This window comes from Centropristis striata, chromosome 11 (assembly GCF_030273125.1).
Source record: "Centropristis striata isolate RG_2023a ecotype Rhode Island chromosome 11, C.striata_1.0, whole genome shotgun sequence".
NCBI lineage: Eukaryota > Metazoa > Chordata > Actinopteri > Perciformes > Serranidae > Centropristis > Centropristis striata.
This window is the reverse complement of record NC_081527.1, coordinates 9,492,073-9,742,072: the sequence shown is the minus strand read 5'-3', so window position 1 is coordinate 9,742,072 and position 250,000 is coordinate 9,492,073. Positions and strand designations below refer to the sequence as shown.

At 37.7% G+C, this 250,000-nt stretch overlaps 7 protein-coding genes across 11 annotated transcripts in view; 3 read left to right on the top strand and 4 right to left on the bottom strand.

The window, feature by feature from the left end:
• Nucleotides 1-1,797: 1,797 nt before the first annotated feature.
• LOC131980227 (unconventional myosin-VIIb-like) lies at nucleotides 1,798-40,463 on the bottom strand. Its single transcript, XM_059344440.1, has 49 exons — nucleotides 40,428-40,463; nucleotides 38,700-38,801; nucleotides 37,038-37,190; nucleotides 35,911-35,979; nucleotides 35,697-35,812; nucleotides 35,477-35,607; nucleotides 33,856-33,998; nucleotides 33,527-33,640; nucleotides 33,286-33,439; nucleotides 31,448-31,524; nucleotides 31,240-31,359; nucleotides 30,226-30,368; nucleotides 29,921-30,131; nucleotides 28,564-28,699; nucleotides 28,311-28,477; nucleotides 27,282-27,419; nucleotides 25,686-25,844; nucleotides 25,398-25,490; nucleotides 23,471-23,565; nucleotides 23,213-23,297; nucleotides 22,984-23,085; nucleotides 22,021-22,137; nucleotides 21,698-21,919; nucleotides 20,173-20,436; nucleotides 19,271-19,426; nucleotides 18,712-18,780; nucleotides 18,504-18,619; nucleotides 18,186-18,312; nucleotides 16,921-17,040; nucleotides 16,538-16,711; nucleotides 15,404-15,631; nucleotides 13,687-13,854; nucleotides 13,477-13,594; nucleotides 12,542-12,668; nucleotides 11,156-11,322; nucleotides 10,109-10,290; nucleotides 9,166-9,275; nucleotides 8,878-9,020; nucleotides 8,082-8,235; nucleotides 7,815-7,970; nucleotides 6,941-7,046; nucleotides 6,558-6,671; nucleotides 5,529-5,616; nucleotides 5,345-5,451; nucleotides 5,072-5,257; nucleotides 3,613-3,729; nucleotides 3,444-3,527; nucleotides 2,418-2,537; nucleotides 1,798-2,340 (listed from the first exon to the last, which is right to left on the bottom strand). The coding sequence occupies exons 1-49, from the start codon at nucleotides 40,461-40,463 to the stop codon at nucleotides 2,248-2,250; spliced, it is 6,477 nt and encodes a 2,158-aa protein (XP_059200423.1). The 3' UTR covers nucleotides 1,798-2,247.
• A 6,148-nt stretch (nucleotides 40,464-46,611) lies between these two features.
• Nucleotides 46,612-63,253, bottom strand: dis3l2 (DIS3 like 3'-5' exoribonuclease 2). 2 transcript variants are annotated; one of them, XM_059344819.1, is made up of 21 exons: nucleotides 63,076-63,253; nucleotides 61,171-61,938; nucleotides 60,940-61,070; nucleotides 60,785-60,838; nucleotides 60,563-60,664; nucleotides 59,888-60,053; nucleotides 59,650-59,714; nucleotides 58,624-58,853; nucleotides 58,366-58,539; nucleotides 57,541-57,620; nucleotides 57,312-57,424; nucleotides 56,604-56,711; nucleotides 55,148-55,381; nucleotides 54,140-54,219; nucleotides 53,800-53,983; nucleotides 53,418-53,504; nucleotides 51,627-51,774; nucleotides 51,201-51,331; nucleotides 50,233-50,337; nucleotides 49,289-49,393; nucleotides 46,612-48,426 (listed from the first exon to the last, which is right to left on the bottom strand). In XM_059344819.1, the coding sequence occupies exons 2-21, from the start codon at nucleotides 61,913-61,915 to the stop codon at nucleotides 48,325-48,327; spliced, it is 3,144 nt and encodes a 1,047-aa protein (XP_059200802.1). In that variant the 5' UTR covers nucleotides 61,916-61,938; nucleotides 63,076-63,253; the 3' UTR covers nucleotides 46,612-48,324. The 2 variants fall into 2 exon arrangements, with proteins under 2 accessions (XP_059200802.1, XP_059200803.1); XM_059344820.1 differs by having other exon boundaries at nucleotides 61,171-61,934.
• An 18,548-nt stretch (nucleotides 63,254-81,801) lies between these two features.
• LOC131980796 (probable G-protein coupled receptor 158) lies at nucleotides 81,802-180,076 on the top strand. 2 transcript variants are annotated; one of them, XM_059345099.1, is made up of 14 exons: nucleotides 81,802-83,034; nucleotides 93,137-93,242; nucleotides 124,166-124,268; nucleotides 132,505-132,716; nucleotides 134,858-134,926; nucleotides 147,278-147,387; nucleotides 150,659-150,897; nucleotides 161,598-161,736; nucleotides 169,162-169,267; nucleotides 173,985-174,039; nucleotides 174,073-174,131; nucleotides 174,256-174,499; nucleotides 175,504-176,051; nucleotides 178,374-180,076. In XM_059345099.1, the coding sequence occupies exons 1-14, from the start codon at nucleotides 82,184-82,186 to the stop codon at nucleotides 179,331-179,333; spliced, it is 3,801 nt and encodes a 1,266-aa protein (XP_059201082.1). In that variant the 5' UTR covers nucleotides 81,802-82,183; the 3' UTR covers nucleotides 179,334-180,076. The 2 variants fall into 2 exon arrangements, with proteins under 2 accessions (XP_059201082.1, XP_059201081.1); XM_059345098.1 differs by having other exon boundaries at nucleotides 173,985-174,131.
• A 7,777-nt stretch (nucleotides 180,077-187,853) lies between these two features.
• On the top strand, nucleotides 187,854-199,075 carry anxa13l (annexin A13, like). The gene is made up of 11 exons (XM_059345364.1): nucleotides 187,854-188,009; nucleotides 188,799-188,874; nucleotides 190,326-190,420; nucleotides 190,492-190,662; nucleotides 193,560-193,593; nucleotides 193,939-194,018; nucleotides 195,453-195,521; nucleotides 197,235-197,336; nucleotides 197,451-197,526; nucleotides 197,608-197,720; nucleotides 198,683-199,075. Exons 1-11 carry the CDS (start codon nucleotides 187,995-187,997, stop codon nucleotides 198,800-198,802), a joined length of 951 nt encoding a protein of 316 aa, XP_059201347.1. The 5' UTR covers nucleotides 187,854-187,994; the 3' UTR covers nucleotides 198,803-199,075.
• A 5,654-nt stretch (nucleotides 199,076-204,729) lies between these two features.
• Nucleotides 204,730-212,167, bottom strand: si:ch211-252f13.5 (uncharacterized). The gene is made up of 6 exons (XM_059343828.1): nucleotides 211,318-212,167; nucleotides 210,995-211,200; nucleotides 210,474-210,644; nucleotides 209,441-209,593; nucleotides 207,890-207,956; nucleotides 204,730-207,791 (listed from the first exon to the last, which is right to left on the bottom strand). Exons 1-6 carry the CDS (start codon nucleotides 211,973-211,975, stop codon nucleotides 206,215-206,217), a joined length of 2,832 nt encoding a protein of 943 aa, XP_059199811.1. The 5' UTR covers nucleotides 211,976-212,167; the 3' UTR covers nucleotides 204,730-206,214.
• A 4,421-nt stretch (nucleotides 212,168-216,588) lies between these two features.
• Nucleotides 216,589-238,310, top strand: LOC131979798 (amyloid beta A4 precursor protein-binding family B member 1-interacting protein-like). The gene is made up of 13 exons (XM_059343829.1): nucleotides 216,589-216,661; nucleotides 223,387-223,446; nucleotides 225,991-226,078; nucleotides 228,740-228,951; nucleotides 229,027-229,098; nucleotides 229,566-229,725; nucleotides 229,854-229,975; nucleotides 230,071-230,145; nucleotides 231,991-232,134; nucleotides 234,543-234,653; nucleotides 237,010-237,108; nucleotides 237,232-237,316; nucleotides 238,123-238,310. The coding sequence occupies exons 1-13, from the start codon at nucleotides 216,635-216,637 to the stop codon at nucleotides 238,209-238,211; spliced, it is 1,344 nt and encodes a 447-aa protein (XP_059199812.1). The 5' UTR covers nucleotides 216,589-216,634; the 3' UTR covers nucleotides 238,212-238,310.
• A 1,867-nt stretch (nucleotides 238,311-240,177) lies between these two features.
• Nucleotides 240,178-250,000, bottom strand: part of LOC131979739 (abl interactor 1-like) — a 34,817-nt gene continuing 24,994 nt past the window's right edge. For 2 of the 3 annotated variants that reach the window (XM_059343733.1, XM_059343734.1), the window contains 3 exons: nucleotides 248,005-248,094; nucleotides 244,029-244,214; nucleotides 240,178-242,678 (listed from right to left, as the gene is read on the bottom strand). In XM_059343733.1, the coding sequence (XP_059199716.1) occupies nucleotides 242,503-242,678; nucleotides 244,029-244,214; nucleotides 248,005-248,094 (452 nt within the window). In that variant the 3' untranslated portion in view covers nucleotides 240,178-242,502. The remainder of the gene's footprint in view (nucleotides 242,679-244,028; nucleotides 244,215-248,004; nucleotides 248,095-250,000) is intronic. The other variant, XM_059343735.1, reaches the window with a different exon arrangement.

The following is a 250,000-nucleotide window of genomic DNA, read 5'->3' as shown; positions in this document are numbered from 1 at the left end:
CTCAATATTTATGCATGCCATATAACATTTTGGGTGAACCTGTTTTCCTATTAGAAAATTGTGATGGGTCTGAATGAATTAGTTAATTAAAATAAAAGTAAAGTTTTTTTTAATGTAGACGTCTTAACATTGCTCTTATCTTTTCTTTAGTCTTTTCTTAACTTTCTTGTTAAGTTTTTTCTAAGATAGAACTTGAGAACAAATGAGATTTTTGAAAACAAAGTTCTTAGATTTCTTCCATTTTTTCTTCACACCTTTAAGAGAAGCCCTCACAAGTCTTAAAACAGTTACAGTGAAAAGAAAAGTCGGTAAGGCTTTAAAATAAGGTCCTTAATAACCATTAATTAACAAGTAATAAGGCATTGTTCTCGCTTTAGATCCAGTAGTTTCAAAAAGCATAGTTAACTTATAGTTAACTTATAATAGATGAGCATAAAGTATATTTTAATATTAATAAGCAAACAAAATAAGATTAATAAAGGCATGGCAAAGACATAATGGGTGGGTCATGGGTGTTTGTAATGCACAATAATGTTAATAAGCATGCCTTATTACTTGTTAATTAATGGTTATTACAAGGACCTTAATATAAAGCGTTACGGAAAAGTCTTGAAACTTATTAAACAGATTTGTATGACATTTATTTGATTTCTGTAATATTTAGTTTAGCCCTAGACAATGTGTTAACAAATTTTGTTCACTGAAGTTGATCAGAGTAGTTTTTTTGTGAATATATCACATAAATATTATTCTGGCAATTGACATATAACTGAAATGTCCTTTCAGTCTGTGTGACATGTCGGCCTATTCCTTATTACACTACAATGTACACTTGTAGGCAGTTGTTGTAATTTGATACTACTTAATTAATGATCTAGTGACCTTAAGTTAAAAATCTAAGATTGTCCTAAGTGAGAAAACTAAGAAGTTCCTCCATTCTTAGGAACACTTTTGTGAATGCGGCCCCAGATCTCTACCACATTTAGTTGTCCCAGTAAGCTATGCAGGCCTGCCCACAACCAGCAGAGCCCTGAAGCTGGAAGTGGCACAGTGAAGTGAAACGCAGCCATAATTAATGTTATCAATTATACCTGTGTTTCCTGCTCTGTCAGTTAAAACGTCTGCTGTGAAAATGACTTATCCTCCACCTGACTGGTTTCTTTGTTTGCTGTTCCATTTTCCTGAACCAAATTGCAGGAGAGCAAAAACACTCCACCGTTAAAACAGGCATTAACATTCAGTTTGGCATTTTGCTGGGACTGTGAAAAACAATCTCCATTCAGTGGCAGTCAAAGTACACACCATCCACAGCCCAGCAGCACAGATTAAAGAAACCACCTGGTTTAAAGATGTCTCATGTCTCTATGTCACTAATTACAGTCATGGAAAAAAATATTAAACCACCCTTGTTTTCTTCAATTTACTGTTCATTTTAATGCCTGGTACAACTAAAGGTACATTTGTTTGAACAAATATAATGATAACAACAAAAATAGCTCATAGGAGTTTAATTTAAGAGCTGATATCTAGACATTGTCCATGGTTTTCTTGATTATAACCAAAATCAATATCAAGAAAACCATGGAAAATGTCTAGATATCAGCTCTTAAATTATACTATTATGAGCTTTTTTTGTTGTTGTTATCATTATATTTGTCCAAACAAATGTACCTTTAGTTGTACCAGGCATTAAAATGAACCATAAATTGGAGAAAAAGGGTGGTCTAATATTTTTTTCAAATACAAAATATGCAACACAGAGCTCAGTTGTTTTTTTAATGTATGAACATATGTTCTGAAATTTTATTTTGAAGAGACAACAGGCATTATAGATAATACAAACATTAGTTATAAATGTATCTCATAGTATTGTAGGCTAACATCCTCAGTCAGTTCACCAATAATAAAATAAATCACAACCGCATAAACATAATAATTTGGCATGTTTCAGGTCCAATAAAGACAGAGTATGGCAGGTATAATGGGCTGTGAAAATGCATTTCATGTCTCTAAATAAAGTCATCAAAGGGGGCCACAATGTACTGCCAGAAGAAAAATGGAAAATATTCCAAGAGTTCTCACAATGGAAAGTGTTATGAAGGCACACAGAAAAAGACAATACAACGCTCTTAATTGTCAGTAGAAGGAATCTGTATTAGACACAAATACATTAATGTAAAGATATGGATCAAGAGTGCAAATGAATCACAGCAGCTCAACAGTCTCTCCTTGTGCCCCTTTAAAGCCTCAGGAGAAAATGGACTTCCTCGGTTGAAAGGACACGGCCTGCCTCTGGTACATGGTGATGTACGAACCGAGGAGGTCCTCCATGGTGCTGGCCTGGAAAAAAAGAAGAAGGAAATTGATGTCTTTGCCAGAAAATGTTTGATTTAAAAAAATCTGAGGCAGACGCTCACCTGTGCGGTTTCACAGACGAAGGTGACGCCTCTAACCAGCGTGCCGATGGTCATCTCGAAGAGTCGGCCGCTGCTCTGGAACTCTGTGATTCGGCTGAACGGGTGCATCATCAGCAGCTCCTGAAAGGTTTACAGCATGATTAAGATACATTAAGATGGGACAAACAGCAATAAGTGAAAAAAAATATCACAAACTGAGATGTGACTGACTAGATTTAAATAACAGTGAAATAAAATAGTCTATGAGACAGGACTAATAAGATAAGATATGACTTTATTTATCCCGCAGTGGAGAAGTAAAATGACTATAAAAAATTAGACGTATACGTACATCCATTCTATACACATGATATACATACATTTCTGCTATTTGGCATTTATTATTAATATAGATTTTTTGTGTTTGTTTGTTTTCCTGAAAGTACAGGTGCATCTCAATAAATTAGAATATCATAGAAAAGTTTATTTATGCCAGTAATTCAATTAAAAAAGTGGAAATAACACATTATATAGATCCATTACACACAGAATGAAACATTTCCTGTCTTCATTTATTTAATTTCTTCTAATTATAATGATTATGGCTTACATTTAATGAAGATGTAAAATTCAATGTCTCAAAAAAATTGAATATTACAAAAGACCAATTTTAAAAAGTATGTTTAATATGGAAATGTTGGCCTCTGAAAATCATCTATATGACTCAATACATGGTTGGGGCTGTTTGACTTGAACTACTGGAAATTGACTTTTCCATCATATTCTAATGTTTTGAGATGCACCTGTACTTTGCATTTTTGCTGATATTGCACGTGGAGAAAATATATTTTAGCATGTTAAAAAGGTTAAATAAGTTTTTGCATGTAGTGGTTTGAACATCAATGAATAAATATAGTTAAATATATAATTGTTATATGACATATGTAATATAGAAAAAAATACAGAAGTGTGGTCGTATGTAAACAGAGATAGTGCAAATAAACCAGTAAAGAGGATGCATATTGTTATAGATTCAAAAAAACGTACCTTTGTATTTGGGTCTATAAAGCTGACACCTTTCTTGCTGATGGCAATCAAAAGTGTATTTGGGTAGCTAGGTTCACACGTTTGCTGCGAAGTCAAATGAAATCATAATGTGACAAAACAGTTTTGCTCAAATTGCCAACTTTGGTGTCAATTCGTCCCCATGACTCACTTTTACTTCAAAGAAGGCACAGCCAAAGGTTGGCCAGCCACAGATGATGCTCAGGAAGGCGATTTTGGCCTCCTCCAGCGTGATGCCGCTCTGCTTGTTGTAGGCGGAGATGATTTGCTGCAAGTAGAACAAAAAGCAGAGAGAGATTTACTCATTTCTTAATTATGGATTTAACTGAACTCTGTGGGATGTCCAGCGAGTTGGACATTTTTAATAGCCATCTCCTGGGGCCGGATTCACAAAAGTGTTCTTAAGTTAAAACTTAAGAAAATTCTTAAGAAAAAAATAAGATGTTTCTAAAAAATGTTCTCTAATGCTATTCACCATTTATTTCCTAAGAGTTGTCATATGTCTTAGGAACTTCTTAGTTTTCTCACTTAGGAAGTTCTTAGATTTTTAACTTAAGATCATTCGCCAGAAAAACAGTTGTGGGCCTAGGGAGCCTATATTGTCTAATTAAGACGTAATCAGGGAGTGTAAGAGGATCCATTCTGTCTCTCAGAGGCCTATTGTTGGATTTTGGTTGGTATAATAATAGTAAGGACATGGTTTCAGTAACTTGGCCTACTTAAATAATATGTTCATAGTGATTAATTAAGTAAACTTCCTCCATGATTCACTAAGAGAACATTGTAGTGTAATCTATGAACAGGCCGACGTGTCACACAGACTGAAAGGACATTTTAATTATATGTCAACTGCCAAAATAATAAATTTGTTAACAAATTAGTCCAGGGCTAAACTAAATATTAAATAAATCAAATAAATGTCATACAAATTTGTTCAAGTAAATACATATCAAGACTTATTTTTTCACTGTAGCTGTTTTAAGACTGGTGAGGGCTTCTCTTAAAGTTGTGAAGAAATTTGAGATCATGACCAATTATTTGACCTTTGTCCCCAAAAATGTAGTTACTGCACTCTGGTTTTGCATTGCTGTAAAATGCCACTAAGACCAGTAACTACAATTTTGTTGTCTTCTTTCAGATTTTATATTTTGTTTTCAGTGAATAAGCATTTTCAAATTAATTTTGTTATCAGTGTATTTAAAAGAGTTTAACAACTCTATTCGAAGATTTGCATATTTTAGACTTAATATTACAAAGTACAGTTATATTTTAGTCTTAATATAATTTTATCTCACTCAGTTTTGAGTTGGATTTTGTAGTTCCTGCAATTTCTATATAATTATTTCTTTGCAATAAGGAAAAAATTGAAATCTAAAACTTTGTCACAAGATAAAACAGACCTCAAGGAGTTCATTCTAAGTTATTTTTAAGTTTTAAATTAAGTTATTAAGTTATATTTGTGTCTAGTAATTCAATTTCGACCAAAAATGTAGTTACTGCAGTTAGGCTTTGTAGAGCAGTATAGATAAGCATCCCCTTTAACAAAAAAACCCTTACTATCCCTTTAATGACATAAATTTCTGCACTCTGTTCGCACATTTCGTCCCTACCTTCTTCCATTCTTCAGAGGACATGATTTTTAACTGGTCAGCAGGAACCAGCTCCCTCAGCATTCTGGGAATCATGACAAACTGCGTCCTGTCTGAATCTACTTTGGTTCTGAAGAGCAGCCCGCCCAGGGCGATCATGTCCTCTTTGGTGCAATTGTGATATCCACGCAGATACCGAGGCATCTCCTGCAAAAAAGAGGTAATGTACCATGACAATTGTGCGTGCTGAAAAGGGTAAAGGTCAGCAGGATTAAATGTGTTTAGGTTACATACCTGTGGGAAATGGAAAGTAAAGTCTGCAACCAGGTCTTTCCCCGGGGTCACGTTGAACCAGAGCTTCCTCTTGAAGATCACCAGGTAGGGCATGGTGGTCTGGAGGCCTGGGAGACAAAACCCCAATTATAATTACTGAGAATAACTGACAATAAAACCTGAAGGCGTCTGTACGAAACATTACCTTCTTTCACTCTTTTTCCTCTCTTCGGAAGCTCTGAAGTCTGCCTGAGACTGTCAAAGAAATATATGTCCTCCTGCAAGCTTATGATCTAATAATTTAAAACAGAGTTTGTTAAACAGGGTCGAAGCACGGCCTTGATTTGAAATTCACAAATGTAGAAGATATTAAAGTACTGTTTCAGTGGGGTTTTTTTTACAACAAAATTAGTCATTTTATCAGTGCAAACCAAACCACAACATGCCCATTTAAGCTAGATACAAAACAATACACCTAATTACATTTTAGTAAGAAAGTAAGTAAGTTAGTAAATTTTATTTATAAAGTGCTTTTCACAGGGGAAAAAAAGGCACAAAGTGCTTTACAGGGCACAGTCTAGGAGTCCAGATAACTTAAAAACTTCACTGGGTTTAAATGAGAAACAGAGTTGGATGTCGTCCGCATATAAATGATAAGAAATGTTACAACTGTTCAGTGGCAGTTCTCCACAGGGGCCTCCAGGGGCCACTGCCCCTGTGAAGAAGCCCTTGGCCCCTGCTGTGGCCCCTGTGTCAAATTAATAATGAAATGATCAATTTATAACGATGAACGACAGAACAATTCTTACCTATTTTTTGTTCAAACAATATCTCGTTGTACACAAAAGGAACCCAGAATGTGTACATTGTATAATAGTTTAATTGTGCAATAAAAGCTAAATATAAAGATCATTCTCACTGTACTGCACTTTCAAAATTTTAAAAATAATAATTGTGCACAAAAATGAGAAATGTCATTGTCGTACAAAAATAACTGTTAATGTTGGTTAGTCTCATTGCTTCAATCAGTGTAAATCTTCCAAATATGAGACTTTTAGCAAAATAAAGGTTTTGAATGCCTAAATATCATTTTGACGATTTTTAATGTGCCCCTCTGATTAAACACTGGCCCCTCCTTGGCCCCCACAGTAAAATTAGTCTAGAACCGCCACTGCAAATGTTTATGATCTGTACATTTATAAACACCTGCAGGAATATGATCACCCAACCCTACCTTGCTTGGTACTTTGAGGTACAGGCCATATCCTTCAGAAGAGGTCAGGGTGAGTTCATTGGCGATACTGACGCACATGTCTTTGATTGTGGTCGTGGACTGCACCTCATATATCTGCAAACAGTCAGAACAATCAGTATAAAAACATTCAAAGACATCCAAATGGACTGTGTAGTGATAGGTAAATTAATTTGGGAGTCAAATTAGAATGTGGGGGAAAATGATTACTCCTTTGATTCCTTTTCGTATGAAGGATGGACACCAAAAATAATAGAGTAGACAGATTGAGGTAGCCTTCCATTACTACACAGAAAGATATAATGCCAGTTATTTTCATTGTCATGACAAAGTGGACACATTATAGCTGTTTAGAGGTTTCTTACCTCATTGTGTTCATTTGGGAAGTGGACTCTATGGAAGATCTGGGTGCTGTTTTGTTGGATGGCGTCCACTTCGACCTGATGGGGAGGGAACTTTCTGGGCTCCTTACTGAGGGGAGAACAGCACTTAGATCAGTGTATTGTATAACACACACACACACACACACACACACACACACACACACACACACACAGAGACAATACCATAGGTGAGTCCTCTTCTATTTTACAGTAAAAGCAGTGTTTTGTGATTAACTTCTATATACTCTATAACCCATAAGCCTCCATTTTTCCTCTTACTAGATTTCTATGGAAGATAATTATTTGTATGTAACAGTAGTAGATGCAAAATTCTTCATTATTAAGTGTAGTTTGTTCATCATAAGAAGTGCAGCCTCTGGGTTTAAAAAGTAAAGATAATACGGAAGTGGTTTGAACTTTCATTCTATCTGATGGAAAGCAGGGGAGCATCTACACTCATTGAATAAAAAAAGCCTGATTGTATAGAAGTCTATGAGAAATTTGGAAGATTTACTGTCAATTTAACAGCATAATTTTTTACCTTGATAGGGCTGCAACTAACATTTATTTTCATCATTTTCTCGGTTAATCTTTAAAAATAAAAAGTCCAATTCCAATGTGATGTCTTTAAATGCTTTGTTTTGAGAGACTGAATATAAGATTTTTTTTTGCCATTTTTGCATGAAAAATGACTTTAATAATTCATGGATTAATGCATTTAAATAATAATTTCAGCTCTATACCTAAATATGGACCACCAGATTTTCAAGATTAAAATATTTTTGCATTCTCAACCTCACTACCAGTAATAGACCCTTTGTACAGGATTCTGCTGCCACTATTTCTGTTTCCTAACCTGCGCATCTCTTGCAGCCTCTGCAGGCAGCCGGCAGCCAGCTGGTCTTTGGGCCGCGACTCCAGGAAGCGCCGAGTGTGTCCCATCAAATCCGGACTGGGCGGGAACAAGCCTGAACACAGCCACATGAGCTGCCACCCACGCTCCTTACTCAACCTGAGAGTAAGGACAACAAGAAAGGTGAAAAAAACAATAATCCCCAAATAGAATTGGACAAATTGGCTCTTATTTTTGTTGTTTATAGAGCAGTCCAGACTGAGGGAGCACCTGCTGTTGTTGCTGGTCATCTGTCTCATAATCTGGCAGTAGATCTCGTCCTGCAGAGCTACATGCTGGGTGGCTGGACCGAAGATCTGGTCAGTCAGCTCCACAGGACTGCGAGCGTGTTTGATGGGGTAGTCGCCCATGTACTTTAGGATAGGTAGCCAAGGTTAAGGATTCAGACAGACAGAAATCAAACTGGACTATCACGTACAGTCGCTTTAAGTCAGGGATGGGCAACTTAAATGCTGGGGGGGGCCGAAATTTTTCATGGACTCTACCACAGGGCCACATATAGGACCGTGCACTTAACCAGATATGATAAAACTGTAATTTTAAATATGTTTACAGTGCAGTAACTTAACATATTTCATGCTCAAATGCATGTATAAATAGGAATACAAAAGGTCTGAAGCAGATAAAAAATAACCACTTACTGCGATTTCTTTTTTTTTTTCAGTGCAAGAACAGCAGACCAACATTAATTGCAAGACGTAATTTTGTGCATTTTTACACTGAACTTTTAAGATTTCATGCTCAAATGCATGTAGATGTACTGAGGGCCACTTCAAGTGAGGGTGCAGGCCTTATGCGGACCCCGGGCCTCCAGTTGTCCATCCCTGCTTTAAGTGTTCTAATCAGAGGGGCTCTTGGAAAACCCCCTGAATCAGGTTCAGAGTTTTAACTTTTAACCATCTCAACAACCTCTAATGTTACATCTGTTAGTTGAACAGGGATGTGAGTGAAACGGCGTACAAACTTGCCCTCCTCTGCATCAGGGAAGCATTAGTTACAAGGATATCAATGAAGGCGTTGCAGGCCAGGTTGCTGAGTTCAGTGTTGCGGACGAGGCTCTTCATCAGCGGCTGTTTGAGGGGCTCTTTGGAGCTGGCCCACAGTTTCTCCTTGCTCAGCACTTTGGATGCACCGAGTCGACCTGTGGGCCTGAGAGGAAACAGTGTGAGCAGCACATCAGGGAAAAAGCCCAGCTTGCTTCTTGAGTGTGTTTTACTGCTTGCAAAAATGTTAAATTACCTGCCAGTCAAAAAAAGTTTTAGCTGTTATGATGTCTGACTCATATGATCAATACCTGAAATTTTCAAGTGCAAACTCTTTTAGAGAGACAGGAGCCACTGTTTCATCTCTCTGTGAGGTGGTCTGTGATGTCGTAGATTTCCTATGGCCTGGAGTCAGAAGTTCCTGATGGGTCAGAATCAGTTCATTAGTTTCACCACAAGGGGTCTCATATGAACCATCATGAATCCACTGCAGGATCAATATATCGTTAAAATAAAACATAAATAAAATGTAAAAACATATTCCGGTTTGTTTAACAATTTCGTGTTTGCTTCCTAGTTCCATATGTGTTCCTTCATAGTTTTTAAGTCTTTAATATTAATCTTCAATGTAGAAAATATAATAAAAAACCACTGAATGAAGATGTATGAAGATATATATATATATATATATATCTTCATACATCTTCATTCAGTGGTATATATATATACATACATACATATATTCACAGCTACATAGCTCATAGCTTAATAAATATATATATTTTCAAATTATGAAATAAATGAGTGCAATATGCAATAAGAATGTAAAACATAAAATAAAATATAAGAATGACTAAACACTCAGTTAAATAAATATATATATTTTTGAAAGTCCCTGAAATATGGAATATAATATAATATGGAATTGTGCAATAAAGGTCCAATGAAATAAAAATAAAAATGTGGCATTAAATTTCACCTGAAATATGCAAATGAAATAAAAAAAAATTCTATTTATTTAGTTTTTAAAATATGTTGATTCATTTATATATTTAGATTAAAATCTATTTATAGAATATATATTAATTGGCAATATTTTAATTCTTACCTACTTACTTATTTATTGAATACTGACTTAAAGTATAATCCATAATGGACTACCTAACCTATTTCTGTATACTAATTCTTTATAATTCACTCTCTTCTAATATACTTTTCGTATGGAGTGTACTTCTGTGTTTAGGGTAACTGTACCAGCATATCTTCAGCAGGTTTCTCTAGAGTGGGCAGAAACTGCACTTTATCCTTATAGACGGTCCCGCTGTCACTGGTGCGCTGGTTGGTGGCTCTGACCCAGTTCTTGTCAGGAGAACTTTCTTCATCTTTCTCTACCAGCAGCAGATCCCCCCGTTTAACAACCAGCCATGTGGGGTCATCTGTAGAAGGAGTGTGCAAGACAGAATGCATGTATGGATGAACCAGAATTCACTTGTGCAAGTGTGTTTGAGCCATAGACTGTATATAAATAATGGACATAATGGACGTAGTGACAGTAACGTCACCGATTGGTTTGTGGCCTGTTGGAAGCATCGAGTTGAGCGTTACACTCGTCGCCATCTTGTGTCGCCATCTTGTTTCTGATACGCGGAGCAGACCATATTTGGACTGTGGGGGAGCGAGAGGGATCTGATCACTGACTACAGCCTCTCTACACCTCAACCTGACTGAGAGAAGCCGCTGCTAATTCATGTTAGCATTAACTGGAGCATTAACTGGGATGTTAGTTTTGGCTAGCAAAAAACAAAACAAAATGTATGTTACTTACCTCAGAAAAATGAACAAGAACATAGTGAACATTTTTACTGAACAAAACTTTGAAAATACAGTTAAAGGGTCAAAGTTATGAGACCAACGTCCTTTTTTATATCTATATAACGTTACATATAACTTTACTGACACGTTGCCGTGGATACGCATTGCTCTGCTTCTTTCCTGATGACGGCTCGCCCTGTTCCATATTAAATTTCCTTCTCAATGGAGCCCTTATTAGAACTAAAACTAACATGACATTGTCTTGAAGAAGATTTTTTTTACTAGCGATTGAGACTGTAGAGTTGTCCTAAAAAAAGTTTTTCTCATTTTGCACTGAAATGAATGGACAGATTTTTTTTGCAGCCAAGCTTAGCGCCCCCTGCTGGAATTTTCAGTAGAATGCAGCTTAAGGCACTTCCTGGTTTGCCTCCATGCTCAGACCCGGAGGTTGCTGCCTGGTTTGAGCCTGTACGCACTGTAGACTCTTACCTGGTTTACTGGTATCCTGCTGAGCCAGTGCATACACTGAGCGCTGTCTCAGCCCCTCCAGGTTTGTTTTTATAAGCTCAGCCATGTCTGCAGCTTCCTCAGATTTCAGCAGATACTCTCCTCTGAGGGTGGCCAAACTCACGGACTGAGTGCTGAAGTTCTTCTCACTAAAACAGTGGTGGAAGAAGTATTCAGATCCATTTACTTCAGTAAAAGTACTAATACAAAAGTCCTGCATTCAAAACTTTTTAAAGTACGTACAAAAGTATCAGCATCAAAATGTACGTAAAGTATCAAAAGTAAAAGTACTCTGTAACACTGTTTGAGAATGATATAATCTTACCCAGGCCTGCTGCTTTGTCTGTCTCTTGTACCAAACTCTGCACATACTGTTTTGTTTTGCATTCATAGTGCACCTTCTATGTTTTTTGTTTTGTTTGTTTGTTTGTTTTGTTTTGTTTGTTTGTTTTACTGGTACTTTATTTTTGTTAATCTTTTTATTTATTTTATAAATATATATATATATATTTTTTTATCATTACTTTCATTGCTGGTGTTGTTACCATTCTCACTTTCTTATTATCATCCCATTACTATTATTATTATTATTATTATTATTATTATTGTTATTATTACTATTACTACTACTATGATATGTATTTATTTATTTGTTATAACTTTTTTTTTTTCTTTTTTAAATCTTACAGTATTCTATTTTATTTATTTGGATATTTTTGTTATTATACTCATTACTGTTCTACCTGTTTCTTCCCACTCTTGTCCATGGGGAGGGAGGGGGGGTGGGGTGGGGGGGTTAACACCCATTGTCATTTGTACTGACGCTGAAATGTTGGAATTTGTTTTGAAATTTCAATAAACAAATTGTTAAAAAAAAAAAAGTAAAAGTACTCATTATGCAGAATGAACCCACTCAGATTGTTTAACATATTCTAAATATATTATTAAATTATTTGTATTGATTCATTTATGTAAGCAGTGTTTTCATTTTGTAAAGATAGGTCTCATTTTAACTATTTAATACACCGTTGAGTTTATAATGTATAATAACTTTTAATTGATCATGTTTTTTTATGTAAAATCTCAACCTGAAATGTAACTAAAGCTTTGAGCTATATAATATTTGCCTCAAAATATAGTGGAGAAAAAATATAAAGTTACATTAAATAGAATTATGTAAGTACCTCAAAATTTTACTTAAGTACAGTACTTAAGTATATGTACTTAGTTACTTCCCACTACTGCACTAGACACATTATAAACATCAGAGTTGTATTTGCTTGATATAAGCTCAATTTAAATGTTTTAAAAAATTATTGTAAATCTACAAAAGAATGAATATTCTAGTAAAACAAACTTTATCCTCACCTGATTAAGCGAGCTTCCTTTACCTCCAGGTAAGAAATTTCAAGGAGTCTTTTGTCTCTTCCATCCATGAACAAGATGCTATTCCAGTTTACAGCCACAACAAACATGCTTTTGGGCAAAGGAGGTCCTGGGAACAGATATGGAGATGCAAATATTGGAAAGCAGATTCGTTATATTAGATATGCTATCATCTGTAGCAGTGGTGGAAGAAGTATTCAGATCCCTTACTTAAGTGAAATAACTAATACCACACTGTGAAATTACTCCACTACAAGTAAAAGTCCTGCGTTCAAAACTTACTGAAGTAAAAGTACAAAAGCATCAGCATCAAAATGTACTTAAAGTATCAAAAGTAAAAGTACTTGTTATGCAGAATGAACCCACTCAGATATATTCCAAATATATTATTGTATTATTATTTTTTATCGATTTATGTAAGCAGCATTTCACTGCTGTCAAAGTAAGGCTAATTTCACCTACTTAATATACTTTTATGTGGTTTAATTTATAAAAATGCGTAATCACTTTAAATTAATCACGTTTTTCATGTTAAATCTCGATCTGGAAAGTAACTACAGCTGGCATCTAAATGTAGTGGAGCAAAAAGTACAATATTCATATTATATATCAAAATATAAAGTTACATAAAATGGAAATACTCAAGTAAAGTACTTCAACATTGTACTTAAGTACAGTACTTGAGTAAATGTACTTTAACACCAGTAACATAACACCACTGACCTGCAGTAAACTCTATTTATTTTGTAATAAACAATAAATCCAAAGAAATTTAGGTTATACAGGCAAAAAGCCATATGGAATTATACTAAGACCTCCCTGGGTGTTGGGAAAAACCTACTTACTACAAATGAAATATTTATATTTTAATTATATTTAATATAATTTATTTATATATAAGCTGTGTGTTGACTGACCTGACATCATTGTAACTTCAAAAAACTTGGAGAAGTGCAGGGGCCAATGGTGCTGGGCGTCGTTGACCAGTTCTCCTTTTACCGTCTCTATTTTCACCTTCCCGTTCACATAAGGACCCTGTAGATCAGGATGTAAGAATTATCCTGAGGTGACTCGCCTTTATTGTGGCCATATAGACATAAAGCTGAGAATCTGTGAGTGCATTATACCTGTAGGTGTGCTGCGCTGATGAGTTGGATCCACTTTGTCATGGATTTGTTCTCAATAAGTGTGGTGGCAATGCAGTCCTCAACCACACTCTTGACATTGTCCTTGTTGTATGTAGCTCCATGCTGGATGTAGTAGTGCTTTGCTGCCAGCTGGACGTATTCATCCTCCTGAGAAAATACAAGCAATACATTTTTATTGGATACAGTTTGCATAAAACGGTTTACAGTTTTTTGTTTGCTTATTTTGGTTTGGACATAGATATAATTTAATCGACTGCTGCAGCAGTAAAAGAGTCAACTAAAACAGCAATCCAATATAAGGAAGTTGTAATGGGTCTCTTAGTACCACTGGTATCTATTGCTGTTGTCTAATAAGCTGTCTATAAATATTTTGAACAGGGTAAATGTAACAAATAGTAAAAATTTACCATTTTCTTCGCCTGCTTTTTACTTGAAACCTCCCGTACATTTAAGTGGCTTAATTTACGAGACAGTGCGTTTGTTTTCTCTGGTGGCTATCAGTAGGGTGGCTGAGTGTTATGAGCTGTGCCTATATTTTATGAATGTAATAACATTATAACACAGAAGCTCTGACCTCTGGACTAAAATGATAAACTCTTTATTGCCTCCCACATTGTCAATAGCAGCACATTACATAAAGCCCTGGGCAGTTACAAAACAGGCTTACTGAATAAACTGTTGGGTAACTAGACAAACACTAAGTTAGAATGTCTTTAAATACAATTAAACACAGCACAAGATGGTTTTATGTGTTTTTTTGCTCATAGACTTCTTTTCAATCAGACTTCTTTTTGCAGCCAGTGGAGTCGCCCCCTGCTGGCCAATAGAAAGAACACGTGTTTATGGCACTTCTGTATTGGTTTCACTTTTCAGACTGAGAAATCGCTGCTTGGATGCTAACTTCAGTATCGTTATTTATTGCAGTGCAGGGGTAGGCAACCTGCTGCTCCGGAGCCACATGTAGCTCCCTGTGGCTTTGACAAACAATAATACTAAATGAAACGGTTATTTCTTTATATTTTCAATTTCATTTGTCATTAGTGTAGGCCCAAAGCAATTTGAATCCTTCAATTGTAAAAATATGCAGCTTATATAGAGTATTTTTCGTTTTCATTTTAACATTTTACACCTTAAACTCAAAATTTTGCCAACTTCAAGTCTACTTTTGAGTTTCCCTCGCTAGGCTAGCTTTTGATTCCAAATCTCCTGAAATATTATTTTGGTGTCCAGCCTCTCATTAGCACTTGGGTCCTTGCTGCATTCTGACAAAATCAAATGAATGAATAAATGAATAAATGCTCGTTATGACCTATTAGTAATGTTGGTGATAAGTTATGGCTCAGTATGCTGTTTTAGCATTCATTGTAGAACTCAAAATAAGGTTTGCGGCTCCATTCCAACATTTTTTTTCGTTTTTTGGCCAATAATGGCTCTTTTGTTAGTAAAGGCTGCTGACCTCTGTTCTAGTGAGACATCACACCAAAGGACAGATCTAATTAGCCTATTAGCCACTGCTAATGGAGGACTGAGTAATAGTTTCTTTTTCCAATATTAAATTAACTTCTATGATAGATATAATCCACTCTTGGCCAGACAAATGTTGATTTCTATCAGGTCTGTCTTTTAGTTTCAAATCAGGAATGAAGTTGTGATGAGAAAAAGGAGGAAACAAAGTATTTTCACTCATGAGCCTCACCTTTTCACTGGTGTACTCTCCTGACTTGATCCCCTTGATGACCTGTCTGTAGATGAGATCGGTGCTGATGGGGTCCACTGAGGAGTCGTGCCAGGGTGTGAACAGTTCCTTGCGGATGGAGAGCTGCCAGGGTGTCTCCTTCTCCAGCATGCCCTGCCTCCTCATCTCCTGCTCACACTGAGACACTGCATCCAACACGTGGTTCCCACAGCTGCCCAGAGACCACATCTGGAGACAAAAAGACCAACAGTGACTGTGGTTCCTGTACAATCTTTGTAGTGGAATGTAAATAATAATAACAATAACAATAATAATAATAATAATAATAATACATTTTATTTGTAAAGCACTTTTCATTGTTAACCCTTAATAGAGCACTCATTGAATTACTTGCAAATTCCAAATTTCAACCCTAGAGAATATTGGAGGATATTACATACTGCCAGAATGTGTAAAAAAAAAACATACGAAAATAATATTTTGAGAAAAAAGTTTACGAGATTAAAGTGGCAAATCTACGAGAAAAAAATATGCAGATTTATGAGATTCAAAGTGGTGAATCTGGGAGAAAAAAGTTGTTTTTTTCCAACTTTTTTCTTGTAAATCTGTGATTTTTTTTGCGCATATCTGCCACTTTAAATCTCTTAAATCTGAGGCTTTTTTTCTTGTAGATTTGCCACTTTCATCTAGTAAATTTGCAACTTTTTTCTCGAAATATTACCTGAAGTTATATAGTTCTTTGCCCGATAAAGGGTTAAAAGCAATCCCAAGGTGCTACAGAGTACAACAAGATTAAAAACAGGTTAAAAATCCAAAGCACAAAGAAAAGTTTTTAGGCCTTTTTTAAAAGAGTCTGTTGTTTGTGGAGCCCTCAGGTGGTCTAGGAGGGAATTCCACAGGGGGGGAGCGGCTGAGCAGAAGGCCCGATCGCCTATAGTACGGAGCTTAGTCCTGATTGGCTGTGAGGTGTGTTTGTTTCCGGAGCGGAGATTACATGAGGAGGTTTGTGGTGTGAGGAGTTTTTTGAGGTAGGGTGGGGTATTTCCATGGATGCACTGATGGGTGAGTATAGAAAATAGAGGTGGGGAAGGTCTGAATGGACATGATGACCAGAGATGAGGAAGTAAAACTCACCTTTTCAAAGACACTCATGTACAGCGAGAATCCATACGTGTCTTTAAGTTGAATCTTGTCTGCCACATCTTGACAGACTTCAGCAGAGGTGGAGGCCGAGTCCAGATGGATATTGATGGTTTGGCCGTCCAGTAGAGTCACAAAGCTTTTGATGGGCTCCCTGGACTTGGCAGCCTGTTAGAACGGAGAAGGAGGACGATAAGAATGGATAATAAGTTGGAAATTCACAGCTGATTGATGCGAGGCGTGCTGAATCTTATCTAAATCTTAAGGTTTCACAACAGAAACACCTGCTCAAGAAAATCTTCAGTTTTACAACAACACACGTGGTCAAAAACAATCTGTGAAGAGAAGAAGACAAACTTGTGTTGCAGTGTTTTTACCTGTTGCTCTATCCAACAGGGCAGCTCGTTTCTCTCTCCGTTGGCTATTGTACGACGCAGGCGCTCAGCACAGTACTCTCTGAAGTCATTCGGCCCTCTGCTGATAAACCTCTCCAAATACTGTGGAGCAGAGTAGAACAGGACAGGGTGAATGACAAAGACAGGTCCTAAACTTTGAGTTTTGAGTCCCAGTCAAGTCTCAAGTCTTTCTTGATCTTGTCAAGTCGAGTCCAAAATCATCAAATTTGTGACTTGAGTCTGACCTGAGTCCATGTCCTGTGACTTGGAAGTCAACAAACATTCACATTTCTCATCAGATAAAATGAATAAACATTAAAAGGCCCTTAACTTATCTTTTTTTCAAATTCGCACGGGTGTACACAGGGGCATTTTCTACAATTTGAGGACAATCGGGGATTAGTTCTGATCCTTCACCACTTTCTTTTTTGATAAACAAGCTCTATTTTGATGCCCCCAATCCTTCACAACTATCAGATCAAGACAAAAACTGAACAGAATTAGTGTGGACAGCATTGTGGGTTTCTTGGAATCAACACTGTTTCTGAACAACACAACAACTGACTGTATATTCCTGGTAGTAAAGATTTAATCTTTGAAATGAGACTTAGAAACAATGATAACACATTAGATTGATAGATTTAGAATTGAGTGAATTGTTTCAGGAAGCAATATGAACCGAGAAACTGGCGGCATTGTTCCTCCAAATACTGAACAGTTATTCAGTGTTACTCTTTAGTAAACCTTTTTAGAAAAATATATTTTCTCACCTCAGGCTTAAAATGCAAATCATTATTATTAAAGTTTGGCTTCTGTAACGACACTGTCCCGTTGTATCACTCAAACTAATGTGCAATATTACCTTATCTTTCAATACAGAGTGCTATATTTCCACAATTTTTCACACTTTTTAAACACCACAATATAACTGTCCTTTTTTAGTTAGACTTTTTAACAAATCTATCTTTCATTGTAATTCTATTTCATGTTACCTTTACTTATTACACACACATGTATTACTCTTTTGTTATTGTGTGTGTTTTTTTTTACTATGTATCAATGTTTCTATGTATATACTATATGTTATCTAATTTCTGAGCAATCTCTGGCACAAGAAAAGTGATATCTAATCTAATCTTATCTCATCTATTCTTGTCTTAAGTGCTAACAGCACCTAATTCTTTAAAATGGGACCATAAAATAACCTGGACATTGCCGCATTATGTCATGACTTGCTGCAGACTGACCTTTAAGAAGAGGTCTGTTGGGGGGAAGATCCCGAGACAGAGAGAAAGAAGAGTCCAGCCTTGCATACGGCTCCTCTTGTTCTTGTTATTCACCAGCTGCTTACAGATCTGGCAGTAAATCTCATCCCTGCACGGGCACAGAAACAGAGAGAAACAGTGATAAAACACACAGATGCAGTATAACAAGAGCCAAACAATGGCTGCAGCAAGATTCAAGAGAACTGAGGTTAATAAAGAAATGAAACACACCGGAGTAATATTATTCAGATGTTTGTTTCCCCCCTCACATGTCAACAATAATCCCATCTTGATCTTTACCGTATGCCCTTTCTTGACAGGCCGAACCCGATGATTGTGTGCAGCTTTTCCAGAGATGAAAGAGGCCGCTTCAGCGTCGGACCCTCTCCAACCCTGACGTCCTCGTCCTCCGTATTCTCTGGCTGGAAACAAAAAGAACAATTAGCATAATAAATCAACACACAAACAATGATTGAGTGATGAGTAACGAAGCAAAATGAGTTCTGACCTCCTCAGTAATAACCGAAGCTTTTCTGCTTCCACCTCCAAGCTTTTTTTTGTTCTTCCTCAGGATTTTCTATTCAGAAAACAGCCAAAAATTAGAGGTAAGACTAATGACGTCTCATGACAATCAAGCTGATCTTCTGTTTTACACAGTATAGCAGAAGATAAGAGAGATAAGATAAGATATGACTTTATCCATCCCACAGTGGGGAAATTTAGTTGTCACAGCAGATAGATACAAAAAACAGAATAAGAATATCAAAAATAAGACATATACATACATTCTATACACATTATATACATACATTTCTGCAATTTGGCATTTATTATTAATATATATTTTTTGTGTTTGTTTGTTTTTCTGAAAGTACTTTGCATTTCACAGATATTGCACATTGGAGAAAATATATTTTATCATGTTAAATAGGTTAAATAAGTTGTTGCATGTCGTGGTATGAACATCAATTAATAAATTAAATACATATATTTAAATATATAAGTGGTATATGACATATATACTATAGAAGAGATATATTTAAGAGAAGCTGTTTGTAACATGTTACCTGATCTAATCCCACAAAGTGGCTGAGCCTTCTGCCCTGCCGATTAGGCCGATGACGGGAGATGGTGCTGGATGTTTGAGACATGGAGTCCATAGATTTTGGTTCTGGCAGGTCCTCCATGTAACGCAGTATAATCCACCATGCAGTTACACACGCCTGTTGTGGAAATGAGAGGGGTAAGTGAGCTTTGGTAAAGGATGGTATATTGCAATTTTTATCCTGTGTAAATTAACTTCATGAAGTTTTCTATTCTGTTTTTTAGGTAAACATGTTATTTTTCTTTTGTCTGAGTTTGCTTTTTGCATTGTATAGGCGCGTGTCCATTCGGTACTTTACCGACAGGTACTTTCTGAGCCGCTTCTGAGCCGCTACTGAGCGGCGATTTCGTGCATGCGTGATTAATTTGCAGACTGGTGCAAACTGGATGCTGAGGGGTTAACAACTCCTGCTCTGACTGCAGCTGGGAGAGACTGCTGCAGGAGGACTGAACCGCTTGTGAGTGCTTTGGGACGGCGCCTGCTACTTGTTAAGAAGAGTAGGAACGAGTCTCCAATAACAACAGAAAAAGTCGCTCGATTTGTCGCTCGTCGCTTTTCTGCAAACTAGAAGGGTCTGAATAGTCACTAAATATAGAGACAAAGTCACTAAGTTGGCAACACCACTTGCCGCGTCGGTCTGCTGTCACATTCGGACTCCGTTGGTTAGCTGCTACAAAAGTACCTGTATGGGAACAGAGGCCGAGGGGAACTAACTTCCAAAAAGTACTCAGTGGAAACACGCCTAATGTTGTTGTATGTGAGCTACGTCTAAGACAATTTTCTGTAATGACAGACAATAAAGTTTTCTGATTCTGATGGAAATCTTTGCAGAAAGCTGCCTCTCTTTCCCGTCTGTGACCTCACCAGTGCATCGCCCTCGTCGTCGTGGGCCAGAAGAGGCTTATCGATTCTCTGGTTGATGTGCGTGTGGCCCATGCTGCCCTGAAAGTGAAGGATGCTGAACTTGAAGAATGAAAACTCATCGTTGGCATCATCCTCTTCAAACTCGTCGTCTTCCTCTTCCATCGATGGGGTCGGGGTGGTTGTGACCGAGGGAGCAGCTGTGGTTTCCATCTCTGAGGACTCGGCTGAGGTTACGTCCATCGACTCCGGCATTCTCCTCCTCACCTTCAACAGTCAAAATAGAATCAGTATCAGTCAATATATCCATTTTTCAGAATAATTGTACTGTATATGACCTGTATCTATCTAGATATTTAGATATTTTCCATGGTTTTCTTGATAATAACCAAAATCATTGTCAAGAAAACCAAGGAAAATGTCTAGATATCAGCTCTTAAATTAAACTCTTATGGGCTGTTTTTGTTGTTATCATTATATTTGTCCAAACAAATGTACCTTTAGTTGTACCAGGCATTAAAATGAACAAGAAATTGAAGACAACAAGGTTGGTCTAATATTTTTTTCCATGACTCCATGTCCGACCGCTTAGGAAATGAGTTGGAAATTACAGAAACACATGGGGAAAATGTCTATTTGATCAAATGATCATCTAGTGATATTCTCAATAGCTTTAAATTATTCCTTGACCCAGAAAATGTATATTTTGACACCAAGATTGACCTTCTAAGTGGCTTGGAAGATATATAGGTTCTCATAGACTTTATATGGAGGACATCTCCAATCCGCAATCTTGATGAAGTGGCTCCCATCAAAACTTGAACTTTTGGTGATGGAGAGCATGTGGAAAAAATTTGGTGCGCGGTTGTCCCCTTTACTTTGCTAAGCCTCCTGACTAATGAATTAATTATATGTGATAAAAGGCAGAACATGAATTATTATCACACTACCAGTGGTGGAAGAAGTATTCAGATCTCTTACTTAAGTAAAAGTTCTAATATCACACTGTGAAATTATTCCACTACAAGTAAAAGTCCTGCATTCAAAACTTACTGAAGTTAAAGTACAAAAGTATCAGCATCAAAATGTACTTAAAGTATCAAAAGTAAAAGTACTTGTTATGCAGAATGGACCCACTCAAATTGTTAATTAATTCAAATGTACTGTTAGATTATTTGTATTGATGCATTTTTGTAAGCAGCTTTTTACAGTTGTGCAGGTAGGGCTAATTTTAACTATTTCATATGCTGTTATGGGCTTTAATTAATAAAAATGCATTTTGTATTGATCACATGTTTTTCATGTTAAATCTCAACTTGAAAAGTAACTAAAGCTGGCAGATGAATATAGTGGAGTAAAAGAACAATATTTGCCTCAAATGTAGTCGAGCAGAAGTATAAAGTTACATAAAACGGAAATACTCAAGTAAAGAACAAGTACCTCAAAAATCTACTTTAGTACAGTACTTGAGTAATTGTAAAGTACTTGATTACGTTCCACCACTGCAACTACAGAAACATCGGCTGACCTGAAACTCCTCCGGTGCTTTCTGTTCCACCTCTTTCACCACAGGAAGCGTGAAGTGGATTTCATCCGTGTCGTCCTCTGAATCGTGGTCACTGATTGGCTCAGGCTCCTCGTCAGACGGCTCCGACGGGGCGGCGATCACCAACGGGGCGGCGATCACCGTCAGTCGCTGCTGAAGCTCTAAAGCAATCTGGTTCTCTTTCTTCAAGCGTAAAAGGGCGGCCTGTAAAAGGGTGGAGAGAGAGAGAGAGAGAGGGGTGAAAGGGTGTCCATATTGAACACATTCATTCTGTTATTTCTAGTTTCAAGGCTCTTGGCTCTTACATCATCCCTCATCTTCTGAGTCGTTCTTCTGTCCAGGACTCCTCTCCTGTGAGCCTGCATCACTACGACCGCCTTCCTCTTCTGCTTCAAGTCCTTCCTCGCCCGGTAACCTCGAACCTGCAGTTAATCAGAAATGATTGATAATGATATGGAATAAGATAAATATACTCATTAACACGCATTTGTTCATTAATATTACGGTTGCAACTTCACCTAATGTGGTGTAGTTCTCTGTAATAATATTAAGAATTGGAATTGCAATTCAAAATACATTTAACAAAATTAAATTAATTCATTAAATTCATTTGTTTTTCATATTTCGAAAGAAAAAAGAAAAAGAAAAAAAGAAAACATTGTAGTGTATAGTAAGTAGTGTAAGTATATAAAGCAGAAAATTGTTTGATTAAATATATGATTTTTATTTATTTAATAAAGGTACTCTGTACTCTGTTTACATATAAAAGTGAATTGAATGAAATAAATAGATTAAATAAAAATTGATTTTCATATCTCCAAAACCAAAAAACATATAAATTTGTACTGTATACACACACACACACACACGCATGTATATATATATATATATATATATATATATATATATATATATATATATATATATATATGGTGCAACACCTGAATCTTATCTTATATATATATAAATACCTAAAAAAATTCCCTTTTAAATTATACACTTTTAAATATACAAATATAAAAAATGAATAAATATATAAGTATTGAAAGCAGAAGATTGTTAGATTAAATAAATTATTATTATTAACTGAATAAAGGGACTTTGTATTCTTCTTTTAACATATAAAAGTGGATCAAATTAAAAATTCTAAAATCTCTTTCAAATAAACAAATAAAAACTATATATATAGCAGATAATCGTTACATTAAATATATGATTATTAAGTAGTGAATAGAGTACTCTGTGAGCTACATATCTGCAGCACATGCCTGGCTCTGTATGGTGAGTGCTGCTGCTCGCTGCTGTTGGTATTGCAGCTGCAGCTTCCGGCTGCGGATCTTTGATGTGAGCCGTTCAAAGCCCTTCTGGAGCTGGTTGGAGGAAGAGTGGAAACAAAGGGCAAGGTCATGGACTTTAGATAAGCAATAGTAAACATCAAGGAGGGAGCATGATGTCAGCCAAAAGCTGAGTTCTAGTAAAGGTTATTGAGCATCAGACCTTCCTGCGCTGTATCTCCTCTCTGTGAGCTCTCCAGTGCTTCTGCAGCACCACAGCTGCCATCCTCTTCCTCAGGAAAGACTTTCTGCAAAAATAGAGAAAAGTAAATGTTGAAAAAGAAACAAACTTCTCAATCACCCCATGTCACACACAATCTTCTTTATCTTATTCTATGACGCCCTATAAGATCTGGCAGCACGTCCGAGTTTATAATCTATGTGATTTCCCCTTTTGCTCCTCTTAGATTAGAAGCTGCACCTGTCTTTGTGTCCCAGCATGACCCTCTGGATCACCACAGCTACCCGGCTCAGTTCTTCTTCCCTCAGTCGCTCCAGGGCTGCGTCATGAGCATCCTGAAACAAAGTGAAAAGACAACTTTCTACTCTCTGGTGATTTTTATCTAAAGTCCTCCAAATCTTAGTAAACAAACAAACTAAATCAAGACAAAGTGTTAGTATCTATTTCTTTAAAATTCTGCTCAGCATGTATTCGTAAACTCAGCAAACATGATACTTATGGCATTTCAGGAATAGATTTTGTGCCTCTCCTGTACATTTGAGATACTGATCACGAGACATATGTGATTACATATGTGTTGACAAGTTAACCATGTATGGATTCTGTTTAACAACCCACACCAAGAAAAACTGGCGCTGTGCTATGACGAGTACATAAAGGTGCCCACTCTCTGTAACTTCTTCATTCTGTTCTGTTCTAATGCGAGAATTTAATCCTGGTGCCTTGTGCATTAAACTTGTGCATAGAACTTCATTCTCCGGCTCCTCATCTTTCTTCAAAGTACCTCGGCACGATTTTAGAACAAACTGTAAGTTTTCATGAGAATTCGGTGAGTATTTTTAAGAGAGCCAACCAGCGACTGTTTTTAATCAGGAAGCTGAGAAACTTGAGTGTAAGCCAACAAATTCTTGAGATGGTTTACAAGGGATTGGTTGAAAGCATTCTACCGTTTGATATAACTGCTTGGTTTGGTAATCTGAGTGTGAAGGACAAGAACAAGCTTTCCACAATTGTTAAGACTGCAGGTATGGTGGTTGGCAAGCCACAAAGAGACCTTGATTACATCTTTAACAGTGCTGTGCTCTTCACATCCACTCAACGACTCGGGGCCCAGATGGCGAGCCAGAACACATATAAGAGGTCTTTTATTCCCCGTGCCATACAAGGTTATAATAGTTTGGGATTTTCATTAGTTTTAGTTTCATTGTGATTTTTTTGTTTTAAATTCAGTTAGTTTTAATTCGTTTTTAGAGTGAGTTTGCTAGTTTTAATTAGTTTTAATTTTTGGAAAATGCTTATTTTAGTTTATTTTTTATTAGTTTTAGTTTATTATTTATTAGTTTTAGTTTATTATTTATTAGTTTTAGTGTTAGTTTTAGTTTTTTTGTAATGGGGTATTTGTTGGGTGCCAGATTAAAAAAAGACACAACAAATGTTGCCTTTATTTCCTTTGTCTTATCCATCTCAGCCCCAATAAGTTTATTAAGTCATAGAATCAGATAGATGAAATAGATTTCATATCAACCAAAAAGGTTTACGTATAAAAAAAGTTGACAAAGACGAAAACAAAGGATATTTTCACTATAATTTTAGTTTTTTAACCACACAATACAGTTTTAGTTAGTTATCATTCTTTTAAAAACTCTATTCAAGTTCGTTATTTCGTTAGTTTTCGTTAACTATAATAACCTTGGTGCCATACAGCCACTGAACGGCAAATGATGAAGACCTTAGTATTTTAAATGTGTTTCCTGCAAATTTGCACAATTTTTTGTTGCTGTATGTTTTTATTGGTGTATAATGTGTTGCTAGTGTATTTATTTATTACTTATGTGTATTTATGTGAAATATTCAGAGATTGTATGTTTTTATGTGTGTGATTGTATGTTTTTATGTGTGTCATGTTTGTATCTTATATTTTGGAAAGACAAATTTCCACCATGGTGGACAATAAAGCCCTATCTAATCTAATCTAATATACCACAAACGCATCCCTACACAAAGAAATGTCAACCGTAGATTCTAGATTATAATACTGATACAACTTTACCAGTTATTACTCTTACTGTTAATTTGCAACATCACTGAGAGTGCCATATATATATATATGGTGGAAGAATTGAGTAAAGCTGTGTTCAACACGGTTTAAATGATGAGTTCCCCTCACCCTGAGGAAGATCTTTGTTTTGCCTATTTTCCACTCGTCCGCTCCTTTAATCACTGTCTTGCAGATGGCTTCACAACAGGCAGCAGCTGTCTCCTGGAGAGACAATAAAGATGTTGAAGAGATGCTAATGACATTCAAAACTCCTCCAGGGAGAAAAAGACGACAAAGAAGTAAATCATCCTTTTGGCCATCATAACGATGTGCAGTATTATGTTTTACATTTTTAGATTCAAATATGACGCTTATTGAATGAAATGCACATTGTCACATAAGATCGTCATGACTAACAGTTTTGGGGTCACAGACGGTAGTCTTGAGGAGAACCCTGTAGCGCTTCAGGAAGTCCTGGAAGGTGTGGCGGATCGGGTATCCCAGCTTCCGGATGCGGATGGTGTCCATCATGCCAGAGTACCTCAGCTGACGCATACACAGCTCTCTGTTAAACATCTAGAGAACAGCACATAGATAGTAAAAATTATTATTATTGTCACATAAATAATGTATATACAGTATATGGATATAGTGCCCACGCAATGAAAATTCTAAGATTATCCTTATGAACAAAACACGTCAGCATCAGAAACGTGTGTTTGGCACAGAGCTTATTTTCTACCATGATACCCAAATCCAATGCAAAAATCCCATGGGTGAATTTTCAATAGACCCCATGGTGATGCTAACGACCTGGTAGGCCTACATTCATTCATTCATTATCCTTGACTGCTTATTCACACTCGGGTCATGGGGGGCCGTTTACATTAGGTACTTTTCCCTCTAGTGAGCAACTATGGGTGTGACTTTGGAGAGAGGATCCGCCTAACTTCACCGCTACTGAGCCGATACTGAGCGGCGATTTCGCCCATGCGTGATTCATTTGCAGACTGGTGCAAACTGGATGCTGAGGGGTTAACATCTCCTGTTCTGACTGCAGCTGGAGGACTGGGCCACTTGTGAGTGCTTTGGGACTCTTGTGAGTGCTCTTGAGTGGTCTGAACAGTCGCTAAATATGGCGACAAAGTCGTTAAGTTGGCAACACTGCTTGTCGCGTCGGTCTGTCCGGCGACCCTCTTGCTGTGAGGCAAGAGTGCTAACCACTACTCCACCGTATAGGGTTGCCCTACAAAAATATGTAATTTCGTTTGCTCCCTATAACAAATGAGTTCAGGGATTACATTTCAGTTCCGCCTATTTTGCTCTCCACATGGACTGGTGCAACCAAACCCTGCTCAAATGTGATTGGTCAATATTACCCAGACTGTAAATGGAAACCAGAACTGTTCCGATTCCAAAATTGTTAACCTGCTGTCTTGTCCCGTGCAGATTCTGCATATATAGAGATTGGCTTGGTAATAAACCAACCAACTGCACAAATCAAAATGATCAGATTCTGACCAAAAGTTGAGGGATCAAAAACATTAAAACATTCTTCCTGAACGAGACATTAACGTACATCCAAAACTTAAAAACTTAAAAAAGGTTGAGGAAAGTGTCTCAGCTAATACATTTTTTCCAGGAAATTTGCTCAATTGCTTTATGGCACAAAACAGGAAGAGGTGGTTGTTTATCCAGTGCAAGAGCAGATGGTTGAGGGGCTGAAAGGCAGATGGGGAAATTAATTTCATCCTCTTTAGTTAAGCCAAAGTGGAAAGAAACATACGCAGACAGGGAGGTAGATTCACAGCATCATCTTCATTATTTCAGGAAGCAGGATTTAGTGGAGATATCTTAGTTTTGGTAAAAACTTGCACAAACACAACTACCACTTTTCTCACCCCTCATCTCATCTGTTTACTGAATATAATTGCTTATCTTTAAAATTGATTAGCAATCACTGTGTGTGACTGTTGCCATATAAGCTGCAGTAGTAACGCCTGTGTCATTCACCTCAGACTGCTTCTCGTTGTTGGGTTTGAAGCAGCGGATGAAGAACGGCTGACAGGCGGACAGAGCCTTCATGAGGGAGTCCAGAGACTGACGGAACTGACCGCTCAGAGTCGCCACTTTACGGTTGTCAGTCTGAGCCTGCACCAATCACAAAGACAGAGAGAAAAATCATTATGCCAAGTCAGCAATGCAGTGAAAACTGTCTTACAAATATATGACCACTGTGACAGAGGATGGAAAATTAAAATCAAATTAGAAATGAAAAAAAAAAACTGAATAAAAAAATAGTTATGCTATAAAATACAAAAAGAAATTAAAAGTAAATATAGGCATTCATTAATTTCTTTTTTTGTTTGAATTTGCTTCTTTATTTATTTACTGTTGTATTAGATTTCAATTTATATACTTTGCTTTTGAATTTTCCTTTGATTATTTATGTGTTTGTATTAAAACTAAAACCTTTTTGCATTCGGCTTTATTTATTGATTTTAAATTGATTTATTTCCATATATGTATTTAATTATTAATCTATTAACAAAACTTATTTATTTCTGTATTATTTTCTCAATTTCTTTTTAAATCACCAGGCTCAATACAGAAGTTGATACTGAATAAATACATAATGCACAAATAAGTAAACTTATTTATAAATAAATACATTAAAAAAAACATTTAAAAATGATTGTATAAATAAATACATTTCTAATTTATTGAATTAATTAATTAAGGCCTACATATATTTGTATTATTTTCTTCAGGATTTTTTTTATTACCAGGCTCACTACAGAACTTGCTACTGAATAAATACATAAATGCATAAATGAATACTTAATTATAAATAAATATATTTAAAAAAATTATTTGATATATTTACTACCATATATAAAAGTTAATTTTTTTATTTTTATTTTGACAGCTTTCATCCTCCATACACTGCATCCAAATGTAGACTACAAATAAATGCCATCAAAACAAGTAAATTATATAAGTAGCAATATGAAAGTAACTGAAGAGGTTTCACTTTCATACCCGTATCGAGTTCTTGGGTGTCATGATGACCTTCTTGTTGTTACCAACTTTTACTCCATTAGTTGAAAGCTCACTCTCAAAAATCTGACGAAACAGCTTATTGGTGGTCATTTCAACCATCTTGATAATGTCAAAACTGACGGCATCTCTGTTCTTTTCCAGGAAACCTGAAAAATAAAACAGCATTTACTGAGCATCTCACAGCAGGCATCCAGGCTTTAGTTGGAGTTTTTGTGTGATTTTGCTTCTGTACCTTTGGAGTCGTAGTGAACCACGCCTGCAAAGTGGCGAATCCCAAAGTCCGAGTCATGCTCACTCCTGGAGGCGATGTAGGTCTTGTTTCCATTATGCTGCTGGTTCATCTTGTTCAGCATCGTGAAGTCTGAGCCCTGTGACACAGCAAACAATACTTTGAGTCAAAAACAGACTGTATATAAATAATGGATGTAGTGACCGTCACGTCACCCGTTGGTTGCTGGACTGCCTGTTTGAGGCATCGAGTTCAGCGTTACACTCGTCGCCATCTTTCTTTACGCATGTCGCCATCTTGTTTTCAGAAACGGGGAACAGACCATATTTGGACTGCGGAGGAGTGAGAAGTGGATCTGACCGACGACACAACATTACACGCCTCTACGCCCTACACCGGCAACCTGACTGAGAGAAGTCGCTGCTAATTCATGTCAACATTAACTGGAGCATTAATTGGGATGTTAGTTTTGGCTAGCAAAAAACAAAATGTATGTTACTTATCTGAAAAAATGAACAGCGACTCCTTGGAGTGTCTGTTAGTCCAACCAAACGCTGAACAAGACATTTTTAAATAACAAATGTTAAAATAAACTGTAATTAAGTTGAAATACAGTGTGAAAGGGTCAAAGTTCTGAGACCAAACCAGTGAACATCCATTATTTTTTTTTACTTTATTGACACAATGCCGTGGATACGCAACATTGCTTTTCATCTCTCCTGATGACGGCTCGCCTTGTTAGTGACCTGTCAATCAAAGGTAGCCACGGCCCCAAATCATACGATTCTTTATCTTCTATTTTCTTCTAAATGGGACCATTAATTACACAATTAACATCATATTGTGTTGAAGAATATTTTTTACTAGCGACTGAGACTATAGTGTTGTCCTAAAAAAAATTTCTGAGGTAACAAATCAAGTGAGAAGTTTTCTCATTTTGTATTGAAGTGAATGGACCCAAACCCTGCTGGAATTTTTGGTAGAATGCAGCTTAAGGCACTTCCTGGTTTGCCTCACTGCTCAGACCCGGAGGTAGCCGCCTGGTTAAAAACAACCAAATATATTTTACTTTTCCATAGTCCGTGCATTAAAAACTAATATCTGTTGAAGTGTACGCTATATTTAGAATATTTTTACTGCTTAACATAGAGGGATCTGAACCCATTATGCTCTCTTCAAAGGCAACAGACTCCTTTGACAAAAACAATAATTTTACCTGGCAGAATACAGAGTTGCTGGTCTACCACTGCCTTGACTGTTTAGTTAGTTTGTGTTATTGTGTGAGTTTGGTTTTTTAAAGGGTGAACAAACATTCCTCTATCCCTTTTGGTGTGTGAATCAATTAAAAAGCAACCACTACCTTTGGAAAATGGCTTTCTTCGTCGATCAGAGCCAGCAGGTTACAGGGTTTCACAGCCAGAACGTCCAGGATGTTCTGGTTGTCACTAAATTTGATGTTACTCCACACGATGTTCTCCTTCGAGTACTCCTTCTGCTCCAGCTTGAAGATGTGGGCCACGAAGAACTGCTGCAGCTTCTCATTGGCAAAATTAATGCACAGCTGTTCGAAGCTGTGAAACAACAGGAAGGACATTTCCGTTTTAAGGAATCTTAAATGGTGTGTTTTTGCTCAACCTCAAGTGTGTTCGGGAGAAACGTCCTGACCTGTTTGTCTTGAAGTTCTCGAAGCCAAAGATATCGAGCAGACCGATGGACAGGACCGAGGATTTGGAGCTTTTGGTCAACTTCTTATAGATGACACCATTGATTTTCCCAACAATCCATATGAACAGCTTGTTGTAAATTGCCTGAGAGATCAGCCAAAAATGATAGATTCTTAGCGAGTAATGCACAAGTTAAGCTAAACTTATAAGATAAGATAAGATATGACGTTATTTATCCCACAGTGGGGAGATTGAGTTATCACAGCAGCTCAAGATACAAACACATAGATACAGAGGACAGAATAAGAATATGAGAAATAAAACATATACAGTACATACATTCTATACACATTCTATACATACATTTCTGCTATTCGGCATTCATCAATAATATTTATTTTTTGTGTTTGTTTGTTTTCCTGAGAGTACTTTGCATTTTACAGATACTGTACATTGGAGAAAATATATTTTAGCATGTTAAATAGGTTAAATAAGTTGTTGCATGTAGTGGTATGAACATCAACGAATAAATACATATTTAAATATATGCGGGGATATACACAGTGGTATATGACATATATAATGTAGGAAAAAAATACAGAAGGGCTAATAATATATTTAGATAGATAGATAGATAGATAGATAGATAGATAGATAGATAGATAGATAGATAGATAGATTACTTTATTCATCCCCGAAGGGAAATTCGGTAAAATATAGATTTATATGAGGAATATTAAGCACTTAAGTGTATTTTTACGACTGGGTGGTTGTTTTGTTTAAATCCCAGGATAAACACTTTCTCAACAACTGCTGTATCATTCAAACTGTATTAATAAAAAAGTAAAGCAATTACTCTCTCTCTGCAGTCAAAGGTTGAAATCACCTGTTATCTTTGCATACTGCCTTATAAATTACAGTACAAAACATTTATAAGATAATGTTCCTTTCATCCGGGTTCAGGATCCAGTAAGGAAGTTTATCTGAATTACGGTCAACAGGTCAGTTTCGTTACCTTGACGAAGGCGTCTCTGCAGTCAGACGCCTGTTCGTGGTTGAGGGGTTTGGTCACCATCTCTCTGTTTGTCATGAAGGAACGATGGGTCAAGCTCGCCGCCAGAGAAGACTTCTGGACCTGAAGGAAACAGACGAGAACTTTATAATTTAATGCTGAGGAATGATGAACGGTCCGACAGGTTGAGCGTAGATATGTTAGTGCTCACCTGCAGTATTGACGCTGCGATGCTGAAGTGTTCTGACTTGCTGACGTCACTGGTTTCCAAGTTATTTTGAGTGGTGGCTGGTGGGGAAACAAACAAGATAAAATGTTAACTACACCTAGAATAGCAGCCAGTTGTGTAATGTTGAGTTTTCACAAGATCCTTGTCATTAATGACCAGCAAGTTCTCCAACATAAACGACAGAAGAGGTCGTGTGTCAGTACCACAAATTACGAAAGGTACGTATTGAGGATCGTGGTACAACGTCATGTTCTAATAATAGCACACACACGTACAAAAAAAGGCAGTTTCAGTGGATTTATGTTGTAAAACCACTGACCTCGGTTTTGGGCTGAAAAACCCTTCCTTGTGAGGCGTTATAAAAGACAGTTTAATCATTAAATAAATGTACGTAAATGCCAGAAGTGAAGTAGTTACAAGGGTCACGTGACTGCTGCAAGTTACATAAAAAAGTAAGTTACGTTTAAAAACGTGATTCACATAACTTATGTAAACAACGTAGGTATCTTAAGTTGAAAAATGGTTTGAGGATGCAAACCCCGTTCTCCGGGGTGAAATTCCGCCACCTGTTTGACCCATCCACCACACCTATGCACCTAACTGAGTGCGGGAATCCGCCCTTTTTAACCTTGCTTGGCTATCAACCACTACTACGTCAGCAAGATAATAATAATAATGACTTTATTTATATAGCACCTTTCAAAAACGAGTTACAAGGTGCTGTACAACAGAAATAAAACATATCAAATATAATTAACTGACAATAACAAAATGAAACCACAAGAAGAAATGACATAGGACTTAAAAAATTTAAAATTTAAAATCACCATTCACAACAAGGTAATCATACAACGATAATAAAAGGAAATTAAGAGAAGGCCGGCGGCGGACGCATTACAGCAGACAGTGAAATATGGAGACATCGCTAGTTTTTCGCTGTCTGTACACACGACCTATATTGACGTTTTTGCCTGGAGACCAGGCTGTTAATGACACTGGAGGCCATTAAGAGAAATACAGTTAGCATCCAATGTCTCTGTTTCTAAATGACAATTTGTTCACCCATTGGCTAAAAAGTTATTAATATAACTAAAATTATTATTATATTTATTTATACTGTAATATAATTATATATTATAGTTGTAGCATCCCTGACTGAGTCGACACTTTAACTGATGGTTCACAAGATTTATTCACCGTAGCTCCATGAAAATAAAATTAAGACATCCCTTGACGACCTTGTGAATTCACAGTAAGAGCTACGAGATGGGAAAACAATAGCAAACATTAGCATTAGCGCTTTAGCAAATCAACACTTTTACAATAGTTTTCAGACAACAAAAAAATAAACTAACATATATGACAGAAGAAAATAAACTTTAACAAACCTTGTGCCCCTGTCAGCCAGCCACTCAAGAAGCCTTTTTGATACTTTATATCAACTTTATATGAATTACAAGGACTCGTTTACCGTTATTTACCGTTGGTTTTTCATTTTACGTTACACTTTTAATTTCCTGTCACTACCTTTCAAAATAAAAGCACCCGTTTCACACTTGATGGCAGCTTACCAAAATAAAAGCATCACAACATTGTAAAACACCTAGAAAATATACAAACATGAAAAACTGTAGCTACATAATATAAATGCACCACAAAGAACCTTGCTAAAGGTAATTAACAATGGTTAAAGAAAAAACAGAAAATCTAAGGAATCAAGCATCAGCATATCTTGACAGGAAGTTGGTGAAATAATGCTGCAAAGTTAGCTTTTCACCAAATATGCCTAAACTACAATCATCTAAAGTGCACACACTCACCCTGAAAGCAGACGTTTCCCAGGTGTAATATGGCTGCCAGCAGCTTGAGGATTTCCTGACATTGGCTTTGTGAGAAGGTCAGGATTTTCATGGCAGATCGAATACGCTGGAAGTCTTTAGCATCATCTCTGTATTCACACTTGGTACAGTGGCCCTGCAGGACATGACAGGGAAGGTTTAGATTATGTACAGTAGGTAGACATTATGTCATATGTTTTGGTTAAGGTAGCTCTTCTAATACCTTAGAAAGGAATCTGTACTCCTCAGCATCTCCGAGGCTCAAAGTTTTCTTCTCCTCGGTCGTGACTCCTGCCAGCATGCAGTAAAACACGTGGTAGTTTCTCTCCTCCAGGGCCTGAGGTTGTGGAGCAAAAATGTGTTATAATAGTTAAAAAGAAAGATAAACTAAAGGTGCTGAAAGGGGTCAAGTGGCTGTGCCATATGAGCTCGCTCTTGCAGCACATGATAACAGCATGTTTATCTAACCAGCTCAGCTTTTATAGTTCTGCACTATAAATCTATCTCCTGGACAGATAAGAAGAATGAGCTGTTTGGATAGAGCTAACTCACCTGATGGCAGACACGAGACTTCTCCAGGAGATACTGCTCCACGCGAGCACCTTCAATCACCCCGTCCTTGTTGAAGAAAATCTCCAAATATTTCCCAAAGCGACTGGAGTTGTCATTGCGGATTGTTTTTGCATTTCCAAACGCTGTACGGGACAGAAGAAAGACATCTGAACACTGATCGTTTTATCTTACAGGTGTCTCAACAGGGAGTTCATGCTTCTCTATTGATTACAACTATATGTCTTGGCATGGATTGATTAGTGAAGGGGCCTATCAGGCACAGGAGCCCAAAATGTCAAAGGGTCTCCCCTAGTTTTCACCTCCAAAACATCCCTCAGAGACACATACCAACCAGGAAGAGATTCAAAATGACCACAAAGAAACACAAAAAGACTTCAAAAAGATGCATAACAGCTGCAGAGAGACACAAAGAGACCAAAACAACAACAAAGAGACAAATTAATTTGCACAAAGAGGCGAAAAATGAGTATGAAAACAACTACAAAAACTACAACAACTACAAAATGAACACAAAAATGCAAAACAACAACATAAAGACACAAATTAATGACAAAAAATTACAACCAAAAGACGAAAACAGCTACAAAGAGACCCGAAATGACCATAAAGAGATGCATAATGACTGCAGACACAAAACAACGACAAGGAGACACAAAACTACCAAAAACAAGCATAACATGACTACAAGGAGACACAAAAAGACTAAAAAGAAACAAAAACAACTCCAAAGAGACCAAGAATTTTCAGGAAGAGACAAAAAATGACAAAAAATGAAAAACAACTACAAAGAGACACAAATTGACTTCAAAGAGACACAAAAAAACAACAAAAAGACAAATTGACTTCAAAGAGACACAAAACAACAACAAAAAGACACAAATTGACTTCAAAGACATGCAAATCAACAAAAAGAGGCCCAAAATTAACAAAGAAATGCAAAACAACAACCAAAAAGCACAAAACAACAACGAGGTGACACAAAATGATCACAAAGAGACTCACTATTGACTATGAAAAGGGGAAAAACTACCACAAAGAGATCCAAAATGACCACACATAATGCACCCATGTGTTTTGGAATTAGTGGAGAACAGTTGTACCTTTGTAGTGTATTTCTACCACCTCTCTGAGTGAGAAAAGTGGATTAAAGACCAAGTCGAAGTTTCTTTTAGTTTTCTTTATTATCAAACATCAGAATACACTGCCTAGGTACAGCGGAGGAGAACTTTGTCCAATCTCAAAGGCTGTTGAAAAAAGGTGTCCCTCCAATAACAGCCCTTGTTCTCTTTTTCTTTCTGTGTGTAAGATCATTTAATTTGAAAGTTTCAAGCCCGGGAACGAGCACGCTGCTAAGTCTACTTTTTAACCTTAAAAGGATACAACTTATACTTGTTTATATTCAAATTCCAACGCCTCTACTGTCTGACAACTCCCAGATCTTTACAGTTCATTATTCTGGTTTGTCACAGTCTATGGTTTGAACCAGTTGTTACAGTTCTGTTCTGAAAAAAAAGGTCAAACTGTGGCTTCTCTAGTAAAACAGAACTCTAAAAGTAACATAAAATATACCACTTGTAGCATAAAATATAGGCTACTGTACCTTCCAGTATTGGGTTGGACTCCAGGATCTGCTCTTCAATCATCTGCTGCTCAGAGAGACCCCCGCTCACTGCTGCCAGGTACTGCAGGATCAGCTTCGTGCTCTCCGTCTTCCCCGCTCCTGATTCCCCACTGAGGAAAAGACAGAAGACATGAATTGGTGGTCAAAGAGTGACCTATCCAGGACTTCTACAGCTAACAGGTGAGTGACTGGCTCTCACCTGATGATGCAGCACTGGTTCTTGACATGACGCTTCATGTTAAAGAAGCAGGATTCAGCGATGGCGAAGATGTGCGGAGGTAGTTCCCCCAGCTTCCGACCGTGGTACAACTTCACCTGAAGGACAACGGGACACACATAAAAACACTGTAAACAGTGATGAAGAGAGATTGAAGAGATTCAGAAGGTGAAATGATACAGAATCTTAGCCTCACCTGGTCTTCTGAATACAAAGGGAAATCCTTGTACGGGTTCACTGCCACCAGCACAGAGCCTGTGAATGTCTGCAATCAGAAAAAATGGCTGTGTAAGACAATTTAGAAATGTTTCATTTTTTGTTTTCATTTAGCCAAGTTACGGGATACCAGCCTTTGAGATTTTTGCCCCCAGTGCAATAGGCAAAGCATTGAAAATTGTCAAATTTGACAAATTCGCTTACATCATGTTTTCCTAGAAAATGTCCCAGGCTCTCAGGATGTTTTGTTTCTCAGGAACAGCAATAATGTTCGTTGGTCAGTTTGACCCGGGGCATGTTTAATTATCCAAAAGTTTCAGAAACTAAAAAATCCCAATAAACATTGTTTATATTCCATCATTAACTCAATTACTAACCGTTTAAATCAATATTTAGTGCAGTGGTGTTCTTTACCTCTCACAGATCAGGTTCAATGAGGATAACTCACTCATTTTTCATAAAAATAAAATAATGCTAAATAATGTTAAAACTTTTTTTATGTACATTGGAAAGACCTACATACAAAATACAATGGCTTTACATGACATTGATTTAAAAAAAACAAAAAAACACTTTTTTTTTTCTTTTTATGAAAAAATACTTTCAACAATTTATTTTTAGATTTTTAAACTTTGAAATGGGTCAATTCGACCAGCAACATAACAGGGGGGTTAAATGTTTATTACACTGTCTGGGTTTAATTTATAATAATAAAAAATGCTAATCAACTTTAATTTGTATGAATGCCAGACAGGGAGGTGCTGCAGACACCATCTGAATGGTGCACTTTTTATATACAACTTACCATGTAAATAATAATATAAATAAATGTGATGTGTGCAGCGGTCCTGAAAACTTGAGAGCCATTCTTTAAAATAATAAGCTAACACCAGCTTGACTAATATTCCTTTGAGTGCAACATTTCAACGTTTTATCTGGTTCAGAATCAAACCTCATCAAACCTTGATAGAAAGACAAGGGTGTATTTTGGCAATCTGTGTGAACCATCCCTTGAAAAATAAATGTAATAAATAGCATGAGATCATTTCACTTATTCAGCGAATGTATTTCAATCCTTTCAAAGGTAGACTACAGTTTGTGCCTTACGTAGATGAGGCCTTGTTTGTGTCGGAGCAGCAGGTTCCTGAGGAGGCCGGCCTCGGTCATGTCTCCCAGTTTGATCATGTCGTCCACACCCTCCACTGATGTGGGGTGCATGATCCTGAGAGAGGCTTCCTGCTCCGGGGACAGACTCTGCTCCTGGAGAGAAACAGATGGACACTTTTAACTCTATGGAGTTTTGGGCTATTTGTCCATTTTTTAATCCTTTTCATCCTCCCTGTATAGACCACTTAACATTTTTTTAATTGCCATGTTTTTTTTTCAGCACAGCCTCACCTATATGACCTCATAATCATTGATTTTTTATTCTGACTTACTGGATCAACATTTTGAACCAAAAAGAAACAAAGAAAGACCAACATAAATGTGATCTTGTGATTGTGTTTGCTCCTGTCATCCAACTCTGGTTTTTATTCTAGTGGGACTCTATTTTATTTGTGTCTTGTGTGTTTAGCGTAACAATTTTGGTAATTTTGTGTATTTTTTTTTTGTCATTTTGAGTGTTTGTAAGTAATTTTGTGTCATTTTGTGTCTTTTTTAGTCCTTTAGTCCAACATAAAATGTGATTTTGAATCTTTTTTTTTTAAACTTTCAAAACACTATCATGCTCAATAAAGAATTTTAGGTGTTGCAAATTTGAACAAAGGTTGCAAATATAACATATAAGAGGGTTACATCCAGTTCTATCATTTTATACTAAACCTTTATATTTGAGCTTGTCTCCAGTTTTACTTGGTATATCATCATCAAACTGAAACTGGCCTCATGGAGTTTACAGCCAGAACTTTAGAGGTAAATTTACAGTAGGGCTCCACGCTGCTTTGTTTTCTAGTCTGGTTGTGATGAAGAAGTCATGATTTGGAGCTTTTGGAGACTCCAGAGGGTCAAAATAAAATGAAAAATCTGACTGATAGCCAAGTTTGTGTCGAGAAAAAGGAACCATGTAAGGACAGACTGAAAGATGCTAAACAGAGACAGAAACGAATGCATAAGAAGCAAGGTTATAATAGTTTTGGATTTTTCATTAAATTTAGTTTTAATTTCGTTGTCAATTTTTGTTTTCAAATTCAGTTAGTTTTAGTTAGTTTTTAGAGTGAGTTTGCTAGTTTTAATTAGTTTTAATTTTTTGGAAAATGCTTAGTTTTAGTTTAGTTTTTATTAGTTTTAGTGTTAGTTTTAGTTTTTTGTAATGAGGTATTTGTTTCGATTCAAGATTCAATAAGGTCACAATAAATCTCAGCCCCAATAAATTTATTAAGTCATAAAACCAGATAAATGAAATAGGTTTGATATCAACCAAAAATATGAAAAAAAGTTGACAAAGACTAAAACTAAGGACATTTTCACTATAATTTTAGTTAGTTTTAGTTCGTTTTCTAACCACACAATACATTTTTTTTTTTTTAAAACTCTCATTTTTATTTTTACTTCAGTTAACGAAAATGTTTTTTCAATTCTAGTTTTCGTTATTTCGTTAGTTTTCGTTAACTATAATAACCTTGATAAGAAGTTGACAAATCTCAACCAAAATCTCCTGGACTTCAGAGGTTTAAACAGCTCTAAAGACTGTCTCTCTCCTGTGTAGAAGAGGTGGTGGCCCATTGCTTCATGATCTGCCCATGTATGAAACCAACAAAATGTTTTTACCTTTCCCTCATCGTCCACCAGTAACCTCTGACCAGACGGTGTGACTTTGACCCTCGCTCCGATGGGCACCCCGATGTCTGAGTCCACCCAGACCCACTCCCCCTGGAAACACAGAGCACAATAAATATATGTAAATAATAATGTAATCATAATAATAATAATAATAATAATAATAATAGAATAGCCTATATTGTCATTGTGCATAACACAATGAAATTAAAGTGTAGCTCCCATAGTGCATTAAACAAATTAAGAACAACAACGCACAAACACTTAAGGACAATAAGGTATAGAGGTATAAAAGGTATAAAATATCACAACAAGAATAAATAATTGAATGGCATAACAATATGAAATATAGAATAAATAGCTATGAATTTAAAGGAGGCGAAGAAGGAGGAGTGGTAGCATGTAGAGGTAGTTATTAGATAATAACAATAATATAATGTATAATTTATTTTACTGTTTTTCAATATATATTTTTATACTATGAACAGGCTGACTGTACAACTGAATTGCCCTTCTGGGACTAATAAAGTATTCTTAATTTGAACCTGAATCAGTGAATCCACCTACATAGTTTTGTGTTTTAATGTCTGATCAGAAATCACAAAGGGTTCATGACGGGACTACCTTTATGACTTTACAGTATTTCCTTGAATGAATGACTGCCGGGAATTGTGACACTGCCATTTGGTGCTTTCCAGTAAGCAGCATTGTTTTCAATAAAATCCATAAATCAACATTACCTTTCTCAGCATCACCAGTTTGCAGCGTTCCTACTCCCTACACAAAGAAATCAACAGGTTGGGTTAAAAGTTTAAATGAAAAGGAAAAATTTGACTCCTTGAATTCATGTTGAGCTACATTTAGAGTCATGGAAAAAGTTATTAGACCACCCTTGTTTTCATATACATTACATTTGTTTGGAAAAAATATAATGATAACAACAAAAATAGCTCATACGAGTTTAATTTAAGACATTTTCAATAGATTTCTTGATGGTGATTTTGGTTTTTACCAAGAAAACCATGTAAAATGGCTAGATATCAGCTCTTAAATTAAACTCTTGTTGTAATCATCATATTTGTCCAAACAAATGTACCTTTAGTTGTACCAGGCATTAAAATGACCAAGAAATTAAATAAAACAATGGTCTAATATTTTTTTCATGACTGTATATCATGAGCATTATAAAAAAGCATTCGGCAAATCCTACTTTGTAAAGAGGTGTACATAGGTAACAGAATAACATTTAATAAGCATTTAATGTAACATACACAAGACAATGAAGAGGTTCACCTAGAAGTTCATTAAATCCCACTCTAGAGCTGCTGTTTCGTCCTGACGCCCTCTTGGATCCGTCTCACTATGAAGAAGGAGGAAACGCAGCTCTTCTTCGACTGACAGATTGATTTTTATGGCACTTTGACTTTGAACTGGCTGTGTCACAAAAGGAAGAGGAAGAGAAACTGATCTTTTACGCACTCTGAGCTCTATATCTGTCTTGACATCATCTTCAATCACCTCTTCGTTCCCTTTTCTTTCTGATGGCAAAATCTGTAAAACAATCATCTGAAGTCGTCTGATCTAAACAGTAAAAGGCAGTCGCCAGAGCAACGGCACTTTTATATGTTGATATTAAACAACTCTTTGTATAAATGGCCTTGGCATGCATTGACCATGCCACAGTGAGTGTTGTAATGAATTTATGTGCAGCCTTTGTACCCTGCCTGTGTGATTAAGAGGGGACCTGCTGGGCATCTCACGGACTGTCACTGCACTAAAGATATAAATCTTTAGTGCAGTGACAGTATTCAGTCTTATGTGGAATTGAAGGAGGAACCAGCTTTAATTATCAATGTGATGATGGTTATCAACAGTCATAATCTCTAGTGTCTCCGTGGTCACTGTCAATAATGAATTCTAATAATAAATGATAGTGATATATAATTTTTATCCCCGGAGGCCATAGCCGGCTCAATTTTAGGAGTATACTAAATATAGTGACATCATATGAAACTAGAAGATCATGTTAGGATACCACGTCGGGAAGTTGTTGAAAAAACGCTGCAAAGTTAGGCTATTTTGGTGATTTTCAAAGCGGTCATGTGACCTCTGACGTCATGCTATGTGAATGAAAACAGGCTTTCTGTGATGCCACAAGTCTCCTCTTTACATAAATGCCTACTTTATGTTGTTTAACATGCAGTTTAAGGCAAAAATACACTGTTCCATTTCCGCCTACTGTATTTGAATATTTGTGCACACTGAGGTCCCTAAACAGGCTTTGAATGACATAAACTGGGAATCAGTGGAAAGCTGAGACTCTTGTGGATTCAATCAGCCCTTTTCAACTAATTGCCCAATTGCACAGCCTTAAGAGCTGCATATCACGAATGCTGGGTCATGGATTACTGCAGTGGCATCTTCACAGGTCTTAACAAAAAATCAATCAGGCAGCTGCAACTGATCCAGAACGCTGCCGCCACAGAGTCCTCACAAACACCAGGAAACTGGACCATATTACACCGGTCCTTAAATCACTACACTGGCTTCCTGTGAGTCAGAGGATAGATTTTAAAATCTTACTGCTGGTCTACAAAGCACTGAATGGTCTCGGACCAAATTACATGCTTGATCTGCTCCCTCTCTATGAAGCATCCAGACCCCTTAGGTCATCTGGAACTGGCTTGTTGCGTGTCCCAAAAAACAAGAACTAAGCGGGGTGAGGCAGCTTTCAGTTATTCTGCTCCTCACCCGTGGAACAAACTACCTGCAGATCTGAGGTCTGCCCAAACGCTCAGCTCCTTTAAATCAGGACTGAAAACACTATTGTTTACTGAAGCGTACTCTTAACTTTAACACTTATCTGCTCTACTCTACTGCCCTTACTTTTTAACTACGCAATGTTTGACTTGTGCTTTTTATTATTTTATCTCTTTTTTTTTATCCTGCTGTATCTTATTTTATCCTATTTATATTTTTATTTCTATTTCCCTGTTTTAATTGACTGTTTTTACTGTTTTCAATTGTGTCTTGCTGTTTTAATGTGTATGTAAAGCACTTTGAATTACCTTGTGTTGAATTGTGCTATACAAATAAACTTGCCTTGCCTGGGTCTTGTTGGTTTTCTGAGAGTCTACTGCACCTACTGGTACCTTGTTTTCCATGTAGCAATAAAAAATATACTAAAAACCTGAATTAATCTGGTTAGTCGCATTGGACTGCTATTATTTTGAACACTACTGTATATTGTTATAAAGATGGCTTCTGAATTTACATGAAAAATGTCTGATTTGTTGTTGGGAATGTACACTGTAACCTACACTCTCACCACTCCTTTTTACTCCTTCACTTTTTTACTTTTTTATTCCTTTTACCTTTTGTTTTCTGTGTATCTGAGAATGTTTTTTGATTGTTCCTGCTGTCTCTTATTGTTTTTCTTTTAACGTAATAATTGTTTTTAGCATTATGGCATCATTCTCGTTGTGATTAACTTCTCTCTGTCGAAGCACTTTGTAAACTGCTGTTTTTAAAAGATACTATATAAATAAAGTTATTTTTTTTTTTTCAAATTGTATTTATTTATTTTTATTTTTTTATATCTACATTTATTTAATTATTCATTCATTTTGGTCCTGTCAGTATTATTAATATTTTTAATATTTTTTTCATTCCTGCCATATGTTCTTGATGTTTTAAGTATTGGATGTTGGATGTATTAAAACAAAAAAAAACAATGAATATACAGTACAGGCCAAAAGTTTGGACACACCCATCTCATTCAATGCGTTTTTCTTTATTTTCATGACTATTTGCATTGTAGATTCTCACTGAAGGCATCAAAACGATGAATAAACACATATGGAATTATGTACTTAACAAAAAAAGTGTGAAATAACTGAAAACATGTCTTGTATTTTAGATTCCTCAAAGTAGCCACCCTTTGCTTACTAGAATATAAGACATGTTTTCAGTTATTTCACACTTTTTTGTTAAGTACATAATTCCACATGTGTTCATTAATAGTTTTGATGAATTTACAATGTCAATAGTCATGAAAATAAAGGAAAAACATTGAATGAGAAGGTGTGTCCAAACTTTTGGCCTGTACTGTATGTTTAAAAAAAGAAGTATGTTTTAAGAAGAGACTTACAATGTCTAATAACGCTGTATAAACTGTACATTTCTCCAGCAGTAATAATCTCCTGCGTCAGGTTACAGGTTGGACTTCAAACCTTAAGGGAAACCTCCCTCTCATAATCAAATGTGAGTTATCTGCACTTCTATTAAACTAATGTCATAAGGCATGTGTGGGTTTAAAGTCAAAACAGTGCACTGGGCTGAGACGGGAGTAACAGCTGGTTGTTCACTGGCGTCAGTGTGTTTCGACTCTGATAAGGAAGTCTCCACAAGGTATCAGAGAGGAGAATATGAAACTCATTAAAGGTGCAGCTGCAGGTGCTACTGTCCAACACTTCCTGTCGTGACTAGCCTTAATGTGGCGATTGTAAAATGCTCTTAATACATGAATGTTTATGATACAAATCGTATCCTCCTATCTTTACTCATCAGCCTGACTACATTCCTGAAGACGTCATGGAACCAAGATGATAACAGCTGGCTGATTTTTTCTAAAGTGATAATAAACAGCATTTGCAAAAAACCCCAAAGCCAACTTAACCTTAATATATTATACCAGTGGTGGAATGTAACTTAGTATATTTACGTACATTTAAGCACATTTAAGCAATGTACTTAAGTACAATTTTGAGGTAGAGTATTTCCATTTTATGTAACTTTATACTATAACTTCACTACATTTTGAGGCAAATATTGTACTTTTTACTCCACTACATTAAGCTGACAGCTTTAGTTACTTTACAGGTTGAGATTTTAACATAAAAACATCAGTAATATAATTTAAAAAGATTATACTTTTATTTTTTTTAATTAAACCTCATAACAGTATATTAAGTAGTTAAAATGAGCCCTACCTTTCCAAAATTAAAACACTGCCATAAATGAATCAATACAAATAATCTAATAGTATATTTTGAACACATAAAACAATCTGAGTTTGTCTATTGTGCATACCGAATACTTTTACTTTTGATACTTTAAGTGCATTTTGATGCTGATACTTTTGTACTTTTACTTCAGTAAGTTTTGAATGTAGGACTTTTACTTGTAGTGGAGTAATGTCACAGTGTTGTAATGTTGTAGTACTTTTACTGAAGTAAACTCCATGCAAACTCCACACAGAAGCGGCGACCCTTTTTTTCATCCAGTTTGAACTCTGCCATCTTTGTCAATTGAAAATATTTACTGCAAGTCATGAAAATTTGGCATTAAACTGTTTAAGTATAAGACTATAAAAATACATAAATAGAAAACAAACAAAAACTGTTTTTCTCTCCCCATGGACTACTAAAGTCTCATTTAGGACTTCTTCTCTCTATTTAAACATGAAATAAATGATTTTTTGACCACTTGGGGGCAGCAGAAACAAGCTGCGAATGCAACACAGACATATTATCACCTTTTATGTTGATATGAGGGGCTACACAGTGGTGTAGTGGCCTTGCCTCACAGCAAGAGGGTCGCCGGTTCGACTCCGGCCTGCGGCTCTTCTGTGTGGAGTTTACACGTTGTCAGCGTGGGTTCTCACCGGGTTCTCCGGCTTCCTCCCACAGTCCAAAAACATGCAGCTTAGGTTTAATTGGTGACTCTATATTGTCCTTACACTGCAAATTATTTGGTTCTTACCAAGATAAAAAACTTAGATTTAGAAGTGTTAGATAATTGATCTTGTTTTAAGAGTTACTTTCTTATAAGTGTTCAACATGCTCATTTCTAGATTTAAGAATCTTGTCAAGTGAAATTATCTCTCCATGCAGCAAGATCATTTCCCTCACATTTAGTGTTTTTATAGACCCCTTTTTTGCAGTGTAGGAGTGATTGAGAGCGTGATTGTCTGTCTCTATTTGTCTGCCCTGTGATAGTCTGGTGATCTGTCCAGGGTGAACCCACCTCTCGCCCAATGTCAGCTGGGATCGGCTCCAGACCAGAGTGTGGATAAGCGGTTAAGGATAATGGATGAATTTATACCTGTAGTTAAAGGCACAGCCACAAACTGTCTTCTTGACTATCTTCCACATGCTGGCGCAGTATGTTCATGACAGATTAATTACAAACACTCCCTCCTGATAATGAAAAACAATGATTATCTTTTTTTATTGGCAATATTATCTAAACAGACAAGGGCGTCGCCACATTGTAGCTCAATGTGACTCATCAATGTGTCACTAATTTATGTTTCCATCTCACCTTCAGTGACTAAAAAATACCATAATGTAGCTACAGTACAGGCCAAAAGTTTGGACACACCTTCTCATTCAATGTTTTTCCTTTATTTTCATGACTATTGACATTGTAAATTCATCAAAACTATTAATAAACACATGTGGAATAATGTACTTAACAAAAAAGTGTGAAATAACTGAAAACATGTCTTATATTCTAGTAAGCAAAGGGTGGCTACTTTGAGGAATCTAAAATACAAGACATGTTTTCAGTTATTTCACACTTTTTTTGTTAAGTACATAATTCAATATGTGTTTATTAATAGTTTTGATGCCTTCAGTGAGAATCTACAATGTAAATAGTCATGAAAATAAAGAAAAACGCATTGAATGAGATGGGTGTGTCCAAACTTTTGGCCTGTACTGTATATTGAAGTTAGAATCAAGAAAACAAAAACAGTTTGAGTCATTCATGTATGTATTTATTTCCTTAGAGACAAGACAACTATTGCTCCGTATGGTGGTTTAGCAGAGTACAAATGCACTTTAAATACTGACCCAAATCAAAGTTACATGTCACTATATAACTTTGCAAATGACAAAGAAATTATACTTGAATTTTCTTTTGACTTAACTGCATCCTCAGGTTTTGAAATGAGAAAAAATGTTATTATTTTCAACCCCCAAATCACAGAGAACATCCTATCCTAAGTCAGTTGTTTTGCACTAGCACGTCACTTGCTGGTTTAAAATACATGTAAAGCTCACATCAGTGTCAAACCGTCAGTCAATGTGAAACAAAATAACTTAAAAACATTTGCTAATGGTCGTTCAAAAATCTGAGACAAGCCTAAAAACAATCTGTTAAACAAAATGGATATGAAATCCAAAAATAAAACAAAATTGTGCAGACATAGCAGCTGATTTCTGTGACGCTACATTGGCACTGAAAACTAAAGAGAGGCACAATGACTCAGGCCTCGTCCACACTGGAGTACAGTGGGATTTTTAAAAGGGGTTTCCTCCTCTTTGTTCAAACAGTTTTTTTTCCCCGTTCAAATGAGAACGCAAAAATACTGAAGTGCTGTCAAGATCAAGAGTAAGGCAGCGTTATCCTAAGCCTGAAGAAAAAAAAAAGTTATTTTCCTTTCTGCACATCAACACATCTTCAGAAGGAAGTTTACAAAAAGTCCTTTTTAAGTGACATAACACAGTCATGGAAAAAGTTATTAGAACACCCTTGTTTTCTTAGTTCCTTGTTAATTTTAATGCCTGGTACAACTAAAGATACATTTGTTTGGACAAATACAATGATAACAAATATAACAAATAGCTCATAAGAGTTTAATTTAAGAGCTGATATCTAGACATTTTTCATGGTTTTCTTGATAATAACCAAAATCATTATCAAGAAAACCATGGAAAATGTCTAGATATCAGCTCTTAAATTAAACTCTTATCGGCTATTTTTATTGTTATCATTATCTTTGTCCAAACAAATGTACTTTTAGTTGTAGCAGACATTAAAATGAACAAGAAATTGAAGAAAACAATGGTCTAACAAATTTTTCCATGACTGTAGTACTTTGTGTGTGGAGGAAAGGCCGAAAAACACACACACAAAAAGCTACATTTAAAAATATACCCTTGTTCATATAGACTAGGCTTCGGTTAAAGCAAAAAAGGGTGGGCCACAACCATTTAAAAATGTATAGCTTCACAAAAAAATTTGTTTTACCATGTGATTAAATTAAGGCTGAGATTCACAGTTGATATAAATGAGGTTCATAAAAAATTTGTGTGGCGCAAATCAAGTCTGAGATAAAAAACAACAACAACCCACAAACAATAGTTTGAAGTTCTCCAGAGCAAAAGAACAGACATAAAATTAATCAAGATCTTAAGGCCACCAACCACCTCCAGCAGCAATTCACATTCAAGTCATTAAAAACAACGAGTTGAGAAATGATTCAGCTTTGGCCTGTCTTGCACACTTAAAATGTATATATCAATACAGAGAGCGTGCCTCAGTTCAGAACAATATGTGAGCTCTTATGTGAGTCCCTATTTGTAAGAGTTTAAATCAAATGAAAAGTCCTATGTGCTCATGGCTGAGACATGACGGACCTGAGGAGGCCCTTCATTCTCTTGCCTGTATAAAACACTATAAATACATACAACAATGTAAAAAGTCAGAGATGACATGTGGTAGCTGTTATTGCAGATGTTAATACACCTGCCCTGTAGTCAAAGGTTTTACTTTACTTTTACTGCTACATTTTTACTATTTGATGCATGAAGCTTCACTCTGACCACAACAAGTTATATTACAGCCACTGTAGCCAGACATAAGAGTAAATGTCAGTAGTGTGATATATATCTATTGCTTTGCTAACACAAATAAATGTATGTCCTCAATCTTAAAATCGGGGGAAAACGAGTCAGTGACATTAAACTGAAAATCAGCTTTCATATATTAGACTGTATACAACAGTTAAATCACACCAAAACGGTCCTCATAAAGGTCAATTAATCAACAGCAAAATAAAACTGCTGCCTTGGTTCTTTCACTGTCAGACCCAGGTCACGATTCAATTGAAATTTATCCACTGAATTTTATGAAAGCCCGCAGAGGCATGTGAGAAAAAAGAAAATTCTGCTCTTTCATTATCCAAGTCTGGTCTAAATTATTCCTCTCCTGTGTTCCTGTGTTTATGAATTGAGAAAAGGCGACAGAAAAAAATGTTTTGAAAGCATCATTTTTCTAAATGTCTTTTTCTATGAAACACTTCTCACTTGCCTCCCGGGGCTTGTGTACAATTGCATTAATTACTGTGCCCATTAGTGAGATGCTAGAAGCCTAAATTTAAACATCAGTGTTTCCATGTTTTAAACCACTTACTACAATCATTGTTTTATATAAATTTTGTAAGAATACCAATTATCTTTCATACCCTATACCTGGGTCCATATCGCAGATCTATAAATATGAATCTGTAGTACCAGAATTAATGTAAACAAAGGCAACTTCCTTTGATAGCGAACCCAAAATATCAAACACAATAACACACTTTGGAAAATGGAAAGTCATCATGTACGTGTTCTGTTTTTTTGTATTAAATGGGCTAACAGTGGAAACACTGGAAAGGGCCTTGGTGGAAAATTCTATTTAAATCTGACTCTGACCTGATCAGTGACTCCCTGCACACCACAGTAATACTGTTTCTAAACTACTACTAACTACTTCTACCAATCAACAAAAGAAAATGTGCAATTCCTTTTTTTTCGTACACAAGTTCGTGCACTCTGCAGCTCGTTTATGACTCGTTCAGCTCGGGCCTCTTGAGCACTGCGCTGTATTTCATGGGTGCACCTTCTGCTTTGAGCTGCACCTCCACTAACGTGAAGATGGAAATGATCTGCAAGTGGAAACAAGAAATTGTTGTTATTAAAGTCGACTTTCTCAAAGACACTTGCTGTGTTATCGCTATGACATTCCTGCAAACTGAGGCACTGACTGATTGAGATGCCAGGCGAGGCGACTCACCAGCCTTACACACATGAACTTCTTCATACACACACACACACAGAGTTTAACAGTGTGACGATATTGTATGTATGTTTACGTATATGTTTGGACGGGTTGATGGTCATTTCGTTGTCCTAGTACTTGTTACTCTGTTCAATGACAATAAAGTTGAATCTCATCATTCAAAGGTACTGCTTAAAGCAGTACCTTATTTTTTGTTTATGATTATATATGTCATATACCACTTATATTATACTGTGTATATCTCTGCATATATTTAAATACCTTCATTCATTGATGTTCATACCATAACATGCAACAGCCTATTTAGCATGCTAAAATAGATTTTCTCTAATGTGCAATATCTGTAAAATGCAAAGTACTTTCAGGAAAACAAACAAACACAAAAAATAATATCAATAATAAATGCCAAATAGCAGAAATGTATGTATATATAATGTATGTTATGTCTTGTTTTTTATTTTTATCTATGTGTCTGTATCTTGAGCTGCTGTGAAAACAAAATTTCCCCACTGTGGGATAAATTAAGTCATATCTCATTTTATCTTAGTTAGAATTTTGAATCTAATTTTCATGTATTTGTTGTTTTAAGTTCCTTCAAAAATAGGATAATTCAGTGAAGACCTATAACACCATGAAACCTGATTTCTGTTTCTAATGAATAATATTTCTCTTTTCTTACTGACCCGCTATACTGTGACAGAAGTGTTTTTGGTGTCTGTAGTTCTCACCTGCTCTACTGGAGCTTTCTCTTGGTCCTCTGGTGTCCAGATTAGAGTCAGCTCGGATTTCTTCCCCACCTTGCGATGGTGGAATGTGTCCAGGCCCGCAACAGACTGAAGGTGGAAACAAATGGTTTCAAACTGTTTTCAGTTGAAATTCACACTCTGACCTGCCACTGGGACTTGTTGGGACGTGTTTTGTTTTGAGCTGTCCAGTTACGTGACTTCTCCTCTAGATGGGGCTACATCCCTCTGGGTAGCTCTGTGAATTTTGGCCATTTTCTATGTTTAAACATTAGTATTTCCTATTCTTTTTGGATCTTATTATCATACTGTTGGTGGAGTTGCATCAGTGAGAGACCCAAATCAACAGATTGACAATAACCTTATAAAATGTCCCCGAATTGACAAATATGTAGGATATTACTACAAACATTTCTGTAATCTTATGTCACAACATCTGTTGTCCTTTCTGATATAATCATTTATCTATTTATTTTTTCTCAGGGAAAATGTATATTGTAATTGTTTGTAATTGTATTCTATTTTGTAGATGGGGTAATTGTATATTGGATTTTTATAGTATTGTGATTTTGTTTGTAGTTGTAAAAGCCCAACTAGGGACAGAAGTTGAAAATTAGCTGAAGCTATATCTCTATATGCAGCACATCGGATGCATGTCCTGTATCTATGTTAACTGCATTGTCGCTATCAAATAAAAATAAATAAATAAATTTTAAAAAATCCTCCGGTTGAATCGATTATTTAAGGAAATAAATAATACGAATTAGTTTTAAAAACATAAAGGGGAACATAGACTCAATCATTTTACTAAACATGTACGTATAAAGAACCTCAAAACTAACTTGCAGCTAGAAAAATGTAAAATGTAAATGTAAAAATGATTGTCTACTAATAAAGAGTGAAACTGAACAGTGTGTATTGGAGCTAACCTTGCAGTAGATGCGTTTCTGCACTCCGTATCGGAGAACCAGCACATCGAAGGACTGATCCAGCACCCCCATCACCATGGCCTCAGAGTCCAGAGGGCCACACTCCTGTAGAGCACACACACCAACAACACGGTTTAACTTAGAAGGTCAAATAACAGGAGAATTACAGTGCAATCAGGGTGAAGAGAGGAGATAAATGACTAATGTCAGAGAGAATAAAGTATAGTATAGTTCAGGGGTGTCAAACTCAAATACAGTTTTAAAATTTGGACAAAGTCGCGGGCCAACACTGATATTTATTGAAAAAATTGACCTAAACAAGTTCAAATGAAATGGAACAAGCAAAGCTTGATATAACTTAATATTGCAAACATGCAAAATCGAATATCAAATAAAACAAACAAACACATCAATGGCATTCATTTCTTAAATAAAATTTAAATTAAAATTGTATGTCCCTTTATTTTATATGCGGCCTTCTTTAAATTTAAATTTAACAGTAATCTTTTTCCACAGGCTAAAAATAAATGTAAGAATAAAATAACAATAATAAACCAAATGACTAATAATAATATCCTTCAATGAATGTGCAACCATTCAAGCCCGTGCCTTGGACTAGCAAGAAAAAGTGCATAAAGACAACTTTAATTGTTGCTCAGTTTGTTAGACACTGATCTACAGTGTTCAAGCCAAAACACGAGCAGAGCATTCTGGGATTTGTAGTATTATTTGCGCTGTATAATACTGGCGGGCCAGCTCTGGTTGTCATTTGGTATTTCCTCGCGGGCCAAATATAATTATACTGCGGGCCAAATTTGGCCCACGGGCCAGAGTTTGACACCTGTGGTATAGTTGATAAAAGATCCAAAGAAAAAGCTAACTAACTAAAAAACAGCTTAAACAGAATGAAATGTATGTTTTTCAATAAGTCCCACTTGGTGACAACACATTGAGATTTTGCTACCCACCTTCACAAACACTCCAAAGAAGAGCTCCGAGCTGAGCTCCTGGACTCTCTTGGACAGAGTCTTCTTGTCATTACAGTGTGATGACTGTTTGTGGACTTCTTTTAGCCCCAGCCCCAAATTAGGCCCACAATCTGCATGTAAACATTAAGTGGACAGACACGCACATAATGAGTATGAGAGGGAAAAAAACATTACACATTTGAAGAGCAGAGAGAAGCAGGAAGGGCAGAAACAAAGGCGACAGCACAAACAATGCATCGTCTCAATGTGAAATCTGAGGCTGCTTTGTTCTTTTCTGCATTTCTCTTCCACATCATCAACCAGACATGTGCTGCAACACAACCGCAGCGCTGTTTGAAACAAACAGGACTTTCTGTTATTTGTTTAAATGTGACCAAAAGAGACATTTTTAGAGAAGGTACGCACTCAGTGAAGAAGCCAGCAGCCGGTGGACGACGATGTCAGCGTATCGTCTGATGGGTGATGTGAAGTGAGTGTAGAGAGGAACGTTGAGGGCGTAGTGCTTAAAGAGCTTCTCCTCCTTAATTTGACCTGTACAGAAGTACAACGCCATCTGGGAAATATCACAAACACACATTAAATACAGAAATATTACTGGAAAGGCTCATATCAGATTGAGGCCCCGTTCACACGAGGACGGTCTGAACAGAAGACGCAAAAGTGGCGTCTTCACTTTTTATTCCTCGTTTAGACGAGCATTTTCGGGAGGAAATCTGCGTGCATACGGTGATGCAAAAGTGTGTGAAATTCGATTGTATGCATGCCAGGCGGCATCACTTAAAGCCATTAGAGCATCTTTGGGCATGCAGAAGTTTTCACGCCACACATTTTCATCAGCTACTCCTTCCACAAAGTTCTCCACCATCCACTAGATCTCCCAGGTCTCGTTCACAGCCGTCTGGCTCGCCTCCGACCAATTGCTGCATCCAAAATGTGATAGAGGTAATTACAGATCCTTCTCTGTTCAGTAATACTATCTGTACATATCCTGTACATTTGGTGGAAAGACTCCTGTAAGTTTATTAGAGCTGCCAGAGCAGCTTGAAGGTCCGACGCATGGAAATAATCCCACGTTTGTTTATTTTCCTGTACTGGAGCATGTATGTGACGTAAACACATACGTGACGTGAGCAGATCTGAGCAGAGTTTTGCGTCTTGTCAGTGTAGACGGACACGCTACGGCGGAGCGTATTTAACTTTTCCACTTTGGAGGGTGGTTTCAGATTTTTGCATCTTTAAGCCCCCAAAACGCCGTCACCGTCTAAACGAAAGGCACTTCCGATAAAATATTTTGTCGTTTTTACCCGCGAGCGTCCTGGTGTAAACGGGGCCTAAAACTGGTTAGTTTTCATTTCACAACCTTTATTTAATGTACTGTTAAGATAGCCTATTTTCCTTGAATGGTGCCATCTATTGGACAACAGTGGTTTACAAAAGAAAATGTTATCTACAAAAGGTTAACACATAGACAAAAGTTAAAAAATATAGCTGCATGTGGCAGTTCTGATGTTCAAGCCAACACAGACTGTTTTGAAATTGAGAGCTTTTTGATGTGGACATGGTTTAATATGTTCTACATGTGACAAAAGAAATTAACAGAACAGAATAAAGGTTGTGAGTCAATAAGAAAAATAAGTGCTACAGTCAAATAAATAAAACTCAGGATTATAATACCCTGTGGTGTCCTCAGTAATATGGTTTTCTCCAAGATTTTTTTTAATACTGAGCAGGTAGGACAAACAGGCAGAAATAGCAATAAAACTGAAAAATCACTATGGCCAAATGTTCACCAGGCCCATGCATGTGTTTGGGACTGGTGGCACCCCTTATTGAGAATTTCAGTGCTGATTCTTTTGTACATTTCCTTCAGTAAGTTTTGAATGCTGAACTTTTACTTGTAGTGGAGTAATTTCACAGTGGTATTAGTACTTTTACTTAAGTAAGGCACCTGAATACTTTTTTTTTTGTAAATTGGACTTGTGGCGTAGGAATTCTTTAACAAAATTCTTAAAGGGGCCTTTAGTAATAGTGCCACCATCAGGTTAACTGGGGTCATATCTCTGAGGTAACATTTGCACACAACCACCAACCATTTCATGTGTCTATGATGTACAATCTCATGGTAATATATCAGCACAGAAAAAAAACAGGGTTTCAGCTCCTTTGAGGCTTGAGCCCCAAGAAAACAGAACTGACCTGCATGGGTCTGGAGCACATGTGGGTGAGGACTTCTTTTCTGGCAGTGGTATACTCATCATCACCAAGAGCAGTGTTGAGACTCTTCTGCAATGAGGAAAAGAAGAAAAACAAATAAATCATTAATACAGTTATTCTTTTATATCATTCTCAGTAAATCAAATGACTTTGAAGCTTTGTCAGTAAGTGAGCTCAGAAGGAAATACGCACATACATTACAATAAACGATAAAATGTAATCAGTTATGCTGTAATACTGAATTTTATCGCTTGGAGAACACCTGGACCTTGTACCTTGCACTGCGCTGATTCACAATAAAACATTTTCTAGCTGTTCTGAGCTATTAGAAACTGGGCTACATCTGCTGCATTGTTGTACTGACATGCAATGTTCCTGCAGAGGAGAAATCTATGTCGATTCCCAACTGGTCACAAAGCTCCTGCAGCTCATCCACCATCTTGGCCTTGGGTGGAGGGTGGCGTCTGAGCAGGGCCAGCTCGGGGAATTTTTTGTAGATGTGGTGGGCTGTGGCGATGTTAGCCAGTAACATGAACTCCTCTACCAACCTGGAGAGCACAGTTATTAACGGGAGAGGGTAGGAAGAAGAAAAGAAGACTGATATTTAAGCATTCTAGAATGATATAAATGTCACGTCAAACAAATGTTCATTGTGGAAGAGAAACAGAGGGGATCCAAGGCAAGCACAATGGTTTGTTACTCACTTGTTACTGTCTCTATACTGGTAAACATAGCAGCCTTGAGGCATCATGGTCTCTTTGTCCAGAGTGAAAGACAGTTTCAACTGAAAACAAAAGCAAAAAGCATGTGCATAAAATGTTAGAAAGCTGACAAATTGAATAACTAGAGTGATTTTTCATTAGTATTTCTGGGTCATGTCATGAGAAAAATCTTGTTAAAGCAAATATTTGATGAGCTCTTATTTTGAAATAAAAGATCACAAACACCAGCTGCTTGCAAACCCTCTAAAACCACCAAACCTCCAAAACCACCTTCAAAAACCTGAGGGTTTTCTGAAAAACTGCACAGAAAGTTGTTTTCTAAATTATTTATTTCTCAGCCTCTGTAGCAGATAGATGCTTTAACTGTAGATAATTTCCTTTGTCCTAAAATGCATTTAGATTTTTAAAATAATCTATAAACATCATACATTTTTTAAATAAGTATCAATTTTCTCAGCCTCTGTAGCACATAGAAATATGAAATGAAAACCATCTGAGAGCTTAAACCCTTGGCTTGAACTCATTGCCTTTAACTCATTGCCTTTGTCCTAAAGTGCATTAGCATTTTATAAAACATCAAGAAACAACAACAAAAAGATAATGGAAAATGTGTGGCACATAAAGAAAAAGTGAGTCAACATCCTATCTCGTCTCAAAGGTAGAAACGTGCGTACGTCTCTCCTGGTCTTAAAGATATATACAGTACATGTAAACGTTACGTCTGTTAAAGTGAACCTTTGCACATTTTCAACCTGCTCTGTGTCACTGCAGTGTTGACATTACATTGATGTGTTGTTTTGCGTGATCAGGTAGACTTTTGCCAGCTGGTGAGCGAGGGGAGCTCCGGTTGCTGCCGTGTTGTTCATCTGCATGTACTGCCCACGCTGCAGTGACGCAGAGCTAGTTGATAATTGGCAGACTTTCCCTTCAGCTATTTATGGAAACCTTACCATAGAGACTAGAGTCACACAAAGGGCCAGGGGGACTAACCTGGTCCAGTCGGAGGGCTCCTCCTGAGAAACGTTGAGCTCGGAGGTTCTTGGCAATAGAGTGCAGGTTGAGCACAGCCTGGTGGATCTCATCTATGGGGTGCACGGGGTCTGAAGGTGGCAGCTCCTCAGCAGAGAACATTTTCTCAGGGGCCTCGATCATGCTCTGTGCGTGGTCGTAACTCAGCTTGATGCAGGAGCGGATGACAGATCGGCCAAACCACTCACTCAGGATCTGGGGGGGTGGGGGGGATTGAGGCAGGTGAGAAAGCAGGAAAACACTTGCAGCAAATAATCACAATTTCAGCTCAATCAATCAGCTATCAGACCCTTTACTCTGCTTCACCTGTGAACTTAACCCATTAAGGCCTAAAGCGCCTGGAAAAAAATGCCTGGAAAACCTATGGGCGATTTTCAAATGACCCCCTAAAACCTGAAGTTTTTCTGGAAATTCAACACCTACTAAATAATAGATTTTACAGCCTCTCTAGCAGATAAAAATGAAATTCAAAAAGTATTTGAGAGCTTATACCCGTGGCTTTCATACGAAGTTGAGTTTATTTGTCCAAACCTTCAATAAAGTTTTTTAAAAAATCAACAAACTCAGCAAATGTTACATTTGACTGAATAAAAAATCCTATGCATAATACTAATACATGCCCATTAGCAAGATGCAAACATGATATGGCCACTGGAAGAACAAGACATAGTTCTCATTAGCCTACTCTAATAAAAAAAATAGAAATGCGGTAATGCTTTCCCGGCGTCAATGGGTTAAAGCAACTACAAGGTACCTTCATTTAGTGGCAGTTTTGGTGCCCTGTGTGGACAAAGGTGGTATTGTTTCTAAGAGCACCACTGCCTCGTGTTGTAAAGATTTTGTTTTGCTTAGCATATGCATGCGTTTTGTAAGCAAGTGAAATTAGGACAATGTATTTTTAATACTGGTTTTCTTTATTAAACACAGCTGTTTACAGGATTCATAGCTATGAGGTAAAACTAAGCATTTTAACCCTTTCAATGATTTTTAACATATTTATACATTTTAAACATCTGTTACACGACTTTTAATCAAACCATATTTATGTATTTTTTTAATTTGAAGAAATGTATCATATATTGTGTGGCTATGAGTATTATAATGTCTATATGACTCTTAGCCAGGGGTACAACTTTAATATGATGATAGGGTTGGATTTGGTTTCTGCCTGGGAAAATGTAAACAGGCTCTGCTGGGACGTATGCCAAAAATGATTTTGTCTAATTTCACGGGGAATCAGATCCGAAGACAAAAAACTATGTATTAATAGCCAATCATGCCATTGGTGGTCTTATTGGCCTAGGTAGGTCATTCAGATGTATCAGTATACAAATTTACACAGTTTTCTAATCAGCTAAAAACTACTTGTAGATGAGTTTATTGTGACTGCAGCTCAGTGAGTTTTAAGTTGCCATACCTTCCCCTCTGGTGTGATTTTCCAAATGACAGAGAAAGTGAGTCGGTCGGTGAGAGGATTCAGACTGCACAGCTCCTCACACAGCAGCCTGGGCAACATGGGGATCACCTGGACAGGGACAAGACAAAAACACATTGAGTGCTTAACAAAACTTACAAGAAATCAACACTTATGTCAGCAGTCCATCAATCATTTATCACGGCATCGTATAATATAATATAATATAATAATCAGGGTTCGTACACTTTAGCAGTGGTCAAATTCAAGCATTTTTCAAGGACATTCATGGTCAATTTTCAAGCTTTTCCAGTATCTTACACCTGTTGTAAATTGCATGTTTTAGATGAGTATTTACATACTAAAAGGGGGAGATTTCACTTAACCATACCAACAGTGATGGTATTACACTTTTAGGAGGAACGGTCTTCGTTTCAGATAGGCTGCTCATTATTTTTTACATTGAACATGTGATTATCTATAGTCTATAGATGGATATAGTCAGAATTTCAAGCATTTACAAGCACTTTATCCAAAATCCAAACACTTTTTAAACCTTGAAAATACAACATTTAAATTCAAGCATTTTCAAGGATTTCAAGCACCAGTACGAACCCTGAATAATTAAAAAAAAAACAAAAAAAAAACGTGGTCAAGTCAACTTGTAGATTCAAGTTTAATTCTTAAAAAAGATGATACAGAAGCACTCACCTTTTGAACCATATACACACTAGTTGCTCTTTGGCTGGCGATGGCATCCAGAGCATTGTTCTCCGTCACAAAATAGGTCACGTCAGCAATGTGAACTCCCACCTCAAAGTTTCCTGTGTTAAGAAGAAACAAAGTCTTTGACACAACTCATCCCACAAGAAAAAAAAGTATCTATATCTTTAGTCAGAATTCATCGTCATCGATGAGCTCCACAGTGAAGGTACTTTACCATCGGGGAGCAGTTTGCAGGACAGAGCATCATCCAGATCTCTGGCGGTAGCAGGGTCGATGGTGAAGATACACTCCTTCCTACATAAAAGAAAAGAAGTATTTGTGAATCATATAAATATATATCAAAAATTAAGATTCAACCGTCTGAATCTCACAACCCATTGAATTTTCAACGGCATGTTTTAAAAAAGATAAATAGCCAAAAAAGATAAAACTGACATTTTTGAACAGTTGTTGAATTAATCAGAAAAATGATATTTCAAATAAAATGTACTGAATAAATTAAATAAAACTTGTCACAGCAGCAAAAACAGAAGCAAAAGGTGTGAATATACATCGCAGGGGGGAAAAAGTAGTAGTTTGAATGAAAAATGAAAAATATAAATATAGATCAAGATTATATAAAAGGCATGGTGATTAGTGTTATGATAAGTGCTAACAAAGGTACAGTGAATATATATATATATATTTATATATATATATATATATATATATATATATATATATTATATATATATATTGCAGTGAATAACAAGGCCAAAGTGAGTAAAATGTGACAGGAGTAAAGTAACACTTGGTGCACTGGGGTTCAGAGGGTTAATAAAGTAGTTTGCACCCATTAGATGACAAAGGTTGAAATTCCCAGGCGCCCAATTGTCATCATAATAAATATGGTGGCCATGTGTTAGCTGTCTGAATCTACAGATCACACATCTGTCATCTGAATCTGACTTATGTAGCATGTTTCTGCTTAGAAAACATATTCATTAAAACAGAAAATGATGTAGAGCTCTATAGGAATGAATGGGCCTCACAGTCCTACCTCAAGTCTCTCCTCTTACTCATCTCCTCAGGTGGGATGGTCCAGGGCAGGTTCTTAGGTAGGCAGTCCAACACCTCATCTGAGAACTCAGAGAAATCCACTTCGTACTCTATCAGGATGCCCTCCGTCTCTGGCTCGATTTCTCCAGCCTGACCCAGCGTCTTAGCAAGTTGACTAGAGGAAACATTAGGACGAGTCAGCTCAGTTTTTGTGCTGTTGAAATGGTTCCCTGCACCGTGATTTGAATAGAACGCTTACCCTTCAGCAAAGTTGCTGTCAGATGCCCAGTTGGTGATCCGACAGATGAACAAGGTGTTGGTGTAGTCGCCTGGACGGGAGGTGAAGTCTTCGGGGCAGTTGCCGAGGAGAACGTTGATCCGTGGCACCCGGTGGTCCACAGGGGAGAACATGGCAAAAGGCTTATCTGGGAGGAATTTCAGGAAGCCTGTCACAGCTCTAGAGTGCTTCTTTTCAACGATGTACACCACCTGGCAGACAAATGGTAAGTGTTTTTAACATCCTGAGCACAAGGGGGAAATTGCTGCTAAAGAACAAGTAAAAAGCCTGGATAGAGCCTGTTAATGCAAACACTGTTTTATTTTAGCTTATTTGCATTGTTAAAGCCTAAAAGTGAAAAGAAATGTAAATAGGGTTCGTACACCTTAGCAGTGGTCAAATTCAAGCATTTTTCAAGGACTTTCAAGGTCCATTTTCAAGCTTTTCCAGGACCTTACACCTGTTGTAAATTGCATGTTTTAGATGAGTACTTGCATACTAAAAGGGGGAGATTTCACTTAACCATACCAACAGCGATGGTATTACACTTTTAGGAGGAATGGTCTTCATTTCAGATAGGCTACTCATTATTTTTTACATTGAACATGTGATTATCTATAGTCTATAGATGGATATAGTCAGATTGCAAGAGAAATACAGTAAGAATGTCAAGCATTTACAAGCACTTTATCCAAAATTCAAGCACTTTTTAAACCTTGAAAATACAACATTTAAATTTAAGCATTTTCAAGGATTTCAAGCACCTGTACGAACCCTGTGTATAGCTTTTATTGTGAAGTAGCCAAATAAATTTTCAGTTGCTGGTGAGTTTACATGAAACTTCCAGCACATCCAATCAAGACACATAAAACCTTTACATCATGCCCCCCATGCTGTTGCTTCATGTTGAGCAGGGACAAAAGTATCACAGTGGTCACTTTTAGAAGATTCTTGGGAAAAAAAAAGGGGTGAGTAAGAAATATACCACAACTGATATGGGATGCTCACTTTAGCAGTCTTTTGGAGTATTTCCCCATTGGGCCGTGGGGTTGAGGGGTCTTCCAGAGGTTCCCCTATTTCCATCAGATGACAGGAAAAATTAAAATGTATTAGCTGAACTTTAGCTTGCATTTTTTGTTTTTGCTGCTGCGCACTGGTCCTTTTTTCAAACCAGTAAATAAGCATTCAGTCTACTGTTCTACTGACCAAAGAAGTATTATGATTGGCAACAGCTGTTGGACAGTACCTGTGTCAGTGAGGGTGGTACTCTGCACTTTGCGGATGATGTCATCCTGGTCGCTACCCCGGTCTTCCACAATGACATCAGGCCTCTTCTGTGCTCTTTGCACCATGTTTTCTTTCTGGGTTTCTGACTCACTGGCGCCATCACAGTCAGTATCCGACCTCACAACCTATGCATACACATACAGGTGCAACTCAATACATTAGGATATGATTGAAAAGTCCATTTCCAGTAGTTCAAGTCAAATAGCCCCAACCATGTATTGAGTCATATAGATGACATACTTTTCAGAGGCCAACATTTCCATCTTAAGCATACTTTTTTAAATTGTTTTTTTGTAATGTTAATTTTTTTTGAGACACTGAATTTTAGGTTTTCAATAAATGTAAGCCATAATCATTATAATTAGGAGAAATTAAAAAAAAAATAAAGACATGAAATGTTTCATTCTGTGTGTAATGGATCTATATAATGTGTTATTTCCCCTTTCTGAATTGAATTACTGACGTAAATAAACTTTCTATGATATTCTAATTTATTGAGAGGCATCTGTACATTCTTTTATTTACTTGGTGTGTTTTGCTGTGCTGTGGAGCTAAAATTGAGCCTGGTATGATAGTTAATTTTAGTAAAAGCTAAAAACTAAAACTATACTGTACATAGAGAAGTGTATTCTACCTTCCACTGCTCCCGAGGGAGGATTTGCACCACCACTATGTCTGCATTCAGTGCTCTGTTGCGAGCTACAATCCCATCCAGAAAGATATCACGCGTGTCATCCTGTAAAGATAAAGAGAATGAAATCACAGGCTGACTCATATTTTTTTATACAGTATACTACAGACACTAGTTCAAGATGCTTTTATAAAATCTGTCAAATTCATTCAGGGCTGAACTTACAGGAGATGGGACAAAAGCTTCATGGTATTTCTTTGGGTTGATTCTTAACTGCCCCTGCAGAGAAAGTATGTAGAATTTGGAAATTAATCAACCAGTAAAATCACTCAATGTAGATTTGAATACAGCCTCAGTAACTGTAACTGTGGTGTCCGTACCTGAATGAGTTCTCCTCTTTTCAGGCCATGGGAAACCTCCTCAAGTGTCATGTAGGATTCAAACACTTGTTTCTTTGATCCTCTGCCTCCTTTGTTCCTATTCTTGTCAGCAGGAGAATTGGAACTTGAAGCTGAAAATATTCAACCCATACAGAAAAGTACATGATTATACCAAGTAAAATGTGTGATCGCCTGCTGAGAACTCATTTCAAAACCTAACCTACAGTTTACCTCTGGGCTGCAGCAGTTTTCTGTCTTTACCATGAGGGGATTTTGGCCTTGACATCTGAGTGTCAACCCCAGATTTAAATGCCTCTTCTGTGTTGTTCAGCTCCTCTGGCTGCTTTGGGGGATTTTTTTTCTTTGACTTTTTCATCTTCTCTTGCTCCTGTCCACTTGTACCGGCGTTCTTTGGAGACTGGGGGCGTCCAATGAAAGACTCTGTCTCTTTTGATTCCTTGTTTTTCTTCTGCTGTTTCTGGTGTTTCTTTGAGTCCTTCGGTTTCAAAGAGAGTTCCTCGCCAGACTCGACGTCTCCATCTTGGCTGGTGGCGGTGTCCCTTCTCTGTCCCCATCGCTGTCTGTCAGGCACACCCTGCTTCCTTTCACAGTCCTGCTGAGCACTGCGCATGCTTAGTTTCTCCATGTACAAAGACAGAGAACTCTCCTCTTCTTTACTTTTCATTGAAGAGGGGGAGAAGTCACTGGAATCAGAGAAATCATTGGGCACTTGGTCCCTTTTTCGTTGTGGTATGTTCAGCCTGTCACTCTGGGCTTTAAGCTGTGTGCTTGGCCCATTTCCTTCCCTCTGAAACGCTGTGTCTTTTGCATATTGCTCTAGATACAGACTGAATTTGCTGCTGCAGTGCTGGCTGAGGAGCCTGGCATAGGCATCTTTCTGAGGAGGAGTGCTTGACTGATTATGGCCGCGCTTTGGCTCCCGATTCCGGTTCTTTGATTGCCGAGGAGAATCCATATGGCAATCCTTGAAGATACTGTCTTAAAAAAAATAAAAGCATTCAATTTCAGTGCTAGCAAGCATCAGTCAGTACATATAACATTCAGACAACCCTCTCATGACCTTTGTGGCCAAAAAGGCCACGCACACTAAAACTGCTATTAAATCATCATACATCAATATTTTAAATACCAGAGGGAGTATCTGGCACTACATAAAAATACTAATGCAATCAAACCAATTTTGTTGCTAATCGTTTACATATCCAAGACTCTAATCACCACCAAAACCCTAGCTCCCTGCTATTCATTTTATGTTTTTTTTTTTTTTTCGTGTTTTTTGGAAGAAATTTTGGTAAAATTCAAATATATAAACTGGCATATAAAGGGTTAAATTCTGAAAATGTTTTAATGTTTGGTAGTTTTGAACAAGTCTGAAGTTGTTTAAGAGATTTATTAAATGAATCTGAAAAGAATATTGATGTATGGTGATTTTATAGCAGTTGTTGTGTGGTCACGAGAGGGAAGTAAATGAACCAATGGAGTATAAAAGACATGTTAATCACAATGGATTACAATTTTTTCTACTTTTCTACTTCTACTTTAACAAGAAAAGTTCCTGTTAAAATTCATGCCACAGTCAAAATGATCAACAAATGAAAAAAAAGAGAAAAATGTACAAAAATTCCCGAGGAGGGCACAAGGGTTAATACTCAAAGTAGCTAAAAAAGGTCTCGTTATCTAACATCCATTTGAAGAAAATGAAAGTGATCAGAAGCTTGTTGCTGCGCAGTCCACCCATCTTACATCATATAGTTAGTTTAGTCATAACACATGTAAACATGAGTGGAAGTGTAGTTAATATTGACTAAAATAACATTGATATGATGAAACGAGACGACAGACTCTGTAGGATCACCTGTCCTCTGTTTTAACGTCTCATCAAGCTCAGAAAGCGTTTTAAAACAGATCCCAACTGACGTCAGCTAACAGTTATTAGCACCATAGACATATATGTCTATGATTAGCACTGCCTGGTTAGCATCAGCTATGCTAACCGCAACGGCAGGTTTAACGCTAATTAACTACTTGTGTGTCATCCAGACCGCGAGTATGACCACGACAAACGACTCGAAAAAGGGTGGGTATATTGTCAAACCTTAAAATCTTAAACATTACCTGTTTCACTGCGTGTAAGCTATGTAACTTAGCTGTTGTTCAAAGCAAACTGCTAGCTGATACGTTCACTTCCTCCGTCGTCATGAATGGTTACAGTCATGCTGCCTTTGTGTGCTGTCGGAAATGTTGGAATAAGCTGAACGCACAGAAACGTTAACCCTTCGGCGTTTGGGGCCATTTTTTTATGGTTTTGGACTCCTTTTCATTCTGCCTGTATAAATCATATAAACATTTTGACTTACTGGATCAACATTCTGAACACAAAAAACAAAAGCACACATAAAAACACACAAAAAATACAAAAAACAAAAACACACACAAAATTACAAAAAAAATATAAAAATCACACATAAAAACTGTAAAATCATGTTATTACACTTGGTCGAGGTGTTTTTTTGTTTGTTTTTTTTAACCTTTGCTGGACATGGAAACTTCTGGAAAAGCCAAAACAGTAAAAGTGTCTTCTTGGATGCCCCCATTGTAGATAAAAATGCTAATGTGCCTTTAGTGTGCCCTTCTTGTAGGTAAAATGTGATTACGAGCCCTCTAGGGTGCCCTTTAGCAAAGAAAATGTGATTACATGCCCTCTAGGTTGTCTTTAAATGGAGAAAACATGATAAAGTGCCTTAAAATGAGATGACACAATTCAGTCAGTACCATATAGGCTGATACATGTTGGAATAAACTTGCCTGTCAGCCAGCCTGTGTCCGTCACTGCCTTATCATGTTTCTTATTCTGTATTATATTTTTTTTAGAAACATAAAATGCCCCTAGAGGGCAGCAAATACTTGATATTTCATTTATTTGACTACATAGTTCCATTTGGCTGTCTGTCAGGTGTGCAAACAACTCTCATCCTCTCTGATGAGGATGATAGGAAGAAAGAAAACCTAACATTCAGTCAGACAGAGATGTTTGTGTGATGTCTGGGTTTGAGTGTGTGAAGTCATGTGTTATCCTACAGGATGAATATAGTTCTTGGCTAACACCTATATTTGCTGGACATTCTCTTCTCTCTCCTGACAAGCTGATTTCACACCTGTCTGTTCGTGCTTGCTCACTTGCATAGTACAAGATAACTCAAGAAGCCTCCTTCAAGCACATGCACACACACACACACACACACACACACACAGACACACACACACACACACACACACACACACAAATTCCTCAGTATATTTCCCGGGGGATAGAATGTGTGTGATTTTGCTAGTGTGTGTGTGCAGTCAGATGGGGCTTTCAGACATCTGAGGGTATAATGTAGGCAGGATTGTCATGTCTTGCCTTCATAGAGGCCCAGATTTCATGTACAGACACTGGTGCATACAGACACAGTGGCTGTGATGAATATTTACAGTAGAGCTTTGCACGATTGAGGAAAATATAATATTTTGTCTCACCTGCTGCCCATAACTTCATCATATGTCACTGACGTTCATAACAGCAAGAGTTTTTGCAAATTCACTCAACTCCCCCTCTGCCAGTTGGCCTCACTGTCAACATCACAATGAACCGATTTGATAGTTTTTCAACAAAACCACTCAGACTGTCTGTGCTAACATCTGGTCTCTAATTACCGCCCACCTGAGCAGAAGTGTTCCTCGTGATAAGGCTGTAATTGGATTAATTACACGAGTTAATCAAATCTCAGGTGAAGATGTAGACATGTAGACATTGGCTGTATTTGTTCCTATCTGGTTTAAACCACTGGGTGTTATCAGTATAACAGTTGTTGGAGACAGCATTGAACTGAACTAAACTAATATGACCAACGGGAGTCATTTACTTGTACCAAGGCCAGGTGAGGTACTGAGGGACCCAGTATAACTTACAGGGAGAAGAAGGGACATAATCACCAATATCAACACTAGGCATTTTTCTTTGATGAATTGGAGGATATAGTTGCTACACAGTGGTGTAAAGTCACTATGTACATTTACTCAAGTACTGTACTCAGTACAATTTTGAAGGACTTAACGTAATTTACTGGAGTATTTCCATTTTAGGTAACTTTATACTTGTACTCCACTACATTTAGAGGCAATTATTGCACTTTTTGCTCCACTAAATTTAGCTGACAGCTTTAGTTACTTTTTAGGTCGAGATTTAACTTTTTAAGGCTATTGCACTTATTTTTTTTTTTAAATTAAACCTCATAAGAGTAGGCCTATAATAAGTAGTTAAAATGAGCCCTATCTTGAGAAAATTAAAAATGTGCTTACATAAATGCATTTAGCCGACAGCTGTACTTACTTTACAGGTTGAGATTTAACATAAAATACACGATCGATTTAAAAGTGATTAGACATTTTATTATATTAAACCACATAACAGTATATTGAGTTGTTACAATGAGTACCGGCTTGAGAAAATAAACCACAGCTTACATAATTGTATCAATTAATTTATTTACTTTCAGGTCGAGATTTAACATAAAAAACGTGATAAATTAAAAATGATTACGCATTTTTATAAATTAAACCTCATAACAGTATATATGGTTAAAAGGAGCCCTACCTTTACAAAATTAAAACGCTGTTTACATACAGCACTACAAATAATCTAATAATATATGAAGAATATATATCTGAGTGAGGACATTCTGCATAACAAGTTCTTTTACTTTTGATAATTTAAGTACATTTTGATGCTGATACTTTTTTACTTTTACGTCAGTAAGTTTTGAATGCAGGAATTTTACTTGTAGTGGAGTAATTCCACAGTGTGGTATTAGTACTTTTACTGAAGTAAGAGCTCTGAATACTTTTTCCATCCCTGGCTTGATGTAAACCGTAAAATAATGTAACATAAAACAAACAAACCCGGGATAGTAAGTGATGCGATGTTGTGCAAACTAATATGCTGTAATGTGTAAAGGGACAAGGGGTGAGTAACAGAGGCTGCTCACAGGTTTCACAGCACACCATAAATCAAATTACATCTAACTTTATGTTTCATAACTCGTCAGATCAAACATTACTGACCTTTATAACCACCCGTGATGAGTCTTGAAAAAACCCAAAGGGACAACATTAAACATGCACTATCAAGAGGACATCTAACTTTCCCTCATCATACTCTGGAAAGTCTTTAACACAGAAGACTACAGAAGGCCGGAGGCGTCTCTAAATGGACGAAATATGGATTTGTGAATATTATTCAGCTTTGGAATTCACAGACTGAAGAGTACTTCTTCCTCAGTGGAAGGGTAAGTGTCGCTTCAGTTAACGCATCTCAAAAAATTAGAATATTGTGAAGAAGCTCAATATTTTTTGTCAGTTATTTCAGAAAGTGAAACTTGTATATTATATAGATTCATTACACAGGGAGTAAAATATTTCAAGCCTGTATTTCTTGTCATTTTAATTATTCTGGCATAGAATATTACATAAGATCAATAAAGAAAAAGCATTTTTAAACACAAATGTCATGCTTCTGAAAAGTATCTTCTTTTCTAAACACTCAATACTTGGTTGGGCTTCTTTTGCATGAATTACTGCATTAATACTTGGTGGCATGGAGGAGATCAGCCTAGGACACCATGTTGCTTTTATAGCAGCCTTTAGGTCATCTGGTGTCTTTCACCTTCGTCTTGACAACAGCCCATAGACTCCTATGGGGTTCAGGTTAGCCGAGTAGGTTTGCCAGTCCAGCCCAGTAACACCACGGTCATTGAAGCAGCTTTTGGTACCTTTGCCAGTGTGGACAGGTGCCAAGTCCTGCTGGAAAATGAAACCAGCATCTCCAAAGAGCTTTTTTGATATCTACCTGTATATTGTTATCGGTGCTGGATTGTAGCTTGAGCTAGTTACCTCCATCATTACTGTCTGAATTAATTTTGAAGGGAACTGCCTCATATACCTTTATAATCAACTTTATGATAAACAGCAGTTATCATCAAAGTGAGTATCATCAAATGTTTTATTACAGGTGAAATATTCCCAAAGATTTAATGACCCTCAGTTGAAGCCATGGGTGGCGGTCAGGAATAATGGGATAGTGTTAGGACTGTAATAAAAGTCAAATAAAATAAAATAAAATATTCATGTTGGTAAGTGTGATATTCTGTACCTGATATGAAGCTGTCACAAGATAACTGAAATCCATTGCTTGTGAGGTCCTATCACTCACTGCACGTTCTATTATCCATACTAGTATACTATTTAGAATGCCAGAAAAATATTTAGTATGTCCCTGTCTGTCAACTATATCCAGTCGCTATTTGAAATATGCACACCAGCATGCTTTTCTAGCTATTCTTACACACAATCCTCTGCCCCACATATTTTGTCAGCCATAGGGTAGTATAATGTCCCAATTGTATGCATAGTGAATGCAACAGTTGTACTTTGTAAGGGCAGCTGTAGTAGGCCTACAAAGTGAAAAGAAAACAATGCTATATGGAACTCATCTTTAGCTGTAACTTGTGTTTTTTTTTTCAGTAATCAGTGGTGGAAAAGTATTCAGATCCCTTACTTTAGTAAAAGTGCTAATACAACACTGAAATTACTCCACTACAAGTAAAAGTCCTGCATTCAAAACTTACTGAAGTAAAAATACAAAAGTATCAGCATCAAAATGTACTTAAAGTATCAAAAGTAAAAGTACCTGTTATGCAGAATGTCCTTACTAGATCATTTGTCATGAGGTATTAATGTAAGAAGTGTTTTAATTTTGTAAAGACAGGTCTCCTTTTAATTATATATACTGTTATGAGGTTTAATTTAGAAAATGCTTAATCATTTTAAATGTATCATGTTTTTTTTCATGTTAAATCTCGATCCAAAAAGTAAGTAAAGCTGGCAGCTAAATGTAGGGGAGTGAAAAGTACAATATTTGCCTCAAAATGGAGTGGAGTAGAAGTATAAAGTTACATGAAATGTAAATTATGAAATAAAGGAAAGTACAAGTACCTCAAAATGTACTTAGTTACATTCCACCACTGGCAGTAATTTCCTGCCAATATGGCGGTGTTTTGATTTTTGATTGCATGTTGTCAACCAGGTTTTATCACATTTACTTAAAAAAAAGTACTTGTGTGTGTGTATTTGTGTCTGTATATTTGTGTGTGTGTGTGTGAGTGTGTGTGTATGTGTGTTTGTGTGTGTATAGGTGTGTGTGTGTGTGTGTGTGTATGTATGTATGTATTTGTGTCTGTAAATTTGTGTGTGTGTGTGTGTATTTGCGTCTGTATATTTGTTTGTGAGTGTGTGTGTGTGTGTGTGTGTTTGTGAGTGTATGTGTGTGTGTGTGTGTGTGCTCAGCCCCCAACAGAGAGAGCGAGAGATGCCGCAGTGTGAAATAAATTACACCAAAACATTAAAAAATACAGATAAGAGAACGCTGGAGGTTTTAATAATTTAGCCCTGGGGCACATTTAATGCCTGGTTTCAGTACCCATCCCTTCACAGCATATGTCCTTTCACATTTTAGAAAAAAGGAAATTCCCCTGACTTCAAAGCTTCAGAGTCACAAGTACTTTGGAAGCTTCATGGAAATGTAACAGAGTCAAAAGTGCAATATTTGCTTTTCAAATGTAGTTGAGTAGAAGTCGTAAGGTTACAATAAATGAACACCGAAGTGCAGATGCTGGAAAAATGTACTTAGGTACGGAACTCAAGTAGATGTACTTTTTTACTAGAGGTGTGAATCAGCAGAGGCCCCACAATATGATTTTATCCCGATACTTGAGTCATGATACAATATTATTGCAATTTTAAGCATTTAACTGTTTTACTGCATTTTGTGTCCACAAAAAAAATCTATCAAGAATTGTTTTGTCAAATAAGAAAAAAATCTCAGTCTGTTCATCTCACTTCAGTCTTTTTATTTCTCCACAATGAGAGTCAAACCCACAGACTGACCAACAAAGTATTCAGTCAAACTGAACTGAACTGATATCAAACATGTATGGACGACAACAACTGCAGCATTTTATCAAACTTTCCTCAACTTTAAGCTTCACTGCTCTGATTTTTTTTTGAATGAAACATAAAAAAAGCCTCACTTTGCAGCGTTATTTCAACAACTTCCCAACACGATATCCTGACGTGCATCCTGCTTATAGAATTCTTAGCTCTTCTAGTTTCATATGATACCAGTATGTCCAGTTTATTTATAAAAGTGAGCCCGCTACGGCAAAATAATACTGATTGCCTGCCGGTTAAATATCGATACATGTGGCCATGAATCGATATAATATCACCAAGCAAAATATTGTGATTCTATGCTATCGATTTTTTTCCCCCACCTCTATTCTTAACTGTCCACCCCTATAAACAGTACTTCACTTAACAGATACAATTAAAATTTGAGATACTGCATGGGCTATTATAGCATACTATGAGCCTTTACTACATTGGATTGTTGAGGTGTGTATAAGTGGGTACAGGGAGTCAAAATGTATTGAAAGTCCCATCAGTCAACCTGTAGTTTATAACTAGTCAAGAGCATCCATAACACATGTGACTTTATCCCTCTATGGCAGTGATTCCCAACCGCTGTTCCGCGGCACACAAGTGTGCCGTAAGTAAGAGATCATCAGGTGTGCCGTGGAAGATTATCCAATTTCACCTGATTGGTACTCTAAGTTAGTAGTTCTCAACCTTTTTGCACAGTTTGGATTTCCCAAAAAAGACACAAATTGACGACAAAATGATCAAAAAAGACACAGAATGACCAAAAAAGACACAAAATGACCAGAAAAATACACAAAATGACCAAAAAAATTACACAAAATGACCAAAAAAGAAACAAAATAACCGAAAAAAGACACAAAATTACTAAACAAAGACACAAAATGGCCAAAACAGGAAACAAAATGACCAAAAAAGACACAAATTGACCACAAAATGATTTAAAAAATACACAAAATGACAAAAAAAAAAGACACAAAATAACCAAAAAGACTAAAACACATTAACACTTTAACACAGTGGAGACAGAGCTGACTTCCAAAATGATTTGGCGACCCCCAGAAATCATCTTGCGACCCAAATTGGGGTCCCGACCCCAAGGTTGAGAATAGCTGCTCTAAGTGAGCGGCGTGAAGTGAGAGGCAGAACAATTCAATGCTCTTCCAAAAGAGAGCAGTGTATTAGCGAATCTCGCGAATTCACACGTAATCAAGTGATATAACTGGAAGAGAATCAACATCTCCTCATTAATGACTGGAGACAAATCCAGCGACTCCGTCTTAACCTATACAGTCTATGGTCTTAACGAGCGCTAACGAGGTCGGCCGGCATGTTAGCTGCAGTTAGCTACAGTTAGCTTTGTAGCAGTACAGTGTGTATGTGCTGCTGCTGCAGGAGGTGTTCACTTAGCGATCTCTGTTCGTTTACAACAAGCTCCGGAGTGAAAGTGTTAGTGGGGTGAAAAGGAGTGAAAACCTCTAACCTGTTGACTTCAGGTCTGTCCCCGCCCATCATGACGTCTTCAAGTTCTGAAATGCGATCCGCCGTTAACCTGAGGTACTTTATTTTGAAAATATACCGGATGTTTTATTTTGTGTCTGTGCACAACTTCCTGTCCCGAACGATCTGCTCTGTGCTAAATTGATGCGCCGTGCTCCGTCGTCCGACAAAAATGTTGTGTAGCGAGGGCTGTCGGATGGCCATGCGACGTCGGACTCACTAGGCAGCGGATCTGGAGTCGGTGGAAATGTAGTTCTAAACATATTTACGGTGTTTTTTACTGTCTTTTTGACATGTTTGTTTGGTGGTATGCCGTGTGATTTTTCTAATGTAAAATATGTGCCGTGGAACAAAAGAGGTTGGGAAACACTGCTCTATGGTACGGTGTTGCCGTCAGGCACTATTTTATAAAAGAGAGAAGAGTATAGGGAACCAATAGCAATGCTTTCATTTGTCACATGACCTTCAGGAGGCCATATTGAAACCCTATTTTGCAGACTTTTCCAAAGGAAACCGCTTTGCCATTTTGCACCACAAAAAATAACTAAAATCGTAATTTCCTGGCCCTTTTCCATCTGGGGGAAAAAATATTCCTATAAATAGGTTAGTAAACCTTCACTTTTGATAGTTTCATACACTTGGACTGTTCAAGACAATCATTTAAATTGGTCGTTGGTTCAATGGTACAATTTTTCCTACAGGCAACATTCAGACAAGAAACCGGTTAAAAAAGTTCCTTTTATAATGTACCGTTAAGCACAGTCATTTTTAATGGTACTGTATATGGCAATACGGCACAGTAAACAATGCTGTTAATTTGATAACAGTTAATCACTGTCATATAGTCTTCTACTGTAAAATTTAAATTTCATGACTGATTTAAATATCATAATCACAAATAAAATTACCCATATTTTAACATTTTTTCGGTAAGACCAATGTTTATCCTTCCTTTTATTGAGTTTTCCTCCCAACTGTTAAAAAACCTGAACATAGTGACACAGATGGACTAAGTGGTTCGTTGGAGTCAATTTCAGGTTTGTCTGTTTGTTGTTTGGCTTGTGATAAAACTGGCCAACTATCCAGCGTTTACACAGGCTCTTGCCAAGTGTGTGCTGGGACGGGTTTCAGTTTCTAAATTTGTCGATACACGTGTCTATAGACAAAGGGCCAGATTTATGCCAACCTTTGATAACACTGTAACAATACACACTCAGACCAATCATTTGGAACAGTGTGTCTATATATGCAGATGAATAGATTTTTTTCTCCAGCATTAGTTGATTGAACTATCCCTTTTTTGGCAGACTGTACCATGGGAAATTGTCATAGTTACAGTTTTCAGCAGCCTTTTTCATCTTCATCAGGCAAAGCAGGAAATCTGGCAGCCAGAGCATTATTATTATTTTGAACCTTATTCTATTTCCCTACTTCTTAACCCTCTATGGTACGCATTATGATGCCAGTTAGGAAAAAAAAAATGTTTGGAGTGGTTTTTTTTGTCTTAAAATAGACGTTTTTTTTTGTGTGGACGTTTTTGGGGTTTGTTGCCTGTAGACAACATTGTACCATAACGGTGCACAAGTGAAAAAGAAAGTTTTTAAAATTAATTTTAACATAATTAATTTAATAAACATGCGTAAAAGATTCAGTAGTTTCAACAGGGTACAATACATAACATTTTAAATTTAAAAACATTATAAAAGGAACTTTTTTAACTGGTTTCTTGTCTGAATGTTGCCTGTAGGCAACATGGTACCATTGAACCAACGACCCATTGAAATTAATGTCTTGAACAGTCTAAGTGTATGAAACTATCAAAAATGAAGGTTTACTCACCTATAGGAGTCAGAATATATACATAATTATCCATTTTCTGATTTTTAATCATTTAAAAGCCCTTAAAAAAAACATAATACCACTGTTGTTGTTTTTTATAATTATTTTATGATACTAAATGTTAGGACTTTTCCCCCACAGTTTGATATATGTCAGTGTTAAGCAACAATATTGATTTTGTTGCAGTGCTCTGTACCACAGCAGCTATAACCCTAATTATAACCAGGAAAATAGCACATATTTTCGCCATAGGACAAACTTTAGGAAATGTCTCAAGCTGGCTGAAATAATAATAATGATAAAAATGATAACAATAATAATAATAACAACTAGAACAACAAAAATAATAACAATAAAATAACAACAATAAAAATAACAACAACAATAATAATAATAACACAAATAATAATACAAACACAAATACAATAATAATAAGTTACAAGGTGCTTGACAATAAAACAAAATGCAATTAAGAATACATAAATAAAACAATCTATAAAGGAAAAGGTCAATAAAAGGTAATACGATAGATAGTTTGCCTGCCTGAGATCTCCAGGCAATGTTTGAAATCCAGGAAATGTTTGAAACCTCAATTTTGAACCTCTGATTGAAAGCCTGATGTAATAGAATTCATGTTTTCATACTACAATTGCCATCGGACAAATTGTCTGTTTTGAAACGGGTTTCAGTGGAAACATTTTTATCCGAAGGGGCCTGAGTAGGTCCATGTTTTGGCTTCATAGGACAAACAAACAAGAAAAAAACACATTTACCAAAATATATATATATGCATTAACACAGCCCCCTTCATTCGTCTTCATCACTCTGGTTACCTTCATGGTACCCGATTGGCAAAACAGACACAACAAGCCACATCCATTACCACTCCAGACTGTGGTTAAACCAGGTCAGTAACCACAGGTTGCTATGGTCTTACTTTACTTCCAGAAGCTGTACAGCGACCAAAGTTTAAAAATATTTCCTCTTCCACTCTGAAGTTGTTGACAGATTCTGCATCAGCACAGATGGGAGGCTGTGGTTTGATATTGACGCTCTTAACATCAGAAGATGCTGTTGTGAAGGTAAACTACATCTGTGCAAGGGCCACATAAACACCATAATTCATGCCTATAAATATTCAAATCGTATAGGAGTGTGAAGACGGATGACTCTGTAATTTTCAGAGGCTTTAAATTTTCTCCAAATTCTACAAACTCAAGATTCAGGGCATAAAACACACAGCCACACACTTGTAAGGAATGGTTATTGATGTCCTTCAGATTTCCATTTCAACACATCATTAAAGGGATAGATTGGTTTTACTGAATCAGGGTCGTATGAGTTACTAATTCATTGTCAGTGTATTACCTACAGTAGATGATGTTCGGCACATCAGTGTTTGGAGAAGCAGACAGGAATACTCGCACAAGAAGCTAAGCTAAATACTACTATGGATGGAATATTTTAACCACGTAAAAAAGTCTGTATCAGTTGAAGTGTACACTATATTTAGAATATTTTCACTGCTTTACCTTGCTGTCAGTAAGGGGGACTGTAGCCATTATCTCAAAAGCGACCGGACTTCCTGTATAAAATATTGTCATTTTAAATAGCAGAACACAGGAGTTGCACTCAGTCACAGGAGTTTTACCAAAATAAAGTAATTTTGATTTGATTTGATTTGCTTATCTATCTTTGCCTCCATTTGTTAGTTAGTTAGTTAGTTAGTTAGTGTTATTGTATGTCTTTGGTGAATCCAAACTAACCATTTAAAACACCAAAGTCACACAATAACACAAGCAAACTAACTGGTCAGGGCAGCGGTAGACTAGTAGCATTCGTGTTCTATGTGGTAAAATTACTGTTTTTATCAATGGAGTCTGGTGACTTTGAGTAGCACACAGAATGGTTTAGGTAACTTTGCGTTTTCGCAAAGCCCCCATTGTTTTACAACCAGGAGATCCAAGTTTTCGATGTGGGATACAGTTAGCACACGGCTAATTCACCGGCGTTGGCGTCCTTTAGCCGACTCTGGTAAACCCGAGGCTAACAAAATGATATACAGTCTGGATGATAAGTTACACTTTCACACCACTTAATTAATTGGAAACAACACGTTCATTTATATTAGTAGTTAATGTGAAATTTTGATAGAATCTTAACCGAACAGTGTCTGATTTGGGATACAGTTACGCTACTAATATAAATTATGTTATGTTTCCAATTATTTAAGTGGTGTGAAACTAGTCTAACCTATCTTTCAGACTGTATATCGTTTTAAGCGTGTACGTTAGCCTCGGGTTTACCAGAGTCGGCTAAAGGACGCTAACGCCGGTGAATTAGCAGTGCGCTAACTGTATCCCACATCGGACACTTGGATCTCCTCTCAGTAAAACAATGGGGGCTGCTGCTCAATCAAAAAAAAAAAAAGCTCTTATTCTTTTCTCTTCTTCTCTTCTTTAACATATAGCACTCCTTTAGCAATGACAGTTAGCTCTTAAAGTTATGTACTTACTTGATTCCTATGGTCTATGTCTAGTACCATCAGGTTGAATGCACTTATTGTAAGTCGCTTTGGACAAAAGCGTCTGCTAAATGACATGTAATGTAATGTAATGCTGAGTTTTTCGGGGGAAATTGGATGTTTCTGGGTAAGCCAAATAAACAACACCATCCGTTATCACCATCGTTATCAACTGGACCGTACTTCTGTCCTTCACAATAAAATACAGTACAGAATTTTTTTTTCTCATCAGAGTTACTTTCATATTGTAATAAGACACATAAATCTCCATGTATATAAATTAAATTTCACACGTAGATTGTTAAATAAGTATAAATCAATTATATCTACACTGGTGGTGGCGATCTTATTCAAAATGACCGTGAAACACCGGAAAGTGCGTCATTGCAGATGTGTCCGATCAGGGATGAAATCGCTGAACAGTGTCCGATGTGGGATCCAGTTACTTTAATACACTGACTATGAATAATTACCTCCTACACCCTACTAACAATCTGTACTATCCCTTTTAAAGCACAACGCTGTGAACTTTTCTTCTGAGCCTTGGCCACCTTCCCACTGACAGCAACTTTACTTTGTTTCAGTTCAAATACAGCTCCCTCCTGCACGAGTGCGTAGTACTGCAGATTTCTGCATGTATCAAAAAACCATCAGAGGAAATGCCCCTTTTTTTCCTCCCCTTGCTTTTTTTTCTGAGGAAATCTAAAGGAACCTCTGGGAGAACACAGAGCGTGGGTGAAAGAGCGGCTGGTACAGCAGCCTCTCTAGCACGGTTGCGGTTGTATGGACTCAAGTTGTAAAGCATGCAGATGAAGCAGCAAATGCCTATCAAATATTCATCGGGCCAAGGGAGGCAGTGCAGCTTGTAAAAGAAGATGAAGCAGAGGGGGCAGGAGCAGTCACTTCTTACAGTCCTGCATCTCTTTCCTTCTGATGCTGTCTCACTGCTCGGTCTCTTTTCCTTCCACCTAATTCACCATCTTTACCACACCTTTAGTGATGTCCCGGAGGCTGCTTCAGCCAATGTATGAAATGAATGAAAGAGCTGATTTATGTGATTTACAAGTACTTTCATGTTGGTATTATCTGTTCTATCACCACTTATCCTTCAGCCTGGGAATATCTATACTCGTGTCCACATATAATGCTGATTTGCCACAGATTGATGTGAGTGTGGATGTGTGTAAGACGTGTTTACTGCAGGTCTAATGCTGCAGGGCCAGACAGGCTACCTTTCTCATCACTGGCTGCAGCGGGCAGCACGGGGAGATCTCTGCGGTCGTCACCTTCCACTGCCATGGCAACGGCCTGCGAGTCACCCCGGGCGGGCCGCACTCTGCAACGCCCATTTAGAGTCCGGGGCTGACTCCTGATGAGCCAGGAGAGCGTGAGAGCAGACTGAGACACACACAAGTAGGGGAGGCCGGGGGCAAGCGTAACATTTTTTACATTTCCCTTCATAACTCAGATAGTATTTTAAATACACAACTCATCTTTTGATAGAGGAAACGTACGTCTATGTGTGTCCTACATAATAATACAATTGATATATATTTTTTAAATTTAATACAAGAATATGCGAGATGAAAGCAAGACATTAGCATATGTTCTATTCCAAACTGGTTCCGTTTTCTGCATAGACAACGGTTTAAATCACACAAATGCTCCGCTGTATATGTGTTTGAAACTTATTTACCACATGTTTATTGATCACTCAAGGCTCCCGATCTGTCTGTGAGCTTAACTTGGCAGCTGTCTGTCAGCAGCAGCTCGGAATGGTAAATGGTAAATGGACCTGCACTTACATAGATTTGCGACCACTCAAAGCGCTTTACACTACAGACTACGCTCATTCCCCCGTTCACAAACACATTCATACTGGTGGCAGAGTTACCCTAAACGGTGCCACCTGCCACCATTGGGAATTCATTCACACACGCAGCATCGGGAGCAATTTGGGGTTCAGTATCTTGCTCATGGATACTTCGACATGTAGGCTGCCATGGTCAGGGATCGAACCACCAATCATCCGATCGGTGGGTAACCCGCTCTACCAACTGAGCCACAGCCGTCCAGTGAACAGCGGCTGGCGGAACTACCTTCAGCAGGCTGACTTTCATCCAGAATGCAGCTGCTCGATTGGTCTTCAATCTTCCCAAATTTTCACACCACTCCTCAGCTCCCTCTACTGGTTACCAGTGGCTGCACAGATTTGTTTCAAGACTCTAGCTCTGGTGTACTCCGCTGCTAATGATTCAGGCCCAGCTTACATCCAGGACCTTGTCAAATCCGACACCCCTGCCCCGTCCTCTCCGCTCCGCATCAGCCAAACAGCTGGTGACTCCCACCCAGCGTGGGGTGACTCGCCACAAAACCTCTTCCAGACTTTTCTCTGCTCTGGCCCCCAAATGGTGGGACAAGCTCCCCACCGACATCAGGACCTCAGACAGCCTAGACAACTTCTGCCGCACCTCTTCAACAATACCTCGATTAAGTCATGGTCGCCTATCTATAAAAAACAAAAACAACCTCTACTCTTCTCTTCTTCTCTTCTTTAGCATAAAGCACTCCTGTAGTGATTACAGATGGCTCTAAAAGTTATGTACTTACTTGCACTGCAAATTATTTGGTTCTTACCAAGATAAAAAAAAAACCCTTAGATTTAGAAGTGTTAGATGATTTCTCTTGTTTTGAGAGTTAATTTCTTATTTTAGGTGTTCAACATGCTTCTTTCTAGATTTAACAATCTTATTTCAAGAAATCTTGTCCAGTGGAATGATCTGTCCATGAAGCAAGATAATTTCCCTGGGATTTAGTGTTTTTATCTTGTTTTTAGAAAACGAGAAAAACAAAAGAAATCTTTTTTGCAGTGTATTTCCTGTGGTCTAAGGCTAGTACAGTCAGGTTGAATGCACTTGTTAGAAGTATGAATTGTAAGTCGCTTTGAACAAAAGCGTCAGCCAAATGACATGTAATGTAGTGTAATGACTGAAAGCTGCAATTTACTGAAATTTACTTGATCATTTTCATGTCAGCTTCAGAAGAAATCTACATTGTTGGTAGGCTATATATATATAGATTGTTTGATTGATTGATTGATTGATTGATTGATTTTATTCCCCCTTCCACTGTAGTGACTGTGTGTTGATCAATAAATGTAGCTGTGGTTAAGTTCAAAACACATATACAGTGAGATATTTGTGTGATTTAAACAGCTGTCTATTCCAAAACCGTTTCCCTATACACCATAAAAATAGACTTGACACATAAAAAAACGTGGGGTGTGTCCATGGGACAGAGGTCTCTGTGAGACGCGCGTCTAAAAGCTCTTGCTTGTTCCTGATTGGAGGAATTAAGTGTGTTACAGTTGCCCCCAGTCTCCCCTACACTATCATCCATGCACAACAACAAAAACAGTGCTTCTGTATTTTTTGTTTATTTGTTTTCCTTTGTTTTTTTCAGTGATCAACAACAGATGGAGCCATGATTATCTGAACACAGACGGGCTGCACAGAGTGGGATGTCCAGCCTCACTCATCAGTGTGAATGAGTAAGACACACAGGTGACACACAAATGTTCATCTCTTTGAATTCTCTTGTTCGTATTTTCCCATATTCGTTTATATGTGTATGTTATGTCTGTTTCACTGTGTCTATATACAATTTATGGCCAAAAGTCAGTGAACATCTTTGTCCTCATACTTTTGTGTACTAGATCCCATGTTTTGTTATTTATTTAAGGGAACATATTATGGTCATTTTCAGGTTTATATATTTGTTTTTGGGGCTTTAACATGTTTACATACTTATTACTTACATACTATTTTTCTCATACTATTTGTCTGAAAATACCTGTTTTCACTCTCTGTCTGAAAGTGCTTCGTTTTAGCGTCTGTCTCTTTAAACCTCTGAAGTCCAGTAGATTTTGGTTGAAATTTGTCAACTTCCTATGCACTCGTTTCTGTCTCTGTTTAGTATTTTTCAGTCTGTCCTTATATCACACCCATGGCTTCTTTTTCTCGACACAAACTTGGCTATCAGTCAGATTTTTCATTTTATTTTAATTAACAAAGTATAAAGCTGCTAGGAACCGAAAATACAAGCAAAAGACACAGGTTTCTATGGAAATGTACCAATTTTTTTTTTACCATCCATACACACAATAACAGCAGAAATAATAATAAATAATAAAACTACAAAACAGACTATTTGCATGTAAAAATGCTCTAGAAATATAAATGGCACACTGTGAAAGCTCCTATGATTGCACTTTCAACTGGCCTTCTCAGCTTATCAACATATCATAATAAATAAAGTTATTACTGTAAATAAAACATGTGTATTTTCAATAAATAATGGACTCCAGAGGGTTAAATCCCCCTTCGGAACTAACCCACTGTACTCTTGATTGGTCAGTGTTTCGGGGTCTTCAGGGTCTTCCGCGTCTTCCGCGTCTGCGCTCCTGTTGTCTCTGCATTGTCATTGCAGCCAGGGAATGACTGTGACAGCACTGTAGCAGTACTTTCTACCTATATATATATAGTATAGTTGTGACATCACAACCTTACAGAAGTCCTAACAGCTCATTTAAAGGCACGATATCTGAATATCTGTGGGCATTTCTCCCTGGATTGAGTGTTTTGACAGTCTAACAGTACTTATATAGCACATAGACCTGCCCCATCACAACAAAGAAGTAAAAATCTCACCTTTGCAAATGGACTTGGGAAAGAAAGGCTTAATGCTACAACATGCTATTTTAGATTTGGCAAGGACTGAACACAGCAGGTCTTGTGATCCCTTCGGCTTCACTCTCTGCTTGCCTTACAGGGCTCAGAACTTCATAATCCAATAAAAGCTACATAAGAGCACTTATACATTCTGCACCTGTGATATACTACAAATATGTAATGACATTGTCTCAAAGTCTCAACATGTATAAGCCAAAACCATCAACCACAGCTGCTAGGTTTCTGATAATAGACGCCTTTATATAACTCCTCTGCTGTCATTTTCACACTAACTAAGCTGAAGGTGAGAATACTTTGGTTTCTGGCTGCCTGAACATTACCGCATTTACAGTATCACCCACTGCTGTGTTCACACAAGCTTCTCCATCTGATCACCAGTAACAGAAGACAAGATGACAATACAGTTGATCCTCTGCAATGCTGACTGACTGAGTGCCTCCGCAGAAGGGTCCAGTATTCTCATTGGCAGATGCAGCAATATAGGCTTTAGTGAAGGTCTGCAGTATGCAAACCTATTTAGAGGTTGCTTTCTACTGTGTTTCAAACATAAATGTTGCTGACTCCAAAAAATTCTGACAAGTATTTAGTGTTGTGTTCAGATCATGTGTTGCTAGTAAGGTTTCAAATGGGAGGTATACCATTACATTAAGTATGTGTAAAGATATCTATCTATCTATCTATCTATCTATCTATCTATCTATCTATCTATCTATCTATCTATCTATCTATCTATATCTATATCTATATATATATATATATTACAGTTTTTAGAAGTTCACAGTCGAGTCAGTTACTTAACAAGACTACTTGATTGGAATCATGTAATTGGTTTACTCTCACAGTTCCCCATGTGCAGACTGAACTTGGGAGGTCAGCCTTTTATTTTAAAGTTCCCACAACCTGGAATGATTTTCAACTCACACTAAGGATCAATATGCCCATAACAATTTTTTCAATTTCGTAGCTGGAATGCAGACTTTCCGGCAACTGTCTGCAACTGTTTTTAGCTTTTGGTCATTTTAAATAGTATTTTATATTTTACTTATTTATTTTTTCTTGTCTATTATCTGTATTTTGAATTTGTATTTCTGTACTGTTTGTAAATGTACTCGTCGTCACTGTAAATGAGGGAAACTTCAGTGCGTCACAAGTTTTAATCAAGTGTTATATAATTATAGAGCTAGCCAACTCATGGGGCAACCTCTGGGACTGAAAAGTCTCATTCTTTCTAATGACCAACAGGGGGCGATTTGACAGCTTGCAAAAAGAAGTCCAACTGCATAAACTTTGATTGTACCAAAACACTCTCAGGAGTCAGCTGTTCATTTTAAATTATACGCCTTCATAACCAAACTAGTTAGATAGTTCTAACTTTAGCTGATAACTTGGTGTCCTCCTCCCTAGCTCCGCCCATGACCAAATATGGTCATATCCAGCTCCAAAAACCCAGATGGAAATGGCCGAAATCAACAAGCTAAAGGGTGACATCATGGTTGCTACGTCACTTCTCTTATACGTCACATGAATTAACGGGCTTTACAACATGAAACAAAAACTCTCCCTAAAACCCCAATTTAGGTAAGGAAACTACCCCAAACACCCCTTTCACTTCATACATTTTAGACAAATTACATATTGCACAATCAGGGTGACAATATTATATTAAGTCTATTAAAACAGTGTTTTATTTTGGTGGTAATTGTATGGTTTATTAAAAATATTTCTGTAGTTTTGGGGTTAATTTATAGCAATGTGTGGAAAAACTGTAACGCTGTAATTTTTATAATTGATTTATCAATTACAGAGGTGTAATGTTTAGCTGTCCGAATACTTTTGGCCATGAACTGTACACAGAAAAGCATATTTAGTAGCATAACATGCTCACACGTGTATATGGCTGTGTATATGTCGTTCTCATTCACACCATATAAATTGTTTCAGATTTAATCGTATTGACAGGCTGCTCCTCCATCTTCGTCACCACCACCTTCGCGTTTCTTCCTACGGGCGCTACTTTCAGCACCGGACAGCTCCGGTCTTTCCCACGCTCCGCCCACCTCCGGCAGACTGGCAGTGAGAAACAACCACACACACCGGTGGGCGACACTTCGGTGGCCTATTAGGGTTTTATTGGGAGGGACGGAACTTCAAGAACAATTTGCTCCGTTCCTCGTCACCCTACTCCTCTCACATGGATTTCTCCGGGAAGGAGTAACAAGGAGACCGTGAGCGCTCGGTTATAACGTCGCTACATGTGAATGGATTGCGGACTGATGAGGAGTCGGTGTTGTTTTTTTTATGAGTTAGGAGGCTGGAGGCTGTTTGGATCAGATAGTGTTGCTGTAAAAAACGCAGAAGAAAAAGAGGGAAAGTGTGTGTTTTTGGCGGACAGGATGAGAAGTGGAAAGGTTTCATGGTGTTCAGCTTGATCATGGGTGTGAAATTCAGGACATTGTGCTTCTTGAAGTGTTTTTAGTCCCGTGAAGCAGCAGGAGAAAGAGCTTTGGTTATGCTCGCCACACTTTGCCAAGTGCCCGCAGTTTCTTCTTCTTCGTGCCTGTGAAAAAGCACCGACATGGCTCTTCTGGTCGTCCCCCTGCTCCTGCAAACGGGGCTCGTTTTGGGCTCAAACTACGGTTACGTGGAGTGGTCGGATAATGAGCGAGAAGAGAAGAACCCATCGGTGTTCAGCACCCAAAACATCAACAGGGAGCCGCCCCACCACCCGACCTACTACTCGCTGCCGGCCACCGAGCGCACCGTGGTGGCGCACAAAATAGAGGAGGACCTGCCGAGGGTGGTGACCGCGTTCCTGCACACCGGGGACTCCTCCGCGCTGAGGCAGGTCAACTGTTCACGGAGGTACGAGCTGAGCAGCCTGAGAGGCGGCCTGCACGTCGCCTCCCACTACTCCCTGCACAGCATCCTGGACACGGTAGCGCACGCCACAAACTTCCTGAACATGATCCTGCAGGCCAACAGGTCCCGGGAGCAAACCCCGCGGAGGGACATCAGCTGGTACCACGCGCTGGTTCAGAGCATCCTCGAGGGGGACCCTAAAATCCACAGGGCGGTGGTGACCTTTCACGCAGACGCGCCGGGGCCCCACGTTTTCCTCCAGGCGACCAGAACCGAGAAGGAGGTGGTTCTGCAGGACCTGTCCGCCTCTGCGCACCGTCACCTGAGGAGCAGGAGCCCGGAGTCCGACTGGTTTAACGAGTTTAGGGACGGGAGGAGACCACACGTGCACAGAAGAGTACCGGAGGCATCTGGCACCAAGAGTGGGAGTTATCTTCTGGACAAAAAGCAGATCAAATGGTCCGCGCCGTACCTGGAGTGTGAGCACGGGGCGTTTGTGCCATATTGGCTGCTCACCTTATCTGCTGGCTTCTATGGGCTGAAGAGCAACTCTGCACCAGAGTTCAGGTGAGAGGAAGAGTGTGAGTGTGTGTTTATGTGTGGATTACTGAACCCCCCACCCCTCACAAGAGACAAGTGACAGGAGAGACAAAAATACCAAAAAAGTGATGCAAAAAACCACAAGGAGGCACAAACTGATTACAAAGAATTTCAAATAATCTACAAAAAGACCAAAGAGCAACATAAAACAACTACAGAGAAACAAAATGACTACAAAGATACATAAAATGACACAGAACAACTCAAAAGAGACAGAACATGACCAAAAAGACACCACATGACCTCAAAGAGACACTACAAATAGACACACAAGGACTACAAAGAGATGCAAAACAACTACAGATATAAAAAAATTCCCATAAAGCAACACAAAGCGACTACAAAGACACAAAGTGACTACAAAGAGACACAGAATGACTGCAAGGAGATGCAAAACAACTACATAGAGATACAGAAACCCCCAAAGAGACACACAGAGGCTACAAAGAGACATGAAGGGACTTCAAAGAGACACAACCCCCCAAAAAGATTCAACAAAAAAGAGGTGAAAAAACCACAAAGTCTGTGTGTCTCCTTACGATGTAGGAGAGCTGGTGGGGCCTTTTATGTCTGTGTCCAGGGGCCTATTGTCTCGTAATCCACCCCTGTGTGTGTGTGTGTGTGTGTGTGTGTGTGTGTGGAGGAGGTGGAGGAGGGGGGCAAAATGTGCAGTTTGTGTTTTGTAAACTTTGCGACAACACATTTTCCCTCAAAATGCATTATAATGTCTTCAGATTGATATTACATGCATTAAAGTAATCCAGATTTATCTGTCTACAAACACACAGCATACTTCTCATGAACAGTCAGCCAGAACTAAGTATCCCAAATTTGATTGACAATAGCGCTCGGTGAAACTGAATGTAAATATGGATCCTGATTATCTGCAGCCTTGATGCAGGAAACAGATGGTATAAAGAGGCTTCACAGACACAGGTAGACCTTTCTCATTTAATATGCTCGCCTGTCAAAGCACAGCTGTGCATCTCTGCTGCTGCTGCAGCCTACCATCTAATGAACACCTTAAGCTTTTACACAGTGGGTTTGTTGGTTAAGGGATCTATACAAAGCTGGCATTTGTGTGTTTGTGTTGGGTGCATAAAATCACACAAGGATCTCATATTTCAGGGCTCGTGTCCAACAGTGTCCCAAAAAGATCAATTAAATCATGAATAAACAATGACAGATGCAATATGAAGCCACTCTGAATTCCAGGTGTACTAAACCCTTACATCTGTATACGTATCACACACAAAGATGTCTAGTTCAATACTATCATTTAGTGCATGTTCAGGAAAACCTTTTAAAAAACTCAGTTCTTGGAGCTAAAATCCTTCCACACACACACACACACACACACACACACACACACACAAACAGCTTCTTACACCACCAGTAAAATGTTGAGTAAAATCTACATGAACTGCGACTAGACAATAAATAGGACAAATGAATGTGGGTGACATTTTATGTGGAAGAGACAGAAATGTTGCTAGGCGGTTCACAGGCAGCCGGGTGTCGTGCTGGTGATTTGGGCCTCAGGTTGGCAGACGTCCACTCTGCTGACGTGTCCCTGAGCAAAGTGCTGCATCACTACCTGCTCCAGGGACAGTCACTCTTGTGGGTTATGTGGCCAGGAGCTGCTCGAGACAGTTTTGGGAGTTGCACTGCGGCTACAATTTTGGTAAATGTTACCAGAGCTTCAGTTTAATCAGAATCAAGGTCTTCAATTTTAGCTATGATATGCACTATATGAGTGAGATGTGTACTGTACAGTTTTCTCACATATTCCTGTCTTCGATGCTCTATTTGTCTCCCTAAATGACTTATTGCCTGTCTGAAACCATCAATGTGCAGTGATGAGGATGTTGCAGATCTGCGTGTGTCAGTTGCCCTTAAGCGTCTGTTAATGTTAATTTTCATTAAATGAATTCGGTGAATGACTTCATAATTAATCAATTGACTATTTAAGCTCAGCCAAGAGGGTTCTTGAGTGAGCATTAAAATGATTGTGACATTTTACAAGTGCCTGTGATTTGTGACAAAGGAGGAAAAGTCAGATGCTTTAACTCGTGCGTCAAATCCCCTTTTGTGGTGTCGCATAGGAACACAGAAAATAAATTCCTGTACACTGCTTATTCAAAATAAAACAAATGTTTGTGTGTGTGTGTGTGTGTGTGTGTGGGGGGGGGGGGGATTCTTAGGGCCATATTTTCCTCATTCACATATTAACTGTAAGACTGAAAAGTGAAACAAAGCCATGTTTTCTGATTTCTTGATATGCAGAGTAATGTAGCTTGAGACTAGTAGCTTCTTTTTGCTCTCAGTCCAACCTTGGTCCCTAAAGACTGCGTACCTATAAAACAAAAATGCATCCTCAGTTACATTTTAAGAGGCAAATATTTCCCCTTGAGACTGTCCTCCCATGAAATACTCCATGTGCTGTCCTTGGAGTGTCTGTTAGTCCAACCAAACGCTGAACAAGACATTTTTACTGAACAAAACTTTCAAATAAACTGTCAGTAAGTGAAAATACAGTGAAAGGGTCAAAGTTATGAGACCAAATCGGTAAACGTCCTTTTTTATATTTATATAACGTTATATATAACTTTATTGACACGTTGCCGTGGATACGCATTGCTCTGCTTCTCTCCTGAAGACGGCTCTCCTTGTCAGCCACCTGTCAATCAAAGGTAGCCACGCCCCAAATCATATGATTCTTTATCTTCTATTTTCTTCTAAATGGGGCCCTTATTTGAACTATTAACATCAAATTGTCTTGAAGAAGTTTTTTTTTACTAGTGATTGAGACCATAGTGTTGTCCTAAAAAAATGTCTGAGGTAATAAATCAAGTGAGAAGTTTTCTCATTTTACATTGAAATGAATGGACAGAATTTTCCAGGCACTTCCTGGTTTGCCTCCCTTCCGAAGCAAACCCCAAATTGCCTTAAGTCTGCAGTCTTTCAAAAGTCCAACAGGGGTCGCCAACGGCAGTTGCAAAATAACTCCGGTCCTATCTATCTCAATACAAAATGAGACGACTTCTCACTTGATTTATTACCTCAGAAAAAATGCTTGTGGCAAGATTATGGTCTTATGGTCTTAATCGCTAGTTTCAAGTCTTTTTTGGTACAATATGATAATTGTGTAAATAAAGACCCTATTTTGAAGAAAACAGATGATAAATTAGGGTATGATTTGGGGTGTGGCTACCTTTGTCGCCATGTTAGCGACCTGTCAATCAGGAGAGAAAACGATGGTTATCCACGGCACTGTGTACATCTAAACAGCTCTAAACCTGTTTGTTGTTGATTGTGTTTTCGTTTCAGAACTTTGACTCTTTCATAGTGTGTTTTCAGTTTGTTTGAGCTTTTTTGAACATTTTGTTCATTTACAAAATGTCTTGTTCAGCGTTCAGTTGTACTACAAGACAGTCCAAGGAGTCGCTGTTCATTTTTCTTAGGTAAGTAACATACATTTTGTTTTTGTTTTTTTCTAGCCAAAATGATCATCGGTCGGTGGTTCATTTTTTCTCGTAAGCATGAATGGTGTCTGTCTCTTTGTGTCAGCCCTGTGGTAGTCTCGCCCAATGTCAGCTGGGATCGGCTCCAGCGACCCAAGTTTGGATAACCGATTAAGGATAATAAATGAATGAAGTGACTGAACTTTACTTCCATGAGTCAAGTCTTAAAGTAACTACCTGACGTCTGACAGTTATGTGTTATTTTACGTTTTTAACTCTTATAATTTAATCTTATATAACGCACAACTCAACTTTACTTTTTCGCCCTAAGGGAAGTAGTTTAGTGTCCTAAACCGTACAAAACTTACAAAAGTTTCAACATGTTAAGGAAGTGTTTAAAACTGACTGTTATGTTTATATATATATGAGGGCATGTTGATCTCCTGCAACCAGTAGGGACACTTTTGTAGATGCTGCTGTAGGTTGTACTGAAGGTAGGAACACATGAAAAATGAGGTAGTATGGTTTGAAGGATTTGTTGTTTCTTCTGGAGTACAGTAAGTTTTCAGCATTAATGATCTGAATTGAAACAAAACCAAGCTACTTGATTAAATTCATAAAAAGGTCGTAGTTCGGGTTAAAATAAATATATTTCTTAAGGAACTTAAGTAACATATGTTACATTTCTCCCCATACGTTAGTTAAAATACATTAACAGGCTGTTTGGGCATATCATATTGCTGGTGAGGTTTCTCTATAAGCCCAACCCAAGTGTCTGACCTCTCCAGCACACACTTTTTTCCCTTCCATATGAAAGATATATTTGTTGTGTTTATTGTTTGTATTTTGAATGATTATGTGCAAATAAATAAAATCAAATAAAAATCATATGGCCTTCAGTGGCTGGAGTTTGCTCAGTTGTTATGGAGATGAATACCACTTTAAGACTCTTATCCTAAAGTTATGCATGAAATGTAATTCAAGACATTGAAAATAGCAGCTTGAAACAGTTCAACCTCAAGGTCTGGAGCATTCCTGTGCAAATTACATCTGCTGATGAAGACCATGTCATATATAATTAAAAGCTCCAGAAGCCTGTAGTCAATACAGTTTCAGCTTGTCTTTGACATTGTCAGCAACAGATATGTCAGTACAGGGAGTTTTTTATTTTTATTTATTTAACCTTTATTTAACCAGATAAAAAACCCATTGAGATTGAGACCTCTTTTACAAGGGTGACCTGGCCAAGAAGGCAGCAGCACACGTCAAAAGTTACAAGACAGACGAACAATAACAATAAACAGGCAGCGAAAAGTCCAACATATTAAAAGTACTAAAGTGCAAGTGAATAGGCGGTATAAATAGGTAGCATAAATAAGCAGTATAAAGTGCAGCAGTGATAAATACAGTAGCGAATTAGGAACATGAGCACTGTGCAAAAGATTTACATTGACGTTTTTTGAGAGTTGTGCGAAATGCTCCCAAAGGAATAAGTTCTGATAGTTTCAGCTCAGATTGAAGGGTATTCCAAGCAGAGGGGGCAGAGAAACTGAATGCTTTTTTACCTTTTTCGGTCCGGACACGAGGGACAGAAAGGTGCACAATATCATTGGATCTGAGGTCATAACGGCTACCAGATCTCTTAAGGAAAGTGCATAGGTATATGGGAAGCAGGCCAAGAAGAGCCTTATAGATCATGGTCATCCAGTGCGTATGACGTCTTACAGTAAGGGAGGGTATGCCAGCTTTAGCGTAGAGTTCACAATGGTGGGTGAGGCGGCTACAGCCAGTGAGTTCATATAATAACCGGCTTGTTTCAGAGCAGAGGGAGTCTTTTATAAAGTTAGACTCTGAGAATAACGATTGGCTGCAGCTTCACCACTGGATGCCTGCTGTTTCCTCTTCACTCTACTTGTTGTAATGTGAGTTGTGGTCCACAACTTTTCTGCAACTTCATTCACTCATCTTAGTCCTGTGATGACATTTCTAAAAATAGAAGTCTGGTCGGCTGTGAACAGAGAAGCGTAAGCTAGTGTAGATGATGGAGTCAGTTCCACCATGCCTGTTACTTTCTGCCTCAAAGCAACTTCTTTCTCATCCTTTTTCCTTTCTCACCGCCCTAAAAAAAGGCCAAGTTTAAAACTAAGTGTGTGGCCAGCACAAACGCTCTGGAAGTCGCTCTCCTACTACAAGGCAGAGGCCATTCGTTTTTGTAAACAGAATCAAAATGCAGATCTGAATTAAAATCATGAAGTAGGAAGCGAGAGTGAGACTGCTTTAAGACTCAGCAGGACATGGTTTTATGGTGTTTATCTCAATTACCATTAACATGATAATTGAGATGAAACAATTATTGAGCCTCATTTGATTTCACAGTTTTGTCTTGTGTTATAAATGCAGCGCACCCTTTCCTTAACAGCGGCGTACTTTTGCCCATTTTTGTGACTGACTGCAATATGTTGAATATAGTTTACCCAAATGTGGAATATATTTTTAGGAGTTTTCAGTTATAGAAGTGCACTAAACGTTACAACTAGTAGTATTAAGATAAAGATTTCCTTTAGTCCCACAACAGGGACATTTCAAGAGTTACAGCAGCAAAGTAGATAGCAAACAGCAGTATAAACTAGAAGAGTTATAAGAGAGGTATTAGCAAATAAGCAAGTAAAAAATATAATAAAACATTACCAATTTACAATATAAACAAGTAGAAATATAGAAATAATTTAATTTATATTTATTTTATTTAATGTAAATACTAGTTTAGTCATTTTCAATAACGTTAAAACTAAGTTCATCTTATTTATGTAAATGTATAATTAGTATTTATTTATTTTCTTTATATTTATAATTTATATATTCATAAAAACATTTTTACATTTATTTAATTTGTTTTTCAGTTAACCTTTATGTTTAAGTTTTTAAAGAATCCACTGTTTCAATAAATGCATGATATTTCTATGAGTAATATTGTAAAATATAACTAATTAAGATCTCCAAAAAAACCCAAATAATTGTGATTATGATTTTTTTTTTTGGCCATAATCGAGCAGCTCTAACAGAAACTACACAAACAGAGCAAATTAAGGTAATGCTGTAGAAAAACTCAATGGCTAATGACATTCTTTTATGATTTATGATCGAAACTGATGAATGGGAACATGATCTTGAAGACTATCAGCAACAACCACAGACTAAAAATATCATTGTTTGTCTATGCTTGCTGTAGTTTTGCATTTTGAAGCTCAAAAATGAGTCCACAGATGGTTTTCAGATCCACCATCCATTACATCTCTCTTTTAGTTCTATTGCTTTTCATCTCTTTCAAGCCCTGACCTGTAATAACACACACACACACACACACACACACACACACACACACACACACACACACACACATTCTGTCGCTCAAAGCTATCAACACGTTTGCCTCCCTCTCTTTCTGTCTGGTTGTGTACTGGAGGAGAGCTGGTGGCCAAAGCCTCTCTCCATGCTTGTTTGTTCCACTTCCCAGCAGGCAGATGGAAGTAACGTTTGTCAGGCCCATCTACTGAACCACAGAGGAGAGAGAGGGTAGGGAGAATGTGAATGTTCAGCTTGTACAATGTTGGAGGAAATAAGTGGGAGGGAGAGACTTTACAGAACAGCTAAGGTGAACGTAGCGCCACTTGTTTAAGTCCCAGGTAGTTTTCCTCTCATGCTGTATTGCAGTCACATCCCTAAACAGTACTTAAACTTATTCGCCTCACAGCATGGATCTGTGATGGCTCACTGCTGCATAGGCCAACAGTTTCCACGTATTGAACTGCGCCAACATCCTGCAGAGATGTTTGGGTCTACAAGCAGAAAGAGAACTAAGAATATTTCCCACCTTTGGTGAGAAGGAAGTCTATAGTGTTACTGAGCAGTACTCAAAGTATTGTACTCTTTTTTAAAAAGGCTTTTTGAAAAATATAAAAAGGATATGTATGCCAATATACTGTATATAGTACTATATACCTCTTGTTGTAAACAGTTTACATGAAAACACAGAGCTGATTCTTCTAACAAGTGTTGCCTGTGTATCCAAAGCCTGATATGTCTTATTTTTCTGTGTGATAGAGCTCAATTGTTTTCCCCAAACTATTAAAAACACATTAATGAGCCACACTGGTGACATGTTCCATCATTATGATGACTGATGAAGGATAACACTTTGATACACGCAGAATGTGACTGGAAATAGTTAATACACTATTGTTTTCTACAAACTACACTGCCCTGTAGTTTGAGGAAAATGCACTTAGTTGCCAGTGTATTAGGTATACCTAGCTAAAATGAATGCAGTCTTACACAACATCCCTGCAATTACCCCTACCTTTGTGAGGTTATAATGGTATAACGTTATAATGTTTATAACATTACCTTTGTGATCTTTTTGAAGGCAACCGTTTTTGGATCTGTTGAATTGTATTGTATTATAAGTCTTTATATTATTTTGTTTTTGAACCATACAGTACATCAATGGGTATTATTGAGTTAAATACCAGGCGCCTTTGCTGCTGAATGTTAGTGTACAGTGGGTTTACTGGAGCCCTGTCCCTGAAAACAGCTTGGCCTTTCAGAGAAATTTCAGCCAGCTGGCAGAAATATCAGGACAGCTCCGGAGTCAGCTCCTTGGGCAACAGCCGTGACACATGTCCATCTCCCCTCATCCATAACCTGACACCAATAACAGCAGTGATACTTGGACAGATTGAAGAGTTGCTCATGCTTGAGCAACGCCACTGTAACACCGGAAACTTTAAAATAATTAGCTAAAAGTAATGGATAAACGGTTAAAATAATTATTACCACCCCACCCTCCCCTTTACCCGCCTCGTCCACCCTTAATCTTACTTCCACTGTGATTAAACGGTTGAAATCGTATCTAAAGTAATGGATAAACTGTTGAAATAGTTAGCTAAAGTATTGGATAAATGGTTGAAATCATTAGCTAAAGTAATGGATAAACTATTGAAATAGTTAGCTAAAGTAATGGATGAACTATTGAAATAGTTAGCTAAAGTAATGGTTAAACTATTGAAATAGTTAGCTAAAGTAATGGATAAACTATTGAAATCGTAAGCTAAAGTATTGGATAAATCATTGAAATATTCAGCTAAAGTATTGAATAAACAGAAATAGTTAGCTAAAGTAATGGATAAATGGTTGAAATATTCAGCTAGTGTATTGAATAAACAGAAATAGTTAGCTAAAGAAATGGATGAACTGTTGAAATAGTTAGCTAAAGTAATGGATAAACGGTTGAAATTATTAGCTAGTGTATTGAATAAACAGAAATAGTTAGCTAAAGAAATGGATGAACTGTTGAAATAGACAGCTAAAGTATTGGATAAACAGTTGAAATCGTTAGCTAAAGTATTGGATAAACGGTTGAAATAGTTTGCTAATAGTAGTAAGATTGCTGACTAAACCAACCTAATTGGCAGTTTTGATTGTATAAAAAAACCAAAAACCCATCAATAACCATATATGCACTGTTATAGAATGAATAGTGTTTTACATTAAAATATATTGGGATTCAATGAAGGGGCATGTGGGAAATCTGACAGCGTTGTTGGGGTACTGCAGACTAAAAGGAATGAAAACCACTGATTAACAACATTCAGATATTGTTGAGTGAGGATTTAATAAATCATTTTCTGTTAAATTATACTTTTTTTCAGCTCAAAGTTTTAAAAGGAGGTTACCCAGGGTTTACCATGAAAAGGATGAGGATATAATGTTTTATTAAAAAATAAAGAAAGCTCAAGATAACCTTTTGTTGACTGAAACAAAACAATCTTTATACATCTCTCGGTGCATTTCTAATAGAGAAAAATTGCAAAACCTAGTTCTGCAAGTATTAATTGAAATTTCAACCTTCAACCATTCAGTTTCCTTTTGTCTTCCGCTTTATCTCCTGCTCTTCGTTTTTCACTTCCATCACTCTTCATTTCTTTCCCACTTTCGATCTATTTCATTCATTCCTCTCTATTACCACCCTCACTTTCCTCGCCTCGTCCACCCTTGACCTTACTTCCCCTGTGCATTGCTCTTCCTGTTCTTTTTAATTTTCTCCCCTTTCATTCTGGCCTTCTCTGCCTCCGCGTCCTCCTCCTCCTCCATCCTCTCTCTCTCTCCCTCTCTCTCTCTCTCTCTCTCTCTCGCATCAATTTGCTTAACCTCGTACAATTTTGTCACCTTTCCCCTTCTCCTATGTCTCATTTCTACAATACTATCTCTCATTTTCTCCCGTGGCTCTCACCTTCCCTTCCATTCTATTTTATAATGTTCTCATGAAATGTGTTTTCTCCCTTTTCTTCTACATCTCTTCTTTATCATTTATCCCAATCTACTAATTCTGCATCTTCCATTTTTACTTTGTTAAATCTTTGTCGCACCCCCCTCTAATTTAATTTCCATCCTTATCATTCCCATCCTTTTTATCTCTTTTCTCTCTCATAACTTTCTGTGTGGTTCCTCTCTATTTTTACACTCTCTTCTCTTGTGATTTCCCTCTTGCTATTACCCTTTACTACTCACCATTCATTCCTGTTCTCCTCCGTTTCTCTCTCTTGCAGGGGAGTGGTTCGTGTGGATGTGAACCTCCAGGATGTGGACATTGACCAGTGCTCCAACAGTGGCTGGTTCGCTGGGACTCACCGCTGTAATCTCACCAGTATGGAAGTGAGTATGCTCTAGTTGTCTATCAGCCAGAAATCACAGAAAATTGTTACATTCAACCATTTTTACTCAATTACACACCCTTCAGTCTGATCATTATTTCCTGAAAAATGCAATTAAACATGGTCAAACAGCATGATCAAAGCAATCGAATGTGCATCAAGTGGAAAAAACACAACAACATACCCTGTTGGACATTAGTGTTGTTCACCATTTCCTCTCACTAACATGCTCCTTATTAGAGTGCCCTTGACCTGATTACTTACTGTAAGCCTCTCTGGTTGAGAGCATCAGCTAACTGACCAGATGCTAATGTTTCAGCCATGCTGTATGAAACATGATATCGTTGGAACGTTTCAAAAGATAGACGTTTTACAAGACTAAGCGTCTTAAGCCACATTCTACACTAAGTCCAGTCTGTACGAAATGTTTTCCCAATCCATCTACTAGATGTTTAGATATTTCACTGGACAGGTGAAACTATGACCTGCTGATTGCACTAGACAAAAGCCAGAAGATCAACACAACTGCAGTGTGTGCATTCATGCATCTGCTTAGAAATGCATTCCACAAAAAACACTGAGTTACCTTCTTACCTCGTCTTATTACTGCATAACATACAGGCTCTACATTGTTTTTGTGGTTTGAATGTATGTTGTATTTAACAAAAATGAAAAAAAGGGAGATAATGATTGGAGTTTTTACTATTTTTTACTGCTAAATTTGACTTACTCCACATTAACATAGTCTTATTATAACATTTTTACCAGCAGCAGCTCGAAACTATATATTTTACTGCATTTTATAAAGCGACTACATCAATATTGAGCAGAATTTAGTTCAGAGTGTTGGTCCGGCCCTCCACAACCTTCGCAGTATCTCATGTGGCCCCTTGGGGAAATTAATTGCCCACCCCTGCTCTAGACCGAAGTGGTGGACTGACTTGAACTTCAGTGCTAGTGTGGCTAAAAAGTCACAGTGATTGTTCTGACAATTTCATGGTAAATTGTCTGAAAAGTCAAAACCCCAGACAGTGGCCCTCTGTCTGCAGACATCAGTGAGAGTGCTGCAGCATGCTTGTCTGATGATGTGGCTTGGTGATGGTGGTATGTCTTCTCCATGCTATAGTGCTTTTACCTGTGTGACCGCCATGATGGAACTGGCAGTGGCAATACATCATGTTTGTATCTATTAAAGCTGCTGTGTGCTATTTGCATGTGTGTGTGTGTGTGTGTGTGTGAGTTTGTGTGCTTTTGTCAGTGTGCAGGCTGTGCGTTCGCTGCCTCGCTCATGTCAGTGCCAATGCGTTAGTTTTGTGTGATGTATTGCAGGAAGCCACTCTCACTCCAGCAGGGGAGAGTAACTGCTCAGGCTTGCGTGGCATGTCGCTGGCCATATGATGTATAATAAATGCAGTGTAATGGATTGCAGCAAGATGTGGTGAATAATTGACCATGCTCTTTGTCTGTGTGCCACCCCCCTCTCAGTCTGTCATGGGGGGCAAACTACAGAGGAAACGTGTTCGCCCCCATGTTCGTCTTGATCTGTTTTGCTGTTTCTTCTGCATTGCTCCATTTTTATTAGCAAATCTCTCATGGCTGCTGTCTGGTGGCATCTAAATGGTGCTGATTATAGCACTCTGGTTCAGATATGTGTGAGTATACAGATGGTGTGAGTGGTAGTCTTCTATTATAATCACACTGGTGGGCAGAGACAGCCTACCAAGGCCATTCCTGCCTGTCCATCTAAGACCACTTTCATTGAAATTCTCAGAATGATCCGAGGTGTCTCCTGTGTGCAAGTATGTATTTTTGGTTGTAATTGGGTATATTAATCTGTATAGGATTTTCCTTCTACCCTGTTGCTTTTAAACAGCTTATGTTGTGTATAAAATTAAACCTGAACATGAAAGACTATGAGAGGAGATTTTCAGAGGATCATTACAGAGCTTACCACTCATTACTCTCCTCCTCTGATGATTCTCCTTCACACACCATATTTGGCCAAGCGGCAGTCAATGATTCAGTGCCATCTTGAATCAGCAGTGTTATCTGTCTCTGTTCCAAATGTAGGAATGTTGGAAGCAAGAATAAAGAACACAGCATAGAATTGAAACTATAAATTATATGAATTCATCACAAATGTTTTGTTACAGTGGACAAGTATCGACCATGAAAATCTATTCGTTTCTAATAGTGTCATTAATCTTGTTCTTCTATGGATCATTTCATTTAGTTTTTGCAGGATCATAGCTGTCTACTGTATATGTAAGGCGGTTCAACAGAGGTAACAAATGTGTGTTTGAGCCTTTACTTTATAAAACAATAAACAAGTGACAACCAGGGCCTAGGAAGTGAAGCCGATATGGAGGTGCCTTACACTTGCATTCTTTCTAATGGCCAGCAGGGGGCGACTCCACTGGTTGCAAAAAGAAATCTATTTGTATGGGAGTCTATGAGACAACCCTTCTTACTTGATTTATTACCTCAAATAACATTTTCCTAGTTTATGATCGAAATCTCTTGCCATAATGTTCAGCCTTTCACAGTGTGTTTTCAGTTCAGGAAAGAAGTTAAAACACTTTGGTTGCCTACTAAAAATGCTTAAAGGAGTCGGGTGTTCATTTTTGCACATGGGGAGAAGTTAGCCTGCAGAAATTCTTTCCAGAAAACCTTTTTAACAAGTGGTTAATGTTGTAAAAAGGTCTATTTGAACCCAATCCATGATCTTTCTCTTAACCTAACCTTAAGTAGTTTCATTACCTCGACCTAACCAAACTGTGACAAAAAAACAAGGTTTCTCACATGACACAAATCCCAGCCCCTGTTTTTCTTTATATTACTACAACTACTACAACATTTCTGACAGGAAGTTAAGCCAAGAAGGCAAACTTGATGTTGCTTTATTTGCTAGATGTCACTTGCACTTATTGCTGCACTAATGGCTCTTATTGCACTATACCTTGATTGTTTGCTTTTTTCTTCCTGTAAGTCGCTTTGGATAAAAGCGTCTGCTAAATGACTAAATGTAAAGGTGAATGTAAACTAGCTCCATCTCGTTATTCAAAAATAGTCCCTTCTGGCTTCAGAAAACCAAGATGGTGGCAGCCAAGATGCCAATCATGAGGCTTCAAAATGGAAGTCCACAAACCAATGGGTGGTGATACAGTGGCAACATCCACTTTTTACATACAGTCCATGGCTATATAACAACAAGTACAGGACTCTACAGCCAGCTGGCCTTGGTGTGAAATCAGCATGCTAACATAATCACAATACTGATGCCATCATGCTCACGTTTAGTTGTTTGGCGTGAATGTATTGGATGTCATGGCAATCCATTCAATATAAGACCAAAAATGTCATATTTATTGTGGATGGATGTGAAAGTCAGGGATCACATCATAGTTTTAGTAAGTCCACCATGAGAGTGGACAGTTAACTGATGGTGTTTGAGCTTCTGTAATATTTCCAGATTGTCACATAAATCACTGTTAGGACTATATAAAGAGAGGTGAGAATCATATCACAGTTATAGAAGAGGAAGTGGTTAAGAGTTGGAATAATCTTGAAAAAATAAGTGAATATATAGCAAATATAATTGAACAACAAGTTGTATGGTTTTATTGTTACCAAAAGGGGGGGAATATGAGCCTTAAGATCACAGTGCTGTATCAAATTGATTTTGTTTTAAAGTTCAGTTCATTGTCTTGTTGCTTTCTCTCCCCCATCATGTGTCCTTCTGTGCCACTTCCCTCTCAATAATTCAGTCTTTTCATTTCTTTTTCCAGCCTGTTCCTACTTGCTATAATCAATTGCTTATTGCTGTTGTTCAGCCATCCCATTACTCACACTTTGGTGTCGTGCTTTTGGGACTTTACCTCAATTTTCTTGTTCGAATCAAAGTCTGAAAACAGTGCAGTCAAAGTCTTTCAGGAAAAACGATTTTGCTGCTAAAGAAGTATCCCAGTGCACCACAGACACAACGCTACATTTAGGTAAAACTTGAATAAAAAGAAAAAGGGGTTGTTGTTTTTTTTGGCTTGTTATCACAGGCCGAGTAGAAAGGAATTGCCTTTTGTCCCAGAGTCCCCATTAAAAAGCAGTTCATTTCTAAATCTCACTAAATACATTTTTTGGGAAATGGGCTGTGGAAAGTCAGTGTGAGGCTCATTGCTTTCTCCATTGAGAACAAACACACCCTGAGGCTCCGTCTCAGAGAGAGAGAGAGATAATAACGAGACAGACTCTAGTAATGTGACAGAGCAGAGTATTACCACAATGGTTTGCTTCTCATTGTTACTATGATGTAATGGCTCAGTTTGTAGCTGAACAACTTTTATCTTAACACTCTGCAGTTGCTCAACTCTGTTTGTTTTGTCTGAGCTGTTTTTTTTAAATGTCCTTTCCTTTGTTGTTAAGGCAGTTTGGTGAAACCTGAGGAGGTTTGGTAATGTCTGGCCATTTCATCCCTCAAACTGCAGGTTGAAAAGTCTGTTTTACTTAAGGTTCCTCACTGAGTGAAATAACCTGGAAGTATCAAAGTTGCAGCCATCATGGTGAGCTGGTTGATTGCTTCCTTTCTTCATTTCCTTTATCAACGGGTACAATGGAAAGGAGATAATACTATTCCGCGCTTCCATGTGGTGGTAACATTTACCGGTAAAGTGACGCACCATTGTGCTGTTCATGTAAGCAAACGAATGAGGATAAAGGCCAGGCTTGGGCCAAATCTGTATCTAGATTTCACTGGGGTATACGGTATATGAGGGTGTTTGTGTGTAATAATAATAGATAGGTGGTGCAATGACAAGCATCAGTAAAGAAGAAGGAAAAAAAGACAAGATATAATAAATAAGTAAACAGTACAAAGGCAAAATATAACACGTAGACAGACTGACAGACACATAGGAAATCTTGACATTGTACAGATTACTATATATTGATATTGCACATCACTGACTTGTCAGTTTTGGTGTGTGCGGTCTACTGGAAGCAGGGTTGATTGTTAAGTCTGACAGCAGCAGCAGGAAGGACCTGCGGTATCTCTCCTTCACACAGCGCAGCTGAAGCGGTCTGTCACTGAAGGAGCTGCCCTGTGCTGTCAGAGGGACAATAATGACATACAATTATTTTCATGCAATCATACTAATTGGGATTCATGGTGATACATATGAGTGGACAGGAGAGTGAGCGCGAGGAAGCATTTTCAATTTGGCGATCATTTCACTGTTTAACTTTTGTGACAGGTAGTCTATACTCTATATACTCAACTTTGGTAATGAAGTAATGTTTTTCACTGGGTTGTCCATGTTTATATAGACTGCACATAAATACATTTAAGTTAATAGATGTGTGAATCATCAGAGACCCCACGATACCATTTTATCCCGATACTTGATTCACAATACTATATTATTGTGATTTAAGCGTTTTGCAATATGGTGAGTATCGCGATGCAATATATATATATATATTTAACTGCATTTTGTATTCACAAAATTAAATTAGCCTAAATAAAGAAACTTTGCAGCGACACAGTATCATGACATGATACCTATAGATTCATTTGATCTCCTAGTTTTATTTGATACCAGTATCTCAAGTATGTGAGCCCGCTACGGCCTCCGGAAAGAAAACAAAAACAAGGAAAATACTGAAGGCCTGCCGGACGTTGGAACGGTAAACATCGTTACTTAGCGGCCATGAATCGATATAATATTGCCACGCAAAATATTGCAATACTATGCTGTATCGATTTTTTCCCCCACCTCTATAAGTTAATGAGTCCTGCTCAGTTCCTGCTGCCCACTTCCTTCTTTGTAGCGGGCGGTAAGCGTGTTGGTCTCACTGGCCATTTTGGACATAACCGTATGGAGTCTAGTCCAGCTTGTTTGGCTCCCTACCTGACTAGCTCCCTACCCGTCTCATGGCATCTCTTCTAATGGTGGGGAGGCTCAGGGACCATTAGACACAGTGCTGCAGCTGACCACCGGCCCACTGCTCAACTCATTTTCTGTTACCAGTGTATCATGAAAGCATGGTGGAATTACAATGCTAGCTAGCTAGCTAGCTAATTTGTAAATTTAATGTGCCATTCACAAATAATTCAATTCTGGGGCCAAAGACTGATATTATTATTTCTTTAAGCCAGCGGATATTCAGGTTGGTTGTTGTTTACACTCTGATTAGCAATTTGAGACATGAGAATGGAGTTTGAGCTCAGAGACAACACACATAACCAGATAGTTATGTAGCCAGCATAGCTAAGTAAGCCAAGCTAATAAAAAGCTAAATCATCATCAGATGCTAGGTAATTGGTTCCTGGATTTTATTTGGAGCATTTCAAATGCATTCCGCCTCTTTTGCTCTCAAAACAGACTCTTTACCTGTAGTCAACCAAAGGCAAATGTGATTGATCATTACAACTCGGACTTCAAATGGAAACCAGAACGCTTCTAAAACCAGAATCTGTTTTGAGATGACACTGTTGTCCCAGCCAAGGAAAGCACATCTCTTTTGCCAAAAATGTGTTTGTTTTACTCATATCTGTAACCAGTGTAGCATAAAAGTATAGACCTTGCTCACTAACTAGCCAGCCAGCCAAATCAGTATGTCGAGGCAAAAAGCATTTGCCAATCACTGCACAGTCAAAGCTGCACCCAGTTGTTTGTCACACTGGAGTGGGCGTGGTGTTATCTAGAGTGGGTCAACTGGTTTAGAGCGAATAAACAAAGCTGCATAAATGTCATTTTGTCAGAAGATGACAGTGTAATGTATTTCTGTAATCATTCAGTAAACAGTAGAAGAAGTAGAGATTTTGCCAGAGAGAGAAAAAAGAACAAAAAAGAGGTTGCTAATTGGACAACTTTGGCCACTCGCGGGAGAAAATTAAGGGAAGTCTTCAGGAATCAATTGGGCAACTTGGGTCACTGACATTTGATCCACTGTTAAAAATCTAGTTAAAAACGACCAAGGCCTAAAATGTGACTGTAAAAGAAGTGCCTTAAATTTAAGTCCTTTTGCACAGTTACATGCACAGCTTCTTCTTCTTCTTCTACTTCTTCTTCTTGGCCTTTTTTCTGCTCTGCCCGGATACAGCGAGGCAGTGGAGGAAGGTAGGATGTGTCACCATGAACCAAATACAAGACTTCATGCATTATGGATAGTCAGTCGTAGGGGAAGCATCTTACATAAGAAGCCCCTGCTTATATAATTAGACAAGGACTTGAGAATGATTAGTGTGGGTGATTTGTGACCGGATGCATCGTTATAGTATATGTTTTCTCTCTTTGTGCGTGCTCTTTTTAAATGTAAGTAAGCATCCTTATGTGTGCAGCGTGTTTGCATATATGCACATCTGTGTGTGTTTTCCCTCCACCCGTCCTGTAAAACGTGCTGCTGGAGATAAAGGGCTTCAAAGGCAGAGCACTGCTAATGAGTGTAAACTGCTGTGACAGCCAAGGAGGGTTACCCCCTCTGTCTCTGCTATCGCTTTCTCTCCTCAATCAGCTACACTTCCTCTTCCAGCTCTCTTCCACACACTCTGTTTCCATGGCTATTCACACTCTCCAAAATCTCTCTCTATCTCTGGCTATCCGCCCCTCTTCATCTCTCTTTTTTACTCTCTTGTTTTCCATTTTTGCCTTGTCCATCACCCTTATTCCTGTCTCTGTGTCTCCATTCTCTTGAAGCCAATTAACTCCTCTGAGGAGGTGCAGAAAGACAAGCCAGAAATTATCCCTCCATCTGTCTACATGCTCTGTTTTTGCCAGCCTAACACATTAAATCATTATTTGATCTGACCAAGATATAATTGAGAAATACTATTCACCTTCTACTGCAATACAGGCCGCATCCTCCCTCGAAAACTGGTGACCTCGGCTGTTTTCGCCTCCTTATTTGTGGATTTACCTTCATGCAGACATAGAAAGACAGAAAAAAGCAGCAACACCATTATTTCTAGCTCCCACTCAGCTACTGCTTACAGATATGTGTGAGCCCCTCTATTTTGAAAAATTAATTACCCGGACACATGTGGCCTTTCCCTGCCCCGCTGCAAGAAACCGGGCTCTGCAGTCTAAGTCTGTATGGGGTGAAAAAAGGGACATAAATTAAATATTTGTCTCTGCTTTACTGTGTGTCTTTTTTTGCAGTCCTTATCGTTTCTGGCACATTGCGGAGAAAGAAGAGGATTTAAGCTTCAAAAGTCTTAAAGTCAGTATAAATACTGCATGTAAGGAAAGGGATATCCAACTGAATAAGACACAGCAAAAGCCTGTGCAGGATGTTCGAAGTAATGGATGTTTAGGTTGAGGGAATATGCTGGATTTGGGGTTTCTTCGAAGATATGTCATTCTGTATTTGTCAGGGAAGCAGACGCTCGTAAGACTTGTTTTTTTTACCTGCCTTATCTCTCCCAGGTGAAAAAAAAAGGAAAAAAGGTGAGTTGAGGAGCAGAGGAGACAGAAAATAACCTGTTCTGCTCTGTCTTTTCCTGTTCCACTCTCCTCGCTCTGTTTTGTTCTGCCAGAGGCTCTCCGTCTCTCCTCGGGGAGTTTGAAGCTCTACAGTTAAAGCTGGGTTGAAGTGTTTCAACACTAACTGCATCTTTACACCAATTGGCAATGCATGTGTGTGTTTAAGTAGTTTTTTTTTCATCATCAAAGAGACTGTTAGTGTTTATATTCAAAGCCGCTTTTCAAAAAAAGGTCAAACGAAGGTGAATAAACTTGCAAATTAATGAAGCGAGCTCTACTCTACAGCTGTGAGAATGTGGATATATTTCAAAAAGGCTTTTCTCTCCTGGGTGCTGCAGGGAACACACAAATTCACATTGTGAATTAACATACACTCCTATGCCCATTAAAGGCTATTGCCACCTGGAGTGATCCTAGACACTGCCAGGACTGTGACACTAAGGGCTTTCTTTCCAAATGGACCTACTCATGCTGAACATGCAGACCACTGCAGAGTGTGAAAACATCCGACAAAACGTGTTTGTTATAGTTCAGGTTCATTGGAACAGTGACATCAACACTTTCTGTGACACCCCTGTCTAGAATGCATTAAAATATGTATAATGTGCATAATCTCCTTCGTTATAAGCACTTTATAAAGCTTTTTTAACAATGATCATACGACTTTATAAAGCATTTTATAATGACTTATAAGGTCAATAAGGTACTTTATAATGGCTCGTCATTTGATGACATTGTTTTGCAAGCCAATGTCTATAATGCATCATAAAAAACATATTAAGTGATATAATAAGTGCTACATCTGACCACATTAGGCCCTAATCGGCTTTCTGTATTTTTTCTATATTATATATGTCATATTCCACTTATATATTTATACATATTTATTCATTGATGTTCATACTAATACATGCAACAACTTATTTAACTTATTTAACATGCCAAAATATATTGTCTCCAATGTGCAGTATCTGTAAAATGCAAAGTACTTTCAGGAAACAAACACACAAAATATATATTAATAATAAATGCCAAATAGCAGAAATGTATGTATAAAATGTATAAATATATCTTATATTTTATATTCTTATTCTGTCTTCTATATCTATGTGTCTGTATCTTGAGCTGCTGTGACAACTAAATTTCCCCACTGCGGGATAAATAAAGTCATATCTCATCTTATCTCTCCTAACTATAAGCAGATAATAACACATAATAATTACACAGATTAAGTAGAGTTATTATAGAATAGAGGTATTGTGCATTATCTCAGGAACCTGGCAGAAACTTCCACTTGACTCAACGATGAACTACTTCAATTTAAGTGGTGAAAGGTAAAAGGTTAAGGTCACTAAGACCTTGTGTCGGTCGCATTCTTGTGAACGCAATATCTCAGGAACACCAGAATCTTCCAATTTGAACGAATGATGAACTAATTAGAGTTTGGAGGTCAAACATTCAGGCTACTGTGAACTCACAAAATACATGTTTTGGCCATAACTCAAGAATTAATAGACTGATGATGACGACATTTTACACAATGACATCATGATGACATTTTATATCAAAAAGGCGAATGGTCCATTTGTGACATCACAAAAACACTTTTTCGGCCATTAGTTAACACCACACCTCAGTAACAGACGGAGAGACATTTGGTCGGATGCTGAATTGGTGACACCAATCTTCCAACTGTGCTGATTGTTTCTGATCTTCTGCTATATATATATATATATATATATATATATATATATATGAGATATGAGTCTTAACAGACAGATATAAACTGCTTGAGGAGGCGTACAACTGAGAGACGGTAATTATAGTTTTCACTTTACTTGCAGCAAACAGTCCACTTATAGTGACTTAAAAGCAGCTTGTATTATTTCTGGCTGTAGCTCAAGAAATCCATTACTTCATTTCTCCACTGAGACCAACTTATCATCACATTATAATGCATTATTAAAAGATGAGGGTTATAATTTATATATATATATATATATGTATATATATATATATACACACACACACACACACATACTATGATGATCCTTGCCAAAACATTTCAGTGAGTGACCACCAATTATGAATATTTATTAGTAATGATATCCAGTGGTGAAATGTAACTAAGTGCATTTACTAAAAGTACTCTACTAAAACCACAAAGTGATGAGCTTTATACCTTGTCATCATTATTAATATTTATGGTAGTTGTTTGATTTTTATACAAATATATATAAAAACAACAATTTATGGTTTTATCAGTTTTAACCACTGTGTTCCAGTGGTTGAATGTAACTAAGTACATTTACTCAAGTACTGTACTTGAGTAAAATTGTGAGGTACTTGTTCTTTATTTGAGTATTTTCATGTAATTTTATACTTCTACTTCACTACATTTAGAGGGAAATCTTGTACTTTTTACTCCACTACATTTAGCTGACAGCTTTAGTTACTTTTCACATCAAGATTTAACATAAAAACATGATACATTTTTAGCGATTAGATATTTTTTTTCTACAAATAAAACCTCATAACAGTATATTAATTAGTTAAAAGAGCCCTATCTTGATAAAATCTAAATGCTGCTTACATATAAATGAATGAATGTTAGTGATACAATATATATTTGGAATATATAAAACAATCTGAGTGGGTCCTTTCTGCATAACGAGTACGTTTACTTTTTATACTTTAAGCACATTTTGATGCTGATACTTTTGTACTTTTACTTAAGTAAGATTTGAATGCAGGACTTTTACTAGTGGAGTAATTTCACAGTGTGGTATTAGTACTTGATATTGATGCTAGATATCGGCATAATATAAAGTGTTATTTCTTAGCTGTGTACTCACGTAGACACAGTCAACACACAGTCCGGATGAAAACTGAGCAGCACTATTTATCATGAGAAAGTTATTGCTCGACCTTTGCTAATATAAAACCACATCAATAATACAAGACCACACATAAGTTTAGCTTTACGACAGTCGGTTGTTGTCAATTCTAGGCGCCCTGACCGTCAACACTTTTTATTAAAAAGGGAATGTTGCAATATCTTTCTGTTCCTTAATAAAACACTCAGCTGGAAGATACTGCAGGCAAATGTCTCAGCTTTTTAAGTGTCAGCCAATAACTCTAGTTTACATACTTAGTTATTCACTAATCCACTAATCTTTGACAAGGACAACCTTTCAGTGATTATGAAATTATTTTATGCATGTATTACCTCTACCAGTGAGGTTACTGATTTTTGAGGCCTGATTTTCATGAAACTTGGTGGAAGGTTGTAGCGCGGGTCAAGGAAGAAACCATTCAATTTGGGAGCTGAATCACCAAACCTATACACATGTTTTCTTTTCTCTTTAATTAACATTGCAAGTTGGAGCATTTGTGCTGCATCTATTTGCTGCTGGAATACTCTGAGTTCCGCATCATATTTTACAGCTCATGTATCTGTTTCCTTTGCTCTTTACGAATACCATTAGCTTAAAGGTCAGGATCCACATTATGCAAGAAGTCTTTAAAAAGCCATTTGCAATACTATTGAAAATGTGAAACAAAACAACATCTTTTTCGTACTTAATTTTTTTATTTTTAGGATTCTTTAGTAAGTTTTAGTTTTTTAAAAGAAACTTTAGGACTAGGGATGGCCGTTTGGAAGAAACCTGCCAAATCTATATCAACATCTATAACGTTAAATTAATTAATCAATTTATCGCTATGTATAAAAACATGCATAAATGGGCAAAATAAAAGATATATACAGTACTATGCAAAAGCCTGTTTTAATAATGGACACTTTTATTTTGAAAGGACAAAAAGAGACTTCCTGTCGATCTTAAAACTAACTCAAGTGAGATGATTCTGTAAAGAAAACATCTAGGAGTTCAATGTTTTATTCCCAAAGAAACATGAGGTTAATTTTCACAGTAATCTTGCATATTTGAGTGTTTTTTGTGTTTTAAATACGTTTTGGATCAAATTAAACTTTCATTCATGCTAGCAAGGTTTGATAGGTTCAGTGATACTGATAAGCAGTCAGAGATAAAATTAGAATAAAAAAATACACAGATCGATATATTACACGTGATCAACCAAATTCTTAACGACTATTAATCAATAATGGATTAATTTTTACCATCCCTATTTAGGATGCAATGTGCCTCCATTCCGAGCACAAAGCCATTACAGTAAGCAGTGTAATTCTAAGGCTGTGATAAGATGCCACACAGCTTTCTCAGGCATTTACTGTTGCATGCCACAGTCCTTTTCACTTCAGCTTTCATTTCCTGTGGACATTCAGAACCACAGAATAGAACGGACTTGGTTGCTGTTAAACAGTATATATGGTTGTTTATAGGCTGTATCTGTACCTGTCATTATTGATTTAAACTGGTGCTGGATATGTGTTTTTTTTAACATAGTTTGAGATTATTATTATTTTGAGTTAGTAAGTTACTACATTGTATTTTTTACCTCCTTCCATGAAATGATTGTGACAATGTGATTAATTCTTGACGGATAAAGTGTATATCTTCTCAAAACTGTATTAATCAATCTCTTCCAAAGTGATTACTGATGCTTTTAAATAGGAATAAACAGAGGACTGTGTCTGAAAACAAAAATATTCCAACTTTATGGGCAACAGTGTACACTGTAAAAAGAAAAAATCTGTTTAATTTATGGTAAAATTCAGCTGTGGTTGCCAGAACTTCACCGTAAACAATACAGTGAGTGGGTTTTCTACTGTAAATTTAAATGTAAATATCAGCAAAAACTGTAATTTAAACTGAAAAGTCCCTTTATTTTTAGGGTTATTGTGTCCTTGTGACAGTATGTTATTTCTTCTTTAATTTTACATTTAAAAAATGTGTAGAAAGTGTTTCTACAGTTTAAAATGTTTGTACTATTTCTTGATTTACGGTAATTATAATTTTCCACTATGGTGATGATACATTTTTTATTTTACATCGCATTTCTGATGTAATTTGATAGTGTTTTACTGTAATTTGTACAATATTTTTTAGTGTACTAGTGCTCCTAAAAATACCAAAGTGCTGAAGTGGCCCTTTAATGCTTCTTTTCTGGAAATGCATTGTATTTTGCCGGATAATATAATAATAATATAATGTGCCATCATGGAATAAAGACATGTATTTTTTATAAATAATTGGGCACCAATCCTGCTAGACCCAGAACTATAACACAAGCACATACCAGCAGGGGAACAAGTAAACTGGAAAGCAATGACAGCACATACTAATGAAGAAAACACATTAATGATGCACCTGTGCTCTCTTAAACAAAACAAAGAAAAACAACCAAGAATTGCACTCGGAGAGCGCAGAGCTCCGCCAAGGACGATGGTGCATTCAAATGCTTCTCGGCTGGTCCCGTTTTGCCAACTGCCCTATCATGAATGTTAACCCTCTATGTCACGGTGTTGCTCTCAGGCAACATACCCATTTTTGGCCTGTCAAATTTCTACAATGCATGCATTTTTGAGTGATGCAATACTTTAAAAAAGAGGAAGAGTATAGGGAACCAATAGCAATGCTTTAATTTGTCACATGACCTCCAGGAGGCCATATTGAAACCCTATTTTGCAGACTTTTCCAAAGGAAACAGCTTTGCCATTTTGCGCCACAAAAAAATCACTCAAAACGTAATTTCCTGTCCCTTTTCCATCTGGAAAACAAAATATTCCTACTGATAGGTGAGTAAACCTTCATTTTTGATAGTTTCATACACTTAGACTGTTCAAGACATTCACTTCAATGGGTCGTTGGTTCAATGGTACAATGTTTCCTACAGGCAACATTCAGACAAGAAACCGGTTAAAAAAGTTCCTTTTATAATGTTTTTAAATTGAATATGTTATGTTTGGTACCCTGTTGAAGCTACTGAATCTTTTACACATGTTTATTAAATAAATTATGTTAAAATTAATTTTAAAATCTTTGTTTTCCACTCGTGCACCGTTATGGTACAACAAACCCCAAAATCTTCCAAAAATAGAAAGAATTAGAACATTCCTTCAGATTATGTTTATTTAGTCTATTTTAGGACAAAAAACACTCAAACCATTTTTTCCTAACTGGCATCATAATGCGTACCATAGAGGGTTAATGAAAGTGAAAAACAATTAGTGTATCACCACATGATTTGCTTCAAAATGTAATGGGTTCCCTTCATTGTCCCATGCTACACCCTTCCTCCAACTTTCATGAAAATCGAGCCAGTAGTTTTTGTATAATCATGCAGACAAACAAACAAACCAAAATGATAATATAACCTCCCTGGCTGAGGTAATTAAAAAAAGAAAAACAGGAAAACTTGCCAAACCGTACCCCTGTACATTGAATTAATGAGGTTGGAATACAGGTATAGGTAGCCAGCGCACATGCTTTTGCAGCATTTTCTAGCATGTTCCTCCTTTGATCCTTAATTAGGCTGATGATGCATGCATTGTACCGTGAAGTGAGGAAGGAGAGCGGAAGGACGAGAAGGATGCACATAGGATGGAGAGCCAGACAGGGAGGGAGGGATGAGGAGCGACAGCAGAGAGGGACAGTCGTCGAGGAGGATTCATCCTCCACAGAGAAACACCATTCACTCTCTAATCTGTTGCCTGCAGCTCAGCGGCTGCCACAGCCAAATGTTAGAGCCTGTCAAGTCGGCAGCAGCAGTTGGATCTTAATTGAGTGAGGCCTCCCAGTCGAGTCGACGTCGGGAGCTGGGGACCACCCACCCAGATGTCTGTGTGGGAAAACTGAGGGTTCATTTATAAGTCTTAAAACGCGGAGTGAGACTTGCATTTCGGTTCTGATGTACACTCATGGAAAAAAATTATTAGACCATTGTTTTCTTCAATTTCTTGTTCATTTAAATGCCTGGTACAACTAAAGGTACACTGTTTGGACAAATATAATGATAACAACAAAAATAGCTCCTAAGAGTTTAATTTAAGAGCTGATATCTAGACATTTTCCATGGTTTTCTTGATAATGATTTTGGTTATTATCAAGAAAACCATGGAAAATGTCTAGATATCAGCTCTAAAAATAAACTCTTATGAGATATTTTTGTTGTAATCATTATATTTGTCCAATTTTTTTTACCTTTAGTTGTACCAGGCATTAAAATTAACAAGAAGAAGAAGAAGAAGAAAACAATGGTCTAATAATGATTTCCATGACTGTATAATATTAAAAATAAACTTAATAAAAATAAATAATAAATAATAAATTATTTACCTATGATAAATCTGAATCAGCATTGAAACCTTCGCTAAAATGTGAAATGTTAATGTTAAATTGAACATTTGCAGGAAATTAAATAAAATAATGTGCAAATAGATTAAACATTTGCAAAGATTACCAGGAAAATAGTGCATAATAATAAAAATAATAATAATAATAACTAATAATTTTTTCCATGACTGTATTTCCTAAGGCTGTGGAGCCAATCAGTGGTAACATTTTTAACTTAAATCACAGCTTTGAATTTCTGAATTCACAGTCCTTGCATCCCCCCAGCTAATGTCTTTTAAGGATGCAGGGAGACCAGCAGCAGCGCTCAGCTCGGACCTCCTGGTGACTCCATCTCTAGTCATAGCGCTGTAACCGCAACAAGCCACCAATCAATAAGCAGCTATATATCGCAGATTTTTGCCTCTTAACTTGATGGAGAAATTCCAGACGGGCTCAAGTCCAAGGTCTCCTCTCCTCAGACAGCCACTGTTTCAGTGGTTGGTAGTCTTGTGAAACAGCAGCAGGCAGATTCCACACCCAGGGGACAGAGTGATTGTAATGCTTTTAGGGTTTAATGCTTTCAGTGTATTTATAGATCTCTGAGGGACACAGAGTGCTCTCTCTCTCTCTCTCTCTTCCTCTTTTTCTCTCTTGCCAACTCCCATCTTGGTATCGTGTTCACAGCTTTTTATCAAATTGTACGCTGAGAAACCTGAAGCAGGTACCACACGCTGCAGTCCAAACATGAGGGGCCTCAAAGTTACAGATAATTCATTTTCAGGTTTCACGCTGATTCGGCTTGCGACTCGCTGGTGAAGTGTGTTTGATACTTTGTGTGATTGTATCAATATGATGTTGTTATGCGGTGCGGTGCTGCCCGGGGTTCCTGTGGTCTTGTACTTGTTAGGTGCCCACTGGATTTATTTAGGGCTGTTATGAAGTTTTTTTAAGTTTTTTTTATTTTGCACAATAATAAGACAAAAGAAAAGGATAAAGAAATAACAACAAAAGGAAGGTGCAAGGTAGCGGCAAGAAACCCCAAAGGGCTTATACAGGCCTCTAGCTATATTAAGTTCACAAATTAAATTAAAAACAAGTAACTATAAAATAAAAATAAAAACAATTACACATAAAAATAATGCAAAATTATAATAATATTAAAAGTAAAATAAAACAAAAGTGTAGAAATGTGTGTGTGTATGTGTGTGCATACGTGCCTGTGTATGAGTGTGTGTTCTACTTAGTGACCTGAGCAATCAGAGCCACTAAACTGCTCTTGTATGAGTTAAGAGAGGAAAACTGGCTATATCCCAAAGTCAAGGATCCTTCCTTGGTGGGATCCTTCCTTTAGAGTCGAGTCCTCCAGAGACGAGGCCACAGTTCTTCCTTTCACTGTAATGCTGCACAAATGGAGCAGCCTTCATAGTGCGCAAGTGTGCTTCATTGTGTAATTGGACGTCCTGCTTAAATTCAGCGCTGCAGTTTCAAAACAGTTATTTATAAATAACAATAAAGGATTATAGCGGACTGTCTGTCCCTGTTAACACAATACATTTTTTTATAATTTTCTGAATGGCATAGCTAAATATACTTTGCGCATAGTACAACATCATCTGACGCATAGAAATGAATTAACAATAACTTTAGCAACTGTGACGGCATTAATTCACTTAAATGGCAATGTATCAAGATGACATTTATTATCTTTAGCTTAATATTCTGGCATTTGTTTGTGCATATGTTTTGCTTGACTTTGAACACAAGTTTTGTAAGTTATGTGATAACTTTCAGTGTAAACTGAAAATACTTATATATTTAAATGTATATTGCGCCGCTTGCATTGCTGTTTCTATGCCATTTTTAAATCTCCCGGTAGACTGGTGTGCGCAATGCTTTATGGGTAGTCGGAGAGCACGGAGGATACACACATGCATCCTTGGAATTTGTGCAGAAGAAGGACTCTGTCCTCTGGAGGATCCTGGACGTTGGGACAGTCCTTCGGCGGATGTCGATGACGTAGTGTCCTTCAAATCCAGCCGTTTGAGGATCCTTCCTTGACATTGGGACAAAGTATTGAACTATTAAATTGATCATTCCAGAGTTTTGTACCTCTGTATTTTAAGGACAATTGACCGAGGGTAGTATGATAGTGAGGAGGTGAAATCTTGTCAGTTGTCTAGTATTATACTTATGTTATTGTGAGTTGACATGGAAATATTCACTGAAAGCTTTAGGAATGGAATTTGGAATATACATATACTTAAAGATAAAAATGCATATTTGGTATATATTGATCTGAAAAACTTGCAATATCTTGAGTTTTTGGAAAAGGAGAGCTGTGGTTATTATTTTAATTATTAGTATTTTATGTAGTCAGTTTAAAGATAAGTTCCCAAACTTTTCTCAAGGGGAAAGTCATTCGACAACACTGTCTCTAAAACAGCTGGGTTCAATTTGTAGTATGTATTAATCCTGCAGAAAGTGGAGATATTCACAGCTTAGCCACAAATGACTTAAATTGCAGGACAATTAAAACATAAAGAGTATAATTTAAGCATTAGTCTGCCCTTTGGAATCAAAAAGCAATGACTTATTTCTAGACAAAACACTTTACAGTGACATTCTTTTACTATGCAATGAGAAATCCATACTAAAAGTGAAAACTACCTCATTAGACCATAATGCAATGCAGCTACTTGACTGTTTTTGTGCCATGCAAATGCAGTCATACAATTTTCACCTAGCTTGGTTCCACATCTTTGAATTACTTCCCACATTCCTCATTTGTTCATGAATCAATTTTATTTTCCTCCAGTGGGCAAAATAAAAAAAACAATCAAGCTTTGTAGGCGGCCCTAAGAATTTTAATGCATAGCTGGCTAGAAATCTTGCTGCTTTCACAAAAAAATAGTAACAGTGTATGGCGAGATGAGATTGCCATTGTTTTACAGGTTGTTTGTAATACGGAAGAGGATTAGGGCTAGGTAGGAGAAAAAATAAATCATTAATATGTTTGAGAAAAAAAGTCAAAATACAATGTTGAGAAAATACGTATATAATATATAATATAATACAATATATGTCTAAAAAATTCATAATTTCATAAATGACATAGAAGCAGATTTTCCCCATGAAACAATGGTTGTAGTAGCTACTACCAAGAATAGCTCATTTATGTGCCGGGGGATTTTAGTTCTACTACACCCTTAACCCTATATGGTACGCATTATGATGCCAGTTAGGAAAAATATGTTTGGAGTGGGGTTTTTTTGTCTTAAAATAGACTAAATATACATAATCTGAAGGAATTATTATTATTATTATTATTTTTTTTTTTAAGTTTTTGGTGTTTTTTGCCTGTAGGCAACATTGTACCATAACGGTGCACAAGTAGAAAAGAAACTTTTTTAAATTAATTTTAACATAATTTATTTAATAAACATGTTTTAAACAATTCAGTCGCTGCAGCAGGGTACAATACATAATATTTTAAATTGAATAACATTATAAAAGCAGCCTTTTTAACCGGTTTCTTGTCTGAATGTTGCCTGGAGGAAACATGGTACCATTGAACCAGCTACCCATTGAAATGATTGTATTGAACAGTCCAAGTGTATGAAACTATCAAAAATGATAATTATTCACCTATTGGTAGGAATATTTTTTTCCAGATGGAAAAGGGCCAGGAAATGACATAGTGACAAAGTAATTTTTTGTGTGAAAAGTCTGCAAAAAAGGGTTTCAATATGACCTCCTGGAGGTCATGTGACATATTAAAGCATTGCTATTGGTTCCCTACACTCTTCCCTCTTTTTTAAAGTATTACATCACTCAAAAACATGCATTGTAGAAATTAGACAGGCCAAAAATGGGTCTGTTGCCTGAGGTCAACACCATACCATAGAGGGTTAAATATTGTGGTTATTGCTCATTTTATGACATTTATGAAAATCAGGTTTTTCCGACACAAATATTCATTCAATGCAACCATTCATGATTGGACTGAACAGAGTATCCATGTGCTAATGTATGTGATACACAGCCTTTAATATAGATTTAAAGGTCAGTTAATATGTACCTGTACCTGTGACACCCTGGTTCTCTATACTTTTACCCCTTTTTTACAGGCTACTACTACCACCTTTACTAGTGCTATAGTGCTGCTACTTCCCCAGATTTTGTCTTTCTGTTCATTGTCTTTATAATCTTTATTTTGTATTCGAAAGAGGACACTGTATTGCGACACCAAATGGATCTGATCGATCAGTATCCATATTGTTTTATGATGGTACGAAACACCAGACGCTGACAGCTGAGAAAATCTATTGATTGTGTGAACAAAAGTAATTATTTTCATTGTTTGGCTTGGTCTTATCGGCATGCAAAATGTGAAAAAGCATTGGCATAATACTATATTTCTGACTCTTATAGATAGGGACATTGTTGTAATGCATAAACATTTCTTTTATAACCACATTATTAAACTATGCCAGGGTATCCTCCCCCTTAAAATGAGAATTTTAATGATCAAGTGACATTGATAAACTATACAAGGTCTGAGAAAAAGCAGGGATCAGGTCTTAGCTCTGTAATAAACCATCCTCTCCTCAGGCTGTCCTTCTTAAAAGATAAGTCTTTTGCACTTTCTGGGATTGACAATGCAACCTTGAACCCTGTCAGCCAAGTGTTAAAAAAGAGTGGAATTAGAAGCCCCCACTGCATCCAAAGTGAGGTGCAATTATAAAATACTTACTCTCACTTTCAGCCTGCGGTCTGATGAAGGTGATCCATCAAACTGAGACGCGTCAAACGACCGTTTCATAGCCCTTTCATGGTGGCTGAGGAAAAGCGAGGCTGGCCTTGGCACCGCTAAACCCCCTGCCTTTAGATGTGTGTGTGTGTGTGTCTTGCTGCATGAGTGTGTATAATTGTGCTGGAGAAAGCAGCACTGGTGATAGACGACATATGGAGCGGAGAGCTGGTGAGGCAGTACTGGGTGACATTAATCTACTTTTGATGGTGCTTGTCAATCTCCTGTGTGACATGCATGTTTTCTGTATTATACTCATGGGATCCGTACTTGAACTAGTTCTGAAAGATATATGGGCTCAAGTAATGGTGGTTTGGAGACTTCCAGGGATGTAACTATGGTTTTGACATTTGGGGGTCCAAATGAGAGACATCACCCAGAGTTTTGAAGTGCATTGCCCACAATTGTATGATATGTACAGTCATGGAACAAATTATTACACCACCCTTGTTTTCTTCAATTTCTTCTTCATTCCAATGCCTGTTACAACCAAAGGCACATTTGTTTGGAAAAATATAATGATAACAACAAAAATAGCTCACAAGATATTAATTTAAGAGCTGATATCAAGCCAATTTCCATGGGTTTCTTGATAATAACCAAAACCATGAATTAAACTCTTATGAGCTATTTTTGTTGTTATCATTATATTTGTCCAAATAAATGTACCTTTAGTTGTACCAGGCATTAAAATGAACAAGAAATTGAAGAAAACAAGGATGGTCTAATAATTTTTTCCATGACTCTATGTATGAAAATGTAACCCGTCATTGATGGACAACATTAGGGCTCGACTGATAAGGGATTTTTTAGACCAATATTGATACTGATTTCATGAATTTTTGAGCTGGAAGGATAATAGATCTTTTCTGTTTGGATTGTGTGCCAATTTTGCACCAATGCCATAAAGAATAGAGTGCAATGTACAGTATTAACAGCTACCTGAAATATTTGGTTATGGCCTTATCTACTAATTTAATGTTTCTACTTAAAGACTGAAATAAACCTTGTATGTATAGCGACTGGTGCTTCAGTTTTACAAGTGACCCTGTTAACTGGTGACTTTCATCTTAATGCATCTGTGGAAGTTCGTAACAACTTGTGTAAATTGTTGCAGTAGATAACACACATGAGTTTGTTTATAGAATAGATTAAAGTGAAATTGGAGGCATTTAAGAAGACACTTATATTTGCTGTTTGTGATTTTAACAGCTGCTGTCATTATGAGCAACCACTGCACACTTGGCTCATTCACTAGTTAACAGGGTCACTCGTTAAACTGAAACACAGGTCCCACTTTTTTCTGCTTTTTTTACTTTTTCCTTCAATTGCTCACCAGGACTGACTTAATTAGATAGAAAATATATCTTTTGCTGTTTTAAGCTCGACGATAACTGTTCTAAACAAATTAATGAATTTTCTGAAACAACATTCTGAAATATTTGTTTGGTTTAAAAAATACTTGGTCAAGATTAGGAAAAAAAGAACAATGTAAAGGTTTTTTTTAAAAACACTTCCATGCCAAACCAGAGTTTGTTGGATCCACCCACTGTGGCTTTTATATAGGTCACCGGACACATTTTTGTAGGAAAGCCACAGATTCCATAACTTTTCCTAGCATATAATACAATACAAACTGTTCATGAAAACAGCCTGAATAAATAGGGAAATTACAAGGAAACAAACATCTGTCGACCGGGTTCATAGAGGAGGATGAATTTAACATATTTCCTGCTGTAATTTGGCAGACAGATTGTTTTTTCTTAGTATTAGAGGGGAAACAAACCCCTCAAAGAATGCTTGGTTACCTCCAACAAACATCGTTACTCCTCTCATACAGGGTTTAAATTCGTGGGGACATTAAGTCATGGGTACTTCTTTATTTAATGCTCTTATTTGCTGTGCTTTAATATACACCTGGGAAGCAAAAAGGTTTCAACAGACAGGTTTAATAAATGCAGCGATTTGGATGCACAGAGCAAATAACGGTCTAAAATAAGCATCGTATTTCATCCTTGCCCACCTCAGTGTCCCCGGGTATGTCTTATCTTAATGAGTCTCCACTTTCTTTGCAGTAAGCAGAAAGTTCATAAGAAATGCTGCTGGTGTAGGTTTATATCTGCATTAACGTGAGAGAGTGTGTATGCCAGGTTGTTGTTGGGAAGTTCCTCAATTTGCAGAATTTGGGCATTATATGTATGCATCTATCTATCTATCTATCTATCTATCTATCTATCTATCTATCTATCTATCTATCTATCTATCTATCTATCTATCTATCTATCTATCTATCTATCTATCTATCTATCTATCTATCTATCTATCTATCTATCTATCTATCTATCTATCTATCTATCTATCTATCTATCTATCTATCTTTTCTGCTCAGCAGATGTTGAAAGTTTCAAAGTTGGTCTCCAACTGTTTTTGGCCCTCGGGGAGGCTGAGTCCTCAGCTCGCCACCTGCTCCTCCACTCTGAGAGGTAGAAACATCCTGGCGCAGACCCAGATTCCTTCTCGTTTAGAGGGATGAAAAATGATGCGGCTGTAGCTCAAATCACTTCCCCCCTTCTGAATTTCGTAGGCTTTAATTTCACAGGTATGCTTATCTCCTGAGAAAGAATGCACACAAATAAACAAACACATCTACAGATTAGCTTCAGCAGCAGACCAGCTGCAGCTTGGTTTGGTTTTCATGATTGTTTAATCTGAATATTTTGTGTACAAATTGTGATTTACTTTAACAAATAAAAAAGATTGCAAGGAAATGACATATTCGGCTGAAGTAGCATTACATACTTACTGTAATTGTTTTTATATTTAAGCTAAGAAACCCAAAACTGTGACTCATTTGAACTCAGGTCAGCAGCATTTATCAACCTGCAAGCCCGGCTTTCTTCGGATCATACACTCCCGGCAGTGTTTGAAGAAATTTGGAATTTTACTCTTTAAATTCTATTCATGACTTCTGTGGAGAGAGAAGTCACCTACACAATGTGTGAATCCACTCTATTACCATAAGTATATTGAATCTTCTGTGCCTCTTTTAGGGACAAAGAATGAGACACTCTTATCTATTGCAGAACTATTTTTAGCCAACCTACAGTATAGCAGTGTTGGTAAAAAAAAATCTGTCCATCTGTTGATCCACCACTTTGGTCCAGACTGAAATATTTCAGCAACTATTCAATGAATTGCCAGTCGTGGTCGTCAGAGGATGTATCATACTGATTTTGACTATACTGTGACTTTTTCTCTAGTGTCAACATGAGAACCCGTGCTTTGTGTTTAGTGCTAAAAGAGTGGAACATGCTACATATGACCTGCTAAATATTAGCATGTTAACATTAGCCATGTTTCCATTAAAATCTAAGCGAATTTGAAGCAAAATTTTGAAATGTCACAAGAAAATTCAAATTAGGGACGTTTCCATCAACTTGTTTAGAGCGAATAAACAAAATTGCATAAACATTTTAATGTATTGCTGTAGACTAATCCGTCAGTAAACAGGAGAAGTCCAGATTGCACGCGAGAAAAAAACAACAAAAAGAGGTTGCGAATCGAACAAATTTGAGAGAAGACCCCGATAGCAGAAAGAGGTTCTTCTTCTTCTTCTTCTTCTTCTTCTTCTTCTTCTTCAATTTAGGTAAATGTCTTAAGGCAAATAAAATAATTAAAAATCACAATAAATAGCACAGTTTGGAAGTTACAAAACAAAACAGGATGCATATTTAAAACATGAGCAACTGTATTCTGGTACAGTTTAAATTTGTGATATTATGAATGCAGTTATTGTATTTCAAAATCGATTACTTAAAGTATTACTTATTATGTTTTCAGTTCGGTTTGTTAACAGGATTGCAGAACAGCTACTGGGCCAAGCAGCAACTCTTAGATGTTGAAGCAGATCTGAATCCTGGAGCAGAAACACAAATTTATTTTCATCTTTGCTAACATTTTGGGATAGGGCTGGGCCTTGGTAAAGGTCTGAACACTCCAAGGGCCTTTTGTTTTCATGTTCCAAAACTAACATGAAGCACACATTTCCCATATTTTGGCAACAATTTGTGCACATGCAGTGCACCTGCCACACGACAATGGCAGAAGAAAGACAGCCAGGACTCAGTCAGGAGTGTGTTTCTGGCATGGAAATAAAAGACCCTGACAAACAAGCTCAGCAAGACAATTTTGAGGTATTCCAAAAAATAATCCAAAGTATTGAGAAAATGTTAAATCATTTGAGTAATCTAATGGAACACCTAGCTACAATATTATTAATTATATATGTAACAAATAACTAGAAGTGGCTGATATATATGTTGTGTATGATAATATCGTTTTAGCGTGTTTTGGCGATGTGCAATTTTACATTATCGAGTATTTATAATATCTCAGAAAGAAAACAAGCAAAAGGCGCATAGACGGTGGAGGAGAGGTGTATGAAAGTCACAGTTTCACCAATATTGAGAAATGATAATGTGCCACTTATTTTCTCATGCTTGTATGCTGCACAATTTACCTCAGGAGAGAGAACCTGAATGTTTACCCATTCAATGTCTCTACAATGAAGTTCAACTGGGAGTCTCTTTAATGCTTCAGTTAAAGAAAATAAACAAGAGCTGTTGTTCTGAAACATTGTGTTCATCCATAGTTGTCTTGGTAAGAAAGAAGAATTTTAACAGTTTTTTTATTTTTAATTTTTATCAGTCTTTTTTTTTTTGGGGGGGGGGGGGGGGGTCACAATTAAAGATACTGTTAAGATTATCGTTATCGTTATCGTTATCGTAAGATTTTTGTTTGCCCATATCGCCCAACCCTATAAATAACATGTTAGGGCATTTATTCTGTACTCGGTAGTGGAATATGTTTTGAAAGTAACCAACTGAACAAATATTTCAAAACCATTCTCTAAAATGTTCTAACATATCAGCTATTGCTTTATTGTTATGGTGGGAGGAATCTATTTCTTATCAAAAGGAATACTGTACAGCAGCTTTATGTGACGGTACAAACTAATCAGGACGCTGACCTTCATAAGACACCTGATCATAAAGAGGCAGAAAAGTTCAGAAAAGATTTTCAGCTGTTGATACAACACAGTTGAGCTGTCACAGATATTTTGTACATTGTACAAACATCCTCCTGGTTTTTGGTTGTTCAATATTTCTTTTAACAGCTAAACCCAAAATAGCTTCAAGGATCCCCAACTGACTCTGTTCACGTTTCACATACCTCATTAAAAATTGTTAGGTGAAGTCCCCGCGGTGTGAAGCTCAGATTCTTTCATCGAAAAAGTGGAAACATGCATGTAACTCCCAGGCCTGCCTGTCTTCACTGGTGCAACACTGGAGCAATGATTTACTGTACGTGTTTACTGTGTCAACTCCGGTTCAGACGTTTACACTGTCTGCAGCTCATCCCTCCTGCTGCTGCTTCCCAGTTTGGAGATTTGGGGCTGTTTGTCAGCTTTGAAAAACAACTGATCTGTGCAGAAGTTTAGCAGGAAGCTTTAGCATGAACTCTTCTGCTTGAGCAAAATAAAGACGGAAAAATTAATCTTATTAAAAATGACGTGGAGTTAAAGAAGAGTACCGCTGAAAAACTCAAATGTGTTTTGTATTGGATTTATGTTTTTAAATGTTCACAGCTGTCTCCTTCATATATATAAATGGAATTATGATTATATAACATGGTTCTGTGGGGAATTTATTGCAAAATCAGTTTTTTTATATCACGCTGTTAGCAGAAGTGGAGATTTGGTGTGGCTGCTGGGGATATTTTATGGTCAGAATCAGTTTAGCAGGGTTAAGGGCTTATGTAAGATGCCAACCATGACCCACAGCAAGTCTGACTAGGGACCTTCAGTGAATCTCTTTTTCTCTGTCTGTAACTTCCTGCCATCGCTTTAGTGGCACTAAAAGCAAGAAATTCTCAGAAATATAATAACGACTATTTAAAAAATTCAACTTGGTGACTTTTTTATTTGCAGCAGAGCTTTTTCTACAAATCCATCCATCAATCCATTTTCCTCCGCTTATCAGGGGCCGTGTCGCGGGGGCAGCAGGCTAAGCAGAGCATTCCAGGCGTCCCTCTCCCCAGCAACAACGTCCAGCTCCTCCTGGGGGACCCCGAGGCGTTCCTAGGCCAGGAGAGAGATGTAATCCCTCCACCGTGTTCTGGGTCTTCCCCGGGGCCTCCTACCAGTTGGACGTGCCCATAACACCTCTAAGGGAGGCGCCCGGGAGGATCCTTACCAGATGCCCAAACCACCTCAGCTGGCTCCTTTTGACGCGAAGGAGCAGCGGCTCTACTCCGAGCTCCCTCCGGATGTCTGAGCTCCTCACCGTATCTCTAAGGCTGAGCCCAGCCACCCTACGGAGGAAACTCATTTAAGCCGCTTGTATCTGCGATCTCGTTCTTTCGGTCACTACTCAGAGCTCATGACCTGAAAAAGGAAACAAACAACTATAGTTTCAGTGCTTGAGACTATGAGGTCGCCCCACCAATTGTACATTGGACGTACAAGAAAGACTTGCAACAAAAGGATCATCTAAGAAGTTTCAAGATTTGGTTGGGTTTTAAGATTGGACGCCATGAGACACTGCTTCACAGGGAAACTTCAGCTGAAGGCAAGTGCTATTGTTAGGAAGTCAGCTAGAAGAAAGTAGATGGACCGGTAAATCGAGAGCTTTGCCTTCAGGCTCAGCTTCTTCTTCACCACGACGGTCCGATACAACGCCCACATCACTGCTGACGCCGCACCAATCCGCCTGTCCATCTCAGGCTCCGTTCTACCCTCACTTATGAACAAGACCCCAAAATACTCCTTTGCTTGAGGCAGTACCTCTCTCCACACCCAGAGGGGGCAGTCCACCATTTTCCGGCAGAGAACCATGACCTCAGACTTGGAGGTGCTGACTCTCATCCCAACCGATTCGCACTCGCATATATTTTATGTTAAATCTTGACCTGAAAAGTAACTAAAGCTATTTGCTAAATTTAGTGAAGTCAAAAATACAATATTTACTTCTAAAATGTAATAGAAGCACATTATACATTGAAAAACAAGGCAGGGGGGAGTAAAATGTGAGCACAACACTTCTTGGGAGTTCAGAGTTCTAACAAATGTGGTTTAATGGCTATTTTTAAACTTAACTGAAAACCAAGCTAGCTGTCTAAAGACTAAAAGTCTTTATGCTACGCTAAGCTAATTGCCTCTTGGTTGCACATTTATAGCTCCACACAGTACAATTTTTTTATATATAACTCTCAGGGAGAAAGCAAGAAAGCGTACTTTTTAAAATATTCTCTTCACATGGGCTCTTCTTTGAATATCAGAAAAATAAAAAGAGTCTATCAGCGGCCGTCACTGATTCATGAAGTATAAATAAAGTCCCGCTGTTCTCCCAGAGGAAGTACTGTTTTTACTGTAAGCATGCAATGTCATGCACTATTTATGAACATTCATGCTTTATTTTAGTGCAGGGCTGTGTGCATTCACATGACTGTACAGACTCCTCACTGTGTGCAAGTGTCACTCAGTGTGTTTTCGCTCCAGATGGTGTGTAAGCCCATGAAGCCCCCACTGTTATCAATGCAAGCTGGAATTCTGCAGACGAGCGTAAATTCTGCAAACAACCCTTAATTCTTAATTTAGATATTAATTAGTTTCCCTGTTACTTGGCAAAGCCCTGTGATTTCCCTCGACACCACGCATGTTTATAACTGGGGCGTCTTCTGCTGCACGCTGCAGAGGAGCATGTAGACCATGTAGGAGACTCAGTAACATGATTGAAACAAGTTCATTAACTGAGACCGCTGCAGTGAGCCCGACGAGCAGCGCAATCATCAGCCGGCAGTGAGACACACAGGAACTGTACTTAACTCATAATAATGCTGCATAATATTCAGATTGTTTGAGTCCAGTGATGGATAACAACTCCATAAAACACTGAAGCCTTTGTGTGTTTTAAATTATATTGATTGATTGATTTTATTATCATTGTGTTATGCATGAATAATATGCCCACCCCAAAGAGGCTAACAGGACAATTTAATAGAAAAAATAGAGACCAAAAACCACAGTAGCACATAATACTAAACAAATATAAACATCATGGTGTTTTTTCAACCTTAAGATATAAAAGAAGCCAAGCATTAAAATTAAATAACCATTCCTTTCTGTCATTGTCCATGCACCAAAGAAAATCTCTTTATAAACATTACATTAAGTATAGAGAGCAAACAAAATTATCACTTTTATGATGTTTGAAGCGTTAATGCAGCCGACTGAAGTAAAAAGCTAACATTATGCTATAGCTAACTACACTGCTAACCAGCTGTTTTGACAAGCTAGCGTATCTGAAGCCTAATAAATTGTTTAAGATTAAGATGAATTACTTTATTAATCAAAACAATTGGGAAATTCAACTTCAGTCCTTGGCCTGTCAGTGCTGGGATTCGAATGAGCGATTCTCCTGTTACAAGCCCGATTCCTAACCTGTAGGCCACAGACTGTTTATTAACCTAATCTACAATATACAAGAGTTTGCAAGAGTTCTGAAGAACACAAGTGAGTGAGTTCCCGTCTGTGTCCAGCTTGATGATGTTTAATGTCCCCAACAACCACTGTAGTCTCATTTAGCCACTTGTTAGCAACCGCCTTTTTAAGGACACGTAAAAACTCCAAAATTCACAAGTGGAGGTATCTGCTAACGTATTTTATGACTACCAAAAAAAAAAAAAACGTGAACATCTCTTCAGCTTGTGTTAACCACAGACCTTATTTAAGGCATGTAACCAAGAACACGTTCAAATTCCTCATTAAGTTTGAGAGGTTAGCGACAGGGCGCTAAAATGCTAACTTACTTCCCGGTTAAAGAACTCATTCCTGTGGCACCCTATAGGCATTAGTAATTCATAATAATAAGGAAAATACAGAAGAAAAGTGTTTTCCTGTTCTAAACTGTGCAACTAAACTTTTTGATGAATGTGCTATAACATTAGAATTACTATTATTATCATAAATATCAAAATGATTTAAGTTGGATAGAAATTTATAATCGGAACAAAAAACACATTTAAAATACAGAGAATGAACTTCATTAATGTAAATTAGCTTACATATATTAGCTATAGTTACATTAAGTTCTCATACTCTATTCATCTCAATTTTATTTGATTTAATCCCATAAATAGAATTATTTGACTCGAAATAAGTGAACCTCATGTGAAGTGTACGACATCGTATGATCATTTTTCTTTAAATCTAGTAACTGTCTTGTGTTCATGCTGCATGATTAATCATTACTATTCATACGCTGTAATTCAGCCTCCTTAAAAAAAACAGCACGAACCTCTGCAGCTCGGGAAGAATTGTGTGATTTATTCCTGAGAATATTTTATTTTTTTATTGACTCTAACTTCTGACATATTAAGCAAACTCTTCCACTGTCTTAACATTCACACTTCTACCTTATTGATCCAGAAATCCAGCAAATGTCACCCTGAACAGCCAAACTTATGAACACCTAAAAAAGAAACTGGTGTACCACTCTGTGCTATTTAAAGTCTGTTATTTGACATTTGGAACCGTGTATCCACAAGCCATAATTCCATCTTTTTCAACATCTTGGAATACCTTTTTCATTCATATATCATATTTTTTTATTCATAAATTGTTGTTATCTCACTGTTGGGTCCATTGAGTCATCCAGATATTGTTAATATTTTCCTGCAAATGCAAATCATATGTACTGAAGAGGCATTTTGAATCATACCGCGGAGCCAGAAACACTACAAATATTAATGAAGGTGTAATGAGAACAATCAACACAATCACTTATGTTTATATCTCTGCAGCGACTATAACTCTGACCTCATGTTTACTCCACTGTGGTTCATTTTCATTTCAGGATGATATAATTGGCTGTCTTTGTTACTGCAGAGCTGCTACTAACAATTGTTTTTGATTAATCTACAGTGAGTGTTTTCTCATATTTGGCCTGTTAAATAAACCATTCCCAGGAGCTGAAAGAATACTTCCTCACATATTCAATTTACTATCATTATCAACTAAATATTACTTTTATATTACAGGCGATTTAGAAGAAGAAGATTGTGTTGTTGCTTTGTCCTGTGATTCTTCATTCTGCTTCTGAAATCCTCACTACCAGAAAGATTCTCATCATTTTACTCCCACTTGTTTTTTGGATTCAAAAAGCAAAACAAAGCTGTGTTAGCTGAGTCATCCCCCTTCATCCTGTTGTTCACATAATTTCCTCTTCAGCTTTTCACGTTTGCCTCCGTGCAAATAACTCCTGTGATATTCTTGTAATAGGTGATATCTATTTTATTAATATCCACCTGTCTGTCTCTGCAGTGCACTCCCATCGGCGGCCACGGATTTGTGTTGGACAAGTACAAGTGCCAGTGCAGGAGAGGATTCTACCATCCGAGTCGAGTGGCGCTCAATGGCTATAAAAGTAGGTTACAAATCCCTCTGTGATATCAAAATACACATTGCAGCAAGCTGTCAGATCAAAACTTTAAATTTTTCAGAAGCAGGCTTTTGGGATTCATGAAAAAAACAAAAACAAACTCCCCCCCTCATCTTTTCCAGCTGACAGCCACACATTTTGTTTGAAATTCTTGTTATGTCTTTGAATGGGTATCCTGGGGCCTGTGAGGTTATGAAACCTCAGACTTCAGTCAAAGGATTTTTGACTGATCGTATTGTATAAATGTCTACTATGTTTCTATTCTGAGCTCCAGTCGGAGCCACAGGTGGTTTCTGAATCACAGACCTGTTGGATTATAAGGTGGCTGTGAACACAGTGGTAGAAAGAGAACACGTGGAGGAATAAACTTCAATAAAGGATTAGTGACACTTTAATTGACTTTTTACTAGGCACCACGACCCTTACTTCCTCTTACTTTCCTCTCAAGCTTTCTGTTCTCTCACAGCACATTATGGGCAGATTCAACTTCTTAGTAATTTTTAATACAATGACTCTTGATTTTACCCAGAAGTGAATAAAAGCCAGTGAACATGGCTTTTGTTATTTGGAATGATGCAGGCAATTTATATGAGCACATAACATAATCAGAGATGTGGACACAAGTCAACCCAAGTCAATGTTTTGATGACTTGCAATTTGACTAGACAGAAAATAAATGACTTGAGACTTGACTTCGCACATGATGACTTAAATTATTTGTCTGTGTTCATCTCAAGTTTTCAGTTTAAATATAAAATATTAAAAATTGTTCAATCTTGTAAAAATATTGAACAATGCAAATGTGTCTGTCACCTGTTAGCTAACAGGTGACAGACACATGTTAGCTAACATTATTCGGATAACCACTGATGTCCACAATCAACTCAACTCAACTCAAATAATACAATATAATATAATAAAATGTTGACATTGTAACGTAACATTTCTGCAAACATATGTTCAAACATAACCCTTGAGTTAGGTCCACGTGCCATTAACATTGCATTAGATGGCTGTTCAGTTCCCACAGATTAATATGAACTACTTCACACTCACTTCTTTTGTTTTTTAATGCTTCAACTCGATGTGTTATAATGTCATATTCATTGCTGATGTGTCTGACGTTAGGACTTTCCAAATCTAGCAGATTCAATTAGCATAAACATGTAAGAGTGACCCTGTTACCTGGTGACTTTAAGATGAAAGTACCAGTGGTTTCCTGTAATAATTAATGGTGGCTGTTGATAATGGAGACAAATGACCCTTACATGTTCTACTTGTGTTTTCCACAGCTGTCGTCACTCAGTACGAGCAGCTGAGTCACCAGTTAACAAGGTCACTCGATAAACCAGAACCAGAACGGTCATTATTTTACAGGGGGAAAGTATGAGAGGGACGGGGGATCAGACAACTGTGACATGCCAGGTGCTGTCAATCACAGCATTGTTAACTGCTGCAAAGTTTAACAATGCCCATGTTCACCAAAAATATGTGAATGTTGAATGAACGCACGTGGCAGAAGAGCAGCAGACAGTAATTACTCCAAGCAACATCCATGGGAATGAATTACAATAGCCTCATATTTTTTCATGATTGTATTGTCTTAATTCCTACATTTCTTGCTACTTACTTTTCATCAATAAAGTTGCTAAGGGGGTCTGAAAAGTTGCCAACTTTGCAACACCAGGGGAGCGTCTTAAGAAAAAGTTGGGAATTACTGAGGATAAACACACTGTTTAATCCATTCCTTAACACTTTCACATTTTTATTTTTTTAAGGCCAAAAATATGCTAATATACTAATTATCAATCTTATGAAAGCCCCATGCATGCCTCTCTGTGTGAAGATATCTTAAGCTCACTGTGGTCGGCTACTACGATCCTGGTAAGAGGGAGCGGTTTATTGAATAGCCTGTTGATATGTTGTGCTATCTTTGCCTACTTTTATTCAGGTGTGACAGACCCAATGAATATGGGCTGGAAACTTAAAAATCAAACCATGTACACACAACTTGGCTTTGGACCTTTTCTCCACTCATGTTTCTCCTCTCACCCTTGCGATTTTCAAGTATATCCTCAACTTTACCTCCCTGCTCGTGCTTTGGATTTGAATGCCTGTATTCTGACACATTGACTGAAAGCGCTGCAGTGTCCTCGGGCACAAAGCTTGGCCCTGATGAGCGAGATAATCAAGCAACCGCGGTGGTTTTCATCCCTGACTGCAACAATACAGCACCCCGAGGGAGATGATATGCTAAGCTGGAGCTTTATTGTAATGCAGCGTGATGAGGCCTGTAGTCAAACGACTCCAAACCCCATGCAGACCCCGTCATTAAAAATCACTGCAGTTCAGATTGGGTCGCAGAAGCTGGCGACCCTGATTTCTCCCCCTGGAACCTGTCTGTTATTCCTTGTGCATCCCAGAAAACAGACCAGACTGGAAACAGATTTTGTATTGTTCCCTAGCAACAGGCCAAAAGGACAGATATCAAAGTGGGGAAAGGATGGAGGGAGAAAACACAGCCGGCAATAACAATAAATTATTCTGAAATGTGCAATAGAACTTCATGAAACATGACATTTGATCAGATTGATGAATGGATGGATGGATGGATGGATGGATGGATGGATGGATGGATGGATGGATGGATGGATGGATGGATGGATAGATAGATAGATAGATAGATAGATAGATAGATAGATAGATAGATAGATAGATAGATAGATAGATAGATAGATAGATAGATAGATAGATAGATAGATGGATGGATGATTGAGGCCGCTCAACAAGTTCTCCAACCTAAACAACAGAATAGGTTGTCAGTACCACCCATTACGTCACATAGGTAGGTGTCGCGACTCGCGTTTCACAGCACATATTCGCGGCACATTTTAAAATACCACACGTGTATGGTTCGCGGTTGTAAAAAAGGCTGCCGTTTCTGTGGATTTATGCTGTAAAACCACTGATCTAGGTTTAGGGCAAAAAACTTCCTGGTAAAGCATTATAAAAGACAGTTTGAACTGTAAGGCGTGATAAAAGACAGTTCAAAAAGTAAATAAATGTGCAAGTGAAGTAGTTACAAGGGTCACGTGACTAGCGCAAGTTACTTAAAAAACGTGATTCGCCTAACTTAAGTTAAAAATAGTTTACTTATATTTTCACACAGGACACGAACCCGCTCTCCTGTGTGAAAGTCTGCTGTTTGGTTCGACCCATCCACCACCCCAACCTCCTACCGAAGCCTGATATCTGCCATTTTAACTTTGCTTCGCCGTCAATCGCTACTACGTCAGCAAGATGGCGGCGGATGCATTGCATCGGTCAGTGAAATATGTCAGTATTGCTCATTTTTTGCTGCCTGTACATGCAACCTTTATTGATGTTTTTGACAGGAGAACAGGCTGGGTCGTTTGTTTGCAATTCACAATTAACAATAAAACTTTAGGAGATTGTGTAACTAAAGTTGTGCAAAAGGAAGCAACGGAATAAAACCACAGCAGCAGCTTGAAGGACGAGCAGTCATTGGTAACAATGTTTTTTTCCCCTGCAGTTATAAAATCTCTGAAAGATCACTCTCGATAGATAATGTGATGGAGGTGCTGTCTGGTGCCTCCATCACATAACAACTGACCCCAAACAGAGGGTGTCGAATCACTGGGAACATCTGGCCCCACACTAGATGTGTGAAACCGAGTCGGGAAAATTACAACTTAATGGTCTTTCTTTTTTTCTCTTTCCCTTCTGTCTTTCCATCCTCTCTTCATCCACTGTGACCCTCAAAAGTCACAGTGGATGAAGTTCAGTTCCCACAGATTAATATGAACTAGTTCACGCTCACTTCTTTTATTTTTTAATGCTTCAACTTGATGCGTTGTTTCATATTCATTGCTGATGTGGCTGACGTTAGGACTTTCCAAATCTAGTGGATTCAATTAGCATAAACATTTTATAGTGACCCTGTTAACTGGTGACTTTAAGATGAAAGTGCCAGTGGTTCTTGTAATAATTAATGGTGGCTGTTGATAATAAAGATAAATGAGCATGTATTTCAAATTCATTTAAGTAAAAATTGATTGTTTTTACAAGGACACTTACATGTTCTATTTGTGTTTTCAACAGCTTTCGTCACTCAGTACGAGCAGCTGAGTCACCAGTTAACAAGGTCACTCGATAAACCAGAACACTGTTCATTATTTTACAGGGGGAACTATGAGAGGGATGGCGGAACAGACTTTGACACAACTGTGGCATGCCAGGTGCTGTCAATCACAGCATGAGCATCGTTAACTGCTAGAAAATTTAACAATGCCCATGTTCACCAAAATATGTGCATGGTTAATGAACGCACACAGCAAAAGAGCATCAAAAGTCAAATCAAAGAGCGGACTGTGGGCCCAGATGTCTGAAAGCTGCCCAGTTTATTACCTCTAATAACCACAGGGAGTCACAGGCTAGTTAATACAAATAGATTGCCCAACAGATAAACAAACAATTTGCAATGATAGTGAACAGTTGACTGAAACATGGCTCTCAGTGTTCATACATTTCAGATTCATGCGTCTCAAGAGTGAAAGGAAAATAAGCAGAGGGAGCTTTTCAGATTTCTGTCAGGAGAAAAGTAATGCTTTCCTTACTTGTATTATTCCACTGACTCAACGATTTCCTCCTTGACCTTTGACAGTTACACAGCTGTTTGTTAAGACATGGTTAAATGTGATGTCATGTTGTCAGGAGCTACACCTGTACATAGGGGAGTATAAGCAGAAAACAGTTTATTGTAGAAAATGGGCCTTTCCATTTCCCAATTTCTACATCCTCAGATCCTTTCCTCCTTTTTTTTCTCCTCCTCTCCTTGCGTCTTAGAGCCACCCATAGGAGAAGCAACTGGAGGAGGTGAGGAAGAGACAGGCGTTTAACAAAATGAGACATCTTTGCCTCGGAGCTGTCATTTTAAAGCGGCGTCAGTTAAATATGACATGCTGCACGGCTGCATCATCTGTCCATTTACATTCATTTAATGCTTCACTGGTGTCTCTGTTTGCAGTTCTGTTTGATTTCTTTATTGTTATTTTGAGTACATTTAATAGATTTATAGAGTATATCGAACAATACATTTCCTCTATATCTGAATTTACAAACAAATAATCTGTTTTAATCACTACATATATTTCACTTTCCGCCTCACATGTTTGCGTGTACCCAACTGTTTTAAACTTGACATATCCCTTGTAAACCCAAATACAGATTCAAATAAAGAGATTTTGTTGGTGTCCACCAGAAGAGATTTGGCAAGACTGTCCATTGCCAGCGAGAGAAACACTTCTGTGCAAAGTCAGATGGCTTCATAATGTGAAAGTTATGAAACCCAGAAGCCAGTAAACTTTTTTTGGCGTATGCACCAGGCCAAAAGTTGTCTTTGGACTGAGTAGGCGCCGTCGTTGGGTCCAGTATCTCGTTCTTATCATACATTCAGTGAAGTTGTAAATACAGAGCAGAAGGAGGCATCCTGCTAACCTAGACACCTGTAACACTTGAGGTTAATAGCCATGTTTATATTACAGTTGAATTCAATTTTGAAGCGAAATTTTGAAATGTTGCATTAAAGAAAATGCAAATTAGGAACGTTTCCATCAACATGTTCAGAGTGATTAAACAAAGCTGCATAAACGTACTTGGGTCAGAAGATGGCAGTGTAATATATTGCTGTAGTTTAATTTGGCAGTAAACAGTAGAAAAATAAAATCGAATATGCATGAAATAAGAAGTAGAGATTGAGCAAGAGAGAAAAAAATGGTTAGTTGCTAATCGGACAACTTTGTCCACCCATGAGAAAAAAAATGTCTTTAGGAAATAGATTTAACTGGGCAACTTGCAATTGTTCTTTCATGTCAGAGCAGGAACAGCTGATCAGTCATGTGAGTTAAATGTTCGCTATGTCAGAACTTATTCCCAAAAAAAGTGTTCCTTTTTAGCGCAATAACTATTTTTCCAAAAGAGACAAGAACTACCTTAAGCGAGTGTAAAAAAAATGTATGCGCATTTTCCAAAGTTTTCCATCAAGCATCAAGCTTTTTTCATGCATATTTTCAAAATGTGCATAGACATTAATTGATGGAAACGCAACTATTGTTTTCAGGAACCTTAAAGCTTTTATTTTGAAAGGATTTTAGTTTTTGGCTGGCCATTGGAGGTCAGCCCTACACACAGGTCTGTATCTCCCTGAATTAGTAATCTTTTGTTTTTAACTGTTTTTCTAACTTTTAGGTGTTGTCCCATGAGGGCCAGAAGTTTTTGTTTGTAGTTCCAAGTTCTGCTTATAAAAGAAGAAAATTATATATTATATTATATTATATTATATTATATTATATTATATTATATTATATTATATTATATTATATTATTTGAACCATTTCTTTATTGTATTTTGAGATTAGTTACTGTATTGTGATATATACCATTAGAGTGATATAAACTCACAAAGCTGTACTGTGAAGGAACATTTCAGCGACATCAGACACTCTTACTTGGCACCAATGAAACTCACATTGTGAGTGTGAGTGAGTGCATGAATACCAGAGAAGATAAACAGATCAGCTGGGATTCAAAGCAGACGACAGTGAGAAGCTGGATCATGAGTCATTTTGTTTTCATGGTCACGTCCTTCCCTTTTCTCAACCCCTTAAACACTGATTGGACAAAACAAAACCACTTTGTGTGATGTCTTACCTCAGTGACTGCATCATTGCATGATAAATTATCCATAATGTCTATTATTATGTCTGTAAATGTACCAGTGGATTCCTACTTTAGTTGTTTAATCATCACCCCGGTGCTTTCCGCACATTCTCTCGCAATCAAGCTCTACTGGAGCACTGTGCAACTTTAGCACAGTGTTTGCATACTGTATGAGCTCTGGGACTTACTGAGGAATTACATGCTTATCAAGCATCATTTTAAAGAAGAGCTGCATCGTGTGTGTGTGTGTGTGTGTGTGTGTGTGTGTGTGTGGTGAAAATGGAGGATTTGGACTAAAGATTGAGTCCAAATCCTGCCATAGCAGATGTGTCATCAAATGAAGAAATTATATTTTTGGCATCGCTTCTCTTTTCTTTACATGTAATTGATTGAATTTGGGTTTTTTAAAGACTCTTAACAGAACACATCCAGTCATGCTAATGTGAACACTCTTAAATGAGATGTTGGGACAAACTAATCTTGGGCCAGATTTGATAAAGCACATCTGAGTGTGCCACATGCTGGTCTAACAACAATTATTCAGAGCGGAGTGATGAAGGGAGCGGTGTCACAGTGTTTTATCCTCCTCTCCTTCATTATTCCCTCATCTGCCTAATTAAAGGCTGTATTCTTGTAATTATCACCCCCGAGGCTTTGTGATTTATTGGACTGATGATTTCTACTCCTTCAAATTGATTAACTGAGCATTTAATGAGAAGTCAGTGTGTGACAGCTAACCCAAATTAATTACATTGATAATCCTTGAAAACACTACAGTAAATCAGACTCACGTACTGACTTGTGATTACATACGACTTCTTCAAAAAGCTGTCTTTAATCTTTTAGAAGAGTGCAGATACCCACAGTTCTGGTAAATGTTCTCATGTCCTCAAAATTCATGTGAATTTTCAAAGGAATTTAGTTTTTGGCTGATCATTGGAGGTCAGCCCTACACACAAGTCTGTATCTCCCTGAATGAGTAATCTTTTGTTTTTAACTGTTTCTAACTTTTAGGTGTTGTCCCATGAGAGCCAGAAGTTTTTGTTTGTAGTTCCAATTTTTAAATAAAGGAAGAAAATTATTATAATTTTTTTTAACAATTTCTTTATTGAATTTAGAGATTATTTACTGTATCATGATGTATACCATTAGTGTGATATAAACTCACAAAGCTTTACTGTGAATGAACATTTTGGCATTTTCAGACACTCTCACTTGGCACCAATGAAACTCACATTGTGAATACGAATACCAACAGTTCTGGTTTGTGGGCTGAAGTGTCCTCATGTCCTCAAAATTCATGTACATTTTGAAAGGAATTTAGTTTTTGGCTGGCCATTGGAGGTCAGCCCTACACACAGGTCTGTATGTCCCTAAGTAATCTTTTGTTTTTAACTGTTTCTAACTTTTAGGTGTTGTCTAATGAGATGTAAAAATACCAACAGTTGGGGTTTTTTGAGCTGAAGTGTCCTCTTGTCCTCAGGTAAGGAGCTGGGCTCGAGCAGGGACGAGACCTCCGACGTGTCCAATAAGTGCCTGCCATGCCGGGAGGGCTGCCCCTACTGCCGGGACGACACGCCCTGCCTGGTGCAGGAGGACGGCGCCCTGCGGCTCGCTGTGGCCTCCTTCCAGGGTCTGTGCATGGTGCTGGACCTGGCCAGCATGGTGGTGTTCTACCACTTCAGGAGGAAGAAGGTGAGTGGACACTTAGGTGGAGGACCACATGGAGGAGTGTTGGATTTCAATCTTGATTTTTTTTTAAAAATCCTTTTCATTCTGCCTGTATATACCACTTAAATTTTTTTGCCACACCATGTTGGTGTCATTTTTTTCAGCACAACCTCACCTATCTGACCTGATAATTATTTTTTTCACTTTGACGTACTCAGTGGTGGAAAGTAACTAAGTACATTTACTACAGTAATATATATAAGTACAATTTTGAGTATTTCTATTTTATGTAACTTTATACTTCTGCTTCACTACATTTCGAGGCAAATATTGTACATTTTACTCCACTACATTTAGCTGACAGCTTTGGTTACTTTCCAGTTCAAAATTTAACATAAAAAACATGATAAATTAAAAGTTATTATAAATTTTTTAATTAAAACTCGTAACAGTATATTAAGTAGTTAAAATGAGCCCTTCCTTGAGAAAATTATTTCTTTTCTAATCTAATCTAACCAAACACTGAGGATTTTTAATCATTTTGAAGTGGCAAAAATGTGACAATTAACTCATGTGAACTGAAATCACACTATGAAAGTTCTAATAAATCTGCTCAGTTTTTATGTATTACCCACATTATAACCATGACTTCACATCATGTTTTGGGGACAATTTTATGCATTCTGCGTCATGGGAATTGTAGGGTCCAACTTTTTGGAAGCTTGACCCCATGCTAAGCAATAAAAGTCAGAAAATATCATCTTCTGCTGCTTGGATTTTTGGGATTGTTTCAATGACTCACCAAACTTCATAGACAATGTCTACTAAATCCAAAGTAATTTTTTAATTATTTCGCTAACACTGGTGGACTTGGGAAAATGCAGCAAAAGTGCCCTCTTAAATGCCCCTATGGTCGGCAATACATAAGAGCATGCCTTCTAAAGTGCCTTTAAATGAAAAAACATGATGAAATATCCTCAAGGGTTGTTTTAAAACTGATAAAACGTGATGCCCTATGCTGCCCTTCATGCTAGAAGACTTTCTGCACAAAAGAAAGCCCTTTAAAATATTTCTTTACCCCCCTCAGACAGCCAGAGTCCACCACTGACTGGAAATATCTACATGTCCCTCTGCTGTGTACACATTCAACGTGAAAAAAGTGAAAGACCATGGGTGAAAACTGAGATCAATGACAGTAACAACCCTTGTGTAGAGGCTCACCTTCTCCCCATACTGCTTGATCCAACACCCACCATATTATACCAGACTTTAATTACAGATGAAAGGCAAACAACCCTCCATGCACTGGCATGAAAACATTAGACAAGTTTCAGCAGTTCTATTTCACACAGGGTTGCCCTCTAACAAAGGGATTTAACACTGTTAAGGGATTTCAGTAAGTTAGAGAAGCAAGTCTGATAAATACATGTTCATTTGCTGTGAATTTGTGTTATATCACAGCATGCATTTGACAGGGGACACCTTCATTAATTTAAACCCAATGAAAGGCATCTAATCATTGAACGTTGACATAATTAACACCCACCACAAGTTCACCTGAGCCCTCAATTTAAATACACACACATTTGCAGCGAACATATTGCATAATATCCTCTCAGCTAAGAGAATAAAGTGAAATAAATATGAGATCCTCGTGGTGTAGGATAATTACAGCCCCTCCTCGGGCAAAGTTGAGTTGAATCTTCCCCGGTGTGCTATTTATAGACATTGTGTTGTTGCTTCAAAATCTCCTACACTTCTTCAGTTCACAAGAAATGTCCCTGGAGCTTTTTGAATTTACATAAAATACATAGAAGATCCTCGAGGAGGTAATGTGGGTAATTAAATCCAACCCAGAAAAGGTGCTGTCGTCACTTATATTCTTGTTTCAGGGGAAGGCGAAGCATTAGCAAATATATATATTTTCAACTCCTCTTTGTGTTTGTTTGCTTTGAAAGAGGCAATGATTTATTATTTGCATTTTCCTGCAATGGCAAAAAAAGCTAGAGTTTAAACAAGCTGAGCTGTCAGATTTAAAGCAACAGGATTTGATGTATTGCATTTGATTAGATTCTTTCAAGCACAAACACATAAATACATCAGTTTCTTGCCACCATTGATGGATTGATGTTGTTTTTCTGTTGTTTCTCGTTCTCCTCTAACAGAGCATCCGCACATCTGGTCTCATTCTACTGGAAGCCATCTTGTTCGGGGCTTTACTGCTCTACTTTCCAGTAAGTCTGTTTTTTTTTCATCTGAAATGCCACCCATAAATTAAGTCAAGTCAAGTCAAGTCAATTTCATTTATATAGCCCAAAATCACAGGTTTGCCTCAAAGGGCTTTACAGACTGTACATGGTACGACAACCTCTGCCCTTAGACCCTCACATCGGCAAGGTAAAAACTCCTCAAAAAACCCTTTTAACAGGGGAAAAAGAAGAAGAAACCTCAGGGAGAGACAGAGGAGGGATCCATCTCCCTGGACAGACAGTACGTGCAGTAGATGTCATTGTACAGGACAGATCAGATGCAGATTCACAAAAGTTTTCCTAAGATAAAACTTCTTCTTACGAAAGAAAATTCTTAAGAAAAAAACCCAAGATGTTCCTAAGAATGTTCTTAAATGCTATTCACCATTTTTTTCTTAAGAATTGTCGTATGTCTTAGGGACTTCTTAGTTTTCTCAATTAGGACGTTCTTAGATTTTTAACTTAAGATCACTAGATCATTAATTAAGTAGTATCAAATACAACAACTGCCTCTGTGATTTACTAGGAGTAGATTGTAGCGTAATCTAGGGATGTCACACAGACTGAAAGGACATTTCAATTATATGTCATGTGCCAGAATAATATTTATGTGATACATTCACAAAAAAACTACTCTGATCAACTTCAGTGAACAAAATTTGTTACCACATTGTCTAGGGCTAAACTAAATATTAAAGAAATCAAATAAATGTCATACAAATTTGTTCAAGTAAATAAATATCAAGAATTTCTTCATGAATACCAAATCTTCTTAAATTTCGTCTTAAGAACAAAGTTAAGAAAAAAAAGTGGCACTTAAGAAGCATTTTTCTCTTAAGAATGATTTGTGAATCCGGCCCCTGTATAGTAGATAGAGGTTGAAGGTTGAGAGGAGCAATGGTAGGCCAACGGAGCTACATGTGGCTCTTCAGGCCGGCTGCAGTGGCTCCCTGTGGCTGTGACAAAAAATTATATGAAATGAAACGGTTATTTCTTTACATTTTCATTTATCATTGGAGTAGGATGAGGGCTATTTGTATTCTTCAATTGTAAAAATGTCTGGCTTATATACAGCATTAAATCTTTTTTAAACTTTTTAGTCAACTAAAATGTGCTGCATAGCAAAGTCTACGGCCAAGTCAAGTCTCATTTTGAGTTTCTCTCTATTTCTTCAGTGTCCAGCCTCCCATTTGCACTTGGGTCCTGGCTGCATTCTGACCAAAATGCATCAATAAATGCTCATTAAGAAGTACTAGTTATTATTAGGCTGCCTTCTTCATTATAAGGCTTAAAAAAAGGGTTGCGGCTCCAAGTTTTTTCTTTCTTTTGACCAACAATGACTCTTTCGTTAGTAAAGGTTGCCGACCCCTGATAGAGAGGAAGGGTTTAGAGGGGGGGAGAGACAGAGAAGAGCAGGAGTTGTGGGAGGGAAACAGGCCTGTAGTGATGCGGTTGGTGTAGAGTGGACTGGAGCTTTACCATCTGGGCCCGACCAAGATCCACGACAGTGACACCAGCAGGAGTAGGACCACAACTCAACACCCTGTGAAAAAGAGAGCAAAGAAAAGTGCGAGCACTCTGGGAGACTTTTACTAGTATGGAGTAATTTCTCAGTGTGGTATTAGTACTTTTACTAAGTAAGAGAGCACAAACAAAACATAAAATCCAATTTTGAAATTATGTTTTGGTAATTTTGCAAATATAACATAAAAGAGGTAAAATGAGAATAACATCTAGTTCTATATTTTTATACTAAATATATTAGACCTTACCTACAGTTTTTCTTGACCTATCATCATCAAACAAAAATTGGCATTGAGTTTCAAGGCAGTACGAGGTTGACAGCAGGGCTCGACAGGACCACAGCATGACATCGTGTGAAAGAGAGAGCAAAGAAAAGTGTGAGTACTCCGGGAAAAAACAAGCTTGTGACATGAGAGATGAAGAGAGAGAGAGAGAGTGAAAGAGGGCCCCGGTATTTAATGTCCCCCAACACTCACATTTACTCATATTAAAGTCATAATCCTTAAAGAGAAAGTTTGGATTTTTTTAAAGTGGGCTTGTAGGAGGTACTGGTCAGTTACCTACAGTATGTTAGAGCTCCAAGCACAGAATCGGCTGTATTTACTGCTGTGGCAGGGGGCACCAGTGTGCACTATGTCTAGAATATTTTCAGCACTTTACTTTGACCTCAGTCGGCAATTTCTTGGCCTCCAGGTTCCACAAACTGTCTTTCTATTTTGGCCTCTTCAGTCTCCCACTACAAATGTTCTTTTTCTGTCTCTTCTGGTTCAGAAAGGTATCCTCTCATCTCCACAGTGAACAGCCTTTTGTCAGTGCGAACATAATCCCTCATTTTTACTTTCTTGTATTTATTGGCTCTTCTATAAACCTCAGAAAAGTCCAATTCTGTAGAGTTAAACAGTGCAGTTGTGCTTATGTGTAGGGATTTAGAAGTCCTATGGTTGTGTTTCAAAGGAAAGGGTTGTCTGAGGGTGAAGTGGTAAAAGTACTGTACTTAAGTAAAATTTTGAGGTACTTGTACTTTACTTGAGTATTTCCATTTAATGTAATTTTATACTTGCTTGTTATACTTTTTACTCCACTACATTTAGCTGCCAGCTTAGCTACTTTTCAGGTCGAGATTTAACATGAAAAACATGATACATTTGAAGTGATTAGACATTATTTTAATTAATCCTCATAACATTGTATTAAGATGTTAAAATGAGCCCTGTCTTTACCAAATAAAAATGCTGCTTACATAAATGCATTAATACAAATAATCTAATAATATATTTGGAATATAGATAACAATCTGAGTGGGGAACGGACATTCTGCATTATGAGTTTTTTTTTAACTTTTGATTCTTTAAATACATTTTGATGCTGATACTTTTGTACTTTTACTTCAGTAAGTTTTGAATGCAGGACTTTTACTTGTAGTGGAGTAATTTCACAGTGTGGTATTAGTACTTTTACTTTAGTAAGAGATCTAAATACTTTTTCCACTACTGCACACACTTAAATAGATTTTTTTAGGTGGCTTAACCCTTTGATGCACAACATTGACACCCCTTTAATGCACAACATGGGTCTAAAATGACCCGCATTCATTCCCCATGTTATTTAATGCTGCTGTGTGTTTCTGTGCTCTATCTTTTGATATCAACTTATTTTATGATTGAATATTCCAAGTATTCTTTAAATATCTTGTTTTTGATAACAACAGATCATTATTTCCATTTTGATTCTCATACTTTATGAAGGAAAGCAAGTTTTTGTATTAGTACATAGCTAACTACTTGGCTAAGTAGCTTGCGAAGCTAACTACTGAGCCAGGAAGTTAGCTAAGTAGTTAGCTTAGCAAGCTACTTAGCTAAATACTTAGCCAAGAAGTTAGCTTAGTAGTTAGCATAGCAATCTACTTAGCCAAGAAGTTAGCTTAGTAGTTAGTGTAGCAAGCTACTTAGTTAAAAAATGGATATAGGTCATTTTCCCCCCATGTTGTGCATTAGAAGAGTAGTGACACAAAAAGAGATTTTATTCCAAAATGAATAAAGGAAAACATAAAATTAGGATGTATGATGATCAAAAACAAACTGATTGAGGAAAACCTGGAATACTGAATGATGAAAATAATTTATTGCAAAGATACAGAACATAAAAACTTTAGACCCATGTTGTGCATCAAAGGGTTAAATATGTTTTGCTGCTCCCCCTGTCCTCAGCATTACATTATTCATCTTCTGTGCCTGTAATCCTGCCTGCTTCTCCAAACTGGTGGCATGCTGCACCATCTACTTTAGGTAATACACTCACTATGGATAAATTGTCCAAAACGTCAAAACTATCCCTTTTAGTTGTCACGACTTGAAAAAAAACAGTGTTAACTAGTGTTAAGAGTGACTGTCCTTTAATACTACAGGTCCCAGAATGCCAAGAGTAACTGTTTTTGTAGCTCTTGTATTTTTTTTTAGAAACAGTTGCTGTCAGTGCTTAACTCAGTAACAAGAACAATACATTTGTGGTTACTTCAAAATAAAAGCCGCTCTGTGTTTTAGGGGGACATGTTGGCATGGTACCTTAATCCTCTCTGATACAGTCATTGGAGAGATATAAATGCTGGATTACATATGCATTGTTTCCTGTCACAACTGACTCCACCACTAACAATGAAAACAACTAGAAAGGTAATTCCAAAATGTGATTACACAGGATGGGTACTGGTAATCGTGAAAATAATTTAAAGCGGTTTCATTTAATAAAAATCTTGAGGACTGTAACTTTAATATGAGAGAGAGGTCGAGGTGTACATTCTGATAAAACATATCTTACAGAAAATTTTTTTTTTTACCAAGAGAAGCCAGAATATATGGAAGAGGATTGGGGTAGGAGAAAAAAATAATGAGAGAAATAATTTTTTTATTATGTTGTTCCAGAAAATAGTCGAAATGACAAGAATAAAGTTGAGATGTGGAGAATAAAGTTGAAATACGATTTTGAAAAAAAGGCGAAATGTCGAGAATAAAGTCAACTTTTTGTTTTCGGTAAAGTTGAAAAAGATATTCAACAGATTTGTGTCAATAGGTCATCAGACGAACATTGTTTTCTATCCAACAGTTCAGTAGACTGCAAGCTACAACCTGATTTTCATAAATGTCATAAAATGAGCAATAACCACAATATTTAAGGGTGTAGTAGAATTAAAATCCCCAGACACATAAATGAGCTATTCTTGGTAGCTCTTTTGTCATTTATATGAATTTTTTAGACATGTATTGCATAATATTATATACAGTCATGGAAAAAAATATTAGATCACCCTTTTTCTTCAATATCTTGTTCATTTTTATGCCTGGTACAACTAAAGGTACATTTATTTGGACGAATATAATGATAAGAAGAAAACCATGTAAATGGCTAGATATTAGATCTTAAATTAAACTCTTATGAGCTATTTTGGTTGTTATCATTATATTTGTCCAAACAATAGACTGTATAATACAAACAAATCTACCTTTAGTTGCACCAGGCATTAAAATGAACAAGAAATTGAAGAAAAAGAGTGGTCTAATAGCTTTTTTCCATGACTGTAAATGAGCTATTACTACTATAGCTTGGTAGTAGCTTCTATAACTATTGTTTTGGGGGAAATCTTCTTTTATGTAATTTATGTGAATTTCTTAGACATATATTGTATTAAATAATATTATATCCATATTTTCTCAACATTGTATTTCAACTTTATTCTCGTCATTTCAACTTTTTTTTCTAACTTAATAATGATTTATTTTTTTCTAATCCTCTTCCGTTAAAATTCATATTCCCTATGTTCATAATCAAATACCTCGCTATGTAAACAAACACCTCCTACGCCTTCAGCTGCAGCTAGATGCTATTATAGTACAGTACTTCTGATCATTGTCTGGACAAAAACAAAGACTTGGACATCACAGTCGGTGTGCATGTACAGTACAAGTGTGTCTTATTGTGTGTGTGTGTGTGTGTGTGTGTGCCTTCGCCAGCCTTCCTGCTGTCTGTATGTGCGAGCAGGTCCAGGTGGGCAGGTGCCAGCATTCATTGTATAGGTGTGTATTTGCACTTGTGCACACAGCCCACAGTGCACCTGGGGTGGCGCGTCAGAAGCCCCATCTTTAGCAGGGAAACAGATGGAAGAAACCTGAGCGCCATGTAACAGGGAGATCAGATGTAACCGGGGGAATTCGCTCCCTTCAAATACTTGCATAGACTGCCAACAGTGAGCCGCAGCTCTCCTCAAACAAAACGCCTGATGGCTGGATGTTAGCCATCTTTAAGAAAAAGAAAATCTGTTGAGAAGAAAAAGGCTTCACAGCGCTCTGCTGACTCTCGGGATAAAGGTTTTGTTCTTATTCTGAAGTTACTGGAGTGTTACCGTAAGAAAATGTATTTGCATTGGAACAGAAAGCCTGCGTGGTAGTTTTGGTGCAGCAGATAAAGGGCCGCAGGTATTTGTCCCGATGTGACCACACTTTGCGTATATTCCTGCAGTGATGCTCAAAATGGATTTTGATTCTTTCCATCCTCTATCCCCATTCACCCCCAAGGATAACTCAGTCCCAAAAATAGCTCCCCAAAAATACCCTGCCACTCTCTTATGTGCACACACACTTGGATACACTCAAGGGTCTCTTCCTCCCTTTGCTCTGCTGCATCTCCATCTTTTTTTTTCCTCCTGCATTTCTTAGCACCTTGCCTGGCAGTCTCTCTACCTTTTCCCTATCCCTCCCCCTCGCTCTTCCCTCATGCTTTCCTTTCATTACCCCTCTGCGTGTTCTCTCGCCGTCTCACCTTTGTGTCTGTCTCCTCTCCCCGCAGTCTTACCGTTTGTTGCTGCTGCTGTTTCTTTGTTGCTGCCACCACAAGCTTCCTCAGCTGAGCTTGGCGCAGCTGCTCTGCTCTGGTGCTCGATGCATTTTTAAACAGTCCATCAAGTTCTAGCACAACTTGTTTTAAAAATACATCTGCTGATTAATTGATGGAGGAGGCATGGGTGGTTGGATGCAAAACCAGGAGGGCCACCTTCTCTTCTGGGCGATATATAAAAATGTGGCTTTTTATTGTGCAGTCCCCTGTGACTTTGTAGTCCACATGGGTAGCACTGCAGAAAGGGTGTGTTTCCGTCTGCCTATCTGTGTGTGTGTGTGTGTGTGTTTTGTGTTCCTGTGTGTGTACATGTGGGCAGGATAGAGTGGTTTTCAAATCTTCACATTTTCCTGCGATCGTGTGCATTTGTGCATGGATTTGCATTTCCACACTTGTGTATGTGGGTGTAAGAAACAGCTTGGCCTACTTTACCTCGTATTTGCGGAGGTGATTTATTGTTTTTTGGTTCATCGTGTGGACCAGAGAGCTGGAAGCCTGGACGTTTGTTCGGGAGGCAAAGAGATGAAGGTGCCAGGAGGGATGCTAATCCCAAACACAGGTTAGCATGAGATTGAGACATGGAGAGGCAGAGGAAGAGAAGAAATCAAAAGAGACAGAGTATTCAAGTGCCTGGTGAAGTGTTGCACTCTGAAGGGTTGGCAGCCTTTGCTCTGTTTATTCTATCTGTTCTTTACACTTTCATTTCTTCTTTTGTTTGTCTTCTCTTGTATTTGATTGAGCACTAACAGTTGCTGTTGCCTGAATCAAGCACCATGCTGCTTCACAGTAGCAGAGGAAGAATGTTAAATATGTGAAAGATGAAATTAAATATATATGAAAAATCTAAGGCAACAGAGACACTTTTGTCCAACATAAACTGCAGAGGAGGTTGTGTATCAGTACGTATGTACAACAACGCATTCTTAAATTAGCAAACATGTACGGTCCGCGGTTGTAAAAAAAGGCTGCCGTTCTTGTGGATTTATTTTGTAAAAACCAATAAACCAAAACATTTCTGGTAGGGCGTTATAAAAGACAGTTCAAACAGTTAATAAATATAAGTAAATGCCGGAAGAGTTACGTTACTACGGCAAGTTACGTAAAAAACGTGATTTCACGTAACTTAAGTCGAAATTGGTTTACTTTTGTTTTCACACAGGACGTGAACCCTGCTCTGGGTGTAACTCTGCAATTTTTTCGACCCGTGCACCGCCCAAAATCCTCCAACCAAAGGCGGTAATCTGCCATTTCAACTTTGCTTCGTCGTCAATCACTACATCAGCAAGATGGCTGTGGACGCATTACATCGCTCGATGAAATACATCAATATCACCAGTTTTTCGCTGCCTGTACACACAACCTATATTGACATTTTTGACGTGAGAACAGGCTGTTAAATGTCAACAACACAGCGCTTAAAAATAATTTACAGAAAAGTAGTGAAACAAGCTTCTCCGGCATCATCCACCGCACCAATCACTTTTTTTTCATCTTGTTTATCAACGAAACGGCATCACAATTACTGTGCTTTTTAAAGAAACCTCAGACGCTCAGCTGCAGTGATATTCTGCTATTGTACTGCTATTCTACTAGCTAACAGCACTTAACTGCAGTTTCAGCTGTTTATCAGCGACAGAGAGCCCACAGTAACTTTACTGTGTGGAGCTCTGAATGTCACAACTGTGTCCAGCGAACCTTGTTGTTCAGCGGTTTTGCACGTGAGATCAAGAACAGCCTATACAATAGATAATATAACAGAGGTGTCAAGTAACGTAGTACAAATACTTTGTTACCTTACTTCAGTAGAGATTTTGGGTATCTATACTTTACTGGAGTACTTATTTTTCAGCTGACTTTTTACTTCTATTTACATTTTCACGCAGTTATCTGTACTTTCTACTCCTTACATTTTAAAAATAGCCTTGTTACTCCTATTTAATTTTGGCTTTTTTTCCATTACAGATTTTCATCCTTAAAAAAACAATATAACATATATTATTATAATATAATAGTCATTATGGCTTTTTTGGGGAGGTGGGATAGTGCACTTTACTTTCTACTTACTACTTTCTACTTAGTTACATTCAACCACCGGAGCACAGTGGTTATAACTTATAAAATCATAAATTGTTGTTTTTATATATGTTTGTATAAATATTAATAATGATTACAAGGTATAAAGCTCATCACTTTGTGGTTTTAGCTCCATACTTAAAGCACATATTGATTTCTCACGATTCTCACCTGATGCTTTAAAAGGTAGTTGAACATATTTACCCAAATACTAATCCATTCCTTTAAAAAAAAAAAAAAAAAAAGAAGTGATTTTTCAGTCAAGCACTTCATTGGTATTAAAGCTGTGAGGCATGTCAAGGCTGTCTTCCACATAATCTGCTGAAAATATTTCTGAAATATGCAAGGATTAGGTTTTTGGTAGCAATTTCTTTTTAAAATTGATAGGTAAAATGAAACTCTTTCTTTTAATACCACATACCAACTAATTTATCAGATCCTGAGCTGCAACCATGACTCACAGTGGGTAGCGGAGCACTAAAAAGGAACAGCTATAATGGGTCTAAAATGGACTTGGCTCCCCTCTTTCTCGTGAGCGGCATACCAATGACGGACTCTGGCGCTGCGAGGTCTCGATGACGATTGTGGATGGAAAGAAACTGTTGCTTCGACTCTGTGTGACACTTTGTTAATGAGGAGGTGAGAGACGTGACTGTCTCCCGGAGCTGAACTGACAGTGGACAGACTGTTGTGACAGTTTAATTGCATACTGAGCCTCGTTGTGGTAGAATGAGAGAAACTGATCTTGTCAGAATATTCAAACAAACATGGCAAAATTGTGATGTTAAAAGCATGTAGATTATTTTCACTGCCACATTACTTCAATATACAGTCATGGGGAAAAAATATTAGACCATTGTTTGCTTCAATTTCTTGTTCATTTTAATTCCTGGTACAACTAAAGGTACATTTGTTTGGACAAATTTAATGATGACAACAAAAATAGCTCATAAGAGTTTAATTTGAGAGCTGATATCTAGACATTTTCCATGGTTTTCTTGATCATTATTTTGGTTATTTTCAAGAAAACCATGAAAAATGTGGGGTGGTATAATAATTTTTCCATGACTATTAGAACTGTAGTGAAGTACAATTCTGAGGTACTTGTACTTTACTTGAGTATTTCCATTTTATGTAACTTTATACTTCTACTTCACTACATTTTGAGGTGAATATTGCGCTTTTTATTCCACTACATTTAGCTGCTGGCTTTAGTTACTTTTCAGGTCGAGATTTAAGTAGTTCAAATTAGCCCCACCTTGAGAAAATTAAAACAATGCTTAAATTAAAACGATCATTATATTTGTCCAAACAAATGTACCTTTAGTTGTACCAGGCATTAAAATGAACAAGAAATTGAATAAAACAAGAGTGGTCTAATCATTTATTCCATGACTGTATCTTGTGTCATCTTGAGAATCTGTTTTGATTGTAACTTCCTAAATAGCCATTTTCATATTTTATGTCGTCATTTTATCATTCTGTCTTTGTTCCATAATATTTACATTTCTGTTGGAGGTCACACAGAGTATACACTATTATCCATATTCCCAATTACACGTTAGTTTCCCTTTTCTTTTCTTCTAACAGCCAGACTGCTGCAGCCTCCGGGCGGGCTGGCTGCTTTCTTACTTGAGTTTGCCACAGATGCTCTGCTTCGTTTCTGAGGAGAAGAGTTTAACAGGTGCTGTTGTTGCTGAAGTTTAATTACTGTGAATAGCTGCTGTCTCCTGAATGCCAAGGCATCTTAAGAGCTGGGATGAATCGCTGGCTGTACTCTTATGGGATATATACAATATTCTGTCTGGGACCATGTGGTTAAGTAACCTCCAGTTAATGGATTGAAAATCAAACATCCAATGATGTAAATAAAAACACTCTGTACTGGAATCTGGAGCCTAACAGAGCTCACACTGGCTGAGAAGAGGTTGGCTGACTCCTTTAGACAAACCACATATAATCCTATCCTAAAAGGTAAAATCTGTTGGTTCACAGATTAAATTGTATAATGAAAAGGAATACAAACTGAATTTTCAGCACTGTTTTCTCCTCAGTAAGCCAGTTATGTGTTTACAATGACACCCTGTAAATTAGATGGATGGATGGATGGATGGATGGATGGATGGATGGATAGATCGGTTTCTGATTCACGTTTTTTTTTCACGTAACTTCTGTTTTTTATACTTTTATACTCGCCTCCATGAATATGCTGTTGATTTGTTCAGTTAAAGCCCCCCACATGGAGTCTGTACTGATCATAAAGGAAATATAATGGGAAAGGATTGAGATTTGTTAATATTATAGTTAATCAGACATCTTATGCTGGGCTTACACCAAAAGATTTTCACAGTCCCAGACTATCAAACGTGTTTGATATGATCGCAAGTCGCAGTGACGTCACACAATCAACAACCAATAGATAGAACAGTATAGAGATCCAGTTAAAATGTATAAATAAATGTATCCATAAATAAGTAATAAATAATCAATGATTAATGTATGATAAACTAAATGAAAGTTGATAGAGCTGATATATATAATTATTCAATTAAACACATTTTAATTAAATAGGACATAAATGTATATTGTGAATTAATTTCTAAATGTTCCTTTCATTTGTTCTTCCTTATATCTATTTTTACTGTAAAATAGTAACTTTTTTCATGTCAGAAAAACAGAAACCCTTTTTCAGCTTTGTGAGGGGGCATTTTGTGGCGTCTTCTCCTCTTCTTTTTGTTGTTGTTTTTATTTTTCAACACAATCCACTGCACACACTAGAGCAGCTGGAGCCAAAAGTTGCTTCTCCTCCATTTTGTTTTTACTAAGAGCATGATGGGAAAAAAAATTGCATGGTAGGTAAAAAATGCTAAAAGAATCTACTTGTAGTCTTGTAAATAGTTGCCCTGCAAGATTCACAGTCTGTGTAAAATCTCAGTCTGAGACTAGACTGGGACTAACAACACTTGTCTTTAGATGTGAGCAGGTGTGAGTCTATAGTTTTTCAGGAGTCTATTCAAAATCTTTTCAAAGTCTTCTGATGTATAGGTAGCATTAGATGTGGAAGCTTTCAGCAGTCTGCAGTCATCAAGGTTAAAGCTCCACTTCCTGTGGATTCTTTGTGTGAAGTGGCGCGGAACACAACAGCGAGACTAGACCGACTCAGGAGGGAGTCGTGCTTTAACATCCTGGATGGTGTGTATCCGCCAGGTGAGTGAAGCAGGTTTCTCTTTGCTTCAGTGGAAACAAGCAACAGAGTCGCTGCAGCAGATCTTCAGCCTCACTCGGGTCACTGGAGATCTGACATGTGGCGCCCCGCTGGGCTACACCCTAATGAAATGACATGCAGCTGCAACAGAAGTGCAAATAGAAGCTGTGATCCTCCCAGCGTGACACGTGAGACTCCTCGTCTCTCCACAGCCTCTCAGTCTTTATTAGTAATAGGTGTGAATAAACCTCACACCAAGCAAGGAAAATGAAACGCTGACATTTTAAGAGCCACGGGCAGATTCTATTCTAGACCAAACATGACAGCCTGTGCTGTACATGTGGACACACGGAAACATAAATACAAATTTACATGCAAATGATGGTACGCAGTTGTTAAATACCACCAGCGAGATACAAACTAACCCTTCAAACTGTCATATCTAATGTGTTCTGGCAGCTGACATATGAACAACGTACATTGAAGAGACGTTAGCTGGAGCTCTGGAGGCGGAGGATATCTGTGAGGCCAAATCTGCCTCCAGCTCTGGTTTCTCACACACTAGAGACTCATTTTCATTCCTGATGTCTTCTGTGTGAATGTGAGAGGAGTGGAAGTGTGAACACTAAGGCTGCTGTACCTCTCTACAGGTGATGATCCTGTACTTCCACCCCAGTGTGTTCCGCTGTGTCCTCCTGAGGTGGGTCCGCCTGCTGGGCTTCGCAGTCATGTACGGCACCATAATCCTCAAGCTCTACAGGTACTGTCCACTCACACTGTAGCATGTGAATCTGACCAGTGATCCTCATGTATTCCTGTATCTCTCTATGAATTATTCCTGCCTCAGAAGCAAAAAAAAAAAACCCACCTCTTTTCCTGCTACTCCTCTCCTTGTCTCCTCACCGCTATCATCCTCACTTCCTTTCCTTATTCACCTCCTTTCTTCCTATACTCTCTCCTTGTCTCCTCACCAAGGTTATTATAGTTAACGAAAACTAACGAAAACTAGAAAACATTTCCGTTAACTGAAATAAAAATAAAAACTATTTTTTAAAAAAACGATAACTAACTGAAACTGTATTGTGTGGTTATAAAACTAACTACAACGAACTAAAATTATAGTGAAAATGTCCTTAGTTTTCGTTTTTGTCAACTTTTTTCATTCGTAATTCAGTGTTTCTATTTGAACATGCAACACATGGTAAATATAATTACTGAGACTGGGACGTCTACACTACAACCAAAATTCAAAACACCCGGAACTGTAAGAGTTAATAACCTTATTGGGGCTGAGATGGATAAACCAAAGGAAATAAAGGCAAACTTTATTATGACCTCTTTCAATCTGGCATCCAACACATAGCCCATTACAAGAAAACTAAAACTAACACTAAAACTAATAAAAACTAAACTAAAACTAAGCATTTTCAAAAACTAAAAACTAAACTAAAACTAGAAAAATCACTGTAAAAACTAACTAAAACTAATGAAAAATCCAAAACTATTATAACCTTGTTCCTCACCTCTAGTTTTCTCTCTTCCTGTACTCTCTCCTTGTTTCCGAACCTCTAATATTCTTTCTTCCTATATCCTCTCTGACTTCTTGTCTCTTCACCTCTAATTTTCTCTCTTCTTATATCCTTACTTGTCTCCTCCCTATACACTCTCCTCTCCTTTCTTCACCTCATAGTCTCGCCCCTCTTCTCTTGTGTCCTCTCCTCTACTTCCCTTCTCATCTAGTTTCCTGTCTTCTTTATCTCCTCTCCTTCTCTCCTCTCCTCTCCTCTCCTCTCCTCTCCTCTCCTCTCCTCTCCTCTCCTCTCCTCTCCTCTCCTCTCCTCCCGCCCTCTCTCGTCTCCTGATATTAACTTGCCCTATGAGTTAGATGTTCTCATTTTCAATAATTCAGCTCCCTCTCAGTCTGGTCTCACACACATGCATGCAGTCAATACGCACATTTGAATTTCACATCAGGTTCGTTCTATCTGCGTCTGCCTGCTGAAGTATCTATTGAGACACACTCACTTCCTGCTCTTCAGCTCTGAGCAAGTGTTGGCGAGGTGGTTGAAGGGGTCAAAGGCCTGTCGGAGTGTTCCCTTGGCAAAATTACCAATTAGATTTTTTCCCGAGCTCGCTGGGTGTGAAGTGTGCCCCGGGGCCAAGCACTTACAGCCCGGTCCCACTGAATATATAAGAGATAAGATAGATTTGTCACAGCCTGGTCTGAAGACAGCAGATGAGCACAGCGCGGAGACGAAGATCGTAAACCGAGAAGAGACTGCTTGTATGTCTGGATTTATCTATTTATATAACTACATGCTATCTTTGTCCCTATGTAGCTCTCCTTATCCAGCATCAGATCACTTTAAAACTACTCGGGCTGATGTGATGCATTTTTAATTCCCTTCTCAGAGGCGGTATTGTCTTGTGTGCACACAGTGAAGATACTGTGCAACTTATAAATAAACTGCCTCTGCATGCATTCAGCCTAATGTGCTGGTTCCATTTGTTGAACCATCTACAGGCTGAAAAATTGAAAACTGGAACCCAAGAAAGCGGTAAAATTTGGATAAAAAAACAAAACAAATCACAAATCTGTAACCTTGTTCCTCTTTTATACCCCTTTTTGACCAAAGCAGCTTCAGGGCCGGTTCACAGTTGGTTCAACTTGGGAACCAGGTCTGAACCTGTTTGCTTTTCCACAGGCTCTAGAGCCACGTCTGTACGTCACTTTTGACGTCTGTGTATGTCTCCAACATCTCAGAAAGTAACGTCACTGTATCCCAAATTGGACACTGTTCGGCAGATTCTATCAAAATTTCACATTTACTACTAATATAAATGATCATGTTATGATTCCAATTAATTAAATGGTGTGAAACTAAAGTCTTACTTCTTATCTTTCGAACCGTATATTGTTTTAACCGTGTACGTTAGCCTCGGGTTTACCAGAGTCGGCTAAAGGACGCTAACGCCAGTGAAATTAGCCGTGTGCTAACTGTATCCCACATCGTACACTTGGATCTCCTCACTGTAAAACAATGGGGACTGCCGAGTTTTTCGGAGGAAATTGGATGTTTCTGGGTAAGCCAAATAAATAACACCGTTATCAAGCATCGTTATCAACACACCCGGACCGTACTTCTGTCCTTCACAATAAAATACAGTACAGTAAAAATACAGATGTACTTTAAGATCGTCGCCTGAGTCGCCTGAGCGTTTTTACTGCTTTCTCTCATCAGAGTTACTTTCGTTTTGTAATTAGACATGTAAATCTCCATGTACATAAATTAAATTTCACATGTAGATTTTTAAATATGTATAAATCAATTATACCTACACTGCTGGTGGCGTTCTTATTCGAAATGACCGTGAAAACACCGGAAAGTGCGGCAATGCAGATGCGTCCGATTTGGGATACAGTCTCTATATAATAACAACGGCAGACTATACGAGACGTATAGTCTCTACAACACATATGGAGGCTGAATACATTCTTATTTACACTGGACATAAGATGTTAAATTTTGACTTTGTTGCACACTAGCAATGGCCGGCTAACGTTAGCACGCTATCGATCCCCTGACGTAGCATTTTGCGGTTCAAGACCAGCAAAGAGTTTGTGCCACTGTGGAACCAGTTTTCCCGGCCAGGAGCTGGTTCTTTGTTTTTGTCACCGCCAAAGAACCGGCTCCTGGCTGGGAAAACTGGTTCCACAGTGGCACCAACTCTTTGCCGGTCTTTGCAATTGGCCACGGGCTTGGAACCAGCTCTGGCCGAAAAGCCATACCAGACATGTTCCTGCCTGTTCATTCCTCCCTTCAGCACAAGAGATATCACAGCATGCATTAAAAGAACTTGAATGAATTGAAATAGCAGTGCCCTTTTCTCCCTGATCCTTCTAATTCAAGTGAGCATGTTAGTAAGAGCAACAGCCGGGGGCGTGAGTTGTCAATCGCTGGGAGAGAATCTCTTACTCACCTCCGCTGCAGCCTCAAGTATTCCTCTTCCTCCTCTCTCTTCCTCCCCAGGGTATTAAAGGTGTTCCTGTCCCGCACGGCCCAGAGGACGCCTTACATGACCAGCTGGCGGGTCCTGCGGCTCTTGGTGGTGATCCTGCTGGTGGTGCTGTGGTTCCTGGTGGCCTGGACCTCCGCCGTGTGCCAGAACCCGGAGCTGAGCCGGGCCCTGATCGCCGCAGGACTCACGCCGGAGGGAATGCAGTTCAGCATGTGTCTGCTGGACCGATGGGACTACATGATGGCTGTCGGTAAGCATGTGCTGTCTCTGTTTGTAGTGATGTCTTTACAGGAAAAAGAAACAAGGGGGGACATTTTGGTTCTGCTTACCACTTGACTGTAAGGAGCTTTGGGGCTTATAGCTGGGGGGAAAGATTAAGTTTAGTTTTTAAACTTTTATAGAAGCTGCGGGCATGGTCAGCTGGAAAAACTGCCTCGTATCTCTTGTGACTTTTAGAACTTTTTAGTTGTAAATCTATTCTGCCGTCCAAAGGCGAGCTGCAGTACCTACAACATTTTGGTTGGAATCGATGTTGTGTACCATTTACATAAAAAATTGGAAGTCGGAGGTGAGAATGAAATTTAAAAAAATCACAAGTCATGTTAGTTATCGACAAATTTCTGTTTTTTGTAAGATTTGCATAAGAAAAGCTTGAGGAAACACCAAAATTCAATAAACATGTATGCTAGCTTGAGGTGTTTTTTGTCTTTTTACAAAATTGTTAATGTGCTAAACTGGAGAAGGAAACACTTTTAGTAAGTTCGGACGGAGCGAATATTTAACTGACGTTAATGATCAAACTTTAAGAAAAAGAAAAAGAAGAAGAAGTTGTTTCTGTTGTCTGGGTCTCTGTTGCCTCCTCACACGGGCAAAGATATGGCTGGTTCTAGTAGCTAGTGGTTAAATGTAACTAAGTATATTTACTCAAGTACTGTACTTAAGTACAATTTTTAGACACTTGTACTTTACTTGAGTATTTCCATTTTATGTAACTTTATACTAATATTGTACATTTTACTCCACTACATTTAGCAGACAGCTTTAGTTACTTTTCAGTACTTAAAATGAGCTCTATCTTTAGAAAATTAAAACACTGCTTACATAAAAACATCAATTTTAATAATCCAATAATATTTTTGGAATATATAAAACAATCTGAGTGATTCCATTCTTCATAATTAGTACTTTTACTTTTGATACTTTAAGTACATTTTAATGCTGATACTTTTGTACTTTTACTTCAGTAAGTTTTGAATGCAGGACTTTTCAAATTCATATTCAAAATTCAAAATGACTTCAAAATTATTTATCCCCGAGGGGAAATTCAGTTAGTCTGTTAGCTATTTTTTACTTGCAGTTGAGTAATTTCACAGTGCGGTATTATTACTTTTACTGCAATTAAGGATCTGAATACTTTTTCCACCACTGCTGGTAACAACAGATACATGTGGGCCAACAAGATCAAAATATTCCTCAGTCTCGTTCAACATTATAGCCATATTAGATGGCTAGACATTCTTCTTCTGTTTACTGGCAGATAGCAACACATTACACCACCATCTTCTGGCCAAAGTATGTTTATGCAGCTTAGTTTATTTGCCCCAAGCCAGTTAATGGAAAGATCCCAAATTCACATTTTCTTTAATGCAACTATTTCAAACTTGCTTTAAAGGAAACACAACACAACAGTATATTAATCCAGCAGTCACTACAGTTCCACCACCTTGGAATTTGAGGCCAGCTTCCTCTAAATTTCAGAGTCGGAAATCCGATTTCAGGCGGTGTTACAGTTGAAATCTCCAACTGGGAACTCAGAAGAAAGTTTATTTTTACAATGTACAGGAGTTCATAGCTTAGTTGCCATTCTGTTGCTCTGCTTCTCCAAACAGGGAGAATGCTGTCTGCACAACATACCTCGACGAAATGTGAATGTTGGGATATAAATACAAAAGAAACACTACTGGGAAGCTACAGAATGATAGAAAAACTTCAAAAGAACAAACAATAATGGACCTGGGCAGTGCTAAGAGAGAGTGCAGTGACTTAATTTAAGTTCAAAAGGCATAAAAATGAACTCATGCATAGAGTCATGAAAAAAATTATTAGACCATTGTTTTCTTCAATTTCTTGTTCATTTTAATGCCTGATCCAACTAAAGGTACATTTGTTTGGACAAATATAATGATAACAACAAAAATAGATCATAAGAGTTTAATTTAAGAGCTGATATCTTGACATTTCCCATTCTTGATGATAACCAAAATTCTTATCAAGAAAACCATGGAAAATGTCTAGATATCAGCTCTTAAATTAAACTCTTATGATCTATTTTTGTTGTCATCATTATATTTGTCCAAACAAATGTACCTTTAGTTGTACCAGACATTAAAAGGAACAAGAAACTGAGGAAAACAAGGGTGGTCTAATAATTTTTCCCATGACTGTACATGTACAACTGGTGCAGTATGACTTTTATACCTCTAATCCATTTTGCTGACAGTTAAAACAACCATTTTCTCAGTTGTACCCTCTCACTGCAGTCGGCCTTTATAGGGCAGTATCTCATTTTCCAGCACAGTTTCTCCAAACTTTTGCTTACCTCTGCACTGAATATTCTAGAGATACACATTCACATAAAAACTGCCTCCGATGCTGCAATCGTGTATTCTGCGAGTGAGTCCCTCGTTAAAGAGTAACTTAAAGGCTCCCTGGGGAGTTGTTGACTGGAGCAATGTTGTTATGAGTGGGTTTAAGGTCCTGAGGCTCCAGTGCCAGCATGGTGAAAAGGTAAACAAAGACGGATCGCCACAGGAAGGCAAAAGATACTCTGCAACCTCACAGAAGTGAGTTTTCATCAGTGGAGCTGCAGCCATCTCGGACTCATTTATTTTGGACATTGCAGTCTCCTCGGACGCTTTATAAAAACACGACAGAAAGTGGATTGCGCACAAATAGAAGTTGTTTAACTACATCTTGAAATTTCCGGCGAGTCTTAAGCACAATGCATCTATTGTTGTTCAAGTGACAAATCACGTCAGACAGACATAAACAGGTACGGGCTGCAGAATCTTGTACAAATGTGATAAACGTCTCCGCTTTGACAGGTTTCTTGTTGGAGATAAATAGAGCCACCTTCTTTAAGAGAGGCATAAAATGCTCCCAAACATGCCGCTCCGCTTGCCAGAAGACATGATTGTGCTGTAATAGGCCTGTTTACTAAGCGCCCTGCCCCGCGGAGCAGCGTTTTAAAAAGCCCCGCTCTGAACTTGAGGTTAAATGGATGCAGTTGTGAATTTTGATGATAGGGTCCATTGTGTGATTCACCTTTCCCTGATGGGTTTTTGCTCACAAACTGGATGCTGCTGTGTGTTAAGTTAACAATGGGGTGCACTGATAAATGAGATGGAGCACCCCTCTCTTACAGTGTCTCGGGCAGCAACCAGCATTAAAGCAGAACTCCTCCAGAGGGCAGGAGGTGCCACCGTGTGCCTCATTTATTTTTACAGCCTTTCACCACAAGTGTGTCTCTGAGGACTTTCCAGAGGACAAGGCCTATCTAGTTTTAACTGGACAATAATTTATCACAGAATAAAATGGCACAATGTGTTATGTTACATTGTAAAACATATGAAAACCAATCAAGCACATTTTATGTTATGCTTACACCCACTGTGAATAAGTAAATAAGTACATTACAGTCATGGAAAAAAATATTAGACCATTGTTTTCTTCAATTTCTTGTTCATTTTAATGCCTGATACAACTAAAGGTACATTTGTTGGGGCAAATATAATGATTACAACAAAAATAGCTGATAAGAGTTTAGTTTAAGAGCTGATATCTAGACATTTTCCATGGTTTTCTTGATAATAACCAAAATCATTATCAAGAAAACCATGGAAAATGGCTCGATATCAGCTCTTAAATTAATCTCTTAAGAGCTATTTTTGTTGTTATCATTATATTTGTCCAAACAAATGTAAAATTGACAAGAAATTAGAGAAAACAAGGGTGGTCTAATAATTTTTCCATGACTGTAAGAACTGTACCTAAGTACAATTCTGAGGTACTTGTACTTTACTTGAGTATTTCCATTGTATGTAACTTTATACTTCTACTTCACTACATTTTAAGGTAAATATTGTACTTTTTATTCCACCACATTTAGCTGCTGGTTTTAGTTACTTTTCAGGTCGAGATTTAACCCAAAAACAGGATTAATTTAGAGTGATGACACATTTTTAAAAAAATAAAACCTCATAACATTATATTAAATAGTTCAAATTAGCCCGACCTTGAGTAAATTCAATTATTTTATTATATTTGGAATATATATAACAATCTGAGGGGCTAGTCTGTATAACAAGTAATTTTATTTTTGATACTTTAAGCACATTTTGAATGCAAGACTTTTACTTGTAGTGGAGTAATTTTCACAGTGTGGTATTAGTACTTTTACTTCAATAAGGGAGCTGAATACTTTTTCCACCACTGCTCCCATCACTCTGACTTCCGTTCTTCCTTTCGTTTTTGAATTATATACCAACCTAACCAAGCCACATATAAATTGTCAGTAAACCAGGATCTAAGTAACCAGTCTAGACCCCCTTAGGGACTTTACACAAATTACTTTATGAATTATTTTGGACTTAGAAAAACAACCCCTGTGCTTTGGACCCTCTGCCTGACTGTGAAATAAATTGCAACAGCCTCTCTCGTAATAACTCGACTCAACACCAATTTCAAGCTGAAAATGAATGAAATTCACTTCAGTAGTGGAATCAGCAGATGCAGAAAATTATGGAAAACATAACAGATTGTGTTAGGTTCACTTATCATTCTGGGGTTGTTGTTTTTTAATCAAGAGCCAAATAAACAGTTATCACTACTGTAACTGAATAATCTAGAATCGATTTACAGACTTGAAGTGTCGTAAAACCTGTAATAGTTTGTCCTCTGCATCAGGTAAACTCATTGTTGTTGACATATGGCACACAATGCATCTTTGGATGCAACTATTTTGATGTGCAGTAACTGTTTTTCCCCTCAGTAAGCATGGGCAGCTGGAAAAACTGCCTGGACTCTTTGAACTTTTTGGCCATAAATGCTCGAAATCTATTCTGCTGTTCAAAGGAGAACTGCAGTAACTACATCTTTGGTCTAAAGTTTTCTGATAGGTTTGGTTTTTTATTAGTTATTTCACGAGATAAAACAGTGGTGTAATGTTATGATTGACAGCTCTGTGTGGGTTCGATGGGAACTCCATGGTTTGCACTAGTAGTAGTAATAGTGGAATCAGCAGATGTCAGTCTATTGTGGAAAACATAACAAATTATGTTTATTTAGCTTTCCAGCTTTTTCCCTATTTTTTTAAATTCAATTCGAAGTTCATTGTCATATACACAATAGAAACACGTTTCCTTGCAAAATGAAAATCTTGCTTTTACCGTCTGTCAGATGCCAGAGAAGACAGAAGTAAGAGAAGTAGAATAAAAAAGAATAGGATAGAAAAAAGTGCAAATATACAAAGAAAAACATACTTGTATGTACAATTGTTTTTTTAAACTAAGAGCTAAATCAGCAGTTATCATTGAATAATGTTGAAATCAATTTACAGAATTTAAGTGTTGTAGCACTCTAATAGGTGAAAATCACTTTTGTGGTATTTTGCACACAAAATGCATGTTTGGATGCAACTATTTTGACGTACAGTAACTGTTTTTTCCTCCTCAGTAAATCTTGCAAGAAATAGAAAAACTATATATAAGGCAAGAAAAAATGAAAGACCCCTGTCTGCCATTCCAAATCAATCTTTAAATTAAAAATACATTTCTCACAGTCCCTAAAAAGCAACAATTAATAGTAAGAGTGATTGTATTGGTAAGAGGCTGCAAGTTCTCATCATGTGTCCGGTGAGAGGGCATAGTGTGTGTGTGTGTGTGTGTCTGAGTGTGTGTGTGTGTGTGTGTGTGTGTGTGTCTGTGTGTCTGTGTGTCTGTGTGTTATAGCTTCTTAATGGCAGACCCTTGAAGCGGGAGGCAGTGATGGGCACCTCACTGAAGCCAGTCTGACAGCAGGGGAGACTAATCCTGTTTGGAAAGAGGCAAAGGATGGATCCCTGAGAGAAGCTTGGTCTGCCTCTGAAAAACTGATGGACAGGCAGACAGAGAGAGAGAGACGGAAGTAGCAGTGAAAAAAAAGGAAGAGTGGAGCCTGTGAAGTATGAAGCTTGGAGGGATGAGGGAAATGATGCAGAGAGAGTTTTCCACCAGCCGGGGAGGGAGGGAGGGAGGGAGGGAGGGGAGATGAAGAAGAAGAAGAAGGAGCTGGTGAGAGGAGGATGGCTAAGGACGCTCTGGAGACACGACAGCATCTTCAGAGGAAGTGACGGCGTGTTTGTGCCGTGACAGCTTCCCACGGACGCAGCACTTTAAATGGAATGAAACACAACAATTTCTCTATTTGGGGTTTTACATCCGTGTCTGTCCGTGTGTATTTGTGTGTACGTTCAAGACGAGATAGAAAACTAGAAAATTTCTGAAGAGATTTTGAGTGTGCTTGATTCTGGCCCATGACTCTCACCCATATATTATTGACACTGCCAAGTAGTTTACAGTACACTGTAAAAAGAGATAAACAATAACTACTCAATAAAATTGAGGCAACAGATTGCACGCAATGTTATTAATTAAATCTAACTACGTTACAAGTTGAGTTAATAACAACTTAACAGGAAGTGCCTGTCAATTAAAAACTGACTAATTCTATTGTGCTGGATTCATTCAAAATTCTCTTGATTTAGAATTACATACACATAAAGATTATATTTAATGTGATCAAAATAAGTAAACTCTATCTCAAACATTTTTATATTAAAGTTTCTTAAACAACTGCCTCAAAATCAAGGATGCATTTATATTTAATACATTTTATCAAATATATTAAGTAAAATGAAATGACTCCAACATAATTTATTACAGTGTATATTATCTCTACTGTTGCTAAGTTATGTGGCAGATCAAGCTTTCAACATGTCTGTCTGTCCTGTCTGTTTGTGTGTGTGTGTGTGTGTGTGTGTGTGTGTGTGTGGTCTCCCTCTATCTATCTGTTTGTGAGCAACCACCAATCAGAGCAGAGCCATCAACTGCAGCTGCGAGAGAGAAAAACAGCTAAAAGTTCCCCTCGAACAGAAAGCGTTTTTGGCCAAACCGTAGTTCCAATCATTGAACTGACTTCACTTTGAGCATCCTGAGGTCTTCCTGAATGTGTTTTGTGAGGAAAAATGAAGAAATTGTTTTTTTAGAGCGATCAGAAGAAACTGGTATCTCTGCTTTCCTCCAGAAATGTTCCCGCCTTTTAACATGGCGGTCTATGAGGCTGTGGGTGCGTGTTGGTGGCGCATCTGTGCGTCCTACGCCCAAACTATAACTCTAACTGCTTTAGCAGACAAATGTGAGTGAGAAGACAAATTTTTCCACGTTTCTATGTATAAATTATTTATGTAGAGTGGCATCTGCAGCCTCGAGCGCAGTTTCCAAATTTATTTTTTTGTCAATTTTCCTCTCCCTCTGCACTCTAGCAATGACTTTTTGGTGTGTTTTTGCAGAATAAGTTGAAAACTGTTTGCTGAAACCCTTAGAAAAGTCAAAGCACTCTTGTCATGGCCAAGCTGGTTGATTTGATACCTTTTTAGTGTATGTTGGACCAAAACTCCAGGAGGAGTAGTCAACCGAAAACAAAACACAGAAGAAACAGGAGAATAAAATCTAGGATTAAGCCCGGTGGATAGTATATAGTGTGCTCTTTCAAGTACACTCAACGAGGGATCCCCGCTGTTGGCCATGACAGCCAGTGAGAACACAGTGGTGATCTGAAGCTGCACCGTAGGACAGGAAGCACCCTGCAAAGCTGCTTCTGAGCATTTTAACAATGCATGTAGCGCTTATGAAAATGAATCTAATTGCTTTTTGTTGTGTTTTTGCTTGTTTTGCTATAATGCTGACAAGAAAACACATGTCTGACTAGAAATGAATAAATCATCCCATTTTGTCTTGAAATGCAGAGCAGAATGGAACTGAAGCGAAACAGTATTGACAATGTCAACAATAAGCATTTCATTTGAATCCACAATTAATCTGCATTAGCTGGAATTGTTATCCTTTTCCCTCTCGCAAGCAGCTCTCCATGCATTCTGATTCAGAGGCTAAGTACCAAGTAATTAGAGATGATTTATAGGCTGGGCCTATTCATGAATATTAATGGACTGTAATCACTGTAAAGACTTTATGGACTCATATGCCAACACACTCCTTTGGCACAGTTCTTGGTGCTGTTTGCAAACAAAACAACAACCAGCTCATAAAGTTTGCATCAAGGACAGACTTTGCGATGCTCATTTTTAATTTTTATATGCAAAAATATAAAAACTGAACATATTTTTTATTTCATAAACATGTTTTTTCACACAAGCATCATCTGTTTGTTCTGCAGCAGAGAGCAGCAAACACAACATCTATCAGAAGACATTATTTCATACCTCCGAAAGGCAGTTAAAGGAATCCTTTTCACCACATTCCACATAATTAATATTGATTTTTGCAGGGTTCTTTTTTTAAATTACCCCGAGAAGATCATAATGAGCTTTGTGCACATATTCTTACAGTATATTCTGGAATATGGTGATAACAGCGAGGACAGCCAGCTTTTTTAACTACATCCTCCTGTAAATTGCAGTCCGGCCGAGCGACCTTGGTGAGATTAGACGATAGCAGGAAGATGTCAGCACGCTGTCGAGGAGGCAGCGGCGCCCTCACATGGGGGAAACACTGTGAAAACACAAAGAACTCTTGCTAAATTAGGATTGCGAAACTACACTTGAACGCAGTCGTCGTCAAGTGTTGCGGCAGGGTGGATCAGATTCTTTCAACTTCTCTGTTTAATGCAGAATGTGGTGAATAACAGTATCGCTCTGCCTCTGCATCCACACTGAGTCAGAGCAACAGTGCTGCTTTCATTCAACATGCAAATTGAACAGACACTACGCTGACTCAGTGCCCTGAGGAAGAGTTTTGAGAGATACATTTTGGGGGAACTTCCTGAGAGCGAGATTAGAAGATCAATACCACTTTCTGAGCTGCAGCTAGGAGGTGATTAACTTAGCTTTGCATAAAGACTGGAAATGAGCAAATAACTAGCCTGGCTATGTCCAAAAAGAAGAAAAATATGCCTACCAGCACCTTTAAAGAACAGTATTGAACATATTGGAGGAGAACAGACTTTGCTGTGTGAACTAGGTGAAGCTGAGAATGAGATTCATTTTTTTGTTTTGCTGTTCTGTCTACGAGGACATAAGGGATGTGCGTTTTAGTAAAATGACCCTCGTTTATGTTGATTTCTCTTGGCTGGATGAAAAACCTGAGTTGTGCGTCAGGAAGGGGACCTTTTTTGTAGCAGATTTTATTTGCCAAGCTTAGGAGAGAGAGAAGGCAGACCAAGCTGTTAAATAACCTGTAATGTTGTAATGAAATTAAATGTTTAATCACTACAACTGTACTTTTGCTGTCTTGTGAACCCATGGGGAATGCCGCTTTGTGTGCATAACACACATAAAAAAAACATAACAATCAACCAGCCATATTGAGTCTCATTTGTTTAATCCATACACAAACATAAAGGTTAAAATAGCAGAATCTTCTTGTCACAGTCTGGTACCGTTTTGCCTGTATGGAGCCCCACTAAAGTGTACTCAAATCTGCTCACCAAACATTTTGGGTTGGCTGTGTAGATGGATTAAAGGCTAATACATACTCTGCAAGAAAAGAGACATTTATTCTCTCTCCCAGGGTTACAAGAACAGAACAAATATGTCTGTTCTGGACACATCATCTGGGCAGAACTTTGTTCTTGTGAGGTATCCAAGAACTATTGTTTGATTGGTCAGAAATTTGAATTTGAAAGAGACGTGTGCTGCAGTGGGAGGGCCCTGTGACGACTTCCCAGGTGTTCTGTGGTGGAGTTTCTCGTGAAGTATGAAATGTCCTGGCCAGAAAGAACTTTTTTCTTGTTCTTGCCACCTCGAGAACAAGAACACATTTCTCTCTTTTTGCGGAGTAGCATATGTATTAGGCTTTAGGGTTTAGTTGCCTTTAGTTTAGTAGTCCTTTAGACCACTCAAGCTACCCACAAATAGGCTAGCTTGAGTTAATGTAAAATGGCCTGAAACTTGATTTTAGATTTTACTTGACTTTTAGAAAGAAGCAAACTCAACTCTATTATTATTAAAGTAATAGTTCAACTTTTTTGGGAAGCACACCGATTTGCTTTTATTCCGGGAATGAGATGAGAAGGTCAATAGCGCTTGCATCTCTGAGTTGAATACAAAGCCGGAGCTCGAAGGTGATTAGCTTAGCCTAGCTTAAAGACAGGAAGCATGGGGAAACACCTAGCATGACCCCAAAATTAAAAATGTGTCAACAGCACCCCTAAAAATTAACAAGTTATATCTCCTTTATTTAATCCGTACACAAACTGAAAATGTGGTTCTTAGAATGCTTAAGCTATTTCCATACTCCACAAGAACAGATAAATGTGTTCTTGTTCTCAAGGTGGCAAGAACAAGAAAAAAAAAAGTTCTTCCTGTCCAGGACATTTTATACTTCGGGAGACACTCCTGGGAAGTCGTCACAGGGCCTTCCCACTGCAGCACACGTCTCATTCAAATTCATATTTCTAACCAATCAAACAAAAAAAAAAGTTCTGCCCAATGATGTGTCAAGAAGAGTTATTTGTTCTCTCTCCCAGGGCTGCAAGAACAAAATGACATCATTCTGTTCTTGCAGCCCTGGGAGAGTGAACTAATTTCTCTGTTCTTGCAGAGTATGTATTAGCCTTAAATCAGTCCTCTAACCCTCCTTGTGACCTATTTTGTATTTTGTTTCTTTTGTTCCCCAGCGGAGTTCCTGTTCCTGCTGTGGGGCGTGTACCTCTGCTACGCTGTCCGCACCGTCCCCTCTGCTTTCCATGAGCCACGTTACATGGCCGTGGCCATCTACAATGAGCTCCTCATATCAGCCATCTTCCACATCATCAGGTGAGTAGAAACAATGGGGGTGGAACAGGCATGAATTGTTTTTGTTTTATGCACTTTAGCATATAAGTGCAATTAAACTTCACTACACTGCATGTAATGAAGAGAGCTGCTGACAGCCAGCTCCCAGGACATACAGTAGGCAGTGTTTATCTCATTCTTGCATCCAGGTGCATCATATACATATTAGGTAGGTTTAAGCCGCCTGCAGGCACCTACGTGAATATTAAGTAGCCATGTGGAACCATCAATGTGATTATTAAGCAGCCATGTGGAATATTAAGTAGCCATGTGGAACCATCAACGTGAATATTAAGTAGCCATGTGGAATATTAAGTAGCCATTTGAAATATTAAGTAGCCATGTGGAATATTAAGTAGCCATTTGGAACCATCGATGTGAATATTAAGCAGCCCTTTGGAATATTAAGTAGCCATTTGGAATATTAAGTAGCCATGTGGAGTCATCGACGTGAATATTAAGTAGCCGTGTGGAACCATCAATGTCAATATTAAGTAGCCTTGTGGAATATTAAGTAGCTATGTGGAGCCATTGACGTGAATATTAGGTAGCCATGTGTAATATTAAGTAGCCATTTGGAACCATCAATGTGAATATTAAGTAACCATGTGGAACACTCAATCTTCTTAATTCTATCAGACTTTATTTCTACACTGTTTAACCCAAGTCGGCACATATGCACAGTCCCATTATGTTTTGCAGACATTTGTAATTGACTAATAAGGTAAAAAAAAAATGTTATGCTTCATTTTGCTGAACTTTCACTTCCCTTTGTATCGTGCATCAGGCACTTCCCTCAAAACAGCCTTATTAAGCCTAAAAATCTAAGTTAATGTAATTCTTTATCACAAGAAAACAATCTTTGTTATATCGAGACAACAAGATTATAAGTCATCACCACGAGATAACAGTGCATAAAAAAATAAATCCATGGCCGTTCTTGGCTTCCGTATGAATGGACATCAACAGTAAGTGGAAGATAAAAGGAGTAAACGGCTGAATGATGTCCTCTTGTATGCTGACAGAGAGACAAAGGGAAACGGGAAGGGGGATATAATAGAGACATGACTTCGAGCTAAAACTGCAGAACAATTCTTTTACTTTTTCCTCGATGAACATCTCTGTGACAGTAATGAGGAAACGGCGTGAACAATGGCGAGGGGCTTAGATGACTTTTCCCCTTCTCGCAGCTGTTGTTTAATCATAATCATGGAGATATTTGCGTGTTGGAGCAGGGCATTACAAGTGCTGAACATGTCAGATGAAAGGCTGAGTTCACCCGCTCCTTTCATCAGGGAAATGAACAGTGTCAGGAGAGCGCCTGGGAGAGCCAGTTGAAAGGAGGTGAATAAAAAATGTTCTCCAGGCGGAGACACCGTGTAGATCTACTGTGCCAGAGCCCAGAATAAACACTCTGTGCCCAGTAACTGGCTGTCTGTCTCTCTGTCACTGGTGGCAAATAACAGAATACCACTGCATGGTGCAGTACAGCTATACTCAACTCACTCTTTTTTAGTCTTCATTTAGCAAAAGTTGTGGATAATACCTGGTAGTTTTTTTTTTGGCACCCCCTCGGCCGAAGTTCCAAGCAAGTTGAACTGATTCTAGGCCATAAGCTGAACTATGAAAAAGTGGCTAGAAAGTGATTTTCGTTCCCACGTTTGGTCACTACTTTTTAAATGCATTTTTGCAAAGACAACACCATTTTTGCAAAGACAACACCACTGTGGACTTTGGGTTAAAAGTTGTCCGCAAAATATCTTGCACTATTTTTGTAACAAGCCATTAATTATTTTCAAGTAAAATTTAAAAAAAGAAAATCTTATGCTGCTGGTTTTGCTTGTAAATTTATTTATACTCATTTTGGCAACACAAAATCTCTCTGAAACTGACATTATCCAGAAACATAACATCTGAGACAGGTATTGATGCATTTGTATGCTCAAATGTAAATTTAGACAATGAATTATAGCAAATATGTAAAACAAAACAAAACAAAACAAAACAACAAACAAACAAGTAAAATCTGTCAGATTGTGTAACTAAAGCAAAACAGTATACAATAATAAATAAAATAATGACAATAAAACAATGACAATAAAATGCTTATCTTGCTGCCCCCAGTGGTTGCACAAAACAATTTGAATAATCTGTTAAATATTTTTTCTTTTTAATTCCTTCTGTGTCATTTCTTAGGCTGTGTTCACACAGAGGTTATTATAGGTAACAAACAATAACGAAATAACGAAAACTAGAATTAAAAAACATTTTCATTAACTAAAATAAAAATAAAAACTAATTGAAACTGTATTATGTGGTTACAAAACTAACTAAAACAAACTAAAATTTAAGTGAAAATGTCCTCAGTTTTTCTTCTTTGTCAACTTTTTTCATACAGGAAGCATTAGTGAATATGTTTATTGAGACTGGGATGTTACACGACTATATGACTCAAATTCTTTCAAAAAGTTCAGCACTTCACTCAAACCAAAATTCAAAACACCCGGAGCTGCAAGAGTAAATAACCTTATTGGGGCTAAGAAATAAAGACAAAGTTTATAGTGACCTATTTGAATCTCGCACCCAACAAATGTCCCACTACAGAAAAACTAAACTAAAACTAAGCATTTTAAAAAAATAAAAAAAACTAATAAAAACTAGCAAACTCACTCTTAAAACTAATTAAAACAAACTGAATTTGACATTTCACAATGAAATGAAAACTAAAATTAATGGAAAAATCCAAAACTATTATAATCTTGGTTCACACCAAATCAAAGCATATATTTTGTCTCCAGTTGTCTCTGCAGGACCACATTTGTTTTTATTGGTGGAACTTGCGGCCAAATTAACCACTATTGCTGTTTTTTTACCTTTTTGGGAAGTCCCAGATACATTGGAGAACCAAACACTTTCATGCCTGGTTCATAACATCCTCTGGAGCAGCACACAGCTCAGTCAATTAACTGCCTTCTCCAGGAACTGTGTCTGGATGACTGCCGCTATAGTGCTGCTACAGTGGTTTAAACCCAAAATAATCAGATTTTGCTGTGATGTAATTGCAATAAACAAATCAAAAGCATGCCAAAATAAGTACGTCATGATGCCGATTCTCAAAAAGTCTGATTTCATGCTGTCTAAGTTCTGGCTGCAAGACTAAAGATTAAATAACTTTAAAAATGCTTGTTTTCTGAATGGAGTTTGGATCTATCAGGGCTATGCTATGCAGGAAAATCCCATTTCTGAACACAAACTTCTTGCTCAAGTTGAAAAATTTAAACTTACAAAAATATGACCCAAATATTGCACATTCCTGTCTGTCAAGATTTTAACCCATAAGAACCTAGACCCAAATATCCTTAAAGGAAAATTATGGGGGATATACTACAGACCAAGTGGACCACATAGATCACATTTATGATGTTTTTAAAAAAAATACCACCCCTAAATGTCAAAGATCTGTGATGTGACATATTTACAATACATTGGGCATTTATGGTATTTGTGTTCATAATATTTCTTATTTTAAAATAAATAAACTAGACACATTTTCTGGTTACAGAAACACAAATTTGCCTTTTTCTTTGCAACTCCACAACATTTATCAAAATTGTGACATTAATAGTGCTGTTTAGCAATAAATTATTTTTCAGATTTGTTTTTAAGTAACAAATTAATAATAAATAAAAACAAATAACCATTTGCCTTTTGGTTTGTATCTCCATAATATATATCCAAATTGTGACAGGAAATATGGTCAGAAGAAGTTAAATGCAATACAGGACATCCTATTAATGGGTTAGAATTGTGAAATGGGTTTAATCTTAGATTATAGAAGATTTAAAGTGTTTGTTACAAGGGTGTCACCATGGGTTCTTATGGGTTAATCATTTACATATCCCAGCGTGAATTATGTGAATCCCTTTGCATTGACTTTGTATGTAGAATTGGCTTGTGTTTGGTGCAAACACACCATTACAGAAAACAGCTTAGACTGCAAAGTCTTACAAACCTAATTTGTTTCAAGACTGAGCTCAACGTCTCAACATTTCACTGCCTTGGACGAATTCATTTGAAGACAACCTGTGACGAATACTTTGCAAAGCAGACTGGAGGCTTTTTTAATGAATGTTATTTCCCTCGCTTCGGGCAGCCTTTTCAAGATTGTTGCATGAAAATCAGCTTGCAGACTCTTGAAACTTGACTGAGCTGCATAATGATCCGTCTTACAAGTGTGAGAGGTAGTTACAGAGTTGAAGGTGGGGAAAAAGCAAATCTACTCTTTTGTTTACCATCAATCAATCAAATCAAATCCATGTGGGAGGTTTTGAAAAATGCATTACTGCCCTACCCATAAATAATATTAGAAATGATATAGAATCATTGTGAATTCTGACTACCTTATTTACAGACAAGCTGCTCTTTTTGTGTGAGTATGAGTTTGGACTATCAGAGTTGGAAAAACAAAACTGGAAGAATGGTGGAAGGAGTAACAACTTCATTTTTACAAGACCCCTGAAGAAAAGAGTACTTTGTCAGTCCTATTTCAGTGGGAATAAAACCGATCAGGTGTTTCTTTTTTTTATAGTGCGCCTGCAGGAGCCGGGGGCAAAAAAATCCATTTGTCACACTTTCTCTGATAAAACTGTTGGTGATTGAATATTCTTTCATTTTGGCAGCGCCCTATTGTGCTCAGCAGGACAAAAAGGAAAAGATCACATTCTTTTAATCTGTTGAGAAACTGAAAAGTCCAGTGGGTACACCTTCATCAGTGGTGTGAAACTGTTATAAATCAAGCCGTTCTCTTGCCGGGGAATAAAACATTAGAGGCCTTTTTTTTTTTTTTTGTGAGCTGACAGACTCAGTCTGCTGCTGCGACCCAGAGATAAGGCTGGACTTGTGCGGGATGTGTGTGTGTGGCGGGGTAGAGTTAATGAAAACACACACACACACACACACACACACACACACACAATAGTTTGGGATATCTAATGTGAATTATGAATGTGAATGTGATTACTGGGAACAACAACCTCTGAGCCACCTTGGAGGACAAACAATGAGGAGACGTTTCTCTCTCTCTCACACACACACACAGTCACACTCACACACACGCACACGCACACACATACACAAATATACACACACACACACACACACACACACACACACACACAAACACACACAGACACACACACACTCACACACACACACACACACACACTCAGACTCAGACTCACACACACACTCTCTCTCACACACACACACACACTCACACAAACACACACACACACACACACACAGAAACATTTTGCCACATAGGAATCTTTATACAAACTTTGGACAAAAACACAATCCTCAGCTTGAAGGAGCCTAATAACTGCGTTGATATATCTGTCATCATGTCTGGATTTGATTGGTTGTGGAAAATTGGTGCCAAAATGCAGCCCCATCATTAAGGTCCATTTTGTTCTTTTGTGAATTTTTCACATTCTGCAGCAGTAATTGAACTTATTACCGACGCTGGTGCTCATGTTCATGAATATAATTCAAGCTATGACGGCAAGAATAACATGAAGTGTTCAAAAGAAGCCACAAGCTACCAAGGTTGCTGCTGAGGGCTTCGACACAGATTCTGTCTGGATTGAATCAGTAGTGACAGAAATGGGACACGATTCCTTTGTGCAAAATTAGTTGATTTGTTGTTTTGCTGATGTCTGCAGAAAGCGATGTCTCATTCTCAGCTCTATAAACTTTTCTTTTTTTTTCTTAATATGTAGCACTTTTCAAAACAATGCGACAAATCGCTGCACTGTTTGAAAATAAACAGCAGCAACAGATGGTTAAAATAAAATGAAATAATTAATTGGCTGCAAACAGAAAACTGGTGAGGAATGATTAAATAACGATTTGGGAAAAATGCCGAAGATTAACAAAAGAAGTGTTTTAAAAATGGGACACTTTATCCTCTGCCTACCAGAGGATTTCAATCAGCTACCGAGCATAGGGGTAAACAAACTACAAAAATAACCAGAAGCCTGAACATGCAGGCTTTTAAAAACCAGCAGTAAGATTCTTTTTAAAGCCATCAGTCAGCCAGGGGAAAGGCAGTAAGGAAGGATAGCATACGTTGTTTGTTCCTACTCTTTAAAATGACTCACAGGAGTGTTTCTTAATGAGGACCCAGGCAGCAACCTCCTGGTTTGAGCAGTGAAGCAAATGCAGAACTGCCTTAAGCCTGCAGTCCTTCAAAAGTCCAGCAGGGGTCGACACCGTCAGCTGCAAAAGGAGTCCGGTCCTATCTATCGCAGTACAAAATGAGCCTACTCACTTGATTTATTACCTCAGTGAAAGTGTTTCACAGTTTGTGCATGATTGTTTTAGATGGCCAGGTTCAGCAAAGTAGATTCTGGAAAAAAAAGGTTAACTTAAAAAAAAAAAAAAAATTGCCATCTTACTGTATTGTATTGTATTGTATTGTGTTGTATTATAAAGCGTCCTTTGGCTTCTTGAAAGGCGATATAAAGTCATGGAAAAAGATATTAGACCACCCTTGTTTTCTTAAATTTCTTGTTCATTATAATGCCATTATAATAATATAAAATAGCGGTGCACCCTTACAATATCACAAAGTATAATTAACTTTTAACTTTTCCCTTTTAATTTAAATAAAGTCATAGAATGCCCACTTTTCATGTAAAAGTTCAAAACTGTTACTGTATTCTATTTTATTTTTTTTTTTTTCATTTTTACTTGAATAACACATACATAGTCATAGAAAAATTATTAGACCAGCCTTTTTCCTTCAATTTCTTGTTCATTTTAATGCCTGGTACAACTAAAGGTACATTTGTTTGGATAAATATAATGATAACAACAAAAATAGCTCATAAGAGTTTAATTTAAGAGCTGATATCTAGCCATTTTCCATTGTTTTCTTGATAATAACCAAAATCATTATGGTATCAGATTGGTATCAGTATCTGCAGATACTTAAGTTTTTGGTACGGGGATCAGACCTGAAAAAGTGGCATCGTGCCATCCCTACTTATTCTGTGTTTCCTCAGCACAAAATAAGCCCATGACACTAAAGCGTAGGTGAAGAAATCGTTCCCAACCTTAACGAAATGACAGATTGCCTCTCAAAAGGAGACCCAACATACTGCTGCTTTTATACTTCCACCCTCTGTCTCGCTTTGATGCCTCCTTACAGTTTTTGAAGAGTAGATTGCCTCGAGGTTCTAGTACATTTTGTTCTCCTTGTCCAGAGAATCAGTCAAGGCTACTTTTAATGTCTGTGTTTGTGTCTGAGCAGTTTTCACAGCCACACAGTGTGCCCTGTTTAACTGGCTTTGAAATATTGACTGTGATTAAGTCGAACTCTGTCCTGTCGGTGTGTTTCTGCAGGTTCTCTCTGGTGCCGGGGCTGCACCCTGACTGGATGCTCATGTTGTTCTTTGCTCACACTCATCTGACTGTGACTGTGACTCTGGGCCTGCTGCTCATACCAAAGGTAACACTCCAACAACCATGTAGGTTATTATTTACTGGGCAGTCGGTACAAATGAATATAAATGTGTGCAGCTTGTTCTTCTACTCCATTAGTCATCTAACAACCCCTCAATTTTATCCTGTGACCTTTGGGAGGTGCTCGGCTGCCCGTTTGGAAATAACTGGACTAAACCACCGAACTGTATCTAAAGCAGATAAATTAGCTCCACATCAACCAGCTGCAACAGTTAAATGCTACTTACAACCTAACAGGGTAATACATAATAATATATCAGCTACTGAGCATGATTTCTTTATATTTGAGTGTATTTTGCTGATAATACATTTGTACTTTTACCTTAAATCTTTAATGTAGTCTTTAATGTCATTAGTATACATGTGCTTCTCAATAAATAGGAATATGATGGAAAAGTCCATTTCCAGTAGTTCAAGTCAAATAGCCCCAACCAAGTATTGAGTCATATAGATGGACATACTTTTCAGAGGCCAACATTTCCAAATTAAACATACTTTTTAAAATTGGTCTTTTGTAATATTACATTCTTTTGAGACACTGAATTTGAGGTCTTTATTAAATGTCAGCCATAATCATTATAATTATTATAATTGGAAGAAATTAAATAAATTAAGACATGAAATGTTTCATTCTGTGTGTAATGGATCTTTATAATGTGTTATTTCCACTTTTTGAATTGGATTACTGACATAAATAAACTTTTCTATGATATTCTAATTTATTGAGATGCACCTGTACACTTAATTAACTAATTATAGGGCTCTACCTTTTTATTAAAAACATCAAATAAAGTAATCACCTTGAAACTACATTTGGGCCTGAAACCTTTGTACGTGATAAGATATTTTTTGCATTCACATAAAATACACTTTGCAAAGAAATCATAATAATGCATGATTTGATTTAGGCACACAAACTTCTATTCTCTGTTGGATTAATTTATTTGAACGTTTATGTTAAGTCTTGCAGGTTGTCAAATCATTTCATCTTTTATGTTTGGGGGTTATTTCTCATTGATCTCTCTCTCTGTATAATCTGTATGTATGAATAGAAAAATTGCAATCACAGCAACATAATGAGCATGAATGGACTTCATATAATTCAATCATAATGCTCCAAGTCCTTATAAACTCTAAACTTACACAAAAGTTAAATAGGCGCCTAACAAAATCACAATTTTTATTATAGATTTCCAACTAGGTCAACTTTAACAGTTCTGAGCTGCATTTCAAATTAATCTTCTGGTTCCAAGCTTTCAGATGATGTACACCGCCAGTGGTGGGATGAAACTAAGTACATTTACTCAAGTACTGTACTTAAGAACAATTTTGAGGTACTTGTAATTTACTTGAGTATTCCCATTTTATGTAATTTTATACTTCTACTTCACTACATTTTGAGGCAAAAATTGTAATTTTTACTCCACTACATTTAACTGACAGCTTGGGTTACTTTGCAGGTTGATATTTAAAGTGAAAAACATGAATATTAAACTTTTTTTTTAAATTAAACCTGATAACAGATTTTGGTAAACTTTATTTAGATTATGTATTGTTATTGTTAACTATTTTTCCATTGTTTTTCTTATATTATCCTACACTGTGATGTTTTTCTAATTGTTTTCGAGGCTTTGGAGCAATCTGGAACCAAAATTTCCTTCAGGATTAATAAAATTCTATTTTATCTTATCTTATCTTGTCTTGTCTTGTCTTGTCTGATCTGATCTGATCTGATCTGATCTGATCTGATCTGATCACATTTTCCCAGCACTGTAAAGATTCACCTTTGAATTTGGCAGTGGAATCAGGCTTCTTAGATCAAACCGTCGAATAGTCGATCATTTGGGCTTTGACTGAGCAAACAAGTGTCCATGGGCTGAAAAGTGCAAAGAGCAGATTATCAGAATCACAATCAAAATCAGAGAAACTTTATTTGTAAGCCAGAGCAGCAGTTTACATGAAAGAACAAAACAATAGAGCAATATAATAAATAAACACAATATAAATCCTACTCTTCAATGTCCAAGTTGTGTATGAGAAAGACTCGAATGAAGGATTATTGCAGTGCACTCATGTTGAAAAGGTAAAACATAGTAAAAAAATATTACAAAATGTATTTGCCACAACATTGATGTAGTTTCCTGAGATGAAATAACCACAAAACACCATTTACATGCTTATAAAACATATTTTTTCTCTCGTCAAAATGTGTCAGTGCTTGCTCAGGAATTAGACGCACTAATCCTGCAGATTTCAGGTATTAACATTACTTAATTGGGGGAAACTAATCTGGAGAGGAGAAGCTGCTGCATGAATGTGATCAGTGCAGAAGTCAAATGTTTTCCTGCAACTGTAGTGGAGGTTACATGAGCACAGAGAGAGAGAAAGCTGCTGTACTGTAGCTCCTGTACACAACAATCCATTAATCATCTTAACTTCATCTGATATTAGCGAGGTAGAACACACACATACACACAGATACACACAGGCACATTCACTACCATTACCTTAAACTCATTCAAACTGCGTTAGTGGTTACTCTAATTTAGCTAAGTACTCCCGTGGGTGTCTTTATGTGCAATCTCTCAAGTCTGATAGAAAACATTTAATTCTCCTGCTGGGTAAGAAATGCAATACAACCACCAGCGCTCTCTGTTCCTTCATTCTTTCTTAATTAGGCACCTCGGAAGTGCAAGTCAGTTGAGTAAACTGGGATAATTAAGCACAATGGGAGGATGTTAATCTCACACAGCGTCTGTTCCTGGATTTAAATATTTGGTTTCTCGATGTTCCCACATTTGTTATTTAAGCTAAGATGAATAATTTGGCCGTAAAAAGAGAAAAATCAAACAGATAATTACGGATTATTTTGTCTTCTCGATTTAATATGTTGCTGTAATAATGAAACCTCATCTCACCTTGTGTTTCTTCGCTCAAGAATCAAAGTATGGAGGATATTAGTGGTGGCAAAAACTGAGCTGCATTCATTTAAACATAAATACATTCATAGTTGCTTTTGATTGACTAATCTAAGAAACATTTTAAAATTAAATTCTAATGTATATTTGAATATGCTAAGCCCCTTTGGATCTTTTGGACATTCATATTTCCTTTTTTTTTTTTTTTTACTTTTTTTTTACTTTTTTTTGGTATGTTTTGTTGTAGGAAAGAGGGCTTTTTCAGCTTTCAACTGTGATCGAACTGATCATTTAAAGAAAAAAAATGCTTAAAATGCTTAAACAAATCAACAAATCAACAGATGGAGATTAACTTAGATTGATAAAAAAAACTTAAATATGTATTTGTAGTAGTAATTATTGAATGCAGAAATTGATAATATGTTAAATAAATGATATAGGGAAAAAAGATAATTTTCCTTGTCCTGCAGTTTGTATTTTCTGTCAGTCTTTTTTTTTTTTAAAGCAACTATAAGGGACTTTAATTTTGTGTTGCTTTTGGCGCCCCCTGTGGACAACGGTGGTAGTTTTTCCATGAGTACCTCATGCTGTAAAGATATTAATATGGCAGCGGCTCAAATTATTTTTTAATCTATTTTTAAACACATCTTTTAGCAGGATTAATAGTGATGAGGTAATGAATTCTTACAAATTCCAAAATTCACTCAGACTATTGAATGACCGTCTATGGTTGACACTGTTACTGTCTCTTTTTGAGCTTTTTTCCATTTCTTTTTCTTTTTTTGTCTCTTTGCTAACCCTGCCCTAGTATCAGCCTTTGCCAGAAAATATGACATCAAAAATAAAATTATCTTAGGAAAATCTCTACCTGCTTCCCTTTATTTTTTCAACATTATTTTTTATTGTTTTTATAACATAACAAACCAAGGCTGCATCATCTTACAGTATGACGATAAATTGTCATATAGATTCCCGATCAGCCCTCCAACCCACTGACCCCCTGGAACCCCATCTGGTCCGACCATATGTATAATTTCCATAAATTACTGAATTGCAGAGGCCAAGGGCGACTTTAAATGAGCAAAATTGACATGGAGTCCCCACCTACGACTAAAAGATTAAAAGAGGACTATTTTATTATAGATTCTGTTTCCATAAACGTTATGAAACTTGGTATACATAGTGCTGATGAATTAAGCCATCTCTTAGATGTAAGTAGTAGTTCATCTTTCCATTGCATGGCTATACATTTATTAGCTGTAACAAGGCCTGCTGCTTCCTATTATTTTATAATGTGCTCCTCGCTGCCAAACTTCGGCTGGGAAAATATAAACATCGTTTTATTTGCTTTCACAGGGAATCTGACTCTGGGACAGGCATTAAGAATAACTAATTAGAAACAGCCGATCGCCTCATTGATGCTGTTGTTTGCTTATGTAGGTCATATAGAGGCTTCAGTATTTATTTCAGATTGTTTCATAACCACTTTAAAACTCCTCATAGTTCACTAAATCTGTTGTGGGCAGGAAAGTAACGATTCTATTACATAAGATCCATATTGTTGAATGTTTTGCTGCAGGAAGATGTTTTCTCCTCATGCAGCCCACCTCCACTGACCTCTTTAGCCAACATGTTTATTCTTTCAAACAACAAATCTGATCAGAGGCGTCCTGCAGGCTAGAGTAATGTTTGAAAAAACGACATTTTCCGCTTTTACATCTTTTTCTCACCCTTCCCGCAGGCTCGCTGGTGCTATTCTTTAACCTTGCTCTCCATCTGTCTTAGTTCCTGTCCAAAGGGACTCAGGCCAGGGATGATATTGCCACGGAGGCCTATGAGGAGGAGCTGGACATGGGCAGGTCTGGCTCTTACCTCAACAACAGCATTACTTCGGCCTGGAGTGAGCACAGCTTGGACCCTGAGGATATCCGGGTAAAGAAGCATTTAGACTCAAGCCAAGATGATTCTCTGTGTGTTTTCATGCCTGGAAAATGTGGCAATGTAATTACTCAAAAGCTGGCCTAAACACTTGCGTTCTCTTTCTGTATTTTTTTAGGATGAGTTGAAGAAGCTGTACGCCCAGCTGGAAGTCCACAAGAGGAAGAAGATGCTCGCAAACAACCCTCACCTCCAGAAGAAGCGCAACTCCAAGAAAGGTCTGGGTCGCTCCCTGATGAAGCGGATCACAGAGATCCCAGAGACCATGCACATCCACCGGCAGTGCAGCCGCGAGGAAGGCAGCGAACATGGAAGCAACCGCAGCACCTTGAGGAGAAACCCATTTGAACAGAGTCACCACGGTAAAACCACGTCTGTTTAATCTGGACCTTGAAACTGAAGCAGCTGAAAGATATCAGTGATATAGTTATTTAATAGGTCCTACAAAGTGCCTTGTTATTGTAACATGTGGAAAAGGCCTGTTAATGTAACCACAAACAAGGAAAACACAAACCTCAGTGTGCTGCTTTTTAATTTCTTACATCCTGTCCACATAAAGAATGAACTCGGGACCAGTGGTGGAAGAAGTGTTCAGATCTCTTACTTCAGTAAAAGTACTAATACTTAATAGTACTTTGTTCTTGGGGGTCCACAGAAAATGGAGAATAGTTTATTTTCACTTCCCCCCACGGTTATCTTCTCAACTGTAGTTGACAACTGAAGAACTCTGGTGAATCCAGAATCTTTTCAGCCGGAGGTCCCTGAAGTGAAACTTCATCAAATGGGGTTCTGGGACACATTTTAATGGCTATCCTTGAATGAGAACAGAAAACTCAATCATAACATTTATGAAACACCTTTTAAATAACCTTCTTTAAGCCTCTTTAGTTTTCATACCTTCACATTGGGAAGGATTTTTTAGTATTGCAAACCCAACAAAACATTCTTTTTAGTGAAACACAAATTTAATCAAATATAAATGTAAACGTGAAAGAGACTGTGTAATATCCACTTTGAATGTCACCTTAACACAAAGTACAGTTGAGGCTGAACAAAATATTGGAAACAAGTAAAATTCTGACTTTGTTGACCACACATTTCTGTACAACATCTCAGTTAAAATACATAATTCAGTTTGGATCAAAGAGGTGGAATGGTAGTATTGCCATCCTTTGAGCCACGCCTCTAATTTAGATAAACCTGTAAATTATATGTAGTAAATAAGAAAAAAACAAAATAAGAGGAAAATAACTTATATAAGTAAACCTCCAGTGTTTCCTCCAGTGTTTTGGCAGGCCGCCAGAGTTTAGGTGATTAATGGGAAACCCTGACCTCAGTGTCATCTTCTTGTTTAATCTTCCCTCAGGAAAACCTCGGGATGACTCCCTGAAGAACAAAGTCATGGGCTTGAAGAAGTCTCTCAGCTACGACCACGTTTGTGACCAGGACGAGGAGACCGGAAGCCAAACTGGCTCGACTGCAGGAGACAAGATGACTCCTGTTGCAGGCGGTGGGGAGGGATCTCTTCTGGGCTCCCTGATTGGCCGGAAGCACACTAAGAAGCAGCTGGAACCAGCCGCGACCCCGCCGAGACTGGAGCCGGCCGAGTCCACCGAGTCCGTTCCGCTGTTCTGGAAGTCGGCCAGCGCTCACAACCTAACACACGAGAAGAAACCCGTCCACCTGCGCACCTCCATCATGCAGAAGTCTCTGAGTGTGATCGCCAGCGCCAAGGAGAAGATGCCGGGGATGGCCAACAAGACGCAGAGCGTGGAGGACGCCAGTAAGAAGGGTCTGAAGGGACAGGAGCTGTCCGAGGTGGACGAGACGCCGGAGCATTACCCCAAGATGATCATCAGCCAGTCGGTGGAGTACTCCAAGACCCCCATGAAGATGGGCATCATGAAACAACAGGTACTTTTTACATATTTACATCACAAATCCAGATTGATTGATTCATGAGTTATTTATCTATAGTTCTTAACCCTCCTGGTATACTGCGGGTCAAATTGACCCATTTCAAAGTTTAAAAATTAAAAAAAACATAGTTAAAAGTATTTTTTGATAAAAAACAAAAAATTAAAAAATAAAAATAAAAAAAAAATAAAAATCAATGTCATGTAAAACCATTGTATTTTACATGTAGGTCTTTCCAATCTACATACAAAAAAGTTTAAACATGCATTTTTTATGAAAAAATAGTGAATTATCGTCATTGAACCGTGATCTGTGAGAGGTTGGTGAGAACACCATTAAATATTGTTAGAAATGGTTCATTGTAGATCAAATATCTCTTGACCAAAAACGTATTCTCACCTTGATAGTATTCTCACCTTGATAGTTCTAAACTCAAAATCTTAAAGACGTGTACGCAAAAGAATTGTTGATTCCGGTATACACAACATTCAAGCTTTGCCTTCTTCACTGGCTCACCGAAAGTGAAAGTAAAGCACTTTTGCTCCGCCATAATACCTTTTTGCAAATCTATCAATTTTTTTAGTATGTTTCTTATGTGGCAATGTTTCTTAGTTTGATGTCTAGGGGACACAGGAAGTAACATCCAGAGTAAACCCAAAACTAGGCTGAAAATGGCTGCTGGGACTCTAGGTTTAACAATGATCATGTTTAATTACATGCAAATGAATAAACAGAGATAATCCATCTGAACACCACAGAAAAAACGAAGCAATTAAATCATCAGGGTGTCCAAGGCCAAAATAACAAACAAAAGTCAATCACTAACTGGAAAATAAGATTCAGTTAAATCTACCAAACAAGGGTCAACAAAAATGGCAGAGAACTCCTACCAGGTTTTTTAAGCAAAAATTGAAAAATTGTTAGAAAAATTGCATGAGGAAACCTTGAAAATCTGTCACCAACAGAAAAAACCTCACCATTTTTCTGCGCAGATCGTTGATGGGGAATGAAGTGCTGGAAACGTCCAAGTTCTCAGTTTAACAAAAGTTTATTACAATACGTCAAAAAATGTACACTTTACAGAGATTCTCCGGGTTCAAAAACTCATGTCCCTGAATACAAACAGACGTGTTTCAGTTCGTGAAGTCTGAACCACGACTCTCTCCCTGAACCCATTAAAATACTAACATTTGTTTACAAAACATGCTGGTCGATTTCTTGCAGGAAGTTCTGCCTTCTTGATCGCTGATTCGCCATTTTTAATTAATACAACGGCACGTCATGCCACCTGGTTGCTTGCTCCCCCGGACAAGGCCATCCTGACCTGGCCTCTTCTCCAGAACATTCAACAAAAACCTCCTGCCTTGTTATGTCTTACAAAGATAGTATGTCTCACAGAGCCAAAGGATTTTCACTGTCTCACATAGATTCTAAAAGTCTAAAAAATATGAAACAGACAATGAAATATATGTAGTCAAAGTTTCTAAACCAAAATTAACACACAAACATAATCATTGTATCAAAATCATATTGCCTGATTTAATATAAATGCATAGAGATATTTACCAAGGCTGACCTGATAGTCACGCACAGAGACAGACACAGGAAGTCAAACAACAGAGAAGCAGAAATCAAGCATAAAATCATTTACAAATATAGAAAATAATCAATTATTTTAACATTACCTTGAATGATAGTTCTAAACTCAAAATCTTAAAGACGTATTACGCAACAATTGCCGCTTCTTGTTTGTAAACACAGCATTCAAGCTTTGCCTCCTTCCCAGGCTCACTGAAAGTGAAAGTAAAACACATATTGACTATCATTTTGAAAGCTTTTTTAGATTGGTTTTTGCCCCGCTACATTACCTTTTTTGCCCATCTAACATTTTTTTTTTTTTTAGATCAAACTTAGAAAAAAGATTCACAATCACTCACTTGAACCTCAAGGCTTCCACTTTTTTGTCCTTTGGTTAGAAGAAGAAAAAAGCTTTGAAGACATCAGTTTAAGCTTTTGGACATCTTTTTTTTTACAATTGATAGATGTAGTAATAATAATAATAATAATAATAATACATTTTATTTGTAATGCACTTTACATTACAGGTAATCTCAAAGTGCTACAGGTTAAAAGCATAACAGTCTAATTATAAAAAGGATAAAATAGGAAAAAACTGCTAAAAACAGAAAAGATACATACATAATCTATGTAAAATGTAATGATTAATACCAAATTATTTGATGATGAAAATAAGCTAGATACAGCCCCAGTAAGCCTCTAATAATGTTATGTGGATATTTCGTTGCTTGGTTTCAACAGGTGAGTGGCAGCCAGCCGTCCATTTGCTCCGAGACCGGTAGGAACCTCTACGACGTGTCTGAGGTTTGTCCCTGGGAGCTGGAAGAACCTCAGACTCCGTCCGAAACAAAGACCCAGAAACATGTGTCCATTGCTCCCGGAGAGACCACCACAGGCCGGAGGGGAAGCAGCAGCTCTGGAGTCAGCAAAGGCAGCCGGTCCCAGCAGAGGCAGAAAGTGGGGCAGTCTCCCTCCAACAGACGCCGCTCCAAAGATAAAGGAGGAGAAAGGGAGGAAGGCAGGGAGACACGGAAGGCGCGACCACCCAGGTCCCCTCTCCCTCTCAAGCCAGACGTGTGTCCCTGGGAGTTCGATGAGCAGCCCATGCTGGGAGGAGATTCGGATTCCCTCTCCCCAGACAGGATCAGGCGTAAGAAAAGCGTCACTCCCACTGACGGGAAACCCAAGGGGCTCCACTCAGACCACTCCAAGTCCACGGGGAGCCTTTTGCAGCCTCCCTCTCTGATGGTGGAGATCTGCCCGTGGGATTACAGCAGCCCACCTTCGCCGAAGCAGGAGAAGTCCTGCAACAGCCCCACCACACACAAGAAGAAACGGAAAGGCTCCTGCTCATCCAACCACAAAGCAGAGAAGGAGAAAGCGAGGGAGAAAAGCAGAGAAAGGCGGAGCTCCTCCAGCAAGCCCGCATCTGAGAGGAGGCGCGTCAGCCAGTCGTCAGAGTGCAGCGGGCCGGTTTCTGAGCGGCGGAGGAGCTCCACCAGAGACCCAGAGGTGATGGAGATCAGGAGGGCGGAGGTTTTCTCCCGGGAGACGGAGCCCTCACACACCAGCTTTGCTCAGACTAAAAAACCACCAGAGAAGAAGAAAGAGAGCTCTTTGAGTACTAGTTACAAACCTGCAAAGGTGGCTGATGTTTGCCCCTGGGACTTCCAGGAGCAAGACTCTGGGGAGAGGGCATGATGACTGGTCGGATGATTGTATTTTTTTGTATTCACAAACTGACACCACGGCAACTGAACGCTAACGATGTAACATTGGATTTGATCAGAAAGTTTTTCTCTAGGTGACCTAAGTGAAAAAAAGATTTTGCAAGAAGAACATTCATCCTGCTGATGCAATCCAAACATTTGCTCAAAAACAAACATCTTGTTGTTACATTGCAGTGAATGCAACCTTGAAGTCACTTTAGAGGAATTTTTAGTCTGCACTTTTGCTTGCACATTTGTCAAACGTACATTAATGTATGTATTTTTTATCACATTGAGTACATCAAAGTAATTTAAAAAAGGAATCATATCTGTGTCTACCAGCAGATCAGACAATCAGACAAAAAATTGTCTTTAATAATAGACTGTATGAAGAATGGACGATGTGTCCAAAAATTGAAGCCAAAATTTTCAAGATTCGGGCGCTGCCATCTTGCACTGGCGCCATCATTTGGAGCCAGAGTCTGAGCAGTAGTGATTGGGCAGTGGAGCCAATAATGAAGCCCCGCCCATGTAGCCGCCTGACCAATGGTAAGTCAAACAGAGCTGTCAATCATGACGTTGCACCCTCTTTTTGTAGCATCAAAAAAAATCATTAAAATCAAACTTGTCAGTAAAATGAAACAAATTATTGCTGGCAATATGCGGTTTACAAAGGAATATATAAAAATATGCTTTACCATTTGGTTATTTCATATATGTATTATACAGTCATGGAAAAAATATTAGACCTTGTTTTCTTCAATTTCTTGTTCATTTTAATGCCTGGTACAACTAAAGGTAAAAATTTGTTTGGACATATATAATGATAACATTTTCCATGGTATCAAGAAAAAACATGGAAAATGTCTAGATAACAGCTCTTATATTAAACTTTTATCAGCTATTTTTGTTGTTATCATTATATTTGTGTACCTAATAAAAATGTACCTTTAGTTGTACCAGGCATTAAAATGAACAAGAAATTAAAGAAAACAAGGGTGGTCTAATTATTTTTCCATGACTGCAGATCATGATGAGAACTACCTAAAACTAAAAGGACATCTTTGAGAAAATGTATTTATTTTTAGTTTTTTTTAGTTTTGCCCATGTCTGGGTTCCTTTCACATGGAGGGGGCGGGGCTTAGGACCTGTCAGGCTGTCCATCTTTATATACAGTCTTATGTCATAAACACAGTAAATGCGTCACCTAATGAGCTTATTGAATATTGATGTATGTTTCCCCTGTTACGCTGATGATATTCTGCTCTACGCAGTAAGTCAGTGGAGACTTGCTGCATCAGATGCTGGTGATGCAAACAAGCAGGCAGGAATGGAAAAAAAAGACCTAAGGAAAAATGGGATATGAGCTCTGAGACGCAGGACCAAAGCCCCAGACACAGCTGTGATGCATTAGCTGTAGGCCAAATACATAATTCATGGCACGAAAATGATCTGTTTGATTAGTGAAATGTGGGAATAACAAAGGATTGTAATGCAGCTTCATTTTTAACATGAGGAAAAACTGTATGTTTCGGTAAGAGTACTCAATATACAGTGTGTACTTTTCTAAAAAAAAGCCATCGCATGTGGCAAACTAACAAGCATCCAATAACTAAATGTTCATTGGTTGGTTTACTTGTACTCAACTATGACAGGGGAACTTTTGATGTTGTTGCTTATGGTATTTGTCTCCTCGTGTACCACATGATGTGCATTGTTATCAATAATGTACAAACATACTTCAAATGGCTTGCTGTTACAGTTGCGCAGTACTAAAATATCCAACATATGGAAGCCCATGTGGGACTTTATTAGCCTGGAAACAGTTAAAATCTTCTGAGCTCATGTTTTATTTGCTCCGGAAGATGCATCGTTTTATAGGACGAATGACGTCCTGCACAACTAATGTAACTCAGATCAGACTGTCAGTTTACGCAGCACTGATCAGTTGTTACTGTTTCTGTGTTGCCGATATCTCTGCTCAAAGGTTTTCAGAAACACATTTTAGTGACTGTTTAGCTCTAGTTTGAGAGTTTATGACTTGAAAGTTTTTGCTTGAAAACGGACGGAGCACCACCCCAAGACGGACGCACATATGTGAATTAGGATTAAATTTAAATTAAAATTCAACAATAGTATTACAATTTTCCACATACAGTCATGGAAAAAAATATTAGGCCCTTGTTTTCTTCAATTTCTTGTTCATTGTAATGCCTGGTACAACTAAAGGTACATTTGTTTGGACAAAAATCAAATTTTCCATGGTTTTCTTGATAATAACCAAAATCATTACCAAGAAAACCATGAAAAATGTCTAGATATCATCTCTTTAATTAAACTCTTATGAGCTATTTTTGTTGCTATCATTATATTTATCCAAACAAATGTACATTTAGTTGTACCAGGCATTAAAATGAACAAGAAATTGAAGGAAAAAAGGGTGGTCTACTAATTTTTCCATGACTATTTATGTGATATTCAAGTAAAAATGAAAAAATAAAAAATAATAATGATTAAAAAAAACGGTTTTGAACTTTTACATGAAAAGTGGACATTCTATGACCTTATTTAAATTAAAAGGGAAAAGTTAAAAATGAGTTATACTTTGTGATATTGTAAGGGTGCACCGCTAACGTTAGCATTAGCAAATCTAGCTGACTTGTATCGTTACCAAATTCTTGCCAACATACTGGCCTGCTGTTCAGTAGACGATATTCAAATGTTAAATCAAATAAAAAAAAAATGAAATGCAGCATAATAATTATATGCAGTATAATAATAATAATAGTAATAAAAAGTCAAAATTAAGGTTCCTTCCTTACAACTTTTTATCTCATAATTATGACTTATTTTTTTTTATCTCATTATGACTTTTTATCTCATAATTATGACTGTTTTTTAAATCTCATTACGACTTTTTATCTCATAATTATGACTTTTTTTATCTCATTATGACTTTTTATCTCATAATTTGACTTTTTATCTCATTATTATGACTTTTAATCTCATGATTATGGCTTTTTATCTCATAATTATTACTTTTTATCTCATAATTATGACAGTTTTTTTAATCTCATTATGACTTTTTATCTCATAATTATGACTTTCAATCTCATTATGGCTGTTTTTTTTCTCATGACTTTTTATCTCATAATTATGACTTTTTTTATCTCATAATGACTTTTTATCTCATAACTATGACTTTTTATATCATAATTTTGACTTTTAATCTCATAATAATAGTAATAATAATGATAATAATAAGACTAAGAATAAGCACTTTTCATTGTTTAAAGCAATCCCAAGGTGCTACAGAGTACAACAAGATTAAAAACAGGTTAAAACATATATAAACAAGGTAGCAGTTTTCCATATGTCCCCTATGGGCTTCCATACCATGAGGCTCTTCCTTCTCTTTATATTTATTTACTGTTTACTTGATGCTCTGGATGTCCCTTCTTTCAGACGCTTGTCTGGAATAATACGTTGAAGTCCTTCGAGGACCAAGCCTGACAAGGGTGGATGATGTGAATAATGCATTTTTTTCTGTCACTTAGTCGCCGATTTTACATCTGCTTGAATGCACCTTCCTTCAGATCTTTGCACATATTCAGAACCACGACTATGCATGACCAAAGCTTTTTATTTGCCACTTTCTCGCTTACAGAAGAAGATGAGTAATTTACCAACTCGACATCACCTCCAACAACAACAACAGTCAGAACAGTCTTTTCTGTCCTGTGATCAGCCACCCACCAATGACACCTAATGAAATGCAGTCACACACGCTAGTCAGTTCAGCTTCATTACGGCTGTGTGTGTGTGTGTGCATGACAGTGAAAAATACAGCAGTAATGAGACACTCGAATTCACCAGAAGGCATAAAAAAATCATATTATGAAATACTTAAGGAGAACTTAGGAGCACATGGGTATTTAGATGTCAGATGTTGTCATGTATTTATCAAGAACATCCTGTGTAACATACTGTAAGTGAAAGGCTCGATGAATAAACATGACCCACCACTCTAACGTTCACACGGTTTTATTCTGTCAGATGGTTAAAGGCTGTATGAAATGTGGAATGTTATAACTTGCCCACTAAATGTATTTTATGCTTGTTATACTGTAAAGTGTTGCTCCAAAAAGTTACAGAATGTTGTAGCATTCACATGGGAGTATTTATATTGTACATTCATATCGTGTTGCATGTACATACAGTAAATACCCTGTTCTCAATTCTGGATTAAATCTTTCTATAAAACACCACTTTGTTTAAGGCACCTATATCTATTCTTCTGGTTTGTGCAATGTTGTTTGTTCAAGGTTTACTATAATAATCCATATATAATATATATACACTGGCACCTGCCAGTGGCTATCAAACTATTCTTCAGAACATCTTCGGTGATTTTAATGTCAGACGCTTCAGGCAAAAGCATCAAGCACGGGTCAATACTGAGATTTTGGGCTATTTTGCTTCCATAAGATGTCTTCTTTCTATCTTTTATTCTTTTTTGAGAATCTTTTGTTCATATTGAAATGAAATTATGAGAAAAAAGTCGGAAATTGTGAGATAAAAAGCAATTATAAGATAAAAAGTTATAATTATGAGATAAAAAGTCAAAATTAAGGTTCCTTCCTTTCAACTTTTTATCTCATAATTATGACTATCTCATAACTTCAACTTTTTATCTAATAACTATGCCTTTTTATCTCATAATTATAACTTTATCTCATAATTTCTACTTTTTATCATAATTTCTACTTTTATCTCATAATTATGACTTTTTACCTCATATGACTTTTATCTCATAATTATAACTTTTTATCTCATATGACTTTTATCTCATAATTTTGACTTTTTATCGCATAATTTCAACTTAATATGGGCAACAACAAGTTTTAATTTAAATATTTTAACTGGCGAAAATGGGCTTCCATATCTTTCAGACTAGTTGAAAGAAAACACCCGGGGACGTTTCACAGTTATATAATATTATTATTATTATTATTATTATTATTATTATTTATTTTTTCCTTTTTCCTTTTTCTAAATACCATAGATACTCTAAGTACAGAACATACAGGATATGACAACAAAAAGAAAAAAAATCCACATAAGAACCAACTTTCCAAAATATTACAATAATATCAAAAGCTAAAAAGGTTAAATAACTATATTTTAATACAAAGCAACACACTTAAAACACATGCTTGTGGCAGCCACATTTCGCACTCAGCTAAATAAATTCTCTCTCTGTAAACTCTCCTGTAGCAGCTGGTGCAACACTGCCACCATGTGGACGTGTCTGATTTTTCTCTTAGTCTTTTGTTTATTTTGTTCCTGGTTTCTGTAGCACTTTGAGATTTCTTTATGAAAAGTGCTTTACAAATAAAATGTATTATTATTATTATTATTATTATTATTACAAAGAGATACTTCATGTTCACATGAGACAGTAGTGGACGGTAACAATTTACTTACTCACCTTTTTACTCCTCATCTTTAATTTTTCAGCTTTTCTTTGTTTCACTTATAAAAGTTTATTTATACAGTGAGGTATTGCTACTTTTTAAACATTTGAATATTCCTGCTCAGGGAAAAGTGCAGATTTTACAGCTAAAACACTGTTTTTTCAGATATGAAAGTATTTTTTGGACGCAGTCTATATTTTGATATCTGATACTGAAGTTAGAAAAAATGTTGCTTGTATAAATTAATCGAGTTACAGTAAGCTTAACAATGGCTGACAGTGTTGAGGCAGGAGAGACAATAAGGTCTGTCACCAAAGAATACTCAACCTGCCATGTGACATTCATTCATTCATTCATTATCAATCATCAGAGAAAGAGCACAGCAGTCAAAAGAGCAGCAAGTAAATGTCTTGACTGGTTATTTGACTGAGGCAGCACACATAACAATGACTGCCTGTCACTCAAAGCAGCTACACCCTTAATTATGCATAACTCTAGCCCTTAAAATAATCTAGAGTGGTGAGTTCTTTAAAAAAAATCCAGCCCCCGTAGAGTTGTCATGAAGGAGAATATCAGCTAAGACCAAAATGTGTTTTTGTACCAGGCTGTAAAAAGGTTTATTCTCATGTAAAGTTGAGAATTTAACATAGGGGTCTATTGGGATTGAGTCCCTTTTTTGGAGATAGCCTCAAGTGGCCAGTCAAGGAACTTCCTTATTAGCTTCATTTTTCAGCCCACATGGTTACTCAACCGAACTGAACCATTTTTACACACAAGGGAGGTTCAACAATAGTCAATTTCCAAACAAAGTGCTACAAACAACTACAACAACACAACCAGCCTAATGTACTCTAATCAAACTAAAGAAATAAAAGTAACTATAACAAGGAAAATACACTGATATCAAAAGAAATAAAGCAAACAACTATTCCTGTTAAAGTTTAGTAAAAAAGTAAAGTTTGTAATATAAACTCAAAATATCTCAATGTGTCAGTCATTAATGTAAAAATATAATGAAAGATGAAAGTGGAACTTAAAGTAAATGAAACAAAGTTATCACTGTTCTATGTGGCTATTGTAAGTGCCCTGGGGTCTATCGTCTGACACTCAATGAGGTTTTTGAATGGGTTTTTGGTTAGATGCCATAAATAAGGTCTGTGGTTAACAGAAGCTTAAGAGATGTTCATGTTCTGTTGTATGACATGAAATATGTTAGCAGATACCCCCACTTGTGAATTTGAGCTTTTACTTGTCCTTAATAAGGCAGTTGTCAGGGACATTAAACGTCAACACGCCGGATACGGACTGGAACTCTCTCACTAGTCCGCCTTACAGCCTCTAGCCGTGTTTTTCAGTAATCTTTAAAACTCTTGTAAATTACAAAATATGTAATTAAACAATTTATTAGTCTATGGATTTGCTAATGTAATATGATATTTATTTTCTTTCACAAGTATTTAAATTAAATAGGCCTATTATATATTATCAATTTGTAAAGTGTATTGAACTTTAATCATTTATCCTATTATTTATTTAATTTGGAACTACTTTATTTTGTTGTGAAATGACTTTAGGTCTTCTGGGGTGAGAGGTGATGTTCTTCTTCTTGGGTATGTGTGTTGTGGTTGTTTTTGCCTGCACGCCTGAGTAAACGGTGGAAATATAAAATGGTCCTCAGGCTTTTCTTTCACGACTCGATAAATTAGTTAACGTACAGAAAGGCCCGTGTTACCCTAACTTCTCAAAACTGCTGGTTAGCTTGTATCACAGCCATTATGCTGTGATATTTAAGCCACTCGACTGCAGCGTAGTTTTCTATAGCATAACGTTAGTTTTTTACTTTCGTCAGTGACATTAGCGATTCAAACTGAATAAAAGTGGTTATTTGTGAAGATTATCCTGCTGAACAAAACACATAAGCATCAGAAATGTGTCTCCCACAGCTTATTTTCTGCAATGATCCAAAATCCAATGCAAAAATCCCATAGGTGAATTCTCAACAGACCCCATGGCAATGCTACAGAAATACTTAATAATAATGGAAGAACATCCTTGATACTCTGACCACCTGCCAGTGGCTATCGATCTCTTCTTCAGAACATTTTCAGTGATCTTAATGTCAGACACTTCAGGCAAAAACATCATGCACCGGTCAATTTTGAGATTTGGGCTTTTTTTCTTCCATGTCAAATGGAAAAAATGAAAACTTGGCTTTGTTGAGATTTTTTTTGCCGATATTAAATCGAAATTATGAGAGAAGTAAAAAATTATGAGATCTCATAATTATGACTTTTTATCTCATTACTTTTTATCCTATAAATATGACTTTTATCTCATAATTATGACTTTTTCCTCATAAATGAATTTTTTTCTCATAAATTATTTTTTTCTCAAACGATTTGTTTATCTCATAATTATGACTTATCTCATAATTATGACTTTTTATCTCATGACTTTTTTATCTCATAATTATGACTTTTCTCATAAATTACTTTTTCTCTCATAATGACTTATCTCATAACTTTTTATCTCATAATTATGACTTTTTCCTCATGAATGACTTTTTATCTCATAATTATGACTTTTCTCAAATGAGGTTTTATCTCATAGTTTTGACCTTTTATCCCAAGTATGAGTTTTTATCTCATAATTTTGCCTTGTGGCTCATAAAAGGGTTCATTTTCTGCAATCCAAAATCCAATGCAAAAATCCCATAGATGAATTCCATAGATTGTATAAAATAAAAGGTGAATTCTCAACAGACCCCATGGCGATTCAATGCTACAAAAATACAAAAATACATCATTCTTTGCCCTCTAGTCAGTGGTACAACTGTCCCCGGTCTCCCGTATTCTTGCAGTGCTTGATTAAATGCAGATAGTTAAATTGGCTCATAACAAAGAAATAATTAATAGAACCAGTCTCACAACTTGTTTATGTTTACACCCCCTCTCCACCACCACCACCACCACCACTAACCAACTCCACCCTGCTAAATTAATAAGCGGCAGTGACGTCATCCCTGCAGCACCGGACAGGGCTGCGTCCTCTCAGGAACAACTTGCGACTCGACCTGACGAGCATCACATCAACTAACCGAGCAGCTCCACATCAGAGCACACAGCTTTTCATTTCATTTTGTCACTTTATAACTGGACAGAGCGGTCTGGAACAGCATGGGCAACGTACAGGTAAGAAAACGGCTTTCCTGCATAACTTTTAAAGTAATCACTGCAATATATAAAAACTGCATTGGGTAAATTCACTCATCTGACACTTTTACAGCGCTGAAAGATCGAGTTTGCACTGATGCAATACGATGAATGTCCCAATTAAAGTGACAGTTTAGTTATAAACCAACAGGAGTAAGATCATTAAAGTATCACTGAGCGGCACAGGCAGCATGACATAGGTTTGTTGGAGATAAAAACAAGACTTATTGTCGGTAAACATTGAGAAGCAGAACTTGCGCAGTTAACTTGAGCAAAGGGAGTATCCAGCCAGGCCGGGGAGGCAGCAGCAGCAGCCGCAGCTGGCAGGAATTTCTCTGAAACGCTGATCAATAAGGCCGCATTGTATGAAACGGAGGGTGGGCGAGGAGAGAGACTGCAGACTGCTGCGGCTGCCTCATGACTCAGCGATCACACACTGCTACACCCTTTTCCTGCGGGACAAACCAGCCTGATGTTTTGTAACGGATTAAATCCTCCACAGGCTCACTCCTAAATCTGTTTGCGTGGAGGGCGTTAGCTTTGTACAGTAGTTTATAAATATACATGTTTACATCCCTCTTAATCTTAAATACTGTCTTATATTTGCATGCAACCAAGTGTAGAGTATATCAGTAATAATAGATTATCCTTAAAGTATGTGTTGAGATGATAATTTGATAGGCTTTATATATTTTCTCATATATATTTTTCTTTTTCTCATATATATATATATAAATATATAATCATATTTTTTATTTTCTCCACCAGCCCACCATAGTCCCATATGATGACTTCGATGTCACCGCTGACATCAAGGCGATCAGAAAAGCTTGTAAAGGTTTTGGTAAGTGAACATTATAAAAGGGTTTTTGCTCAATCTTTGAAAAATTGTGTTTTTTTCATTAATTCCTCTGATTTAGTCACATAGTTTATTTGTGTGTGATTATGGCATTTATTATCACCTATTTAGAGTGCATTTACAATAGATCAATTTATGGTAGCCACACCCTAAAGCACACCCTACTTTGTTTATTTTTCTCTAAATGGGACCACAATTGACAAAATCAACATCATGCTACAACAGTTCACAACAGGGACTTGGGTGCAGAAGAAAAGTGGCTGAAACCAGGACTGGTGTACAAAAAAAATCCAATCTTTAATTTAAATCAAAATGGTTAAAAACAATCCAAAATCCGCAATCTGACAAGGGGTAGGAGGAAACACAGGGTATAACAAGGGGAAGCCTAATCACAAATGAGGAACAGGTGTGTGGGGACAAAACAGGAAGTGAAACTAGACACAACATAGAAACACCAAAACTACAAAATAAAACAGGAAGTGCACACACATTACAAAATAAAAGCAGACCATCACACATGCTGTATTGAAGACTTGCAACTAGTGATTAAAACCATAATGTCATTAAGAAAATGAAATTCTGAGGTAATAAATCAGGTGAAAAGTAGGTTCATTTTCTCATAGACATCTTTTGCATCCAGTGGAGTCGCCCCCTGCTGGCCAATACAAAGAACACAGGTGTTAGGCATTTCTGCATTGGCTTCACCCTTCAGACCTATGAGCTTGTTGTGCATATTACTGTCAATTATGCACTATGACACAACATAATGTTAATTGAAGTAATTTTAAATTGTGTTTAAATGTATTTTACCTAGGTTCATAGAATGCATTCAGTCTTAAAAATGCTTTTAGGTGTCTAGTATGTGAAATTTAGCTCTGATACGGCATTTAAAATGGATCCATTCATGGTAGCCACGCCCCTAAAGCACACCCTACTTTATCATCTATTTTTCTCAAAGTGGGACCACAATTTACAAAATAAACATCATGCTGTATTGAAAATGACTTGAAACTGGTGATTAAGACCATAAACTCATTAAGAAAATGAAATACTGATGTAATAAATCAGGTGAGAAGTAGGTGCATTTTCTCAGACTTCTTTTTGCAGCCAGTGGAGTCGCCCCCTACTGGCCAATACTTTTGCATTGGCTTCACCTTTCAGACCTATGAGCTTGTCGTGCATATTACTGTCAGCTATGCCCTATGAGAGAACATAAGGTTAATTTAAGTCATTTTAAACTAAAAAAAATGTATATTTTACCCAATTTTAACAAACATTTTAATTAGGGGCCTGTCCAAGTTGTGTGACTAGATTCCAATGCCTTCACTATTAAAAATGCTTTTAGGTGTCTAGTAAAGGTGACATTTAGCTCTGATACTTAAGCTATATTACTGTATTTAAAGTACCCTGTGTGTATACTGCTGTATTTTCTCCAGGCACAGACGAAGAGGCCATTATTCAGATTCTGGCCAACCGTTCTGCAGCTCAGCGTGTGGAGATCAAGCAGGCCTACTTTGAGAAGTACGACGATGTAAGTACCTGCCGGCCTTCCCCTCTCATTCACTCTCACACGTACATGCAGTTAACTTTGTGTTTGTTCAGGAGTTGGAGGAGGTCCTAAAGAAGGAGCTGACAGGTAGTTTTGAGAATGCCACCATAGCCATGTTGGAGCCTCCTAATATTTACTTCGCCAAGGAGCTGAGGAAGGCCATGAAGGGAGCGGGAACGGACGAAGCTGTGCTGGTAGAGATCCTGTGCACAGCCACCAATGAGGTCTGTCAATATGTGATACTGTTCTGATACTGCATGTTTCTATTTTCACTCTGTAACTAAGAAACATACTAGGATTATCCCTTTAACATGCTTTGTTTACTGCTCATAGTGTTGTCTCCATTTTGGCTACCACGTCCTAATAAGCCAGTTTTTATAACGGGTTCTAACTAATGGCTTTAATATTTTAAATAACTTATTCATTAATGTTAACAAGTTAAGTGAATTGCTGAAGAGCAAGTTGTGTGAAGCTTGTAGAAGATATACACTATTATATATTATACAGGTGCATCTCAATAAGTTAGAATATCATAGAAAAGTTTATTTATGTCAGTAATTCAATTCAAAAAGTGGAAATAACACATTATATAGATCCATAGCACACAGAATGAAACATTTCTTGTCTTCATTTATTTAATGTATTATAATTATAATGATTATGGCTGACAATTAATGAAGACTTTAAATCTAGTGTCTCAAAAAAAATGTGAATATAACAAAAGACCAATATATGTCCATCTTTATGACTCAATACTTGGTTGGGGCTATTTGACTTGAACTACTGGAAATGGACTTTTCCATCATATTCTAATTTATTGAGATGCACCTGTATATATTATATAGTCTGGATATATAAAGATGAAGGCATAACAGCTCCAAAATTCTCAAATGCCCCCCGGTGGTTGGCATGGAATAAACCCCTCCCCCTCCTTATTAGCCGATGGGACGAGTACATGTTAAATAACTTTTTCCCAAAATTTGGTTTCTGTTATTTTAGGTAGTTCCTATCACACTGATGTTTGTTCAAGTGTTAATTTTTCCGATTTGTTTGGTTTTAATTAGTTATATGAAGTTATAAGGAAGCTGGGTGTGATTCTGGGTGCGCTGTGTAGACTTGTGATTGGTCAGGCAGCTGTAGGGGCGGGACCTGGATACTGCGGCTCCACCGCCCAATCACTGCTGTACAGACTCAGGCTACAAATGATGTCACAAGCGCAAGATGGCAGCACCTGTGTCCAGGATAATTTGGCTTCATTTCTCTACAGTGGAAGGAAGTGGAAGCACATCCATAAACAGTCCATGATATACAACCTGGTCACCCAAAAGCTGTTCTTATAAATGGCTTTGCTAAGCCTTAATAAAGCTACTAGCCTATAGAGTGTGCATTATCAGAAGGTCATATCGATTTACGTTTAATTTCAAGTTAGAAGTAAAGCAGTGGAGATGATTCTATTTCACTTTTCTGAATCCTTTAGAATTACTGGATCACCAAGGCCACGCCCCCTTTGATAAGAAAGAATCATGGTGTCACAAGATAAGGAGAGGAAAATTAGATTTAAGGATCATGAGATATGTAAATATTAATTGTCAGGGTGGTAGATCCGAATCCCTAAATGATGTTACTGATAGTTTCTACTGATAGATAGCTAACGTCTGAGTGGGAGTCATACAGCAGCAGACTTTTATCTCCAGCTAAATCCCCGCCTCTTTTCAAACAAACAGTGGGCTCTCAATAGGTTGCTCATTTACAGACAGTACAAACAATACCTGGTGATTCAGTTAACCATATTAGATTGAATTACCAGGTATTGTTATCCGGACAGCAGCACCACTGTGTTGGGTCAGTGAACCACTTGGACAGGGGATGATTAAATGGACATGATTTATTAAGATATCACAAAGGCTCAGGTTCCTGCAAGGTCACAAAAAAATTAATTAGGTAGGTCTATGAAACATATTTGTTTAACATGAAACAAATGCATTCGAACTTGTCCAAATTATAATCCAAACATGTCAAATTGCATTTACAGGTACATCTCAATACATTAGAATATGATGGAAAAGTCCATTTCTAGTAGTTCAAGTCAAACAGCCCCAACCAAGTATTGAGTCATATAGATGGACATACTTTTCAGAGGCCAACATTTCCATATAAAACATACTTTTTAAAATGGGTCTTTTGTAATATTACTTTTTTTTTGAGACATTGAATTTTAGGTCTTCATTAAATGTAAGCCATAATCATTATAATTATAATAAATCAATTAAATAAATGAAGACATGAAATGTTTCATTCTGTGTGTAATGGATCTCTATAATGTGTTATTTCTACTTTTTTAATTGAATTACTGACATTAATTGATGCACCTGTACATCTGTAGAATGTCTTTTTACAAAGTACCATCTGTGCCAGTCGAGTGTATTCCATTTCCTGAGGAAATCCCTGTTTTTCTGTCGACAGGAGTTAAACCGGCATTTTTTTGTGTGAGATTGAGTCATAATAGTAACAGTAGATTTGTGTGCTGTAGAACCAAAACATTCAGCTCAAACATTCCACAGAGCTCAAATGTAGGTTCAGGAGGAAATTCTTTGTGGATGAGTCACAACCAGAAACGGACAAAAATTGACATTCAAGTCAAGATGGCAGACTTCCTGATGGTTTTAGGGTATGGCTCCTTGAGGCTTTTTGGTACATCTCTGCATGATGCATACAGTCCTGGAAAAAATGTTAGACCAGAGGTACATTTGTTTGGACAAAGCCAGTTTCCATGTTTTTCTCAGGATAAGGATTTTGGTTATTATCAAGAAAACCATGGAAAATGTCTAGATATCAGCTCTTAAATTAAACTCTTATGACCTATTTTTGTTATCATAATATTTGTCCAAACAAATGTACCTTTAGGTCTACCAGATATTAAAATGAACAAGAAAATGAAGAAAAAGGGTGGTCTAATATTTTTTTCCATGACTGTATGTGTGCCAAATTTCTTTTTTCTACATGAAAGCTGGCCGAAGGGCTAAACATAATTATTTGATCCATGTCATACATAAAAATGTTGCTAAGAGCAGCTTTAATGTCACAAACTGACTGACTTTCATCTTTCTTTAACTTCTAACAGGACATCATGAGCTACAAGCAGACGTATGCCCAGGGTGAGTCTTCTTCCTCGCTGAGTCATGCACTCAGAGCTACCAATCTGATCTTCCTCTCACACTGGAAAGTGGTGGTCAGTTAACCAGCACTTAAAGCAGATACATAGAGATTTATATTTGTCATAATGTTGTGGGTGTTTCAGTTTAAGGAGTGACTCATGGTGTAGTGAGCCATGTTTTCCCCACTCGCTGGCCACGGATACAGACTGATTTTATCTTTGTCTGGTTCAAATTTGAACTCATGGCAACACATCTTGTAGCACTGTTCTGAATTCATATATTGTACATGTGTTGATGGTGTAGAGAATACTGAAGCAGTGACTGTTTTTACCTCTTATCTTACAGTTCATGAGCGGGACTTGGACGCAGATATTGAGGGTGATACCAGCGGAGACGTGAGGAACCTGCTGATATCACTGCTGCAGGTAAAGTCTCTATATTTTAGCTTTATTTAACTGTAAAAGGTACTTTTAGCATTGGTAGCATAGACGTCACCCGTTGGTTTGTGGACTGCCCGTTGGAAGCATCGAGTTCAGTGATACACTCGTCGCCATCTTGTCTCGCCATCTTGTTTCCGATACGGGGAGCAGACCATATTTGGACTGTGGAGGAGGAGAGGGATCTGATCACTGACTACAGCCTCTCTACACCTCAACCTGACTGAGAGAAGCTGCTGCTAATTCATGTTAGCATTACCTGTAGCATTAATTGGGATGACTTTGGTTAGCAAAAAACAAAATCTACTTTACTGACCTCAGAAAAATGGAAAAACAGCAACTCCTTGGAGTGTCTGTTAGTCCAACCAAACACTGAACAAGACATTTTTACTGAACAAAACGTTCAAATGAACTGTCATTAAGTGAAAATACAGTGAAAGGGTCAAAGTTATGAGACCAAACCGGTAAACGTCCTTTTTTATATCTATATAACGTTATTGTCACGTTGCCGTGGATACGCATTGTTCTGCTTCTCTCCTGATGACGGCTCGCCTTGTTAGTGACCTGTCAATCAAAGGTAGCCCCGCCCCAAATCATACAATTCTTTATCTTCTATTTTCTTCTAAATGGGGCCCTTATTAGAACTATTAACACCAAATTGTCTTGAAGATTGTTTACTAGCAATTGAGACCATAGTGTCAAAAAATCTGAGGTAATAAATTAGGTGAGAAGTTTTCTCATTTTGCATTGAAATGAATGGACAGAAATGTTTTTGCAGCCAAACTTGGTGCCCCCTGCTGGAATTTTCAGTAGAATGCAGCTTAAGGCACTTCCTGGTTTGCCTCCCTGCTCAGACCCGGAGGTTGCCGCCTGATTGGTAGATATGAGGGGAGTTGCAGCACAAAAGAGTCACCACAGTCACACTTTAGACGGATGTCGTGCTTTTGGATGGAAGCCATAAAAAGAAAGAATTGTACTCTTCTTCCTTTGAAAGTGGCTCTCAGTATTGTTCTCCACGCTGTGATTCTCCCACTTGAGACATTCATCACATCACATCATTGGCATGTTTGGCTTCCATGCCAGCTTTTTCAGTGCTCCCACCCATTTCTGCTTCCCCTCTTTTTTCCTTCCCCCAGAAAAAAAAGACAAACACAGTGTGACTCATGTTCTACGGCGACATCCATCCAAATAGAGCTTCAAATGTTTCCAATTGATGTGTAGCAGATGATTGTTATCCTGTTAAATGCCTCAGATTATTTCCATAATCCATCTTTTTGACCTTTCCTCCACTCGCTAAATCCCCCCCCCCCCCCCCTCTCTACATGCATCGCCTTCCTTATCCATCCACTTAAACCCCTCTTCCCCTTTTCTCCCCCCTCCATATCTCTCTCCTTTCTTTTTTATATCCCTCTCCCTCTACAGGCGAGCAGAGACGAGGGCTATGAAGTGGATGAGGATTTAGCCGAACAGGATGCCACATCTTTGTTTGAGGTACGTTCCCAGATGCCACGTAATTCCTTCAAATTAGACAACTTATTCATAGTTTGCCCTTTTAAATAACACCAGTGTTTGCAAGGTAATGTGATCCACAGATTTAGATGTTTAAGCATGTGAGCCCAGGGTGACTGGCAAATCTCATAAGTACAGATTTTATTCGTTCAAAGCTTGTTTTTTCTTGGTAATGCAGCACTGTGGGTTCCATTACAGTACAGGATTTTGGGATCTTTGCGGAAATTCACAACTAAGGTGTCTTTCACACTAACACTGTACAAATATAAATGTGTGCAGAGACTGTAATGTGGCAAAGTCTGGTAGCAAGTCCCTCACTTCTCACATGTTATAATAAGGTCTTACAGTTCTTTTCATACTTCACGTATTCCATTCTTATATTAAAATGGATTCAAATAAGACATAAACAAAGATTACACCCAAACAGGACAATACTATGGTAATTTGTTAATTACAAGGTGGCCACACCCTAAAGCATATTCTGCTTTATTGTCTTTTTTTTTCTTCTATAAATGGGATCATTATTTACAAAATGAACATCATGCTCTATTGAAGACTTGAAACTAGCGGTTGAGACCATAAACTCATTATGACGATGTTTACTGAGGTAATAAATCAAGTAAGAAGTAGGGTCATTTGAGTTGATACTTGAGTCACGATACAGTATTATTGCGATTTTAAGCATTTTGCTATATGGTGAGCATTGCGATACAATATATTGCCATTTAACTGTTTAACCCATTGAAGCCTGGAAAGCGGATACGTCGTTTTGTAGTATTTGTATAAGCTCTTAAATACTTTTTGAATTTCATTTCTATCTGCTACAGAGGCTGAAAAATCTATTATTTAGTAGAAGCATTGACACTTCTGTTGAATTTCCGGAAAAACTTCAGGTTTTAGGGGGTTATTTTAAAATCGCCCAGAGGTTTTACAGGCAGTTTTAGGCGTCAATGGCTTAACTGCATTTTGTGCCCACAAAATTTTATTCAATCAAGAATTTTTTTATCAAGTCGGAGAAAATTCTAGTCTAGTCTATTCAACTCACTTCAGTCTTTTTATTTCTCCACAATGAGAGTCAAACCCACAGACTGACCAACAAAGTATTCAGTCAAACTGAACTGAACTGATATCAAACATGTATGGACGACAACAACTGCAGCATTTTATCAAACTTTCCTCAACTTTAAGCTTCACTGCTCTGAATATTTTTTTAAACTTTGCAGCGTCATTTCGAAAAATTCCCGACATATTCTGACACACATGGTGCCTATAGATTCCTTTGATCTTCTAGTTTAATTTGATACCAGTATCTCCAGTATATTCCTAGAAGTGAACCCGCTACAGCCTCTGGAAAAAACAGAAACAATACTTGCCGTCCATGAATCGATACAAAATTGCCACACAAAATATTGCGGTACTATGCTGTATCGATTTTTTTCCCCCACCTCTTTCCCCCACCATTTTCTCATAGATTTCTATACAATCAAACTTTATTTTCTGCAACCAGTTGAGTTGCATCCCTGCCGGCAATTACTTCTGCATTGGCTTCACTTTTCGGGCCTGGTTGCAGCTTGATGCTAAACAATCTAAACATCTCATAACATCTGATAGAAATCCATAATAATAAACGTATAAAACTAAGATTATAAAACTAACATAAAACAACAACTTCTTCCCTCTTCTTGTGCCTGTCAGGCAGGAGAAGGCAGGTTTGGCACAGACGAGTCAACCTTCACCTTCATCCTGACACACAGAAACTACATGCAGCTCCAGGCCACCTTCAAGGCCTACGAGGCGGTAAGGACTGCACTCATTCCTGAAAAAAGAAGCAACTTTTACAGGATGATTTCCTCCTGGCTTTCCCATCATTGTCGATGTTGTCGGTTCTCATGTTAACTCTTTGTTTCGCAGCTTTCAGGAACAGACATTTTAGACACTATTAACTCTGAAGCGACAGGAACTCTCCAGGACTGCTACGTTACTTTGGGTAGGTTATACTGCGACTGAACTGTTCACAAGCAATGACAAGTCAAATATGAGTTATTTTAATAATCTGTGTGTTTTATAGTCAGGTGTGCTAAGAACCCTCAGCTGTATTTTGCACGACGCCTCAATGCCGCCATGAAGGGACTGGGCACTGATGAGGACACACTCATTCGCATCATTGTAGGACGCTCTGAGGCAAGTGTGTGTGTGTGTGTGTGTATGTGTGTGTAACACAATTACTCCACTACAAGTAAAATTCCTGCATTCAAAACTTACTGAAGTAAAAGTACAAAAGTATCAGCATCAAAATGTACTTAAAGTATCAAAAGTAAAAGTGCCTTGAATGGTCAGGAAAGCCAATTGGTCAGAGAATTAGAATGGTTTTAATTGGTCATTGCACAGAAGTACAGCAAATTAAAAATAGCAGCTTTCATTTTAGTGCAACAGAATATAATTCAAACATGGTGGAAAAAAATATATAAGAAAACTTAGGGGAAAAAAGCACAAGAAGAAGAAAGGGAGAGTGGCAGGTTTGGGATATTTACAGAGACATAATGTTATCGAAATAAAATAAATATATAGGAAAAAGGAAATATAAATAGATAGAATAAGTAAATAGAATAGGAAAAAACACACTGGTTTTCCGGTATGGATCGGTTACTGACAGATTCAACCACACACACTTTTTTGCTATTTTAGGCAGCAACTTTGCCGGTCAAAATTCACCAAAGTTGGTGCATAGATGCAACTTTGCTTTGCCACAGATTTCTTTTTAACACCTGTTTGCTCAAACATAATGGAAGAAAGTACGAGGTGAACATTTTTGCCCAGTTGTGACCGAGGTGAACATTTTTGCCCAGTTGTGACCGTGCCCTTAAAATACTTACTCTGGAAGTATGTTAAATCATATATATATATATATATATATATATATATATATATATGCCCAAAAAGAAATGAATTCCAATTAAGAGCAATGTTTGTCTCAAATATATTAATATCACCAATTCTATGTAGATCTTACGCCAGAAAGCATTTACATTTGGACAAGCCCAGAACAAGAGATAATGATTTGCATAAACACCAAATTCAGAGATGAAAACTGACCAATGATGGGAGATTTTTCTGACAGCAGTGTTGTGTTGTGAACCCCACAGATCGACCTGGAGACGGTGAAGGACATGTACCTGGAGAAATACGACGTTACCCTGAAAGACGCTCTGGATTCAGAGTGCGGTGGAGACTTCAAGCGCCTCCTCATCGAGATCCTGCACTAAAACTTCTCACCTTCTTCCTACAGGCCCTATTTTAACCAAAGTGACAGTCCGTGTACCCACTCATCCTTCCTCCTCTTCTTTACAGATCCTCATTCACTTTGTTATTCTGAGAGTCAGTTCTCATTGCAGCATGGACCAAAAAACAACTATTCATAGTCTTTAAATACAGTTTTGCCAAGAAATTTACACTCGGTGGGAATTCTCTCACATACAATAGAGGTACATTGTGATGTTTGTTATGCCTTTGACAATATACTATATGAAACTTGTGCAGCTGAGCATCATGTTAATGTATTTATCCAAATAAATAGTGTTAGTCCAGTTCTTTATTCACAATCATCAGATTTACAATCTCTTTTTTTAATATACAGTCATGGAAAAAATATTAGACCATTGTTTTCTTCAATTCCTTAATTTTAATGCCTTGTACAACTAAAGGTACATTTGTTTGGACAAATATAACAAAAATAACTCATAAGTTTAATTTAAGAGCTGATATCTAGCTGTTTTCCATGGTTGTCTTGATAATAACCAAAATCATTATCAAGAAAACCATGGAAAATGGATTGATATCAACTCTTAAATTTTGTTATCATTATATTTGTCCAAACAAATGTACCTTTAGTTGTACCAGCCAATAAATGAACAAGAAACTAGAGAAAACGAGGGTGGTCTAATCATTTTTTCCATGACTGTGTATTTCAGCTAGTTCACCATTTCAAGCATATTCAAAGCTGTAAACATCAACAACCTGCTGCTGCTGCTTAATATAAACTATGTGGCCTCTGATTTTTTTTTCTCTCCATTAACTGCACTATTTGCCTCAAGGATGCCTTTCATGAGATGATAGCGATGTAATTTCCTTTTTGCTGCAACACTCAACACTTAAGTGCCGAATTATCACGTTCAATCTCAGATATCTGCACCAGAGGATTAGTTATATACGTGAATATGTTATTACACTAATATCAAAAGCCTTGACTCTTTTAGTATGCAGTATTGGGTTTTTGTAATCACGTCCCTAAGTGTTGTGTGGGATTTTTAACTCAGACAGTTTGTCTTCTTATTTCTAGTCACAGCTAACATGCTGCCTCTCACATCTACACTCTGTATTAGATGGTTGCCTTTTTCCTGTTATTAAATTTACTACATAATTATAGTCCAACATTATAATTGTGCAGAACTTTGAGGTTGCATTTAAAATCATTAGAGGATAATCGTATTTAACCCCTGTAGAACAATCACTGACGATGGGCACTGTGCATCCGTGTATGGGATTGTATCTTAACTCATTTTATTATAATCAAAGATTACAGTAATGAATACAAAATCTGATATATGGTTGTACTGGTATATAGCAAATGGATACACCAAATTATATGAAAGAAGTTGATGTTAACCTGTTGTAATGGCAGTGATAATAAATTAACTGTACCAAAAAGTTTATTTCCTTTGTATCCTGTAGGGGGCAGTATTGCACCACAAGGAATATTTTATTTGGTGCATTTCAGGGAGAAGTCACGTGACAGTTGTTGAAGTTATAGTGCAATCAATTCTATAATCTGTTTAATTGATTAATTATTGTTGAATATTATGGTATTGTTTACAAATGACCTTTTGCTCTGATGTTAAATATGAAGATTTATGGGGTTGCTTACCATTTCATATTGTTTGTGGTGGTAACCTATGATCCAAAGCCATACAAAAGTTGGCTTTTACAACATCTAGACCAAAACATTTTGACTTACTACAAGACACAGAACACTGTGGGACGCCTCTGGGCGACTTAAAAGAGGATAGAGGAGAAGAAAAGTTCAAAACAAGTGAGAACTGCTTCCAGATGCACTGACACAGGAGCAGCCTTTTCTCACGGCTTTCTTCTCTTTCTCCCACTCCTCTCGCTGTATCTTTATTTTCCCTTCATACTCCTTGAGGTAATGGTTGTTTCAGTATCAAGGGCAAACTTTGCAGTACACTTGCTTTCTGCACATTCCCGCTACCTGTACATGCAGTCTGGGCGCCATATGGAGCCCAGTAGCCCCACTGTGCACCTCATGCAGCACTCTGGCAGCCTGCCTATCTCTGTGACCGAGAAGTGTGCAACACACATGCCTGTTAAAATAAGACAAAGGTGGAGAGTTTCCATGCAATGTATGGACGGACCCAAGTATGATATATCAGACTCCGTTTGGGGAACATTTGTCTCCATATACTGTAGTTTTTGGAGGAAAATGAAGCACATTACATTTTTCCCCTCTGATTAATTAATGGAAGAAAATTAGAAAAAATGTTTGTATTGATGGGGCTGAATCTTATGTTTCACTTCCAAAACAAGAACCTCCACAGGGTCATAATTTTGTGGAAGCTCCCCTTACAAAAAAAAATGCAATACCATTTGAAAACAATCCAACACCCTCCCTTGAATAAGAAAAAAAGAACTGCAGTAACCTTAGAAAAAAATAAAATTCCTTCCCACTAATAAAAACCTGCAATACCTTGATAAGAAATACCTTCTCCTTAATAAGAAAAAACGGCAATAAGAAATACCTTCTCTGTCATAAGAAAAAACTGCAATACTCTAATAAATACCTTCTCCCAAATAGGAAAAACTGCAATACTCTTATAAGAAATACATTTCAACCAAATAAGAAAAAACTGCAATACTCTAATAAGAAATACTTTTTCCCTAATAAGAAAAAACTGTGATACTCTTATAAGAAATACCTTCTCTGTCACAAGAAAAAACTGCAATACTCTAATAAGTACCTTCTCCCAAAGAAGAAAAAACTGCCATTCTCTTAGAAGAAGTACTTTCTCCCAAATAAGAAAAAACTGCAATACTCTTATAAGAAATACATTCTCTGTTATAAGAAAAAACTGCAATACCTTGCAAAAAATAATGCAATACTCTTTCCTTAATAAGAAAAACTGCAATACCCTAAAAACATTGAATACCCTCCCACTAATGGAAGAAAAAAAGAAAATATACTGTACACAACATTCCAAAACTTAACATGATGCAAGACTTCACCCATAAAGTGGCTTTAACTGACCGTAACGTACCTAAACGTGACAGTGGTTTTATTTCCAAACCTACATGCATACAAACTAACCTATGCACGACCTAAAGACACACCTCTACCAGCTCGACACACTCATACGCTTGTCTTTCTTTCCAGACCATCTGTGCTCTATTATCCAGAGTGCTAATGTGTAAGGGGCAACTAGTCCGGCCAGGCGGAGCTCTACTTTCTATACTGTGGGGCTCTGACCTTTTTTTCTCTAAACGTTTATCATTGTCAGACCACCATAACTCAGCCAGCAGCCAGTCATCCATCAGCCTGGAGGTGGTTTCAATTTGTCTTATGATACGCCTTCTTTCTATTCTGCTAGTCGACTCTGGTCTGCTTATTGTTTTCTGTCTACACTCTAAGAAAAGATTCAGGAGGTTAGTTAGTATGACTTAAAAACATGAGCTTTTTCAGCATAAAAAATACAATTTGTTACATGTCCGTTGTTTTATTAAGTTGATAACTTATTTCAAGAAGTTGATCAAAACTAAAAATGAAGAAAGATGTCTTAACTCAGAAGTATATTGATTTTGGAGAAGCATTTCTGCCTTCACTTAGCAAGGAGTATTAAGGTAATTAAACTTAATATTGTATTACAATATGTCTGACTGAAGTGAAATAAGTGACTTATACTCAATAAAATTGAGGTAACAATTTGCATGGACTTTGCTGAGTAGAAAGAAAGTAAAATAAAGGAGTTATAGCAACTTAAATATAGTAATTTGACCACTTAAAACATTGATATAAAAATTTAGTTGGTTCAACATAATTAAGCTCGTAGAGGACAAAACAAATCATGTTGGTTGTAACTAGACTAATAGAGTTAGTCCAGCTATAACAGTCTCATGGAAAATACTCAATAATGTCTTAGTTGGAATTACTTAAAAAGATAAATACAGCTTGGAACATTTTTTTTAAGTTGAGCCGGTGTCATTTTTTAGAGTGTATGACAAAGGTTGTGTGTAAAATTGTTGGCTTTGTTCATAAACTCATGCTTTATTCATAATACAGTATAGTCAAGCGGCCTTGAACAGGAGAGAATCAGACGACAGAAGTGGGAAATACCTTTTGATCCCTGAGACCCCAGCACCTTCAAGACACAAGCCTGCATATTAATAGCACTAATCCCCTAAAAGTCATGATTTATTGAATAATCTATAGCACACACTAACCTGCAGGTCATAACTTCAAAGGCTGAAATAATAACATCAACTGGTCCACTGGTTTTCATAGAACATATGCCTAGGATCGTAATATTCTTTTTGATCTTTTGCCAAAGCAGAGCAGCACACTTGGACTGAGAGAGGTTGTCGGTGGATGTGCGTAGGAAGGCCATTAGGAGGTTAACTACCCGGCTAATATAATTTCAACTGTTTAAATTCATGATAAAGGACTTCTGCCCTTTGATGTCTAATAGGAAACACCTGGCAGCTTCTGCCGAGAGCGAAACACGTTCAATTCAGTTTCCATGTTTCTTACTGGTTTTAATTCATGGTTTTGGGAAATATTCTTATCTACCTTCATTCCAAGGATTATATTAGAATATGAACACCACTCTTTTATCTGAGACCATTAGCTTAGCTTAGCACAAAGGCTGGCAACAAAGGGAAGCAGCTATCCTGGCATGAATCCAAAAATGGATGACTTTACACTTTTCTTTTTGTACAGATAAAAAGCAAGATATAAGGGCACATCTCAATAAATTAGAATATTACGGATAAGTCAATTTCCAGTAGTTAAAGTCAAATAGCCCCAACCCCCAAGTATTGAGTCATATAGATGGACATACTTTTCATGGGCCAACATTTCCATATTAAACATACTTTTTAAAGTTGTTTTGTTTTTTTTGTTTTTTGAGACACTGAATTTTGGGTCTTCATTAAATGTAAGCCATCATCATTATAATTAGAAGAAATTAAATAAATTAAGACATGAAATGTTTCATTCATTCACTGTAATGGATCTATATAATGTGTTATTTCCACTTTTTGAATTGAATTACTGACAAAAATAAACTTTTCTATGATATTCTAATTTATTGAGGTGCACCTGTACCTTGTTACGTTAATTGGAGAGTTTGGTATGAAATAGCTCATGATAAGATAAATGTAAGATTATGTTTAGCCCTATACTTAACAACAAACAGTGACAATTTGGATATATTGCGTGACAATTTGTTGCAGTTGTGATTCTGACATACCTTGAAATCAATAAATAGGCAAAAATCATAGGTTTTTATGAAATATTTTCACAATTGACAACTAGCTGTGGATGTTAGCTAGTCAACTGCTAAAGCACAGTTATAGCTATCAGCTAAATTGAGCTTACCTCTATAAATGTGGATGCCAAAACATGCAATAAATGATACATTCTATAATATAACATAAGGTGGACAGACGTCGCCAATTTCCCGGGCCAGTTCCGGCTAAAGCTGTCCCCAAAAATGTCCCAGATTTTAGCGTTTCCTGAATGTGAAAAAAAGTTGCGTGTAGAGTAAAACAACTGTTATTACGGTAGCCGGTTAGGAAGCGACAGTGAGCATGTTGCGCGCAGACTTGAACAACAGTTATTTACGGTAGCCGGTCGCCTTTCCATCCAAATATGTCCAAAATGTATACAGTCTATGGTCCAAATCAATGAAACCATTATCTTCATTTCATCTTGATAACATTTAATTCTTTTTTTATCCCCGAGCTGGAAATGTCATCGGATTTCATTTTCAGAAATGTGGTCGCCTTAGTAACAGCAGTATTAGCACAAATAGTCTCAGGAATGTACAAAGTGATATCTCACTAGAAATTAGCTAACGTAAGCATACTTTTAGCTATTTTTTATTTTTTTTACATTTTACAACTTTGAAATGGGTCAATTTGACCAGCAACATAACAGGAGGGTTAAGTAAGCTTTTTTTTAAAAGTATGTTTGGCCTATTCTTTTGAAAGCTGCATTCCATGTTTTACCAAGCAGACACCTTACGCAGTAGATGCAGCCAAAAATCTGACAAAACATTTTTATTTTAACTTGATTTCATATAAAACATCAAATATACACTTTATTACACTTTAGTTTGAGTAAACAGTAAATGTGTTAATTTTTTATGATAGCATGCCGTCTCTCCAGGACAGTTTAATGTGGCCATAGTGAAACACATGACTCTCTTTAAGTCCGTGATATGCAGAAAGTGGTCATTAAACAAGGCATGCAGTAGATATTCACATTAGAAAATGGCGGCTAACATGAAACACATGCTCTTAAAAAACAACACTACTGAATGAAACCAGCACCATGCTTTTGGTGACAGCAGAAAATGCTGTAGTCACAGTGGGAATGGGCTGAAGGTCCTTTGGCGTCAACAGAGTAACAGAATTACATAAATAAAAGACAGAACAGCACATGGAATTCCTTAACATGAAAAAGCAGACAACTCAAGTGTGAGAAAATAGTTTAGAGCCCTCATTTACTTCTGCAGAAATCATTATACATTACTAAGAGCCTACTTGCATTAATATAAATACAATGGATAATGCTACTTTTTTTATTGAAAAATAAAACCAATATTTGAGCTTTTTTATAGCACCAAATATTTAAAAAATAATAAAATTAGGTTTAGGCAAGCACATTAAAGGAATAATTCATGTTTTGGGAAATATTCTTAGTTTCATTAGAATATTGACACCACTCTTTTATCCAAGACCATTAGCTTAGCTTAGCACAAAGGCTAATAGGAAGCAGCTATTGCATGAAACCACAAATGGCTGATTTTGCACTTTTCTTTTTGTACAGATTAAACAAGCAAGATATAACTTGTTAAGTTAATTGGAGACTTGGACAAGTGCTATAGACATATTTTACAAACTTTTGTTTTGGGGTCATTGCTTTGTTCCCAGGGTCCTATGTTCCCCAGCTTTATAAAAATCACATTTTGGGGACATGTTAAATGGTCCCATGTTCCTCAGTTCTGCAAATGTACTCTCCCAGAGTCCTATGTTCCTAGGGTCCTGTGTTCACTGGTTCTTATGTTCCTTTATATGCATATAATTGGAACCTGAAAAAGACCATTGGGGACATAGGAACCTGGGAGCGTAGAACCTTAAGAATATAGAACCCTGGGAACATAGGTATGCTCCCAATGTTTCCCCCTGTTTCTAATCTTTATCATGCATCAAATGAGAGTGGTATCAGTAATCTTGTCAATTCCTAGCAAGGAAACGAATAAGCATCTTTCCCAAAACTATTCCTCTAAAATCAAACTAATGAAATTAGTCTATCATATAAATTGCTGTTCTACTGAACTGGAAACCATGTTGAAAACAAACACAGAAAAGTTTTCTCTTTCTTATGTTACGCTGCCACCCACAGGATTGAGACTCCGCTTCCCGTCTGGTAGCTGATCTGGTTGACTCGTCCGCGTACACAGTCCAGTGTGAAGAACACCGCTGTGCCGTTATGAACCTGGAAGGACGCCCGCAGGCTCACACTGGCCCAGTGGCTTCCCTCAGGCATCTGACCGCCCACCTGCTGGGCCAGAGGGAAGGGTCGTGCTCCCTCGGCCTCCCGGCCTCCTCCTGATCCCTCTGGATCACTTCGCTTCAGAAGAGTCACCTTGACCAGGTTGCAGGAGTGAATGAGTTTGAGGTCCAGGGCCACGCTGGCTGTGCCACTCTCTCTGAAGACAAAATCTCGCCTCTGGTCTGTGGATCCTTTGCCTAGCAGCCCCATCTGAGACACCTGAGCAGTGGTCTGGCGGAAGAACAGCGGCTTGTTTCGGACGGCTCCGGAGGGCAGACCGGTGTGAGACACGGAGGCAGACAGCGAGGAAGACAGAGCAGCGGGGACCCAAACCAAGCTGACCATACTGATTCCTGTCTCATCACCAAAGAAACGCACGTTGCACTGAGCGGGAGAGAGGATCTCAAAGCCAAGCGTGTCCCCGGAGTCGACTCTAGCCGCACCAGACATAGATAAGGATGTGTCTCGATAGTGGACACCTGATTTAAAGGTACGGCTCAGCTCCACGCTGGATCCGTTGCGGTTGAGGTACGCCAGCAGCTGGAAGCCCTCAGTGACGCACGCTTGTCCCATGGAGTACAACGCCTGTTGGAAAACAAAGCGCACGGTGCCACTTTCAGCAAAACGGATCCCACGGCCATCATGAGTCAGCCCCACTACGTACGGGTCGGATGTGGAGGTGGTGCGGAAGACCGGGCGGTAGTTTGTGTGGTAGTGTGCGGACACCATGGCCTGTGCTGTCATGGCAACAGCCCCAGTGTCATGGGAGAGCCAGAGAAGAGTGAGCGGAGCCGTCGCCGGGTCGTAAAGCTGCAGACCTTCACCGCTTTGGTTACAGTGGTGGCTGGCGCTGCGGAGGAACAGGGAGATGACTTGACCCGGAGCGACTTCTGCCACGCCGCTGAGGCTGACGCTCTGCAGCGACCGTCCCTCGCGCTGCTCCACCCTAACACCGCTGAGGTCTCGGCCTTCAGAGCCGTCCGTGTTGTTCATACGCAGACACAACTGGATGAAACTACGACAGCCGTGGCTCACCGCGAGATTCTCATCCACCCAGACCAGGCCGTGCTGCCGGAGCAACAGGCGACCGTCTTCGGCAGACAGAAGACCTGCGTCGCCTCTGCCCCGGATGAGAAGCTGCACGCCAGGGAAGGCGTGCGCCAGGACGTGGCCTTTGGTGCCAGAGAGACTCACATCTCCGGCCCAGGACAGAGAGAGGGCGCTGTCACCAGCAGCAGCGAGGCCGGAGCAGACGGTGTCCGTGGTGAAGGTACAAGGGGAAGCCACAGGCTCTCCGTCACACTCGTTACAGGCCTGACACTCGTCCATTTCTGAGTTGTAGAAGTAGCCGTGGCCACACATTCCTGAGCTGGCTTCTCGCTCGGTCATGCCCTGGCACCTGAATCCACCTGACGACAGAGAGACAAAGAGCAGAGAGTTCAGAATGTATTTCAAAAAATGCCTCTAACTATAAATAATTAGTTTGTAGTTCAGTAATTCATGTTACCTGGAGTGTTGAGACACTTCTGCCGATCTCCACACAGGTCACTTATTTCAAGGCATTCATCTCTATCCTGTAATGACGAATAAATCCACACTTTGAATCAGTTTAACAGCTATAATTAATACTTAATTAGTTGTAAACCCACAGAAAGTCTCTATTCTACGCTGTGGTTCCTGTCAGGGCTTTGTAGTGGCTTCCAGCTCAATGTCTTGTTTTACTGGCCACAGCTTTGTTCTGGTTCACTCTCACTCCCCTCATAATTTAGTATTCAGCCGCAGCAGGCAACTTTTTCAACAAACAGGTCCACAAACCCAAACTTGTATACAATTTCGAACTGCATACACAGTCTCCAGCTTGCTTGTTGTTACGGCCACTGACTTCCTCCAGCCTCTTTCTGGAGGATAGGTATTTGTTCCTCTCTCTGTGTGTGTTTCAGGTCTGGCTATCACACCCGAGTGTGATCTGCTCGTCAGATGAGCTGTTTATCAACCTCCAGACCCAGTGATCTCCCTCTGTTGCTGTTACCACTGACCTCCATGGTTGACTGCTGGTAGTTTTTTGCTGTAACTGCTCTTAAACGGCTCTGTTAAAAAAATTTGTTTTTTTACAGCTACATTCAGTGCATTTACATGCACAGTTTAATCGAGCTATGCTTAAAAATCAATATAGGCGTCTAATAGAACTTCTGTCCTTGACCCAGTTTAGATGCAACTGAATAACTGACGGGAACGTATCCTCCTCCTCAACACTTGGTGGCGATATGCGTCGTTTCAGCGGGTTTATACGGCCCCCTTTCCGGTTGACCTCAGTTTGACACTTTGCGCTATTGACCGGCGACCGGCTAATGTGCGACAGGCTAATGCGACTAGCTAATGTGCGACCGGCTAATACGACCGGCTAATGTGCGACAGGCTAATGCGACCGGCTAGTGCGACTGGCTAATATGTGACTGGCTAATGCGACTGACTAATGCGACCAGCTAGTGCGACTGGCTAAATCGCGGCCGGCTAATGTGACCGGCTAATGTGCGACAGGCTAATGCGACTAGCTAATGTGCGACCGGCTAATGCGACCGGCTAATGTGCGACCGGCTAATGCGACTAGCTAATGTGCGACAGGCTAATTTGCGACCGGCTAATGCGACCGGCTAGTGCGACTGGCTAATGCAACCAGCTAATGTGACTAGCTAAAATGCGACCGGCTTTCTTGGATGTTTTTGTTCTGGGGTCATACGCCAGCGTGGGTATGGAGCGTGTAGAGAATGCGCACATGCGTTGTCTTGTCATACATGCCGGCGAAAATCCTATTCCAATCGCACTATCTGGGTGTCATAATCAGAGTTGGAGAACTCCATCATTATTCGAACTACCACGTTTACATGCACTTCAGTTGTCCAGTTATAGTCTAGAAATCAAACTAAGGTCTATTTAGTATTTTCTGTCTGTCATGGAAATTCTACTTTAGATAGTTTTCATTGGTAAAACAGTGGAAATTACTTAACATTTAACATTTAATTTGAACGAAATCCTTCTGTATAAAGATAGGAGTGCTTACCTGGCAGATTCTGTCTGCATGGACTGAACACTGTGCGACCAGGAAGAAGCCGGCAGGACAGACGGTACATTTCTCACATCGAGGATGACCGCTGCTGAAGCCACAGTACTCCTCAGGACCACAGTTCCCACAGGCCATCAGTGGGCGACCCACCTGAGGCATCAAACAGGACAAAACAACGAATCAGTGATTAACTGAACATCACAATCAGGTTAGTGCTGTACATCTGGTAACCATATGTCATCACATATTGCCAGTATTTTATTCACTTGTTCCATATAATAATGAATGGTAGTTGAATAAGGATGAGACAAAGTTTATGTTCAATTAGAGTTAGAATTTTATCAAATGTTAACATTAAGGCGGAACTCTTTTTTTTTTTTGCAAGATTCATGCAGTTATGAATTAAATAACTTTGGGGATTAAGTATTCAAGATTTGTTTAAGTTGCAGTTTATGCTTTTGGACTACATACAGTCATGGAAAAAATTATAAGACCATTGTTTTCTTCAATTTCTTGTTCATTTTATTACCTGGTAACAACTAAAGGTACATTTGTTTGAACAAACATAGCTCATAAGAGTTTAATTTAAGAGCTGATATCTAGACATTTTCCATGGTTTTCTTGATAATGATTTTGGTTATTATCAAGAAAACCATGGAAAATGTCTAGATACCAGCTCTTAAATTAAACTCTTATGAGCTATTGTTGTTGTTATCATTATATTTGTCCAAACAAATGTACCTTTAGTTGTACCAGGCATTAAAATGAACAAGAAATTAGAGAAAACAAGTGTGGTCTAATGTTTTTCCATGACAGTAGGTGTATATAGATGGTGTTCCAAACTGATATGTCCTCAATTTAAAAACAATCCTGATTTTAAAATAATAATTTACTTCCATCACAGTGCCTTTAATCACAAATAAGCTCGGCCCCTGGCCTGGAAACATCTGGTATCATGCTGACTGTAAGGTTTGTTTGTTTTTTATACATTATATTTTTGAACACACTCTTGATTTGACGTGCAGCTCACCTCCATCACACTGGCCTCCATGTCCACCTTGTGCAGAGACAGAGCCTGCTGAGCGTGGTGGGGTCTAACCGGCCCACTCATGGTTTCCATGTGACTATCGAGGTCACCCTGGAGGTTCTGGAAAGATGTTTGTTTGAGGTTGTCCATCATTATGTTGTACTGGGCTTTCACCTGAAAATAGAAAAACATAAAAATAACATTTTATTTATCACCTCGTAGGTACGTTGTTTTAAATCCAAACCTTATTTTGAGCCTCACAATGAAGATGTTGCAGCCTACTGAGACTAAATTAACCTACCAACATTACCAATAAGTAGACGTTTTAATATTGTTTAGAGAAAACAGAAAAAACTGTTCATGTATGATTTTTTTGTCACAGCCACAGGGAGCCACTGCAGATGGCCTAAAGAACATCATGTGGCCCCTGAGCTGCAGGTTGCCTCCCCCTGATCTAAATAAGTGTTTATTGTATCTCTCATCAGCTATCAACATTCCCTCCATATCAATCACAGCAGTCTTACTTGCTCCATCTGTTCTGACATCCTCCGCTGCTGATCCAGTATTTCCCTCTGCTGGTTGACCAGCGTCCCCTGCTGCTCACTGAGGAGCCTCTGCAGCTCCTTGACCTCGTCCTGCTGGCCCCTGAGGGCCTCAACCAGCTTCTCCTGGCTCTTTGACAGCTGCAGCTGCAGCACAAGAGCGTCTTCTGAGGGAAGCTCATTGGTCCCTGTTGCAAAGAAAGAAAACTATTGCTAAATACCTTTTTTTCCCGAGAAGGCTGCAGTGTAAATTAGTCCCTCTCTCTTTCTATTGTGTGGCTAATTTCTCGCAGGCTGATACTGACCTGGTTTCATGTCACATGTCAGCTGTATCCATGCACCACGTTCCGACCCAAAATCTGGAAGCTCATCCAGAAACTGCGCCGCTCTGTCCGTCACATGAACCGGTGAAGAGTGTCCTCTCCCTTCGTCTCCTGCATGCATACCGCAGCCGTCTCCAACGCAAGGCTTGCGCATCCGGAGGGGAAGTTTACATCCAATTCCTTTACACTCCCGTGCTGCACTGTCATCACTCGTCGAGCGATGAGTTACAGTGGTCGGACAGGTCCCACCAGCGCAGCCAGGGTGGAACACCTCCGCAGTGATGGTTCTCGGGTTCGTCCTCCTGGTGCCATCAGCTCCAGCTTGTTGCGCAAAGCTTCCCTGCTGAGCTTGGCCGATGTTGTAGGGTGCTAACGGCGCGCTCTGGGCTTGGTGGTGGCTGTAAATAGCATCCTGTTGGTAACTCGGGTAGATTTGTCCTTGTCTGGATTGTGCAGAGTGGTGAAACTGTCGTCGGGACGCTGCTGCCTCCGTGCGCCCCGGGCAGTGCGCTCCGACGCACGGTCTGCTCCAGTCCTGGGCAGAGAAGCAGCGCGCCCCACGGCACGCCTCAGGAACGCTCTTAGCTCCACTGAGGAAACATGCTACAAAGCATAAAAATACGGTAGAAATAGGTGCCATGTTGCAATGCTGAAAGGTAAAAACAGAATCAGGCCACGTGTGAATGGCCCCTTTTACGCATCAATCCTTTACTCCTGCAGATCGTGTTTTATCATCCCTTTAAGAACAAAAATCCCTCAAATTAGCAAACGTCCATACATGCAGAGTGCCAATTGATCTTGAACAAGTGGTTGCACAGACATTCAACTTGTCTCCATTGCGCGCACCGCGGTTTCTGCCCCCTTTGCCCTCTTTTGGAGATAGCTACGTCTAGCCCACATGTGGCGCTCACTGCTCCTAATTGGCAACAGGCTTTGCTCCTAGTCTTAAATTAACCCGTAGTTTTCCCGGACATACCACTCCACAGACTCACTCTATTCCTATTAAAGCCGTGCATGTGGTAGATATTTGGACTATTCTAATGTTATTTTTATTCTCACACTCCAGTGGGTCATTCATAGGCAGTTTTGTTGTTACTAGAACTTTGCGGGAAGCTGCAAATGCTCCGATGGAATTTCAGATATTTTTATAGACTTTTCACATGTAACGATACTACTCAAAGGGAAAATTGTCTTTTCTTTCTAACTTTTTTCCTCTTTTTGCCATTCATTTTGATGACAGGATCAGCCAGTTTACTTTAACGAGCCCCTGTCAGAATTAAAATCTCTGCTTTATATGGCACCAAAGCTTTGATCTCTCCTGTAGCACTAGATTAGGGTGCAGTGGTGGGACTCTGTGATATTCTCAAGCCAAAACTGCCTCTCCTGTAAAATGTAAACTTTATTACAGTTTATTGCCACTCTCATTTCCCCTCCCTGACCCCATGTGGCTTTGATTAAAGCTTTAACCCACATTAGAAACACTTAAATGTTTCCCCCTCTTCTCATTTTCAGGGCCAAATGGAACTCACTCACACACACACACACACACACACACACACACACTGAATATATGTTGTCAGTGCGTAAATCCTCCACCTCTCTGAAGCAGTTTGTTATAACTCATGTGCTCATAAACAGATGAAAGGCTGTAGAGGACGGATGCACACATGCAGCAGGTGATAACAGGGCCGCACTTAGAACATAGGTACTAATTTACTAATTTAAGCTGAAGAGACCACACATGACTCTGAGTCTAGCTACTGACATCAACTCTGTGTCCTCTGTAGAGACTTATGAGACAGTCGGAACTTCACAAGTTAACCCCACAACACCGTTTTCACACCATGGGACCTCACACTATTTGACGTTTGCACTATTCATAGAGATGCTATTGTCAGTATCTTGCTCTTTCTGCCGCCACATCAACTGTGCACATCTCTATAGACACATTTTACCACAGTCTCATGCAAGTGGATTTTTTTTCTTGATTTGACATCCTTGTTTGCATGATTAGCATTATTATGATGCAGTATGGTTTACAGTTAGCACTGACTGATGCTTTATGATAGTAATAAAAGCACATTTTAAAGCATTTTAATGACTCCATAATAAATCTAGAATACTTCATAACTGCTTATCACTCACTGACCTTTGCTAAGAATCATATGTAATTTAAAAGTTTCAATACATTATAATATTTCATAATGCATAATGATCACTATTATAATGCAATGTAATATGTTAAGTTAGTCTGTGGTCATTGGGAGCTTTAAGTGAGGTAATATAACTCCTGAGTTATAGATATAAGAGATATAATAGATATAATACATAATAAAAAGCCAAGTGGTCATTGTTTGCTTTAAGTAAAGTGAAAAGATATTAGAGGAACAGCATAGAAAATGTTGTAATATTAGTTACTTTTTAACGGTTTCAAGTTTTCCAATATGACACAACTACATGATAGACGTTTCCATGGCAGCAGATTACGATGTAAGTATGTTGCATCATTTACATGGGCGTCAAAGAAAGTGATGTCTTATTTTCATTTTTCTGTGGAAAACCCCTTTATGTCCACATTTTTTGTTTTTGTTGAAACTGGAGGCTGCAGTTCACTCTACCATCATTGATATATATGAGGAGGACAAAATAATAGAAACACCTGTTCATACAATGCAATGCAATTCAACAGCACCACAAACTGCAACCTCCAAAATGACCATACAGTCGAGTCAAAGTCGAGTTTTAACATAGTTTATATTATACATGGTAATGTTTCTTTCATCAACCCCTGTAAGTTGTTACTTTGTTACATGCTGCGTTGCCTCAACTGACCCGTAGAAACTCACACAGGTGTTTCCAGTTAAGCTGATAGATTAGAGCTTGTTAAGCCAAGGCTGGTTTACTAGTGCAGCATCTTTCAACAACATGGCAATGCAGTGTTCTTTATGTTACATAAATAGACATTAATACATGATATAAAACAGATACAAGGTGAAACTGAAATGTATCAAAACTTTATAATGAGAATTGTAATGTAGATTGTTTTAAAGCACTTGCAAAGAAAAAAGTGTTAAAGCTGGTGTTTGTTTTTGGTTTCTTTGTAACATATTGAAATTTAAGTGGTCTGAGAGGAAACTACACTCCTGCCCCTCCTCTTGGCTCTGTCCTCTCTGGCTTTAGAAAAAGTAACTTGTGGCCATCATGGGTCACTTCAGAGAGAGGGCGTTCCTGTTGGCTGTTCTACAAATGCACATGTGTCTGCAGGTCCCTTCAGTTACAAAAAGCCTGATTCAGTGGGGGAGTATCCTGTGGAAAAAGTTGTTATTCCAGCTTAGGCCAAACCTGCAAAGTATCCCTGAACAATGTCTTAAAGAGAGATAAACACAATAAAACACGTCAATATGATGAAGAGTTTCAGAGGTGATGGGAAAATGTTGCTAATAGTGCAGCCTACTGCTAACCGTAGCTAAAGCCTTCATATATAGCTAGCTAACGCCTCAAATTATGGCAAGTAATGACCACTATTAGTTAGTAATTAGCTGCAAGCTCACGGTTGCTGCCATGCTCAACCCTTATGGCTACGGTAAGCTGAAGGCTAAACTATTAACTACATGAAATACTAACAGCACTAAACTATTAGCAACCAGATTTGCTAAGGCTCGAAAAGCGTCATAAGCCAATAAGTTTGCAGAAAACAACAGCATCGGAAACACAGTCACGATCAGGAATGATCGAAATATTAATAATTTGTTACTTTTATTGGTACAACTGGGGCAGTACCCTTTAAGCTACAGCTGTTGTACCCTTAACTTTGGCTTGGGAACATAAGGCATGTTTCCACTACTTTCTGAGTACTTTTTGGCTGAGTGTTTTGGCTACGCCCTCGGCCTCTGTTCCCATACAGGTACTTTTGAAGCAGCTAACCAACAGTTCTAATGTAACAACAGACCGACGCGGCAATCAGTGTTGCCAACTTAGCGACTGTCGCTGTATTTAGCGACTATTCAGACCCCTTTAGCGACTCTTTTTCAAAAAAGCGACTAGCGATAAATCTAGCAACTTTTTCTGGTGTTATTGGAGACTTTTGGAGACACGTTCCTACTCTTAGCGAATAGTGCCGCCCCAAAGCACTCACAAGCGGCCCAGTCCTCCTGCAGCAGTCTCTCCCAGCTGCAGTCAGCAGAGCAGGAGCTGTTAACTCCTCAGCGTCCAGTTTGCACCAGTCTGCAAATGAATCATGCATGTGCAAAATCACTACTCAGTAGCAGCTCAGGAGCTGCTCAGAAAGTAGCTACCCGGGGCTCGTACTTTCTGAGCCCCTACCTGAGCCGCTAACCGGTGCAGTTGGGTTGATCTTGGGCGAATCCTCTCTCCCAAGCTACACCCACAGCAGCTCACCAGAGGGAAAAGTACCTGATGGATATGCGCCTCCGCCTATATACTGTATGTACCTTTTTGGCCCTCAAAAAAGTACACATAGTTAGTTGAGGTCCGATAATGACATTGTATCTTGCGGGACATAAATGGACTCCCATTGTACCCTTATTCCTGATATGGCTAATTATTGCACTTTAGTTATATACCCTTTTGAGAGCTAAATGGGTACATTTATGTTCCCAAGTCAATATCAAGGGCACAACAGCTGTACCTTTTTTTTGATTGTGCTGCTCCAGTATCAAGCTGATACCCCTAAAGGTACAAATTCAGCCCCCTATTTCTGACAGTGTATGAAGTGTGTACATGCACATCTTCTGGTAGGGAAGAGCTGCAGGAGGAGGGCTGTATTTTTAAATTCTGGAAATTTCCCTGTTTCAAAACACTGCAGCTTTAAAGCTCATTCCAATATAACTGATTGCAAACCCCGAGCAGGAAGTTTTCTGATGTCACCAAACTCTTGTTACAGTCCTTCACTATATATATCCACTCCTGACAAGTGTGAGCAAACTAACAGGAGAGTAAGAGTGATGTTAATCAATTGTAAATTAGTCCTGAGGATTAAGTAATTGTATGTTTTGGGCAGAATAGATGGAAGCCCTGTGTGGACTGTCTCTAACATGATTGTGTAGAGCTGTGAGAAATGAAGAAATGAGACAAGAACACTGTGGTCAGAAACTGCGGCGCAGCACAGCAGATATGCAGCTTAATTAGGAAAGTAAACCTCACTCTGCTTCAGATGCACTTCAATCTACTTCCTGATTTCACAGGAAGTTCATATCTACAGTAGCAGTGCAGACAAGTCACATGCTCCAGTGGTTTCTTATAAAGTGACCTATGAGAGTTTTGACACTTTCAACTTGTGATGCTCCCATGTGTGAGAGACAGAAAGGTAAGAACATTATATGATAGTGAATGGTTATGAGTGATGAGTGTGTAGGACTGTGTAAAAGTCTTAGGCAGGCATCAAAAAAATGCCTTGAACAATTGATGCTGGTTTGAAGGCAAAGGGGGGTCACAGCAAGTATTGATTTGATTTAGATTTTTTTTTACATTACATTACATGTCATATAGCTGACGCTTTTGTCCAAAGCAACTTACAATAAGTGCATTCAACCTGATGGTGCTAGCCTCAGACCACAGGAATCAAGAAAGTACATAACTTTAAGAGCCAACTGTAATTGCTACAGGAGTGCTATATGTTAAAGAAGAGAAGAAGAGAAAAGAAGAAGCTTTTTTTTGTTATTTTTTAAATATATGTTAGGTGACCAGGACTTAACCAAGGTATTTTTGGAAGAGATGGGTCTTAACCCTGCAGATTTTCCTTCTGTTCACTCATTTTGCAATATGTTAAGTGATTAAAATAAACTATTAACATTCTACAGTCATGGAAAAACATATTAGACATTTTTTTCTTCAATTTATTTTTATTTTAATGCCTGGTACAACTAAAGGTACATTTTTTTTCGACAAATATAATGATAACAACAAAAATAGCTCATCATAGCTCATGGTTTTCTTGAAAAATAGCTAGATATCAGCTCATAAATGTACCTCTTATGAGCTATTTTTTGTTGTTACCATTGTATTTGTCCAAACAAATGTACCTTCAGTTGTACCAGGCATTCAAATTAACAAGAAATTGAAGAAAAAGGGAAGTCTAATAATTTTTTCCATGACTGTATTTTTTGAAAGCATTCTTATTTTACAGCATTTTTTTCACACCTGCCTAAGTCATTTGCACAGTACTGTATATATACATTTATACATATATATGTATTTTCTGTTTGTCACTTTAAGAGTTAAATAGTTGAGCGGCTACATCAGCTTTGTTTAGGACAAACACATGTCCTCTCACAGATGCCAGTGGATGGTTGTGCAACTAATTAGAAAACAGTAAGAAGCTCTCGACCACAAGAAGAGGGAAAACAAGCTGGTTTACTGTCAGCCGGCAATGCTTTCTGATTCCTTTCATGCATATAAGTCTCAATAAATCGCCTTTTGTACTCAGGCTTTGGCCCGTCTGCCTGCCTGTCTGTCTGTCGTTTTGTTGATGTGTGAGACCACAGTGGGAGACGGCAGCAACAATCTGACATGCCCGATGAGAGCGTGGAATTCATAAACAAATGTGGTTTTGTAACGCATGCTTTGATGAGCACATGAACGGGATCACTGACAAGCACCACTAATTAAATAGATATACCGAAGTACGTTGGAGAAAGAAGCTGCAGAAACAGAAGTTAGGGTTAACGTTCACATGTGTGAGGCAGAAGTCCTGAGGAGCCACAAAGGTGGAGTTCACTTTCCTGTTTAGAAAAATTCACTTTCATATGGAAGCAATACTTAGTCACCTACCATCCTCTCTCTACTTCCCCTTTTACCTCATTACAGTTTAATGGATGGTCTGTTTACTGTTCGGCATAAACACAGAATGAGACTGAACAGCACAGGCAGGACTGTATACTGTATGTGTTTCTATTTGTGTGTATGCACATTAGGCTGTGTGTAAACATATATATCTGTGTATGATGGTACAAAGAGCTATAAACAGCAGGTCAGAGGCTCTTAAATGTCACAAACACCACACGAGTTACTGTATACTGGACATAATATGCACTTAGCTGCAGCTTTAATGTGTAAAATACATCAGCTTAAAGTAAATAAATGTCCACTGTGCTTGTCATGTATTTGGAATAACTTCTGAGAATATATTCACTTTTTCTCAGAATGTGATCCACCATTAAAAGCTCTACAGAGTGTTTCAGCTCTTTCAGCGGCAGCTTCACTAACAAGTCCTCCAACCCACACAAGATACGATAAGATATGACTTTATTTATCCCACAACCAAATTTAGTTATCTAGCTCAAGATACAGACACAAAGATATGAAGACATAATGAATACAAAAAATAAGACATGTACATACATTCTATTCGCATTCTTTACATACATTTCTGCTATTTGGCATTTATTATTAATGTATATTTTTTATGTTTGTTTTCCTGAAAGTACTTTGCATTTTTACAGATATTGCACATTAGAGAAAATATATTCTGGCATGTTAAATAGGTTTCATAAGTTGTTGCATGTCGTTACCCTGTTAAAATAATCACCTAACTCATTTTTTCAAGTTTTGCAGGAAACACAAAAAACTTCACCAAAAGTGTAACATATGACATTTATTGATCATTTCACTCAAAAAGGATGTAACAAAGGATGGCTATTGGCATAGTAATAACACTGTGTGTAAATTATGTAACTTAAGAGAAATAAATGACTTTTTTAGGCAATATTGATAATGTTATATACACTCACCAGCCACTTTATTAGGTGATGTGTGTACCTAATAAAGTGGCAGTGTGGTCTTCGGCTGTTGCATCTGCTTCAAGGCAAGGTTATCATAGTTTTTGATTTTTGATTAGTTTTAGTTTTAAATTTTTAGTTTTAAAGTTTTGTTTCAAATTCAGTTAGTTTTAATTCGTTTTTAGAGTGAGTTTGCTTTTTTTTTTATTAGTTTTTATTTTTTTGAAAATGATTAGTTTTAGTTTAGTTTTTATTAGTTGTAGTGTTAGTTTTTTGCAATGGGGTATTTATTGGTTGCAAGATTCAAAAAGGTCATAATAAATTCAGCCTTTATTTCCTTCAATCTTATGCATTTATCCGTTATCCATCCCCCAATAAGGTTATTAACTTGTAAAACTAGATAGATGAAATAGATTTAATATCAACCAAAAAGGATTATGTATGAAAAAAGTTGATAAAGATGAAAACGAAGGACATTTTCACTGTGATTGTAGTTTTTGGTTTAGTTTAGTTTGTTTCAGTTAGGTATCTTTTTTTTTTTAAACTCTCTTTTTTAAAACTTCAGTTCATGAAAATGTTTTTTTCAATTCTAGTTTTAGTTATTTCGTAAGTTTTCGTTAACTATAATAACCTTCAAGTTAGACGTGTTGTGTGTCTTGGTTATAACAAGTAATTATTTGAGTTACAGTTGACTTTCTATCATCTCCAACCAGTCTGACCATTCTCCTCTGACCTCTGACCTCTGGCATCAACAAGGTATATTCACCCAGAGAACTGCCACTCACTGGACATTTCCTTTTTCCCTGAGCTTTCAGAGCACTTAAATCACTTTTCTTCCCCATTCTTAAGCTCACTTTGAACTTCAGCAGCTCGTCTTCACCATGTCTACAGGCCTAAATGCAGTGAGTGGCTGCCATGTGATTGGCTGATTAGATATTTGGGATAACGAGCAGTCTAACAGGTCTTATTGTAATAGAGTGGCTGCTGAGTATATATATGTTCCATGTTTGTTTTTGTTATTTGGTTGTTGTAGGGTTTCTGAAACTGTCTGGGGTGCACAGAGTTAACAAGAAATGGGGACCTTAACACACATGCAAGTTAATACTTTGTTATGGCAATTTTGTGGATTGCACTAAGTTAATGGGTGAGCTGGCCAAACACAAAGCGCTCAATACTCTGTTCAGCAGGTTTTATTAGCACATTCGTATTCCATACACCGCACAATCATGAATAGCTCTTTTACAGCACAACAAAGCCACATACACCGCTCGACTTATGACTATTGCACTTTTCAGACTGGCTCTTCAGCAAGACTCAATGCGGCCCTATCTTCCTTCCCTATACATCACCTCAGGACAGACCGCACTTATTTACATGTTCCCCCCTCACATAGTGTTATCAGAGTTAACAGTTTGAGTTCCCACAAGGCCGTGCATCTTGAATACCAAGTAGGTCGCTGCCTACTTCCTGCCCCATCATGCAGGAAACACCAAATTTCCTTCACAACTTCTATATACATTTAGTTGTATTTAAGGTCAGAAGGTGTTGGACTCTTCTCCAGCATCCACTGAGCAGAAGACAAACAGAACACAAGTGGGCTGTGGTTAATGAAGGACAGAATCAGGCAACATAATATGAAAACGTAATGAGATACAGAAAAAAAACTAAAGCAAAGGATGTACCATAAAAAATGTGATTTCTTAAAATAATCAAGGCCAGAAGTGAGACCTTTTTAGCAGATGTCAAAACAGCCACAGTGTGCAAGTTTAACCATATGTTCTATTTATTTGAACAAGGTTACGGTCTAAATCTAGCGGAACCATAAAAATAGTAAATGCACTATTGTGTGCAGTGGTGAAGCAAAAGTACTAACACCACACTGTGAAATGACTCCACAACAAGTAAAAGTCCTGCATTCAAAACTTACTGAAGTAAAAGTACAAAAGTATCAGCAACAAAATGTACTTAAAGTATCAAAAGCAAAAGTACTCGTTATGCAGAATGGACCCACTCAGATTGTTTTTAATATGTTGTAAATATGTTATAAGATTATTATTTTTGATGCATTTATGTAAGTAGCATTTTACAGTTGTCAATGTAGTGTGATCACTTTAAAATTATCACGTTTTTATGTTAAATCTTGATCTGAAAAGAAACTAAAGCTGTCAGATAATATGCCTCTAAAATGTAGCGAAGTAGAAGTATAAAGTATAAAGTTACAAATGTGGAAATACTCCAGTAAAGTAAAAGTACCTCAAAATTATACTTAAGTACAGTACTTGAGTAAATGTAATTAGTTACATCTCACCTTTGATTGTGTGTATATAAAGTATTTGCGAAAAATGTACAGAAATGAGGTAAACATCAGAAAATGCTGCAAACAAATGCCAAATTATACATTTAAATGTCAGAAATGAATGGTTTGTGTTGCCGTGGCAGTCTGTTGTGTATATTTTGTAATAATAAGGCAGTTGTTCAGTTTGCTTCCAAGTATTTGGTAGTTGTAGGACTGCACCATGTCCACACGCTGACAAAAAGCAGGTGACAATTTTTGCTGATTGTAAATCTTTCCACCAATATCGCCTCTACATTTGTAATTTCCTGCGTTTATACGTATTGTTTCTTGTTTCTATGCATGCTGCAGCTTTACATGATGTTAATATCTATTGTTATTGATGACCATGCATAGCAATGGTCTCAAAGAGTTGGCAAGAAGCACGCAGCTCATTCTTCAGTTTTGCTTTTTAAGCCGCTCCACATGCAAGATGTATTCTTGACCCTAAAGCTGGCAAGGTGCCTCCTCCATATGGATAAACTGAGACGCTGAGTTCCACAAAGTGTTGCCTGGTGAAACTCTTTGATCACACTGAAACCCCTTTTTTTGATAGGAATCTTCATATTGAGATATTTTCACGCATTTCAGCAAAATGAGACAAAGAAGTAATCAGTAAATCTGTTTAACCCTCTGGAGCCCATGAAAGCACGGAGCACGGAGCCCTGCTGTCAGCTTCCCTCTAAAGTTTTGGCTTTTCCAGAAGTTTCCATGTCCAATTTAGTGCGTCAACTCTTTTTCAGCAAAGGTTAAAATCACCACGACCAAGTGTAGTAACATGAATTGACTTTTTTTGCAGAGAGTTTTCAGATTTTGCAGTGTGCGTTTCAACATTTTTCATGCAATCTTTTGTGTTTAATGTTTTTTTGTGTGATTTTGGGCTATTTTTGTGTTTTCAGGAATTTGTGTTTTTTGTAATTTTTTCATTTTTGTGGTTTTTTGTGTTTTGTATGTGTGTGTTCTGTTGGTTTTTTATGTTTTTTTGTGTGTTTTTCTGTGTGTTTTTTATGTGTTTCTGTGTGTGTGTGTGTGTGTTTTTTTTTTTTATTGTTTTTTGTATGTTTTTTATTTGTGTGTTTTTGTGTGTTTTTTGTGTTTCAAAATGTTGATCCAGTAAGTCAAAATGACAAAATAATAATCAGGTGAGGTTGAGCTGAAACAGATGATACCAGCATGGCATGGTAATCATTATTTAAGTTGCATATACAGGCAGCATGAAAAAGAGTCAAAAAACAACAAAATAGCCCCAAACTCCAAAGGGTTAAAGTTGCAGTTTATGACACATCATTTCTGAACTTTGTGTCCTGAAAGTGGAATGTGGAACCAGAAGATGTAGAGGAGGTTTTAAATCATGTTCAGTGAGGTATGTTTTCTTCCTCCACCTGTGACATATTTAACAGGGTTAGGTGAATTTAAGCTCTGTGTTCTCCACACTTTATTGAAGATGAGGTCCATTGCTTCGCTGGATGGTGATAAAAAACAACTTGTGCGACTTCACAGCCAGAGCAACATGGAAACCATTACAACCTGCCACACACACTGCTCTGACACTTTGCAGAGTCATGCCAATGACTTTGCATTGCATTGTCATTCTGAACATATTTAGAAATCGAGACCACATTTGTGTTTCTGTTCTTGCTGTGGCGTGATTAAGCTCTTTGTGCATTTTGTTTTTGCAGCTATGACAGACAGATCCAAACTGTATATGTGCATGGGCATGCATGTGTCCAAGAGTGTTTTTATGTCCATGCCACAAAAATGTTGTTATGCAAGAGCTGGTAGCCTTATGCAGGGTTTCTCTTCTCTCTTCAAGACTATTCAAGAACTGGTGGCGGTAGAAACTTAATCTAAACTGAACTGAAATTATCTAATGTTCTTCAGTTCCTCGTTGTACTACTGCTGTGGGCGCCTATAATATACTTCGACATTAGATTCTGTTTTATCCCTTCACTGCTGCTGAAATGTTTGTTTTTACTTTCTCAGATGGACGACATAGATGCCATGTTCACCGATCTACTTGGAGAGATGGATGATCTCGCTCAGGTGAGTCAAACTGCAGTGCTGTGAGCTAAATGCTAACATCAACATCTAACATGCTCTCAGTGAAGCCTTAAACCTGCATTCTTTCAAATGGCCAGCAGGGGGCGACTCCACTGGTTGCAAAAAGAGACAACAGTTAATATTTCCCAAAAAGTTTATGGTCTCAATTGCCAGTTTTATGTTTTTTTCATTACAGCGTGATGTTTATTTTGTAAATTATGGTCCCATATAGAGACAAATAGATGATAAAGTGGGGCGGGGCTACCTCGTGATTGACAGTGATGTCCAGTTTGGGTGTTACTTCTTTGACATTTTCACAATGTTTTCATCTGTAAAACATTGGTTGCCTTAAAGTGTTCGTTTGTAATAAAAGACACAAGTCGGCTGTTCAAATGGCCAGCCAACTTGCACTACTGCTGGCTGATAACTTAGAGACTCTCAATTGTCAAAATATGGTCACTTTTGGCTCAAAAACACAACAAAAAAAGATGGGGATGGCCATCATATTCTTACGGTAAGTCCACAAACCATTGGTTATGTTAAGGTGGCAATGTCTTCTTCTTAGTTTATATACAATCTATGGTGACAATGCTAGCTTGCTAATGTTTAGCTGATATAATTATTACCAGATTCATTCACCAACATTTGCTAACTAGGACTATATATAGAGACAAATAGATGATAAGGCAGAGTATGCTTTAGGGCGGGGCTACCTTGTGATTGACAGTGTTGTTCGGTTTGGGTGTTCCCTTTTACAGTGTGTTTTTTGACGGTTACCTATTGATTGCCAAAAAATGTATTGTTCAGTGTTTGCTTGTACTTAAAGACACAAATCGGCTGTTCATATGGCTGGCTTATAACTTACTTGCTAATTAGGACTATAGAGCCAAGTATAACTGAGGTTAATAGGAATGGTAGGTTCATTTTCTTTTTGACTTCTGTACAATCTAACTTATTTGCCGCTAGTTGAGTCGCCCCCTGCTGGCCATTAGAAAGAATGCAGGTTTATGGAACTTCTGCTGTTTAGGTCTAAAGTAGAACACAGACCTACTTTTGTCATGCTTATCAGACGACACATCGCATTATGCATTAGCAAACTTCATCTGGAATTGTGAGAAACAGTGTGATATCAAACATCTTTGGTTGCATTCTTTCCCAAAACATGACCAGATGAGCCGAGACTCTCACACTCTGGCTGACTCTTCCCATCAGTGCTTTTGAAGTAGGAACAGGTTACAAGAAGTGAATCAGACAAATCACTTGATGTTTACCTCTCTAATCTGAACATTATCTGATTACACATGGCAGTATTTGTTTTGAAACCGAAGCATCAGACATAGAAATGTAAGGCGACACCGAGATGTGAAGTCATCGCATCTGGATTGGACCGTGGGCGAACGCTGCAGATTCCCTTAAGCACACATAAGCTGCTCATCATAGAGCTGCGGCTCGCCAAGAAAAACATTACACACTTCTAACTGATGCAACCCCAGCCCGGGGCGCAATTCATTATTGTCCATTTCAAATCTCTTTCTGTAAGCTGAATGAGTGCAGCCCCCGAGAATGGGATCAATATGGAACATTACATCAGCCATACCAGAATAAAAATCTATATGTCACTTTAGCATGCGTCTTCTTGGAAAGGCATCACAGTGACAGACAGCACTCCACAGACTATTACCAGAGTTAGCAAGAAAAGCATTTTGATTAAAGCACTGATCCTCTCAGAGTCTGAGAAACAAAAGGATTTAAAGTGGTTCCACTCATCGCCTTGATTGGGCCCATTCTCTGCTTTACTGCCTTGGAGCCAGAAGAAAAAAGAGTGTTTTGTCCCTGACTTAAGGAGCTTGGAGGTGTCATTTAAGCAGCAGCTCCAGCATGACGACATGTGTTTTCATACACAGTGATCAGCGTTGAACTGCATGCTGGTGGGGATCGTTTTGTGTACAGGTTGGCCGTCAGCCGAGCTTGTTTATAGAATATGATTGAGCCTGTGGAGACGTCTGTTAATAATTAAGATATTGCCGTCTGGACATCAGCCCTTTTCCTCATGATATTCAAGTTCGAGACACAGAGTCTGGATGTATGCACCGGATGTACAGCTTGTTCTAAAAAGAAAAAAATAAGAGAAGGACTGCAACATTACAGTTTTAATAAATCAGTTTTTCTTAATGACCTGGTGTGATTTATCGTCTATGCAGAAGCTGAGTGCAATATGTTTTCTATTAATGGTACAGCTTGAAAACAGAGAATGATAAAGTGCAAGGAACAAAGTCACTGATAAATAACAGGCTCATGTAACATCCAAACAGAGCAGTTCAAGGACACAAATTTGATTTCGGGGCTGCTCTTTAATGAATTTTTACTGTTATCTGTAACTAAAAAAGCTTCTGTCAAACACATGACTTCTGTGCGTATTTTAGAACATCCGATGGAATTATATTTAATTTTTGTTTACAATATACAAGTGACATATTTATGAGCAAGACAGTGGGACCCTGGTGCTGTGAGATGTTGTTAATTTAGCATCTTGGTGCTTCGTTGCAGAGTTTGAAGCCTGCAGAAGACACAGCAGAAGCGGATCCTGCCTCAAAGACAAACAGCACCTTCTCCATTGGCTTCACAGACTTACATGGTAAGCAAGAATGGTAGATAAGGCTACAGTTTGCAGATGTTACACAAGCAGGAGTCACTCTGCCCTGAAAGTAAGCGTGATGTAGAAGGATGCCAGTGGGGAGAGTCTTTCCAGAGATAAGGTTTCTGTTGGGAGTGACTGTTTTTTCTTGCGCCAGATGGTCAAGCCAACCTTGTGCCAGTGGGGATAAAAGTGAACATAAATCAGTTGGGACATGAAGGATAAGTGTATTGGGTAACGCTTTATATTAAGGTCCTTGTAATAACCATTAATTAACAAGTAATAAGGCCCTTGTAAGTCCTTACAAGATGCTTATTAACATTATTGTGTGTTTATAAGCTTATATAAGTGTTAATAATGGCATTACAAACACCCATGACCCGCCCATTATGTCTTTGCCATGCCTTTATTAATCTTATTTTGTTTGCTTATTGATATTAAAATATACTTTATTGCTCATCTATTATAAGTTAACTATGCTTTTTGCAACTATCGGATCTAAAGCGAGAACAATGCCTTATTACTTGTTAATTAATGGTTATTAAGGACCTTATTATAAAGCGTTACCGTGTATTGTTGTGCCACAAAAGTAAAGATGCCACATTTCTGGCATAAATAAGGATTACAAGTTGTTAGGACTATGAACAAATAAGATGGATGGATACATTTAGTTAAATTATTAAAGTGGAAGTATGATCCAAGCAACAATCCAAGCTAATCTTTTTCTTTAACGAAAGTGAGATTTGGCTTTGATTTAATACAAAGTGCAGTGGTGGAATGTAACTAAGTACATTTACTAAAGTACTGTACCTAAGTTCATTTTTGAGGTACTTGTACTTTACTTGAGTATTTTCATTTTCATGTAACTTCATACTTCTACTGCACTGCTAGGTCAAGATTTAACATGAAAACATGATCAATTAGAATTTCACTGAACCTCATAACATCATATCAAGATGTTATGAGCCCTATCTTTACTAAATTAAAATGTTGCTTACATAAATGCATCAGTCCAAATAATCTAATAATGTATTTAGAATATATTGTGGAATGTCTTTGGGTCCATTCTGCATAACGAGTACTTTTACTTTTGATACTTTAAGTACATTTTGACGCTGATACTTTTCTACTTTTACTTAAGTACGTTTTGAATTCAGGACTTTTACTTGTAGTGGAGTAATTTCACAGTGTGGTATTAGTACTTTTACTGATGTAAAGGATCTGAATACTTTTTCCACCACTGAAAAATTTAGAAAGTTGTCTAAAGGACTAGTTTGATATTTGGGTAAATACACTAAATACAGATTGATACCGCTCGTGTATGTTTATTGAATATGAAGCTACCACCAGGAGACAGTTAAAAAAACATCAACAGTTGCAGTCTAGAGCAGCGACTTTCAATATGGACCCTCCTGCTGAGTGTGTTTTCAATATGAACCTCCAGGTTCTCATAAGAGCTGACCCAAGTAATCAGTTTGTTGATCTGTGGATAACCACAAACCTGAGATCACCCACTTCTCTCCATCTCTGTGGTCTTTTTCACATTCAACATACGAGTGTTAGTGTAACACCACTGCACAAATGTCTCTATTTCAGAGTGGTAAAGTAATGGACCACTGTCTGTGTGTATTCGACCCAGGATTACATAATCTGAGGGCCGAACGAAATAGTTATCAGGGTGGATTCTCATACAATAGTGTACAGAGTGAAGAGGATAGTGGACCCTGAGGGGCACCAGGAGCACTCACTGAGGACATTATTGACCCAAACATGCTGAGAACAGTTGGTTAGAAAGGGAATATACCACCTGAATACATAAACATTTTTATGTTTGACTTTCTTTATCTGCATATGAGGCTTCAGTGTATTAAAGGCTGAGCTTGAATCAGCAAACACTAGAAGCATAAGGCTTGGGGTCTTCAAGGTGTTTAACAACCAGGTTTGTGATGCTATTAAGCCCTTACAGCCTAAATGTTTTTACAAGTAATTAAAATAAATTTGCTTTCAAGTAGATGCTAAATTAGGTAGAGATTGTTAATTTCAATATAGCACATACAATGCATATACATTTAGCAATGATGACATCCACAAATTGATGAACTAGCAGAACTAGATAGATAGATAGATAGATAGATAGATAGATAGATAGATAGATAGATAGATAGATAGATAGATAGATAGATAGATAGATAGATAGATAGATAGATAGATAGATAGATAGATAGATAGATAGATAGATAGATAGATAGATAGATAGATATACTTTATTTATCCCAAGCTGGGAAATTACAGTGTAGCAGCAGCATTACACACATAGACAATGACAACACAATTAAATGAAAAAAAAACATAGGCATACTTCAAGCAATAAAATATAAAAATACAATAAAAAATAAAGTGTCTAAAGAAGGAGTATGTATTAAGGAGTAGAATAGAATTCCAGTGCAGAATAAATATGAATATACAGTATAAAAATGTAGGTGCTATGAAACAAATAAGGTGCAATGAACAGTGTGCATAAAAAACACATAAAGTGCATAACGACGGTATGTAATGAACCAGACTATTATTTGTTATTGTACAGTGTGATACCCTAACTAGCACTTTAAAGAATCTCTTCTCTAATCTTTAGGCCACAACTGCACCCTTATTTTCTTACAGAGTCTCTTAGCGAACTGGAAGACCATGACCTGGATGCTCTCATGGCTGATCTCAGATCAAAATCCACCACCTCAGAAGTTTCCACAGACCGACAGACCAGCAGCTGTGTGGATAATCAAACAGCAGCGTCAGGCGTGACTCAGGAACCGGAGCCAGCAGCTGCCCTTCCTCCGCCATCTGACTCTGCTGCATCATCTGGAGGGCTGCACATGGTAACATAGAATCTGTCACTAATCATTAAAAAAATTTCATGGAGGAAAAAAACTGATTACATCTCCTGCTTACAGAGTGAACCTCAGACAAAAGCAGACAAGATTAAACTGGCTCTGGAGAAGCTGAAAGAAGCCAATGTGAGGAAGGTAAAGTCAGCAGGTGTGTGTGTGTGTGTGTGTGTGTGTGTGTGTGTGTTTGTGATTGCTTCAAGGTTTGAATTGAAGTTTTACTATTTTTGCAAATTCGACAATTATAGAATTGGCTTCTTCGAAAAGTATCTCATTTTCAATGTTTAATGTAAAAGTAGGTCCCCATTAGTCACCAAATAATCTGTGTGAAATATGCTACTTCATGTAAATGATGTACCCTGAAAGCATGTTTACTGGTTTTTCCGGATGTTTCCATAAAGCCTGATTAAAACATCACTATATCATTTCAGAGGTTTGAAGGTGTGTATAGGCTAACTGAGTTCCCCACAAGTGATGATTAAAACTGGAGTCCCCATGATCTATGAAAACCAGTGTATGTGTGTGTGTGTGTGTGTGTGTGTGTGTGTGTGTGTGTGTGTGTGTTCACCATGCAACGACACTGATAATCCTGCCACGTCTCCTAGTTGATAGTAAAGGTACTGATGAGCGACGGCAGCTCCAAGACACTGATGGTGGATGAGAGACAGACGGTCCGAGAGGTTTTGGACAAGCTGTTTGAGAAGACACACTGTGACTGCAGCATCAACTGGAGCCTGTGTGAGACCAACCCTGAGCTGCACACTGGTGAGATAACACACATGCTGCACATGCACATCATATGCAGGCAGGCTATATAGCACATGCAAAAAAAAAAAAAAGTCATCCACAGGCCAGAGAGACACTGTTGCACACATGTTTCCTCATCATTTCAGAAAGAGGCTTTGAGGACCATGAGCACTTAGTGGAGCCCCTGTCTGCATGGACTCGCAGCAGTGAAAACAAGATCTATTTTGTGTCAAGACCTCAGAAGTATGTGATGTTTACAGACCCTCAAGTGAGTACGAGCAAGTGTTTACTTCTCTTCCAAAGTTTTATTGCACTTTTAAATGCTGAGTCAGTAAATTTAAGTATGCTTTTCTCACCCTGAAGTTATTTTACATGTGGAAGAAGAAGAAAGCGAGCTTGAATGGGATGAATATGCAAGCCAAGCAGCTCTTAGTCAAGGTCAGTTGCAAAATGAATGTAGGCTCACACCTTTATCATATTACTGGGACTATTTGTGTGTCATTTCACAAACTAAAAATACTGAAAATGTATGAAAACTTTTGTTTTTTTACATCCTACACGTGTCGGACATAGTTGGGCCTAGTCTTTAATCAGTTATTAATATCTCCACGGTCAATGCCGATGTCCCATCTTGCTTTATACATGTTGTCATATTCCATCATCCTAACATAGATCCATCTGTTCCTAATAATTACAGGCTCTGATTTTTATCCAACATTGTGGAAATAGTCATTTTTTTCCTAGCTCATCTACTTCTTGGACAAATTTCAGTCAGGATACACTATAGCACAGAGTCTGCTCTCCTCAGGGTGACAAAGGATTTGTTCTTGTATACTTTCTAAACTACTTTAACTGTTTTAAATTTTTTACACTGCCCTTGACACAGTCATAACAACATCTTTTTGTGTCTTGAGCATGTTGTTGGCATTTAGGGACAGGCCCTTCAGTGGTTTGTCCCTTACCTCCAGGAGATATCAGCCTCTGTTACCCCTTTTCCACCAAATTATCAATGGTTCTGGAAGTGGTTCCATTCAGGATTCATGTGACCTTGGTGCTATTAATATTTGCTGCTTAAAGCACAACTGAAGAAAACAGTAGTTGCAAGCTGGTTGATTACATGAAATATCTGCAAGCTTTTGTTGTGACAGATATTTGTTTTTTTCCAAGTAACAAGCACTTGACTTCTCACTTGACCTCTCTAACCTGAAGAATATGACACACCCACTGATGTCATCACGGTCAAGCTTTTTGGGTTCCGAACTACTTATTTTTGGTTCAAAATTAGGTGCACAAACCAGAATAGAACCTTATCCATGTTGGTCGAAAATAAGTTTGAGGAACTTGTTAAAATTGTGCTCTATCTCTGCACCAATCTCCTGTGGAGTACCGCAAGGCTCAATATTAGGCCCCATTTTAATTTCCCTATATAGGCTTTCTTTGAAGTCTAAAAACATATCGCCTATCGTTATTAGGCAGATTTAACCCAGCTGTACTGCTCGCTGAAACCTGGTGATCCGTGCTGTTTTAACTGCTTGCTGAACTGTACTGAGGGTGTAAAAATCTGGTTTCCTTCAGCTAAACCGGAATTATTCTTAAGTCCTAATCTTCAGCCCTGCAGAATACTCTACACTGCAGTCAATATTATTGGGCTTTTGTTATGAAATGTACATTTTCATATCATGCAAGAAATCTTGGTGGTATCTTTGATTTTGCTTTAAAATTTGATAAACAAATCAACTCAATTATCCTCACTAGCTCTTCCATCTTAAATCACTGTAGTAAACACTCCAGGCCACATTGGCTGTTTATAAATGTGCCCTATAAATACAGTGATGTAACTGTAAAGGTTTCAGGCTCGTTGATTATAAGCCCAAGAGTAAACACAACCGGAGAAATAAGACTGGTCTCGATGCAGGCTTTCCTTCAGAATGAGCCCCGATTTCTGTAATAATTCACATTTTATCTTCTACAGTAGTTGGACTCACATGCAACCCAGTTCTATTGGCCAGTTACCAATGACATGGACAGGCCAACAGCTGTCCAAGTCTCGTTAGATGATTGTGATACACAATGTGTGTGTCTTACAGGCGCGTATCTATGAGTTACAAAGCCTAAACAAAATAAAATACAGCTTGTAGTCACATCTTGCTCTCATAGGTCTGTGGGAAAGAGGAAAGCTACAGTCAAGCCAATTATGAGCTATCGGCATTCTTATTATCCAGATATAACATAACTTTTTTTTTGCATTAACTTTAGTTCTGCATGTAATCGTTGACCCTGCAGGAGCATTTTGGAGGTTCCACTCTGATTGTTCCTGACCTTGAGGGCACACTGCACTTAAAGGAAGATGGGAAAAAGGTTTGGAAACCTCGCTACTTCATGCTCAGAGCCTCGGGCATCTACTTTGTGCCGAAAGGAAAGACAAAGGTACAGCAAATAAAATAAGTTTTGCAACAATGAAAACATTCATATCTTTGTTTTTATAATGTAGTCTTGTTTATGGTCCACTGTTTACACCAATGTATTGTTGCTCTAGAGACAACAGGTGTGTGAAAGAATATTTCTAGCAATTTGGAGAGCTGTGTGGGTGAAACCACTTCTTACTGCTAAACTCTGAGGGTAGCTGGTGTCAGACGGTTTCACCTTGTTGCTCAGAGCTCAAAGCATGACGGACCTTCTTCTCTTAGTAACGGTTGCTAAGGTAGGATTGGAGGAGGAGTGTTCGTGGGAGGAGCTTTGCGAATGATCAATTGTCAATGTCAACAGTCAAATGTACTTTAAAGATGTCTGCATGTACCTATACATTTGTTATGTTGACAAATGTTGTCAGGTTTGTCATGCAGACTATTAACAGCTGTCCAGTTGAGGAGACAATTAAAAGAAAAAGACCTTGTTAGGACTAGTATGTCAGCAGTCCTTAGACAGAGACAAGAGATTTTTCATCTGAGTGCTGAACCGTAGCAGAAAGGCGAGAAAAAGAGCCGCAGAAATTGAGATGGACAGTGTGAATTGAGGCCTCGGCACTGTTAAAGAGCAGCATGTCGTTCTGTCACTAAGACAGAGCAGAAAAACACCGCCCATGCTGGAGAACTAAAGTAAAAAAAATCACCCAAGAGGGAGAAATAGATGGAGAGGAAACTGTGCGAGGCAGATGTGCAAATCGCAAACATAAGAGCGCTGCAGGAATCATCTGAGGCCAAGGACACAGGAACCAAGCAGAGGAGAGTTCACTAGGCAGAGGAGGAGAAATGGCCTAATCGGACAGAAAAAAAAGCATAACTGGGATGCTGTCTAGACCAGACTAACTTAGACACAAAAGCTAATATATAAAGAAAAGAGAATAATGGAGCTGTGATCATTGAGCAATAAGAAGTGGACAATGTGAGAGACAAAGTCAGGAGGAAACCTGATAGAGGAAAAACGGAAATAAGTGAGTAAGAGTCTTACCGCAGGTCACTTCAGCTTCCTGGAAGCTTCACTTTGAACTTTCCAGTGAACAACAGCATCTTTGTCAGTGTGGTTTAATGTGACAACATGATGTGTTTCTGCTTAAAACAAAAATGGGAAGAATGTTGAGACTCTTTAGAAAGAAAAAACTAAATCTTGAAGACAAATGGTCTTGCACTGAATCGGTCCTTTGAAGTGTCTTCATTTTTAATATGTAACACACTATAAGATTGAGAACATTTATTTTGTGTACACAACATGCTGAAATGAATGAAATGATGCAGCCAGCTTTTAGACCACTCCAGTTTATGCTTACTCGGAAATATCCCTGAAAAACTCTTCTGGATTGGCAGTTTGGCCATTTTGAAAGTTGGTTACCATGTTTAGAATTTATAGAAGAGTATTAGAGCCAGACAGTGAATTTCACATTACAAAAATAAAGTTGAAATGTTGCAAAAGTGGAAGCTGAGAATGAAGTAGAAAGTTTTGAGAGTTTACTTTATTTTTCAATATTTCTTCTTTATTCTAGACATCTAGACTTTATTATCAATATTTCACTTTTATGCTTGACATTTTGACTTTATTCCCAATACTTGGACTTTATTGTTGACCTTTTGACTACCCTCAATATTTCCACTTTTCATAGAAAATCATCCTCTCTGATTTATTTTTTCTTACATAAAGTTTGACTTTATTCTCAACGTTTCAACATTTTGGTCTTATTCTCATACAGCAATTTTTCCCTAATGCATGACCTATGGCCATAATAATTTCCTGTGATGCAATTATTGTTCCATTCTCCCCTCCAAACACTTGAGGTGAGCTGTTCTGTGTTTGACTTCTTACTGCAGATGTTCAGCCTCAAAACTCACTGCAGCTCATAAGAATCAATCTGATAACCTTCTGTCTTTTGTCACACTCAGCTGTAACTTTTTTATTTTACAACATTTTTGGATGTATTATACTATTACTATGACCAACAACCTATTTTAAAATTTTTAGGCATTTTGGACAAACAACAGAATTACCATATTTTTACTTTTTTCGGCAAATGTATGATTGATCTCAAATTATGGGTTTTTCATGTAATTAAAAAAAAAAACTATACTACTACACGTATTAATAGACTATAATAAGACCATTTTGAGAATTTTGGGGCATTTTACAAGATTTTATGACTTTTTCCTGAAAAATTTTGACATGCTATATTATGAATTTTTTCACATTTTGGACATCTCAAAATGGTGTTTTTTGTTTTTCTGGAAAAGCCCCCCTTGAGACTTATGGTCATGTATAAACACCTATGTTCCTCCAATATGCATATTGTATAATATTTTGCACATTATAAGACATTATAAGTATGATTTTTTTTCTCTTCTGCCTGGCAGTCTTCCAGTGATCTTGCCTGCTTTGTCCATTTTGAAAAAGTCAACATCTACAGCACCAACAACTACAAACAGAAATACAGAGCTCCCACCGACTTCTGCTTCATACTGAAGGTAAGTTCAGCAATCATCCTTAAAAATATTCTATTTAGGATCAGAACATGTTCTGATCATAGACACATGCTGTTTTAAGCATTTTTAGGCATTTTTAAGTTTGACCATTTTTGACAAAAATGGACATACTATAGTATGACTTTTTTTAAGGGGGTCAGTTTTTGGACATCCCATAATATGATTTTTTTTGTAATTTCTGGCCATATTATGCTCTAATATGTATCAATAGATAATAATTAACCCATTTCTGGCATTTTTAGACATGTTAAAATTTGACCATTTTTGACAAAAATGGACATGCTATAGTATGACTTTTTTTTGAGGGGGTCACTTTTGGGCATCCCATAATATGGTGTTTTTCTGTCATTTCTAGCCATATTGTGCTCCAATATGTATCAACATACTATAATTGACCGATTTTTAGCATTTTGGGGCATTTTAAAATTTAACCATTTTTGACAAAAAATCAACATAATTACTTTTTTTTGAGGGGGTCATTTTTTGACATCCCATAATATGGTGTTTTTCGTTTTTTTGGACAAACTTTACTACTACGTGCATGAACAGAGTGTAATTGGGATTTTTTTTTTTTTTTTTAGCATTTTAGGCATTTTTAAATTTGACCATTTTTGATAAAAATCGACATACTATATAGTATGACTTTTTTTTTTTTCGAGTGGGTCATTTTTGGACATCCCATAATATGGTGTTTTTCTGTCATTTCTGGACATATTGTGCTCCAATATGTATTAACAGATTGGAATCCTGCAGCCAATTTGGCAGAAGTGAACATAGTTTAACTTCATGAGGTTGCTGCAATTTGGTGGTATTTTATCATGTAAAAACATTTTAATTTAGGACAAAACAGACATGTGCAACATGTGGGTTGCTGCTGGTGGTTTGTGTGATATTTTTCCACTTGAAGGGTATACAGTGGGTCATATCATGGTATTCCTGGCAGGATCAATGATCTGTAGACTAACAATAGTTAACAATAGTCAAACATGATCTTAAGAAGCTGAGTATAACAAGAGCAGGACTCTACACTGCAACAGTTAAGGATCACGTTGTCAGAAGATTAAAAAAATGTGTTGGCAATGGCAGCTTTGTTACTTTCAGTGGACATGTGATGATTGAAGAAAAAACAATAAACTGCAACAGGTTTTGCCTTTCTGACCCGTGACTGTAATGTGTATTTCTGACAGCCTTATGTCAAACAAGTGCTGCTCATCTGTCAAAACCTGTGTGAGTAAATAAGATGCGAGTGCACGACAATAAGTTCACTTCAAAGCGTTATATACATATAACATACAGTCATTGTTTTTCATGATACCTTTTTTGTTTGTGAGGAAGAAATAGGCGTCATATATGGTTCTATTTCTTTCATAAATGTAAAGAATTACTTTTTTTGATATGTAAGAGAGATTAATTAGGAAAATGCATTTATGTCTTAGATATTAGATGATATTGCTATAGTAGAGAGCAAAATCTGATACATTTTGTCAACTATGGAATTATTTATTAATATCTTTTCTCAGCTCCTTATGGTGAAACTGAGTTATTCATGCTTCATGGTCCACAGTGCAGTAATCAGCTGCCCTCTGCTGGCTCTTCTGTGTACTACAAACACACAAACTGGCAGCAGAGACCCAGTGTTTGTATTTAAAGGGGCGCTCCACATACTTGTCATAGTGATGTCATCAGTCTTATTTCAGTTTGAGCTTCGGAGACTATAAGTTTAAAATGGAAAGCCTGTTACAAACTGAGGATGTGGAGTTTAGAAAGGAGGCATACAACAGCTTTTAAAAGCCTGTTTTTGTTTTTAAAAAAATCGCCAAAAATCCTCCATTTATCATTGCATGAAACTATAAAAACAGACATTATCACCAGAGTTTTAACTTTCCGACGGTCCTTGAACGGATCGTCGGGTACTAAAGTGTCTGTTATAGAAAGTGACCAAAATGAAGCTTAAAATGTTGATATTTCTGTCAGAATCACTTAATTCTACATGTGTCTTTTAAAATAAAGCTTACTTCGTAAAGCAATGGTAGCCTTGAAGGAGAAAGAAGAACGTTTTCGCTCCTGTGTTCATGACTTAAGAACAGGTGAAAAAAAAGTTCCTAAGTTCCTTACTTTTAGAAAAAAAAGATTTGCCAAATGATATTATTATTTTTGTATATATACTCACTTTGGCCACAAGAGGTGGAAAAGCACCACTACCATTATGTTCTACATAGAACTAAAACTAGAACTTTTTTTTAACATGCGTCTTCTCAAGACCCCCAACCTTATGTAGGTGCATCATGGGAGTGCCTTTCTAATGTCACTGTTCTCTCTGCATGAACTCTTTTCCCAGCATCCCTGCATCCAGAAAGAGTCGCACTACATCAAGTTCCTGTGCTGTGACAATGAACACACACTGTTGCTTTGGATGAACTCCATCAGAATAGCCAAGGTAACATAATTAATGCGAGCAGTTAAATTCAGAAACTGATTTGCTGTTAAACTTTGGGGATTTCATGGACGAACATAGCAAACGGCATAGAGTGAACCAGGTTTGTGTCCTCTGTGTGTTCAGTATGGGACAGCCCTGTATAAAAACTACCAGGCTGCAAAGAAAAGAGCGTCCAGTTTGAAAACTCCCCACTCTGTTGCACACGGAGGTGAGTCTACAGATTAATACACGGTCAGTATACACTATTTGGAGTATTATTAATAAACATCTCACATCAGTTTAAGAAATTGTTACTATTTGGAGTATATATATATATATATATATATATAAGTCATGGCACGATAAAATGTTTTTTGTTCAAATATATGCTCTATACGTGTATAAGTAAAACATTTGCATGCATGATATTTATTCTGAACTCTGAAGAATAAAAGCAAAATTACATCATTCTGAGTATTTTGACACACTTGAGGCCAACATTTTTTTTCAAAGGAAACTACATCCATTAAAAAAAAAGTTATTCCTATGGTCTAAGCACGAAGGTGTATTAGGGCAAAGTATGAAGGAAAAAAAATACAGAACTGGGGAAGGGGGTGATATTTCGAAAAAAAAGTCGCAAATTTATGAGATTAAAGTGGCAAATCAATGAGAAAAAAAGTCAGATTAAAAATGAAAAACAAAACACTAACCTATTTTTCAGACTTTTTTCTCATAAATCTGCTACTTTTCTCTCTTAGATTTGACACTTTTTTCTTGAATCTGGGACTCTTTATCACAAATTTGCTGCTTTAAATCTTGTAAATCTGCAACTTTTTTCTAGTAGATTTGCCACTTTAATCTTGTAAACACCCTCCCCCGGGTACTTTTTTTTTTTTCATACTTGGTCCTAATACGCCGTCATATCTACGACAGTCCTCAAATGTAAGTAAGAAAATTTGACTCTCACAAAACCAAAACCTACAGCAACTCAACATGTACAACTCAAATGTTAATTTTATCTTATTGCCTTTCCAGACAGATCCAACAGTCATGTTGAAGACTATCCACATGAGCCTCCACCTGACTTCATCCCTCCTCCTCCTCCTGGACACACACACGTTTGAGAGCCCTCGCTCCTTCCTCCGTCAGCTAGCCTGATTTAGCTCATTTAACCTCCCTGTGCACACGTTAAGTCCATTTATACCAGGAGTCATCAACTACATTCGTCCAAGGGCCAGACTTTTTCTAAGCAGACACCGCACTTTCAAATAAAGAAAATATAATGTGCTTATCCTAGTTATCATTGTTTGATATTTTCACTTTCTTACTAAAAACATGCTATTTTCATTTGCCTATATCAGGGATGGGCAACTGGAGGCCCGGGGGCCGCATACGGCCCGCACCCTCACTTGAAGTGGCCCTCAGTACAACTACATGCATTTGAGCATGAAATCTTAAAAGTGCAGTGTAAAAATGAACAAAATTACTTTTTTGCAATTAATGTTGGTCTGCTGATGCACTGATAATTGGTGGTTATTTTTTATTTGCTTCAAACATTTTGTATTCCTATTTATACTGTTAAACATGCATTTGAGCATGAAATATGTGAAGTTACTGTACTGTAAACATATTTAAAATTGCAGTTTCATCATATCTGGTTAAGTGCACGGTCCTATATGTGGCTCTGTGGTAGTGTCCATGAAAAATGATGCCCCCCTCCAGCATTTAAGTTGCCCATCCCTGGTCTTTATAATTGTTAATAGATTCCTAATTAACATGGGAAATCCATAATGATCCATAAAAAAAAGAAAACTGATAGATTAAGAGAAAAGGTCTGTAAATGTACATTTGTACATACAAGATTCTAGAGATAGCTGTATTTAATGTCATATTTATATGATATTTATATAGATGGGAGCCTAAAAATGCTGAATTTATGTGACTGAGACAGCCAAAGATTACTGCGTGTGATTGTTCTGTTTAGGATGAAATCCAAAACTAGATACCGAACTAGAAAGTGCTCTCAGACTTCCACCAAGGAGGCAGGCACTGAGGAGTGATGGTTAAAAGCTGTGAAACTTAATTGTAAATATGCTGAATACCAGAATGCATTTTTTCCTCCTCACATTTTCTGATTTTATTAGGCTGTAATTATTCTGTGGGCCGGGCTGGAAGCTTTGGAGGGCCGGATGTGGCCCGCGGGCCGCCAGTTGCAGATCACTGATATATCCAGTCTAATTTAACCCTCCTGTTATGTTCGAAGTGGACATGTCTGCCATCAAGTGGCCATAAAGGTTTTTTTTTTTACATTTTAGATCTGACACTAAACAAATACTAAAAATGCATCAAAATGAGTTTTGTTCTTATCTTTCATATATCCAATGCTGTGATAAAAAACAATTGCTACAGACAAAAATATTTATTATATGGAAAATAACTCAATTATTGTGTTTTGTCTTTGAAAGTTTAGTTGAGGTTTATGCAGAAAAAAGTAGAAAAAATATTAATCTATAAAGTTTTTATAGCACTTTTTGGGGAGTGGACATTTTCAGCCTGAAGGATCTGAAAGGATAGTAGATTTGTACACAGTGTATTACTGATCCATTAGAAAAGTTTAAATTTTAATTTCAAAATATATCAAGAAAAAAATTTCAAAAAATCATGCCATTTGTAATATCACAGCCAAAACAAAAGTAAAAAAGGACAAATATGGCTGAAAATGTCCATAGTGGTCCCAGAGGATACATTTTTATTCTTTTTTTTATTTTAAAAAAAAGTTTTAACTATTTATTTAGATCTTTAAACTTGACCCGCAAGGAAAATTTGACCCACAACATAACAGGAGGGTTAAAATATATGTATTCAGTTGGCCTTTATTTGTGTTTGGTTTTGGCCAAGATGCATGTTTTCACCTGTTTATGACACAAAAACCAGACCATTGTTTTCATTGTTTCAATGAGCTGTTTATTACAAAAAGACTGTACATAAATTTCAATGAACACATCCTATGTACAAACTGAGAGGAGAAGACAAACATTGGATTCTGTTCCCATGAACATTTAAGTTACTGATTTTTTTTTCATTAAGAAAACACACATCAAAGAAAGGCGCCTTGACCTGTGATGCCCTGAAATGCTAGACGTTAAAGTGGTAAACATTACAAAGTTCTGCACGTCAGTGGTTGTCTCATGACTTCTCTATGAAAAAAGTATAAATTAATCCTTTACATACAAACTGCTAGCGAACCTTCAGCAGTCTCAGACACAAAAACAAGTTGAAGCTAGAAATAGATTAGGTAGAAAAAGTTGTTTCTCTCACAAAAAATTACCTCATGATGGAAAAAATACAATCAAGAATGGGATGTAGTGGCAAATCATTCACTGTAATGACACTTGGATACTTTCATGCACAGATGCTGAACGAATACTGTTCACTTGAGTCATTGTCTGTGTGGAAACCTGAAAATGTCACCTCTGGATAATAATCCCCTAGCAACATAAGGAAGTCTGTATCCATTTCAAAATAAAAGCTTGTGTCGAATGCCCGTTTTTTCCCAAAGTACATCTGATTATGTTTGCTTGTGTGGCTTGTTACAAACATAGATTCTAACATGAACAGTAGCTTTTCTGACATATATATCTGACAGCGGGTTCTACTTGCACCGACAATCACTTTGTAAACGCAGGCATCTTATTTTGAAAAAGAAGTAGAAATCGGAACATATCGGCACTGTTTTTAAGACCTCGGGACTGCAGTTAGCAGGAGTCATTCATATGTAGCACAGGCTTTTTTTAAAATTCGTTTCTGTGTGTAAATCGACAAAAACGTACTGTAAATAGACTTAATCTAGCTTTTTTAGTACATTACTGCTAGGCTGTCTACATTCACTAAAATGCTAAATTGATTGAAGACGATTACAATCAAATCTGATGGATTTTTTTACCCTCTGGAACCAAGTAATGAGCAGAAATCCCTTGTTACGTTTCTACAGGATGTAGAGCAGTTTAGGTTTGAGGTTGTTTGGGTTGGTGATTATGGTTATTGAGCACCAATGTAAAGCACCGCACCAGCAACCACTGAAAGAACAAGTGTAAAGGTTAGTTGATAGCAACTCTTGTGTAAAAAATAAAATAAAATCATGAAATCATGAAGTCATCACAGATTACTAATCAGTGCAGCTATTCCAAAACCAATGGAAAACAACATGAAAACATACAGGTTAGTCCTTCTTCTGCTTCACACTTTGAAGCAACCTCAGAGCTCTGCTACAGTAGCTGGACAGCATCACCGAATATAGTGACAATGATAAAAATAAAAAAAAAATGATATAGTGGCGACTGAACATAGAAAAATAAATGTTTATACATGGCCACGATAAAGTTAAAAATGGCACTGTGAATGATGAATAAAATTAACATTCAAGTAAAAATAAAACAAATAAGATTTTTTTTTTTTTTTCAATCTTGGCATCACCTCCACTGACGCTGATGGAAAGTCACAGGTGAAACACATTAACTGACAAATGTACTGTACTGGCAGCTTCTCACGGTACACTTTATATACAAGTTAGAGAACAGAAAGAAACTCCACCAGAAAGAAGAAACTGTTGTCTTTTTTTGTTGTTGTTGTTGTTGTTGTAATGCATTCTATACACTCAGTTCACCCTTTTTTTTAATAACAGCATCCCCACCGACACAGAGCATAGTAAATACACAACTCGAGGTTGCTTTTGTTCCCTCTTAAATATCTCGTGATTCGGACATCGACGGCATTGAACATTCAGTCGTGTCCTAATGCACTTGTTGATGTCTGTTTGTCCTTTTCGGGTTGTTTTTTTGTTTTGTTTTTTAAAAAGGTACGTTTTTTGAAAGGGTTGGTCTGCTGGTCTACAGTGCAAATAAAGGTGTCGGAGCATCCGCGCAGCTTTTTATCCGCTACGCTGCCTCATGAAAGTAATACTTCACCGTCTGGATCTATTGCATACTGTAAATACTGGACACTAAACACTAAACCTAGAATAACTTTTGCATTCTTTGACATTATTCTGCGATTTCTTGTGAGGCAAAATGTGTGTTAAAGTTTGATAAGTGCTACGGATGTAAGAGTAGTAGCATAAAAAGGCCTTTATTATCTCCTCCCTTTCGTCCACAGTGTAAACTAACAGACCCCGGTCCAAAGCCTCAGCACCCTCCTTCTTTGTGTGACATTTTTTTTTTTTTTTTTCTCTCTGGAGCATAACAAAAACCGTGCAACCACAAGCCCCTCTAAAAGAAAAACCATTTGTAGATCCACCATGGCACTTCATTCAAAAATGTGAGGGAGCTGTTTGAACGGCACACATCTGTACATGTTCGTGGTTTTACCTCTGTTCACAACTGCATTCTGTGCCATTCTGGGTGTTTTTTGTTTTTAGTTTTAGTCAGCATAGTGCATGATTGACTCCACGTAGTTTCCTGGGAAGAGTCCGGTGACGCCGTTACAGACGCCTTCGAACCAGCCGTCATCGTTCTTCTTGATGATGTAGATGATGGCTCCCTCCATGAAGGACAGCTCGTCCTCCTTGTCCTTGCTGTAGTCATAGATGGCCACAACTGGGGGGGAAATAATAGTGTAATTATTGCAAAAATGTAAACAAAGTTAACCCTCCTGTACACTGTTAGCTAGAAGAATAATTCTGCTGAACTGGGAACAAAAAATCCTCCAGTCTATCAAGCTTTAATGAATGATATAATGAAACATTTGCAGTTAGAAAAATTTAATTCACCCTGAGAGGTAAGATAAATTGTTTACACAATATGGCAGCCATTTATGGACTATTATACTAAATATAATCCAATAAAAAATTAACAACTACATTTTCGAACACTTGACATCCTCCAAGTTGTATTATTACCATTTAAATCTCTTTCTTTTATTTGTAAACTTTATTTTTGATTTAACTCAGCCTAGGTTTTTTTTTTTTTTATTATTATTTTTTTAATTGCTTTTATTTTTCTACTACCATTCTGTTCTTTTGTGTTGATTTCAAGCATAAATTAAGATGTACCTTCTTTTTTTTTTGTATGTGAACGAAAGAAAAAAAAAAACCCAATAAAGAGAAGTTAAAAAAATAAAATAAATTAACCCTCCTGCTATGTTGCGGGTCAAAGTATTTTTTCATAAAGAGACAAAATTTCAAAATGTAAAATAAAATTTAAAAAAAAATTAATGTCATGTAAAACCATTGTATTTTATATGTAGGTCTTTCCAATGAACATACTGCATCAGAGACCGTTCGTATTTTTAAAAGCAAACTTAAGACTTATCTAGTATAAAGTATAAAGTATTAAGATCCCTTACTTAAGTAAAAGAACTAATACCACACTGTGAAATTATTCCACTACAAGTAAAAGTCCTGAATTCAAAACTTACTGAAGTAAAAGTACAAAAGCATCAGCATCAAAATGTACTTAAAGTATCAAAAGTCAAAGTACTCATTATGCAGAATGGACCAACTCAGATTGTTTTATATATTCTAAATATATTATAATACTATTTTTGATGCAATTATGTAAAAAGCGTTTTACTGTACTACTGTACTAATGTAGGGCTAATTCTACCTCGTTAATATAATTTTACGTGGTTTAATTTATAAACATGCGTGATCACTTTAAATTTATCATGTTTTTATGTTAAATCTCGATCTGGAAAGTAACTAAAGCTGTCAGCTAAATGTAGTGGAGTAAAAAAAGTACAATATTTGCCTTTAAAATGTAGAGGAGAAGAAGTATAAAGTTACACAAAAATGTAAATACTCAAGTGAAGTACCTAAAACTGTACATAAGTACAGTACTTGAGTAAATGTACTTAGTTACATTCCACCACTGAGTGTAGCACCTTTAAGTTAAGAGAAGAACAAGAACAATAAAAGCCCACCAGACGTTGTAGCCCTCTTCACTAACCTTTCTCTAAATAAACCTTGGGGGCCCACTGGGGGTCTCCGTCAGCGTAGGGGTCGCTGTAATGCACCACTGCAGCCTCCTCTTCCTCATAGTCCACAGGTGGGGGAGGAGGAGGGGGGGAGGGCTCCTCAAACACACCCAAGTCCTCTGGGGGAGGCGGAGGAGGCGGGGCGGGGCTGTCTGTTACTGAGGGAGGACACACGGTGAATCAGACAAAAATTAATGAGAAAAAGGCAAAAAAAGAGAGTAAGTTTGCTCTTCTGATCTCATCTGTCGCTGCAGTAAATTTAAAGAATGGACATCTCACAGCAGAGTGTGTTCATATTTCATTCCAGAATGCTGTATTTTTTCCACAACCTCCTATTTACTTTTTGGGTTGTTGTTTTTTTTGGCTAGATGTTCCAGAGTCCAACATGGCAAAGCAATCTGTAACAATATTTTGATTCTATAAATCAGCGACAACAAATCTTTCAATAACTTTTTAGTATTTAAACTGGCATACACATTGTAAAATTATTTTTCCATATTTACAACCATCATGTAGGCCAACAGAAACCTTTATGAACCTTGTGTGGTGTTGTGCATTTAAATGTTCACTAGAGGGCAGTGAAGAGCTCTTTCTGCTTTAGGTAAAGCAGCCATGACAGCAACTACTAATACTACTGCTACTGCTACTGCTACTACTACTACCACTGCTACTATTACTTCTACTACTACTACTACCACTACTACCACTACTACTACTACTACCACTACTGCTACTGCTACTATTACTTCTACTACTACTACTACTACTATTACTTCTACTACTACTATTACTTCTACTACTACTACTACCACTACCACTGCTACTGCTACTACTACTACTACTACTACTACTACTACTACTACTACTACTACTACCAGTACTACTGCTACTGTTATGTCTACTACTACTACTACTACTATTACTTCTACCACTACTACTACTACTACTACTATTACTACTACTACTGCTACTATTACTTCTACTACTACTACTACTACTACTACCACTACTACTACTGCTAAAGCTACTACTACTATTACTTCTACTACTACTTCTACTGTTACTGCTACTACTACTACTACTACTACTACTATTACTTCTACCACTACTACTACTACTACTACCACTATTACTTCTACTGCTACTGTTACTGCTACTACTACTACTACTACTATTACTTCTACTACTACTGCTACTGTTACTGCTACTACTACTATTACTACTACTATTACTTCTACCACTACTACTACTACTACTACTACTATTACTTCTACTACTACAACTGCTTCTACTACAATAACTTCTACTACTACTACTACTACTGCTACTATTACTTCTACTATTACTGCTACTACTACTTTTAATATTACTACTACTATTAATTCTACTACCACTACTACTACAGCTATAATACCACGGAAATGTACAATTACAAATACTCATTTCATTTATTCAGTTAGCCGTTCAGTGATTTATTTTTGTACATTTTAAATGCTCTTTTAAAGCCTTCTCCACCAAGGCCGTAGCTTTTGTCTCAACACTGGAGTACACACATGCTGCAGGACATTTTGAGTGAAATTTATGGTGAAAATGTCAATATTTATAAAAGGTATGAAGAGAAAGAGTGGATCTGATATGTGCTAAGGTGGAAAAGAGTATAGACGTTTGTTGACATGGTTTGGACTCATAACCTTTTGTCTACGCTACAGTGTCTGTTCTGGAGCGACGTCGCTTCTGCAAAACGTGATTGGTTGATGCCTTTATTTATAAGTGCGAGAGCTCAAAAAAATACACCTCGTTCTAAAAACGTGTAAGGGCCTTTAGACATTTACCACATAGTATGATTTAGAGGTGGGGGGGGAAATCGATACAGCATAGTATCGCAATATTTTGCGTGGCAATATTATATTGATTCATGGCCGCCAGGTAGGTTGAGTATTTTTGCCGGGTTTTTTTTTTTCGGTAGGCCGTAGCGGGCACACTTTTAGGAATATACTGGAGATACTGGTATCATATGAAACTAGAAGATCTAAGGAATCTATAGGCACCATGTGTCAGGATATCGTGTCGGGAAGTAAGAAATAAAGCTGCAAAGTGAGGCTTTTTTAAAGTTTCATAAATGGACACAAAATGCAGTTTAACAGTTAAATCGCAATATTATTGTATAGCAATACTCAAAATGCTTAAAATCGCAGTAATATCGTATCGTGACTCAAGTATCAGGGTAAAATTGTATCATGGGGCCTCTGGGGATTCACACCTCTAGTATGATTCGTACTTTAGTTGTGGCATTTTAAGCACACACTTGAAAAGTAAACACGTTGGATATTCCCTTGAGTCATGCTGTGGAGCAGAATGTGTGTTTACTCATACAGTCAGTGTGCCTCTGTGTCTGAATGCGAAAGGTTCAGCAGAAAAGGATCATCTTTATCTGCATGTTCACACAAGTATCAGGTGGTACATTAGATGAATCAGGGTGATTTAAAAGCTTGAGTCTGTCCTGACACTCTGCTGCTCCACTGCTGCTTCAGTCTTCAGTCTTTGTGATACAACGTCTTCTCGGAGCGAGTTGTCCTGCAGGCTTACGCCCACAAGTCCAGCGATAAAAGAAAAAAAACTGCACGCCTCATCTAACTAATTCATAAGCCTGCTCTTGAATTAAACAAACTGCAATAATGGACCAGAGGGCTGAATTTAATGCGTCCCCTTCAATTCCAATCTGCTTGCGTACCTTTTTCCCCCGCTGGTCTAACAAGTGACTTTAAATCTGGTTTAACATTAAGAGCTGAAAAAGCTTCACTATATAACAATAGCTGTCTTGGATTTTATTAGTCCAATCCATTACCTGAGTAAACACGGCATGCATTACATTTAGTCAGGATCCAAGTTTGTACAGCAAGAATGATATCAAACCTGTGTAATAGCACAGTCAGACAGAGAGAAAAAGCAAGAAACTATCTAATAAAAAACATTTCATGAGCGTGTGTGGGTGTTTGTAAGTGTTTCCAGTACAAATATATGAGTCCAGCATGTCTTGGCTGATTGTTGAGGTGTTTTGCATGGGAGATCAGTGCTGTGACCTCATTTTAGATTGTGGCACTCTTTTTCTTTGTCTGTTCAGTCAGAGTGGCTACTGCTGGTCATACCAACTACCCAACTCTTCTTCTATTTACATATTAATGCCCGCTTCTGGTGCGTGAAATGCAAAATGCATCACTTCCTGCGTGCCAGAGGGCCTCTACCGAGAAATACTTTGCAGAAGCTGGTTATTTACAAGAACAAAGGTGCAACTTTGATATATAATAATTGATATATGTGCTAATTATTAGCATGCTCTATTCTTTATTCTAGCAGCGTAGTAATGTGGCAGCCTGCATCACATCTGACCACAGGCAGTTAGATTGCTACACAGCTGCATTTCTCCAGACAGGCGGATGGTGAATCGGGACACTGCATCAGGTCACATTTCCTCTCCTCGGTGGACAGAACAGGACGCACGCCTTCAGCGATCCGTCACCATGGCAACAGACAGTCATCCGAAGTGGCATGTGCTCCCCTCGACCCCGAATACAGTGCAAGGAAAGGTGTGCCGAGTGTAGCAAGCCACAGAGAAGAGTTTAAGAGTGAGGCAGTGTGTGAAAGCTGTGATGAGCCGTTTCTGTACACGTATGCTTGCATAAATAGAGACCTAAATGAGGGGGCCAGTCACATTTTTATACATCAGTGCATGCATTTTTGGACTTTATTTGAACTCATGCATGTATTTTTTGAGCTTCTCGCATAATGAGTTTATTTGAACTCATGCATGTTTTTTTTAACTACTTGTGTAATGAGTTTATTTGAACTCATGCATGTTTTTTTTAACTACTTGTGTAATGAGTTTATTTGAACTCATGCATGTGTAACTGCTTAACTTGTGTGCATGCTTTTGCATTGTTTTCTACTTACTGCTCTCCTGCATTCTGGCCACAAAGCCGGTCAGAGGGATCTGTGGGGTCAGCTGGACCATTGGAGGAGGAGGTGGAGGAGCCACAGACACTGGAGCAGCAACACCCACAGAGGCAGACAAAAGCAGCAGAGAGACACAGAGCGATGGCGTCGGTGGACATGGAGATGAGACAATAACATGGGAAGAGCAAATAGACATAACAGATGGAGATAAAGTCCACACACATAGTGGAGAAAGAGAGATGGAAAAGAGAGAAAACAAAAAAAAGCTTGTGAGTGAGCAGAACAGTGCAGGAAGCATTGCTGAGCAACTCATTTACACATTTGCAATCAGTGTTCTTTTGTGCTGCGTTTTTCAAGCTGGGCTAAAGAGGCGTTCGTCTCATCTCGGTGTGAGAATCTACCTCATCAGCATCCATTTGACGTCAAAAGCAAAAGCCTGTAGCTGGCAGTAGTTGTGTGTGCTACTGTGAAAGAGCTGCAAAGCACAAAACAGACCCAAAAAACATGACAGTGGCAAAGTGACAGCTCAGTAGCTGTGTGGTAGGAATAAAAAAATAAGCTACATCTACATTATTAGAGATACATTTACAGGTCGAGCTGCAGCATTTGTGTCTGTTTGGATCAGGGATGGGTGTTTGGAGGAAACCTGCCAAGTTGAGCATCTATAATGTTAATGATCAATTAATTAATCACTATGTTTTTATACATACTCCAGTATGTATAAAAACATGCATGCATGGGCAAAATAAAAGATGTATATACAGTACTATGCAAAATCCTGTTTTGATAATGGACGCTTTTATTTTGAAAGGACTAAACAAGACTTTCTGTCAATCGTAAAACTAAATCAATTGAGATTAAACTGTAAAGATAACGTCAAGGAGTTCAATGTTTTAGCCAACGAAGAGGCATGAGGTTAGTTTTCACAGTAATCTTGCATATTTAAGTGTGTTTTGTGTTTAAATAAATTTTGGATAAAATTAAACCTAATAATTCATGCTAGAAAGGTTTGATACAGTAAGCTAGTTTTGCTCAAATTAATCCTCTTGTATTTCTGTGTGTTTTATAATTGTTATTGCAACTTTCAGTTTGCAAAATGTAGCTTTATCCAACTTAATTCTCAGCTCATTGGCTTATTGATGTACGGCTGCAGAACTGAACGCTAGGCCGCGTTTCAGTTCAGTGAGTGCTGATAAGCAGTCACAGATACAATTAACCCTTTATGGTACGGTGTTGCCCTCAGGCAACATGCCCATTTTCGACAGTCAAATGTCTACAATGCATGTTGTTGAGTGATGCGATACTTTTAAAAAAGAGGGAAGAGTATAGGGAACCAATAGCAATGCTTTAATTTGTCACATGACCTCCAGGAGGCCATATTGAAACCCTATTTTGCAGACTTTTCCAAAGTAAACAGCTCTCTCAAAACGTCATTACCTGGCCCTTTTCCATCTGGAAAAATATATATTTCTACTAATAGGTGAGTAAACCTTCATTTTCGATAGTTTCGTGCAATTTATGTTAAAATCAAATAATGGAAACTTGTTAAAATGCAACTGTTTCCCTGAGGCACCAGCGTACCATTATGGAACATTGCTGTATTGCCTCGAGGGAAAAATTAACCATTATGGAATCAGCATGGCAGCATGAGATATTGGTAGTGTGTGATTAGGTATATATATATATATATATATATATAATATGATAGCATATATATGATATATATATATATATAATGTTCAAAAGCATACTATTCATCATAATTATGTTTTGATCTTAACAATTTAGCAAAGATATATTTGATGTCGGTTGCAGTAAAGTAAAGTTCAGGCTGTTACTATACTCTGAGGGCTACACATGGCAAATAAGCTGCATTGTCTTACAAAAAGGAGGTCAATCGATAGAGAAACAAAGGCAACACACAGCTGTCCTCCGTCAAAGACATGATGTCACAGGAGCGTGCGCCAGGTCTGACTCATAAATCACACGTAAT

Excerpts from the sequence above, each read along its gene's own strand:
- LOC131980227 (XM_059344440.1), bottom strand. The coding sequence starts at position 40,463 with ATGCCCAGCAGGTCCCCTCTTAATCACACAGGCAGG. Across the intron at positions 35,608-35,696 it reads AACCAGTGCTGCATCATCAG|TGGGGAATCAGGAGCGGGGA; the intron begins GTGAGAGCCAGT and ends TCTTTTCCTCAG. Across the intron at positions 25,491-25,685 it reads CCGTCTGTGACCCCAAAACT|GAGACAGCTGCTGCCTGTTG; the intron begins GTTAGTCATGAC and ends TTGTCTCTCCAG.
- dis3l2 (XM_059344819.1), bottom strand. The coding sequence starts at position 61,915 with ATGGATTCTCCTCGGCAATCAAAGAACCGGAATCGGGAGCCAAAGCGC. Across the intron at positions 58,540-58,623 it reads GACAGCAACTTTGCTGAAGG|TCAACTTGCTAAGACGCTGG; the intron begins GTAAGCGTTCTA and ends TGTTTCCTCTAG. Across the intron at positions 51,775-53,417 it reads TGTGCTCCAGACCCATGCAG|ATGGCGTTGTACTTCTGTAC; the intron begins GTCAGTTCTGTT and ends GATATTTCCCAG.
- LOC131980796 (XM_059345098.1), top strand. The coding sequence starts at position 82,184 with ATGGCTCTTCTGGTCGTCCCCCTGCTCCTGCAAACGGGGCTCGTTTTG. Across the intron at positions 132,717-134,857 it reads ACCACTTCAGGAGGAAGAAG|AGCATCCGCACATCTGGTCT; the intron begins GTGAGTGGACAC and ends CTCCTCTAACAG. Across the intron at positions 174,132-174,255 it reads TGGACCCTGAGGATATCCGG|GATGAGTTGAAGAAGCTGTA; the intron begins GTAAAGAAGCAT and ends GTATTTTTTTAG.
- anxa13l (XM_059345364.1), top strand. Across the intron at positions 190,421-190,491 it reads ACTTTGAGAAGTACGACGAT|GAGTTGGAGGAGGTCCTAAA; the intron begins GTAAGTACCTGC and ends GTGTTTGTTCAG. Across the intron at positions 190,663-193,559 it reads TGTGCACAGCCACCAATGAG|GACATCATGAGCTACAAGCA; the intron begins GTCTGTCAATAT and ends AACTTCTAACAG.
- si:ch211-252f13.5 (XM_059343828.1), bottom strand. The coding sequence starts at position 211,975 with ATGGCACCTATTTCTACCGTATTTTTATGCTTTGTAGCATGTTTCCTC. Across the intron at positions 211,201-211,317 it reads GACATGTGACATGAAACCAG|GGACCAATGAGCTTCCCTCA; the intron begins GTCAGTATCAGC and ends TCTTTGCAACAG. Across the intron at positions 207,792-207,889 it reads GAAGTGTCTCAACACTCCAG|GTGGATTCAGGTGCCAGGGC; the intron begins GTAACATGAATT and ends CTCTGTCGTCAG.
- LOC131979798 (XM_059343829.1), top strand. The coding sequence starts at position 216,635 with ATGCTCCCATGTGTGAGAGACAGAAAG. Across the intron at positions 229,976-230,070 it reads TGATGTTTACAGACCCTCAA|TTATTTTACATGTGGAAGAA; the intron begins GTGAGTACGAGC and ends CTCACCCTGAAG. Across the intron at positions 237,109-237,231 it reads ACTCCATCAGAATAGCCAAG|TATGGGACAGCCCTGTATAA; the intron begins GTAACATAATTA and ends CTGTGTGTTCAG.